This window comes from Leptidea sinapis, chromosome 1 (assembly GCF_905404315.1).
Source record: "Leptidea sinapis chromosome 1, ilLepSina1.1, whole genome shotgun sequence".
Classification (NCBI taxonomy): Eukaryota; Metazoa; Arthropoda; class Insecta; order Lepidoptera; family Pieridae; genus Leptidea; species Leptidea sinapis.
Window position 1 is genome coordinate 3,363,720 of NC_066265.1, and position 263,010 is coordinate 3,626,729.

The 263,010-nt window shown below is 35.5% G+C and overlaps 9 protein-coding genes across 20 annotated transcripts; 5 read left to right on the forward strand and 4 right to left on the reverse strand.

Moving 5' to 3' along the window:
• Window positions 1-6,323: 6,323 nt before the first annotated feature.
• On the forward strand, window positions 6,324-18,619 carry LOC126968598 (uncharacterized). The gene is made up of 9 exons (XM_050813623.1): window positions 6,324-6,334; window positions 6,762-6,978; window positions 7,193-7,387; window positions 7,541-7,665; window positions 7,783-9,460; window positions 10,899-11,091; window positions 12,276-12,426; window positions 12,995-13,177; window positions 14,697-18,619. The coding sequence occupies exons 2-9, from the start codon at window positions 6,840-6,842 to the stop codon at window positions 14,811-14,813; spliced, it is 2,781 nt and encodes a 926-aa protein (XP_050669580.1). The 5' UTR covers window positions 6,324-6,334; window positions 6,762-6,839; the 3' UTR covers window positions 14,814-18,619.
• Window positions 18,620-22,617: 3,998 nt separating this feature from the next.
• LOC126969011 (RWD domain-containing protein 1) lies at window positions 22,618-29,152 on the reverse strand. 3 transcript variants are annotated; one of them, XM_050814297.1, is made up of 6 exons: window positions 29,134-29,152; window positions 28,869-28,990; window positions 28,600-28,802; window positions 26,819-26,962; window positions 24,235-24,421; window positions 22,618-22,794 (listed from the first exon to the last, which is right to left on the reverse strand). In XM_050814297.1, the coding sequence occupies exons 2-6, from the start codon at window positions 28,936-28,938 to the stop codon at window positions 22,682-22,684; spliced, it is 717 nt and encodes a 238-aa protein (XP_050670254.1). In that variant the 5' UTR covers window positions 28,939-28,990; window positions 29,134-29,152; the 3' UTR covers window positions 22,618-22,681. The 3 variants fall into 3 exon arrangements, with proteins under 3 accessions (XP_050670254.1, XP_050670246.1, XP_050670238.1); XM_050814289.1 differs by having other exon boundaries at window positions 29,130-29,148; XM_050814281.1 differs by lacking the exon at window positions 29,134-29,152 and having other exon boundaries at window positions 28,869-29,121.
• Window positions 29,153-36,136: 6,984 nt separating this feature from the next.
• Window positions 36,137-37,531, forward strand: LOC126968941 (BRISC and BRCA1-A complex member 1-like). Its single transcript, XM_050814174.1, has 2 exons — window positions 36,137-36,391; window positions 36,589-37,531. Exons 1-2 carry the CDS (start codon window positions 36,339-36,341, stop codon window positions 37,367-37,369), a joined length of 834 nt encoding a protein of 277 aa, XP_050670131.1. The 5' UTR covers window positions 36,137-36,338; the 3' UTR covers window positions 37,370-37,531.
• A 7,102-nt stretch (window positions 37,532-44,633) lies between these two features.
• On the reverse strand, window positions 44,634-132,634 carry LOC126968544 (PH and SEC7 domain-containing protein). Of its 7 annotated transcripts, none has more exons than XM_050813595.1 (20): window positions 132,355-132,634; window positions 85,109-85,175; window positions 74,026-74,079; window positions 72,996-73,071; window positions 68,362-68,613; window positions 67,083-67,199; window positions 62,103-62,214; window positions 60,813-60,940; window positions 59,957-60,049; window positions 59,516-59,607; window positions 57,587-57,945; window positions 56,234-56,415; window positions 55,629-55,822; window positions 53,752-53,959; window positions 52,227-52,408; window positions 51,439-51,565; window positions 50,924-51,025; window positions 49,789-49,933; window positions 48,564-48,692; window positions 44,634-46,956 (listed from the first exon to the last, which is right to left on the reverse strand). In XM_050813595.1, exons 1-20 carry the CDS (start codon window positions 132,487-132,489, stop codon window positions 46,846-46,848), a joined length of 2,865 nt encoding a protein of 954 aa, XP_050669552.1. In that variant the 5' UTR covers window positions 132,490-132,634; the 3' UTR covers window positions 44,634-46,845. The 7 variants fall into 7 exon arrangements, with proteins under 7 accessions (XP_050669552.1, XP_050669561.1, XP_050669550.1 ...); XM_050813604.1 differs by having other exon boundaries at window positions 56,234-56,403; window positions 60,813-60,943; XM_050813593.1 differs by having other exon boundaries at window positions 60,813-60,943.
• A 3,227-nt stretch (window positions 132,635-135,861) lies between these two features.
• On the forward strand, window positions 135,862-139,607 carry LOC126969064 (CDGSH iron-sulfur domain-containing protein 2 homolog). The gene is made up of 3 exons (XM_050814363.1): window positions 135,862-136,159; window positions 136,552-136,754; window positions 138,656-139,607. The coding sequence occupies exons 1-3, from the start codon at window positions 136,063-136,065 to the stop codon at window positions 138,746-138,748; spliced, it is 393 nt and encodes a 130-aa protein (XP_050670320.1). The 5' UTR covers window positions 135,862-136,062; the 3' UTR covers window positions 138,749-139,607.
• Window positions 139,603-179,828, reverse strand: LOC126969039 (uncharacterized). Of its 4 annotated transcripts, none has more exons than XR_007730336.1 (8): window positions 179,696-179,828; window positions 176,774-176,822; window positions 154,545-154,692; window positions 153,156-153,292; window positions 148,656-148,809; window positions 143,535-143,601; window positions 140,624-142,935; window positions 139,603-140,212 (listed from the first exon to the last, which is right to left on the reverse strand). XR_007730336.1 is itself a non-coding variant. In XM_050814313.1 (7 exons), exons 2-7 carry the CDS (start codon window positions 176,811-176,813, stop codon window positions 142,930-142,932), a joined length of 552 nt encoding a protein of 183 aa, XP_050670270.1. In that variant the 5' UTR covers window positions 176,814-176,822; window positions 179,696-179,828; the 3' UTR covers window positions 139,603-142,929. The 4 variants fall into 4 exon arrangements, 1 of the variants encoding a protein (XP_050670270.1); XR_007730334.1 differs by having other exon boundaries at window positions 139,603-140,419; XR_007730335.1 differs by having other exon boundaries at window positions 139,603-140,174; window positions 140,586-142,935.
• Window positions 179,829-185,814: 5,986 nt separating this feature from the next.
• Window positions 185,815-188,362, forward strand: LOC126979406 (uncharacterized). The gene is made up of 2 exons (XM_050828695.1): window positions 185,815-186,164; window positions 186,519-188,362. The coding sequence occupies exons 1-2, from the start codon at window positions 185,924-185,926 to the stop codon at window positions 188,360-188,362; spliced, it is 2,085 nt and encodes a 694-aa protein (XP_050684652.1). The 5' UTR covers window positions 185,815-185,923.
• A 5,312-nt stretch (window positions 188,363-193,674) lies between these two features.
• Window positions 193,675-209,133, forward strand: LOC126968839 (STAM-binding protein-like A). The gene is made up of 9 exons (XM_050813994.1): window positions 193,675-193,965; window positions 194,556-194,823; window positions 195,425-195,550; window positions 197,635-197,774; window positions 198,814-198,964; window positions 202,078-202,215; window positions 202,834-202,946; window positions 203,537-203,639; window positions 203,873-209,133. Exons 1-9 carry the CDS (start codon window positions 193,844-193,846, stop codon window positions 203,933-203,935), a joined length of 1,224 nt encoding a protein of 407 aa, XP_050669951.1. The 5' UTR covers window positions 193,675-193,843; the 3' UTR covers window positions 203,936-209,133.
• A 12,370-nt stretch (window positions 209,134-221,503) lies between these two features.
• LOC126968830 (xaa-Pro aminopeptidase 1-like) lies at window positions 221,504-257,773 on the reverse strand. The gene is made up of 7 exons (XM_050813982.1): window positions 257,639-257,773; window positions 227,023-227,261; window positions 224,705-224,908; window positions 224,084-224,300; window positions 223,181-223,448; window positions 221,793-222,054; window positions 221,504-221,629 (listed from the first exon to the last, which is right to left on the reverse strand). The coding sequence occupies exons 1-7, from the start codon at window positions 257,676-257,678 to the stop codon at window positions 221,585-221,587; spliced, it is 1,275 nt and encodes a 424-aa protein (XP_050669939.1). The 5' UTR covers window positions 257,679-257,773; the 3' UTR covers window positions 221,504-221,584.
• Between the last annotated feature and the right edge of the window lie 5,237 nt (window positions 257,774-263,010).

Sequence of the window (263,010 nt, forward strand, 5' to 3'; positions counted from 1 at the left end):
AAAAACGCTAGAATAATTATTTATATATTTCTTATTAAGCGCCTAAATACAAAGTTTCATGGTGTCATCTTTGGTAATTACGAACTTCCATGCAAACCTCCGCCGACGAGCAATATCCGTCGACAACGACCTGTATGCTGCGCCCAGTGAGGAAGCTGGAGGTCCGCTTGCACAAGCTCTCGGGAAGCCCAAATGATGGACGTTTTGAAAAGAGGGCCTTGTGCCATACACGATCAAAGGCCTTCGCTATATACAGGCTAACTGCCAGGCCTTCCCCATTGCTTTCAATAGCCGCCGCCTATCTATGTGTTAGAAGTTCTTTTCTGGTGTACAGAAGATCACCTGCCGACCGACCATGGCGAAAGCCGTATTGCCGGTCGTTGATCAACTGGTGACGCTCTAGGTATACCAAGAGCTGGCGGCTAATTATGCTCTCCATGATTTTGGAGAGCAGGGAGGTAATAGCAATAGGCATGTAGTTTGCCGGATCCGAACTGTGTCCTTTTTTTGGATCGGATGGATAAGGGCTGACTTCCATGAGTCAGGGACTACGCCTTTGGAATAACAGTGCCGGAATAAACGCGTTAGCACCGGCGTCAACTCAGGGGCAAACGTTCTAAGCACGATTGGAGAAATGCCATCCGGCCCGCTCGACTTCCTGACGTCCAACGAAAATAGAGCTCGCCTAACAGTTTTCTGTCTGAACTGTACTTCAGGCATAGAGCTCTGACACCGCGGAATGGTGGGCGGTGTTTTTCCGTTGTCGTCAAGAGTCGAGTTGGAGGCGAAACGAGTGCACAGGAGAACGGCTTTCTCTTTTGCCATATGGGCAGGTTATCTATCTTATTATCACAATCAAATGTGCAGAATAAATCATTTTAGAACTATTAGAAAATAATGTGTTGTTTGAAAATAAGGGATTGTTGTACAATCTTTCCTGTTGAATGTAATTGGTAGTTTTATGCTTACAGTCAAAATTCTTTTCTGTGATTCAGTTAACGTAAAAAAAAATTCCCTCAGGATGGATTTGTCCTGGTAGGATCCGTCGCTGGTCAGCGCTACTGGTCCTCAATGTTGTCTCTGGATGCTCGCATTACATGCGGCTGCTGGACTCCAGACGACAGTCAGGTGTACCTTGGCACTGCCTCTGCCCAACTCGTTGTCATGGACGTTCACGGTGCTATGGTCTCACAAGTAAGTCCTCTGTAATAATTTTTATCATTCTCAGATATATACTTACCGTCTTTTCGGTATTAATAATTATCAATTCTGTCTTATATATATATGTCTGCTTTATATATACGAGCCATTTTTAGGTTTGGCAACCAACGACGATGAAGCTACATGATGAAGAAACTTTTTTCAAATTTAACTTAATTTCTCCGATTATATGGAGTGCTTGGCCGCCTATACCGATTTATGACAGAACTGGCATTATTACGTCGTCGCCTAGGTCTAGCGCAGTGGGGATGACTAACGCTTGTTAATTATTTTTTTCTATATTTCATTAAATAAAAAAATATTTTTTCCACTGCAACTCGTTTAGATTAAATTTGACCTATAACTGAATTCAATAATTTCATCCAAAACAATTAATCTTAACCTAATCATAGTACCCATTATTACATATGGAAAACCCCACGGGCGGTCACACGGGGCTTACGGTGGGACAGTGACTTGGAATCCGACTGACTAAAACCAGACGGTGCACCAACTTCGAGTAGAAACAGTAGACTAGAAGGGAGGACACCTCTAATAGCCAACCGTGCCACATCTTAAAGGTTGCCTCCTGGGCAAGTTTGCGTAGAACAGCCGCCCCTTTCTGTCCCGCTACACAATACGGGTGACCGTAGAGTTTCGAGAATCTCCAGTATCTACTTTTTCTTGTCCTCTGCAGCTCGGCTTATGCCCAGCTTCAGAGCATTATTTTCGGTGCATTTCGCCGGATTTTCTTGAACCTCCGGTAACAAACGCAGTCCACGCGGAGATCGCCCTATTAAACGTTGCATTAAATGAACGGGCTAGCCCTTCAATTTACTGCCTGATTTCACCGGATGGGTTTGACATAAATTGAACTTGAACTCTCAGGTACAACTGGTTGCCGAAGGAGGTATAATATCAATGGCGTGGTCGTGCGAGAAGTTTAAAATGGAAGAAGGAGAGGAAACGACGGAGAACAACGGGGGTCATGTGCTAGCAGTCGCTCTTGGTAGTGGTGAGATAGTCCTGATGCGGGGACACGACGACGTCAGCCCTGTGAGGATTAACACTGGCCTGAGAGGAAACACGCTAGCTATGGAATGGGCTAACTCCAGAGAGCTCCTTGCTGTTGCTGGCACCCTGGTACCTGGTAAATACCTACCGCATTATTAAGTGAATTACTTTTTTATGATATTAATATTTGTTTATATACAAATGCTGAATGACACGACAAACGAAACTATAGAACCTACTTGTATATTGTTTGCTTAATAATAATAATAAGACATAGTATTATTATTAGAAGTTTTGAACGCGACTTAGTCGTAAGTATTACGATTAATTTGAATTACTTACCTGATAAATGCTAATTCGTTTAATAAAGAACCTGAATAGTAGAATCTGAACTTCCATGTTGATGAACATCCAGAAATATAACTATGTACCTAACATAACAATATAATGAACACAATTCACACATACACACCCCACACCCTCTTTTATTATCTGTTTGCCAAAGCACTTAGAAAATATAATAATGTTAAAAGGTAGCGAATAATTTTATAGTTCTTGTATAGAGGTGGCACCATTGGAAATAAATATGAAAGTCGTTTAAATAATACTTTCAATGAAAGTGCAATACTGACTTTGTTTTAAATTCCTTATGGTAGTATTGATAACTATGCCTCTATCAGCAAATTAGATAAATAACCCAGTTTTGTAAAGCCCCCGAGGACTGGAAAGTATTGAAGGATGTATTGACTTAAAAACATGTTATATATATGTACAAAGTGTATTCCAGAATCCAGATTATATCTACTAAGAAATTGCAATTTATTAGACAGATCCCTATTCCGTGTAAAGAGGCAGTTCGTTTTAAAACCACACAATTTACGACTAGTAGTATCATTTACGACCAACTCTATTTAGGACTTTCCAACGAGCACCTACGTATAAATGGAATCTCTTTCACAGCTCCACATATCAACTTTAACAAGATTTTCGTATATAGCTTTTAGTTTAGTGGGACCATAAATTGAATTGAATTAACTCTTAATTTAATTTTAAATGTACATTACTTCGAAATATTGCCAAGTCCCCTTGTCATTTTGTTAGTTAAAGTATTTTTATAAATAGATTTGTTAGAATTAAAAATTTTTTACTTGTGCTAGCTGGATGTTTTTGTCATCAAGCTTTTGGTTAAGAAATTTAAAGATATTTTGTTCATATTATCTTCAATTGGCACATTTACAGCCAAGAGCAAAGTCGAACTAGGTACAAAGGTCTGCAAAACATCGCCCTGAATTCTTGTATAGCAGTTGTCCCCAGTTTTCTCTTATGGCTGCTATCCCAAGAAAATGTCAAAATAGCGCATAGTTGAAACCATTTCTTGACAGTGTACATAACGCTTATATTTTTACAAAAAAAAATATTATATATATCTACAGAATATGAGAAGAAAATAAATTTTTTCATTACATTTCTATTTTGTATAGACAGTGCGGAATAAAATCACCACAATACCCCTAACTTTTACAGTTGGAGCCATGATAATCATTCAATCTAGATAAATTTACACCAATACTATTTAACATAGTTTTGTAAAGAAAATTGTATTATCTTTGTAATGAATTAAAAATGTTTTTTATTCCGAATAAAAACTATGGCGATCTTGTACGGGAGAGGTAACTTAGCTCCACACGAGTCCTCAAGGCAGCTGGCTCGGTCCCCAGCCAATCTTAGATGTAGATGTGCTGAATGCTCGATTTTTTTTCATTTTTTAGGAGTTTCAGACTAACAAAAAATAATTTTTTTGCAGATAGTGGCGAGGACGAGGATAATCCACCATTTAATAACGTGGTGAAGTTCTACTCAGACACCGGTGCTCTTATTTACACAGTTCCTATTCCATACAATCAGGTAATCTTAACTAAATAAAAAATTCTAACTAACGGTACCAGGGCTCTTTCACAGCGATAGTCGCTGTGAAAGAGCCGAGTTACGTATTACACAATGAATAAAATGCTTATGCAGGAGCTCAATTCTTTACGATTTTATAAATTTAATTATTTAGTTTTGATCTAGATTTTTATTAGTTAACATCTATTTTAATAATACTTATTACGATCGTCCAAACATGACCAGTCGGTAGGATCGCAGTAACTTATTTACAAATAAAGTTTACGGTTCTATTAGTAAAAATTGCGGCTTAAATTGGACTATCTTCTGCTGCTCAATTTTTTTTCTTCCCGTGCAATGAAAATATCCTCGCATGAAAGCGAGTCGATTCACATTAAAAATATTTAATATAAAATCTCTTTTCATGTACAAATCACGGTTGGCCAAAAAATAAACCACGCTAAAATTGTTTTCACAAAAATGGTTCTTAGGACAGTGTTTCTGTATGGATCCCGTATTAGGATTTTCGCATACAGTCCAGTAAAAAAACACACTGTGACGGACTTAGCCACGACTTCACTATTGAAGACGAACTTGATTAGAGCACTCTGACCTAATGTTTAACCAGTTTACAGACTCAATTCTGATTTCACCAACAAAAACTGATCTAATTATAGCCTAAACGCTGACCGCCGAATTTTGGACGTTCATGATATTTGATCGGACGTTCCAGAGCTGTCACTCTCGCTATCGTAATAGAAACATTGATATTTTGATTGACTTTGCTTATACTTATCGATGACAGTTTTGATAGATATTTGATATATTCTATTGACATGTGAATTCAGTTTAGGTCAACACGCTCTAAAGGTATTGGTGAAATCACTATGTGTATAATCGAGATCAAGACTGGCATTTGAACTCGTTTACGTAAAACTGGGTTTTATTAAACTCAGTTTGAAGTGTCATTGGTGAAATCGGGGCTTTTGCACAGTTTCCACCAAAGCGGAGAGGAGAGGAGAGGCTTTTTTGACATTTTATGTTTCTTATCCAGAATCTATGTTTCCTTAGATAATTTAAATATTGAAGAATTAAATGTGTTTCTTCAACCTCTAATTCCTCTTCAAATTAAAATTTAACTTTTGTAACGACATGACGTTTTTCGTAGCTATCAGTTGACTGATTTCGAGTTCTCACAGCTGACATCTTCGCTATGCAGAGCTCAGATCTCCTCCCCGCTGCACATCTCCTCTAGCTCTCTAGCTTTTGTGGAAATAAGCTGAAAGCTTCGCGGCTAATCTCGTCTTCTCTCTCCGCTATGGTGTATACCGTGCCTTAGACAATACGTTGATGTGCAGGCCCGCGTGAGCGCGCTGACGTGGGGCCACGCGGCGCGGCGACTGTTCGTGGGCGTCGGCGGCGCGGTGTGTACTGCGCGCGTGTGGCGCGTGGTGGCGCCACTGCAGCTCCTGGCGCGAGTGCGCGCGGCGGCCGCCCTGCGACACCCGCGCCTGGCCGCGCGCCTGCCGCTACCGCCTCGCCTGCAGCCCGCACTCGCCAGCCTCTTCGCTCATACCATTCGCGTGAGATTTATTTTTTTGGAGTTTACTCCTTAAGAATCGATTTTCATATAAGGCGCCCGGTATGAGAATAAAACCTATTCATCAAATAGTATAGTAACGTTTTTGTTGCGCATCATTTCTCGCGCACCTTTCACTTTTCAGCTGGCAATCTAGACGCTCGGTTCCTATATTAGTTGTATTGCAGTGGTAAGGATAGCAAACATCATTTTTCTTTTCTTGTATTTTGCTAGTTTTATTAAATTACTTTTATGAAAATGCAATACCGCTAAGGATTCTTAAAAAACCCAAAAAATTCTGAGCGGCACTACAATTGCGCCCGTCACCTTGAGATATAATATGTTAAGTCTCATTTGACCAGTAATTTCACTAGCTAAGGCACCCCTAGGCAGGAAACACAGTAATATTTACATGTAACTGCTTCACGGCAGAAATAGCCTCCTACTGGTATTTATGTTATCCTGTTACCTACGTTTGTCTAATGCCTATCCCGTAACAATTTTATATGCGTTAATATTCCCACCGCAGACATTTAAAGAGATAAACCAATAATAATTCGGCCGCCTTGAACAGCGCAGCGTTCAAGTGACCTCTACTAACACAATGACGTTTATGCGCGTTCAGTCGGCATTCAGACACCGAACGTGTATAGCGTGGTCAGTGGAATCTGTGGAACAATACAGATTTAGTTTGGGATTTATTTTCGCTTTTACTTAGGAAAGCGTTGCATGCAATTGTCATATTATGTCGCAGACGTTTGTGGAAAACAAATATATTTGAAGAGATTAGACCGACAATACAAACTATTACCACAGTAGACATAATTATTACTACGGAGTCCGCGTCAACCAATTTTTGCGGGGGATTTAGGTGTGGCGTCCAAGACCACCGGTGTTAGATATTGTAACATAAGGCTTTAGTTTGAATTTCTGTTCCATTTTTACACCACTAAACGGAAGAATTCGACATTTTAGTTTACATACGTATGTTGCAATGAATATTTGTCAAGACATTTTATTTCGTTTGATGACGTATGCAGCGATGATTATAAACGACCCGCTAATGTGATTTTTCTTTTCATAGTGTAACGTACCGGAAACTAATGAGTTGCGTCGTTTCGTGTCCCGGCCTCCGTCAGCCGGCGGTCGTCTGCACTGCACCATGCTGCGTCATGATGATGAGGAGGCGGGGGCCTACACCCTGTACCTGGAACACCTGGGTGGACTGGTGCCATTGCTTAAAGGCCGCAGAACAAGCAAGATTCGACCTGAGTTTGTTATATTCGATCCGCAAGCTGAAGGTATGTGCTAGTTCTATGGGTTTTTACTTCAATTTTGACATGTTGCACTCATGTAAAAAATTTAATTTGTTAGTTTTATCTACTAAATTGAAAGAAAGAAAAATTGTCTAATATGAAAATCAGGTATTTATTGTATCATATTGTTATCTAATGGATTTTAATGTGGCTTAAATATCATATTGTGGATAATTATAAATTAATCTTTTTGTATCAGAGGGCGCCAACGTGCCTGCACCTGCAACTCGAGAATCAAGCAGCTCTAGTGCGGGTAGTTCGTCGAGTAGCAGCGGTGGGCGGGGCTACTCCTCCCCCCGCACTCCGCGCCACAACCGCGCACCCCCCTCTCCGCGAGACCGCTCCGTCCCGCCGCATGATGACTCGTGCTCCTCCGATACCGAGAGAGAAGAGGGTATGTTCAGTTTAACTTCAAAATTTCAACCATCGACTCATTTATCTTACAACTTTGATATGTCTTCAGTCTTCTGTTTTAATTATTTACGTGCTACAAAATGATTTAGATGTAATACATATTCATGGAGTAAAACAATATGTTGTTGCTCAGCAGGTTGCTCTGGATCGCCGCGGCTGCAGCGGAGACGACGTGCGAGAGAACGACGAAAAGCGCGCACTTCCACAGATAAGGAAGATATGCCCAATCAACTAGCATACATCGACTCATTACCAGAAGTAAATATTGTATCCATGTAATATATTTATTTGAATATAGCTTACCATCAAATTCTTATGAAATGAATAAGATTAATTTTAAAATACTTTTACTTACTGGTCTTCGGTTATTTTCAGGATGTTCGATTAGTGGAAGTAACATCTAATATTTGGGGAACGAAGTTTAAAATGCACGGGTTAGCCAAAAATGTTCCAGATAATCTTGGGCAAGTCACATACAAAACATCGTTGCTGCATTTGCAGCCAAGGCAAATGACATTAACCATCACAGAGCTTCGAGATGACTACCCGGTGCGCCCAGATCCAAATTTCAATCCGAACATATTTTCAGAAGACGAAGAAGACGTTTTTCATCCTAGTGACAATAATTCACCTACTCATACTAACAATAATATTAGAATGAAGTTTAATCCAAATATTTTAAGTGAAAGAATAAATAATACAATTAATATAGGAAATCAATGTGACACAACAAACAATAATATAAATAACACAAATCCGTCAATAGCTAGAACTAATTCTTATGAAGAATTCCCGTTTATTGATACTAATGAATTAAATAATTTAACAGATAATATTTATAATAGTTCGCCGGTACGACACACATCACAGTCGAGTGATAGAAGAATAAATAACACTGCCAATGTACCTAACAGACATGCTATATCTCCTTTACGCTGTGAAAGTTCAGTACCAACTTTACAATCACCAAAGAACGCCGTCGCACCGACTGATATTATTTTCGAGAGGCCTTCTCCTCAAGCGGTTACTTGTGGTGGAAGAGGAGATTTTTGTGTTGGCAGAACAGATTACAGTGTCCGATCAGATAATGTATCTCTCAAAGGAAATCTGTCCAATAACGAACATCAAAGCTTTAATTTAAATCTTAGTCTAGAACCTAGCAGACAAGTAACAATAAAAAAGTGTGATAATCATGTAGCGGATAATTGTCTTTCAAAATTACGAAAAAATATATGCAATAGAGGAGAGTCTTCATACGATATAAACACGAGAATACTTAAATCTTTTTGTAACAAAAGCTTCGAACATGAAGTACATCCCGACGCGATGAGTAAAAAGACGGACACTTTAAAGAACTTACAGAAAAGCGAAGATCTTAAATTCATTGATGAAGAAACTCCAGCAGAAAGTATCAGTAATATAATAGATAAACCTAGGGAAATAAGAGTACAACGAACAACTACGGTGGTACCGATAAGCCCAGTCTGTGCTAATATTCCCATGTATGACACCATGACGCGTAGTTGCAGTGTTGGGTATTTAGATCTGGTTGATCCGCAAGTTCTTCACGCACATGTGAGCTTATCTGCACTCAGAGGGGAACCTCCTCGCAGGTTAGTGCTGGTCAACAATAAGCGTCAGCGGCGACCTAAAAAATATTTTAAAACAGATCTGAAAACCGCCGAAGTAAAGACACCACTGCGAAAGTGCGGAAAATCACGAAGTTTAGATTCCAGCGAGTTGTCTATAACAGCAGATAAGGTGAAGAAGCAATCAAAGACTGATTTGAATAAAGGGGAAGAAATCAATTCGAGTATGGGTGAAGACAATAGTGGAACGAGTGCGGAGGAGAGTGGAAAGAGTGTTACAGTTGGAAGAAGATCTAGAAGAGATTATCCTGTTTGTACTGTGTGTCGGTTAGTGTCGCCATATGACAGGCGAGAGGTGCACGCGGATTCATATGTGTGCGTAGCCTGCAGCACGCGCATTACAACGTCGGCGCCGGCGCAGCCACAGTACACAGACAGCGACACCGACTACAGCAAGTATTATCGTTAGTAGTAGATGCTTTTCTCACCCGCCAAACAGTTGAAGCGAATAGACCATTGTAATCTTTTAATTTAAAGCGGCCATACTCAGTTCAGATTTTTTAATTTTTAAAACACCGAGCACATGGCAAGTGGTGATTACCATCCGTTATTGAGGTTGTTTTGATGCTGTAATATTTCTGCCAGTAAAAATGTTTTATTCGTTTCAGTTTTTTTTCTACTTCACCAGGTCCGGGCGAGACGCGGCTTATCTTGCCAGGATAGCCACTCGCTAGCTAGACATAGAGAGACACGCATGAAGCCAGCCTACCCCGCATTTCTGCAATAAATAGGGATCAAACAGCTTTTAATTTTAATCATACTTCAACGACAAGCTTTGTGAATAGCTTTTGAATAGACCTTTTAAATGAGTAACATGTGGTTTCCGGTCTTTAGTAGCTTAACTTGCGTAAGATGCTTTAATCATTGTTGAACTACCTACCCAACGGCTCCAAAAAATCTCTATAATGCTATTCATAGTCTAGAGATATTGAGACAGACTAGAGATGTGATTATACTAAAAAACATTTTAAATAACTTTACACTCTTTAGGGTTTATGCAGCATTGATAGTGCATGAAGGCAGGTACTGAAGAAAACTAATTTTCTAAATTGTTTTATGAATAAATCTCGCTTCTTGCAGCTTGCGGTTAGATGTTATGACTGGTTTGCTGGGCTAAATGAACTCTGTACCATTAATCGAGAAAACTAGGAGAGCCAAATTTAAATAATATTTTTGGTCTATTTTCAGGGCCTCCAATTTTCCCCGCCCCATTAAATGTAAAATGCCAACGATTGTGACAAATTCACGTCATAGATACATTTTTTTTTTTGATAATAAGGGACGAGACGAGCAGGACTTTCAGCTGATGGTAATTGATACGCCATGCCCATTACAATGCAGTGCCGCTCAGGATTCTAAAAAAAAAAACAAAAATTCTGAGGGGCACTACAATAATGCGCTCTTCACCTTGAGACATAGGATGTTAAGCCTCATTTGCCCAGTAAATTCACTAGCTACGACGCCCTTCAGACCGAAACACAGTAATGCTTACACATTACTGCTTCACGGCAGAAACAGGCGCCGTTGTGGTACCCATAATCCGGCTTCCTGTGCAAATTAGCCTCCCACTTATTTAGGGCTGCCTAGTAGAAAGGCAGCCTGTCTTACCATACCAGTAGGTATAACCGATAAGCATGGTATTGCATGAAGTGAGGACTTGTTTATCATCATTATAATAATAGAGGTGAAATCAAAGTTTTAGATTTTATTCATTTAGATTCTAACAGAAAGCGCGGAGCCCTACATATTAGAAGCATACTTTTGGATTCGAACGGTCTAAATTTTTTCTGAAAAACTTGTAATAATTTTTGTTTTATTAAGTTTCATATTTGTATGTTGCAGGTTCCTTAGAACAGCTTGCATTACGTCTGTTGGCTACACGCGGGAACAAGAAAAGCAGCAATAACAGTATCGTACGAGAGAGTAGTTCTGCGCCGGCGTCACCCCGCCCCGCGCGCTCGGCTCCCCGCCCCGCGCCCGCGTCCCCCGCGCCTACTCCGCGCAGGCATCGATACTCCTCTGCGTCACCTATACGGTATCCTACTAATATTATAAATGTGAAAGATTGTATGTCTGGATGTATGTTTGAACTTCTTTAACGCAAAATCTACTGAATAGATTTTGATGAAACTTTACAATAATATAGCTTACACACCAGAATAACAAATAGGCTATAATTTATAAATCTATAGTGTGAATTATGCAAAATATAAAAGAAGTGTGATTGTTGCTAATGAATACAACTAGCGCCATCTCTTATCAACTAGCAAGCAAAAGATCAATACAATTTATATGGCAAAATAACGTTTGCCGGGTCAGCTAGTATTATATATTATTACTAGCTGACCCAGCAAACGTTGTATTGCCATATAAAGTAATAAAAAAAATGTAATAATTAAAATTTTTGGGGTATAAGATGACGACCGATTCTCAAACCTACAAAATACATAAAATTTAACGTACTACAATTGGATGTAATGCCAGAAAAACGTTCCAAACCACAATCATGTCAAAATTGTGTTAAGAACACAAAACTGGTCACAAGATTCATATAAACGGACTGACAAAATAATTTACACCATGACTTAGTAGTCCAACCGACATGTAAGGAATATTTTTATAATAATAATAATATATATTAAACTTTAAACACGAATTATTACATTTTAAGGAATTCGTGTTTTAACCATTAGGTTGTGGCTTGGAACGCTTCTCAGGAACTACATCCAATTACTGTATTCTATAGATATGATGGAACAGAATAATATAAAAATCGCAATACAAAAATAGTTGTTGATCGGAAATTGATTAAAATTTGAAGTTGTGTGTATTTTTTAATGTTGAATCTAAAATAAAAATAAAAAAATGTCAAAAAAACTAAAATAAATATTTAGGCGGTCACCCTTATCATTTAGGGGTATGAAAATTTGGCCGATTCTCAGACCTACTCGATGTGTACACAAAATTTCATACAAATCGGTTAAGCCGTTACGGAGGAGTTTGGTAACAAACACCGCGATGCGAGAATTTTATATATTAGGTTTGAGAAAAGTCCAAACTAAAGTACCCGAGCGATCAGATTGTCATGTTTGCAACGTTTTGGAGCTGACACACGCGCAACTCTGCGGCCATAGCGGCTGCAAAGCAAGCTAGAATCGAGATTCACGATACGATTAAATTAGTATTACTTTATAATACTTGAAATTGAAATTGTTACAGGCAGTTATTAAATTCACCGCTACTTAACCGAAGGAGAAACAAGAAACCGTCTGAGAGTTCTGATGACGAGTATCCGAGTGGTTACAGTGAGATTAACAGCAAGAACTACAGGGACTTGGAAAGCTTCCAAAAGGCGCAACTCAGAAACAAAGTAAATTATACAATTCTTTAATAATACTAGCAACAATTGATTACATTGAATGCGTGTTATTGAAATGAAGTATTTTAAAGTTGTTTAGGTACTATTTTATTTTGTTAATTTTGACAATATATTTGGGACAGATAGATACGGTAAAACTCAAAATATACACAGTAAAACAGGATGTTTGTGTATTTTTAGTTGTCCTAAAATCAGAAATGGGAGAGTCACGCTGCCGTCTTATAACTCTCTGGTGTTAATTGTGTCATTAAAATGTGGGCGACAGCGATCAATTAACACCAGATGACCAGTGACTATTTAGTTATATATTCACTTTAAAAATTAATAATTAAAATAAAATGAAACTAATACTTAAGTGGATTGCCCATTCAACAAACATGATTTTTTTTCCGTTTTGCTAGTTGTACTCGCCCTTGGAGGGTTTTTTTTGTTGTTATTTTCACAAATGGTATGCATATATATCGGTAACTATGATCTTACCTATTATTATATTTTTGATTAGTTAACGGAAACCGTAATTCAATATAATAATTAAATACAATATCCCTCTTGTATTCAGTTAAAACGTGGTGGTATGAATATAACGTGTGGGACTGACAAACGAAGCTCGCGTCGTCAGCTCGTGATGCACAACAAAGCGCCGATGTGGAACGAGAACAGCCAGGTATACCAGCTGGACTTCGGTGGACGAGTCACCCAGGAGTCCGCGAAGAACTTCCAGATTGAGTACCACGGGAAACAGGCAAGTGGAAATAGCCATTATGATCACATACAATCAACATGAGATTCATTATTTTATTATGAAAATAAGGGACGAGACGAGCAAGACGTTCAGCTGATGGTAATTGATACGCTTTGCCCATTACAATGCAGTGCCGCTCAGGATTGTTGAAAAACCCAAAATTCTTCTGAGCGGCACTATAATTGCACTCGTCACTTTGATACATAAGATGTTAGGTCTCATTTGCCCAGTATTTTCACTAGCTACGGTGCCCTTCATACGGACACACAGTAATGTTTACACATTACTGTCTACGGCAGATATAGGCGCCGTTGTGGTGCCCATAAACTTGTCGGCATTCTGTGCCAAGAAACCTGGTGACATGCTCGCTTAACTACTCAACATGACGTACGGCAAGTACTGTTACGTTCCCGCGCAATTTTTTGTAAACTTTTTTATAGAGTGTTCGAATCTACCTGTTCAAAAATATACCTACATTATTCGCCTTCATTCTAGTATAAGTTCAAAGGAAAATAGCACTTCCTTAAACCAGAAATCGAATGAGGCGTGCGTATTTCTAAGTGCTTCCGATCTACTCACTCGGATTACCAGTCGAATTTCAACATGCTTCCGTGGGAGGATCCTTTGAAAGTAGCCATCTTATGTCGCCTCGTCACCATTTCTTATAATAAAAAAAATCCATCTGTAAATACCTATAAGTTTGTTATTTTTAAGTGATATCCCTCACTTCTGGGATTAAATATATAATAATTTATTTTGTACCAAAACTCATGATCGATGCGGGACTCGAACCGGCGCCTCTCAGGTGCCATCCGAGCCCTCTAAACCAACTTACACCCAGCCAATCGTGCAAGTGGCGCATCGGCCGAAATGTTGGCATGTATTGTTCAACTCTTAAGTTGTGACTCCATCTACAGGATCTACTTTACAGTTGATAATATAGCATATTAGGAAATTGACTTGAGATGTCGCTCTTGCAAGTCTAAGAGACAATGTCTAGTTAGTCCATTGAAATGTTATCTACATGAGTTTTGCATTTTTTAGAGAATGCAATTTTATTTTTGGGATATGACCCACCACAGGGTCAATAGAAGCTTAACCTCAAGTTTGTGGGGTTACCTCCCTTGTCCCCCGGCCGCCATCTTGGAAAAAGGGGTGAAAACCCTTTTTTCGCGAAATCTCGGAATTTATACGTCTTACAAAAAATTCGTAACGACATAAGTAGTAGCAAATTATTCTGCCTACAAATATGTTTATATAACTTTTTGCCCTAAATTAAAAATTAAAGAAGTTCTAAGCAAAAAAGTGAGACATTTTTTATAAAAATTTTCTTTTATGCTCTATAACTTTTTTTTATACATTTTACAAAAAAAAATACCTTAGACCAATCTTTTCAGGAAAATTTCTCCCGATTTTTCAAGTGTGGGGCTAGATAAAAAAAATTTGTGTGAAAGTGCATCATTCACGTTTTTACCAAAATTCATGGATATTTATAATTTGCTGGATGGTCTTTTGGCAGGTAATGCAGTTTGGTCGGATCGACGGCAACGCTTACACCCTGGACTTCCAGTACCCGTTCTCAGCGCTGCAAGCGTTTGCGGTCGCGCTCGCGAACGTCACGCAGAGGCTCAAATGAGCCCTCGCCGTCACCTACAGCAAGCGACTGCGGTCGTACGGTTTCTATAACCGCTGTGGGGCATGAACGACATGACAACTCATATCAACGCCATGTTTCAATACCGCCCGATTCTATACACACCAGCGACCACACAGGACTTCGACAAATCCAAGCCGCCAAAATAATGCAGCATACGCCAGTTTTTGCCGTAATAACGTCTATGTAACGTCTGTATAACGTACGTATATCTGTACTAATATTATAAAGAGGAAAAATTTGATTGTTTGTTTGTTTGAATTGAATAGGCTCCGAAACTACTGAACCGATTTGAAATAGTAGATTGTTAACCGAGGGTCGAAAGAATCAATTCCCGAGGTATTTAGACGCCCGAGCGCAGCGAGGTCGGCTATAGTCCGAGTAGGAATTGATACTTTTAATCGAGTTAAACACTCTACTTTTCATTTTGAATATGAGGAAAATAAAACTAGTTGTTTATCTAAGCACAGATTAGTAGTCTTTTTAAATTTCAAATATGGAACTTACCGCGTAATTGTTGCGGCTTATTCCGCTCAAAGAAGTATGCGCTAAGTTCACACTCACTGTTTAGAAAGTCACATGGCCGCAGCATTTTGTCTAATTAGTTCTTTTTTACATAAAACTCTTCACAGCAATTCTATTTTTAAGGTTCATTCCGGCCCTTATGTGGGAAGTAATTTGTATGAGTTTTTCCTTGTCTATGGAGGGAAACAGCATCCGATCAAAACAACATTACTTTCCGAGTATGAGAAATGAAAAATTATTTCACTGTTGGAAAGGTACACTATTCCCGGGTGACATAGGCTATATTATATTATAATTTTTTTTTGTTTAAATTATTAAATACCCGTGTGTAGCCGGGGTAAACTGCTAGTAGTCTTATAATTCGATAAACGCCGGCTGCACACACGAAAAAGTATCGCGTTACGCCTGAGCCGTTCGTGCAAGCGAGAGCGGGGAACAAGCGATAGAGAGACACGATCGGCCTTTGCGTCCGGCTTGTGAGGCATCTTGTTCTTTGATTATAAAAAAAAGTAGCATCGGTCGGCGATTGCAGTAGATAAAATTTGGTTATGTTACAATTTTGACTAAAAGTATTATTATGACTCATCTAAATGATCGAATAAAACGATGTTTTCTTATGATCTTATCACGTAAACTTATCGTCCGTAAACCGACTTTATAGCCGAAACACATCTTTGGATTAGGTCAGTAGGGACCGTACCGAGTACGATCCCGGACCAATTGGTGCGTGGCGCTCACCCATGCCCACTGGACCGCCCGATGATCCGGCCGTACCAAATCCGATCATGTGTTTAGGCTATTACAGACAACTTATTTTTTTATCAACAAAATTTGTCTAATAAAGACGGCGAACGAAAAACATACTAAGCAAAACTGCTTCTCCTATTTCGGGTCCAGTCCACCTCGACATTCAGTTCGATTGTCAATACGCTACAAACCTTGTAGTAATTAAGATAAAACACTAGTGGCCATTTTCCCATACTAACGTTCTCGATTCATTTCTCTTTGGTTAACCCTAAACCAAAAGTACCTTCATTTAAAAGACCAATATCATAATTATCTGTGCATCTCTATTCTACTTTTTTTGATATTGTTGTTTTTGTAAGCGCTAGAAGTACTTGAAAAAGTGAAAACGGCGTTATCGTATAAGCCGCAAACACAGACCTAGTATACTAATCCGACAACAATAAGCGAAAATATAAAAAATTCCGACACAGAATATTTCCTTCTCATTCAGCCTCTAAAATTTCGTTATAATTGGTAAATTTTGGAGGAGGAATTTGTCGAGAGCGAAACCCTGATTTTTGAGTTTTTTTACACACGATTTTTAGTCGGAGCACCAGTTGTCCTTATCGTACTAATTGTGATAGGCTCGCTTGCGTTAGCGCAACCGTATATTATTTTAGAACTCTTAAATCTGAAAAAGGCCTCAGCTAACTTAGTTGACGTAAGTACCAATACCGTGCTTCGTGCGGTACTTCGTATACCTAACACCGTTCATTTTATGTGCTGCAAAAAAAATTACCGCATTGCATATTAATATCTAAGTTTTAATGAAAAAAGTTAAAATATTATAAGAATAAATAAATTCCTTACACCGAAAGAAACTTGTATTCATGGGCTGTGTGGTCGCTGACTTGTGTAATAATTATTCAATGTTTATTTTTTTTTTAAAAAGATGCAGTTTTGTGTCATGGATGAAATAGGATACGATTTTCAGGAGATCGGCAAAGTTTTTATTCAGATGTTTTTATACGCTTTTTACACACCATTTACATTAATCGCGAATAATATTTTTTTGTATTTTGTGTCGTTATTTAAGCCACAATTGGTTTGCAAATATATGTATAGGTAACTCTGACATTATTATATTCTGTGATTATATTATGAATACTTAAATAATTATTAATAAGCTTCACGAATAGCTGTACGTATTTGCTATCAGACTTAAAACCCACAATTTTTATGTTTAATTGTTTACTATTACTATGCAGTTGCATAATTATATTTTACAGTAGTTTTGTTGATTCTTAATCAATCAATAATTGAATAAAACAGAGAAAATGTTAACTGTGGTTATAAAACCAGCTACAAACGTACCTTAGATAATTTATACGTCTTGATAGAGGCTTTTGCAGTTTAGACAGCCGATGAAAACAGGCCAGGATTATTACTTTAGTGACAAGCTAGGTACGTCTTACACACGCAATTTGTATTTCACTTTGTGTGCGTGCATTGAACAAAATAGAGGTTAACAGTCAACCTCAATTTTTTTCGATGTTCACAGCTGTCAAGTTTATCCAGAGTCGAGACGTATAAATGATTTAACACGTCATTACTTAAATAATAAACGTTTATGTAGTTTAGTAGAAAAACGTATTTTAATTTAGGTGTTTGTGTGATAAAATATGTTGATTATAGTAGAATATTATTATCTACAAAATATTTGAAGTTTTTTTTTTATTATAATGATACGAGCATAAGGCGATGCTGAAAATAGCCGTGATCATACCATTTCTGGTGAAACAGGACAATCTCATATGTATGTGTGTAGTGTATAATTTCGTTTTCCTTAAATGTTATTTAATAGTTTGTCGTTTGAATATTTATTCACCCAGAATTGTAACTAATTTGGTGTATAGTTGAATTAGGAACAAATGTTTTATAAATACTTTGATTTTTTAATGTTAATAATATCTTATATAAATAGCTTATAATACCTGACCACAATTCCCTTTTACATATTAAATAACTGTTAGAAAATCTTATGTAGTTCGTAAGTGTATTTGTCTATATTAATAATAGAATATTGGTTGTCGTGTATAAACCCTAAGCGATTCATGCGTCTCTATAATCTATAGCTAGATTACAATGGCCGTTTTGACACATGTCAATATTGACGTCACATGTAAAATTTTAAATAAAAGAATCGTAGAGAACCACTTTTTTGAACCGAGAGAACGAAACCGAGCCATAAACACTAAAAATATGTAGACGAAAATCGGCCATAGGATATTGTAACAACTTTAGTAATAACTTAACTAGAATTATGTATAAAATCTAAATGGGCGTCGTTTGAACATCTATTTTTGCACAACTATCTATTCTAACCTTAGAATATTTATATGTCTAGAAAGAGCCTCTTGTTGCTAGACAACCGATGAAAACAGGCCAGGTTTACCATTTTAGTGACAAGCTACGTCTTACACTCGTGATTTATACGTAACTTTGTGTTAGTGTGCGTGCAATGCTCAAAATAGAGGTTAACCTCTATTTTGAGCATTAACTGTCAACCTGAATTTTTTCCGACGTTTGCACAGATGTCACAGTCTATCTAGACGTATAAATGCTCTACGATTGTAACTTTTACTGTATCATAAAGCGTTCTGTTACTTAATACCATACACGGATAAGGTATCAAATTCTAAAGTATTTATAATTTAAGAGCGAACGTCTCCTTGGATTGAAATAAATTTTACTATATAACAAAATAAGTATGGTACAAACAACATCAACACACAATCCAAATACCTACTATATTTGTAGATAAAGAATGCAAACAAATGCACTGTGATAGCATAATAGTTAAAACATACGGAAACGAAAAAATACGTATCACTTCGAACGCAACCCAAACAGGAATGAGCTTGTGCACAAAATGGCGGACGTTTGACAACTGCACTGCAGTACTGACTGCTTTCCTACCACGAAACACGCAACGACAGCTGTCGTCGACCAACTGACGTCATACTGTGTACAAGTGATATGGACAGATAATGGTTATAATCGTTCGCTATAAGAATGGAACTCAGTAATGGACCGTTTGTTTACATTCTTAATCTGGTATAGTAGGTATTTGAATTGTGTGTTGATGATGTTTGGACCATACTTATTTTTTATAAGAGTTACATTATAAACTTACTTTTACTGTCTTCATGCTGATGATAATCTTTGTTGACTAAACAAAAAATATGAGGAGTGAATCTCTCTACAATACATTAATAAAGTTGTTTCTAATTAAAACACGACGCCTTATGTCAGCCTTTTCATGAACTAGTGTTTTAATTCAGTTAATAAATTTGAAACTTATTTTGTAGTTACGAATGTTTTAGTTTTTGTATGGGAAGAAAAAGTTACATTCCTACTTCTAATGTATCCTTATTCTATTACCTAAGTCTTTATACTAAAATATATAATTTATAAAACCAGGAATCTTCAAGAAATTTCATATTACATATCCATTTTTATAATTGATTTTTTTACTCGTTTGATCGTTTCTTGTCGCAGTAACGTTTGTTAATAATGTTATACTTATCAAGTACCCAAAACTCCTTTGCTCCGTTAATATAAGATAATTTGTATAAGTTCTACAAAACCGTTTATGTTAGCCATTGATAGTCTTTCGTTAATTATAACTTTCCAAAAAGAAACAAGAATTACTCAAAATATTATACCGTCAACCGTGATAAGATAAATAATCACAGATAAAATAAGATACACCTAGGGTTACCATCCCTCCGAATTAATCCGGACACAATCTGACATTTGACATTTTTCACATCATTGACATTTAACACCGGTCCGGATTATGTCCATCTCTTTAACTTGTGCGATCTCATTTTTAATTAGATGGAATATAGTAATAATCTACAAATTAACTAATATAAAATGAGACTTTACGAGAAACGAAATCTAAAGAGATCATCTAAAATGTCCGGACTTTTATCGAAATGTCAGGCTTTTTTTCAGGACTTTTCAAATTACTAAATGGTAGGTAACCCTAGATTACTTGGAAGTTAAATGTCTATAATAGGTTAACTCACAAAGTGCAATTTCTATATACCGCTAATATTTTCTCTCTCTGTTTTCGTTGAATGCTAAATGTATTCTTGGTTAAATGTCTAGTAGTTGCAATTATTATGGTTGTTGTTATTATTTAAATAATAGTTTTGATGTTGTGGTTATACTTCAGTCATTATGAGTTTGTTATAAAGATCGTTAATAAAAAACATTAGGCCTTGTCGTCTTACACCGAACGAAGTGTATCCTTTCTCTTTCACACGTCGCGTCAAACCATAGACTAACAATAAACATGGAATTATACTTACAGTATAGACAAAGAAAGCGTGCATTAAAGAAGAAAATCTGACATTTGATGACAATCTGATAGAGATACAGCAAGAATGAAAACGAAAGTGAATCTATTGTAATAGATTTTATCTACACCCATGCTTTAGATCCTCTATTAAAGATTCTGAAACAGTTAGCTTATTGCCAACATAAAAACACCCAATGTTCTAATAACCATTACATCATCCAAAAGGTGTTGTAATGTTGTACTGAATTTCATAACAACACTCCTATGTTTTTTTTTATCCCTTCATGCGCAAAGAGTTTCAACATACAGCCACATTCTTATTGCTCGATGAGTGGTATCGTATGAATTTCAAAAAAAGAACATTTTCGTTTACGCGCGCTCCACACTCCCAGAACGTCGCGCGCCGTAAAAAAAAGTAGGTTATTCGAATCCCCGCCATTTTCCTTCGATATTTTTATTGTTTTGTTTACAAAAAATGAGCGATTCATTTTAAACGCTGCAAAAGAACATTATATTCGAGTGAATTTTAATTATTGCACTATACAAAATGTAAATTACTACTAAAGTAAATAATTGTTTCATTAATACTTAGTTTATTTGTATATAATCAGTAATGAATAACTATTAGGTTACTACTAGGACTGGTGTTTTAATGTTAGCAGTAAGCTAACTGTTCCAGAATCTTTTAGAGGATTCATATTCTGGGTGTAGATAAAGTCTTATATGCAACTGTTGATAATTAGGTATTAAAACACTCATGTGATACTATTATCCACATTCGTGTTTTAATACCCCTTATTACACAATAGTTGCATAAATAACTATTAATGGACAAGTCGTAAATAGTCAACCACGCTTGACATTAACTCCTTACTATTTTGAATTAACAACCACTAGCTAACGCACATATTGATAAATCGATCACGCATTATCCGGTTGTCACTTTGTGTATGCGCTTATTATATTCTAACGGCCGTTCCCAATATTCAGTCTATCTACGGTTATGGCCTACCTGATCACTCACCTTATCCGTACACGCTGTCTATCAATGGGATCACGTATAGCTTACCAGCGATAGAAGTTTGTATGGAAATTGCAATTCACGCGTCCCAATATAAGGCGAAAAGAATGACTTATCGGGTATATTGGGACAGCTTCAGATTATTTACAGCTAGTAACTGACAGTAGAAGGTAGTAATTTATCTCTATCTGTAGATAGTATATATTGGGAACGGCCATTAGACAACATACTTCATACATACTTTGAAGTGTTTATTTATATCTCTAGAAATCTAAAAATGCCTAGGCATGTGTTTGAATTTTTCAGATTTGTATAACTACAATAAATGAGGATGATATTGTTAGAAGGCTTGAAAAAATATTGTATGTTAGTTATTAGGAATTATTTTACTTCTGAGCTCTTTTTAATATTAACTGAGTTCAGTTCATCAACACATTTATTGCATTAAGAACAGTCTAATATAAATATTGATCATTGTTACTTTAATAAATGCCTTTGCTTCATTTCAAGACTGCACTTTTGTAAATATAATAATTAAGGTAAAATATTGAACTAGTTATAAATTACTTACTCAATGTATTTTGTTATTTTGCGTAATTATTGATGTTATATTTTTGTTATTTGCTTTTTATTGAAATACGTGTTGTAAATAAAATATTGTCACTTAATGCTTTTACTTATTCTAACCAACAAATTGAAAAAAAAACTCTAGGTACTTACAGGGTTATTGGCAATTCGACGTATCCCGTTAGGAGGTGATAGGTTTTTCGATAATTATAGCCCCTTCACGTTTTTTTAGCTTTTTTCAAAATATTTCCAAATTTAACAGCAAATTTTTTTATAAAAAAGTATGTTCCGATTTCAATCTCATTTTTCTTTTGATTTATAAAAACGATTAAACACTGGTTATTTCTCAATGATTAAACAACGATTATTGAACCAAATTTAAAACACGATAAATCAAAAATGGTTCACTTTGATTTTACTCAACATAAGCAGCTTTAAGATTTGGTGTCAGTGATAAGATAAAAAAGTGTTTTTTTGCAAACTTTATCGAATATCGACTTTGATGCATAGGGCATAGCATGCTTTAGAAAAAAAAAATTATTAAATCTTAATTTCTATTAAATTAAACTATTGAATTAAGTAGATTTTTTTATTAATAATCTTAAATATATAACAATATCAGAGCTCACTATCAATCTGCTAATCGCTGTCACTCCCACTCTGTCCGGGAACATAATCCTCATCATCTTCATCAGAAATATCCAGATCATCCAGATCTTGAAACAGTGATTCATCAACTTTAACAGCATCACCTGTAATTAATCAATATTTTATTAGCACGAGCCAAATCCCTGAATAATAATAGAAACTGTTTACTGTGTAAGCTTTCATAAAATCCAAGATTTTTTGAAAGAATGGCCACCCTTTCGTAAAAACAGACATAAGAACAACAGGCGCAAGACATTCAGTGCCCCCTTTTTGTTATTAATTTAATTTAGTTAATAATCAAATTGAATTACAATTAAATTACTTTGCTTGGCAATTGTCAATATATAGGCAATTGCAATATAACGAAATTTAGTCATAATCAAACACTGAATTTTTGTAGCCAATGCCGTGAAACTTTTTAAAGAGTTGTCATTATAATATATTCGATTCATATTAATAATATTGACACACATGCGATAATATTAATTTGCGCACTTCAATTTCTACATGTGGAAGAAATTCTTAGCATAGGATGCTAGCTTCAGTTAGCGCGTGAGTTGGGAGCATCTCCCCCCGCTTTCCGCAAGTGCCTGCAGTGTAGTGCTGTGCCGTAGTCGTCGCTTACCGTGTTATAGCGTTAATACTCAAGTTGCAATCCCGTGTTTTTTTTTTAATTATTTATCGCCAAGCACGAGAAATTGCGAAAACTATTTTGTGTGTGTTGAAGAAAGGCAGAATAAACATTTGAGATTTATTATTATTACATAAGTGTAGAGTAGTTAGTGTAGAATGATAAACTCTAACCATTGTTTTAATTTATCGACACACTCATGATTATGATTATCAATTATAATTAGGTCACAACACTATCACATTCCTGAACTCTGCATTCAACTCGCGCGATAGCACGCTGGTTTCTATTTTCACCACCAAGTAATAGTGTGCGCTTCACTATTTGTTCGGTTTTAACGGCGCCTTTGCTGGGCATGAGACTATTAGAGACTACATGTGGTTATGATGAATTCAGAGTCTTGTGAATTCTACGTTGGACTGCATTATAAGTGGGTGTGGTTTAGGTTTGAAGGGCGCTGTAGCTAGTGGAATTACTGGGCCAATGACACACAACAACTTATGTCTCAAGGTGACGAGCGCAATTATTGTAGTGACGCTCAGAATTATTAGTTCAATCAAGTTGAAAACATCTCTTGTTTCAAGAATAATATGATCAAACTCATCCTAACGCTTAATACAACACTAGAGGCAATACATGCTTTAGAGATTAAAAAAGAAATATTTATTTTTATATTAGAGAGGGCAAACGGGCAAGAAGCTCACTTGATGGCGACATCCGCAACATCAGGTGTCAGGTGATGCGTTGCCGGCCTTTAAAACAGATGCCTGTTATTGATTCCACAAAGAGGCTGTGTGAGGTGAGAAATTTTGAGGTGATTTCCGGTGGTGGACTTCAGCTGCTGGAATCAACCCGAACAGATGTTCTGAGCACTACCTGTGATAAATGCGGTAGAATATATATTCATAAATACCATCATCCAAGAATTTAAGATCCGACTCATTGAGTGTGGTGTCTCGTAAGAATAACTCTTTTCCTGTCAACTTATTCTTATCCTTTGCTTCTCGCTCCCTCTTAGCAGGTGTACCCATTTCAAGTTCAAACTGCTTCCTCCATGCTAAAAATGTCTCCACTGTTACTCTGGTACCTTCAAACCTTTTCTGAAATATATTAAATAATCTGTTAAATTCAAATATTTTTTTCGAATATAGGATTTTAATTTATTGTTAAAATATACCACATCGATTATGGGTACCACAACGGTGCCTCTTTCTGTCGTAAAGCTGTGTGCATAATGTGTAAGCATTTTTGTGTTTAGGTCCAGAAGGGCGCTGTAGCTAGTGCAATTACAGGGCAAATGAGACTTAAGGTCTGTCTCAAGCTGACGAGCGCAATTATATAAAAATTCTGAGCGTTTCTGCATTATAACGGGCAGGGCGTTTCAATTATCATCAGCTGAACGTCTTGCTCGTCTCGACCATTATTCTCGCAAAAAAACAGCCATTCGAAAATACATACCTACGCCACATACATATTACTTCAGACAGAATGTATTGGCATTGCCAGAATGGTATAGAAGGTATATATATAATAGCGGCCCGCTCCGGCTTCGCACGGGTATAAAATATAGCCTATGTCATTCACTGAAAAAATTACTAAATTCGATACAGTAGTTTTGATTTATTCATTACTGCCCGTGGTACGCACGCGCTACGTCCTGCAATTTTTAAATCTGTAATATCTGCGGAAATATTCTTTTTTTTTTTATGGAATAGAAGGACAAACGAGCATTTAAATCATATGCTGTAAAGGGCCATATAGATCTATATTAAATCAACAATGTATTTAACGTATTTAATTAGATAAAGATTAATGCTGTATTGGTTCAAATCGCTTCGAAAATTAGCCATTATTTGTCGTAAAAAGTAAATGACAAAAAAATGTTATTGTGGGACATCCATAAGAGATAGACATATACCATAGCGGAGTTTTCTGTAGACCTTTTCAATGTATACAATACTTAGTACATTGTTTTGATAAATCTCGTAGGGTTCAGCCTGGGTTTGCAATGTAAGCGGAAAAAATGTAATTATTTACGACATCACATTAGAAACCTTAAAATAACAGTATTTCTCCACTATTTAATGGATGTTATTATACATATAAACCTTCCTCTTCAATCACTCTATGTATTAAAAAAACCGCATCAAAATCCGTTGCGTAGTTTTAAAGATTTAAGACAGAGAAAGCGACTTTGTTTTATATTATGTAGGAGCGTACAGAAGGTCACAGCCAGAGATGTCAGAGATAAAGATCTCAGAGCTCTACAAAACAAAACCTTATAATAGAAAGACACTAGACACTTCATTCCATTGCAAACAAACAGAGTGACTCTGCAATGGATCAAAGGACACGGCAATTCACTAGGCAATGATGCTGCAGATGAACTAGCCAACAGGGCAATAGAGGTTGTAGTGCATGAACCAGAATCACTGCTATAAAAGGCAGCAAAGGACAGTGGCGCCTGCCACTGTCCTTTAAACAACCAGCTATTTACCATAGGTGTGACAGACAGCCCCTTATGCAGAAAGTGCATGTAGGCAGAAGAAAGACCAGAACATGCTTATAGAAAGAAGTGAGTGTGACAAAAAATCCTCTGAGCTCTAGCATCGCTTCTTGATGCCTGTAGCAATATAACAGGGACTACTGTAACGGTTCGGGACGGTTGGAGTAAGTAGACGAATGGATACAGAAAGTAGCCAGATTAAGAAAAGCTAAGTAAAAAATTCTAACCAAGCCACAGACTTAGTTTATTAATCAATATGGTACATGTCTATTAGTTGAAACTAATAGTTTTTCGAAAAACATAATTTATATGTGCAATAAAATATTCTGTAAAACATATTAATGTATTTTATGAATCAACTATTAATTAATACGCGAGAGAGTGTGGTGGCCGATTGTGTAGTGACACCTCTTGAGCATGTTTCTGTTACAATGGCAATAATATTAATTCATAAAATTTTTATCTAGATTGAATGATTGACATGGCTCCAACTATAAAAGTTAGGGGTACCTCGGTGATTTTTTTTTCGGAATGTCTATTAAAGAGAGTAAAGAAAAAATAAGTTTTCTTCTCATACTCTGTAGACATATATTTATTTTTTGTAAAAATAAAAGATTTATATAAACTGTTAAGAAATTATTTCAATTATGCTCTATTTTGGCGATATCTTGGGATCATGGTCTTAACAATAGACTACCTTTTTCATTTTTGACATTTGGCAATGCACATTTTATATTCATTTTATTTTTCTTACCCCCTTATTCATAATCGTCTGCTAACTTAAAGCATTGCTAATTCTCACTCTGTCTTCTTCTATTGACCTTAAGCCAGAATGAGAAAAAACACTACTAAGCGGCTGTTTAAAGTTAGCGGACCATTATGAATAAGGGGGTTAATATTTAACAATAGATTATTAACGCTGACCATTACACAATGTCTTGTAACATTGTTTACTTATATTATATTTAATAAAAAAACAATCACATATTACCATTTCAGCTTCTTCATCTGCTCTTTTTTTAGCAAGAACTTGTTCTTCTCTCTCTTTCTTAATCAAATCCCATTTCTCATTAAGCCACTCTTGTCCAGCTGATACTAGTGTGAAAATCATCACCATACCAAGATTATCTCTGCCCTAGAGAATAAAAATTCAACTATGAGTATTACATCTTTGTGCCGTTTGGTGTCGAGACACTATGCCTCTCCAGAGGCGCGGAGAATGTACAAAGTACTATCTACGCGCCTCAATAGAGCTACGGACCCAAGCACTGCCAACTATTTCCATCAAAAGATCAGCCTATCTATCCAAAGTGGAAATGCTGACAGTATCCATGGTACACTTCTCCGTAATGATAGTTGTAATTTAATATTATCATAGTATTGTTATAGTCATAGTTATATGATTAGTTTTGTTTGAATAAATTGGTTTACTATAATTCACATTTAAAGGAGTATTATTGCTTACATACACATCCAGACTCATTATCATCAAAGCTGGGACTAAGGACAATAACATGTTTTATAAGCGGATTAGGGGTGTGTCTTAACAGTTTTGTTCAATATAACATGTTAACTGGGTGAGGGATATCATTCATAGTTAGAGATAATTCTATTTGGTTTGTTGTGATGGAGTGGAATAAAGAATATACTTGGTTTTTTATACAACTTATATGATAACAACTCTTGAAGATCACTTTGTTTTTTGAAAAAAATGTTTTTCATACTGAACCTGTCATCAATTTTTAATTATCAAATATTGAATGAATGTGATTGTAGGTATGGTCAGACACAGAATCTATTTCTGTTTCTTCTATTGAGAATTAAGTCTACTATTGCTAGGACAACAAAGATATCTTCTTCACCGTAACTCATTTTGAAATGAAACACAAACAGATGAAGTAGATAGATTGGTTTGCTAAATTGTTTTTTAACATGTTTTGTTAAAACATAGGCTCAGCCTAAGAAATTTTAAATTAAGATGTTGATATTTTGATGTTGATGTAACAGGTAAACTCTATCTTACTTTGAAATATAATACATATAAAACTTTGCAAGGTTTTATAAATTATAGTGTGCAAGTCAAAACAATTAAACATTATTAATTAGAATGAGAACTTAACTGGAAAAAATATAGTTGTTGTATCACAAAACCTGTTTAACTTCTGTAAAATATACAATAAAGTATAGTTTAATTATGTACCCATTTTATATATATATATATATATATATATATATATATATTTCAGCTTTAGGTGGTACCCCCTATGTAAACAATAAGCATTTAAATATAATTAAACTTGACTGGTATGTGGTAGTGCATATTGGATCTACTAACAAATACTATACTAATTTATTACAAAAAAACATAATAGTACCTGCATAGATCATATTTTATACATCTAGACAGACTGTGACAACATCAAAAAACAAAGATTAACAGTTATCCTCTATTTTCAGCAATGCATGCACATTAAAAAACAGTGACATACAAATTGCGAGTGTAAGACATCAAAGATGTGGGACTCGAAGCCACAACCATGTGAGCACTCTTCCAACTGAGCCAACCGTTCGAGTGATGTATCATTGATAAATCTTGTATACACTTCACCTCAAGTTCAACTCTCAGGTAGCAGGGCTTCAAATTTTATTTTTCTAATTAAGCCCAGAAGTGAGGGTTATCACTTTAAAATATATATTGTTTAAAACCTGGCCTGTTATTTCCCATTGTCTAGCAAGAGGCTCTATCTAGACGTATAAGTTATCTAAGATTACCTGTTCATTGAGTAGTTTGAGCAGTTCATTTTTATCAACTATTTCACCAAAATTTTCTTCATTGGATATTTCTATTAGTGGCACTTCTTCAGGATATTTTGGAGTGTATGTAAAAATAAGTTGACAAGCTAGACCATCTCCATCATCATAAGTTTCCGATTTAATTGGTATATTAAACTTGTGAACTGGTTCAGTCTGTAAAACTTAAAAAAATCCAAGATTATTTCCGTATAGTGCCAAAAGATATGTTTCACACCTATAAAACTTACTTTGCATATCACCACAGTAAATAGAATCTAGAGCTTCTACTTCACTAGCCTGTTCATATTTATAATCCATTTTTAGAGGTTTTAAGGAGAGGATTTAAATGAAATAATACAAATGTTTATGTCTAAAAAAATCAAATTAAATAATAATATTTCACTCTGAAGTTTAATACAAATCAAAATAACCTCTATGCAAGATAAATCGAATTATAGTTCTAAATAAAAGTTAATATTCTTCTTTTCTAATTTCTATTATAATTTTACCTACAAATTAAATTGTAATTATTTTGAATTCTAAAGTTTGAGGTTAAACCTTTTTTTATAAGATTTAATGGCCTGGTAACGAGCAGCGTTAGCAACTTGAAGTGGACTGACTATCGTACCAGGGGAGTAAAAATTATCGTACATGGATCGAAATTATCGTATTTTTTAGGATAATGTCTATTATAGATAAATAAATCATATAAATTGTAATATTGATATGCATGCAAGTACTTCTTTCTTCACTTAATTTGAATAATTCCGTTTGTCAGAGCGAATACAGACATATAATCATAATAATATAACGAAATAACTGCCAACTTTTCTACACGAAAATATACGATACATATGAAGTGTGAACATAATCGAAATATCGAACTTATATTCTCTTGTTCGCATTGGTAGATGCTATACTAACCAATAAGAAAGCGTGTACAGCAGGCGCTGGATAAAGTTACAGTATCGGCAGTGGTGAAACTTAGTAGAGCGGATCGTAAGGACCAATAGGAATAGAGAATTTGTATTTCCCGGTATTTTCCCAAGATTTTATTGGACAAAATAAAATCATGCTACTGCGATTTAGACTATAAACGCATGAGTGAAATAATATGAATTCTCAAATTTTGCATCATGATAGAAATTATCGTACAATCTGCGTACGATAATAATATGCTATCGTACATCGTACGTAGGCACAAAATTATCGTATGTGTACGATAATTATCGTACGGTTCCGAACGCTGGTAACGAGACCTTTAAGCCAGGTTAACCCTTCAATCGTGTATATTTTCACTGATTTAACATAACTCGTTCGACACGGTATAGTTTAACCCTTGAAGTTAATCCATAAAGTTTAAGTTATAAATGGTTGACTGGAGCGACAATTGACATTGAAACATCAAAATTACTTAACTAACTCCTGAGGAGTTTGATTGATAATTGATATATCTAAGATTAATTCTATTAAAGGTATCCGTTAATTTATTTAAATGGTACGGGATGCAAGTTAGTAATGCACAGCCACTTAATACTACTACTTGTCAGTGATGCCATTTTTTTCACGTAATTTCAAAATCGTTGACGTTAACTTCTGATCCTATCCACGCTTTGCTCTGAAATCGTACAACGGTATTCTCCTAACATTTCTCTAGAACGTTAATTCGATAAAGCCGCGCGTCAACGACAAGTGTGCACTATGTTACCAATATAATTCTACCAAAGCCAACATACTTCTACTACTAATAAAAGGGATTATGATATTCTTACGATATATTCTATGCTCTATTGACTCCACAATCCCAATGACATTCTATACATATTATAGACAATGCACCTCATACAAAATCAAAGCCGAAATATGGCATATAATACAAATGACACCTTCGACTGCTATGTCTATACATTTCTGCGTTTACTCCAGTTGTATAAAATATTATTGGTCAATAGGCAGCAATGTAAACACCATTTCAGTTTCAGCTGCGTATTTTGAATTTAGAACCCGATTTGGACAGTGACATGAGTGGAGTAGCAGTTAGGAATTTTGAATCCAGACAAAAATGTGGGTTGCTATATGCTTTACATATTTGCGATGTAAATAAGTATCAATTATCACTAGGTAACAGAAGTATTTCTGTGATTACGTGTAAATAACACTAGTATGAAAGCGTTCACGTTCTTGTAAGCCGTTCACATTACACAAAATACAATATTGGTAATCAATGTTCACTAGGTCTTTTAAAAAATACCAAATAAACAACCGTCTCAAAAACACTATTCCAAACCAATAGATATAATATACAGTAAAAAGTAAAAAAATAGTTGCTTATTTTTATACAATCAAATTAATAGATCTAATTCTAGTAACATAGAACAGGGAAGCACCAGCTTTCAAATAAAAAAATAATTATCAAAATCGGTTCACCCAGTCGAAAGTAACAATCGTAAAAAAAAACATACCGACGAATTGAGAACCTCCACCTTTTTTGAAGTCGGTTCTATTCTATTCTATTCTTCCTACTGTGGCTTCTGTGGAAGATATACCACAGATTTGCCAGAATCACGTTAGATTAGACTACCAAGCTTAGAGTATGTGTCTTCTAGTTTAACGGTAATAATCGGTGTTCAGATTACATAAAGTTTAATTTTCTAATAATATCTGAAACAAATAATATACATGCTTGTAAGACTATAAACGACATACACAAATAGAAATACTTAAGTAATTAATTAATATAAGTACAAAATAATATTTACCATACCATACCATAATTATACCAATTTCGAAAATCTGAGTCCTATTCAATCCTAGTCCGAACTTATCAATACCTAAGTCTAAAATTACTGAGGGTTGGAAAGTAAGAGCACTAAAAGGTATTGAAAATGAAGGCAATTTAGAATATTGAAAGAGAGTTTGGGAGCTGAGAGAATAAAAGGTAACTATTGATAATGCAAGGTCTTTTGTGTTCAGGTGCAATATTATTATCATTGTATAAAACAACTAATTGCTCTAATTTTTGGAGTAAGGGATGAACTCGGCAGCCCGCTAGTTTAAATAAAATTTATTGACCAGGAATTGTCTACGTAGTGGAAGGGGAGGATCCACACATTCTACTTGCATTGCATTAATAGGGCTGGATTTCATAGCTCCCAATACTATGCGTAAACATTTAGACCTGCTTTGTTTGCTGGGATTAAGAAAATAGTGCCATAATCTAAATGAGTGCGAATTATGGCATTGTATAATAATTTTTGAGTGACGGGGTGAGCTCCCCACCAGACACCAGACAATGAGCGAAGAATATTAATATTTATCTCACATTTCTGTGAGACATAATCAAAATGCTTGACGCCAGATAATTTGTGATCCAACCAAATACCCAAAAACTTAACATTATTAACAATTGGTAGATCATCATTATAAATTTTAATTTTAATAGGTGGAAGAATTCTTTTATTTGTAAATAAAACTACCTTACTTTTAGATGTTGATAGAGACAGTCCATGTTGTGTTAAATATTCAGAAAGATAATCAAGAGCATTATTTAAATGATTAGATGAATCTTGTATAGACTTGTCAGAAGAATACAGGACAATGTCATCTGCATATTGCAATATCTGACAGAAAGGTGTAACGGTACTGTTGAGGTCGTGGGCATACAGATTATAAAGAAGGGGACTAAGGACTGAGCCTCGAGGTAAACCTTTCCAAACTGACATAGGAGGGAGGTAAGAGGATGGACCTTTAATAGTGATGGATCTCTCCATTAACATGTTACATATGAAACGGGATAACTTCACGGGGATACTCAGCTGGTTGAGTTTACTCCTGAGTAGAGGAAGTGAAACGTTATCATATGCAGATTCTATGTCAAGAAAAACTCCCACAAGGTGTTCATTTCTGAGGAGTGCTATTCTAATGTCAGTTGTAAGGATACCTAAGCTATCTAAGGAGCTCTTGCCCTTTCTGAAACCATACTGGGAGTTGGAAAGGAGATTATTGTTTTCAACAAACCAATCAAGTCTTTGTTTAATCATGATTTCAGAAACTTTTGCAAGAGCAGAAGAGAGGGCAATTGGCCTATAGCTGGTATATTCTGACCAGGTTTAAGTAATTGAATAATTACCTGATTTTTCCAAGGAGGGATGGAACCAAGATCAAAAAGGTTATTGATTACGCTAAGATAATATTCCTTGGATGTAGATGATGAATTTTTAATGAAAGAGTATGGGATTCCATCTACCCCAGGAGCAGAGTCAACTAGGCCATCCAGAGCAAGAAGAAGTTCAGAGAATGAGAAGGGGGACTCTAAGCTGTGAGTTGAGGCTAGAGGGATTGGGGGGGATGGAAAATAGTCCATATTTGGAACTGAAGGGGGGACATCCTATCTGAAAAGGAGTCAAGCCATACAGAAGGATCCACATTAAAATCACACACTTGATCACAAAATGAACCTCTAAATTTTTTAATTTGTTTCCAGACAGTTGAGGATGGAGTGCTTGGTTTTAAATTCTGGCAAAAATTAATCCAACCTTGTTTTTTCTTTTTTCTAAATAAATGGGTAGCCTTGGCCGCCACTTTTTTATAATAAATAAAGTTTGACACGGACATGTTTCTATTGTAATTTAATTCAGCTAATTTCCTTTCTTTAGCAGCAGCAGTACACTCAGAGTCCCACCAAGGAGTTGAAATCTTATTTAAAACAGGTTTTTTTAAAGGGAAGTTGTTGTCAGCACATGTAATCATGGCATTAGCTAATTTATTATAATTATCTACTGCATTAAAATGGTTAGTGACTGGAAACTCAGCAATTTTTTTATCAAGACAAGAAGAATATTTAGGCCAATTTGCTTCTATTAATCTATATTTAAGAGATGGGGAAACATTTTGGGTTGGAATTACTTTGTCAGGGATAGAAATGATTATAGGAAAATGGTCACTACCATGAAATTATGTAAGATGTTCCAAGAAAGGAGAGGAGCCAGACACGGAGAACATAAGGTGAGATCAACTGCACTTTTGGGATTTGGAGATGGTGAAACCCTTCGGGTTGGAGACCCGGCGGACTATACCCATCTTGGTTATGTTGAAGTTTGGGATTGTTGCTGTATATTTATTGGCAGATAATAGGATATGAGGGTTATCTAAAAATTTGTTTGCATCACCAAACGATTTGAATGTAACAGCTATTTTATTCCTACCGATTTTTTTTATGCCGTCAGGGCAGATATTTGGAATTTTATGCCTATGCAGAAGTTGACCGAATTTGATGGGCTTTATAGTTTGGCCTGAGGTAGGGTCTTCCTCGATACGAGAAACATGGATAATAAATGGACCTTTATCAAAAACCGTATATTTTTTAAAACCAATAACTAAACTTGGGTCACAATATACATTCTGAATGGTGGCCAAAGCCAGATCCGTATCAGTCATAGTTTTTTTTGCAGCGTTTTCTTCTGAGCTGCTTGTATGTATACGCCGTTTTGACCCGGCGAGTGTGGGAATATCCGGAGGGTCCGGAGGTTCCGGGGGAGAAATCTCCATTATTAAACGGTTAGTATAATGTAAAAGGTTAGTATAATGTAAAATTATAATTATTTATTTATTTTATTTATGCAATATTTATTTTCCTTTGTTTTTTTTTCTTTGACATTAATTCAAGTTACACTTTTTGAGCGTGGTGATCGATAAGAAAACAATTTTTCTTCTTTTATTAAGTAAATGAGAAGTTAATATTGTTCAAAATATTTTTATTATCTAACAATACATGTAGGTTATTCAGGAATATTTATCATTGAAACTATAGGTGTATGGTAACTGAAATAAGAAACATAAGTTTCAGACTTGATATCTTCTAAATATCTGGAAAATACCGCGTCTATGGTGGTCCCATATTTTGTTGTGGATTCTTGTGGATCATTATTCATTTTCAAATTCAATATTTTCGAAAGAAAGGTTGTCAACCGCTCTGATTTTTTATCAGCGAAGTTGATGTTGAAATCGCCAGCCAAAATAAGTGTATATTTGTACCAAGTATTTTTGACCCTTCTTCAGTGCACTCCAGTTGCTCGGATTATTTTTTGGATACACTAAGTGATCCAAAAAAGTGAAAAGAAACGGATAAATTTATTTATCGTAGTTTTATATTTTAACACAAGATGGTACTCGTTTCCCATTGAATGGATCACAACTCACAACTGACACATTTTCATATTATTATTATTTCAAAAATAACAATGTAAATAAAAAATAAATAATATTGAGGTTATTTTTGATAAAATTAATTTGAAAAAAAAAGCAAACGTAAAAACAGCAAAAAAAGTGAGTAAAATATTTATATAAATTGCAAGATTTGATTACAGACAGACAACGGGACAGGTGAAACTAAATAAAAATGCTCGTCATAATAATAAAAATGAAAAAACGTGATAAAAAAAATAAAAAAACAATCAAGACGTACCCCAGGCCCGAACCTGGGACCTTCTGCACAAAATGCATACGTAATAACCGCTGTTCCACGGCAAATGTAATGTAAACTATGGCGAAATATCTATAGAAATATAGTATATAAATCTTATCTTAAAATATTCGTTTTATTATATAAATAAAATAACCTTACCGATGATAAGTCTGATAAGTCACACCATCTTTTTTTTGAGCGTTAATGTATTATTGAAGCACTTTTTATAGCACACTTAGGCTTGTTGATTGCCACACAGTTTATTCCCTATATATTATTATACTCTTTGCAGTTGACACACGACTAAATAGAAAAGTGTGCTTACATTGTCCTAAAACACACTTTTGCCGTTCCACTGTCAGACTGCGAATGATATGTCCAGAACGTCATTGCACAATCCACATGATGTTTTGAGTTGTCAAGTCAACCAAAAATCAAAATTTTTCAGAATTCGCATTATCTAAAAATTAACGTTCGATCTTGATACGAGAATACTAGTCTTATGATTTTCCAAAATAAAATGAAACTTTATCACAATTGGAACTCATTCTTCAATTTATGTTACAAGAATACGAAATTTTACTTTTTGACTTAAGTTCACTTCGATACTATTCTCTTTTTGTACGCATAAGTTAAGAATTCACCCGTTTATGGAGGCTCTCAACAATTGTAATAAACGAATTCCTATTGTAAGGAAGGTATGTAATATCTTTTGATATATCAAACTAGCCTCAATTTTGGGGGTTTCTCCAGGTTTTTTTCAACCGTTATTTCGGTTAATTCTTAATTATTACTATAATTAATGAACAAAATTTGAGTTTCTCATGTTGCAGAGACGAAATTGATGATAATAATAATTATTGTTTTATGTAAGGCTTATATCTGTCTACATCCGTTAATTATTGAAAAACATTATATCCTAATCACAGAACAGTAACACTGAGTACCGAACAATATTACTGTATGAACTTGTCATGCTCACGATTTTGAAGTATAGTTCGTGACAGATACGATACTAAAATGGCGAATGATTCACTCTCACTCACACATGTAATATCATATAACTGGCACCTGGCTTATGCAAATTGCAATCCCTATTTAGCTGTCAGATTGTCAGACCGATCTGTATCGCCATTTAGATTGACAATTTTATTTAGATTCGTTTGCGTTTCATTTATGACAGGTTAATATGTCAGTATGTCACTTAGATCACAATAAATAAACATAAATAATATTCTTCAATATATCTTAAGGTATGGACACTCCTGAATCACTGAGCCCTCAGGATAAAGAGCTTTCATTATCGCGGTAAGTCTTTAAAAAATGTTTTCAATCCTGATACAATGCTGTCAAAATAATCCCATATAAACAGAATTTGCCATGAAAATACACAGAAAACCCGTAAACTGTTAATTACCAAAAAAAACAATTTATATTTAGATGCCATAACTCCTACAAAACACAATTCCAAGATTTCATATTTAAATTTAAAAATTCTGTTTCAGAGATTCAGTTGCGAATAAGAAGGATTACAATTATGCGGAGCTTCGTGAGAAAGCCCTTGAAAATTTTCAAAAACCTAATCTACCTAATATAAATATACCAGAGAGAATAGTGATTTGCTTGGATGTTTGCTATGATGATCAAAATTCACTTTATCGTTTAGGTGATGGTACTACCTTCACTCCTACAGCTATGTATAAAAGAGTGCTTAACTTTTTTATTTATTCCAAATATGCTATAAATAAAAAAACTGAGTTTGCCTTAATTGTTTTAAAGAATTCAGAGGCTTGTTTGTTACAAGGTTTCACCAATAATATTAAGGATATTATAGGCAAGATTGATTATGTTAATGGAGAGGAAAGTAACACATCCAGTTTTGACTTTAAAAATATATTAACTATTATAAGAGATGAAATTGAAGTACCTGAATATGAGCAATCTAAATGTATGATTCCCCCTCCATTTATTATAAGAATGTTAATTCTGTATGGTCGCTCAAACTGTATGCCAATAATTGACCAAAACGACTTATACTTGAAATTTTTGAAGAAGGAAATGTACGTTTACATTGACATTTTGTTTGCTCATGAAGAAGAATGTTCTGCCTTCAAATGTGAAGAAATATATGATGCACTCCAAGATCTAGACAATGGGTATTCTTATGTGTTTGAGGTATCCAGAAATGCTGCAAAAATTCATGATTGCATTGCAAAATTACTAGCACATCCCTTGCAACGGCCATTACAAAAAAACACCAACTATTCTTTTGAAAGCAGGGGTTAAATAATGGTCCTTTGGAGTGTAAGAAGATTAAATCTTGAGCTGTGAATTATATCTTTAATTCCTCAGACATTGTCACTATTAAAAATTATCTATTAGCTTAGTATGATTTCCATGAAATTATGCCAGAGGATGATAATTACAATAAAACCACAAAAATATAAATCAATCTTTTATTTTAAAAATAAAAACAAAGTTACTAATCAAACTATACACATGAGTAAAACAAAAAAAAAAATAAAGAAACCTGTAAAGAAATCATAAAATATCATACTATATACAGTGATTTGTATATGAGAACAACAAAATAAATACAAAAATGTATTCAGACTATCAAATATATTCATATAAGCATAATTTATACCTAGGCAAAAAAAAACACTGCAGGAAAGTATAAAACAACAATAATAAGTACAATGTTTTACTAGAAAACAAGTTGAATATTTTTTTTTTATATTCAATTCATATTAATACTGATTCACAATATCCACAAGTTGTGCCAGAAAATAATGTTAACAGCTAAGTCTTAATTGTTACCAAATTGTATGCAGCCTAATCAGATTTGTGACAAATTTAGGCCATTAAATGAAAAGTTTCTAAAATGGTTTGTTATTGTATTTTGTTTTCGTTATTTATATTATAATATTAATTTTAATTATCCGTTGATAATATTGACTAATAATCGAAATTATGAAATAGTATCACAAACATACAATGTCAATCAAATTTCAAAATTTAAATTTCATACACAAACAAAGAGTAAAGAGCAAAAGTTGTTTCACCTTCATGTTATAGGCAAATTCATTCTTACGCCTTGATTTGTCGATCACTATACAGGAATTAGATTTGGAATGACTTAACAATAATTTCCCTGAATAGCATTTATACTTTAACCTCCGATTAGCCAAATGATCTCATGAGATTGGTGACCTTGAAGACCATAGACTGGCAAATCCGATGTGTTCCATAGTTTAACACTGGATTATTTTGAAAAGAAAAACAACAGCATAATATATCAGTCTCAATACATAAGAATATATTTACAATAAACCTCTGCTCGTTCTAGATAGAACACACAAAATATGTAAGTGTATGAAGCAATACATGAAGCCACATTGTGCGTCACAAAGCTAAAGAATGAAACGTTTAACACACACTGAAGTGGCAACACTGATTATTATTAATAATAACAAACTTACATAAATACATTTAGCTTTTATTAATTATTATGACAATTTAAATAGCTTACATAAATAATAAGTATATGAAACATCAAACTTTTACACAAAACCAAAATAGTATAATACTAAACAAGAGCAATTTATTGCGATTATATTATAATGTAGATATAAATTAACAATACAATTTCCATACATGAGAAGCTAATACAAAGTAAATTTTATGTACTTTTATAGCTAAATGTATATTCATAATAATATATTCTTAACAATACAAATATTTAGTTACAATTTTGAATATAACTTAGCCTATTGAAATGGTGAAACCTACACATAATTATGGGTGAAGGAAGACGGGACTAGCTGTCTGCGATTATTTATCATTAATATTTATATATTTTCATTTACACATAATTTTATATTGATAATGTGGAACCTTGTGAAAATTGTGCACTTAAAAATGTCATCAAACACAATATTGGATTTTGTTTCATCAAGTTATTAGAAGACCAAGTACAGTAAATTTATATTTTATGTAATAATTAGATAAAAGCATATACATACAACCTATAAAAGGTTAATTTAACCTGTTTGTTTTTTGTTTATAATCCTATTTAATTTATTCGGCAGGCCGATTATTTGACTCAGAGTAGATATTGATAATGACACAACACGGACGAATTAATAAGTGGACATAAAACTCAATAAGAATAATATATGGATATATCTATCAACCAAATATTGCGGGTTGACGCCTGTTGGGGACTTCAATTGTAAATAATGACAGTATGTAGTACTTCACGCTCCTTATGAAATAAAAACAAATGAGTATATAATCCAAACTGTGTTCACAACCTGAGGCCAGGCAGCCATTACACCAGGGCCGTAAAAATATCGTGTATGTATCAAAATGATCGTACTCGCCCGAATAATTTCTTTAATACAATATAAAGTCATATGAAATATTATGACAATATTCGAAACAAATCACATTGAACGATGAAATCGGTACGGATCGCTGATTGGCAGACCGTGGCGAGAGCGACTAATGAAAGGATTACGGCATGAAGCATGACATGTTCATGAGAAAGGAATAAGCCAATAGATGGCGCTGACTGCGTAAAACACTTCTAATTGGTATTGGGCATTTGACTATGAGTATAATTTTCAATTTTTTTATTATAATGGAAATTATCGCGCAATTACGTATGATAGTAGTGTACCATCGTACGTAGTTATGAAATTATTGCAGATATTGTAGGTACAATAATTATGGTACGGTTCCGAACGCTAACTCCAACCAATATTTTAAAATGCATTATATTTTGTTTGCATACCATTATTATTTACTGTTAAAATACAAATTATTGCGATACTGAAGTGGCAGTGGGCAGGGCACATAGATCGACGGACACATGGCCTTTGTGGCAGAAAAGTCTTCGAATTGCGACCACGCACCTGAAGACGCAGTGTTGGTATGCCCTCCACAAGACAGACCTACGATCTGGTCAAGATAGCCAGATCAAGTTGGAGATGAGGGCAGCGCAGGACCGATCATCACGGAGATCTTTGGGAGAGGCCTTTATCTAGTAGTGGACGTCAACCGGCTGATATGCTGATAATTATTATTTACTTTACCAAAGTTTTTTGTTGTCCGTTATTTTTTAACTGTGGGGCGATGTATATGCTTTTACAACAAGATCCCGGAAAATGTTCAAAACAAGTGTATTACGAAATTCAAATTAAAAGACTACTATAACATAAATGACTTTCTTATGATACCGCAGATTGGGAATGAAGCGGCCGCCGTCAGGCTATTTAAATTATGAATTTAATTGTATCGAAATTATACAAAAAAAAGAAGCCCGCCGAGTTTCTTGGGCCCTTTCTTCTCAGATGTGAGGAATTGATTTCCGAATGGGTAGTAATTTTTGAATATCAATAAGTCATTTCATATCCAATTTTGAATTTGCGCATTTGCTCAACTTTTGGCAATGTTTCACTTCGAGATCTTGCGTCATACTGACAAAACCTTATTACTTACTGAGGCTATTACAGTATGTGGCTAGACGGGGCACGGCGTTCGTTACAAGTCCAGTGGCTAATTCGTCCAAGAAAAACAATCGTAGCACAGGTGACTTAGCTCTGGGCTATCGTTAACATTGTACTACCAAAACGCACACACACTTAATTGAATTAGTGCACACATAAATAATTACGCACACAACAAATTGAGCAGAGTGTATATTTCTCAATGGTCATCATTCAGTAATCCGCTCTCGTCATCTCCGGTTGGTTAAGTAGTATCTGGTAGACTCGCGATAATTATTCTATTATATTGTGGGGTTCATTTTTGTCGAGTGTTATATAAATAATCAAATTTGTATCAAAAATTTATGAACGATGCGGGACTAAAATCCGCGCCTCTCCGGTTCCGTCCGAGCGCTCTCACCAACTGAGCCAACCGCGACGCATGGATCGTAAACCTTGGTATGTCTTGTTCAACTCTCAGGTTGTGGTTTTTGTGTATTTAATTCGATATTCAATAGTAACTAGATTAGTAATCACATTGAGACAATATGCTTATTGTATAACACACTTTGTTATTTGTAAAGTGCATTTAATTTGCATAATAAAATCCTTTACTTCTGAGATCAAATATACAAATTAAATACCTTCGTTAATATTACCTATTAAAAAATTTAAATGTAGCGTTAAAAATAAATTAACATCGAAGGCCTATTATAATGTGAAATATTATTTGAATGATAAAGATAGTTAGATTTAATGTTCTAAATTTTGTTAATGAATATTGTTATCCTCAATTGAATGCTATTGTAACTGTTGTACTTCATCCTGACTTGCACTAAATAACTTAAGTTTTACAGTGAATAAAGATTTTTTTACTTTTACCTTGACTTTGACTTTAAAAATAACAAAGAGTTTTATATAAATAGCATCAGCTAATGTGATTACTAGTTTAGTTACTATTGAATGTCGAATATGTCAATGAGTTTGATCACATTTCAGATTGATTTTATCAGAATTATATTATTGTAATAGTTTAATATGTTATAATATCCAGACCATTTAGAAAAATAACTCCAAACATATTTTGGTCCTCTTAACAACATAAAATTCTATTCTATACTAGCGGATATTACCGCGAGGTGTCGCTGTGTTCGTTATGCTAAATTCTGATGTCTCAGAAGCAATGGAATGTCGATATTTTATTATAATTTTCAGTCTTAAGATGACGTTCGGGACGTCATTTGGTTAAAATTGTGTTATTTATAATTTGGTTGACTCGAGTGTGCAATGCATAATTCTTTAGCATCGCTTTTTATAGACTAACCTACCTGCTCAAACATTTTTTTAATATTTTTAGAAAATATAGACAACAATAATTCGATTTTGGTCTTGAGACAACTTCGCGTAATGCTTTTATGTTTTTTTATTTATTTAAATTGACATTGAGAATAGTTACCGCAAATTGCACTCAAATAAGTTTTATTCTTGATCTCGTAGCTTCATATCCATCTGTTACATGCACGGACTAGTAAAAAAATAAGGACTCCGTGTCACCTTACACAACAGTGTAGCACCAAAACAAGCCGATTAACGTGTAAATAGTGTAACAGGCCGATAGGCGGCCATTATGAGAATTGTCATCGTCTGTGACAGATCAGTTTGCGTCTCAATAAAATATTTTAAAAATGCCGTCGTGCGTTGTGAAAAAGTGTGAAAACGATACTTTATAAGTATTTGTGGTCATATATGATTATTTAAGGGAGAAAAAATTGTGTTACTAGTCTCCCCCGTAACCGCACACACACTAGCATAACGGTGCTTCACTTGCTAATATCACGGCGCGGAGTCCTTCTTTTTTTACTCGACCGTGGTTACATGATAGAAGATCTTTTCACTGTAATACTGATTTCTAGAGCAACTAAAACATGTTATTACTTCAAGGCGCGATATGTTGGAAATACGGTACCTACCTACATAACCTAAAACCATTATATAAAATATAATCATCAATTTACATTAGTTTTTATCTCGCACGAAACAATCACACATCACAGAATCGTTCCTGAGTAGGTAATTATCATTAGAATTCAAATTCCACGCCTAATCATATTTTGGGCAGAGTTCCCTTGGCACGCGTATAAGTAATATCAGCATCTCCTATCGCTGACGAAGGTATAGCGATGTACTATCGACAAAATTGAATTGTGACCCACCTTAATGTCATTTCCCTACAGTCATAATAAACAAGAAGGTCGAAATTCGCTTGAACATACATTTCCTAAATAACTGTTATCATTTTATTAGACCTCAAACGCTTATGAGGCAGGCAAAAAATTGGAATCACCTAATAAGTGGATCAGGAGTTATTTACTCCTTCTGGCCAAAGACATATAAGCGACTTGCAATAATTTTAAATTATCCCTCTCAATATCACACAATCGTTTGAAATCATAGACAATTTATACGGCTAGATAGAGCCTAGAGAGAACTGATGAAAACAGGCCAGGTTTATTACTTTAGTGTGCGTGCGCTGCTCAAAATAGAGGTTTTCGACGTTTTCACAGCTGTCACAGTCTAGACATAGGATCTAAGTTTGAAATATAGATTTCCTTTTAGACTTATATTCATAATTTAACAATAATTTCGATATTCCTACAATATTATGTAAACATGGTTATTATAAATAATACATTACAATATATTAATTTAAATATATTAAAGTTATTAATTGTCGAACTAAGTAAGACATTAAGTAATTTTAAATCATAAATATGAATTACACGAAAGTATATCAAGGTGGGAGAAGAAGTTCTAACAAGAGTTGTTGTATATTATATAATATATAACCAATGAACTAGAACATAGGAACATTTATCAATGTTTACTGTAGACCTACAATATACTATCGTATAGACACAAAAAAGGCGCACGAGAAAGAACATCTCTGACGGAGATACGGCAAGATAGAAAAGGAAAGTGAATCTATCGTTACTGTAACCGATTTTACGTGACAAGTCGTAAAATATTAGCCACGCTTTGCATTAGTTCCTTACTAATTTGAATATTATACCATTAGCTAACGCAAACATTAAGTAATCAAAATTGGTCACACTTTGTCGGGCTATCAGGTCGTCTATACGCTAGTATATTAGTGTATGGTTCGTTGGAAATGGACATGTGACGTTTGAGTGAACAACGAAGGGAAAACGATTTATTTGAACATAAAGATCCACGACAGGGCATCATAGGATATTTTTACCCTTCGAGTATTGGTAAGGTCAAGGCCTTAGATAATTTATACGTCTAGATAGAGCCTCTGGCAGCTGGACAGCCGATGAAAACAGGCCAGGTTTATCAATTTAGTGTGCGTGACAAGCTACGTCTCACACACTAGGGATTTGTATGTCACTTTCAAAATAGAGGTTATCTGTCACATAGTCTATCTAGACGCATATAGATATAACGATTTAAGATGCGAACTGGCAATTTACCTATCACGACTTTTTAAAAGGACTTCACTAACAATAAAATTTATATGTATTATAATAAATCAAAAAACGTTTTAAAAGTTATACTTCTTTTAGCGCGTATGGGAAAAATATTGAGTGTGCACACTGTCATTTAAAAATAACAGGATGAAGTTGGTTGTAACGTTACGCGCACACACACAGATTATTCTGAAATAACATCATGAAGTTGGTTTCTATATGTCTGTTAAATTTGTCAAAGTGGTTATTAAAACATTTATGAATCTTTAACACGCGTGTTTGTATATGAACGTGAATGATAGGGAATTATGAATGTTTGTGGTGGTCTAATTTATTATAAACTTTACTTTTTATTTTACCTGTTTGGGGTTATTTACGGCAAGTCCTCTTTTTATTTATTTACATTATACACTATTATTGAAAACTTGTTTATAAAATTTAATGTTAGATTGAAGGAGACTAAGGCTGAGATATATATTTCGGACGCTGCTTGTGGTGGCAGGATGATCCTGTTGCCGGAGACTCGGTTCTTAAAAGTTATTATTTATATATATATATATATATATATATATATATTTATTTACAATCGCTTATAAAATCCTCACAGAATACCTTTATTTATTTATGGTGTGTGTGGATGATGCAGCTACTGTACTCAATAACTTTTGTATTAATTTACATTTAATTTTTTGACTTACTCGTGTAAGGCATTGACTATTTGACGTTTGAGTGTGTTTGTTGCATCATTTTACATATTATATTGTAATTGAAATTATTTGTAAATCGATGGAAATGTAAATCTTGATATAAAAGAGTGGCAATGAGTTTCTTGCTACTTCTTCTCATTGGCTCAACCCTTTACGAAGTAGCGGTAGATTCAATAAAAAAAATATTTTTTTGACATTCATAAGTGTCATTTCCGTGACCTACATGATTAAGTGATTTTGATTTGATTTGTTAGAGGGTACTTAGACTTTGCTCAGACTTTACTTACGTAAAACTTACCTGAGTGTGATAAAATGCGAACTTGATTTATGCATTGGGCTCTCTTTTAGTTGAAGCTCCGTATAATTTCATCTGTCAAATGACTACAAAAATGTAATCAAAGATTATGCTAAGCTCACTTAGCTATGTTTTACGTGAGTAAAGTCTGAGCAAAGTCTTAGTACGCTGTATATATCTCAGCGTTAGATATAAGTATAAAAAAAAAGACATATTTTCTTTGATAATTTTATCATTTATGTAACTTTAAAGTATTATCCTTACACCAAAGAAGTATAACTTCTAACGTGTGTCCAAACACATCTTTTTCTTATTACATACAATTACTCATTGATTTTTATAAAATTACTTTTTTGATAATCCTTTAAATGGGTCAAAATCGAGATAGGACATATTGCAAGGAAGATAAGTAACTCTAGAAGGTAATTTGAAAACAGGTCCTTACTTATCAGCGACAACGATCATAAAAGGAAAGTAAAATCATCAATAACAGCTATTTACATATATCATTAAAGGTGATTTCATGCCTTGAATATATTGAGTATCCTGCTTGTTGGAATGCACCAGAATCCTAGAGGTCATCAGGTCAGTGAAAACTTTTAAAAAGGCAAATAATTTAAAAATCTTTAGTTATTTCTTTGAAAAACTCGCGGGCTATCACACTATACTGTAAAGTTAGCGGAACGTGAAGATAATTCAAGTTTATTTTCAAATTAATTGATATTAAATACACATATTGAAATTTTTAAACCCTATACTACATTTACATACCTCTAATGTTCTTTTTTCGTAATCTTAATCGGAAACGAATCATATTTTAATAATTTTTTTACGTTTTAGTCGTTGTTTAAACTTGCAATTAAAGAATTGCAATATTTATATAAAATAGTATAAAATTAAATAACTTTAATATTATTTTCTCAAAGGATTCTGCTATTCGTTTTCTAGTCTGTGTTTTTTAATAGCCTTCTAAATGACGAGTTAGTATTATTGCTCTAGTCGAAATATGTTTACGCTTTCTAAATAATTATATTTAATTGAGTTTATTCCATTCTTATCATTAAAGCGGTATAAGGATTCCATAAATGTTCTTGTTTCATAACGTTAAGTATAAAGGTCGGACCGCATTACAGCGGCGCTCCGTAGCACTGCACAGGCGACACAAAGCGTCGAAATATTATTTTAACATTTTGTATGTTTCATGTCATCGTGTATGTAACTGTTACTAGTTAAGTTTATAGAAATGTGTCTTCAACATTCTCAAGTTAGTGTGAAATCGTGCAGAGTCGTCAAGAAAGGCGAGGAAACCAATAGTGATATTCAACTTCTTGATAGCGTGACCTTGGTATGTGGGCAATCAATTTTATCTTATTTTTTTTTTCTTCCATAACTCTTATGCACATAACAAAAAAAGAATGATCAAATCCTCGTGACTATCACTCATTTTGTAACGTTGCTCGCTCGTATCGAGTGGAGCGGTGTGAAGCGACGCGACGCGCGGCGCCGCTCTAATGCGGTCCGACCTTTAGTTTAAATTCCAGATAAGATACAAAAATGACTAGGTTACTGCATTTCTAATTGTTGTCTCAACTTCAGCCATGCTATAGGGATAGGTGTGGTTAAGGCTTTATCCCATTGAGTTGAAATGACGTCACAAGACATTCGGTGTGCGGGCGTGGTCGGTTCGCGGCTACAGTTTGAGTACACTTCTCATACCCGAGAAAGGCTTGAGTTTGTTCCACTTGGCGACGGAGCGGTAGAACGGCGGCCACGCCAGTGGTCAGGTGGCGGCGGGTTCGTTCCGCTCGGGCAGCGCGGGGGCGTTCTCGTCGGCACCGCCCCCGCCCGCCCGCGCTCGCATCACGTAGGCGTACGTTCGATACCTCTTTATCTGTTGACACACGTTGACTGTATGAAGGATATAATTTTAATAGCACATTAAGAAACTAGTGTGCTATTTTTTTTTAAATTTGAAGACACATATAGGCCAGTGGTCAGAAACTCTACTAAACTAGAGGGTTCGAATCCCGTAATAATAATCATAGGGTCATTTATTGTTGATATCACCGTCCCGTGTGATGATAACCTTGTGTAAAGCTGAAATAGACAAATTGTCGAAGTACCTAGACCTAGCACACGAGGTTACTAACATGTGGGATGTTGAATGTTGATTCAACAATAATTGTCCCATTAGTTGTTTCTCTAAACGGTCTTATTTATTTATTTATTTATTTATTCAAGGTCCACCAACACAGAATACACAAGACACTTCATAAGATTATAACATTAATTTCAAAAATCGTGTTCCTGCAATTACAGGTGAACACATCATGCACATAAACATATAAACAATTTAGTTCTTAATTATATAAAAGTAAATTGAAGTCCTATAACGCTTACATGTCAATACAATATAAAAGGATAAATTAATTCCACAAATCATTACAAGCTCCAATACAGTCACTTCAATATAATTACTAAAATACAATATAGGTACAATATATTTTGTCAATACGTTTTTATTATAAATTAGGTCATTACATTTTACTAATCAGAGTGTCAGGTTTCTCTTAAATTGTGCTACTGTATCTCCAAAAACATCTAGGTATAGATCGCTTGTTTGAAATTATAGTGTTGTATTGACGCAACAGCCTATTCAGTGGGGAGTTAAATCCGAGATTAGAGTTTGCTCGATCAGGTATAAACGGTTTATATTTTGTAAGTTGAGGTGCTCTAATTGGTATGTGAATATTTATCTTGCTCAGTAGCTGCGGGCAATCCAACATCTTATCTTATAGTAAAGAGCCTCGACCATCATCACAAGAGGCTCTCGCTTGATAACTGGATTAAGTGTCAGTGACAGAAAGCAGATGTGTTGGGTATCGTGCGGAAGTTCCACAGTTTGTCGCGGTACCAACGGCGGAATTGTCGTGAGCCAACGCCGGCGGGACTTTATTTTTATATATATTTGTAATTTTATTTTTTATAAATATGTACATTTATATAGATATATATATAAATGTAGAAAATAAGATGAAATTATAATAAAAAGTATAATAATAATATTTTATATGATGAATTTGGATGTTCTTTTCCGAGTCATGGATGTTTATTTGTATTTAAGTATGTTTAAGGATATCGTATTAAATATATTATCGTTGTCTTGTAACCAATAGCACAGGCTTATTTGTGTAAAAAGTGTCAATATATTATTATTATTATATACGTTATGACGCTCGAAATGGCGCCATATTGACATATTATTAACCAAGCATAGCCTGCACTATGGAGACAAGACAACGATATATATATTTATATATAAACGTAAACATATATAAATAAATAAAAAACAAACATCCTTGACTCGGAAAGAAACAAAACCATATTCGTCATATAAATATTTGCACCTTTGTGGACCTCTAGATTAGTCAAGTTGAGCAGGGTCACTAACCATTGAGCTATATGGGTCGTCAAACTACTGGAGTACAGTCCGCTCACCTCGTACACCAGATAGTGGTCTCTCTCTCTCGCGTGGTGCGTGTGAGAGTGATCGCGCGCGTGTCTCAGCGCTGCCAACTCCTCCTCCAGCCGCGACACTCGCTCTTCGTGCTCTGAGAGCTGTTCGCGCTGGAAGTATACATTTCAACATAATATTAATAAGTATTATTCATTGAGGAAGCTCATGGTCGCTCAGACGGCAATGGGGAAGCCTATTCTCGGAGTTTCAGTGCCCAGATGGTTGCGAAACTGAAGTGGCAGTAGGCAGGGCACATAGTTCGATTTACAGATGGCCGTTAGGGCAGTAATCTTCGAATGGTGACCACGTATCGAAAGACGAAGTGTTCATAGGCCCCCCACAATTTGGACCGACGATCTGGTCAAGATCGCCGGAATAAGTGGGATGAGGGCAGCGAAGGACTGATCGTCATGGCGATCTTTGAGTAGGTCTTTGTCCAGGAAGTGGACGTCTTCCGGCTGAAACGATGATGATTATTCATTAAGTTTATCAAATATATTTATTTATTAAAGTACACCACATCATATTCAATTCAATTTTCTTCATCTTGTGTTTTAATTTGTTGTTCTAAAGTATATTAAAATAATTATGGTGAACATAAAAATTATGAAAAAAAAACTCCCTAATTACTTTTGAAAAACAAAACTATATGGCTATAATAAAACAAAAGAAGAAATACAAATTATAAATTCAACTAATTTAATTAATTGAAATAAAAGAGACAAAAAAGAAAAACTACTTAAATGACAAATGCAGATAGAGTACCTGCCAAGTGCTTAACAACGCTTTCTTTAAACCTGACCAGCCCACTAACGAATATATCAAGCTCTGAATTAGTATTGTTCAACTTATTGTATTCACGAAATATTCGAGCGAGAGGCGCCTGAACTCCCAGGTTAGTTTTTACAGAAGGAAAATCTATCACAATGCTCAAAGTATTATGTTACGATTTTTACTTAGTAGACATAAAATCTTGACGAATTAGCCAGTTCACCTTTACCTCTACCCACTTACTGTTTGTTATTAGTTAGTTATTTTTTATTTGCAAAGCTAATAGGAATAATTTTCTAATTTGTAAGTACAATAACGATGTATTTTTTCATAAAATAAATAAAATTTGGTACTTATATATATTTAAAAAAAACATATATGAACGAACCCTCTTGTGGACAGCACACATATATTGTCTAGTAATAATAAACATACCATGGAGAGTTTAGTGTGTGAGCACGGCAGTAGAGGTCGCTGGAACTTACGCTGCGAGCCGACAGCGCCCGCAAGCGGCGGCGCAGAATACGCGGCGCACACGAAGTTTATCGTTTCAACCCAAGAGTTGAGCTCTTTCGAATCACTGAACACACAGATACAAAAAACTATTGATTTAATCATTTATACGTATAACAGAAACTAAAAACTTTGACAGCTGTGAAAACGTGTCGTGATGTTGACAGATAACCCGTTTTGAGCAATGCACGCACACAAAAACAAAGTGACATGTAAGACGTAGCATGTTTCACGCACACTAAAGTAATAAACCTGGCATGTTTTCATCGGTTGTCCAGCAGCAAGAGGCTCTATCTGGACGTATAAATTATCAAAACAAATAAAAATATAAAGTCGACGATGTTAACAGAAACAGAGAAAATAACGTCACAACTCAGTAATCATGATGATTTTGGAGGAGTCATATCGATTACGAGCGACATAATTTAAATAAAGTAGAGTGACAAAATGCAATATTAAGTGTTACAGCTTATTTTATTGCTGACTTGAAGTTGTCAAGGGCATACTATTCATACAAGATTTATATTAAAAAGAACACTTAAATTGTGAAGATCCCATAACTCGAAAGCAAACATTTATACTTATAAAGAAAACGTTGCGTCTCGGAAAGCCCAACAGAATTGATAACTTGACTAATCTAAGTTGAACTACATATTTAATATTCAAATTGTTTAGCTTGAGAAAAGCTTAAGTTATTACTTAAATTTTATGTATTTAATTTATTAATTAATTAAATCTTTTATTTACTGTAAAATATCACTTATTCTTAGTTATAATTCTTGAATTTACATTAGAATTTTGTGTATGTACATTATTAGAATCATTACTTAATCCTATAAATTAACAATTCGGTTAGAGTGAGAGAGTCTGCCTACCGCTGCCGTACGCGTGAGAGAAAGGCAAGCCTGACAGACTGAAGCCGTAACGCGTTACGTTACGAAACTGTTTACCCTCCCATAAGAAGTTATCACTTTAAAAAAATTCGGATAGTCTGGATGCGGGCTTAGAGTTACGATGCAATGTCTAGGTACTAATAAGTAATAACACACGAACTCACCTAGTTTGAAACAAATACTCGGCTTGATCAGCAGTCTGCAATCTGAACACGTGCTGTTTCTTCGTGTAGTCCGTCGCTTTGGTCGCCAGGGCGTGGTGTATCCTGAATATCACCAATCATTCAAGTAAAACTCACAAATATATCAAGATAAATAAACATAAAATATGATTTTCTTAAGGATGCCACAAATTGGGAATGGAGCGACCGCCCTCAGGCTATTAAATAATAAGTTTTATTGTACGATATTACATTGTAATTCATGCAAAAAAAAGTCAGCTGAGTTCGTTGCGCCCATTCTTCTCAGGTCTGTCGATTCGTAAAAATTTAATAACTTTAACATCAACCGGAGTTTCTGTCAACAGGATCATCCTGTCACCACAAGTAGCGCCCGTTCACGAGCAACAAATGGGCCAGGCATTGCCTCCCTGGAACATATTTTAGGGAAGGGAACGACCCGTCCCACGTCACCGCCACAAGCAGTGCCATTTAAGCTAGCAAATATAAAGTATTTTTACCTTATAGCGTTATGCAGATGATCTGACATTTGACTCCTGCGGAAGCCGTGCTCGTCCTTATGAAGGTACAGCACCAAGTCACGCAGAGTACAGTACAGCATCTTCCAACCTCTTCGGCCGAAAGGCGCTGGAAAATTAATTATATAATTTTAAACTGAATTCTTCTATTTTAAGTTAAGTCACTATAGTCTGTTTTCTTGTTTTAATTTAAGTTAATTACAAAATATATCGACAGCACTAGAGTACAACTTTTGGTTGAATATTCACAAAAATCACAATAAAGCCACTCGGCCTTTTAATTAAACATGGTATAAAGTTATATCTGAATATAATAAAAATATTTACAAATAGACATTTTGCTTATGATTGGTGTATTCGGACGTATAACGTTCCCCGCGTTTATTTGCAAGGCTGCTTGACATCCGGAAAACTTCAGAATTATCATTGTATTGGCAGTGTTGTAAAGCTATATAAGTCTTACTAAGGTCTTAGTCAACATTTTGCATACTTGCATATTTTGTTACAGAACGTGGGTACAACAGTCAAATAGTAATTGCTATTTAACTTTGTATATATAGCACGGGTTGTCATGTCATGTTCGCTGTTGTAATGACACATATGAGATACCCCATCTTGAACTCTTAGGTTACATCTCAGTAAGCTACACTTTACTGTAAACCTTACTGTCAAGTATCTCTTTCGCTCGCCTCGCCACATACACTTTTTCTTTCGCAGTGGTTCTTTATATATGGACCTGGATTATTTAATTAAAAAAAAGAAGGACTTACTCTTCTTGCCGTTGGGCTCAACGCAGCACTTCCGCATGACGTAGCCCTTCTTGTACTCGACAGCCCGCGCTTGTTCTGGCACCTGCAGGAAAGGGTTGGAGCCCGCCGTCAGCGATATAGGGCCTGTAGTTCCGCTTCCTATATCCGCACCCGCTTCTCCCGCGCCCGGCACATCTGTGTCGCTATGGGCACAAAACATAGATTTAAACATTTTATAAGCTAGGATACTGCCCACTAAACAACCACTGTACCTATTCTTTAGCCTGGATCTACACCGAGCCAACATCTGGGAAGACATAGAGGACTATTTTTTATGGAAGAGGAGGGCTAAGGAGCATACGCAAGGAAGTTCATTGCATAGTTTTGGTTGTACGTAAGAAAAAATTAATCTTTGAGAACCGCACTCTAGAGGAAGCCAGACATCATGATGATGGGTTGATATCCACGTTTGTCGCGTGTCGCACGAAGATGGATTTTCGCGACAAGAATTAGGGTCAAACAGCTTTAATGCGGTAGAAGACACACTATGAAGCAACGTTTTTACACTACGCCAAGTGATCTAGCCGTTCACAGATTATATGGTCGCCGAAAATTCGAGCAGCTTCTTCGGTTCTGCTTGAGCCGCTATACTAGTGTATATTAATGTGTTTCAGTGCCGAAAACTGACCTTGTAGGTCAAATCTACCCCACCTTGGGAATTAATTTTCTTAATTAACTTTAATTGTTTGAAGATACCCATGGCATATCTACCTGGAAACGAGGAAGACGGAAGGAGGAATCATAAACGCTTGTTTGGTCATGCAGAGGACTAAAGTTTGACGTAACATTAAACGATCAGGTCGGATCTACTGATGTCAGGTTAAGATGACCAGGAATAAGAGAACATGTTTGAGTGGAAGAAGCATATCGTAATATTTATCGACCCCTCTGTGAGACAGGCGCGAGTTTTTTCGCCTTATTCATAATAAAACGCTAATCAAAGGTATGCTAATCTATATTAGTAAAAACGTGTTTTAAGCCTATGGAACGTTCGAAAGAATTCCTTATTCATAATCGATTGATAAGCCTCCGATAACTAATACGTCTCTATAGAACGAAACATTGTCATTTCGTACGAAAAAATATGATCTTAACAGATTTAACGTTGAACTGTCTATGGAAACAGACATATTGTATTATGTCAAGTTGGCTTGTCAGTTGTCACATGTCAAAATAAGTTCAAACTTCAAAAATATAATTTTGAGTAGCGAGCCTAGTGTGCTGTTGGTTGGCAATGAAAACGAATAACAACTATGAATGGATTGACATCGAAAAACGAGACAGCTGATCTATCAAGGGCTTAAAATAGGTTTAAAGAAGGGTCTTAGGTATTGTAAGTTACATCAGCTTTATCGAAGAGATAATGAGCGTTTCAGCTCTAATATGCGATTATGATAATATTTTTTTTAAAAGCGTCTATTATTCTAAATTAATATGAACAAGACCGTTTGTGTGTATTAGAAACAAAGAGAGCGGGTAGACTCACAGCGCCCACTTGAGCGGTCGCGTGCGGATGGCCTGGTAGAGCGCCTTGAGCGTGTCGCGCGGGAAGTTGTCGCCGTCGTTGAGGTCGGCCAGGTTGTCGATGAACTCGGCGCACGACATGCGGCGGAACGAGCCGCCGCCCGCGACCGCGCCGCCGTGCAGGTCCGTGTTGAGCAGCATTATGGCGCACGTCAGAGTGTGGACAGCGTCTGTGGACAACACAACATATATATAGCGTATCGATGTTGGGCGAATGCGGCAGCAGCTAACAGTTACCAATGCGAGGCTCCTTTGCACAGGATGCCGGCTAGATTATGGGTACCACAACGGCGCCTATTTCTGCCGTGAAGCAATAATGTGTCATTACTGTGTTACGGTCTGAACCGGCTAGTGAAATTACTGGGCAAACGAGACCTAACATTTTATGTCACAAGGTGACGAGCGTAGTTGTAGTGCCGCTCAGAAAATTTGAGATTTTTCAAGAATCCTGAGCGGCACTGCATTATTGTATTGGACAGGACGTTTCCATTACCATCAGCAGTACGTCCTGCTCATCTCGTCCCTTATTTTCATAAAAAAAAGGTACATGTATAGTTGTCAGAGGTGATATATTTGCATGATGAGCTATGTAGAATATTTGTACCATACATATTTTTTCGAGGTGCAGACATAGATTGTTCTCGAGTCCGTACATCTGTGGCTCGCACCAACTCACCTACACTAAGGTCACTCTTCGCGCAGCCAACCCTGCTTGTGATTTATTTGCGGATGGATGGCAGACGATTTTAACATAGTGATTGCGATTTAGTGAGAGGAATGGAATGGAATGAACGATATTTGGATATTTATTTGGAAGTTAATTACAGTAAATTTTGTATTTATTTCCTATTATTTGAGTAATATGTAATATTGTTTGTTTATAACTAATTACTAACTTTAATGTTGTACATACATTTCATTTGTGTATAAATCCCAGAATTTAGTGGTCACTTTAAAAACATAATAAATTATTTAATATTGTAATCGGCTCACGCCGTTTTATTTAAGTATAAAATAAATAACTCCCGCGCAACTTAAAGAGAGTGGGTGCAGTCAAGCAAAAGAAACTCTACCTCAAATAGACTCCAAGCTCTCTCCCAAGTTGGTAAAACTCCCACGACCAAACTTAAAATAACTCATGTAATAACGGGTCACGGCACTTTTAACAAACATCTGTTTAATATAGGTGTCACCGATAGTCCACTGTGCATAGCCTGCATGGAGGCAGAAGAGACGGCCGCACACATCATTCTACCGGGTAAACATCTGGGGTCACCGAGGACTCTCCCCTAGGTCATGGGTGGTGCATCTATAGGACTAGCAATGACTTCTTTGCCACTTTTTCACATCAAATTTTAAACATTTCAGAAGAATTACACTCATACGTTTCGGACCCCAATTGCGTTTGTCACTCTTAGACATAACATTAAATTCCCTAGCTATACTGTCCATCAGAAGAAACTACTGTTTGGCGGTAGAAGACGGCATCATTTTTTTTTTTACAATAAGGTATAATACGAGACTAGCAGGAAATTCAGCTGATGGTTATTGATACGCCCTGCCCATTACAATGCAGTGCCGTTATTCTTGAACTATCCAAAAATTCTGAGCGACACTACAATAATTGCACTCGTCACCTTGAGACATATGATATTATGTCTCATTTGCCCAGTAATTTCACAATAATGCTTACACATTGCTGCTTCACGGCAGAAAAGGGCGCGTTTGTGGTACCCATAATCTAGCCGGCATCCTGTCCAAAGAAGCTTCCCCCTGGTAAGAAACCCTTGGGCCTGGGACTTTCCTTTTCTTTTTAGCCCCGAGACAGCACACACTTACCCTGTGAGTTGAACGAGCCAGGGTTACACTCCAGGTATCTCCTAGAGAAGTGCACGAGCACGCGTTCCCGCTCCTGTGTCTCTCCGCTCAGCGCGAACCGCGACAGGAAACTCCTTAACGCACTGTCGAGCGTTTCACCCGTGAACTCGAAGTGCTTCACGTACTCTTCCGCCACTGCTTTTGAAAAATCATTGCTGGAGGAAAAAGTTCTTAATTATTTTAAAAGTTAATTTTACTGCAGTTACTTTAATTTTTATGACATTTAAGTAAAGTATAATCCATAAATTACTAAATTAGTTTTCGACACACTTGATAGTAATCTTATCGCATCACTTAAAGGCTCATAGTCCAATATATTGAACACACTTAAGTACTTACATAACTCGCAAGGGAAATATTAAGTGTTCTATGATATTCATAATTTTAATACTTACAAATACTTAATTTTTATTAAAGTTTTTTTTTCTTTCTTTCAATCTTTATTATAAGTTAAAATTAACACTTGATCACTATGGAGCACATAAAGTTGTTGAAGACAGTAGAGAACTTTAACTTACTACTATTATAGGTACCATATAAATACTAGTATGAAAGGATTTACGTACTTTTTACTTAGATGCCTGGAGACATCAGATTTCTTGAATCCATCAAGATGGTAGAGTCGTTTGGCCAGCCTCTCCGCTGAAGGGATATCAACTGCTTTGGGACTGTAGTGGAACGAGTGGAGCGAGTCTCCATCTGAGCCTTCATCTGAACCCCCATCTGATCCAAATTCCTGGACAGACCACTACAATTATTATATTTTTATTTATTTATTTCAGAAAACAAACAGTCATATTCAAGCATAATTACATAGTATCTATATAATTCAAACAGACCAGGCAGTTCTATTAATTATATAAAACATGTTTGCAACAAAGTAGCAAATGTGACAATAATTGAAAATAAACTATAAGCTAAGGTATATAATATAATTATTTACATGTACAATTATATGCAAATATAATTAGGTGCCTGTTTCAGTAAGGAATCTTCTTTGCCTCAACACTCGTGCCAGAATGTGAGATCCATTTAGAAAGTGGCTTTTTCCGTTCCTTGTCCCATCAACAAAATTGGTTCATGACCCACTTTGCCAATAATTCTTTTAAAATTATAAAATCAGACAGGTTTATACATGCACGAAAAATATTTTTTGACAATTGGTGGACTGTCAGATTGATATCTATAGTGCGTACCTAGACATTGCTCAGGCTTTACTTATGTAAAATTTAGATCGGAATGATAAAACGCGAACTTGCTAGCGAGCGGTTGGTCCGAGGTTGGAGTCTCCTTTTGAGACGCCCCGCGCCTGTGTGCTACATTTTCGGCCTGCAAGCCCGGCTTCTATGCAAAGCCTTTAGGGCTCAACAGCACAAAGGAGGTTTTTACACCCGAGCTCGACATATGGGCCCCATTTCGGGGTCTGTAATACGTAAATGTATTTACCTCATCTCAAAAAAAAGATGGCGGATAGGGATATGCTCGATGGAGGGTCAAACCATCATAGGGTAGGAGGGAAATAAAATATCTCTCGCTGACCACAAGTTCGGAAAAGGATATTCTGTTAACAAACCCAGGGGTGTCCGACATATTCGGAGTACAAGTCGTGGGCAGTGCTGCATGCCTAGACTGGGGCAACTAGAAGAGTTGGCAGTGGATAAACCCCTAGCGCGACAAAGGCGGCACATGACGAGACGAGTCATGGATATGGACAAGGGCTAGAAAGGCAGAGGCCGCCCACCAACTTCCTGGATTAGAACCACTGACAAATACATGACAATGCTAGGCCTAATGCCAGCAATGACCCAGGATATCACATAGTGGTGATCTAGTATCAGGAGGACCCCAAACAGTAAAAGGGGAATATAATATTCACAGTTTATTTTTCAAGTCTAACCACCAATAGAAATATTACATACTTGATATCCCTGGTTCTCCGGCGACGCACTGCCGTTCTCCTTCCCACATTGAGCATAATTCGTATTATTGTTCACACTATCATTGTTATTGCCACTTTTATCAGGTCCTTTCACTTGTATCACTATCCTATAGTCTTTGTCGCCACCGTTCAGCGTCACGTCACTACTGTGGTCTGAGACTGTTGAGTTGGACTTGGCGCGCTTATGGCAGGGCTCCGACACGAGGATCGTGGAATCGGAGTCGGATGGGTCTGAGAGCTCCATCCGGGGACACTCCCGGCCGGCTTCGAACATGTCGTCCTGGTCCTGGAAGTCCGGACTAGATATGTTGGAGACGGCTTCCGATAGACTCATGTCACCTGAAATTAATAAAAAAAACCTTAATAATACTGCATCTAAAAATTCAGCTACGTGTTATTCGATTCGACTGCTACATTTTGTACATAAGAATCATACTCGATTTGAATCCAGTGAAATCACTATTATCCTAGTTTTACTACCCGGTTACTTTTGACCTGACGTCGATGACGTCATAATGTCGCTTTGTTACGGTCTGCAAAACAAGCATCACTAGGTTTTTATTATTATATATTTTTTTTTATTTCTATTTATATATTTATTTATTTATTATATACAGACACTTATCACATAATATTACATCATATTTGGTCGTAGCCTGTCCTGTAGGCAATATTAATAAATAAACATCGACTTATTTTTTCAGTGTTATAAATTGATGTAAATGTGTTGCATTGTGATGCTGATAGTTATTATTATACTTAATGATGAGAAATCAATGAAAGAATCTGCGTTAAGTAAAAAAAAAGGTATTTATTTTTCTAACAGTACTATTATAGACGACACAGAACAACATCAACTTCAGAACGATTAACAACACAACAAAAGTCAAAACGTAACAATGAAAACTTCAAAAACAAAGCAGCGATAGCACGAAAATATCTCATGTACATAACGCTAATGAAACTGCAAACCGTAATGACGCAACAGGACGAGCGCGAGGGGGTGAAAGGGGAAATGGAGGGGTGTTCACGTTCTACTAGCGAGGTCCTGAGAGAATGTGGCCGTTTAGTATATACAGTTCTTTTATGAGCACAAACAAATGAAATAGACTAAAATCAAGTATCTATCGTAGGTAAAAATGTGCCTTACTGGAATCACAATTCCCAATATCTGGATGTATCAGTATATAAGTAGTTTCCAATTCTTTTTTTTTTAATATATTTAGGAAATATGCATCATAACATCTCAGTTCCTTCATAGTTGTGTTATGGTTCATTCACAATTCACATGGATATCTTATAAAAAATATAGGCACATGAGATACGCCATGCTAAGTCCCAGGGTGATTGTCGCGATACGATGTGATTGGGTTCATTCGCTGTAGGATCGCCCTAGGTCGTTTTATGATGCATTGTATATATATGTTATGGGTAGATGATTCCGCTTGGCGTCAGGTAACAAAACGAAAAGGTCAGTAACGCTTTTGCAATTCCATTTAGCAGTGAGTCTCTCTCACTCATTGTCCTTTTACTGAATTAAAAATTGCGTGCGTACAAAGTACACATGTGAGAAGTGAAACTTCTTAGGCAAACTAATTTTTTAATCTTGTTTTTATTTCTCATTAAATGTTATTGTCGTTTAAACTAACCTGTTCTTTATATCTAATGTTTTTGCCAATATTAGAAATTATAAGTTTATTTTTAAAATTAATGTTCTACTTGAAGTTTCAAGTAGAACATCTTCCTTACTAGCGTCTGTCGGTGTAGCGGACTGTCGATTCAACAATCGAGCTGGTTTAGGGCGTGGAAAAAAGAAAATAGAAAAATTGTTTTGCAAGCAAAGAAGTTTCACTTCAAAACTGTGTCGAAGGGCTGACGGTCTACTGACTAAAATGAGTTTATCACTCACCGTTCAGGGTCCGATGATGATGAGGCGCGAGGTGTCTGTGCGGCGACAACGCCGACCAGGATGCGGTGGTGGGTGAAGCAGGTGAAGACGAACTGAAATCACATCATCAATAAATAAGTATTACTTCCTCACACGTTTTGTTTAACAATTCAAATGTAATTATTTAGCAAAATGATTAAAAACGTTATGTTAGTTATAGATATGGACAGTTTTTCACTAACCACTTTCTTATTGCTTGACATTGTGTTCACAGCACGGTCAAAACATAACTGAACGAAAACTATGCCTAATAGACGCGTAGGCAGAGTTTGTTTCGGACAATGTTTGAGTGTGATTGTGAGTGTAGTTGTTCATGTTACGTCAATGATTGTTGTTGATACAGATTATTGCTGGTATCTAATGATTTAAAAAAATATAAACTATTTATTAATATATCCATACCGCTGTGAGATGCCATCCGATATGGAGGTGGAATTGGAGGTGCCGGCCGATCCGTTACACTGCGATACCGGCGCGTTGTACGTCCATACGATTCTGTTGAGTAAATACTAAATTATTATCACTGCACGACACATATTACACCTTAGATGATTTATACATAGATAGAGCCTCTTGCTGTTAGACAACACATCACAACAGGCCAGGTTTAATACGTTAGTGTGCATGACAGCTGCGTCTTACACGTCAGTCACGTGTGTTTGCTGAAAATAGAGGGGAGGATGGATAAGGAGGATGAAAGGGATTTGTGTCAAAAGTTCAAAAAAAATTAAAAACGAAATATGTAGTTGTTGGTTTCTTATAAATCGAGGGCATGAATCCTTTCACGACTTTTCTCTAAGTCTCGTAGTTTCCAACTTGGTCATCACCGTCCTTCTCAAAAACCCACCCTGTTGATGCTGATAACCAGCTCATGCTTAAGTCCACCGCAAATTCAAATATTTTATTGAATATCGGATTTGAAAGGCGCTTATTTATACACGTTGGGAGAATGATTATTATTCTATACGGCTCATCACATACAGATAGGATTTGAGACTATCGTACTTTATACAACGTCTCAATTCGTAAAGCTTATCCGCGCAGTACGTAAGGGTTCACATAAATTACAAGCAGGTTCCACCCGAGTTGACCACTTCACCAAAATTTCAACCGTCGCAACTGCGAAGGGATCGCCCCGCGTCACGTTGGAGGGCGGCAATGCTCGCGCCTATATATGCGATGGTTTGTCGCGCGTAATCTGTACGCACCTTTAGTGTTGTCGGCCGCGCGTGGTGAGCCCGCGACTGTCTCAGTATACCTGTCTCTCTCGTCGGAGTCGGAGTTGGGTCCCGGCGTGGCGGAGTCTGGGCGCGCGTCGAGCAGCGTGTTCAGCGATGACGTCACGTCCTCCTCCATCTCCACGGCCACGGCGCTCAGCGACGACTCCTTCTGAAACTTACACGCCTGTTCTCATCTCGCAACGTTTTACTGTATCTGCTACGAACTGTATTAATGATGAACATGTGTGCTTCCTCAGAGCATAATAAGAATATGAATGTCCCAGGCCCAAGGGCATGAGGCGGCTAAGGCATTTACCAGTGGGAGGCCTCTTTGCACATGATACCGGCTAGATTATGGGAACCACAATGGCGACTTTTTCTGCTGTGAAGCAGTAATGTGTACGCATTATTGTGTTTGTTACGAGCGCAAATGTAGTCCCGCTCAGAATTTTTGGGTTTTTCAAGAATCCTGAGCATCACTGCATTGTAATGTGCAGGGCGTATCAATTACCATCAGCTGAGCGTCCTGCTATCATAAAATGCTTCTATTCCCTGCAGTCAATCTTCTTCTAGCCTACCTCTCAATTACCTTCTCCTCTCAGAAAAGGAATTTGTTATATTATATACAATTTATAGTTTAAACCACATAATCCTACTCGGTTTCCTTTGCTTTTGTCTTATGAAGCGAAAAGAAATCGCTTATATTTTATTAATATACTCACCTAGATGATTGTATTTAAGCAATTTGTTGCTCTTACCACTGAGCAAACCGTTCGAGTGACACATGGTTCGAAAAAAATATTTGATTTAAATCTACACTTTTTGTACATGGTTTCATGAGGTATTTTGTATTCGTAGGTGATTCATTCATCGCCTAGTAGGGAGTTAAAAAAATACTTATCTGAATATTTCTTTTTTCTGCCTCAATATGGGGGTACAAAGGGATACAGAGGGTACAAAGAACATAATTAGAAAAAAATCATCTAATCAAATCAAATCAAATCATCATTATCTATCTTATTGAAAATTAAACTGCAAGTATTTTTAGGTGACTTAAAATACCAGCAGCGTATGTTGGAAGTTAGGGGTACGTGGTTGCGACGAAAAAGGGGACTATGGGTGCAATTATTTTTTAATAAATTGCAGTACATTTAGGAATCGGTTAACCTGATGGTAAATATCACCGCTTCCGACGGTCTTTTGCAAAACCACAGGAATTATAAACAGCTTTGCTGAATTCTTCTCATACATAATTTGGACATATAAAAATCAAAAGCATGCCTGTAGTCTTATCTGTTTGACTATACAGCGGACAGTGTATGACGTACCTGCAGATGGTCTTCGGAGCGAGAAGTCCTGACGATCTGCTGTTGAGTCCTGGACACCTCCCCTCCCGTAGATAAGGTACCGCCCGCCGGAGACGCGGGTTGTGAATTGAAACTGAAAGTTAATACGCAAAAAATTAATACGATCAATACAGGGATCTATATACGATGTAATAGTTAAGTGTGACCAGGCGAAAGTACGTTACCGAATCACTAAAATGACATCAATAACGTTTTATAATTTTGATAACAAACACTCCGATACAATTAGTAGGAGATTCGAACCCCGGTAGGTAGGGAACCCAAGCCGATAGCGGTCCAATAATAAACCTGGGGACGAGTAGGAATGACAATTTCTTACGTAAATATAAGGACAGTTTTTTCAAAACATATGCTATATATCATAAAAAATGCAGAAACCTTATTTACGGTAGTGAGATCCTACCTAGGTAATGGTAAAATAATTTTAATAGGTAAGTTATATATATGCAGTAAATTGAATGTCAATCATATATTTAAATTTATTTATTTGTTTTTATTTACGTTATAAGTATATTAAACAATAAATTATTTTAAATTTAATTAATAATAAGAATTTCCGAAGTAACCATACTCATTTCATACAGAAATTTATGTACCAACAGAAAACTTTTTGATTAAAAATCTCCTTCATGCGGTTGGAGGCTATATGGAGGAGTATGCATTGTTGTCCACTGTTTTTATGCCAGTGCGTAAAAGGGACAAGATAGTTTATTATGAAACAGTTAAAGTATATATTAAGTGGCTAGTTTTATATTTGATATTTTAAGCGCAACTATGCATTTGTTCGTCAATTTTTTTATCGTTAGGTCATATTTATTTTTAATTTTTGTACCTAAATTTATATATTTTTTAGCGTTGTATGAATTTGTTATTTGTGAGTGATTGTGTATGTTTTATTGTCCCTACCGTATTTTTTTTAAATTATGTTCGAAAGTCTCTAAAGTACGTCGCAATGGGGTTCGCTGGAAACAAGCGCTGCAGCTCATGCTGCAGCATATGCTGAGCGGTACCCATGATAGCATCACTCGTTCAATTGCAAATTTTTGTCATCACTAACATTGCACTGAAAGTACTCATAAGAATTATATATAATTAGTTTACTTTTTATACGCGTTTATGTTGTGTAAAATTTTATTTGTTTTTGTTTAATTGTGCAAATGTAATGTAGTTTATTGAAATTGCTTGTGTGATGTGAAATAAAAATATGTCCATGTCTATATCGGTTACGTATCGAGACACCTTCTGAAATACCGACGTTATTTCCTTCCATCCTCATATTTCTATACAAATATTTGCACTGCCCCGGAGGGTGTGAGAGTGCAAATATTATTTATTGACAATTCACGGTAGCGAACCACCGTTGACAATTAAAGGGCCCCATTTTCAAAGGAAAACATTTTTTATCGAGGGCAGAATATACTCTGGAGAGATATACGAATAAGCCTAAAAACTCTATTCAAAACGCAGAGGTAAATTATATTATAGAGATTATCCTGAATTCAAAATTATTTGGATTTGGAACGTTAAGATTCATATACATTCCCTTTTGCAATGTAAAGAGATTTTGTTAAAAAATCGAACTTAATAGATCTGGCCGCCATAACCAGAACAGAAACTAAATAAAGGCGCCAATTTATAGCATTTTGTACATTTATTAAAGTACTTTCAAATTTTTTAACTTAATTCGACTCCATCGTTTTTACGACGCCTTAGGGTTGATAAATATGAACATCAAAACAAAGTCAAGACCCCTCATATTGATTACTTAAGTACAAATGAATAACTTAATAAAAGCTTATTTAATACCTCGCAGATGATGTGAAAAGCAGAGTATTAACCGGTCAAATAAAGCCTGTCTTAGTCTTGAACGACTTGAGCCAGTATTGCTCGCGCTCAAGACTACATAATTTAACTCCCTCGCTACACTGGGGAATAAACGTTAGAGTCCTTCGCTACGCTGCGGATCCAATATGACGCCCATGACGTAAGACAGTCCTTTGTGACTACGAAAACGGAAAAAGGATAATATTATTATAATTTTAGCAAATAAATTACAAATTGAACGTAGGGAGCTGTTTGAAGTTTTCTGATACTGCATTGGCCATTTGTAATAAAATCAGAAAAAAATATTGTATTTAAAATGGAACACTCCGAGTTAATCGTAACTAAAATAAGATCAATTAATTTGATTGTATAAAAAAACCCAATTATTTTTATACTTTTTAGTGCACATTATATCTATTGTTTTGGAATAGTGTTTTTGAAGTCGGTTGTTCTTTTGTTAAAATTTTATTTTATTTTATGCTTTTTAGTGAATTTGAAGTACACTTTCTAACAATTTGTCTAAATATGTGTTGATATACTAAATTTTTCAATGCAGCAATGAACGTAAGTGCTTTACAATTTGATTACAGACAGTTAGAAATTCTGTCATAGAACGCACCCTTACTGTAAGTCATATATTGATCATCATATTCGACTACGACAATTACTAGACCATAACTATATTATGTTGGTAGATGACTTAAATATCCGGATAGCATATGACATGTTGACAAGCATAAAAAAGATTCAGCCGAGTATCGTTAATTTGCTCCTAAGAATTGAAGAGTTCCGTTACTTTGTCATGGATTCCGTTATCAGAAACTAACTAAACTCTCCAAACTATCTTTGAAGTATATCCTTTCCAATAAAAAAAGAATCATCGGAATCGGTTGGCGCGATATTGTGTATTCGTAAATTTATCATCCACTTTGCTATACGTATGTATAGCAAATTTAAGACTTTTATGGTTTTCTCATGGGGCATCCATGTCAGACCTGGACAAAATTACAATGGGACCACACGGGAGCTTTCAAATAAAAAAAGAATTATCAATATTGGTTCACCCAGTCGAAAGTTTTGAGGTAACAAACATAAAAAAAAACATACCGACGAATTGAGAACCTCCACCTTTTTTGAAGTCGGTTAATAAAAATTCAATATATGATGATAAAGTTTAAGGAATGGATTCTCATACAACACTAACGGCCTTACAAATAAACTTGGTATAAATTTATACCCGAGAATAAACCAAGAATATGCAAAATGTTTACAAATAGACAGTATGATTGGTTTATTCGGACGTTTAACGTTTAACGCGTTTATTTACAAGGCTGCTTGAAATTCGGAAAACTTCAGAATGATCTTTGTATTGACATGTTGATCTTCTAACTTCTACTTTATACCACTGGACAGGCGGCTGTCAAAGTGCTTTTGTGCCTGTTTGATATTCACCATTTTGGCGCTGTTGGCCATGTACCGAGAGTCTGCGGTACTAAAACTAGTGATGACAACCTAGTGGACAACATGGATGGTGGGATACTATTTACAAAAAAAAAATTGTGTACTTTATACGTCGATTCTTGAAGTATAAATAAAACGGAAAACGAACGAAATCAATTCAAAATGCAAAAATACTTCAGAGTATTGTACGTTTCTTCGCAGCCATTTGTTAATACAAATACTTAAAAATAACTTAAAATTAGTTCCCTGGACGCTCGCGAGTGGCTCTTCAAATAGGCACAAAAAATTCGCTGTGAAACATATGGAACGCCAGTCCAGTGGTATTAATACAGGTCAGTGTCTTGATCTTTACCGGATAATATCAGTCATTGTGATGTGCATGCGTGTTTGCCAAGTTTTACTTATGATAGATTGGCGCTATTTTGATCACCGCGCGATAAACAAACCTTGAGCAGTACCGAAATGAATAAATATTTATTTCTATGGCTAATCATTCAATAAGCATGGTACTGGGTTCTATTACCGCTGGTAATATCCTTTGTTCTACATTCCAGACGTGTATATGCTGTTATTTGAGTATTTTCAGGACGACAGCAATAATTTATAAATAAAATGATAAATTCTAAAGAGGCGACAGACTACTGTTTACTATGTATTAGGTGCCTTGATAGCTTGGGTAAGAAATTATCATTAAGGTTTTGAGCTTTTAATATAAAAATTTCGCTATAAAAACGTACAAATACTATTGTGATAGAGGTATTTCGCAAGAATTACATTATACAACTGTTAATGTTATTTGAGTTGGTTCTCGTCGTAGGCTTCGTCATGTTTACATGACTGATAGTTGTAATTGTTCACATTCTTGTTAGCCGTTCACATTTACCGGCATTGACTTTCTGTACAAAACATACAATATTGCTAATCATTGTTCACTGGACCTTTAAAAACAAAGAGCGTCTCCATAGTTTACATTTCTGACAGAGTGCTAGTTACGTCCTTTCATCTCATTCTGAAAAGCGGGAGAGAAAGGGATACTTGAGGGAATACTTGTCAATAATTGTACCATATTGAATGGAAATTATTCGTTTTACTAAATTATTTACGCTTTTTGCCAGCCCATCTTATATCAGTAAAATATTGGTGTATATAGTCTTATATCAGTAATTTACTGGTGATAAGTCACAACATTTTTTTATTGCGACGTTAACGAATTATTTGAGCACTTTTTTTATAGCACACTTATACTTGGTGATTGACACACGAATCACGACTAAGGAGAAAAGTGTGCTTCCAATATTTAAAGATTTAAATAAGCACACTTTTGCCGTTCCGCTTTCTAGTAGTAGTTTCTGTAGCTAGTGAAATTACTGGGCAAATGAGACTTAACATCTTATGTCTCAAGGTGACGAGCGCAATTGTAGTGCCCCTCAGAATTTTTGGGTTTTTCAAGAATCCTGAGCGGCACTGCATTGTTATGGGTAGGGCGCATCAATTGCTGAGCTTGAGCTGAACGTCCTACTCGTCTTGTCCCTTATTTTCATAAAAAAAAAACTGCGAGCCATCTTTATTGTATATTGTATTTATAGCATAATAGCAGTATAATTTAGTTAGACAAAGACCTTAGACAAAGCTACAGTGAAATACAAATATACGTACAATTTATTGGCATGGTCCCCATGTAGGCCGGTGTCCGGCGTGGAGTTATGTCTATGGGAAAGTTCCGCGCGTGCTTGCGAGCGGCTGTCGCTCGGAGAGGCGGGCGTCGAGTTATATCTGCCAAATAAAACATGATGCCTTATATTTTCGAAGTTAAACTTCTTTTGGCGCGTTAGGGAAAAATTATGTCAACTAGACCGTGTGTACTAGCATACTTCACAGCTACCAAGCCTCTTGTAACTCATATGTCTACTTAACCACAAGCAATAGACGAGAATCAAATAAATTTCTTTCTTGTTGTATAAAAATATTTTAATCATATTTAATTACACGTTATATAACTTAATTGTGTGGTATAATAATATTTTTATTGGTTGTATTTATTACAAACAAAAATGTATTTTCTACAAACGTTAAATATCACGAGGAATATTTTTTTTAAGGATTTTTGTTTTATTACGCCAAAGAAGAATAACTTCTTGCGTGCGTAGGTACTTATAAGTACACACACACTTTTTTTATATAGGAAGAGCCTAACGGGCAAGAGGCTCACGTGATGTACGTGGTAGGGCTACCGCCCATGGACATCCGCAACAACAGGATCAAGAGATTTGTTGCCGGCCTTTAAGCTGGGATACTCCCAGCTCTAAGCCTGGTCCCTAAGTCGTATATGTTTGGGAAATCTGCAGCCGGTAATAGATTATACAAAGTTGCTATGCTAGGCAAGAAATTGTATGGGACCTTCTAAGTAATTTAGATTGGGAAGATTTATTACTAAAAATCATAAATTACTAACTATAAAGTTGTACCCGATTAATAATTACGAATTATATCTAATCTAATCACAAAGTATCTCTTTAAATATTGACGGTTCTAAGCCCCGTGATAGTGTTTGATTGTTATCAACAAATAACAACTTGAGGGCGTCCATTCAAAATAGATTACGAAGCATAGGCGTGATTCCACCAATACTATATATATAATAATAATACAATAAGATATAGCAACTCGCCCAAAAGCATATAAGTCACTTAAGTGGAGATTTTCTAGTAAAGTTTAAGATTAATACAGAAAAATTCTTTAAAAACATTTATGTATTATGTTAATAAAGATAAAAAAAGAACTGTCAGAAGCCATATAATAAGAAATGAAGAACAATAAAAGATATTTTTGTAGGTGGGCCCTTTATTACTTTGACCACCCGATATTGACTGACAGCCAAACGCAACGGATATGCCTTACAGGACTATTTAAAGTGTAATTGAGTAAATACTCATACCTATGGAAATGTGTCCGGTGTGTAGGCGCGTGGTGGTTATGGTGTGGATGCTCGACCCTGGACAAGTTGAGGATGAGGTCTCCCGTCATCATGTAGGCCTCGAACTTGGGCTGGTTGGCCCGAGGCCGCCGGAGTACCCGCTCGTCTGTGATGAGAGCCTCGCAGCTCTCTCCGGAGTGCGCGCCCGACCCGTTCGACGACGAGTGGCTCGATGAGTTGCTGTTCGAATTGCTTGACGGGGGCGACTCCGCTCTGCGTAATTTTCAAGTACCCATATATTCACATTCACAATTAATGAGCAAATGAGACTTAGAATCTTATGTCTCAAGGTGACGAGCGCAACTGTAGTGCCTGTTGAGAATTTTTGGGTTTCTCTAGAATTCTGAGCCCAGAGGCGTGCATTGGTTTTCTAGCAAGGTAGGCACTGTAGATCTACCTAGTCGTAGTTGAGCCTGGAGATCGCTTACCGTAGGTATTTAGGAAATTTATGAGCGAGGGTTCAATGGAATTTTAGTTGTAAAATAATGGAACCAAATTGAACTATATTAACTTTAACATTATATTTACTAAGGTTCATAACGAGGTAGGCACTGCCCAATTGCCTATATGATATACACTCCACTGCCTGAGCCGCACTGCATGGTAGTGGGATTACCATCAGGTGAACGTCCTACTCGTCGTGTCCCTTATTGTCATATAAAAAAAAATGCAAGATAAATCTAAACTTAAATACTATAAAAACAACACAAGGCAACCATGGTCAGAATAGTTGCAATGAACGTTTAAAATCGAAGGTGGTCTTAGAACTTCAAGGTTTAATGAAGTTCCCGTGTTGAAAGATATAGGATTGTACCTAAAAACAACGAATGGCGCTAAACGACACAAAAGAAACTCCATCGGAAAGTGGCGTAAAAGAGCCAAACGATAACAATTACTCGAGAAATAGGTTGCAAGCACTCGACCTGTTTCCATTACAGAGACATCTCCATAGATTCCTTTCAAATAATTGAGAGGGCAAAGTGGGCGAAGTGTCACTGAAGGTCAGTTATGCGTTCAAACGGAAAACACTTAAATGCTGTTTGCGCGAGAACAATAAGATTATAAATGTTTTGTTTGTAGCGACACTGTTATCAAACATAACATTTGCATTGACAACTTTGCGTTTTTATGCCGTTTACATTTTTATACGCCGGAGGACGGTGCTAGTAAAATATTATGTATGCAAATGAAAGAATGACGTGCGCTATCTACGTAGGTTACGTTTAGTTACTGAGTTGCTCCTTATTGCATTGACTGCATTGACTAAGCATTATACAACAGAATCATAATTTGTGGGATAATGAAAGTTTAATGTACTGGCCACGTATGAAAAAACAAAATTTGAAAATGGAGCATAACGGATACCCATCATTATTTGAATTCAGAAACATAAAGTACTACCTACACCACAATCATATACCTATGTCCTACACAGTCAAATTTTATACGTACAATTGTGTAATCAAATAATTGCACAAAAACATAAAAAAACCGTTAGTTATTACGATAAAATATCGAGGTTATTGTTCAGTCCCAATAAAACGATCGGAGGCTAATTAATACACACAACTAAAGCTACTCGTATTTTTGATCGCGTTCAAGTTTTTTTTTTTTTGTGAACGAATAGTTTATTGCGTGATTAGGGATATAACAAGACGATTTAAAATCGTGTTACATCCACACACACTATATTTTTCAACCGGAACTAGATAATTTTGAGACGGATAGCAAGGATATCTGTCAGTTTAGTTGATTGTAAAATTGATAATTTTTAAGGTTTAAATAAAAGATACATTGGTATAATTGTAAACAGGGCTGCAACTTTGTTCCGCAGGAAGTAAATGCCGGTGTTCTGCCCAGCAGTAGTCGAGTTAAACTAAAATGCTCGCAGCTTCAATGCAGGTTACATGGGATAAAAATTTAATCACACTACATAAAACGGCACTTGTACTTGCACAATGAACTAAATTAAAAAGATCACTTCACTCACAAACGACACTCGCTCAAACTAGGGAGTTAGTTTGAAAGTAACAATCGTTTTTTAATGTTTTATCAGTTCAGCAGCAAATGGCACTGGTCCAACAAGCAAATTAGTTTGAAAGCACATTAATATTGTAATGTTATTTTTTCAACAGTTCACAATGCAACTGGCACTCGCGCTTTTAAACAAATTAGTTTGAAAACTCAAAAGTGCATTACATTTGTGATGTTTCGATCAATTCGTGTGGAACTAACTAAATTAGTTTTAAAACGCACTATAATAATTTATTATTGTAATGTCTTACGGCCGTTTCCAATATACTATCTACTGATAGAGATAAATTACTACCTTCTTCTGCCAGTAATTAGCTGTCAATAATCTGAAGCTGTCACAATATACCCGATAAGTCATTCTTATCGGCTTATATTGGGACGCGTGAATTGAAATTTCCATACAAACTTCTATCGCTGGTAAGCTATACGTCGTCCCATTGACAGACAGCGTGTACGGATAAGGTGAGTTACCGTCGATAAGTTTATTGGGACAGAAAAGTCAACGATAGTTACGATTTTTATCTCAAGCTTACTTGAGACTGAATATTGGGAACGGCCGTTAATCTGCACACACTCAAACGTATTCAAGCGGCTTTATTTGAAAAAGCACTATAGCTAATTGTTAAGTTTTCTTGAAATTCCCACAAACAGCCCAGACTGTAGCTGTCACCCCTCGACTGTCAACAGACAGGGTGGTTCTGCGACTCCCCCCCCGTCTGCCACGCACATGGCATTCGATCCCTTATCGGCTCAGATATCAGCTGTCGTTGGGGAGGGTTCGACACATGATTGCGCCGAAAATAGAGACGGCTAAATTGTATTAGGACATCGGGGACGGAACCGAAATAGCTTCCTCCCCGTTCATTGAGTTACTGGTGGTGTCATCTACACAACGAACTGGTAATATAATTAAGGCGTCGCAACGCCCGGGCCATTTTATGATTATGGTTGTGATAAATGTGGTATATTTCACCAATTCAACTTTTCTTTCGGGGTCAATCCTATATTCTTATGGAAGATCGACCGTTCATAATAATATGTGAGAATAAAAGAACGTATTTATTTATTTTTTTATTATGGAAGGAAAAACGAGTGTTCGGGTCATCCGATATTAAGATCTCACCGCCGCCCACAATCTCTTGCAATACCAGAGGAATCACAGGACCGTTGGCGGCCTTTAAGGAAGGTGTCCGCGCTTTTTTTGAAGTTACCCACGTCGTATCGTCCCGAAAACACCGCACAAGTAAGCTCATTCCACAGCTTTGTAGTACGTGGAAGAAAGCTCCTTGAAAACCGCACTGTGAAGGACCGCCACACATCCAGATGGTGGGGATGATATCCTAACTTGTGGCGTGTCGTGCGAAGGTGGAATTCGGCGGCAGGAATCAGGTTAAACAGCTCTTCGGAACACTCCCCGTCATAAATGCGGTAGAAGACACACAATGAAGCGACGTCTCTACGCAACGCCAAGTGATCCAGCCGATCACAGAGCGCTAGGTCCCCTACAATTCGAGCTGCTCTGCGTTGCACGCGGTCAAATGGATCGAGCTGATAGGGTGCGCCAGACCAAAGATGACAGCAATACTCCATGCGTGGCCGGACCTGCGCTTTGTAGAGCGCTAGAATGTGGGCCGTAGAAGTATTGCCGTATGTCTCACGAAAGCTGTTAATTGCCTTACCAAAGGGTTTCATCCAACGGTAGTTTTTAAAGGTAACAACAGAACCCTCTACTATTATACCAATTTAGATCTATAGAAATGCAAATAACACAGAAAGTAGGAGTTTCGAAGCCTGATGCAGGTTTTATTGACCATCATCATGCTATGCTCCACACACAGTTCCTATCTCATTCAACTCTGCACTTGGCCTCAATACACCTGGATCTCTCTTACTCGCGATTGATACTTCTGTTTTATTCTATACGAGCAAACAAACAATAGGTACTATTTTCTTTGATTGACGCAATTGTTACATACATTTAAATAAAATAATTTTTAAAGGATTAAAACGCATTTTATTGTTACTGTGTTTTTACCTAGTGTTTTTTACAGTAGGTAAAAACATGGTGTTAGCGTAAAAGTTACACTTTTACTATTAGTTTATTTAACCCGACGTTTCCCCACCTTTGCAGAACTCGTATACAGGAGTAAAAACCTAAAGTTAAAATAGTCATAATTACAAGGGGTTTAATCCTTCAAAAAGTATTTTATATAAACAAAGGTCATATTACAGTCTAGATATACAGTGATAGCTATGAAAACGTTGAAAAAAATTGAGGATGACAGTTAACTTCTATTTCGAACAATGCGCGCACACCAACACAAAGTGACATACAAATCGCGAGTGTAAGACGTAGCATATCACGCACACTTAAGTAATAAACCTTGCCTGTTTTCATCGGTTTTCTAGAAGCACTACTTAGACACATAAATTCTCCGTCGAAATATTGAAAAGTATGATATGAATTATCAAAATATTTTTCTGTCCGCCATTTTTAAACAATTAATGTCTTTGTTTCGCGCCCGTCATCACATCAATATGAAATGGTTTTTGCGACTTACTTATCGGTATTGACGCGTGGAGCACTGCCCCGCCGCTCGGCAATATATCGTCGCACGTTCGCTTTGACCTGTGGGTCTGAAAAAGCAAATACAACACGATTAAACATTAGTAGAGGTAGGGTAGCCTGGAGGTATCAATTGAACCTGATTTATTTAAGTATTTTATGCAACAGTTGTATAAGCAAAATCGCAAGCGGTGTGGGTTAGTTTAATTTTTATTTCGCCGGTCGATACATTACTTTTAATTAAATTAGCGTAGCATCATCATCATTTCTCCCGGAAGACGTTCACAGCTGAACAAAGGCCTCTCCCAAAGATCTCTACGACCATTGGTCCTGGGCTGTTCTCATCCAACCTATACCGGTGATTTTGATCCAGAATCCAGAACATCAATCCATCTTGTGGGGTCCTACGAATACTTCTCATTTCTGATTCGATTTCGCAGGGAACCTCCGAGCATTGCCCCCTCCAAGCGACCATGACTGGTTAAAAAACTTCGTCTTCAGGCACTATGGTAGCGTTGCAACAAATTTGCTATAAAATTCTAATTCTAGGCTTCTCTATGTTTTGTATCAGCTCGTGGCCCTCATAAAGAAACATACAAATCCGAAAATACATTTAACTAGTGTGGTGTACCCCAGGGAACTATCCTGGGGCCAATTCTATTATTTTTATGCATCAATGATAAAATAATTCTGCACGCGGATGATATTTCCATTATTTCATAAATTACAGATTTAATCACCACAGCTTACCACGCTCATGTTGCATCTATCTTGAGAGACGGTCTTATAATTTGGGGTGATAGCGTAAACATCCAAAAGGTAATAGGTACGATGTAACAATGGAATACGAGTATGTTCTTGTTATGTAAACATTTTATTATTATATAATGACGTGGAGATGATGTAAATTGCATGCCCTTTTTGGCTGTGTTGATTCGTATTGTAAATTTTGTTCACTTATTAGAAGAATTATTATTATTATAACATTTTCCCCTGATACAGACACATGGGTAATAAAAACTTACCCTTCTTGAGCCGTAAAGTGACTGGGTCCGAGGAGAGTCGTAAACATTTTAAAACTGCAACAAAACAATACCTCAAATCAGTAGGTCACTTTAGTCAAAAAGTGACACTTAGGAATGTCAATATTATTTATCATTATTTTGCCACTCTTTTAAAATAATATTTACATCTTCATCATTTTAGAAATTTTATTTATTACAATCTGAACCGATGAAACCAATTACTCAAACGTCATGACACACACGAGTAAGTCAAAAAATAAAATAGAAAATTATATTATTATTAAATAATAGTTTTTGAGAACAGTAGATGCTGAATCCTTGGATAATCTATAATATGTCTAAATAAACTGTGACAGCTGTTAACTCGTCGAAAAAAAATAGCGGCGAACTCTTAGCTTCTACTTTCAGCAACGCACGCACACTAAAACAAAGTGACTGAAGTATCGAGTGTAACACGTAGCTGTCATGCACACTAAGGTTATAATCCTGGCCTGTTGTTATGCGATGCCTAACAGCAAGAGGCTTTATCTAGACGTGTAAATTATGTAAGAGTGAATCGATCCACGCACACTGTAAATCTATAAAGGTATAATGAGAGCTTAATAATAACAATATTTGTAATTACAAACTTCTAACTCAAACAAGCAAATGCAGTGATAACTAGCGGTACTAGATGCTAGAGGGGTAACGCAGCCAAGCTGTTTCTGAAGGTGGAAGGTTGAAGGTGTAGGTTGTGACACAACTAAAACAACTGGGCAATTTAAGGTGTCTACTATAATTTTAAAAGTAAAATAAAGTAGACAGAACTACTTTATTTTATGACCAGCATCATCATCATCAATTATAAGTAAAGTTTAAAACATAAAGGATATATTTTGAAATGCAATAAAACATATTTTTTTGGTTATAGTATGTTGTTCTTTTTTTAAGTAACGCAAAACTTTTAGTGTGACCTACGTATACCTCTGACAACAAACCAAGAATATGATCCTACCTACTAAGCTAGAGGTCCCGGGTTCGAATCCCGGTAGGTGCAAGCATTTATATGATGAATATGGATGTTTGTTTCCGAGTCATGGATGTTTAAATGTATTTATGTATGTTTATATGAATTTATGTATGTTTAATTAAGTATATTGTATTAAATATATCAGTGTCTTGTAACCCATAACACAGGCTACATATGCTTAACTTGGGGCAAGATAATTTGTGTGATAAGTGTGTCAATATTATTATTATTATTATATGCAAAATGTTGACTTATCACTAACAACGCTGTCAATACAATGATAATAATTCTGAAGTTTTTCCGAATATCAAACAGCCTTGCAAATAAACGCGGGAAACAGTATACGTCCGAATAAACCAATATTAAGCAAAATGTCTATTTGTAAAACATTGCATCTAATTGGTTTATTCGAACGTATAACAGCTTTATATCAAGTTTGTTTGTAAGGCCGTTAAAGAGCAGTCAAGATCGAATAGGACACGAACAAGAAGGGTTCGGACAACCGATGCAAGACTAAGTATGTACTTTTATACTTTTGTAAAAAACGATGTCTTTTTTTATTTAAATGGCAGCTATTTTGGAAATCGCCATCTTGATTTATATTTATTTTTACGCACTGTAAAAATATCAACTTACTATTGCGGTCTATAAGATGCAACCTGCTGACAGATGGGATGTACGACCGGACAGTAGAGTATAACTTTTACGGCCTTTCCAAATACATATTCAGTCTATCTCCGGTTTTGGACTACTTGAGATAAAAAATCGTAACTATCGTTGACTTTTCTGTCCCAATAAACTTATCGACGGTAACTCATCTTATCCGTACACGCTGTCTGTCAATGGGACGACGTATAGCTGACCAGGGATAGAAGTTTGTATGGAAATTGCAACAGTAAACTTGCGATAAGTATGACTTTTCGGGTATATTGCGACAGCTTCAGATTATTGACAGCTAATTACTGACAGTAGAAGGTAGTAATTTATCTCAATCTGTACATAGTATATCGGGAACGGCCGTTAGGGATTCTATCGGTTACCCTTCGTTTACTTTATAAACCCAATTTAGGGAATGCGAACTTGAACATGATATTATTTTTGTCAACCATCACCGCATTAGGTGAACTTGATGCTAGAACGATAAACGAGGTTAACATCGGGCACTAAGCCCCGTATTCACCATTGAAGCAGAACGCGATTAGAACTTTGAACTAAGCTTACGCCTGTAAACGAGCATACAGGTTCAATTCGGATTTCACCGACACAAACTAAACGTAGTTAAAGCCTAAACGCGTTGAAAAGCTGGCGGCCAAATTTTGGAAGTTCAACATATTTGATCGCGTTCAAGGGCCGTCACTGTCGTTATCGTAATAGAATTGTCACTTAGCATTGTCATTTAACAATGCTGATTTTGTTTATACTTATTGATGACAGTTTTGATAAATATTTGAAACTTAAATAATTTATTAAAATACAATGTAACATTACAGATTAAATCTAAAGCGTTAGAAACATGCTATAAAGAAAGAACTCAATGAAAATTATAAAAGTTAGAGTTTTATGTTATACGAGTAGAGATACATTCTAATGTTTATAACATGTAAACTCAGTTTACGTCAACACACTAACGGCCGTTCCTTCCGTCCGGCAGTTACCGTCGATAACTTTATTGGGACAGAAAATTCAACGATAGTTACGATTTTTATCTCAAGTAAGAGATAGACTGAATATTGGGAACGGCCGTTAAGGTATTGCTGAAATCTGTATGTGTTTAACCGAGATCAAGACTGGTAATTTGAACTCGTTAACGTAAAACTGGGTTTTATTAAACTCAGTTTGAAGTGTCATTGGTGAAATCGGCGCTAAGGGTGGCTAAGGATTGAATTTTCAAGGCCATAAAATATGTACTTGCACACTGCATATTCGATCTGTAAATAAACAACATGATTCATCGCTTCGTATCGCGGTCGCCTTGATAATTAATGTACGCCCGGGGACTGCGCACATGGGGCGACCAATCACTATCATTTATAACTAGCTTTATACTTAGGTCATACTGTAATATCTAGATTCTCATTAATAAAGAACATAGTTATTTATATATATTTATTGCATTTATTATATATCTAAGTATTGTTAACAAAAGCAAACCACACAAAGTAATTCAGAAAAAAATTGATATTAAATTAAGACAAAAAAAATATTTAACATTCTCTCGGGGTGTTCCATTTTCAAATACCGTCCAGTAATTGTTTTTCTTCAATAATTATACTGAAAAAGTACAGAAACTTTCAGTACAGTCCACGTAATAATTTGAAAACATAGCAATATACATTGACGTACTATACACTGACTGCCTTACAAATAAAATTGGCATAAAGTTATACCTGGGTATAAACCTAGACTATGCAAGATGTTTACAAATATACACTTTACTTATGATTGATTTATTCGGACGTATAACGTTTCCCGCGTTTATTTGCAAGGCTGCTTGACATTCAGAAAACTTCAGTATTATTATTGTTTTGACAGTGTTGTCAGCGGTATAGTCAACATTTTGCATATTATTCTTTGTTTATTCTCAGGTATAATTTTATGCCAAGTTTATTTGTAAGGCCGCTAGACTCCCAACCGCCAAGAAAAAGGTCGTCAAAAATGTCCGAGCGGCGTTTACATTCATTCATTCATTTCATTTCGGGGCAGCAATGTTCAATGTCTATGAACGAAAACTCGGATTAATTTTTTTTTCATGACAATAAGGGACGAGACGATCATGGACGTTCAGCTGATGGTAATTGATACGCCCTGTCCATTACGATTCAGTGCCACTCGTCACCTTGAGACATAAGATGTTGCATCACTCGCAAGTCTCATTTGCCCAGTAATTTCACTAGCTTTAAAACATTCAAACAAGAGTCTAGTTGTTTATTGTACGTTAATGGCATTATAGTAAAATGTTTCACTCAGCCCACTCTTACTAAGCAATATAATAAACAAGAACGTTACTGTTCTGCCACACCGTCCTCAAGGAGCCATTTTTAAGAGGGCGTTATGTCAAACACTCAAAAAAAGTCACTACCACAATACAGTATAGAACAGTAGCGTAACTTAGCGGTCTCCTTGAAATTTATACCCACGTCTGGGCGGAGCGCTAGGGTTGGTACATACAAAAAACCTGATGACGCGGGCGGAGCACGTAATTGAAATCTGACAGGGTCTAGTTTCCGTACGGAGTAGCACTCAAAAGTTTGGTCTCCCCAAGATTGCTTAGCGGTCGTGTAAATCGTGTGTATGTGTGCGTGTGTCGATTCGGGTGCTCAAGTATGAAGTTAAACTTCTGTTCTATTCAAATTCAAATATTTTTATTCAAAATAGGATTTAAAATCACTTATTGAACGTCAAAAACTACTATTACTGTATTGTGTCAATACTTTCCGAAAGCGAAAACCGTTCTATAGTTTCCTTGAGGCCGAAGAAATTACCCACCTGTATTCATTCATCATGATTAACCTTAGTGGCTGGTCGTGCTCAGTATACCACTCGGGGTTTCATCTACGGAAGCGATTTAAACGCACAGTGATATCATTAACTGTATCCTTATCGGAACTAATATTAAATATTTCCTCTCCAATGTATCCAACCTTTACTTTTAAAGTCGAATGAAAAAACAATTGCCCGCCAAACAATTCAGTGTGCATTTTTTTAATCTAAAATGTTTTGTACTGCTGTGTAATGTGAAAAAAGTTTCACACCAAGGAATTGCTGACTCTGCAAATGTTGCCATATAAATTAAGTACCCCGCGCCCGCTCATTATCAGAATCTCGGAAACGGCTCTAAAGATTTTAATGAAATTTAGTGTAAAGATTGTTTTGGGGGCGAGAAAATGTAGTTTTATCCGTGTTTTAAAGAGAAACTGCTACAATAATATTAGAATGCCACTATATGCAAGACTATAATAGCTCAGATGGGCCATTGGGTGATCCGGAAAGCAGAAGACCCCGGTTCGAATCCAGATTTCCTATTAGTTTATTAAGTTTTGAAATGAAATGTCATTGACTGTATTATTCAAAAATTAAGTCAAAATATTTCGGTTCTCTATAAGTAATCACCAACATAAAACCTTCCCCGACACACGCTGCATGTTATGTTATAAGTGTTATTCCGATCGGTGCAGTAGTTTTCGCAGTACGATCGAAGGAAAAGGTCAGCTCTCCATTTATTAGTGTAGATTAACCAGCAATTTCATTTTGCCGCAAACCGCCTATCATTTTGAATCATTTCGTGAAAACACTATCAGGGACATTATTTATATAATATTTTTCCATCAAAGTTGAAACGGTTAGGTTTCTCAAGTAGTGTGTATTTTTTATATTATTTATTACCTCAGAAGTCCGTCGCTAAAAACTTGTATTTATTTTCTCGTTAGAAAGGGTGCAATTTAAGTAGTGGTTATGGTTGGTAAAGCGGCTTGAGTACAGTTCGGGGTGGTCCTGTTTCACTGTGACCAATGTAATCTATTGTGAATCCACTCCACTGTTAATTCAAGATTGATTCTTTTCATAAATCTTATTAAATATCTATTGCAGTGAACTGACGTATCTTAAATGGTTGAATAATTATTCTTCCCAAAAATCGGCGCCTATTTCTGCCGTAAAGCAGTAATGTGTAAACATTACTGTGTTTCGGTCTGAAAGCGCCGTAGCTAGTGAATAACTGGGCAAAGTAGAAAATTCTTAACATCTTATGTCTCAAGGTGACGAGCGAAATAGCAGTGCCAGTCAGAATTTTTGGGTTTTTCAAGAATCCTGAGCGGCACTGCATTGTAATGGGCAGGGCGTATCAAATTATCATCAGCTGAACGTCCTGGCTCGTCTCGTCCCTTATTTTCATAAAAAAGTGTACGTGTAACGGGGTAACATCTGCACTCTTACAGAATCTACACACTTTGGAATCTCTAACGGCCTTACAAATAAAATTGGCATAAAGTTATACCTGAGCATAAACCAAGAATATGTAAAATGTTTTCAAATAGAAATATTGCATATGATTGATTTATTTGGACGTTTAACGTTTCCCGCGTTAAATTGCAAGGCTGCTTGACATTCGAAATACTTCAGAATTGTCATTGTATTGACAGTGTTGTCAGCGATTTAGTCAACATTTAGCATATTCTTGGTTTATTCTGAAGTATAACTTTATGGTAAGTTTATTTGTAAGGCCGTAACTGTCTCATTAAACTCAGTGTTAAGTTACTCCAAGTTTAAGAATTTTATGTCTTTATCTTACCATTGTCACTAAAGAATTACATGACAGGGAGAAGTAATTTTAAACTTGGATTAACTTTACATAGCGCTTATTAATAAGACAGATAGTGTTTGTTTAGTCTGCAATGGCCCGTTAGGGTCCTGGTTAGAATACAAAGATTTCTTTCCTTTTAAGTAACATAGAAGAAACATAGATATTCCCAATACAAGTACCCTAAGACAACTTACTGGGAAGTATCTGCAACTAAAAATGTATATATAATCTTTGAAATAAACGACATTTATTTATTTATAAAGAGTTGGTAGAGGACGGAAGTTGCGATTCCTCGAGTTTCGAACTAAAATTTTTTATTAATTTCATCAGACATAGTTCTACCAACATAAATCAAAACATCAGCTTATCATGCTCTAGTATCGCTGACAGCAGAAACACAATGAGTGTGAACTGTGTGAGTTGTGACGTCAGAATTGTCGGATCGCGTGCCGAGCCAATCATTGAATTAGCGTGGATCCCCGACAGCGGTCGCATTGATGTAATTAACAAGCGGAAGTGAGAACTTAATACGATTTCGGAAATCCGCCGAGCGGAAACCGGAGCCTATTTAACCAATTTTTTTGTCCATATGTTACTTTGCTGCGAGTTTCTTCATAGCTTCGTCTGCATTCACTGTGTGTTCCTTAAAACAGGAAAAAGACTATTCTTGAAAAAAAAAACCGGCAAATATAAATCAAGGTATATATGGATGTTTTGAATGAACAATACATTAGGGACGAGATCACGATGTTTTTAATAATTACTTTTGTACATTATATTAATAATGTTGATTATAAAAAGAGCCCTAAAGAGAATAATGAGAGAGTTTGTGTTGTGCGTGTGGTTTCGCACCAGAATAGCACTACCTTGTCTTCTCCCGTGGGTGTCGTAAGGGATACCAAGAACGGAGGATACAGCATCTTTCCGAGAAGCATCAACATCTACTACGATCGTCAACCCTCCAAGCGTGGCAATTATCCCCCCCAAAAAGACAACAAGCAGCGTTCGGGAAGCTCTGTAAAATCTTCTCATCCTAAATACCAGTGTGTGAAGACGAAAGTTTTCAACCAGTGTGTGTTGCCAGTGATGACTTACGGTACGCAGACGTGGTCGCTAACTAAGGGCCTGATGACAAAGCTCACGGTCGCCCTGAGGGCAATGGAGAGGGTTATGCTCCGAGTTTCTCAGACATCAAATCAGTAATGAGGCCACCGAAATAGCGCAGATGGTTGCGAAACTACTACTTAGTAGTGGGTAGAGGACATAGCTCGACGGACAGATTGCCATTGGGGCAGAATAATCCTAGAATGGCGACCACGTACGCAATGTTGGTAGGCCCCCAACAAGATGGACCGATGATCTGGTCAATATCGCCGGAATAGATGAGAGCAGCAGAGCGATGAGAGCCTTTGTCCAGCAGTGGACGTTTTCCGGCTGATACGATGATGGTGTAGTGTGCATTAGACATCAAAGAGAGTTCGTTGTAAGAGAAGTAGTTTTAAGAAAACAAATGACTTTATTGAGCCCCAAACCACGTAGTCAAGACCAGTTTGAATGCATGGTTTTCAGTTGGTTGGTTGATATATGAATATTTAGTTTAAAAAAAAACTTATATACTAGTATACTAGCGTAATAGACGAACCCTGCGTGATAGTGCGATAACTATCCTTACAGAAAAACTAGGGTGTGAGAATGAGACGGAAAAGATGGACCGTGAAACCGCTTTGCAAACAATTTAGTGTCCATTAGGCCCATGTCAATTTTGACCGCATTTTAATTTTAGTGTTTTTATCGTACTTGTTCTGTGACTTAATGGATATTATTTAACAAATATAATGGCGTCGTCTTCTGTCTATGATTGTGTTGTTATTTACACCAACAATTTAAATAAAGAAACATTTCACAGATAAATTCTTATTCTTCTATACCGCTTTCGTGGTGCTTATTATCGTAGAACATATTCACAAAAATATTTTGTATTACATTTTATATACGCAGTAAACACTCTATTTTCTTAAGATTATATTAATTAAAAAAATATGTGTTAGATAATAAAATATAGTGTACATGAATATCACGCCGTTTTTATAATATAAATTAAATAATTTATCGTAGAGATTGACCAAAAGTAAAATACTACACACTACACTTACTCACTAACACATCTGTAAAACTAGCACACATAAACATTTAAAATTTGAGGAGAGTGTTTGTCTACCTTATGGTTTTAACATTACTTTTAACGACCACGGACGAGTAAAATAAGAAGGACTACGTGTCACCTTACATAACAGTGAGGCACCAAAACAAGCCGGTAAACGTGTAAATACATAGCCCCACGCATACACTTACACTAATACAAGCCGATTGGCCGCCATTATCTGATTTGCCATCGTCTGTGACAGATTAAAAAATGACGTCGTGCGTTGTGAAAACAATACGATAAAAGTATTTGTGGATATATGATTATTAAAGGAAGAAAAAATTGTGTAACTAGTATCCCCTGTAACCGCACACACACTAGCATAACGGTGCTTCACTTGCTAATATCACGGCGCGGAGTCCTTCTTTTTTTACTAGTCCGTGTTAACGACTTGAAAGATGACGTAGTACAACCTTCCATTCTTTTTTTAAATCAAAACGAACCATTCAAAAACAACAAGGGCATAACTTAATAACGTATGCGTAATATCAGTAAAAACCGTACAGTATATCGATATTAAAACATTTTAATAATAACCGCATGTAAATTAGCCATACGAGCGAACACATTTCGCCAACATCGACCAATTAACACGAAACAGCAACAAACCAAGAACTAATTGAACTCCATTTAGCGTGACACGTTTAAAATTGTCTGAACGAGTCAATTATTTTACGATATCGTAATCAAAAAATGTTTGGATAAAAAAGAGGCGGTGGGTTGTCTGACTTACGGCCGTTAATATACTATCTACAGATAGAGATAAATTACTACCTTCTATAATAATCTGAAGCTGTACCACAATATCCGATAAGTCATTCTTATAGCCTTATATTGGGACGCGTGAATTGCAATTTCCATACAAACTTCTATGCGTCGTCACATTGACAGACAGCGTGTACGGATAAGGTGAGTTACCGTCGATAAGTTTATTGGGACAGAAAAGTCAACGATAGTTACGATTTTTATCTCAAGTAAGAGATAGACTGAATATTAGGAACGGCCGTTAGAGCAGAAGAAGCTTAATGGTAAAAGAATATCTTTGTAGATTTCATTTCAACCTCATTTCATATCAATTGTCTGGAAACGCGGTTTGTAGATGCCACCTAGTCGGGTAGTGAATTTACAAAGGCCATACATATATATTTATGAGCCATACTCTAATAAATGAGCTGTTGTTTATGCATCTTACTCGACAATACATTATCTATCTCAGTAAAACAATTTACTCAAATAGATTAGATTTTTCTTTAGATATTTTCAAAGAAAATACACGGACAAACAACACACAGACACAGTCCACAAGACAAGAATATGCAAAATGTTGACCATATCGCTGACAACACTGTCAATACAATGACAATTCTGAAGTTTACTGAACGCGGGAAACGTTAAACGTCCGAATAAACCAATCATAAGCAAATAGTCTATTAGTAAACATTTTGTATATTCTCGGTTTATTCTCAGGTATAAGTTTATACCAAGTTTATTTGTAAGGCCGGTAAGAGTTTATAATATATACATAATATATGTAATGTACATAAAATTACTCTTATATTAGACATGGTCGGTAAGTGCCTTCGTATCGTGGAACAACAGGACCAAAAGTGGGTCATGTATTTCGTAAAAATATATGGGCGGGAAAGCCGTATGAAATTGTCTTACATTTTTATTGGCTAATGGATACTTTGAACCGAAACCATACTGGCCAGTTACAATTCTATATGCAAGTAATATGACACTATCTTAAATATTTCTAAGAGCTGTCAAAAGAGTTTATTTTTTTATGACTATAAGGGACCAGATCATCAGGACGTTCGGCTGATAGTATTTGATACGCCCTGCACATTACAATGCAGTGCCGCTCGTCACCTTGAGACATAAGAGTTAATTATCATTTGCCCAGTAATTTCACTAGCTACCCTTCAGACCGAAATACAATAATGCTTACACATTACTGCTTCACGGTACAAAATGGCGCTTTATGGTACTCATAATCTTGCCGGCATCCTCTGCATAAAACCTCACTCTGGTAAATGTCCTTAGTCACCTCTTACGACACCTTGGGCCTGGAACTTTTCTATTATTTTCATGGGAAGCACAGGGTAGAGAACAAAAAACATTCTGTGTAAAATATATAATATATTAATATTTGAAATTAATTATAAAAAAAATTGTGTACTACGTTCTTTTTCACATCTTTTCTTCTTTCAAAGCCCTCGGCTTTGCCTTCTGCCTTCCTTGGTGAACGATTTGATGAGAAAAACGTTCCGGCATAAAGGTGCACATAAAAAGATCTTGTAAGATGTCTCAAATTAAGATTTCAAGTGTGATAAAAATCAATACTTAATTTTTTAAATTATAACAATTTTCTCGTATCGTTCTATTTCCACAACCCTAGGCGGCCCTCGGCTTCTCCCCGGGCACACCCTCGCAGGAATCGCTAAGATACTCTCGTTGGTCAACAAAGTAATGTTAATACTATCATTCCGGCCTAATGGTGGACTCAAAAACATCACGTAGGACCTTTAAAATAAAGAGTATTTTACCTTTAAAATAAAGAGTAGCTTACCTTCCCGCGTCGTGAACCGGTTCACGTCAGTCCCATTGACCTTGAGCAGCACATCCCCCGTCTCCACCTGTAATCGAACACGCACCTTTATTGCCACACTTGTGAATCGCGTTTCAACTGCATACACTATAAGCTCTAGGTACCATAAATTGGCGATCGCTTAGGCTGAGTTGCATCAACTAACTTTAGCATTAACAAACATGTTAACGTACCGGTTAAGTGAAAAATTTGTTGCACCATTTGACAATTTTAAGATGACGTCATAGCTTTATGTAGTCTTCGCGTGGTTAAAGCTATTGTTAATGTTAAATAGCGACCTGTAAAAAGCTTCAAACTTTTACTATGCCTAGGACACATTCTGCAGTCTATGTTAAAGTCAGCGTTACTGATAACGTTAAATTTGACTTAAACAGCTGGTATGATGCAACCCAGCCTTACTCTATTATAGAGGTTAATATATTACCTTATTGAAATGTAATATTTTTTCTTATACAAGTTGCTATGAGAATTTCAATAATACGACTGTAAGCAAATAAAACAAAAATAATAATATAAACAATATGTTATGTTTTTAAAGTGATAACCCTCACTTCTAGGATTAATACACAAATAAAATTTAAAAAACAAAATTTTATGAACGATGCGGGACTCGAACCCACGACCTCCGGCGTCTCTGCCACTGAGAGTTGAACAAAGCAAACAAGATTTTATAGCGAGGCGTTACTCGAACGGTTAGCTCAGTTGGTTAGAGCACCGGCACGGAACGCCGGAGGTCGTGGGTTCGAGTCCCGCATCATTCATAAATTTTTGTTTTTCAAATTTTATAATTATATAACATATCGTTTATTGGCAACTCTTAGGCTATCATCAATAGAGCGTACTTAGACTTTGCTCACACTTTACTTACGGAACACGTAGCTGAGTTGAAGCTTAGCATAATCTTTGATTTCGTTTTTATAGTCATTTGACAGCTGAAATTATCCTGAGCTTAAGGGGAAGGGTTAGCAGAAAACACGCAAACAAGGTGTTCTTAGACAAGTTTTGTGGTGAAAATGTAGCATTTCGAGCTATGAACACTACTTTATCCTGTTACACATATCCTTAAGTCTTATTTGTAGGTTTCTAATGCTTGCTGTTGGTTATAGTTAACACACCACAGCCTTTTTGAACTACCACTTTTCTTTGCAGTTAAACAAGTAATTTAGCATGGTATGACGCATTTTTATAGTACTACTCTCAGAAAAGTTATTCTAATAGCTTGTACTTTTTTGTGTAGGTGCATTTATTCCAATTAGTAATGAATACCGAGGATTTTAAGCATAAAAACTGTTAGAACCTGTTAAAATGTAACGTTTTCCACGAAATAATTTTGAAAATATTGGCTTTGTAACATAGATGGCGGGCCGGCAGCCGTGAGCTCATATCGCTCAGGGTCGCATTTAGTGTCGCCCTAAGCTAAGACATCCGAATGCAAAAGTCACGTTGGCATTTTATCACACTCAGCTAAGTTTTACATAAGTAAAGTCTGAACAATGTCTAAGTACGCCCTATAGATCTCAGCCTTAGCACAATTGCTGATGACTTTGACAGTACAGTAATTGTTAATCAAACCTTTTTGGGCCAAAGAACTGCGGTTTTTGAATATTCTGTACTCTGTAGAATACTACAGATTACAACTAATTTGGAATACCAAATAAGGATAACGGCCGTTTTTAATAACCTATCTATCCTTAGTTTAACTTACGGTTACACTGCTGTCGCCGTTTAATAACAAGATCTTATTTATCCATAGTTATGTCCAATATAGTTATAGTCCAATGCTATCTGTCAATAAGTTATTGAAATGTAAATTAGCGTAAAAGGATAGATTTGTCCACCTCTAGTAAGTTAAACCAAGGATAGAAAGGTTATTGAAAACGGCCGTTAGAAAAACTGTTGCTTGTGGAGTGAGCAGCTGTTATAGGTCATACATTAACGTGGTTAATGTTATGTATTCATTATGTCAGATTGTACAAGATCCACAACATAACGTTAATTTGCATATGATGTCACTTATGTATAAAAAGTAAATATTTGTTTACTAGCTGACCCGACAGACGTTCTGTAGAAAATAAAAAAAAATATACTGTTTTATAGGAATTTGCCAATAATATTTCAAAACATCAAGAATTATTTCGTAAAAAATGCTCCCTGTTGTTATAATGAAATCGTTTCACAGAGGAACTGTCAAACCGTGCGTCACTACATTCTCTCATAGAAAATATGTCCATACGAAACAAATATATATAAAAATGATTTGCTGTTCGTTAGTCTCGCTAAAACTCGAGAACGGCTGGACCGATTTAGCTAATTAATTTTGGTATTGAATTATTTGTGGAAGTCCAGAGAAGGTTTAAAAGGTGAATAAATAGGAAAATGCTGCTAAATTAAATAAAAACAACAAATTTGTTTTTCCTTTGATGTGTCCATACATGATATCTATGAGAGACTTTATTGACGCACGGTTTGACAGTTCTGCTGTGAAACAATTTCATTACGACAGCAGGGTGCATATTTTACGAAGTAATTTTTGGTGTTATGATATATTATTGACAAATTCATATAAAAATATTATTTTATTTATTATATACAGAACAACGTCGGGTCAGTTAGTTGGAAATAAAAATAATTATGGATCCCAAACCGAAATAAAAACTATCCTATCTCTCAAGTTGGACTAAACTGCACTCCATGAAGTAATCCCCATTTAAATCCGTTCATTAGTTTAGGAGTCCATCGCGGACAAACAACGTGTCACGTTATTTATATATATAAAGATATTAGTTGACCCGACAAACTGAATTATTGTTATGTTGAAAAAAAAAAGCCTCAAGTAACATAATATAAAAATTCTTGTTGTTCTTTGTAACTTTGATCGATGTTTTAATAATAGTGTATTTAAAAAAAGAAACTACTTAATAGATCTCGTTTAAACCAATTTTGGCGGAAGTTTGCATTGTAATTGTACATCATATAATATATTTTTTAATTTTATAATTCTCTTATTTGACACATTTTTACCACTTTGGAAGTGTCTCTCGCGCAAACTACTCATTTTAGAATGATTTAGAAACCTAAATATCGTAGACCACACGTATGGGTTAAATGATAAAACAATTTTTGAGTTTCAGTTCTAAGTATGGGGAAGCCAGCTAATTTACTGTTCTTTTTTTCTATTTTTGTGTGAAAATCTTAATACGGTTCACAGAATACATCTACTTACCAAGTTTCAACAGTATAGTTCTTATAGTTTCGGAAAAAAGTGGCTGTGTCATACGGAAGGACAGACATGACGACTCTATAAGGGTTCCGTTTTTTGCCATTTGGTAGCCATATTTTTATGGTATTTTTTCCAAGAAGTCATACATGTATAAATTAAGTTCCAAAAATATGAAAAAAATCGTTTTTTTTTTTTATATGAGCAGCAAAAATAATCGAACTTCAACTGCTGGCATTCCCATACAAAATAAATATCACGAATTTTAAGTTTTGTCAATAAATTTAGGATTCCATATACGTACTTTGACCCATGAATCAGTCCGATTATTGATATATATATAGCGCATGAAAATCCATTCGATAATTTTTGATTTTATCGCATTCAAACAGACAGACTCAGCGGGGGCTTTGTTGTGTGTATTATGACTTTTTGTCCTATTTATGAAAATTTTTAACCGACTTCAAAAAAGAAGGAGGTTCTCAATTCAATAATCGTTACTAGAATGAGATTAATTAATTAGATTGTATAAAAATACGCAATTATTTTCATACTTTTAGTGCATATTATATCTATTGTTTTGGAATAGTGTTTTTGAAGTCGGTTGTTTTTTTGTTATTTTTTTTTGTTGGTTTTCAATTCATATTGGAAGGTTCGTCCTCTTAAAATATTATTATTAATAATTTATTTATAACAATGGTACATACAGTTTAATCAAGAAAGTTCATTGACTTTTTATATCTTATCGTCGTTCGAAGAATACGATAATATGCATTGAAAATACATTTAAAAACGAATTGTTAACAAAGACTAGAAATTGGACTTGGCGTTAAGTTTACTAGAGGGGAAGTAATAAGGTTTCACAGTTTAAAAATAAGTTTGATATTATAAAGGCATAAAAGGCATTTATTTTCTCAAAATTGAATCCTTTAGAATTCTTTTTGATGTCATTTCTTATACTACTAGATACTACTACCACTTCGGAAACAAATGGCGCTCTGAGAGAGAAGAAGCGGCGCAAGAAACTCTCCCAGCATTCTTTTTTTTTGCGCTCTTTTCAATAAAAATATACAATATTGTACAGTCATTTCTATCGCTATAAAATAATCACAATCTAGTCCCAGATATTAAAATTGATTTTTAATACTAAACGGTTAGCTCCATATAATCAATAATATTTTAAAATTCGTGACATAGGGTGCTAGTACTCTCAGAAGTAAATTATTTAAATGCTTTTATTTGTTAAAAACATTTGCAGGTTTAAAGGGAAAAAATATATAGGTACAAGTAATTGACTATGAAGGTAGAAAAACTGAAAGATGCGAACGACTATTTTAGAAAAAGAATCAAGCGATATTGAGGCAAAGAGTTATCTGTAGGGTTATAGAGCCTCTTGCTGTTAGGCAACGCATGACAACAGTAAAGGTTTACTACTTACGTGTGCATGACAGATAGGTACGTCCTACGTTTAAGTGTGCGTGCGTTGCTGAAAATAGAGGCTAACAGTTCGGTGCAGTTTCTTCACAGCTGTCATAGACGTATAAATTATGTTAGCAAAGTTTCTATGGAAATTTCAAAATATAACCCAATTGAATAACGAAAGCCTAAGTAAAGTAGTTTGTCTGCACAAAGAATACTTAAAAGATTCAAGTGAAAAGTAGACTGACAGACAATATCATTTGATCTTTTGCGTAGAGAACTCTAGGATACATAGCAACCAAATTGCAGATAACAAATGAAATCTATACTAATATTATAAAGCTGCAGTGTTTGTTTGTTTGAACGCGCTAATCTCTGGTACTACTGGTCCGATTTGAATGATTCTTTCAGTGTTGGGTAGTCCATTTATCGAGGAAGGCTATAGGCTATATGTTTTTTTTTTTCAAAATTAGGGATTCGTAATAAAATTGCCATTTTGTAACACAAGGTGTAAAATCGAAAACCTATTTTTGCGTGTGCTGCAAAAACTATTGACAATAGAACAAAATGATGTACAGGCTATAATATAGGCAATATTTTATTACTTATATAACTATCGCGTGAATTAAACTTTATATGGCAAAACAACGTTTGCCGGGTCAGCTAGTAAAATAATACAGCGCTTACGGCATAAACAGTACTTAAATAGTAGATTTTGTAATAAAATAACATGGTTTTGTGGACGACTTATAAACTCTGCTTTTCATTTCGATTGGGAGGAAATAAAACAGTAGTATAACATGGACATTTTGAACAATTTGAGCAAATATGAAGAAATTAATAAACGACCTGTTTCCCGCCGCTTTTTTTTTTAAATCTTACGACATCGATATTCTTAGGCTATGTCTCCAGACCAATACAGCCTACTATTAAATTAATTTTGTAATATATGTTTTAATTAATTAAATAACCTACCGTATTTTAATTTAAATTTTAATATCTTTTATGTCTTAAAAAACACATGAGGCAAATATTATAAAATAACAAATTCTATCTCTGTACTTTTATTGTGTTTGGCTGTATGGCTCATTTTCTTTGCCCATTTATGAGTAGATACGTTAATGCACAAAACTTGTCGATTTTGTGCAGCCTATATCGTGCACGCATAAGCTATTTCAGAGCATGAGAAGTGAAAAGATAATTTTAATGATGAGCTTAATCAACTTGATAATGTCGTCACCTCTACCACCCAGAGTATAATAGCACTGAACGATACAGCTCGGAGGAATTATGTGAAACAATGCACATTGGGCGCACAATAACGGACGAAGCCCCGTATTAAGCAAAACAAAGCGTAACCCATATTTAATATTTTTCCAGGTTACACTTTAGTTCAAGGAGCCCGTCTATTCACGGTTTGGTCTCATATTAAGGCGAAGAGTAAGCAGAAAACACGCAAACATGGTGTTTATAGACAAGTTTTGTGGTGAAAGTAATAGCATTTCGAGCTATGAACACTATTTAATCCTGTTACACATATCCTTAAGTCTTATTTGTAGGTTGCTAATGCTTGCTGTTGGTTATAGTTAACACTGCCGAGCCTTTTTGAACTACCACTTTTCTTTGAAGTTAAACAAGTTTTTGGCATGGCGTGACGCATTTTTTTGGTACTTCTCTCAGAAAAGTTATTCTTATAGCTTGTACTTTTTTGTGTAGGTTCATTTATTCAGATCAGTAGTGAATAATGAGGATTGTAAGCATATAAACTGTTTTCCACGCAAGAATTTTGAAAATATTGGCTTTGTTAGATAGATGGCGGGCCGGCAGCCGTGAACTCATATCGCTCTTTTGGCACACACATTTTTCGTAGGTAGTAGTAGGTTAGGCTGACCCGTCAGTGTCACGCTCTGAGGTGAAATGCTCGATCGGGTGAACTCGGGACCGCCGAATGTACTCACCCTAGCGAGGAAGGTACAGTCAGCTGCTCTTCGCTGTTGTGTTGTCGTGTTTAGTATACTTACGGCCGTTCCCAATATACTATCTACAGATATAATAAATTACTACCTTCTACTGTCAATAATCTGAAGCTGTCCCAATATACTGATAAGGTGAGTTACCGCCGATAAGTTTATTGGAATAGAAAAGTCAACGATACTTACGATTTTAATCTCAAGTAAAAGATAGACTGAATATTGGGAACGGCCGTTAATCAATACGTAAACATTGTTATTTCTTATTTTAGTTATCACAAACCCATTGTATCCTATGTAGAATACGAAAATAAATAATTACATTAATTTCTGACTTTTATCTAATTTAGTTCTACTAAAACAACCCACAATAATACTGCGTAATATATGTGTATGAAGCACAAAGACGGCGATAGAAATTTCATTCCTCAGCAGTCATAATAGGTACAGACCCCCATAATATATCGTTAGAAAGGTCTTGTCGAAAAACACTTAAAAACATTGAAAATAAGGTTTATTCACCGGAAAGTGATAGCAATGTCCATTTTGAACAAGTCACGTGATTTTTGAACTAATTGGAGCATTATTTCTAAGTTTTAACTACCATTACGTACCAGGCATGCATAAACGGACAGGACACATGCGAGTAACGAACGGGTCATCAGCAGGTTAGTAATTATAATTGTGTATAAATTACTCTGGTCGCCCTGACTGATTGAACTTCCTATCCCGACACGAGCTGACATTACCCGTACGAGCGTGATAGCTCTCATTTAAAAGCATTCGTAATATGGCAAAACATAAATGCTATATCGTTTCATATTATAGATTAGCGTTCGGCAATGAGCAATCGAGCGCAGTTATATGGAGAATTTTTTAGTTTTTGTTTGTTTAAAATAGATTTTTTTCCAATAATGCTGCTAGTCTAGATTCTAGAAAATTTAATTCCCTATACAAAGACGTGATTTTTATTCAATAATAATAATCCAAAATGGAGCTAGCTTGACATAACAAATTAAAAAAAAGCCACATTCAGATTTTCACACCATGAAATATACTGTAACTTCACTAATCCTACTTTCAGGTTTTTTATGGCAGTAAGGGACGAGACGAGCAGGACGTTCAGATGGTAATTGATACTGTATTGAAAAAAACAATAATTCTGAGCGGCAATACAATTGCACTCGTCACCTTGAGACATAAGATGTTAAGATAAATTATTTTAATTAATTTAATTTTATAATATTAATTTTATATTTTTTATATTTATACAATTTAATTTGCCCAGTAATTTCATTAGCTACGGCGCCCTTCATACCGAAACAGTAATGCTTCACGGCAAAAATAGGCGCCGTTGTGGTACCCATAATCTATACAAATGATTTAAGTTTTCTTTAGTGTTAATTCCGCCAATATTTGTACTTAAAACAATTCGACACGCGCTTCGCCCCCAAAGTAACGCCTAATTCAATAAATTTTCCCATAATCTAGCCAGCATCCTGAGCAAAAGAGCCTCCCACTGGTCCATAGAGTGATCTTATAACCAACAAAATAAGGAGTTCAGCAGAGCTAAAGAAGTTTTCTCACCACACAATAATATTGCGATGAGTAATGATTATAATTACAACGTAGGTACATAACGCTACGTTAATTAAATTGTACGATTCGGTCGAAGTTTGTAAATATGGTCATTTGTCAAGTCACACGCTCCGTCGATATATTATAAACAAGCAATGCCCTCGCACCGACTAACCTTTGTATTATAATATTCAGTCGAAGCACGTGTTTGTATCACTGCCAATACAGAGGCCACACGATAAAGCGAATGATGCACTTTGCACAAACGACCGAGTAACTTCCTCGGTGGCACGACACATCGGGGCGACCGCAACTGGTTTCGCGCGATAAAAACCCGACGAGTTAAATATAGGTTCCGCCAACTTTTTTGCACTCTAGCCACCGTATTTGGTACGGCATTCGACAACAAAACCGATCTGCCAATTTTGTGGTCGACCACTGTTTACACATTGCAAATTATTATATTTATATAGCACTCACACATTATAAATCGCACTAATAAACAAATACACCATCAAAAACAACACAGCTTGTTTATGACATGTAGATGCCGTGTCCGATCGGTTAAACACTCTAAGACCTCGGAGCACGCGTGAATGACACAACCGGTCTGTAAGGGCGTCCGTAGCGTACTGATTACTGAACTACTGACGAGTAAAGACAGTTAAGCGTTATCGTCAGCGGCGGTAGTTTCGAGATAAATCCAATCAGAAAATGCGCATTAATTATGAGTTATGTTGTGACGGAGGTCCACTGATCAACATTACCAGCAGCAACACTGTTAGTTCCCTGACCCGAAGCTTGGGGTCGACCGTGACTCCTGAGGAAGTCGTTATACCTCGATCACTTCCTAATCATTCAGGGAACACTGTTGTAATATCAATGCGTTATAAATACAACTCTACTTTGATGCCTCTATACTGGCCGGTGACGTTGAGCGAGAACAAAGTAATGGATAGATAGAGTAAGAGATTTGTAACTTCTACACTTAGATAATTTAGATAGAGCCTATTTTGTTAGAACCGATGAAAAAGGCCAGGGTTATTAATTATTATCCTAGTATGCGTGACAAGCTAAGTCTTACACTCGCGATTTCGTCAGTTTGTGTTAGTATGCGTGTATTGCTAAAAACAGAGGTTAACTGTCAACCACAATTTTTTTTCGACGTTTTCACAGTTTGTCTCGACGTATAAATTATCTAAGTTTCTACACTTGTTTAAGTTATAGTATTATTTGATATTGTTCGTAATTTCATAGTATCTATATGGTGGAGATTTTATCATCACAAATAAAACTTGAATAATTAAGATGCCCTCTAAAAATTGCATCATGCGCTTCTAACCTCACAAGATAGTGAGCAAAAAATACCACAGCCAACTATTGATATAAACCGAAAAAATTAAGTAGGTGTAAGATATGGAAAATGGTACATTGCCAGTGTCATAAAATTGATGAAATATGTAAAAAAGAAATAGTATTTATCATTAAAAACGGAATTAATAATATCTAAAGATACTACACTACCATGAAACGAATTTTAATCTTGGTTGGCTAACCATTCATTACAGACCCCACTTGGATCTCATATACCTGCCTACCATATTTCTCTATACTTTTAATAATCCTGACAAAAAACTGCATTTAAAAGCTTGGACGGATTAACCACTGGAAAGTAAATCCATGAAGAATGTATAAAATCACGATTGACCCAATATTTTATTGTATTACTATATATATAACTAGCTGACCCGACAGACGTTCTGTTCATAATAAGAGATGCGTTGCCGGCCACTAAGGTGAGACTATGCTCTTTTCTCGAAGGTCCCTTGTTGAAAGTCGTATCGGTTCGGGAAAACAGCAGCCGGTAATTGATTCTCCAAAGTGGCAGTACGAGGCAAGAAATTTCTTGAAAAAAGCGCACTTGTGGTATGCCAGACGTCAACGTGATATTTAGCATTTTTGACGTTATAAACGTCTGGTGGTGGAATTCAGCCGCTGGTATTGATCCGAACAGCTCCTGTGAGCACTTCCCGTGATTATGCGGTAGAAGATGCATAGAGAACCCACATCTCTACGCAATGCCATGCTTATTCCTATTGAGAAACAGTAACCTTTTGTTTGGTTTTGTGTCTGGTGATAACTCTTTGGACAACTACATAGTGCGACCTTTCATTATTAAGCCTTTGTTTTTCAAAGTTATTCATCCAATATTACTACTCCGTCAAAAAACACGTAAGTATGATTCAAGCATTTCGCGTGAGTCACTGGTATTAATTGAATTGTTATTGGTGCTGTCATTAAGTGTAAGCAATTAAAAACATTTAAACCAATCAATTTATTTTTTTATATTTTTCCACGGGTTCATATCCGTAATGAACATATCAAAACGCAAAATTAAAGTACCTACAGTCAGTACAAACCTAAGCCAACCAAGTTTTAAACACATATGCGTGTTTAATAGCACAAAGGGATAGGACCTAAAAACACATGTTGTGATGTGGATCTCAATCTGTAATATAGTAACTTTTCATGCACACTAAAGTAATAAACCTGGCCCGTTCTCATGCATTGCCATTAACAGCAAGAGTTTTTAAATTAAAGACCCATAAATTATGTAAGCTTTGAAAGATATAAATTAACTCTGAATAATTATTAGACATGAAATCCCAAAATGATCTGTTGCACTACTAATCTTGTACATTAACGAACGTAACCAATTATGCCATTCCTACGAGATTTCCCAGCGATTCTATTCACAATCAACTATGACGAACTATGGAATTGGCGCATCTTGATAAGTTAACTCTGTTGTAGCTGTTGTTACGGATGATCCGGGCGGTTGCCTCATCACTACTCCCCGTCACGTAATCCGTTTGCCCCCTCTCATATTAAAAAACGATGCAAAATTTCAGGTTAATACTAAATTCAAATACTTTTAATCGAAATAGGATTCAAATTATTGAACGTCAAAAACTACCACCCATTCAAAGGAGACTGCCTCAGACCTGAGATGAATGGGCGCAAGAAACGCGGGCTTTTTTTTAAATATAAAAATATGGATTACAATGTGATATCGTACAATAAACATTTATAATTAAAGAGCCTGAGGGTGTTCGCTTTATTCCCAGTCCGTGGTGTCATTAAGAGAATCGTTTATGCTATAGTAACCTTTTCCCACACAAACGTTTTTTAACAATTCTTTTAAATTTCGTAACACATTTGTTTTGTACATTTTCTGGGATCAAATAGTAGAAGCATATACATCGCCCCACAAAAGACTAACTAACTCGACCCAACCGAGTAGTAGGCATAACAAGTTTATGTTTGTTCCTCGTATTAACATTATGAACATATGTCACAGTTTCTAGAAAATTCAATGTGCTAAAAACTGGAACAAGATCTAATGCAGACAACCACCAGCCTCTTGGAATATCAGTTCCAGAGGAACACCAGCTGATCAGCGGCTGCCAGTACAATTTTACGATCCAGCAGGGATCGAAACGAGCGTACGGGTCACCTGATGTTAAATGGTCACCGCAGCCCACATTCTCTTAAAAAACCTAAGCGTTGCCGGTTTTTAAGAAAGGATATATTCAAACCAATTGACAGTTTAACAGATCGCATGATCTTAGACTAGGCCTAGCCTAAGAGTCAATACAATAACGTGATAGTTAATAATAATATTCTCTTAAGTCACTGGTGCAGTCAGCTATGCGATACCTCCGTGACTCAATATCAACAAGTACCTACAGGCTGCATGCATCATCTACATTAGCCGCTGCACTTGTTACGTATAATAATATTGACAATTATCATAAGAAATGGGGATAAAATAAGCGATGTTATGATTAAGAGTTCATCATCAGCCGGAAGACGTCCACTTCTGGACAAAGGCCTCCCCAAAGATTTTCACGACTATCGGTCCTGCGCTGCCCTCATCCACCATCCATCCATGCCTATTTCTGCCGTGAAGCAGTAATATAAAAGCATTACTGTGTTTCGGTCTGAAGGGCGCCGTAGCTAGTGAAATTACCGAGCAAATAAGACTTAACATCTTATGTCTTAAAGTGACGAGCGCAATTATTGTAGTGCCACTCAGACTTTTTTGGTTTCTCCTGAATCAAGAAGCCTGAAGAGTCTTGCGGCACTGCATTGCAATGGGAAGGGCGTATTAATTACCATCAGCTGAACGTAATGCTCGTCTTCGTCGTCCCTTACTGTAAGAAAAAAAATCCAACGTATTCCGGCGATCTTGACCAGATCGTCGCTCCATCTTATGCTAACAACACTGTGTCACTTTCGGTACGTGGTCGCCATTCGAGAACTTTACTGCTCCGTCGAACTATGTGCCCTGCCACTTCAGTTTCGAAATCATTAAGAATGGGTTTGATTAAGAGTAACGTTTTATAATAGATATAGACGTACTATAAACATCTAGACCCCATCGCCTAGTAAAAGTTCGTCAAAAAACGTCCGAACGGCTTTGACATTAACTTATAGATATAACATTAAAACATTCATTCAAATGAACACCTTAATTCGTTGCAGTAACATACAAAGTCTTTGAACGAAAACTCTGCCTAATAGACGCGTAGGCAATATTGCTTCGGACAATTTTTGAGCGTGATTAACTGTCTAGTTGTTTATTGTACGTCAATGATAATAGGGCAGGTTTTTATGTAACGCATCCCCATTTAAAACTATCTATGAAACGGCAAAAAGACTGATAGACCCAGGATGGAAAGATTGAGTGGAGGAAGAGACTGAACGAGAATACTTGGAAAGAAAATATCTTGCTGAAGAGAGACCAGTGTAAGAATCGCTGGGGAGACCCACAAAACATGTTAGCGCTGTAGGAAGCAAGGGGATCAATGGAAATTTCCCTGGTTCGGCTTTTGCTTTTTGTGGAAGCCAAAAACCTCATTTTACTGTTCAATGTACTGTACTACTCTCATTGTTAACGCCTAGCATGAGAATCTTCACGCCGCTGTGACAGCTGATGTGTTGCGTCATCGCCGCTTGCCGACATTTCAATTTCATTCGCTTCTTTTATTTCGAGCGTCGAACACTAACTACTTAAATTAGGCACCTCCAGTGTAATTTGTAAATTAAGTATTAAAAAACTAATTAAACGTATTAGTAAAAAAGTCATTTTTAGGGTTCCATAGCCAAATGGCAAAATACGGAACCCTTATGGATTCGTCATGTCTCTCTGTCCGTCCGTCCGTATGTCACAGCCAGATTTTTCCGAAAATATAAGAACTATACTGTTGAAACTTGGTAAGTAGATGTAATGTGTGAACGGCTTTAAGATTTTCACACAAATATAGAAAAAAACAAAAAGACAATAAATTTCAGGGGTTCCCCATACTTAGAACTGAAACTCAAAAAAATTTTTTATGAAACCCATACATTTTCCAGGTCTTCAAAAATTATATTGAGGTTTCTAATATCATTTTTTTCTAAACTGAATAGGTTGCGCGAGACACTTCTTAAGTGGTAAAAAACATATATGCTGTACATATTACTTCGAACGAGATCTAGTTAGTAATTTTTTTGAATAAATCGCAAAACGCAATTCACCTTTAATTCAATGTAACTTGCTGCTACGGAACCCTTCCTGGGCGAGTCGGACTCGTACTTGACCGCTTTTTTATAATTCAATCACGCCAATATATTTAATAATAAAACATATTATATAATTAGTCATGGATAATATACAAAGGCATATGTTTTTGTTGATATTTTTTGGTGTTCCAAGGATCAATCATTTTGTAGCACAATGTATTTACGTACCAACAACTGTTACCTCCGAAAGCGCTCGCGGATAAAGCAGTTCCCGTGCTATTTTTCCTTCATACTTGCGTCACACAAATCAATATTTAAGGATACTTGAGTGATGCAGTCGAACGTTACATCTGGCACAAAAAAAATATAAAAAACTGAGTGTGTTTAATATATACCATACCCAGGGACGTTCATATCATATAGGCAACTAGCTAACCCGGCAAACGTTGTTTTGCCATATAAATTATAATTTTATAAAGTTTTATAAGTAATAAAATATTGCCTATATTATAGCCTGTACATCATTTTGTTCTATTGTTAATTTGGTTCCGTTATTTTATACCCGAACTTCTATTAAACATAATAAAATTTTGCCTTACGCCAGATTATAGATGTAAACAATCTTTTCATATTCCAAAGCTCAACTACGATTAGTTAGATCCACAGTTTTGTTTGGTTTTCTAGCAAGGTAGGCTTGCTGGAAAACCAAACAAAATGCACGCCCCTGACCATACCACAGGAGAGAAAACTTCATTAAGGCGAAGATAAGAATACGAAATACAACTATCAGCTGTTAAATATTTGGAAAGGCGTCATTTGCGGAGATTTATAATTATCAAAATGTTTCTCGAGTGCTAATACCATAATTTGAGTCTCGTTTCAGAATTCGGCGAGTCAACACCTCCTGAAGATGCCTCGAGCTCTACTCGAGGAACTTCTATCAAACACGCACTTATAAAATTTTGCCTTACGCTAGATTATAGATGCTTACAGTAAGCAATCTTTTCATATTCCAAATCTCAACTACGACTAGTTAGATCCACAGTGCCTACCTTGCTAGAAAACCAATGCAAGCCCCTGACCAAACCACAGGACAGAAAACTTAATTAAGGAGAAGTTAACCATACGAAATATACAACTATCAGCTGTTCTATATTCGGAATGGCGTTATTTGCGGAGATTTATAAATATCCAAATGTTGTGAGTTTTTCTCGAGTGCTAATACCATAATTTGAGTCTCGTTTCAGAATTCGGCGAGTCAACACCTCCTGAAGATGCCTCGTGTAGAGACGAAACACGATTTGAATTTTTGAAAGACTATAATATAAATAACTTGGCGGAATTAACACTCAAGAAAAACTCATAACATTTGGATGTTCAATATTTATACAGTAATAAATATATAACATAAGTGTCACTTTCGTACATTTTACTCTGACTGATCGCGCGCCCTTATCACTCGAGGCGATTACTAGAACAAGCGTTACATAACTGATCGTGACAAGACGGTATAATTCAATACCCACTAAAATAAACTGCTCAGCGTGTCGATGGAATTTTTCACTTCAAAAACAATGCGTACACACAACGGGTACTTACACAATTTATGTACAAATAGTTCAGTGAAAATGACAGAGTTCTGTGTAAAACTGTCCACATATCGAAACTTAAAAAGGATTGAGTATTGTATTTCAGGTAAGTGCCCCTTTACAAGTCGTTTTCAATAACATAGCTATTCTTAGTTTAACTTAACTAGAGGTAAGACAAATCTATCCTTCTACGCTTACTTACATTTCAATAGCGTATCGACATAAAGCATTGGACTATAACTATATTGGACATAACTATGGATAGATAAGATCTTGTCATTAAACGGTGACAGTAATGTATCCGTAACTAAAGATCATTTTGCTAAATAATTACATTTCAATTGCTGAAACAAAGTACATGGCGCCATAATCAATAAGCTTCTAGAGTAGACTTTCAACATTACTGCCACGAAATAAGGTGTTCATTTGGAATGTTTTAGTTAATAACCCCTATAAATAACATGAAGAAAGAAATAGACAGACGCTTTTGTAATACATGGAAAAGATACTGGCCTTTGAGTGAAATCATGAAAAACCTCGAAATATCTAAAGGAATAAAAAGAAAAGACTATAACACGTGTATACTCCCATGTCTAACATATGGATGTCAAACTTGGGCTCTAACAGACCATCTCTCGGAAAAAAAGAAAGGAGCGCAATTGGAGTTCGGAGACGAGACAAGGTTAAGTTAAAAAACATTAAGAGTCAGACAAAATTCAAAAAAGTACACAAGCTATGTCAAAAGCAAAAGTGGAAATGGACTGGACAAATTCTGACGGAAAAGAAAGAGAAATGGACAAAAATCTTTACAGAATCGTATCCCAGAGACGGGAAACGAGGGAAAGGTAGACAGATTAGAAGGTGGGAGGACGATTTTAAAAGGATAGCAGGACCGGACTGGATGAGAGTAGCCGGAGACCGAATAAGGTGGAAGTCTTTAGAGGAGTCGAGAGACAAATTACTAGTTAAGCTAATCTAATTTTTATTTATAAGAAAAATTAAGTCATTAGTAATAATAAAGACTATTTTATTTTATTTATTTTATATTGTTAGCAAGTAATAAAACGCCGCTCGGAAATTTTTGAAAACCTTTTAATAGGCGATTGGTAGTCTAGTTCTACATAGCATGTCAATGACCTACACAAATAGTTTTTGCCTTTTTATTACAATTACAAACTATCGAAAGCAAAATGTAAGTCATTACTCGCGAATTTATCACGAAAGTCACAAGAGCACAACGAATAAATGCCTCCCGCATTCATCATTAAATTATTATACTTTCTCTTTCTCAGAGCATCATCTCTACCATTGCGCGGAGCGCGAGTTGCCCGATAATGCAATTATACTTCATGGCTCGGCCTTTTTAATGTCAAAGAGCTTTACTTGGTGAAACAGAATGTTACATATTGGGCTTTTAATTTTATGTGGGTTATTTGATGTTTCAAATCGGCTAAATTTATTGTAGCTCAGCGGGCAATGGAGAGGGCTATACTCGGATTTTCCCTGCGAGATCGAATCAGAAATGAGGAGAACCAAAGTACCAACTTTGCCCAAATGGTTGCCAAACTAAAGTGGTAGTAAACGAGTAGGAGGAATAAGTACGATGCCGTAAAGTCCTCGAATGGCAACCACGTACCGGGAGACTTATGTCATTCACTGAAAAAATGATTTAAATCGTTTTGATTTATTCATTACTGCCCGTGGCCCGCACGCGTTAAATTTAGAGTAAAACAATTATTCTTTCCCTAAACCATGAAGATTCGCGGCCTCCGCGCTATTTATAGGCACGCTTCCTACACTACCTACCTACCGGCCTACCCGGCCGGCCGGAACCGCCGCAGACGCTACGTCCCGCTTTTTTTAAATCTGTAATATCTACAAAAATATTTATTTAAATCGTATGCTTTAAAGGGCCCTATATCTATATTAAATCAACAATGCATTTAAGTTATTTAATTAGATAAGGATTAATGCAGTATTGGTTAAAATCGCTTCGAAAATTAGCCATTACTTGTCGTAAAAAGTAAATGACAAAAAAATGTTATTGTGGGATATCCATAAGAGATAGACATATATTTAGTACATTATTTTGATAAATCTCTAATCCACTAGGAATAGAAATATACACAAAAACACTTGTTAAACGTCATGAAGCTACATCAGTTCGTAAAGGGGCTTTAACATGGGGATATCTGACAAAAGACTCCCAGTCCATCTCGGAGTCCGTCCATTTAAAGCAAAATATAACAACTTAGCCTATTTAATATAATATTATATAATTTTAGGTGACCTGCGCAGAACCAGACAATAACGATACATCATTATCCTCTATATAATCTAAGGAAAGTGTATTTTAAATTAACATAATATCTACTATCTAAATTGCTGATTCTTTTCAATATGCTTGTATATTTAATTATCTATTCGCTATATTATCTATATGGCTTTATCTAAAGTGATAATGGTTTCGTGTCTAAACATTTTAATTGTACTTATGTAACTAAGGCGAAAAAAAATCGATTTAGAATTTTTTTTTTTTCATTGGTCGGTGTGTTTATTTGTTTGTGCACCTTGAAGCCTTAATACATGCCAGTGACCTTGCTCATACGGCAAAGGCGGGTTACCATGGCGTGCGGGTCGTATTTAAAAGTTTAAATAAATATTAATTAATAAGAATTGATCACAAAAAAAATTAACACAAGCACCCGAAACAATTTTATCACTTTGGAAGTGTCTCGCGCCAGCTATTAAGTTCAGAAAAAAATAATTTTTATGGTTGGTTTATGGTTTCTAACCTCAATATCATTTTTGAAGACCTATCGACGTACAGTTTTGATAAAAAAAAAAAATTTAAGTTTCAGTTCTAAGTATTGGGGAACACCCAAAATATTTTTATTTTATTTTTTTTTTTGTTAAAATCTTAATGCAGTTCACAGAATACACCTACGTACCAAATTTAAAAAAAATTGGCTGTGACATACGGACGGACAGACACACATGACTAATCCATAAGCGTTCCGGTTTTTGCCATTTGGCTACGGAACCCTAAAAAGTACAACACGACGTATTATATCATACACTATAATACATATTTTTAAGCGCTTTTACTAATTTGCAGAAAAACGTTTATAACTACACGTACGTCTTTTACAGTATACTTTTTCGCTGAATATTTTGCGGAAACCCTTAAAATGATGGTGAAATAAGTCCGTTTATGCCTCAGTTTCCGTGATCCCTAACGCTGTAAATACAACTTAGAATAAATAGAATAAAATTCTTAGCAATTCGTCATACGCAACTTGCCTCACCTAAAAAAACCCATGTCCCACATGGAATAAGAAATAAATTCTTAAAATGAATGTTCAGGTACCTAAGCAAACGCAATAACTTCATTTGGACAATGAATCTCCCAGTTACGAGCAGTTATATCGTAAAAATAGGTTTACGTACTCTGGGAAACCATTCGAAAAATTTATCTATTATTATTTCTCCCGTTGCCTGTTTACTACAAAAATAATACATATCCTTTAACATTATCTCCAACGGACTATCATGCCGACTTCAATTTTTAATGTTGTTTATGTTAAACAGACGTTGTTCTGTTCATATTAAAAAAAAACTCTTGCGGATGGAATTTCGTAAAATCCTATTCCCCTTCTCAGCTGACCTCTACTCGGCGAAAGGAATATTCTTACCAAATTTCAAGTCTCTACGCCTTATGGTTCTAGAAATATCGTGATGAGTAACTATATACGTGGAAATCTCTTATCTACATATATAAAACAAAGTCGTGTTAGTTACACCATTTATAACTCAAGAACGGCTAGACCAATTTTTCTGTTGTTTGTTTTTTGGATTTCGCTTAGTCCGGAATAGGATAATAAGTAATAAAATATCGAAAAAATCTATATATATAAAAATGAATTGCTGTTCGTTAATCTCGCTAAAACTCTAGAATGGCTGGATCGATTTGGCTAATTTTGGTCTTGAATTATTTGTGGAAGTCCAGAGAAGGTGTAAAAGGTGAATAAATAGGAAAATGCTGCTAAATTAAATAAAAACAACAAATTTATTTTTCCTTTGATGTGTCCATACATAATTTCTATGAGAGAATTTAGCGACGCACGGTTTGACAGTTCTGCTGTGAAACAATTTCATTACGACATAGCAGGGTGCATATTTTACGAAGTAATTTTTGATATATTATTGACAAATTCACATAAAAACATTATTTTATTTATTATATACAGAACAACGTCGGGTCAGCTAGTATTATTATAAAAAATAATTATTTTCTGATACATTTTGTATGGATTGACATTTTCATGACATCTCGAGAATAGAAAGAATTCAATGAAGTTTTTTGTTAGTTTCACGCTGCATGAGCAATAAAATACAACTGACAGTGCACGTCATGTTATTCAAGTTGACTGGTTGGTGTGTTTGTTTCGAGTGTGCGAGTGACTATTAGCTTATTGTGCCGATATTATCATTAACAATGTCATGACTAAGACGATCAAATTATTCCTGACAAAGACGTAATGCAACTAGGATTCGAAACATTGCAAATGAAAGGACTGAAGAAAAGAACCGCGTTAGTATGGATCGACGTGATCGATGAATCACAAGAGCAAAGCGTAAAACGGATCGGCTTGCAATACGAAATCGTCCAGTAAAACCTCAAAGATCAACAACTTATAGATAATTTTCGACGCACAAGAAGAAATTTAAGAAGTATTGATTTAAATCGAGCAGCGTTTCGATACGATTGCAGTACTTATACTGTACTGTAGTACTGCTTGCATACTAGCTTTCGCATTGGGCCGATGGACGTTGTTTGCGAGTATTCTGTGGAGAAACGCAAGAATTGTGCTGCCATGTTCTAGAAAACACTCAAAAATACAATGTTTGTTTCCAAATGACGTAATTTGGGGCAGACATCTAAGAACGAGGATTTAATCCGACATTCAAGGTATTTATTTATTTACATACTTACACACAATACAGTAGAAGAATAACATACGTACTATACTTATTCCTATGTATTGTGTAAGCTAATTCTAAAAAAAGTGTTTATAAATCAGTAATACGGGTTTTGCTTTTGATATTGTAGATATAAGGACAGATTCACCATCGTATTGGATCACTGCAACCTCTCGGAAGATGCACAGCTTAATTTTTTACAATTATACTTCATGGGCAACATGGACAAATAACATTATCGATGTCAAGAGATCAATGCAGCAATGATAATAGCAATTCTTCGGATCTGCAGCAACAACTTAATGAACATTTTGCATGAAGAGTTAGCCCGCAAATCTTTAATTTCCGATCCGTCTCGCATTCACCCTGACCATTCAAATCTTAAGGCCAATACTTGAAAGTTTGTGGTATGAATCAAAACAATCCATTTCCAAAGTTTAATCTATATATATAAGAGATTTCCACATATATAGTCACTCATCACGATATCTCTGGAACCACTAGAGCTAAAGACTTGAAATTTGGTAGGAATATTCTTTTCACCGAGTAGAGAACGGATTTTCCAAAATTCTATCCGCAAGAGTTTTTTTTTTATTATGAACAGAACAACGTCTGTCGGGTCAGCTAGTACCCGATACCCCGATATATATAGATTTCGAATATTACATATACATTTTAGTCGTTGAGACTTCCGAGTAAATTGTCTTGGGCTTGGACACGTGTATTGGGAATATCTCGCAACATCCTTAGCGTATCCGTATGTTTTGTCGGTGCGTCTAAAAAGTCAGCACTATTAATTTAACAATGGGCGCAGCGCCGCCGACAGACAGCACTGGCAGAGTCGCCATGCGATGTCGGAGGATCGGGTATTAGCTATTGACAAGTCTGACTTTTATTTTATGAAAATAAGGGACGAGCAGGACGTTCAGCTGATGGCGATTGATACGTCCTACCATTGCAGGCCGCTCAGGATTCACAACCACAAAAATTCTGAGCGGCACTACACTTGCGCTCGTCACCTTGAGACATAGGATGGCAAGTCTCATTTGACCAGTAATTTCACTAGCTAAGGCGCCATTTAGACCGAAACACAGTAATGCTTACACATTACTGCTTGACGGCAGAAATAGGCGCCGTTGTGGTACCCATAATCCAGCCAGCATCCTGTGCAAAGGAGCCTCCCACAATGACTGCGATTATAAGCTCATTTTTTAAACTATGCAACTGCTTATATACTAGTTTTAGAGATGAGTGTGTGCATATGTGTATAAAGGTAATGCACACAAGGGGCACTTACATGAAACTGTGCACTTTATGACAGATCCGAGAAAAATAACGGAACAGGGTTTTGAAACGGACGCTTCGTCACTGCGAAGAGCAGCTGTATAAACACTCAAAAGTTTGACCATAATATATTATAGTAGCTAATGCAAAATTGATGTTAAATCATGTTGGTACGTTAACCTTGCTGGTTTAAAATAGACTGTCTTGTAGGACTAGATATGTTTTTACCTTATACAACTGGACAATTGGGTAAATACACTATTTGAATGTTATATATTGAACTTATGTCCAAAGAGATCATCAATTTGATGACATCAAATAAAACAGACATTCAGTGCGATATACCCAAATATTTCCTTTTACCTCTTGTTCTTTATAAAAATTACCACAACGCTGGGATAATCTGGATATCGTCGATTTGGATTTTTGTAAGTGTGAACATGCTCACCCGGGCGTCGAAAAATGGATTGTTAGTTTTAGGTAACATCCTTTACTTCTGGGATTAAACATAAAAGTTTAATTTGTACTATTATCGTCCACAAATTTTGGTAGGTATAAATTAAATTTGTATATTTGATCTCAGAATTGAGGGATATCACTTAAAAATAACAAATTGCCAAGATTTCAAAGAGCGACATCTCAGGTCAATTTTCTATTACGCAATTATTGGGGTTGAGCAGGTTATCAACTGTTAAGTAGATCCTGTAGATGGCGCCACAACCTGAGAGTTAAATATGACATGCCAAGATTTACGGATCATGCAGCATGCGGACGGTTGGCTTAGTTGGAAGATTGCTGGAGCGTACCCCGAAAGGCGCGGTTCGAATCCTGTATCATACATAAATTTTCATACAAATTCAATTTATATTACATCGGAAAATACGATAAAATTAACGTTTGTATATGTTTAGAATACCCAGGTTTGAGATTTAGCCACGATAATATTCGTTTATTATCATGACTCAACATTGCCATCAGTCTAGGGACAGTCTAAAAATTAAGAGCACTTGACTCTACGCGGCACATGGCTACTGAAATTGTCTTGCAAGAAACTGGGTGTGATCAACAGAATAAGACTATTATACTACACACCAGTATTAAGCCCATTATTACCCATGGTATTAAAGTATTGCTCATATCTTTGTTCAGGTGCAGTACCAGCTTCACATTCACATTCTTTCCCTACATACAATCAATCAATCATTTCTAACGAAGTGAAGATGAGAGTCATGTTGGTACAAGAACTTGGAGGTCACGTTGGGACATTGACGTAAGTACAATAATCAACTAGACTCACAATCACGCTCAAAAATTGGCTGAAGCAAAACAGAGTTTTCATTCAGTTGTAATAAAACCGCGAGTTGAATACAACGCCACGCAATGACAGTGTTCAGTGAAATACTATCCAAATAACAGCACATCCAAACTTAAATAAAGATTGAGTGTCGTATTTCAGGTAATTGCCCTTAAATTAACAAAAATGTGTCACAAGTTCACGTTAATCACTTTGCTAAATAATTACATTTCAACTGCTAAAATGATATATGTTTGCTTTTGTGTTCGTGTCCGTCTAGCGCATAGGTTCTCAACGTGGGCGATAACGCCCCCTTGTGGGCGTTTGAGATTTTCGGAGGGGCAGTAGAAGACCCAGAGAAAATTAGGGGGCATTGAGATGGCGCAGATGGGGCGTGGGTAGATTAAAAAATATTGTCTTAAAAGGCAAAAAAATACACGGAAATACTCTAGAAAAAAACATATTCTCAAAGTGGGCGATGAGCAAAATAAGGTAGAGAAACTATGGTCTAGCGCGTGACGTAGTGTTACTAATTCCAATGAGCAATACACTTTGAACATTCCTTCTCCTCGCGTCGTATTCCTCATTCCTGAGGGTCGTGATTTCTCTGAGTATTCAACTTTATGACAATAGTCCGCCATCTGTGTCTGTCTTTGGCTAAGTGGAGTGCGTCTTGAAGTCCGGTATCCAGAGATGTGGGGATTTGGTCAAACCATCTTATATGGCTGCGATATATGAGTCGTCGTCCGTCTACCTTCCCAGTAACCATCATAACCTCGAGGTTATGGCCATCTTTTGCGGCGATATGTAGGTACAAAGAACTCTAAGATTCTACGGAGGAAGATGGATAAGAGTCTGGTATTTACACCTAGAGTGTGAAGGATAGATAAGTTGGTGCGGAATGCTAAGGGATTTGAAACATCTCCCTCCAGCACCACATCTCAAAGGCATCAATCTAATCTCTGTCGGTCTTCTTTAGTGTCCATGTCTCAGCTGCATAGCTAACTTTGAACATTAGCGGCACGAAATAAGGTGTTAATTTGAGTGAATGTTTTAATGTTATCTGTATACTGTAGGTATACAAGGCCGCTCAGACATTTTTGACGAACTTCAAATAGGCTATTAGGAGTCTAGTTGTTTATAGTAAGCCAATGTCTTTGGGCTATGAAGTCTATGAAGTAAAACAAACAAAAAAAACTGTGTGTGTACCTACTCATGTATCCACGCAAGAAGTTATACTTCTTTGGCGTAACAAAGCAAGAATCCTTAAAATTATTTATTCCTGCTATTCTACGTTAGTATATATTGTAAATATATATATATATTGTAAAAATCTTTCAAAGATGGCTTTGACAATTAATTTTTAAATAACGAATACGGCTGTATAGGCTTGAACCCTTTGCCTGTCCTAATAATGGACGAAGACACCACAAAAATAACGAATGTCGCAAACGTCAGAAAATTTTAGTAACCAACTTCACCCTGTTGCAGTAATGCGCGCGCATCTTAAAATTTCACTCTAATCATTTTTTCATAACGCGCCTAAAGAAGTATAACTTCAAAAATCACACGTATTGAGAACATGAAATTTTTTACACCCGGTTGATACTACAGTATAAAAAACATAACAATACAGTAACGCACACAAACTTGTATGAAGTCACTTTAATAGGATTGCCATCTAATAGGTTTACTATAAGCCATGTATAGTTAAGATTTAGTTAATTAATCCATTTTATACCGATCAACGATAGATCGCTACACTTTCTGTTATTCTTGTATACGACTTGGAATATATCATGTCCCGGTCAGTTACCTGTTATAAAACTTATTTGTCTGTCTGTATTTTCACAGCTTACTTAACCTCAATTTTTTTTCGATGTTTTCACAGCAGTCACACTCTATCTAGACTTTATAAATGATCTAAGGAAATAGGAATAACTTTGGACTGAGAAAATACTAGCGTATAGACCACCTGACAGCCCGACTATGCGTGACCAATTTTGGTTTGTCAATGCGTGCGTTAGCTAGTTTAATATTCAAAATACATGCTAAGAAGTTGATGCTAAGCGTAGGTGACTGTTGACGACTTGTCAATCAAAATAGGTTACATTCACTATAAATCGCTTATCTTTTCTATCTTGATGTTTCTGCTTTAGAGATGTTATTCTCTCTCGCACACTTTTTGTGTCTATACGCTAGTATATAGCTTCTTATTAACGATCTTTATCACTAGCTCATAGATATATGTTATAAGTTTTTAGTCATTATCATGACTCTAGTATAGCACTAATAATAAAACTAAATACTATTTAAAAAATACCACCCACCAAAATAATTGCAACTACTACAGGCTATATTTCATCTGGAAATTAGGAGTTTTTTATGTTACTATTTTTCTCACAAACACCATTAACACTGTATGAATATGATTTGACGTCACATTTCGTTTCGATCAATGGTAACTCGTTTTTTAACTTTGAATTTCCTCACCACTATTTAAACAATATTGTATGGCTTGACATAATAACTAAATGAAAAAATATCTTTAAATTACCCCAAGGGCTATAAAAAATATTTGAGGGAAATTTAAATTTCATGCATATCCCCTATTATTCTACGCACCCGAAGTCGTAGGTAGAAATTTAATTCAGTATAATAACACTCGATATCGTAAACAGTACGGGGACAGCGGATTGAAGCCATATTATTGATTTGCTATGAAGGTGCAGCTTTTTAATTAAATAAAGCGCCCGAGGGACCAATTTATTTATTCTCCTCGGGCAAAACAGGTTATCTCCGCGTTGACATTTTGTTTACTACAGTTTATACAATTTGTTATGTTTTTAATGTGATAACCCTCACTTCTAGGATTAATACACAGGATACAATACCAGGATTAATATACAAGCCACAACCTGAGAGTTGAACAAAGCATACAAGATTTTATGACGATACCTCACTCGAACGGTTAGCTCAGTTGGCAGAGCACTGGCACGGAACGCGTCGTGGGTTCGAGTCACCCGATCGTTCATAAAATTTTGTTTTCAAATTATATAAGTGAGAATTATCACTTTAGAAACAACAAATTGTTTAGATTTACATGAGCGACATCTCAAGTCAATTTCCTAATATGCTAATATTGGGGTTGAGCAGGTTATCAACTGTTAAGTAGATCCTGTAGATGAAGCCACAACCTGAGAGTCGAACAAAGCATACAAGATTTTATGACGATGCGTCACTCGAAGGGTTAGCTCAGTTGGTGCTCTGCCAACTGGCACTGAACTCCAGAGGCCGTGGGTTCGGGTCCCGCATCGTTCATAAAATTTTGTTTTCGACTTTTACTACTGTTTTCAAAACATCAATAGATACTGTAACAATGAGTTTTTATCCGCACTCATTGTTATAATAATTTATTTAAATTTGAAATGACGCGAATGAGAACACAATCGATATAGAATAGATCATGACGTGAATTAAGAACGGTCGGCCTTCGGCCTAATATTAAATAAAGAAAATATTGTCTAAAAGTATTAGATAATTTATACGTTTAGATAGAGTCTCTTGCCGTTAGACAACCGATAGAAACAGGCCAGGTTTATTACTTCAGTGTGTACTCTCTGTGTCAAATTATATCACTAATATACTGTCTTCACACGTCTCGTCTACTCGTAATACATAATATTCTAGCACATTATTCGAATAGGTAAAGTAGTAGAATAGTAAGTAGTTAAATAGCAGCTCATCTAATCAACCGTCAATAGGTCTGTCTCCAAAGTGACGCAAACAGAAGGTCTTATCGCTCATGCTTTGACCTATAGCGCAACTTTCATCCGCACCATGTTTGCGTCTGGCAATCCACAACCACGCGTTTCGCGAACCATACGTCACTCGAACGGTTGGCTCAGTTGGAAGAGCCGAGAGATCGCGAATTCGAGTCGCGCATCGTTGATAAATTTTGGTTGCAAATTTAATCTACTTTAACACTTTAAAAGTAACAAATTGTTAAGATTAGAAAGAGCGACATCTCAAGTCAAAAAGGGTCAAATATTAGTTAGGTTGAGCAAGTTATCAACTGTAAAGTGGATCCCGTAGATTGAGCCACAACATGAGAGTTGAACAAGACGTACCAAGATTTACGAACCATACGTAACTCGAACGGTTGGCTCAGTGGTAAGAACGCTCGGACGGAACAAATTTTTGTTGTCTCGCACAGGCGCTCTGTAGAATCAAGGTCAATGTGCATCAGGTAGCCAACCCTGTTGATAGTGATGCTCGTTTGGAGAGGTACCTTACCCATAAATTCAAAAAGTATATAAATGACTTCACAAATTGTTCTATGATCTCATCAATTGGCCAATCGGTCTAGATTGCGCAACTCTTGATTAATTACAGTTGCGTTCTACTCATGAGCGGAGGTACATCAATTCATCACATCCCAATCATTTTAGTGGAAACTGCGTTTTAGTTCCAAATTTTAATTGGTTTATCAGTCAAAAATCAATAAAATATAAATGTAGAGCCTCAGGACATATAACATGAAGGCAAAGAAATCCCAAAATCGAAAAAATATACATAGTTAAATTTATTTGAGGTATACCGTTACGGCTCAGGCCCATACAAAACACTAGACACCCGCTTTGCCAAAAAAACACGCAAGCCCCTATCATGTCAATTACTTCCAGTTACTGGTCCTCGCTACCAGGCCATCGGCAACCTAAGCTGCTTCTGGGCAACTAACAACATAAGCTAAACGTTTGGATAGGAGACAATTGAGAGCCCTTACGGGGTTGCTCTCCGGCCATTGTAAGCTAAATGGGCGCCTAGCCAGAATGGGTCTCAGTGAATCGAACCTGTGCAGATTCTGCTGTGAAGCCATGGATGACTCCAAACACGTCCATTGCCAGAATCAGGTTGGGGTGTCTTAAAGTAACTCAACTCAAAGCAGAGGTCGTGGCCTACCTAAGACATCTGAGGATCCTACGCCTCTTAAAGATCTTGAGGATATAATTTCAACTTCGGCATAGTACGTTCCCTAGCTAGTTGCCTCGAATTCCACATCTCATTTTGAGGTATAGGGAGGCTATACAGGAATTGAGGGTAGGCGCGCTAGCGCAAGCAATAGATCCTTGTATTTAAGGCGACACTAAATGCCAGCGACCTTGAGCGATATGAGTTAACCGCTGCCAGCCCGCCATCTATGTAACAAAGCCAATATTTTCAAAATTCTTGCGTGGAAAACAGTTTATATGCTTACAATCCTCGTTATTCACTACTAATCTGAATAAATGAACCTACACAAAAAAGTACAAGCTATAAGAATAACTTTTATGAGAGAAGTACCAAAAAAATGCGTCACGCCATGTCAAAAAACTTGTTTAACTTCAAAGAAAAGTGGTAGTTCATAAAGGCTCGGCAGTGTTAACTATAACCAACAACAAGCATTAGCAACCTACAAATAAGACTTAAGGATATGTGTAAAACGATTAAGTAGTGTTCATACCTTGACTTGCTATACTTTCACCACAAAACTTGTCTAAAAACACCATGTTTGCGTGTTTTCTGCTTACTCTTCGCCTTAAGTATATTTAAATTCACAAATCTTAATTAAAAAATCATGTCAATGGCGCACTATATTTCGAGAAATTTGGTTATCTACGCTGCTGTTATAAAATTGTCTCAATGTAATCGGAAGTAGTCCATCATTGATTTTTTTATACTAATGGAAAGTTAAAATCAGCCGCCCATGAACATCTGTTTGTTATACGAGAAGTTTATTACTTGGTAACAATTGTTTTGCAATGTATAATTTAATTTATAATTTCACTTATATTTTTAAGGAGATGTATCAGGGTGAAATCGGATAACTAAAACATCTTAACTTTTATAGTGGCGACATTTTGACAACAGTACTTTAACTTCATACTAGAGCGCTCGAATCGACGCACGCACACATACACTCGGTTTACACGGCCGCTAAGCAATCTTGGGCAGACAAAACAATTGAGTGCCACGACGTACACCGCCGAGACTGGTCGCTCTTTTTGTATGTACCGCTGACCGGAGACCGCTGAGTAGTTACCTTATTGTTCTATTACTAGTGTTGTGCTTTTGTTGCCCTCGTCTATCGGTGCGTTGTGCTGGTTGTGTGACGTCTGACAAAAACCACAGAATTATCCGGATTTACCCTGTATCCGAACTTATACTGATGGACATCCGTAGAACCAGGGGTCAAGAGATGCGCTGTCAGCCTTGTAAGATGAGAGTATGCTCTATAGACCAGTGCCGATGTCTTTGAAAATGATAAAAGTGAAAAAAATAATAATAGTAGGATGAAACCCATTGGAAATGGAAGAGAATATAACAACTCAGTATCATCATAATTTAGTGGTAGTATCCAGGCGATCAGTGCAATTTTACATTACGGGCGATCTGAGGTGGGGAAGTGGAATGGGGGGAGCGGACGAAGGGTTAAAAAACGGTTTATCTCGATTTCCGGCAATACTGCAAGTCCTATGGAAATAAGTCAAATGGCAAAGTTGTAGGTAATAAAAAGATCTACAACTTTTATTGTTACAATTTTTTCACATAACCTCAAAATTTATGCGAAAAATTCAAAAAACTTTTTTTTTCCGTATCCGCCCGTAATTTATTTTTCCTTTCATTTTTGTTATATTCTCTTCCATTTCCAATGGGTTTCATCCTACTATTATTTTTTTTTGGTTTCAAATATTATCGACACTGGTCGACTATGCTTAAATGTCCCTGAATATGAGTTGAGTTACATAATAATAATTCTACATGAGTTCACTTATCCAACCGATTGTACAATAATGACGGGAAAGTGTTTTTCACTACAGTAGGTACAATTTTTTTAATTTTTTTTTTTTTAGTTTATTGGCCAATACAGAACAAATACATACATATTTATGAAATAAGTACCACGAAAACCTCACGGGTTTATCTGGGTACCTAGAGCCATTCAATTCTTTTTTTCCAAATTCTATTCTTTTTTCAGGAAGTATCTTTTAAAGCGAGTTTTGATTTTCATGGTATTTATGTACATTTCTTGCAGATCTTTGGGCAGTTCGTTAATGTAATCTGGTATTACGTAATTGACTGTTCTCTTCCCATATTTATTATTAATTTTTGGTAAAATGTATTTGTGATTTATATCAAGTTGTCGTACACCAAAGGGTCTATTTTTTATCAACAGTGGTATTGAAAAAAGGGAATTAATATAGATAGAGGAGTCCATATCTCATAGTCCCACAACAGTATATGTGTGTAAATAACATCGTTATGGCAACACCAATTATTATTATATCATCCAAAGGGCAACGAACAGATATTGCAGAGGAACTTCTACGCCTCACTACCTCAGGGCATCATTAACCCACATCACCTTAACAACAACCAATGTACTTAAACATCAATATTTTAGTTTTTGGAAAAATAGCCTTTATGCCTGTTAGAGTGTCACAAATTTAAATAATCTAATTTTTAATGAATTACAACTCGTGTAAGTGTAATTGATTTTTTTACATATGGTATTTGCTTAAAAGGTAAATTTTTTATAGTTTATTTTATTAAACCTAACGTTTTGTGACCTTTGCAGGAGCATTTTTTCAGGGGGCCTCAGGGGACTTAAAACCTATCAATAGGTAGCACATATTAATAATAGTATTTTATTAATATTAAAGGTAAAGGTTTGCTTAGGACGTGTATTATATTACATTTTCAGTTATTTGATACTTTTCAGTTTTTCAAGTCAGTTTATACACCACCACCAAAATAACACCAAGATAAGCATATTACCTTAGATCATTTACGGCCGTTTTCAATAACCTATCTATCCTTAATTTAACTTGCTAGACAAATCTATCGTTTTACGCTTACTTACATTTCAATAAACTATTGACAGATAGCATTGGACTATAACGGCCGTTCCCGATATTCAGTCTATCTCTTACTTGAGATACAAATAGTAACTATCGTTGACTTTTCTGTCCCAATAAACTTATCGACAGTAACTCACCTTATCCGTACATGCTGTCTGTCAATGAGACGACGCGACGTATAGTTTACCAGCGATAGAAGTTTGTATGGAAATTTCAATTCACGCATCCCAATATAAGGCAATAAGAATGACTTATCGGGTACATTGGGACAGCTTTAGATTATTGACAGCAAATTACTGACAGTAAAAGGTGGTAATCTGTAGATTGTATATTGGGAACGGCCGTTACTCTATTGGACATAACTATGGATAGATAAGATCTTGTCATTAAACGGTCACAGCAATATATCCGTAACTAGAGATACGTTATTGAAAACGGCCGTATTACGTCTAGATAGACTGTTGCGTTACCGTTACAATTTTATATTTCGCGTCACCGATGAACGATGATTGGCACTAGAATTTAGTGCAATGACAAACTGCTGCTAAAACTAGCTGTCATGCACGACGTTCTTGACGGATGTCAGAGCGAACTCACTCCGACGTGGCACCTCCAGTCTACACACGTCTGCCAACGCGAGTTGAAAACGAACAGTCGCGCGCGCGCATAATCTCCAAGATCCTACCGACCACGCGAGAATCCCTGCAGCTGGTGGAAGATCATCGTATTGTTATTGCCTAGTTCGAAGTATTAATATCGTCATCGTCATAGACCTCACGTGTCTAAATTCCCAATGTGGCACGGGCCACCAACTTGCGAGTTGACGACTGTGACAGCTGTAAAAACGTCGAAAAATATTGATGTTGACAGTTAACGTCTTATTTTGAGCAATGCACGCACATTAACACAAAGTGACATACAAATCGCGAGTGTAAGACGTAGCATGTCACGTACACTAAAGCAATAAACCTGGCCTGTTTTCATTTGTTGTCTAGCAGCAAAAGACTATTGGTATTGGTAAAGGGCTCCTGTTTCCCCAATTAGACCGCTTAATTGGGTCCATTTTGCGTGCAGTGTTGGCCAGTCATTCCAACCAGCCCAGCTCCTTCCAGAAGTTCAGAACACTCCTGGGGTGTTCGCAGACTTCCTGGAGCGACCTTGTATTTACTAAGGTTTGTGCCCGTTGGTTGGCCACCCCAGCACATTCCAGGATTACGTGAGTGACCGTTTCATCTTCGGTTAGACAGCCCCTGCACTTAGGACTGTCCGTAACGCCGATTGTAAATAGGTGTTTGTTCAGTGATGTGTGACCCGTTAGGGTGCCTACCATAATTCGGATGTCATGTCTGTTTAGGCTAATAAGTCGACGTGTCAGTTTGGGCGATAGTGCAGGAATCGCCTCTTTCGACTGTCTGCAGCCTGAGACATTTGTCCATCGGGTTCCATGTAGGTTGATGGTGAGAGAGCGTATCCATGACCGCATTTGGCTGAAGGGTAGCGGCAGGACTGGCCCTGGGCCAGCCACTTGCGTTTCCGACCCCCGCCTTGCAAGTTCATCCGCTGCATCGTTCCCCAACGAATCGCTGTGTCCTTTGATCCATTGCAGAGTTACCCAGTTGTTAGAGGCAGCTCGTTCTAAGGATCGGTGACACTCTTATATCAGCGCTGAGTTATAGGTGATGCTCCCCAGCGCAGTCAGTACTGCCATACTATCGGATAGAATACGGATATAATATCCGTTTTTTTTCTTTCTTAGTATCGCGTCTGCAGCTTCCTTGATGGCTATGCATTCGCATTGGAATATGGAGCTGTGTATGCCTAATAAGGGTATAGAGGTGTGTATATTCAGTTCCTGTGAGAAGATGCCAGCTCCAGTTCCGGCTGCCATTTTGGAGCCGTCTGTGTAAATTCTGAGTTCATTTACACCTGACTAGTCTGCTGTCCACTTCGAACAGTTGAATACGGTAATTCTTTTGAAAGATGTGTGTTTTGGGTATTCTATCACAGGGTGCCTCACACAGTGGGAAATCCTTCCTTACTCTGTTCCAGAGGTTTCCTGTGAGGCAGTCATCATTCTTGCATACACCCATCAGCTTCAGGCGGAGAACCGACAATGTCGCCTCATGTTGGATATGTATGTCAAGCGGTGTGAGCCCTAGTATGGTTTCTAGGGCAGATGTTGGCTTAGTGCGCATGCAACCAGTTATGGCTGTGCAGGCCAGCCGTTGGAATCGCTGCAGCTTGGTTTGTACTGTATAGCAAAAGACTATTTAGTCGTATAAATTATCTAAGCATAAAACGAATAATTTGGTTAAAGATTTCAATTCCACGAGTAGCTAGCTAGGTTTACACAGAGCAAATGTCACCTTCTATATTCCACCACGACTCCATTAAAATCTAACATCCTACAGGAATAGCCCGGCGGAACCGACGAGCACTAAATTGAATTTCCTTGCACTCGCAACACGGGAAAATTTCCGATAAATCATGTGGAAAGAAGGTCACCGTACACACTGAATCAACTTATTTCTAAGTTGTAATACGTTTGCTAACTTTTGAAGTGATAACTTCCGGAGGGTATTACCAGTGGGAGGCCTCTTTGCACAGGATACCGGCTAGATTATTGGTAACACAACGGCGCCTTTTTCTGCCGAAAAGCAGTATTGTGTTTCATTCTGAAGCGCGCCGTAGCTAGTAATAGACGTAGACGATTTTGATTTTTTTATTTATGGATAAGGAGGACAACGATCGTAGAAGCAACCTGATGGTAATTGATGAAATCACAGCAGAAGAATCAATCAAGGAGATTTGCCAGCCTTTTAGGATGCAGTACGCGATTTTTTGGGTACCTTCGATGCATGAAAACACCGCGCGAAAAACTTCACTCCTCAGTTTGCTCGTAGGTACGTGGTTGCAAATTATCGTGTGCACTTGTGGCGCGTCGCGAAGGTGGAATTTAGGGGCAGGAATCTGGCTCAATTGCTCTAAAGAAAACACTGTATGAAATGCTGCAGTAGGCACATGACACGATGTCTTTACGCAACGTAGTGTTTCAGCCGTTCACAAAGCATTGGCATCTTTGTGATATAAATATCCAGGGGCGTGCATATCATATAGGGAATTAAGCAGTGCCTACTACGTTATGAACCTAAATAAATACAGCACTAGTGTTAAAGTAAATTTACTACCTACGGCAGGCAGTATACAGATTGCATATACTTAGCAAGCAGCGTTTCATACAACTTATCGCACTATCGGACTAAAGAGCCACTACGACTAGTTAGATCTACAGTGTCTACCTTGCTAAAATACATGCCACTGTAAATATTAACTATAAATCTATATACATTTAAAGTAGATTTCCGCCTATGTACTGACTCATCACGATATCTCTGGAAACATAAGGCGGAGAGACTTGAAAATTAGAAGGAATATTCCTTTCGCCGAGTAGAGTTTAGCTAAGAATCAGTTCTTTTTAACGAAATTTCACCCGCAACGGGTTGCAGGGGTATTAGTTTTATATTTAAGCATGTGGCATCATTGGAACACGTTTTCAGAAGACTGTAGTGTCTTCTGTTAGTTGGCCCGAAAATGAAAGCTTTGTCAGCTGTCACTCGCTTTGAAACCTTTCAACTTTTCTCCATTTATGTCACTGCCCACTGGTCATAAAATGGCGGCTACTTCTAGCGTTTGCGCATGTATGTAGCTCTCGTGTTCCATTTTGCATATTTACACTACTAAATCTATCTTTTATGTTCTATGTTGTGACAAAATTAAATAAACTCTACGCGCAATTTCAACATGGTTAAAAATTGCAATACCTACATTAAAAAGTAGAGTTACTTATTTAATTGCGTCACAACATTAAAAATGAATTTTATAATTTGGAGATATATATAATATAGATAATTTCGGGACCAATCTCCAGATGGCGCTAGTTTTCAAATAGACAACTCATAACGCGTAGAGAGGGCTCTCTTTTCCCTATATATTATTATACTCTTTGATCTAGTGGAAAGATTAGATTGTTTGTTTGTTTGCATTGAATAGGCTCCGAGACTACTGAACCGATATGAAAAATTATTTCACTGTTGGGTAGCTACACTATCTCCGGGTTACATAGGCTATTATAATTTCCAAAAAATTAGGGATCCTTACTAATAATTCAATATTGTAACCAAAGGTGTACAAAAATTACCTAAAATATTCTTTACATCTCGTGCGCTGCGAAAAGTATTGATGATAGAATAAAATAATGTACTTTACTTTGTACGACTTTGCAGAACATATTATTTACTAAAAGTGTCGCAACAGTTTATGTTATCAGCGTTCTTTTATTTTAAAATTTATTTGAAATGTCGTTACTACGTACTCAGTCCTGTGTGTACGCGGACGAAGTCGCGGGGTATTCAAATTCAAATATTTTTATTCAAAATAGGATTTGACATTACTTATTGAAAGTCAAAACACTACCACCCATTCCAAAATGAATTCCTCAGGCCTGAGAAGAAAGGGCGCAACTCAGCGGGCCTTTTTTTTCATCAAAAAATATGTTAACAATGTAACATTGTACAATTAAACTTATTATTTAATAGCCTGAGGGCGGTCGCTCCATTCCCAATTTGTGGTATCATTATGTTATAGTAACCTTTACCACACAAACGTTTCTTAACAATTCTTTTTAATAACGTAATACTTTTGTTTTGAATCCCACAAAAGACTTGCTAACTCGGCTAATTCGCTAAGCTTATGTCTGTTCTATATAAAATTATGGTTATGACAGTTTAGCAGTCTAGCAATTTCACTTATGTGCCTATGAACATACATTACAGTATCACCTAGTATATTATTAAAGCTAAGAAGTACCATAACTTCCAAAATTGCAAATCGCACCACATTAAAACGAGGGTTGTATGATTGACGGACCTAATGAGCTGTGGGAAAAACGAAAGCGTTTTTAGTAGTAAGCCGGTGCTCGATATGGAGATACGAGGTCTTGTTAGGAAAGCTAAGTTTTTACATTTCATATAAACCGGCCGCGCATACCTTTCTACTGTCTGCGGAATTTATAAGTACTCTCATCAGCACGACTGAGATTGTTGCTCAACGTCACCATTTAAAGCCTAATATATATCGCTTTCGTTATGTTTTGGATTTTAAGGCTGTGATCAATAGAGCGTACTTAGACTTTGCTCAGACTTTACTTACGGAACACGTAGCTGAGTGTAAGATTAGCATAATCTTTGATTTTGTTTTTACGAGGGCGGCACTGAAAATTTCGGGAATCAAGGAAGTGACACAACTTACTATTTAAAAATGTATTTATTGCTTTTCGAAGTATTCTCCGCGAAATTTGACACATTTTCCATACGATGGAACCAATCATTGAAGCAACCATTCCATTCGAAAGTTGGGGTCTCCAAAATGGCCGTTTTGTGGTTGTCCAAAATGGTTGTTTTTGTCCACAGCTTCTTCAGGTGATGAAAATCTCTGACCACGCAATTTATTCTTTATTTTAGGGAAAGTATAGAAATCATTAGGGCTTAGGTCGGGGCTGTACGGCGAATGGTCTAATAATTCTATGTTTTCTTGCTCTAAAAACTCTTTTGTTCTGTGCGCGGTGTGAGAACTCGCATTGTCGTGATGGAGGATGATGCAGCGGTTGCAGTTCTCTTTACGGAATTCAGAAACGACCTGTGGCAAACAAATGCTAGCATACCATTCTGCATTAACCGTTATTTGTCCCTCAAGAGGCATAGTCGCAACATGGCCGGTTTTGGAGACAATTTTTTTTGCAACACTCCGTGAACATACAATTTTTGTTGGCTTTAACTCATTTTCGAACACCCAAACTCGTGAATGGGTTTTTGTTTCGGGTTCGTACGCGTATATCCAGGATTCGTCACCTGACACGATGTTGTATACAGCATTTGAGGATCCTGCGTGGAATCTTTCGAGAGTTCTGACGCACCAAGTAAAGCGAGCCGCTTTTTGCTCTTCACAGAGCAAATGCGGTATCCATCGGGAAAACAACTTTTTTACACCTAATTGTTCATGCAAGATAATTTGTATTTGACTCATGCCAATGTCTAAAGTTGCCTGGATTTCGCGGTATGTCACATGTCGATCTTCCTCAATCAGCTTACGCACAGCATCAACGTTTTCTTTGGTGACTGCAGTTTTTGGACGACCTTGACGGGGATCATCACGAAATTCAGCAAACCAGCGATAAATTGTGGTTTTGGATGGGGCTTCATCACCAAATGCAGAAATCATCCGGTCAACACAATGTTTTTGTGTTAAACCACTTCGAAAGTCATAATAAATCATCGCTCTAGAATTTTCTCAAATCAATTCCATTTTCTCAACGACTAAACAAATTTGAAAAGACCTTGTGACAAGACCGAGAATCTTTTTTTAAATAAATAAATGGTGTTCGATTTTTAAAACCAAGGAGTTTTCAATTAAAAAGATTTTAATATGACAGGAACAGTGGCAATATTCCATTCCCGATACTTTTAGTGCAGCCCTCGTATACCATACTAATTACTACCTTCTACTGTCAGTAATTAGCTGACAATAATCTGAAGCTGTCCCAATATATACGATATTCGATTCTTATTCGCCTTGTATTGGGACGCGTGAATTGCAATTTCCATACAAACTTCAATCGCTGGTAATCTATACGTCGTCCCGTTGACAGACAGCGTGTACGGATAAGGTGAGTTACCGTCGATAAGCTTATTGAGACAGAAAAGTCAACGATAGTTATGATTTTTATCTGAAGTAAGAGATAGACTGAATATTGGGAACGGCCGATAGACATTTGACAGCTGAAATTATACTAGGCTTAAGCTAAGACAGCCCAATGCAAAAGCCAAGTTCGCGTTTTATCACACTCAGGTAAGTTTTACCTGAGTAAAGTCTGAGCAAAGTCTAATTAAGCTCTATTATAGATCTCAGCCTGGACCATTCAGACCACAACATGGAAGGGACCTGCAGGAAAGAGAAATGTGGGCAGACCACATAAAAGGTGGACCGATGAGATTAGAGAGATTGGCGGAACTAACTGGCTCGAAAAAGGAAAAAATAGAAAGGAATGGAGGAGGCCTTTACCCAACTGGGATCCATTTGAAGAAAACTAACATAGTGCATGCATTATAACTTACTAACATAAAATATAATAGTAAAATAATCATGTTTGTCGACTAACCGTACTAACATACTAACACTAAAATGTAGAAAATCAAATGGAAAATCATTAATAAAGGCTTTATTTTTATTATTATTATATTATATAGATCTATATATTATAGATATATAGATCTATATATTATAGATATTATTATTATATAGATCTCAGCCTTAGACTTTACTTAGGTAAGCTTAGCATAATCTTTGATTTCGTTTTTATAGTCATTTGACAGCTGAAATTATAGTGATCATAAGCTAAGTCAACCCAATGCAAAAGCCGAGTTCAGGGTTTATCACACTCAGCTAAGTTTTACGTAAGTAAAGTCTCAGCAAAGTCTGAGTACGCTCTATAGATCTCACCTTTAGTTTTAAGAGGAAACCTTAGTGGCCATATTTCCATACAAACTTTATTAACTCTTAATTTCTTGGATTATAATCCTAGATCAAAATTATTTTCAAACAAGACAAATATCATCATTATCTGTGTCTCTCTGTTTTACTTTTCAAGTGCTAGAGTACTTCGCAAAGTGCTTAAAACGGCTCAATCATAAGACCGCATGCACAGGCCTAGTATACAAATCCAGATTCATTTATTCAGATCAGTAGTGAATAACGGGGATTGTAAGCATATAAACTGTTTTTTACGCAATAATTTTGAAAATATTGGCTTTGTTACATAGACGGCGGGCCGGCAGCCGTGAACTCATATCGCTCAAGGTCGCTGGCATTTAGTGTCGCCTTAACTTGCTTGACCAACAGGAATTAGAGGTTGAAGATTTGATTGATACAGGGCCTTAGTTAGTTACAAAAAAAGAACGCAATAATAACTACATTTAGTTTTCATAAATTTGTCTCACATGGGCTTGTTACTATATAGTAGCAAGAAATTTACATCTATAGTAATGTTTACGTCTTACTTGGCATCAACGCCAAAAAAGCTCCGTCCATAAAATTCAATCCATTTCAGATAAGTATTATTTAAATCGGAATGCAATGAGATACCATTTCAAGTTTGTTTGTTTCGTATTATTTTTCCTCACATAAATTATATTATGGTGAGAATACGACTATCAGTTATACATACTGATAAAAAATAAACGACAATCGTATTTGTGAATAGAATTACAATAACAACCGATAACAATATGTTTAAAACAAAAGTTTAGATATTATACGTCTAGATAGAGCCTCTAGAAGCTAGACAACCGATGAAAACAGGCCGGGTTTATTACTTTAGCGTGCGTGACAAGCTTTGTGTTAGCCCAGTGTTTGGCACAGTAGTTTTAATTTTTTATGAATATTTTTGCTAACGTGGATGATGTTATTATATTTTGCGTACTGCTTTAAGAGTTTTCATTTAGTTTGATTATATATTATTATTATAAACCCATTTTCATATCCATAAGTGTGTCTTAGTCTACCTGTCATTCATAGCTAACAAACGTTCTTCGCGGATATTTCTCACAAGAACGTGAAATAGGGGATCTATATTGTTAAAGGCACGCCGAACCTTTCGTAGGCCTACCCATAGCTACTATTTAATATAGCTGACCTGATTAATGACACTAAAAAGTAAAAAATTAAACTACGTTTAAAAAACCGACTTCAATAGTATTAAATAACTTAATAGAGATTTAATTTAATACACCTCTTATGCGAATCTTATACCTTTAATATTAATTGTATGTGCTACCTATTGATAGGTTTGAAGTCGGTGCCAAGCCAAAATATGTATTCGCAGGTACCTACACTCGCCACGCATGACTTTGAGCGGGATAGATTCGTCTAGAACCAAACAAAAAGCGGGAAAGCACCGACTTTAACCCTATTAATAGGTAGCACATACAAATATCGCATCATTTTTTGAATCCAAAATGGCCGCCGCGCAAATTTATGATTTCAACAATATGGATATCGTATCCGAGGTTCTCGAAGGTGCAGAGAACGAATATCGCATCATTTTTTAAATCCAAGATGGCCGCCGCGCAAATTTATGATTTCAACAACATGGATATCGTATCCGAGGTTTTCCAGGGTGCAGTAAACGGATTTAGGATCATTTTTTAAATCCAAGATGGCCGCCGCGCAAAATTATCATTTCTAAAATATGGATATCGCATCCGAGGTTCTTGAGGATACAGAAAACGAATTTGGGATCATTTTTGAAATCCAAGATGGCTGCCGTGCAAAATTTATCATTTCAAAGATTTTAGTTCCATGTGGCACAACAATTTCCGAAAGATGCCTACAAGTACTTTGGTATTAGGGTTATCATTATAACTACCACGCATACGTAGTCCCAAAAAACATTTTCACCGCAGCCATCTCGGATTTAATAAAATTTGCTTGCTGTTAAACAACGCAACAACAAAAACAGGCCAGTTTTTTTTACTTTAGTGTGCATGACAAGCTAAGTCTTACACTCGCGGTCTGTAAGTCACTTTGTTTTAGTATGCGTGCGTTGATGAAAATAAAGGTTAACAGTTAGTCGCTATGTTAATAAATTATCTAAGCGTTAACACTTTAGCGTTTTTCAAGTTAATTAAAACCTATATAATATTTTGTCGAGAAGCAAGGAATTAAACCAAATATGTTTTTTTAGTAATGTCACTTACCTATTGCATAATTAGTCTCTTTGAACATTAAAACGTACTTTTTATTAATCACAAAACAACAACATGGAGAACGTACATCATATTGAACATTCCTTCATAACCGACAGTGTTCACAACCAACGCACTGTTGCCATTAATATACAACATTATATAAATCATTGTTAATTAACATAAGTGACTGAGTCATACTTTTGTGAAAAAGGTATCAAAACATCCGCACAAGTGTATCAAGATACCATTCTTGAGAAGGTATTGAAGCCACTCAATAACCAAGAATGGTCCTTCCAGCAAGACTCGGCGCCGGGTCATAAAGCTCGGTCTACGCAGTCTTGGTTGGAAACGAACGTTTCGGACTTCATCAGAGCTGAATACTGGCCGTCATCTTAATCTGCTGGATTATGATTTATGATCAGTTTTGGATAGTACGGCTTGCTCTAAACGAAATGAAAATTTGGAATCCCTAAAACAATCCGTACGATTGGAAGTGAAGATATTTCCCATGGAAAGAGTGCGTGTTTCTATTGGTAACTGAGCAATGGAGCCACTTCAAATTAACTTTTTATATTTTAAATTGTTTTATATTTATGTTTTAAACTAACACACTGTAAAAGTAATAAATGTTATATGCAATAGATTTTTTTTTTGCTTCAGTATTTATTGCAAGAATAGGTATTACAGTCAAATTGGTTGTAGAAATTTTACGTTCAATAACTGATTTAAGATAAGAGATCTTAAAACAGTGATTTTGAATTAAAATATTTGAGTTTCAGGTTATGGACTAAGCCAAAAAAATTTCGCAAAATTATCAATGAGCTTCTTATGAGCGTATGCTAAAATGAACATTACTGCTACGAAATAAGGTGGTAAGGTTTGTATGCATGTTTTAATGTTATCTGTAAAGTGTATTTATACGTATACAAATATCCAACAAGACTAGAACATATTTTTTTAAGAAAATAAGGGACGAGACGAGCAAGACGTTCAGCTGATGCTATTAGATACACCCTGCCCATTACAATGCAGTGCCGCTCAGGACTCTCTAAAACCGAAAAATTCTGAGCGACACTTCAATTATTGCGCTCGTCACCTTGAGACACAAGATGTTAAATTTCATTTGCCCAGAAAATTAGCAAAAATAGCTACGGCGCCCTTCAGACCGAAACACAATAATGCTTACACTTAAACTAGCCAGCATCCTGTGCAAAGGAGCCTCACACTGGTCCAGTCAGGGTGTATTTTTGAAGAAATTTTTAATATGCGATTAGGAGTCATACCCCCTTATTCATAATAGTCTGCTAACTTAAACCATTGCTAATTCTCACTCTGTCTTCTTCTATTGACCTAAGTCAGAATGAGAAACAACACTCCTAAGCTGTTTAAAGTTAGCGGACCATTATGAATAAGGGGGTTATTGTTTATAGTACGGCAATGATAATCGCATATATTTTCATTACGTACAATATATGTACCTATATAATGGTTTTATGAACACAATAATTAAACGACATATCGAATAACGTCGCCTAATGCGTCACGCTGGCGTCTCGTCTGCGACCCGAGCGAGATATTATATAGTACCACGTAATGAAGTGGAATTATTTAGTACGCGATGTTTATCAAATTTCCGGGAAACCAATAAGTTGGCACTGTAACAAACTATAACTTCACAAAAAACTGTAAACAAATAATATGAAAATGTTTTTTTTCTCTTTAAATACTACAAATGATTTAAGTTTTATTTTGTGTTAATTCCGCCAATATTTGTTTTTAAACAATCCGACACGTGTTTCGCCTCATTTTCGACAGATTTTGGCGAGACAACACGTCCTGAGGATGCCTCGTGTAGAGGCGAAACACGAGTCGAATTATTTAAAAACAAATATTGGCGGAATTAACACTAAAGAAAACTTAAATCATTTGTATAATTATGGATTTCCGCAAAGTAACGCCTACTTCAATAAATTTTTCTTTAAAGACTATATTTAGAGACAATATAGCTAATTTGCCAAACGAGATGAGAAATCTTTGATGTTCTTATGTTATGGCTTGTAAAGCGGCTTTAGTACAGTTCAGTGCAGCCCTGTTTCACTACTACCAATGTCATAGCGACTGTTAACTATGTCATTATGTTATGTTTCACATTTTTAACCGACTTCAAAAATGGAGGAGGTTCTAAATTCGTCGGTATGTTCTTAGTCGGTGTAATCCAAGATAGGTGTGTATAACTACATACACAGTTATAGGTGAGATGTGCTTGAGTAGTAAGTAGGCGAGACACGATTCCAAAAATAACAATAATTGTAACTAGAATTAGATAATTTAAGTATATTGTATAAAAATACGCAATTAATTATTATACATTTTAGTGCAAATTATATATATTGTTCTGGAATAGTTTTTTTGAAGTCGGTTGTTTTTTTGTTAAAATTTTTTTTGCTATATATTTTTATTGTTACTCAAATAATAACCAATAATCAAATAGCTTTGTGTTAAATTCAATTGAAAGTTACTCCAACATCTTATTTTAATACAATAGCGTGAAGGTGAAGATATTTTTGTCCAAAGCCTAGAATGAGTTATTTATAAACTATCTAAGATGATTTAACAATTGATGGATTGATTATAAATATAGAAAAACCTTGAATCTCTTTAGATATCCATCATAATGTGTTGTGCTATGGCTGAAGCAATAAATAACAGTCGGTTATAAACTCATGCATAATTCATTGTTATCTAGCATGAGCATTACACAGATTATAGGATTTTCAACTAATGCACAATAATTGCAATGAAAGTTTTACACTTACAGCATACTAGCAGTCCCAAGAGACATTGTTCTGTTATAAAAAAAACTTCTGTGGATGGAATTTCGTAAAATCCGTTCTTCGCTGACTTCTACTCGGCAAAAGGAATATTCATACCAATTTATAAGTATATGCATTTATAAGTTCCAGAGATATCATGATGAGACATAGTGGGGAAATAAGACTTAACAACTTATGTCTCAAGGAGATGAGCACAATTGTAATGCCGCTCAGAATATTTGAGGTTTTTCAAGAATCCTGAGCAGCACTGCATTGTAATAGGCAGGGTGTATCAATTACCATCAGCTGAACATCCTGCTTGCCTGGTCTCTCATTGTCATAAAAAAATATTAACCCTTATAACTTTTTAACAATAATGATAACACAGGCTAATGTTAGGTACAAAGTAGGCTGAAGTTCTGGATATGTACGAGGGGCGGTCAAAAAGTTCGCGGAATGGCGGGGTTGGCGGGGGTGAGGTCGCTCCTCCAGGTAGCCGCTACTTGAGTAACTCATAATTACTATATATGCCAATTTCTAGCCTAATTGGGTCATTAGCTTTCGAGTTACAAACGAGTGAACAAGTAAATCGGGAACAAACTAGCCACTATGGAGAAAATTGAACATCGCGCCGTCGTAAAGTTCCTCACCAAACAAGGAAAAACGCCTCAAACTATTTTGCAAGAGATGTTAGCTGTTTACGGAGACTCTGCTCCTGGTAAAACCATGATTTACAAATGGCACGGCCTTTTCAAGCAAGGAAGGGAGTCAATTGAAGATGATCCTCGACCTGGACGGCCCATTGAGGCCACTACGCCGGAAATCATTGAAAAAGTTGAAAAACTTGTATTGGAAGACGGAAGGTTGAAGAAGAAACAACTTGCAGCATCAGTTGGAGTATCAGAAACCACAATTTTAAATATTCTTCATCAACATCTTGGCATGAGTAAAGTGTGTTCAAGGTGGGTCCCGAGAATGCTCACGCCGCTGCAAAAACGTGAGCGCGTCAACTGTTCCCGCGAGTATTTGGACCGCTGTGGAGAAGTTAGGGAAGAAATTATGGCCCGAATTGTAACCGGTGATGAAACTTGGGTTCACCACTATGAGCCTGAGTCAAAGCAGGAGTCGATGCAGTGGCACAAAAAAGGCACACCACCCCCAAAAAAATTTAAAGTGTCGCAATCGGCCGGAAAGATCATGGCGACTATTTTTTGGGATACTGAAGGTATTCTTTTGATCGATTATAAAGAACGTGGTGTTTCTATAACGGGAGAGTACTACGCTTCCCTATTGGACCGATTAAAAGAAGCTATTAAAGAAAAAAGAAGAGGAAAACTGACAAAAGGTGTACTCCTTTTGCACGACAACGCGCCCGTTCACACGAGTCATGTTGCGACGGCTGCCATTCATCGATGCGGTTTTGAACAACTACGCCATCCACCCTACAGTCCAGACCTGGCCCCTAGCGATTTTTATTTATTCCCAAAGATGAAGAAAGAGCTGCGTGGAAAAAAATTTAGAGACGATGATGAAGTCAAGTCGGCGATTTCGGCGTATTTTGACGCCCAAGACAAAACCTATTTTTTCGACGGTATTAATAAGTTATATGCCAGATCCCAAAAATGTATTCGTGTTAAGGGGGAATATATTGAAAAGGAAAAATAACATAATGTATCATTTCATCTTTTTTCCCAGTCATTCCGCGAACTTTTTGACCTCCCCTCGTATATGCGGGGTTTCATATTATGTGTTTGCTCTTTAGATGTCCCTACTGTGATTCCCAGTCCAGTCCTCTCCTACCAGTGACCTTCTACCCCTTTCTATGCATGTATTACTTGGTAAGTGTTCCTTAATCAGAGAAATACATACAATTCACTCATGAGCATCCAAATTTCATTAGCATAAACTTCTGATAAGAAATTGTAGTTATAAACAAACTCAACACATGACATTTCAGCAACCACTTCATGGTCAGTGACAACTCAAATGGACATTCAAGAACTACTTATGGCCTCAATGCCAAATAATATAAATTCAATTACTATAGGTTGCATATGGAAATGAGAAATATCACAACTGTTGCAAGACCATTATTTTAGATTTTACCTTTTCAGATATTATGTAATTTAGTACTCTGGTTTAAAATGTCAAACTACTGGAACTTCTAATTTCTGATCTTAATTTTTTATATTGATACATACAGTTAATTAATAATATATATGTAGAGATAATTCATGTAGAAAAGCCTTTAAAGCGTTGAGATATTAATATGACTAATGCACAAAATTGGAGTCCAATAACTCTAGTGGCAACAAAACTGCACTGAGACAAACACTAAAAAAGTAAGACGGAGAAATCATGACCAATAACAGAATACAAAGCTAACTGACATACCAATCCACTTTGACCAACAGAAATGGTGATGGATGTGATCATTCATATATCTTAAAACAAGCAGAGCATGATAACTGTGATTAGGGATCACCTAGTGATTAGGGGTACCCTAGGGATAGGAAACTAAACAGAGGGTGTTAAATTAATTAATGGCATGACAAAATAAAGCATGACTGACAGTTGGAACAAATTAGGGATACAATGAAGTGGAAGAGGCTGCAGCTGACTTTCTTTAATTTTTTTGTAATTCCTTGGAGATATAAAGGGTACAGGAGACCGGGTGTGTGACATGCTGCACACACAATATTTATATGGAAATACAGGTCAAATATTAAAGGTTATTTTTATTTTAACTCTGTTACAGTACAGCAGAGGATGAATATGTTACTTCTATATCTACTTTAGTTATTACTTATATCTTCTACTCCTAAATATGTGGTTATACATTGAGAATTTCAAAATAAAGAACAGCTCACTCTTGTGATTAATCAAGTGCTTCTTGTGCAATAACGACAATGGTGATCATATTTTGACTAGATGACTTTGAAGTATGATTATCCTCAAATAACATAAAATTATTAAATAAAACATTGAGATTTCAACAACAAACTTAACAAAAATAAATTGCTCTTTGACTTCTCGAAAGGAACCATCTAAATATCTCATATTTTCTTCAGTTTTGCGCTAGAGTTTCCTGTCAAATGATGCTGTGGTATATAAAAGGTAAGAATATCTTTGCCTGGTTCTTGAGTATCACCTAATAATGATAAGAAGAATCCTTTTTCTAGTCTCATCAATTGTTTGGAAGTTAGCTGTTGTGAGTTGTACCTTTCCAAGTTACTGCATACATAGCTTATCATTAATATTCAATACATTCTCAATATATGGGAGTAATGGCCATTTTGTAGATTACTAAATAGACATTACTGTTTAATGTATAGAATGAATGCACTGTACTTAAAAATTTCCTCTTAAATAACTCAAAATTTTGCCATCTCTTTTAATTTTAATTATAAAGTATATTTTGAATGAGATTACAGTTATGGAGTGAAGAAAATATTATTAATTGAATGTAGATGTTAATTGGTACAAGAAAAAAGTACAAATTATACTTATGAATAACTATATTATTTCAGGGAATTTAATACTGTAAATATATTCAGGAAAGTTAATTAAAGGTAACACAGTATTATATTCCTGATATAATAATACTATACACATTAGTCATAAACGGTAACTAAATATATAAATCATTCGAAATTGGTTAAATTAGGTAAACAATAAATAGATATTCCTACTATAATAAGTGTTGTAGAATTTTAATGAATATTTAGGAGTGGCTGCAGCAGTAATAGAAATATTACGATATTTTAAAATAAAACAGTTACCACACTTACCTCGCCACTACGAGCCGCAGGCGAATTTTCTTCAATTTCATAAATAATATGAGGGAAACCGGCTTGACCTAGCAAAGAAAATCCGAAACCCAAGTTGTCACTACGATTCAAAACCACTAGTCTTTCCTCAGCCATATTCAGTACACAGCAGCATTGGTTTTTATTTTGGATATATTCACCATTAACACTTTCATAACAGTTTGAAATAATACCAAGGATATAACTCGGTAAGTATCAAATATAAAATTTATTCATATTCACAACGTCCAACATGCAAGCGCACCCATCCAGCAACAAAAACCACAGACTGAAAATATAAGTTGTCAATATTGACACTTGACAGACTCAACACTATTGTTCACTATGTTCACACTACGTTCACTATTGTTGGTCTCTGAATTTAGCCCCACTTGATTTTTTTATTAGCTTCTTTTATTTAGTTCTTCGTTAGTTTTTTATTGTTCGAACATTATTAAAGTAACAATTGGTTAGAGTGAGAGAGGAGGAGCCTGCCTACCACTGCTGTTTGCGTGAGACAAAGGTAAGCCAGACAGACTGGCGCCATAACGTGTTACGTTACGATGTGGTTTACCCTCCCATAAGAAGTTACTCACTGCAAAAAGCGCACGTAATGATTTCTTATTCTGTCGTAGTTTTAATTTTTTTTTGGTGTTAATATAGTAAATAAGTGCAATTTGTTTTTTTTTTTTTTTTTTTATGGAATAGGAGTACAAACGAGCGTACGGGTCACCTGGTGTTAAGTGATCACTGCCGCCCACACTCTCCTGCAACACCAGAGGAATCACAAGAGCGTTGCCGGCCTTTAAGGAAGGTGTACGCGCTTTTCTTGAAGGTACCCATGTCGTATCGTCCCGGAAACACCGCACAAGGAAGCTCATTCCACAGCTTCGTAGTACGAGGAAGAAAGCTCCTTGAAAACCGCACTGTGGAGGACCGCCACACATCCAGCTGGTGAGGATGATATCGTAACTTGTGGCGTGTCGTGCGAAGATGAAATTCGGCGGCAGGAATCAGGTTGAACAGCTCTTCGGAACACTCCCCGTGATAAATGCGGTAGAAGACACACAATGAAGCGACGTCTCTACGCAACGCCAAGTGATCCAGCCGTTCACAGAGTACTGGCTCCCCGACAATTCTGCTCTGCGTTGCACGCGGTCAAATGGATCGAGCTGATACTGGGGTGTGCCAGACCAGAGATGACAGCAATACTCCATGTGAGGCCGGACCTACGCTTTGTAGAGCGCTAGAATGTGGGTTGGCTTGAAGTATTGCCGTGCTCTATTTATGACGCCCAGTTTCTTTGAAGCCAGTTTGGCTTTGCCCTCCAGATGGCAACGGAATTGGCAATCGCTCGAGATTTCAAGACCCAGTATTCCGATACTACGCGAGGCTTTAAGGGAAGTCTTCTCGAAGAGCGGTGATACGGCAAATGGGGTTTTTTTAGTGGTAAACGCGCAAACTTGAGTCTTCTGGGGGTTAAATTGGACAAGGTTCAACTTACCCCATTCCGCGACCTTCTCGAGAGAGGACTCGATAGAAGACACAAGTTTCTCCCGGCACTGGTCGACGTTTTCCCGAGAGAGACCTGCATGGCCCGTGTATACGGCATCACCAGTGCTGTCGTCTCCATAGCAATGCATGATGGCGGTGTCCAACATATCATTGATATGCAGAAGTAACAGCGTGGGAGATAGCACACAGCCTTGGGGCACTCCAGCGTTCACGGGCTTGGGATTCGAGCAATAACCGTCGACAACGACCTGTATGCTGCGCCCAGTGAGGAAGCTGGAGGTCCACTTGCATAAGCTCTCAGGAAGCCCAAATGATGGAAGTTTTGCGAGGAGCGCCTTGTGCCATACACGATCAAAGGCCTTCGCTATATCCAGACCAACTGCCAGGCCTTCCCCCTTGCTTTCAATAGCCGCCGCCCATCTATGTGTTAGGTATACCAGAAGATCGCCAGTCAACCGACCATGGCGAAAGCCGTACTGCCGGTCGTTGATCAACTGGCGACCCTCAAGGTATACCAAGAGCTGGCGGTTAATTATGCTCTCCATGATTTTGGAGAGCAGGGAGGTAATAGCAATAGGCCTTTAGTTTGCCGGATCCGAACTGTCTCCTTTTTTTGGGATCGGATGGACAAGGGCTGACTTCCATGAGTCAGGGACTACGCCTTTTGAATAAGAGTGCCGGAATAAACGCGTTAGCACCGGCGTCAACTCAGGGGCACACGTTCTAAGCACGATTGGAGAAATGCCATCCGGCCCGCTCGACTTCCTGACGTCCAACGAAAACAGAGCTCGCCTAACAGTTTTCTGTCGGAACTGTACTGCAGGCATGGAGCTCTGACACCGCGGGATGGTCGACGGTGTTTTTCCGTTGTCGTCAAGAGTCGAGTTGGAGGCAAAAAGAGTACACAGGAGATCGGCTTTCTCTTTTGCCGTATGGGCCAGGGTGTACTGCTGCACTGCGCGTCGAGGCATGGTTGCCTCCGAGCGAATATTTTGACGCGGAGTGCAGCGACGCGCAGTGCAGCGACACTCAATGCGAAGGAGCAAGGAGCACGTCAGTCCAGTATGCTTATTGTTAATTAATAGTTAGATTTATAGAATTTTGTCTTCGACTTAATGAAGTTAGTGTGAAATCGTGCAGTCATTCAGAAGTCGAGGAAACAAAAAGCCTTCCTTAATAAGTTATTCTTTTGCACACAAAAAGAAATAATAATTAAATCCTCACCGCAGCTACCGCTTGCTACAGTTGTAATCCGATGGATACTGTCGAGAGGCGGGAAATATCAAATAATGCACCACGCAGTGCCACTCAAATTCCGTACGACCTTAAGTGTTCAGGAGCTACTGATAACTCCATGAGTAAAACTCAGTTATATACTGTGCAGTGTTTAAGGAAAGAAAAGTGTGTGTGTCAGCTCCGACGCACGACTGGAGTTTATTCCTCAAGAACGATTGTCTTTGAACAGGTACTAAACAAAATCAAGTCCAATGGAGTCGGTAACAAACAGACATACACCAGAAGCTAATAAAAGCGCATAAATTAAAAATAAAATAATAGGTTAGATTCAAAATTGTCTATTTGGCGTGAAATGCGCTTTATAATATACTCTCCATATTAAATTAAACATTTAATTATGTGCATAGCTCATATAAATTTGTATAAACTATAATATACTTCAAAATTCAAGAAAGTAAAAGGTGCGCGAGAAATGATGCGCACCAAAAACGTTACTATGCCATTTGATAAGTAGATTTTACTCTCCATATTTTTGTCATACCGGGCGCCTTATATTAAATTCGATTAAATTTTAAAGCAGTAAATTGCAAAAAAACTGACATATTTGTGAAATTTACTAAATATATAGTGATTATATTCTCTTTGTTATTTATCAAACTGTCGCGTCAATCGTCACCCGTCAGACTCAGACGTCATTCGAAAAATATTCCTATTTTCTTACGTACATGCTTTGAAGTTTCTACTTTGAATAATTTTAGGTGGTATTCTAGATAGGTACATAATACCTGTACAGTACATTAAACCCGTTCATACTTCATTTCATACATTTTTACTTTTGCAAAATCGTATTTTTCATCGTAGAAGAATAGTTGGAATTCCTTATTTATTTATTTACATTTTGCATTATTTATTAATACTTTCGTCCGAATTACATTTAAAATGTACTTCATTTCAAACACTGTAAAAGTTTCAATTCCTAACTATCTGGCGGGACTTCCTATTCCTGATTCTTTCGGTGGATGGTTTCGTCTTAGCTGTAAGTATTGATAACAAGATTTGGTGCTGAGTTGATGTGAAAAAAAAAACGCATAGGAGTATAAATAATTTGTTTATAATATTAACAGGATTTTCATAAATCAGTTGTTTTTTTGGAAGGCATGCTTATCAAGTCTTGATAAAAGTTTTGAACTATGCAATTGCGACATGCTTTTAGGCTTAGTTATTATATATAATAGTTAAAAAATTGCTTTTATAAATGAACAAATACTTCAATAGAATTGTATTTACGGTGTCAAGGTTGTTGACATAGTCTGATAATTACCTCACACTACAACTTATCTGAATAATTATATTTCAAAACTACTCGTTTTTATTGCTTCTTGCTTATGTTTTTCAATCAAAAAATTGTGGAAATTATTTTATTTACAGTTCGTGACTGGCTTGCTCTTCTTCCACCAACCATTGCAATCGGTGGAATCTCTTATGTGGGCTACCAAACTGTGAAGAAGGTAAAAGAGGCTGGCAGAGTGAACTCCTGTATCAGAAAAGACATAAATAAAGTTGTTGATTTTATTGATATTGAAGACATTACAGAAAAGGCTTCTTTGTGCCGATGTTGGAAAAGTAAAAATGTGAGTAAAAAATTGTTGAGACAAGAGTTTTATGTATGTTTTATAAAAATGGCTTTTTTGTTTTTTTTTTTAACTAATATCGGGTCCCTTTCCTTAATTTAGACTATGTGTGAGGTGACTAGTTGGCTTGACCAGCCAGCTACATCCTTAAATTCCAGGATTAATGATTATGTTGGCTGCAGTTTCTTCCACATTCAGACAGTCCCTGCACAATGACAGGTCAACAAGCCTACCATTGCCCCTAATTGAGCACTCTTTTGGTCATCACCAGTAAAGCGGAGGTACCACCTCTCTATACTGTCTGGGGTTATTTGTTGATACCCATCATGCATTAGGTCTGGTATGGGTGATCATTTAAATCCAAGTGTCGAACTGCTTGAAGGGGAGTTGCAGTTTTTGATTCTGTCCTTAGGAGCTTGTCCCCTGTATTATTACGCAATCATCTACATGGGGCTACTACACACATACAAAAAGTTTTGCACATCTAGCTAATTGGAACTATTTGAATTTCAAATGTTAAATTTTTTGAAACATTGTAACCGTCTTAGTAAAAAAAAAAATTGGCAGAAAATCATTTGTAAATTGTTTTTTATCACACATCAAAGTTCTACGTACGCAACGAAAATGGAATTAAGTTGAAAAGGTTTTAGAGTGATGATTTTAAAAGTTCTCTCTCTCCACAAGACTGTGCCGCTCATCTTCAAAATGTTTTTGGGAGAGGAGCATCTTGCTTGAGCACCGTGAGGGGATGGTTTACTGAATTTGAGAGAGGTTGGGTGTCTTTACATGACGAATTTCGTGAAGGGCGACCTTCAACTGCCATCAACGAAAATAATGTGGCTACTGTTAAGCGGGTAATTGAAGAAAACCCGCGGATTACCTATAAGACAATTCGAGGACTATTGGGGATTGGTATGAGCCAAATTCCGATAAATTGATCCTTGAAGATCAAAAGAGTTGGATTGGTTGGAATGTCTGCCCAACACTGCACGAAAAATACCTAGGTAACACTGAAAATGTTTAGAAAATGAAAAACGGCTTAATGTAGAAAGTTGCCAATACTTTTATTGTTTTTCGAAGTAATCTCCGTTCCTCTCTAAACATCGTCGCATTCGATGGAACCACTGAGAAAATCATTGGGGCCCATTCTTACTTAGGGGTCTCTTCTATGGTATTTTCGTACACTTTCACCGCATCTTCAGGGCTCGTAAAGCGAATACCTCGAATTTTATCTTTAGTTCTTGGGAATAAATAAAAGTAGCAGGGCGCCAGGTCAGGAATGTATGGTGTATGACTCATTATCTCGACACCTGTCATAGTCAAATATTCAACAGTCCGTTTTGCTGAGTGCGCTGAAGCACTGTCGTGGTGAAGGAGGATCCTGCTTCGAGGGTGCTTGATGTTATCTTCAGTAGTATCTAGGACGTCCCTCACGCGGATCATCATTGAGATTGCTACGTCCACGCTTAAACTCGTTAAACCAATTGTAAATAGTCACACGAGATGGGGCTTCATTAAATATCTTAATACATATATAATATAATAGCATATGCTAATCGCAGCCTATCATAGCTTTGTTGTTGAGTAAGCCCACAACGAAAGTCATAATAAATCATTGACTTAAAATTTCCTCGCGTTAGGTTCATTTTCACATGTAAGAATAGTTTTAGATTTGCCGCCAATTCACAAAAACAAATGACAAATGAATGCAATATACTACATTAGGTTACCAAAGAGTTCTAAAATTTAAATTCAAAAAAAGTTTTCATTAGCAATGTTTTTAAATGGCCAGTTCTAAAAACTTTCAGTGTCACCCACATAGACCCAACTGAGTGGTTTAATAAGGAGCCCCTCTAGCAATACCTATTCCATGATAAATAACTTATTCTTTATTATTTCAGTGGCCATACTGTGATGGAGCCCACGGTCCCCACAACAAGGAGACTGGTGACAATGTTGGACCGGTTGTGGTCCGTCACAAGGAGAACAAATAACTACTCCTACACTGTTGCACTAAAGTACTAATCGAAATAAAATAATAGTTAATATAAACCACTAACACACTTCAACAATTAAAGCGCATTTTAAGCATTTAACATATTAATTGTTAAATCTCAACATATTTCTGTACGTCCAAACTCTGTGCTTGTAAAACCACCCCAAATTGAAAAGAAGATTGTCGTATTAACGGCATCGTGACGCGATAGGCAATTATCAATTTGCAAATGTGACTCTTGATTGGTGTGACGTCATTAAGATGGCCGCCTGTCCTATTCTCAATACGCGGGTAATAATATTTAGTAAATAACACATTTAAATTGGGTTGTGTGAAAATGCGTCTAGCGATTTTGACGCCACAAACCTTCCTGGAGGATTGGGATAGCAGTGGGTGTGCTCGCGCACATAAAACCTGAATAATAATTATGCTTAATCACCAAAAAACAATGTAGTGCCTTTGTTTCACTTTATAAAGAGATAATTATATGTAATTTAGAATTCATAAAATATATGTTATCGTCAGAATATTTTATTTGATTGTAATTTGAATTTTATAAAATATTAACTCTTTTTTTAAATAAATGAGTGTCAATTTCTTGCCTTCTTTAATTAAAATTATTTATTTCGTATAAATAATTTTTATTAAAGATTTAAATTATTAAGTTTTGTAGTGTGTTTTTGGTTCGTACCTACGTGATATTTTTTTTATATGTGGTGAAATTGTAAAACAGTTGACTGTTACCAAAATAGTTTTAAGTGCAATCATGAATTTTAGTAGGTTGTAGATTTTACTTAATGTTTGTACCCATTTATTTTGTTACCATTGGATTTAGGAAATAAAATGTATTGCTTTGATTTCTTTATTTTATTTAAAATGTTTCTATTCTATCATACATCACAGACATTTCAATATGTTAAATTAAATAAATTACGCAATTTTCCTATTGACACTTTTACGACGATAAAAATACAAGAGTATTGTTGCTTAACTATGGCACACCTTATAAATTCAATCCTCATAATATAGATCACACCCAATTAAAATAAATTTAATATTTCATTCAGGAGTTACAACATTTTTAGTACTCTGTTTCTCTTCTTTAACATTTTATTTTATGTAAGTACTTAGGTAGTTAATATTATACAATATTGAATTATGTAAACTAGTTAAGTTAATTATAGTCAAACGAAATCATAAGATATATATAATTTCTACTTTTAACAAGTAAACTATAGAAAAAAAAATTCAGAAGGTGCCTCCTACGAATACAGATTTTGCGAAGCTGTAGAAGCTGTATATATATATATATATTATATATTTTTTTGCGACAATAAGAGACGAATCGAGCAGTACGTTCAGTTGATGGTAATTGATACGCCCTGCCCATTACAATGTAGTGCTGCTCAGGAATCTTGAAAAACCTAAACATTTTGAGCGGCACTACAATTGCGCTCGTTACCTTGAGACATAAGATGTTAAGTCTCATTTGCCCAGTACCTACACGGCGCTCTTCAGACCGATACACAATAATGCTTACACATTACTGCTGCTTCACGGCAGAAAGGCGCCATTGTGGTACCCGTAATCTAACCGGCATGTGCAAAGGAGCCTCCCATTGCTTGAAAAACCCAAACATTTTGAGCGGCACTACAATTGCGCTCGCTACCTTGAGGCATAAGATGTTAAGTCCTATTTGCCCATTAACTAAACGGCGCTCTTCAGACCGATACACAATAATGCTTACACATTACTGCTTCACAGCAGAAAGGCGCCATTGTGGTACCCATAATCTAACCGGCATGTGCAAAGGAGCCTCCCACTGCTTGAAAAACCCAAACATTTTGAGCGGCACTACAATTGCGCTCGTTACCTTGAGACATAAGATGTTAAGTCTCATTTGCCAAGTAACTACACGGCGCTCTTCAGACCGATACACAATAATGCTTACACATTACTGCTTCACGGCAGAAAGGCGCCATTGTGGTACCCATAATCTAACCGGCATGTGCAAAGGAGCCTCCCACTGGTAAGGAATAGATAAATAACTAATTACATTATAGGTACAAGTACATACGTAAGGAGATACTTTAATTAATATTATTCTACCTCCGTTCAAGCATTTTTACGACTTATTATTAAGTTAACAAAAATATTCGTCATTATAATATCTATTATTGGAGTAAATTTGAATAAAAGTATACAGTATAAAATATTTGTATAGAATGATTGTTTACATTGAAGCTTAAGTTCAATTTACATTGCCGCGGACCGGAATGGAAACAATTTCTATACTGATCTACACCTTGGAAAGTATATTGACAACTGGGCCGCAACTTCATATAGCTCTGTGTTCAATTCGTAACTCGAAATGATATATTTACACTATTTAAATATCCTCGTAGGTATAATATTATATTATTAAGTTATGCTTTCAAGTATTATGTTAAATTATAAAACAGTGGTACACGGCCACCTAATCTCTGGCCCTCCTTGGAACATAACTCCCCCTCCCGTTCCCCTTTCACCCCCTCGCGCTCATATTGTTGCGTCAGTGTCTGTCTATAGGCTAGTATATTGTAATTCTATGGTCGTCGTTGTATCCATTCCATTTCGCGATAGTGTACCTACCTAAATTAAGCCTCAAAGTAAAACCTTAACACTTAGATAATTTATACGCCTAGATAGAACCTTTTGCTGCTAGGCAACTGATGAAAACAGGTCAGGTTTATTACTTTAGTGTGCGTGACAAGCTACGTCTTACACTCGCGAATTGTATGCCACGTTGTGTTAGTGTGCGTGCATTGCCCAAAAATAGAGGTTAACACTCAACATCAATTTTATTCGACGTTTTCATAGCTGGCACATTCTATTAAGTCTAGATTCTAGACGTATAAATGATCTAAGCCTAAACTTATCTCTTAGTAATAACAGCGCATTTGCACATAGCCAGAAATTAATTCATTGCAAATAAATACATTATTTTCTCGATAAACACTCGAATAACACGAATAAATTTTTATTTGCGTGTATACGCAGGTAATTTACTTGGCAATTGATTTAAATTTTAGTGGTACTATGCAATAATACCTACAGATAATAGTAGTTTATGACGTGACTGTACATAATGTCTAATTATGTACAGTTACATATACTACCTTCTACTTTCTACCCACATATAAACCTCCATGATGCATTCAGGAGCCGTGTATTATAACCACCGTAAAATTTTAACCGGTACGATAGTGGCGGTAATGAAAAGTTTTCTGGCAACTGTCATTGTTTTTTTTTAATTCAAAGACAAACTAGGGTCGGCCCCAACTAAAATATCATTTGATATCTTTCTTTCGTGCAACACATTTGATTTCGATACGTCATCTCGATACAATATATAGGTCAACTGAAATTTCTTTGTTTTTCAGATTTGTTCGAAATTTGAATGAAATAATACTATCTGAATCAATGTCATTATATTTATCAATAATAACATTTTTACCTTAGATTAAGGATTGGTCTCCACTGCGCTCCAACTAGATACCGTACTACCTAAGAACAATAACTTTTTACTACAACAATTTTATATTGTAGTGTGTATTGGCTATTTGTAGAGATGCTTGTGTGTGTGGCATCTTGACGCTCAATGTCATCTTTCAAATTTTGTAACTAAAATAAACACTTCGTGTTACATTGAATTTAATAAAATAAAACAAAATTACTGATCATATGTGATCCCATATTTCTTTCTTTCTAATTTTATGTCTCTCTTATTATTATCAAAGTTTTGCAGAACATGTGGCGCGTCAATGTCACACACTGGCACGAGTACGCCCAATTGGGCTTAGTATTAGTTGCCGCACTTTGCGACTACGCCTGCGGTATCTGGTTGGAGCGGAGAACAATCCTTAATCTAAGATTTTTACAGATAACAAATTTGTCCTAAGAAAACAGTCGTAATTTAACAGTGGTAATAATGTGTTATTGAACGCCCCATGGAGGGTTTATGATATCCGAGTATTTATATAAAATCACAAAACATTCGACACAACTATGCTAACAAAATTCAGTCTTAATATTTTGATCCAAGCAAACCCAAGTTCTTCTGTAGGTTCTTGTAATGCTGATAAGATAGTGTCACTGTGAGTACTGCGTAGTATTCTTGTTCCTGCACTTATCTCGATTTCACAACTGAAAAATAAATTTATAATTACACATCTTGGAGAATTTAAAAAGGGGAGTGTGTATATTTTTTTAATCATAATAAGGGACGAGACGAGCAGTAAGTTCAGCTGAAGGTAATTGATACTCCCTGCTCATTACAGTGCAGTTCCGCTCAGGATTCTTGAAAAACCGAAAATTCTGCGGCACTACAATTGCGCTCGTCATCTTGAGACATAAGATGTTATGTTTATGTTGTCCCATTTGCCCAGTAATATCACTAGCTATGGCGACCTTCATACCAAAACACAATCATTCTGACACATTACAGCTTCACGGCTAAAAAAGGCGCATCTAGCCAGTATCCTGTGCAAAGAAGCATCCCACTGGCACCTGATACGCTTGGGCCTGGGACTTCTCTATTTTTTTAAACCCCGGGAAAGCACAGGGCAAAATTTTGAAATAGATTGGTGAGTATTTAAAGCATTACTTCGTCGAATGTTTTATTGGGTCTGTTATTTGCCTGACAGTTTAGCTGTAGTTTTTTTTTTAATTATTCTTGTTAGCTATCTGTTGCAGAGAAGATATTGATTGAAGAGAAAATATAATAATAATACAGCATTAGATACCTCAATCCTTGTCTCAGCTATAGTTTCTTCGTTTCTTAAAAGTTCATGTTTCAAACCATTTCTTTTCCTGAAACAAAATTGAATAATATGTAAAAACCAAAAAATAAACGTAAAATAATAATATTGCTGGAAAATTTTACAAATTTTATATTTTTATATTTTGGCATAAGTACCTAAATTGTATTCCTGGACAAATATTATTTTACTTATTAGTCGTAACTTAGCGATAAAATGAATTTGAATTAACAGCGGACACATTTGTAGTTAGTTACAAACCTATGTAATATTAAGATAACTTATTTGCAAACAGATATCTGTTAACTGTCAATATCGATTCACAAAGTCCTGGAGGATGTACCTTTTACTTATATTGTCAGACCCAGCAAATAATCAAGGTAGCAGCGAGGTTGTATTTCGGCGCCCATAGTTCGACGCTAGCTAAAAGTTATATCGTTGTTAGGAACAAGAAACGCGGGTTCCACAACGCTACGCTTAATTTAATTTTATTGGCTTCAATTTTAATTTTTTTCGATGTAACCAAAATGTTCTTAAAAACGCAGCTGTAGTTTTAATCTAGTAGATACATAATCTCAAGCATTTACCCTACATAGAGTAGTGTTGGTCCCACTTGACCGCTTCCTACGCTCACGGGGTAAAAGTATCCTGTTACCGCACACAACGACGACATACAACAGACTTCACGCTGGGAACACGCGCTCTTTATGTGACGTATTGTGGTTATTTAATACCCCCACATATTTATAGCCCCATTTAAATGTAATGAGATTTACAATCTTCGTGAATTGGAATTGTAAATTGATATTATACATAAATAAAGTTTTGTTTGATTCTTTACCATTTTAGTTTTTACATTCGGCACCTTGCAGTCGTAAATTTCTACTTTATTATGATTATAAATCACTGGATAGTTTCCTTTTATTACACGCCTTTTTATTAGCTTCACCTGTATGTATATTTGCTTGTAACCGACTCATTTGGGTGCGATTTTGACCCATTTTAAGGGGAAAAATTTAGTTCAAACTTCGTAGATTTATCGTGGACCGATGACATTACATTAATTTGATAAAATTATTGCATTTGCAAAATAAATAAAATTCTTCCACGTAATGATAGTTTTAATTTTATGTATATAAGATTTGTTTTGTTTGAATAGTAAATATGTATAATTAATTATATTAAAAAAATTAAATTTTTAGCTCGGTTTTCTATTAAAAGCATGTTGTTTTAAGTACTATTTATTTATATTACGTATAGACGGTACATTTAATAAAATAGCAATGTATTTTATTGACGTTGTTACGTGATAAGTGACACACTGTAACCATTAAATAAATACTGCTGTCTTTTTATTTATTGTTATAACTCGTTTGTTATCATTTTACTCAAATGAAAAACCAGAATATGTTCGCATAGTAATACTTTCTTTATAAGTCATTTAGTATTTCATATATAATCATTATGCTCACTCGGTTACCTACATAGCTACTTACAAAAATAAAAGGTTTCATACTTATGGAGATGACTACTGGTGATCTGCATGATGCTATGACTTGATGTACAGTATTATGAAATGGTTCTTATAAGAGCTAATATTACGGTATATAAAACAATATGTTCTTTTAAGAACGAATCTTTCGGCAAACGCTTATTACAGTTAATATGCATGATTTAGGCTGGGCACAAACGTTCGGAAATCGGATTAGGTTTCCTGATTTCCTGAATTCAGATTCGGAATTCCGTGAGCCTAGCGCAAACGTCCGGTTTTTTTGTTCGGGGTTTTTTACAACCAGTATGAATAGAAACGCTTGTGAAAGCACACACAAGTATTATCATGGACGACGAAGACGAATTGATTACTGTTGCACTTTAACTGGCGCTAAACAAGAAGAAGAGGAATCGTCGTTACTGGGTACAATTTTGAGAATATAAATAAATGCCTAAAAATAATACTATGGATATTGTTCGACCGCCATTATAAAATTTTCCGCTTCACACATTTTGTTACCTACGACGGATCTACAGACGTCCACTCACTACAAAGCTCGCGCGGATCTGAAATCTGAAATTTCCGTGCGTGTGCAGCGGTTGAGCCGAAAAGTACGCGAGAGCTGCGTTCGGTATGACGTCATTGAGTTTTTTCCGTTCGTACAAACCGAACGCACTGAACCGAACGTTAGGTTTTTTTTTCCGTTCGTAAACAATAAGAATAATGTGCACCTTTTTGAATATTTAGTATGTAATTAGAGCATTCAGGTTTCCGTATCTGAATAGGAAACCTAATCCGGTTTCCGAACATTTGCGCACAGCCTTATATTTCTACGATCTGTAATGCTACGAAGCTATTACGTTACAAGTTAGATATTAGACATTTGTATTAATTGATGTTATTGGTTGTAGGTACAGCTACATAATCTTCAGAATATTATATCGATATCTACTATGAATCTCTTGTCGTGGCAGTGGTTTTAAAAGTGGTTTAGAAATGCTTTACTAGGTTGAAGAAGCTGGCTTTCGTATTTCTGAAGCGATACTTAGGGACCTTAAAGATAGACCAAACTTCAAAGATACGAGTAGGCGACCCAATATCTCTATGATGCAATTCCCATGGTACTAACTATAAAGGCTTGTCTGTTCGCCCCATAGACTTACAAAATATATTATCCTATAAACAAACAAAGCGTGCATGAGTGACGAACATCTCTAGCGAAGACACAGCAAGATAGAAAAGGATAGCGAATCTATTGTTCTGTAACCGATTTTGATTGACAAGTCGTAAACAGTCAGCCACACTAGAAATTAGCTCTTAGTATTTTGAATACTAAACAAACTAACCTAGCTAACTAGCAAACACAACATCAACAACAAACATTTTATCTAGATTCTAGACTCTAGAGTAACCACTCTACCTACATTATTATTTTATATTACCTAACATAAAATAATAATAATAAACCTCATATTAATGTTATCTAATAATATGAAATAATGTAGGTAACGTATTCTACAAACATAATCAATTTCATAGTTTTTAGTCGCGAAATATTAAAAGTATTATCTTTATACTACGAGGTTATTAACCTTTCTGTTCTAGTTGCTCTTACGTTTACTAACACTGCTTAAATGTTAACTTAAATGTTAATTGCATCTTAAGTCGGATTCTAGAACTCCGTAACTGGTTCGCCCTTAGCTCTAGTGAACCGAGACAGACCCACCGCCCTTCACCGCCTACCGCTCTCGCCCAGGGTTCCTGGCGTTAGGTATCTACACTTATAAACTTAAAAACTGCATTTGCTACTTACATATTTACAGCAAAATATCTGATAAACTCTACAGGTTGCACACTGTACAGTCACTGAAAAACTCCAAAAAACATGACTGTTTTTGTTATCTGATAAAATCTACAGGTTGCCCACTGTACAGTCACTGAAAAACTCCAAAAAAATATGACTGTTTTTGTTATCTGATAAAATCTACAGGTTGCACATCAATCTATTATACACTTTTATAATAAAGTCCCAACTGCTGCTCAGACGTTATGTCTGTCTTATAAGTTTAAATGTTTAATAAAAAAAGGCTCTGCTTTTAATCTTACTAACAAACTTACAAACGATCAGTTACCTACTCTGTACCGTCACTGAAAAACTCCTTATGACTGCAGTTGTTGTATGAATATTACGAATATTATGACTGTTCATTGTCAGTAGATTTATGAAAATTTTGCTCTAAGTACCTAGTGATTTTCATTATTATAACACTAGAAATAAAGGATTGTTTGTAACTAATAATAACTAGTAATAATCTAATAGGCTTCATAAGATACATAATAGCTTTAAGGGTAGGATGTAATACACTTTTAAAATAAGTCCCAGCCACTTTTCAGGCATAATGTATTAATAAATTTAAATGTTTTATTAAAAAATGGTTCTGTCGTAAATACTATACACAACTGAATACCTAAGTGATCAGATTATTTTATAGCAATAACAATGACAGTATAATATTGTATATTTTATTAAGAAGAGCGCAAAAAAGAATGCTAGGAGAGATTCTTGCGCCGCTTTATATTATCCATTTGCTTCTTATGCGGTGGTTGTGTGTATTGTATTAATTTGGAAAGAAAATGCCTTACTTTGCCCAAATACTTCAGTTAATTTTAATGTTGCCTGTATTTGATACCCACGTGCCGTTACAGATATTAACTGCAGATGCTTTTTGTTAATCGGCGCTTCCTTTGATTGTTCGTGACACATAAGCGTTGCCGGCCTTTACGCATTTTTAAAGCTCCGTTGTAATGACCTTACAGCAAAGACATTTAAAGAGAAAAAACCGATACTACAAAATATTACTTTTCGTATGAAATCCGTGTCAACTAATTATTTCTGATGATTTCGGGATATGGGCGTGGCATCTATGACGTGATCAAAATTAACCAATCACATCGCTTGGCGCCAAAAGCGGTATGATAGAACTATATTAAACGACTAATTAGTTCTATGATAATAATTGTGTTGTGTAAATACCCAGACCCAGCAACTCTGACGTTGACGCGTGACGCATTTTTGTGGTACTTCTCTCATAAAAGTTATTCTTATAGCTTGTTCTTTTTGTGTAGGTTCATTTATTCAGATTAGTAGTGTTTAACGAGGATTGTAAGCATATAAACTGTTTTCCACCGAAGAATTTTGAAAATATTGGCTTTGTTACATAGATGGCGGGCCGGCAGTCGTGAACTCATATCGCTGAAGGTCGCTGGCATTTAGTGTCGCCTTAAAGGCTTGTCATTTGTTATAGTAGCCTTCATAACATATATAATATAATAAGAGTACCTACATCTATTATACACTTTTATAATAAAGTCCCAACTGCTGCTCAGACGTTATGTCTGTCTTATAAGTTTAAATGTTTTATAAAAAAAAAGGCTCTGCTTTTAATCTTACTAACAAACTTACAAACGATCAGTTACCTACTCTGTTACAAGATGTTTACTACCGTTTAGTAATGGTATTGATTTTTAAGTTTACGAATTATATAGATGATAACCATTTGTGAAGAGAGAATAAACAGACAAAAGAGTTTCAGATATTATGTGTGAATACTCACAAATATATCCTCCTCCACACGATGAGACCGGAGTACGCGATGCCCACGATACTGAATGTGACGAGGACCATGATGCCAGCCGCTTTGCCCAGAGGTTCGCCCTGGATCCTGGAGAAGTGCGACTGCGTGCTGTCCTTCCGCACGGTCACGTCCGCTGGTGATAGTAAAATTTTTTGATTAACCACCTCGAGATGAGAAAGCTCTTGGACGCTCAGAGGGCAATGGCTATGTTCGGAGTTTCGGTGCGAGATCCAATCAAAAATGATGAGATCCGTAGGAGAACCAAAGAAATCGACAAAGCCGGAATGATTGCGAAATTGAAGTGGCAGTGGGCAGGGCACATAGTTCGACAGATGGCCGGTGGGCCAGAAAAGTCCTCGAATGTCGACCATGTACCGGAAGGGGCAATGTTGGTAGGCCCTCTCCCAAGATGGACCGATGATCTTGTCAAGATCGCCGGAATACGCGTGATGAGGTCAGCGCAGGACTGATCGTCGAACATCTAGATAGATATATTATGCAAAGTCTATCTAGATGTTCTTTTCAAATACATTGAAACTGACAGATTATCTCAGTTGACCGTTAAGAACAATTTTTTTGGTGTAATGCGACAATAGGTGGTTATAATAATGATCCAAATGTCAAACTATTCAGCGGCATTTATAGAGACATCCTTAGCAATTTAGAATTGCGGGCAACTTTCACTGGAAATTGTATTCCATTGGATAACTTTTCGATTCATACCAGCTCATCAGTTATTTGTATAAACGAAATAGCAACAAACAAAGTAATTGCCTCTGAAGACATCGCGATGGCAGATGATGAGAAAAAACTGTTAGTGAGTGACATGGCCGTAGAAAATAACGTACTATATGTTAGGCTGACTTAATGACTTAACACAATAAATACGTCGTCGATTTCTGCTGAGCAAACTCTTGGTTATGTTGCTGGCTTGATTTCAAGGACTTTTACTAAAACGATGAATTGATATAATTTTCATACATTAATATACATCAAAGGTATGAATTGAGAGGATTGTGTTTTTGGTTGAATGAAATGATTCTCGTTTGATCGAAAAACGTTAAATGTAATATCATGTAAGAAACAATTAACAATTATTATTATAGACAGCCCGCGATAATGCGTGATCAATTTTGATATGTCAACATGTGCGTGAGCTAGTTAGTGGTAATATTTAAAAGCTCCAAGCTAATTCGAGCTAGTTCTAAGCTTGGCTGACTGTTTACGACTTTTCAATGATAATTGGTCACAGTAACAATAGATTCGCTTTCATTTTCTATCTTGCTGTATCTCCGTAAGAGATGTTCTTCTCTCTTGCATGCTTTATTTATCTATACGCTTGTATATTGTGGGTCTATGCCTTTATCTGAATTATTTTGCCGCCATTCTCTGCACGAGGACTACGCCTAGACGAGCTTCAAAGTATACGAAAAAATAATCGTGTTTCGTGGGGTAGGTATTCGACTTATGAAGAGTTTAGACTTAGGTTTTAATGAAGGTTCTATTTACAGAGGGTTCTTTATACTTAATTTTGAATTACGAAGAGAGGTGAAGTAACTAAATTATTCATAAGCATTACAAAGGTATTTAAATGGCTTGTTAGAAAAATTTATGAGCAGAGAACGCGCTATATTTTAAATTTTGCATGTTTTCGACGGACAGCGCTTCTACTGTTAATTTTATATGAATAATTTAGTACCTAGTGCGTTATATTGATAAAGTATGAATAATATCAAGAAGCAGTAATGTGTAAACATTACTGTGTTTCGGTCTAAAGGGCGCCATATCTAGTGAAATTACTGGGCAAATGAAACTTAACATCTTATGTCTCAAGGTGACGAGCGGAATTGTAGTGCCGCTCAGAATGTTTGGGTTTTTCAAGAATCCTGAACGACACTGAAATGTAATGGCAGGGAGTATCAATTACCATCAGCTGAACGTCCTGCTCGTCTCGTCCCTTAATATCATAAAAAAATCTCTTTCTCGTGTAATAATACCTACACAGAAAGTTGTTATAATGTGTCACCTGTATGTAATTAAAGACATACTTGTAGCGTACCGTACAAGTGTAGATTTGAACATTAACAAGAACATTGTTCAAGTAGTTATGCTACTTAAATAGGTATATAACGTCATTCTACGTAAATACTACAACAGACATACTCATCTCGGTATGAGTCATTAATGGAAAACCTCAGCAACACCATTAGTTAAAGTGACGTACAAAAATATGTAAATTATTAATGATAAGAACTTAGATTAAGGATTTGATCTCCGCTGCGCTCCCACTAAATACCGCACCACCTAACTACAATAACTTGTTCTTCAAAGTAGCGCAACTATTAGATGCTTGTGTGCGTGGAATTTTAACACGCAATGGCATCTTTCAAATTTCGTAACATACGCTTCGTGTTCTATTACATTGAAATTAATAAAATACAAAATACTTTCTGATGATATGTGATCCCAGTGTCTTTCTTATTTCTTGTAGTGTTATTTTACACAGATTTACTGCGCCGGCATTTTAGTTTCAATTATTACCTATTATTATTTCAATAAGGCTACGGGAAACCCAACCGCTGGCAGTTATTCCGGTCAACGGACCAGCCTAGCTATCCAACACGGAAATGCTGCCAGTATCTTGGTAGGGTCACTTTGGGGGTTTGCGACCATGCATTACTTTACCGACCGTTTTAAGCTAATACTGCAGCAATACTTAAATAATAAGCATATAGTTTTCTTTGACACGAACTTCAGCTAGCGAAAAGTAAGCTAATACTATTCCTCGGGTGTCTTAAAATTGGCAGGATAACATCAAACGTGTGGCGACAGGCTTTCGTTAATTTCGTTACTCGTTATTACTTCGTAATATTGGTTACGATTTTGAATCTATTTCACATTGATACTCTTGTACTATATGCGGGTAACGTGAATTTTATATTAAGGCTGAATATTTTTGTACTGTTACACGTGATTTATAAGATTAATTATATTATTCAAACATAGCACGTATTTTATTGAACTTTATGACCGTAAACTAACTTCGTGATAGTCGCAAACTAAAAAAAGTGGTCGCAAACTAGCTTTTCCGCCTAATTAAGATTGTTCTTTAATTTTAAACTAAATCAGATACATTTTATTAATGTTTAATTAATTTTTGAACATATATGTTACGTTCACATAAAGTAAAATAACTATCAGTATTAGTTTTAAATAAATAAGTCCATAAAATCGCCTATGAATTTCAATCTGCCAGATTGATGAATACAAATTATATTTCTTACTAAAATTGAGCCACTATCTGAGAGTTGAACAAGGCATACCAAGATTTACGATCCATGTGTCACTCGAACGGTTGGCCCAGTTGGTAAGAGCGCTTGGACGGAACCCGAAAGTTCTTCGTTTTAAATTTTATTTGTTTTTTAAGTATAATTTTTTTAAGTTGTCAGTTTGTGATATAATTCAGCGGAATCCCAAAAATTTATAACGGTGAATGATTTGATATATTATGCTACGTTTTCCGTTACAGAATTAAACCTTAATTTATCATTGTGCAGTTTTATTGTTCGCGTAATGAATTGAACAATTTATCAAAGTATTATTAACTCATTATGAACCAGTCGTTGACTAATCTTCATGTGATTTCTTGGGCAGCTTTAAGAGATTTTAATGCTGTCACGAAGAATAGGATTACGCAAGCTATCCCTTATTGCCTATCATGGACACGTTGCATCAGTTTTACGCTATGGACTACTTATATGGGGTAAGGGTTCATATGTTTAGCGAGTTTGTGTTGCCCAAAAAAAATGCTCACGTGCAATAGTAGGTAAAGTCCGTGGCACTCTTGCAAAACGCTATTTTAAAAACACAATCTGCTAAATCTAGCATGTATGTACATTTTCTAGGCTTGTTCAGATCACATCAGCTGTTGAGGTGAATCCAAAAGTAACACGACAGCCGCATAGACTGGTTTTGAAATATTGTCCTAATACAACACTTTTTCTTAAAAATATGCCATAACATGTATATAAAATTATTCAACAAATTGCCTGAGGTCTTGAAAATACTGTCAAAAAAAATGTTTATACCAAGACTCTTTAAATGGCTGCTTGAAAATAATTTTTATAGTGTTAATGGATATTTAAATAAGTGTTACGTTTTTGCATGTTTTTAATTTAAGCTGGATTGTGGATTGAGACATTGTAATATTTAAGATCTGGACATACCCTATTAAAAAGGAATAAAGTATTTTATTTCATTTCAATGCTATATGCTATACTGCGGTCTTCCATATCTCCATGGAATCAACGTTCTTCCATCGGGTCTCTTGCCATTGTCACATTAAATACCATTTGGCTTTAGGAGTGCTGTCGTTGGAACGGAGTTACGCCAGCAAGACAGGACATGGTGACCAAGATTGTCTAAGCTGCCTCCACAGCAGCACATATTACGGGATTTATACGAAAATGTCGCACTAACCTTGTAAGAACTCAGCTTCTGAGTCGGGAATCACGGGAACGTCGACTCTCCCTTCTTCAGCATCTTCCGGGAACGTTGGCAGATCCATATGGTCTACGACCTCGTCCCTGGAGTGCAGCATGTCGAATACTTCCGTCCTAGACAAATGATGATCTACAAATAATTTCTAGTAAAACGCCATTATTTATGAGCGTGTTACTGTTTGATTATCATGACTACTCCTTTTAATTAAAATTGTTTGGTTTGTTTTAGAATGGCTTTCAGCCGTTTATATATTTCTTTGCAATAGCCTGAAATAACCTTATTGAGGCGAGTAGAGTACTTTGTACATTTTAGGTCTAGACCAAATGTCTCGACCCCAAACGACACAAAATTCACGGGACCGATATATTTGCGACATTTGTTGTCTTAGGTCAAAATTGTTTTATAATTTGGACTTTTGCCGCCGCTATGGTTTCCACAAAAATAAAAATTTAGTATCAATTACCAATTATGATTCATTTTTTTTCGAGTTGAGCAAGACGTTCACGTACTGGTAACTTTTACGTCCCGGAACCTTAATTAAACTAAAACTTCTTGCGGCATAACATTTGCGCTCGGAACTTTGAGCCAAGATATTATTAATGTCACTAGCTACGGCGCCCTTCAAACCAAAACACAATAATGCTTGCACATTACTGCTTGACGACAAAGGGGCCGCTAAGGTACGGGTTACCTGAGCGGCATCCTGTGCAAGGACTCAAGTTTACGCGTTCACCACTAAGAAAACTCCATTAATCGTATCACCGCTCTTCGAGAACACTGTCTCGTCAAATGCCTCGCCTAGTATCGAAATACTGGGTCTCGAAATCTCGAGTCAGTAGTTAGTTATTACCAATTCCGCGAGCAACTGGAAAGCAAAGCCAAATTGGCTTCAAACAAGCTGGGCTGCATAAATAGAGCACGTTAATACTTCAAGCTGGCCCACATCCTAGCGCTCTACAAAGAGCAGGTCCGACAATATATGGAGTAATGCTGTCATATCTGGTCTGAGCTGATATAGGAGTGTGCCCCAGTATCAGCTTAGGATTACAAATTGGGGTGTTATTCCCACCATATGGACGTGCGGTGTTCCTCCACAGTGCGGTTTTCAAGGAACTTTCTTCCACGCACAAGAAAGCTGTGGAGTAAGCTTCCTTCTGCGATGTTTCCGGGACGATACGACATGGCTACAAAAACGCGCGTACACTTTTCTAAAAGACCGGCCACGCTTCTGTTCCTCTGGTGTTGTAAGTTAATGTGGGCGGCGGTGATCACTTAATATCAGTTGACCCGTACGTTCGTTTGTCCTTCTCTTCCAAGAAAAAAGAAGCCTCCCAATGATCTATTATACTTATAGTTTAAACATACTTGCTAAATCCATCCTTGTCATCAACAAGTAACTTCAATAGCGTTGCATTAGCTTCAAGCGTTTTGTATCGGCTGTTGTCTTCTACTTCCTTGAGTAAGCTGGGTGGTGTCTCTCGGATGCCCCTGTCAGTTGTACATGCTCCTAGACCTTTAACAATATAATATTCTTCATCACCTACACTTTTAATCACTTTTTTCATGTTGGTCTTGGTAATAAGAAGCACTTAAGAATGTTAAAAAGTTTCTTAAAAAAATCTGAGTTACCCCGAAGCGCGCCTAAAGAAAACCATCGCCTATCTTAAACAATTATCATATTCAGAAACGGAATATCTATTGTAACTCACCAAGAATTAAACACACACACACACACACACATTTTTTTGATTCATTATTTATACTGCGTATTATTGAGTTCGTTATATTATTATATTATTAGTCGAGGAATCATTGTCACCGGAGTAGGGTCCACCCTTTTTGAACTCACTGCGGAATCGATGTTTAATTTTATTAAAAGTTAAGCAAAAAATATGTTGCACCATTTGAATATTTTTTAATGACGTCATAGCTTTGACTCTTAACCGTAACCGTCCAATTTTCGCCGGTTAAAGCTATTATTAATGATAAATAGCTAAATAGCGACCTGTCAAAAGTTCCCAATAAATATGCGATATTGACTTGATATTTCACTTTTTTTTAAGTATAGCAAGGAACACGATGCTGAAACACATTCCGCAGTCTATGTTAAAGTCAGCGTTACTGCTAACGTTAAATTTGACTTAAACCTTAACTATAGCAGCTAATATGATGCAACCAAGCCTTAGTATCATTAAACCCATTACAAAATCTAGTAGGAGTTATCAACTAACGTATTATTAACAATTAAAACCTTCATCTAAAGGTTTGATTAAATTAAGAGTGTTAAACGCTTTCTCGAGTAATCCAATTCACAATTTATCTCCTCAATAACGACGCGGTGGGCGTTTTATGCCATTAGTATCTGTTACACACTTATCACGTACACAAATTAGAGTTTCGTGCGTGTTGTCAGTAGATACGGTACTCTAACGTTCACTTAACACATTGAATAACTTATTAGAAATCTTTTCACCGAACATAAAAGTACAATTTATGTATCTAATGTAAACTTATTTAACTACCTTTTCCGTCTGGTTCGTTACGCAATACCTTTGACCTTTTGAGCTGTAAAACGCCTTCAATACTTAGTGGTAACGGAGCTTTAAATGTTTATTAAGGTTAAGCATGAGTCGACTTAAGAACCAGGGTTCCGTTCCAATATACAATTTTGTTGGATAGGTTTGCAAATGCATCATGTCATTTGACATTTACACAAATATTTTGATTTTTTGATATTTCAATTAAATTTTTACACTGCCACCGATTCGTAAAGGTGCTTTTGTTGAGAAAAAACGACAAAAATTTAATCTTTTAATATTTTTTTTTAATATTTAAAGGTTATTTTTTTTATTTAACATTTAAAACAAAAGCCTGCAAGAACTATAATTTTATAATTATAACAATAACATTTACAGGAAGTAAACGTTGAAAAATTAAAACTTAATAACAATTACAATAAACATATAAAATAACATATTATAATTTAAAATAGAAAAAGAGTTACGAAACGAATTGACTGTATTAATCTTAAAAAAAATCTCTCACCAATTCATTTAATCTTTTCGGGTGTAACAATTAAAGGGATAAATATTTTATTTCACTCAAAATTAAAAATAGTATTTATAATTATATATATTATTATAGCTTAGTTTGTTCGCGGGTTGTTACATAAAATGCTAGGCTGATCCGTTGACTGAAATACTCGAAGCTGCCAACACGAGCGCTTGGGTTTCCAGTAGGCCTATTGAAACGCTTAGATAGTACTTTGTACATTCTCCGCGTCTCTGGGTCCTACGGGTCAAGTATCACTCTCGACACCAAACGGCTCAAATATAATATACAAAATATATACACATGTCCGCAACTTGTTTGTTATAGGTATCTTGAAACTCGTGAATTGTCTATTACAGTTAATCATAATGTTATTCTATGTTTTCTGATCGGCATTAAAAGTATTGTACAGATGCAAGATGTAAAACTTAACGTATCTTTGGGCTGCCAGAAGAAGACATGACAATAAGCGGCTAAAGAATATAAAGAAAACGAAAGTGTGTGTATGTATGTGTGTGTGTGTGTGTGCAGAGCTGCTCTAATTTCCGGAAATCTAGTACTCCATGAACGGTGCAATCGCTTAGCATTTAGAGTATTGTGTGCCTATTTTTTAATGACAGTAACGGACGAGACAAGCAGGCCGTTCAGCCGATGGTAATTGAAACGCTCTGTCCATTAGAATGCAGTGTCCCTCAGGATTGGAAAACCTAAAAATTCTGAGCGGAACAACAATTGCGATAATAAGATGTTAAGTCTCATTTGCCCAGAAATTCACTAGCTACGGCGCCCTTCAGACCGAAACACAATAATGCTTACACATTACTGTTTAACGGCAGAAAAACGCGCCGCTGTAGTATCCACAACCTAGCCCGCACTCTGTGCAAAAGAGCCTCCCACTGGTCTTCTACCGCATTTATCATGGGGAGCTGTTCTTAAGCGCGCTTATCTTTTTGGAATGAGCTTCCAAACTTTGGAATGAGCTTCCTTGATCGGCGTTTCCCGCTCCATATGACAGGCTACCTTAAAATACGCGAACACTCACCTAAGTATAATTTAATTCTTCTGGCGTTGCAAGAGAGTGTGGCACTTACCTATGCTCATTTGGCCTCAAAAATTTTAATAAACTTCTATAAGTTAACTTGAATTCCAAATAGATAACGTTAACTGCACCTCGCTATAGTCAACTAAACCACTTAGCTTATCCAAAAGTAAACATTCGGAACGTCAATTAGTGGGTCAGGTTTTATGTTTACTCACTAACGGTGCACGTACCAAGCTATCTCGGTAATATTTTATCATTAGCATCTCGCGATTATTGTGACTCATTACTCCTTTAGACGCTAACCTCGTTGCGAAGTGAAAGTAAGATAAACTGGGTTGAATAATGATTTATTGTCTGTGGTGATCAGATACGCTATTGTTTGCATTGCCATTTTAAAGACGATATTGTTGAATAGCTAAAATATGCACGAACTTGACGAGGATTAAAAACACTCGTTACGAATATATTCGTTGTAACTCGGTTATTTAATTCTTAGAGTTTTCTGATATTTCGACGTTCTTAAAGCATCTTGATCTCGGAGACATTATTATTCAAGTCAGGATAATCCCAAGTGACGATTTATATAGTTAAAGCTTTAATTTTGAAGAGTTTTTACATAGTATAATAGTTATTTGTTCAACAAGTGAGCAAAGTTATTTTTTGCTACGACTGCTGACTCTAAATCACGAATTGGCGAAGTAGTCTAGAGTTGCATCACGAGCGTAGCGAGTGATTCTAATATAGACTACTGAGGTAGCGAGCGATTTAAAGGCACGAGACAAAAAAAATTGCTCTCGTGTGAAACATACAACTTTTCACCTAGACTAGCGAGAAAAGTGTTATATGTAAAACTAAAGTTAAAATGTACAAAACAAATGTGTTATGAAATTTAAAAGAATTGTTAAAAAACGTTTGTGTGGGAAAGGTTACTATAGCATAAACGATTTTCTTAATGACACCACGGAATGGGAATACAGCGAACACCCTCAGGCTCTTTAATTATAAATGTTTATTGCACGATTTCATATTGTAATCCATATTTTATATTAAAAAAAAGCCCGCTGAGTTTCTTGCGCCCATTCTTCTCAGGTCTGAGGCAGTCTCTTTTGAATGGGTGGTAGTTTTTGACGTTCAATAAGTGAGTTTAAATCCTATTTTGAATAAAAATATTTGAATTTGAATAGGTTATAAGTAAGAGAAAAAATTACGTACACCGTGACACGACAATTTTATATATTAGATGTATTTTCAAACGTTTTTCTTTTCGATGCCAAAACGGAAAACACATTTGGAAGATATTTGTTCGATACTTTTTTTTTATCGAAAACTGAATGCAAATGAGATAACCCCCAGCTCAAAGGCCATCAATGCGTTTTTAAGACATGTAGTATTACAAAGATCCATTATCAGGATAAATCTATTATCTAATAGGAAGTTAATAGTTATTTATGCAACTGTTGTGTAATAAGGGGTATTAAAACAAGAATGTGGATTTATCTCACGAGGCGAAGCCGAGTGTGATAATAGTATCACATGAATGTTTTAATACCTAATTATCAACAGTTGCATACAAGACTTTATCTACACCCAAAATATGAATCCTTTAAAAGATTCTGAAACAGTTAGCTTACTGCTAACAACAAAAAAACAGCCAGTCCTAGTAGTAACAAAATATTATCATTACTAATATATATATTATATACAAATTAACTAAGTATTAACGAAAGAATTATTTATTTTAGTAGTAATTTATATTTTTTATAGTGCAGTGCATATTAAAATTCACTTGAATATTATGTTCTTTTGGAAATTAATCGCTCATTTTTTATAAACAAAACAATAAAAATATCGTAAAAAAATGGCGGGGATTCGAATAACCTACTTTTTTTTACGGCGCGCGACGTTCTGGTGGTGTGGAACGCGCGTAAACCAAAATGTTCTTTTTTTGAAATTCATACAGATGCCACGCATCGAACAATAAGAATGTGGCTGTCTGTTAAACTCTTTGAGCATAAAGGGAATGAAAAAAAAATAGGAGTGTTGTTATGAAATTCAGTACAACACTCTTTTGGATGATGTAATGGTTATTAGAACATTCGGTGTTTTAATGTGGGCAATAAGCTAACTGTTTCAGAATCTTTAATAGAGGATTTAAAGCATGGGTGTAAATAAATAAATTAAAACTGTCTCACACAACCATTTCACTAGTGTCATCGAGCCCTCACCTCATTGTAATAAAAATTTAAAATCATATCCCGAATTATACCCTTAAAAATGTTTTTGCTGGACAAAGCTTCAGTAATCTAACCGAATATTTTAACTATACTAATTTTGATATAATATTATAGAAATAGGTAAATAGAAGTATAGAAGTACTTGTATTGTTTGTGAAACCTTATATTATTTTGTTTATATAAAATGTTGCTGTGCCCTTGCCGGGCGTCACATATTGTCTATTGTCCTTACAGTACGACGATTTTGTATTAATGTGACAAGTATTAAGAAGATTTTGATTTGATTTGATCCGTGGTATTTATTCACTTATCACTAGATGAGCCACTAGCAGGTTTCCCCACTCTAAGATAGAGAACGCTAATCCAACAAATATTGGGCTGGTTCTAGTTATTAATCAATGCACGAATTATAGTCTATTTTTTTTTAGCAAACAAGTACAAAATAAAGTCCGTTCCACAGAAACGCAAATAAAAATGATTTCTCTAAATATATATATATTCAATATGAACGTTCCTTAACAATTTCAAAAAAGACCAAAGGCGTTGACCCACCCCTAACAAAGTCCCATCTCATTCTGTCAGTATCGAAAATGTGCGAGAGATATACTCAGTAGGTATTCGTTTGTTAAAAAACAGACTATAATAATATTCTTGCGATAAACAGTTGTACAAAGTAGGAAGATACGGTTTTGATACCAATTTAGTAAATAATACCAATTATGGAATAATTCCAGCTATCGCTGTCAACAGTAACGTCATCTTGTAAGATATATAGACATAAGAATACGGAAGTTGACTCACATAATATGATAAATACCGCTAATATCCGAGTCTAAATGAATGAATATGTTACGCGGAATTGATTCTCGACAATTACACGCTTCCTAGATTCACAATAACCATTGAATTTTCGGAATTGATGCTGTCATAAACATAAAATAATTGATTTTTTAGTGCGTATATCATCAAACTGCTTTCTGGGAGAGAAAACGGGTCATGAAACTCCTAGAATTCAGATTTAGAAATAAGCCTTTTAATATTCTATATCTACACGTTTACAATCAAAATATAAATTGCGTGGGGCTGTATATTTACACGTTTACCGGATTGTTTTGCCTCACTGTTATTTAAGATGGCACGGAGTCCTTATTTTTTACTCGTCCGTGATGGTAGGAAAATAATAATAACAAATAGAACCGAATACCTGCTCAATTTCTTTAGTTTTTTATTATCTTAGCTCAAGCGTAGCCCAGCCCAGCAATCTGAGTAAGGTCAGATCAGTCCACCGGCATTTATTTTACTTTATCTAATGTTTAGAGTTCCGTTCCTCAAAATTAAAAAACGGAACCGTTATAGGATCACTTTGTTTTGCGTCCTTCCATCTGTCCTTCAAGGTCCTATATCTCGGGAACGCGTGGAACTCTCGTGTTGAAATTAAAAAGATATACTCAAATCTACATTCACTTAAAGCTGTGAAAAAAACAAACTTCTATGTTAAATTGAAAAAAAGATACGGCCGCTTTTGCAGCAAAAAACGCATTTTTCGACACACGAGGGAATTAAAATTTATATGTATGTTAGACTATAAGGTATTTATTTTATGGGCCATGTAGCCTGAAAATAAAGGAGTTATTATTATTTCCGTTGACCTAGGACTTTGAAATTTGGCATATATTACCGTCTTATACTACAAGTATAGGGAAAAGTCTGAAAAGTATACATTTGCAATTAAATCATAAAAACAGGATGTTTTGTGTTATCGTTCATAAATTCGAATTAAGTTAACCCTGTTATGTGGTGTATCGTATTGGCACAAGCTTAAACAGATTTTTAAATAATGTTTTTGATTTTTGACGAAGAAGTAAAAAAACCTTTTCCCTTTTTATATAAGTATAAAAAAAGGTTTTTTTTCGCACTTGTCCAGTTTTTCGACTTTACGTAGCTATAATCATGATTAAACAAATATTCAAATAATCGTGTTGATTTTTTTTAAATCGTTGATAGACAAGTTATAGCTGTGATGGCTTCCGTCAGCTGCCAATTCTAGTCCTAGACTTCCGACTTCTTTGTAGTAATTGTTTGTACTTCCTACATTCTGTGTACTATTCGTTCTATCTATGGCAACCACGGATTATTAAGGAGACTGCTCATTAGACGCATCGACCCGCACCGTATCGCCTCGTGCGGCGCTATACATACTACTTAGCGTCAACGGAACGCCATGTTTGCAAGTTGTCCTATTTTCACCGCGAGGATGTTTCACGACGACGACGCTGTGACTATGCACCGCTGCCAGACACCACAATTGTTTTCTTGGTTGCGTCTTCAATTTTCTTTTGTATTAAGCATGACAGCTATGAATTAGCTAGACCCATTCGTTGACAGACTGCACATCTCGTGGACATAGACCAAATATAGTAACTAGACTAATTGATAGCTTCCGTCTCACCCACACGAGAAAAAGAAAAACGTATGCGAGTCTTATGCAAAGAAATGAGATAGAGTGATTAGATTTTTTGTTTCGCCATGCGTGCCGGATTTTTCAAGGTCAGCACACCCGGTGTGCTAAACAAACTTAAAAGCGCTGCACAGATATTTTGTTTTCTTTTATTTGCGTCTATAAAAATAAGCTATTGTTGTTGTGAAACGTGTGAAAAATCCACTAGTTATTCAACATCAGTGACAATTTTAAGTAGAATCGACGGAAATATGGTGCGATGTTGTGTTTACAATGTAAAAGTGATAGTGTATGAACACTTGTGTTATATTATGTACCTGTATATATAAGATATTATCTGTCTCATGTTGGCACCCAAACCGATGTCTAGTTACTATACTTGGTCTATGCTCGTTGACAACGTGATGTTACTAGCGGACTGATGTGTTTACTCGTTGATCACGCGGTCACCATATTTTGCCGACAACTAGTAGACGACAAATGAAGAGGCGGTGCGGTTTGGATACTGTTTTGGTTGAATGAGCTACGACCTTTATTCTATAAATTTAATTTTATTACCGTTTTCATTTCTTAAACACAATTTTGCCTGTCGATTTTCATTTAATCGTTAAATACTGAGATTATTCGGGCAAAATTTTAATAACTTATTGCGAATTACATAGAGTAATTACCGTACCAATAATAGCTATTCTTATTCAATATTTAAAGTAATGATAGTTCAATTATAATATATAATGGGTAATAAGAACTAATAAATAATTATAATGACTATTATCAAGTATCGAAAATGATCGTATTTATTAAGAAATTGACGTAAAATTTCGATTGAGGTAATTTTCGATACTGTGTAACCAATTTTTGTTTACCATTACAAAATTAGAATTGATCTTTGAATTGAAAGCGCTGAACGCCCTTTTAAGGCGACACTAAATGCCAGCGACCTTGAGCGATATGAGTTCACGGCTGCCGGCCCGCCATCAATGTAACAAAGCCAATATTTTCAAAATTATTGCGTGGAAAACAGTTTATATGCTTACAATCCTCGTTAATCACTACTACATAACTTTTCTGAGAGAAGTACCAAAAAAATGCGTCACGCCATGCCAAAACACTTGTTTAACTTCAAAGAAAAGTGGTAGTTCAAAAAGGCTCGGCAGTGTTAACTATAACCAACAGCAAGCTTTAGCAACCTACAAATAAGACTTAAGGATATGTGTAACAGGAATAAGTAGTGTTCATAGCTCGAAATGCTATTCTTTCACCACAAAACTTGTCTAAAAACACCATGTTTGCGTGTTTTCTGCTTAATCTTCGCCTGAAATAAAGTTACAGACAACATTACGTAAGTTACATTAACAATGCGATTAGAAAAACTTCTCTGTCAGCAACGCAAGGCCTAATGCTCGGTTCACAATAATCCAGTCCAGCGCTAGAATGGTACTGGAATAATATTAAATCTACACTGGAATATACCATTCCAATGATCAAGCCAATAATTATCTAAGTTTTAGACATAAAATGTATTTATTTTCTCAAAATTGATTCCTTTAGAATTCTTTTTGAAGTCATTTCTAATATACTAGAACTTACTAAGTAGTCTTCGGAAACAAAAGACGCTCTGAGAGAGAAGACGCTGCGCAAGAAACTCTCCCAGCATTCTTTTTTTGCGCTCTTTCTAATAAAAATATACAATATTTTACTGTCTTATGACAGTAAAATATTGTATATTTTTATTCTAGATTATTCTAGGCCCAGGCTGTCCAATCACTTAGATATTCAGCTGTGGAGTAACAGGATTTACGACAGAGCCATTTTTTAAATAAAACATTTAAATTTATTTATAGATAATGCCTGAACAGTGGCTGGGACTTTATTTTAAAATTGTATACATTTACCCTTAAAGCTATTATGAAGCCTACGAGAATTAGTTACTAGCAATCACTTATTTCTAGTGTTATATAGACGTTCTGTTTAAATAATTTAACTAAACAGCGGTTCTACAGCAAACCGTATTACTAAACGCAGTTTATCTGAATGACGAAGAAACTGTGACTACATTGTGACCAATTATACCAACCTATGTAGTGTTACACCCCCCTTATTCATAATGGTCCGCTAACTTTAAACAGCCGCTAAGGAGTGTTTTTTCTCATTCTGACTTAGGTCAATAGACGAGACAATTAGACAGAGTGAGAATTAGCAATGCTTTAAGTTAGCAGACTATTATGAATAAGGGGGACAGACTTTTAATATACTAGCCAATGACGTTCTTTATGTATAGATCGTCATTGATGATTTACTCAGCAAAGTTTTACCTAAGTACCCATCCCTACTCTGTGGTTTCACGTAAGTGAATTGTTCGCAGCCGCTCGCTGTGGATAAAAAAGCAAGTTTTATTAATGTCCATTCGTAAGGATATGGCGTGATTTTTTGTTGTTTGAGACAGAGAGCAAAAACTGTGAGAACATAGAGCGATGCAGGATATTCATTGAGTGCATTAGCATCTGCCGGAAGGTCCGATCACACAAGACTAACTTGATCGCTGCACAGATTGTCTGACGAGAAGATTACTTTCAACTGACAATGTCATTTATTAAGGTGCTATAGTCTTACGGCCTTACAAATAAAATTGGCATAAAGTTATAACTAAGCATAAACCAAGAATATGAAAAATGTTTACAAATAGACATTTTGCTTACGAATGGTTTGTTCGGACGTTAAACGTTTCCCGCTTTTATTTGCAAGGCAGCTTGTTATTAGGAAAACTTCAGAATTATCATTGTATTGACAGTGGTATTGACAGTGTTGTCAACGATATTGTAAACATTTTGCATTTTCTTTGTTTATCATCAATTATAACTTTATACCAAGTTTATTTGTAAGGCCGTTTAAGACTAACATTTTTGAAAATCTACTTAAAATACTTCTACAAATACTACGGTTCCAATTTTTTGACATGTTTATCTTCATTTCTTTATCTAAATTATTGTAGTTTCAAAAACAGGAATACGAAAAAAAATCCCGATAGATTTATTTTTTGTAAAAGAGGTATTTTTATTTGAATTGTTTTATATTATCATAAAACTATGATACCTATCTACACAAAACTTATTTATTTGGGCAACTAACAAATTACACTCTTTACATGTTTAAACTTAAAAGATATTTTAAATATAATAATAATATTGATACCAGTTAATTCACTTATAAGCAACCACAGCATTCAGAATTTTTACTATTTTTATAAGACAGTAACTTATTCTTATTAACAGTAAGATATTTTATTCGATAGTTTATTAGTATTTATAAATTTTCTTCGTGGGTTTTATCAATACGCTTTGTGAATTATTTTATATCAATTTTTTTCGTAATAAACCAAACGCGACACCTTGGTTGCATGCTCGCTCATGCCAGCAGGACTATAATAATATTATAGTATAATAATTGTAATTTGTGCCCACATTTCCCCTTCAGCCTGTTTTACTTATTTTGCGTTTGCGCACATACTTAAATCGTCATTGTTTACATTAAGGTACAACCCTATCAATACGCGGGAATACATATAAATCTGTGGAATGAGCTTCCTTGTGCGGTGTTTCCGGGACGATACGACATGGGTACCTTCAAGAAAAGCGCGTACACCTTCCTTAAAGGCCGACAACGCTCTTGTGATTCCTCTGGTGTTGCAGGAGAGTGTGGGCGGCGGTGATCACTTAACACCAGGTGACCCGTACGCTCGTTTGTCCTCCAATAGGATTTTCTTTTTGTATGGAATACCATAAAAAAAAAAACGCATGGATTCAAACATTGATATACATATTTAATAACTACAAATATTACTTGTATTTGAAGCTTTTTGGACTCACCGGTGAAAAAGGGCTACACTACAGCCCTGGCTTCTTTTTTACGAGTTATTAGTGTAATACGGCAAAATTCATTGTTTTCGAGAAGCTTCGTACGTTATTACAATAAGAGCTCAATTGTCAACCGGTGAAAATGATTTCGGTGAACTACGAACAGTCGCTCATAGTTGCAGCACACCTGCCCCGTCCACAAGGCCACTCTTATCTCTTTAAACTGTTCTATGATTTTTATTATACAACTTATATAATCATCATCATCATCAGCCGGACGACGTCCACTGCTGGACAAAGGCCTCCCCCAAAGATTTCCACGACGATCGGTCCTGCACTGCCCTCATCCAACGTATTCTGGCGATTCGTCGCCATTCTAGGACTCTACCGCCCCAACCGCCATCTGTCCGTCGTCTATATTTATATATTTAAATAATAACTTATATATTAAAATTTTATTACATCCATTGGTTGTGGTTCAGTAGACATGTGAGTCACAAGAGGCTTATGGCAGCTGAAGTATGATACAAATGGTCTAGTTGACCAACTAACGTCAGGGCCTCGAATTTATGCGCGTTCATAAGAAAATTCAGTCTGATAATTGTTTTCAACCGCGCGAAAAGAATTTATAACTTAAAAATTCAGTGAAGAGTTTTTACTATGTTACTATTTGATTGACATAATATGTATGCCCGCGTACGGGTCACCTGTTGTTAAGTGATCACCGCCGCCCACAATCTCTTGCAACACCAGAGGTATCACAGGAGCGTTGCCGGTAACAATTTATAATTAATTATAATCAATTAATAACAATTTCAAGTAACTCTAGAAATATTGCTTTCAAAAATGCTGACTTGCTATACTGTAATCAGATATAATGGCTGCAACCGCATAAGTCACAAATAGCAATCTCAGATTGGCTTGTTCTTTTGTTTTTGCTCCCTGAGAAACAAAGCTATATTGAGAAGTCGAGTGAAATTCTATCACGCGTTTGTCGCCTGTTGCTATTACGGCAATCGTTGGTCTTGGCTTAGCAAATGCATTCCTATGGGAATTACTGCAGCCTCTAAAATCGTGCGTCATGCATATTCAGTATGTGTCCTTGATTAAGGATTGATTAAGCGCTTTAAATTGCAAATGCTCGCAGAGAATCGTATGTTTTCGTTGCTTTTGTTTGGTCTGCTACAAGACCACAGCTACATGTGGCTTTTATATAAATAAAACTATTATAAATCTGACTTTAGTTTAGTAAAACTAGTTATTTATTTTATATTTTATTATATCCGGAAAGCTTATAATTTTTCCTTTACTTAATTATATAATTTTTTTAATGTGGAAACAAGATTTAGCAGTTTTTGTATATTGAATCTAGTAGATTATAGATAGAAGATTCACTTGATGCATGAAAAAAAAACTACTTCAAAAACAGAAAAGTATCAAATAAGTAAAAATTTTATGCCACCGACTTCAAAGCTATTAATATGTAGCACATACAAATAATGGTATTTTATTAATATTAAAGGTAAAGGTTTTCATTAGAGGTGTATTAAATTATTTTTTTAGTTATTTGATACTATTCAATTTTTGAAGTCGGTTTTTTTAAACGTAGTTTTTTTATTTTTTTATTTTTTAGTGTCAGTTAATAATATATAATCAACCTGAATGAAAACTTCTAAAAAAGCCGTACACAAAAACAATTATATCATCCACGTAGACAAGAATTTTCATAAAAAATGTTCATAAAATGAAAACTACTGAGCCAAACTATGTAAATTTTTTAAATGGCATCTACTTCGCATTGAACTAAAAATAGAAATAGAAATACGTAAATCCGATAATAAATCTCAGAGTAATCGGTGTACACACATAAAAAAAATACCGATCGAATTGAGAACCTCCTCCTTTTTGAAGTCGGTTAAAAAGAGACGTTAATGTTTTATTTTGAAAACAGTAGGGAGACACTAGGCACAAGTTTTTTAGTAATATAATATGTTCAAATATAATTTGTGGATGATTGTGCTTTTATTATTAATGAAACTAGGTGAGAGAAAGAAGAATGAGTTTTATTTTGTAATTTGTTGTATTATGTCTTCTGTATTCCGGAAATGCTCAAATTTATGCTCGAGATATATTTGGAGAGTCGGTATGGTATTGTACAATAGACCCAGTCTCTCATGAAATTGTGATAATACAGGATGTCTCAGAACGTAACGTTAACGGCTTCTACGGAGCTTCCCGAACGCTGCCCATCCGAGTTGGATTCAACGAGTGACTTCTTTCTCACAATTGGACCTGGATTATTTGTCCAAGGTAGAATTGTCCGTCAACAATATCAGGAGTACAGTTCCCAACTGTTACGGGGGCATATGGCAATACAAAAATACAAAATCATTTTTTTCGCACTTTTCATGTACAAATTAACATTTTATACTGACCCCCACACTAGGCGTTGCCTGTCTCGTGGGGGAAATAGTAGAATTAACAGAAAATAAAGATATACAAGCGGCTAGTGACAACAAGCTGATTACTAAAATTTTACTAATCGTATAAAGAAATAAACTAAAAGTAATAACTATACAAGTATTAATTGTGTGTATATGTAGGTGAAAGTGTGTGTATTGTGTATTTTTTAGGATTGTACCTTAAGAATATTTTCAGTTTCCATATAGGATAGATGTATTAAATATTTTGATAGAAGCTCTTTAGCCTTGAAGATGGGGTGTTCTTTAAATTTACATAGCTGGACCAGTTTATTATAAATCCGGGGTCACAAAAGCGGCACTGCGTTGTAATATGGGCAGGCCATTTAACATCAGGTGGTCTTCTTGGTCCTCTTGTCACTTTCTGTCATACGCCCGCTGTACGTAAATACCAAATTGGTTGCGTCAAGATTTCTACGAAGTTTAAAAAACAGATATGAAAAAAAGACGACAAGTTGAATAAATATTTATATCTCATGATCACAATTGAAATACTCGACTGTCGGATCTTTATCAATTCATTAATAAAAAAACTGCAGATGGAGCCGAGGAACCGGAGCCACAAAAAGACCAACGTTCAAACTTTAAAGACACGTTCACTTGATGTAAAATCTGCGAGTTTCAAACCAGTTTGAACCGACTGGTTGCAAGTATATAGCCTTATGTTTCTTGTATCGCTATTGAAAGTGTCCAAGATTTCTCGTCTCGCCAACTTATTAAGTTACCGTACATGCTTCAGTTGATTAATAACTTGAATTAGAGAAAGCAACTTTACTAACATATAAAATAAGCAGTTTCAAATGTTACTAACAGAGAAGAATTATTAATGTATACATTTTGAAAAGTTCTATATATAAATCTATGTATTGGCCATTCTTAGGATTACTCTTGTAACAAAGTAAATAGAACTAAGATTACTGTGTTTCGGTCTGAAGATCGCCGTTACTAGTGAAATTACTGGGCAAATGAGACTTAACATCTTATGTCTCAAGGTGACGAGCGCAATTGTAAAGCCGCTCAGAATTTTTGGGTTATTCAAGAATCCTAAACGGCACTACATTGAAATAATGGGCAGGGCGTATTAATTACCATCAGCTGAACGTCATGCTCTCCTCGTCCCTTTTATTCATAAAAAAAAACTAAGTTCTTGTTAGCATGCCATCATCTCATCTGCTAAAAATACATATCCCAATATCTTTATAGTGGGTAGTGCCTTTGCTTCAACTGAAAATCTATGAAACAACAAGGTCGGTCACATCCGAAAGGGGATTTTAAATAAAGGCATTTATTTTCAAAATTAATTGAAATACAAATATTTTTATTCAAAATAGGATTCAAAATTACTTATTGAACGTCAAAAACTGCCACCCATTCAAAAAGACTACCTCAGACCTGAGAAGAACGGGCGTAAGAAACTCAGCGGGCTTTTTTTATGTAAAAATATGGATTACAATGTGATATTGTACCACAGAATACGTAAAATAAACTGTTCTGTGTATTGTAGCATAAACATTTATAATTAAAGAGCCTGAGGGTGTTCGCTTCATTCCCAGTCTGTGGTATCTTTAAGAAAATCGTTTATGGTATAGTAACCTTTTCCACACAAACGTTTTTTAACAATTATTTTATATTTCGTAACACATTTTTTATGAAACACAATTATTTTATGTTTTGTACATTTTCTGGGATCATATTGTAGAAGCATATACATCGCCCAATAAAAGACTAACTAACTCGACTTAACCGAGTAGTAGGCATAACAAGTTTATGTTTGTTCCTCGTGTGAACATTATGAATGTCACAGTTTCTAGCAAATCCCGCAATGTGCTTATCAACATTTAAAGAACATTATCAAAAATATATTGAGAAGCAACAGTCAAAATGTTTATTTCTTTCAATTTTTCTCTTAATGTTTCCTTTAGAATTCTTTTTGATGTCACTTCTAATATACTAGATACTACTTATTGTATCGCGGTGATACAATTATAGATTAGGTGATTCACATAATATCATAATATTGTCTGTCCTTTTACAAGATATGCTAAAAACAAAATGAAAACATACTACAAATATTTATAATCACCTACCGGGTGTTTTGAGTACCTGGGTCTTAAAATAAGTAATAATTATAATATTATGCTATTAGGAATTACGGCATGGCTCATACTAAGATTAGTGGAAGACTATATACAAATGACACAAAATATTTATGACAAAAAGGGACGAGACGAGCTGGACGTTCAGCTGATGGTAAATAGATACCCCTTGGCTACACATTGCTGCTTCTGAGCAGAAAATGGCGCCATTGTAGTTCCCATAATCCTGATCTGTTCCCATAACATACAGTGATGGGACTTCATATTTTAAACCAATGAATGTTTTATATTAATAAATTTAAAAGATATAAAGCACAAACCCATTGACGCACAAAAAACAACTATATTTACAATCACGTGCGAAAATTGTCTGAAGAAAAATCTGCCTGTACATCTATTAGGCAGAGTTTTCGTTCAGTTGTGACAGCGCTTTGAATACAACGCCACGCAATGACAAAGTGCCAAACTTAAATAGGATGGAGTTTCGTATTTCATGTAATTGTGCATTTAAATAAACAAAATTATGAAATTAACTTGAAGTTTTTAAACATTTTGCTAAATTATTACCTACATTTCAATTGCCAAAACAAAATACATCGGACATAATCAATGAGCTTCTTATGAGCGTATACAATTGAATTTAAACATTACTACCACCAAATAAGATGTTGATTTGAATAAATGTTTTAATTTTATCTGTATAAGTAAATGTATACGTATATACTCGCCGCTCAGACTTTTTTAACGACTTTTAATAGGCATTTGTGAGTGTAGTTGCAGTACGTGAATGCACAAACTGAAATTAGCTGATGAACGTTGATTTTTCGACTTAAATAAAAGATTTAGACACAAGCAAGACTATTAAGAACAAATTTAATTCCTTAGTTGCAAATTGACGTATAATTCAAACAAAATCGAAGTACCGCTATAACAGTATCGGAATTAATGGTGATGAGTAAGTGAAGGCCTCTTGAAGACTCCTCAGACACGACTCACGAATGAACACTTAGCACAAAGAACCCTGGGAATGTTACAGCTAGTAAAGTAGGTTTTGCAACCGGTCGTAAAGAGAAATTCCTAATAATATTTTTGTCGATTATTATCAGTATTTTAGGTATCCAGCTTTTCTCCTTCTAGAGAGAGCAAAGAGTTGCTGCTGATGTTTTAATGACTTTAATTGAAGCTCAACACTTCCGCAGTGGGAGTAAATAATTAATTAAGGATTTGTGTTTGATTGAACTGTTTTTTAATAATTCTTTTGAATCTCCAAAATCGCCTAACAATAATTTAACCGAGTAGTAGACAAAAAACGTTTATGTTTGTTCCTGGTGTTATAAAGCGTCTAATAACACTCGACCAACCTGACTTAAATAGGATAATTAAAATTAATGATTTTCGCCGCCTTAAATGCGACATGCGATAAATGAACGAAAAATGAGGCGCTATTTTAAAAGTCTCACTTTAATAAAAGCTTTATAAATTACAGTAGGCATAAAGCGATTTATTTTGTAGAATTTCCATTTTTATCCGACTTCCAAAAGGATGAGGTTATCAATTCGATCGGTATTTTTTTTTATGTATGTACACCGATTACTCTGAGATTTATGATCCGATTTACGTAATTCTTCTTTTGTTTGATGCTAAATAGATGCCGTCTGGTCCCATATAATAATTTTAATAATTTGGCCCAGTAGTTTTCATTTTATGAACATTTATATGAAAATTTTCGTCTACCTGGATGACATAATTGTTTTCTGTGTACGGCTTTTGGAGTTTTCATTCAAGTTGATTATATATTATTATTAACTGTCACTAAAACGTAAAAAATAAACTACGTTTATAAAAACCGACACATTAATTACATGACACGTTGTTTGTCCGCGATGGACTCCTTAACTAATGAACAGATTTTAATGGGGATTACAATATGGAGTGCAGTTTAGTCCAGTTAAGAGATATGATAGTTTTCATTTCGATTTGAGACCCATAATTATTTTTAGTTCCAATATTTGTTTTGTATGGATATATTTTCTATGAGAGTTTGTTGAGTTATATATATATATATATATATAACACATCGATACTTAAAGGTTGCTCTAGGTCAAAGAGTCTGACGTTCGCCTCGTTCATTCACGGATGGCTGGCTATGAATCATAAAGCTAATTATCATTACTATAACACTACTACTGTGAACTCAGGATGACTGTTTTAAACAAGTCAAGCGCGAACCTTGCAATCAACCAGTGTAAATATCGAATAAATTATAATATTTATGAAGTGTTAAAAAGATTTATTTATTGCAAATAAGGGACGAGACGAGCAGAACGTTCAGCTGATGGTTATTGACACACCCTGCCCACTACAATGTGGCACTACAACGGCGTTCGTCACCATGAGACATAAGATTTTATGTCTCATTTGCCCAGTAATATGACTAGCTACGGCGCCCTTCAGACCGAAACAGAATAATGCTTACACATTACTGATTAACGGCAGAAATAGGCGCAGTTGTGGTACCCATAATCTAGTCGGCATCCTGTGCAAAAGAGCCTCCCAATGGTAAAATGGATTCGAGATTAATTTTAATGTAATAAGCAAATAAAAAGATACAAGAAAATAATTTAATTAAAGTGTTCATCTCTTTCTTAAAAGCACGAAATAAAAATTTAAATTTAGATACATTCAAGCATTGCACATTCAAATAAAATTGTATTTAAAATCAACACAAGCATTATTTAAAACTTTTTAAAACCATTTTCAGATTGAATGTGTAAAAGGTGTGTCATTTTTTAACCCATACATATTTGAAGTTTTTCTCACGAGCCAGATCTTTAGTTTTATGGGGAATCATTTTATTGAAACTAGTGAGGTTACTAAAACTGAGGTTACGGAAACTAGTGTTATTACCCGCGTAGATAATATCACAACACTTCAAATTCTTTTTTTCCCTCAATCTTGCCAGAAAGTCGTCCTTTTTGTATCGTAAAAGGAAACGAATGACTATATAATATATACGGTTTAGATTTTTCGAATCGTTATGCTTAGGAGTAACTCTTGTGACAAAGTCAATGTCTGTAATCAAAATTTTTAACGTCGGAAAGTTTATTAATAGTCTTTAGTAAATACTCATTTTTAGCTTCTGGTAGTCCGATTATATCAATGTTAGAACGTCGTGCCCATTGCTCCATTTTATTAAGAGTTCCTGAAGTGAGGTGACAACTGGTTTCGAGTGTTTTTTTCGCCTCAACGGATTCTATCTTTTTTGAGACGTCATATTCATCTTTATCATATCTGTCGCCTGCCCAACGATAGAACTGTAGAACTGCCCAACGTAGATATTTCGGTTCAAAGAATATCGTTTTTTTTTAAACGATGAGAAAGCTTCTGTATGTCTGATTTTTTAACAGACCTTATTTCGTCAACCGTAGCCTGTGCAAGACTTATGTTAGATTTTTGTATTGTCTTAGCGGGTTTATTAATTATCAATTTATAGCATACGCATGATAAGTGATAACTACAACATAACAAAAATCATGTTCACAAAGCAAGCCCACAAGACGATTCCATATAATGTATTAAGTAATTACAGTGGATTTTATATAAACCTCAATCAAACAAACACCAGTGGGAGGCTCCTTTGTACAGAATGCTGGCTAGATTATGGGTACCACAACGGCGCGTATTTGTTTCGTGAAACAATAATGTGTAAACATTATTGTGTTTCAGTCTGAAGGGCAAGCTAGTGAAATTACTGGGCAAATGAGACTTGACATCTTATGGCTCAAGGTGACAAGCGCAATTGTAGTGCCGCTCAGAATTTTTGAGGCTTTTCAAGAATCCTGAGCGGCACTGCATTGTAATGGGCAGGGCATATCAATTACCATCAGCTGAACGTCCTGCTTGTCTCGTCCCTTATTATCATAAAAAAATCTTCCTTGGGAAGGATAAGCTATCTTACTCAACTATTCTTAGCTAAACACAAGTTAGGATATCATCCCCACCATCTGGATGTGTGGCGGTCCTCCACAGTGCGGTTTTCAAGAAGCTTTCTTCCTCGTACTACAAAGCTGTGGAATGCTTCCTTGTGCGGTGTTTCCGGGACGATACGACATGGGTACCTTCAAAAAAAGCGCGTACACCTTCCTTAAAGGCCGGCAACGCTCTTGTGATTCCTCTGGTGTTGCAAGAGAATGTGGGCGGCGGTGATCACTTAACACCAGGTGACCCGTACGCTCGTTTGTCCTCCTATTACATAAAAAAAAAACACTATCTCGCCAGCACGAGTACGAAGTATAGCGAGCTGGTCGTTGGTAGGAACGTAATATTATTGCATAATATTGCATTGAACCACGTACCCCGGAAGACCGTGAAACCAAATATTATGGTTCGTATTCTACAGCAAGCTAACTTCCAATAAAATGACTAACACAACTTTATCATTACCTGTATAGTCATGATCGGTTAGCTAATGGTGTAATTAAATTGTAATTAATCTTCAGAGATCACGATGTGTTATGGATGCGGTGAAGATGAAGTACTAATGACGGGATATGACGTCAAACACTGGTATAGTATGGTATTTTATGAATACAAATTCGCAGAAGGAGGAAGGCTTCGTATATTTTGAAATTGAATTAGGACGAATGTTTGAGTTTTTTTTATGAAAATAAGGGACGAGACGAGCAGGACGTTCAGCTGATGGTAATTGATTCGCCCTACCCCATTACAATGCAGTGCCGCTCAGGATTCTTGAAAAACCCAAAAATTCTGAGCGGCACTACAATTCCGCTCGTCACCTTGTGACAAGATGTTAAGTTTCATTTGCATGGTAATTTCACTGGCTACGGAATCCTTCAGAAAGAAACATAATAATGCGTACACAATACTACTTCACGGCAGAAAAAGGCGCCGTTGTGGTACCCATAATCTAGCCGGCGTCCTGTGCAAAGGAGCCTCAAACTGATAAATGCCATCACTCTTCCATTAGTTGTGGTTCAGTAGACATATGAGTAAAGAGGCTTGTGGTGATACAATTGGTCTAGTTTACCAGCTAACGTCAGGGTGTCGAATATGCATGATGTGCGCCCGCATCGTAAATAAATTTTTCCCTAGCGCGCCAAAGAGAATAGAAATACGAAATTCTTTTAAATAAACTATATGACATTGGTATCCGAGGTGTAGCTCATAAGTGGTTTGCTTCCTTTCTCAGCAATCGTTCACAGTACGTCGAAATAGATCACCTAGATGAAAGCTCTAAAACTATATCGAGCGTCAGGTCGTGGACCCAGCTGGTGCGGGACTCAATTCCTCAGGGTTCCGTACTCGGATGTGTCCTCTTTCTTATTTACATCAATGACCTTCTGAAAGTTATTGATGTACATTGTGTTATGTTTGTAGACGATTTTTCCGTCGCGTTCCCTTGTATAAATAGTAACAAACTTATTGAAGAAATGGAAACAATTATAAATACGGTAAAGGAGTGGCTAAGCGATCATAATTTAGAGATCAATTTCAGTAAAACAAAATTAATGCAATTTAGACCGAGGCAAAAAAATGAACTAGACATATAATAAAACAAAATTAGAAAATGTTCAAAATTTCTCTCTGCTCGGTATAAATATACTTAATTAAATATAAATATTCTAATGTGAATTTTAAATCACATATTCAAAAAAACAAATTAAAATTATCACAATTTATATACGCTATAAGAGAACTAAAGAAATCTACAAATTTAAAAACCTAGCCTACCACGCCTACGCACAAGCGTGGCTAAACTACGGCGTCATACTGTGGGGCAACAGCGTAGATGCACACGAACTCTTTATATTACAGAAAAAATGTATTCGTGTGCTTGCAAATATTAAACAAAGAGAAAGCTGCAAAGCTCATTTTCAAAAACTAAATATTCTTACACTACCGTGCACATAAGTGAATTCGAAATATGTAAGTTTGTAAGAAATCACCCAAATCTATACAGAAAAAACATAGACGTGCCCCGGCACAACACACCTCGCTATAAAAATAATCTTATGCAAACTAACTCTAAATTAACATTACATAGTTCCGGTCCCTACCCAATGTCAGTTAAAATTTATAATAAGTTACCAGAACACTTAAAAGCCGAAACCAATATTAAAAAATTCATAAGCTCTTTGAAAAAGTTACTTTTGGAACAATGTTACTATTCTATTAATGAATACCTAGAGGAAAAATATATTTGAATGTCTGCCCCTCTGCCGTTCATTGCTATGCCTTATTACGAGGTGCATGTGATAATTATTTAGTACTACAATTTTATTTAGTAACCAAGTCGCATGTAACGCAATTTAATTAAATAAAAAAAAAGAGGTATAAATTAAAATATATAAAATCTTACCGATTATAGCCCAGAAGAGTGTGAAGCGAAGCGAATCCATGGATGGTGCCTGAAAATATAACTTCATAAACCATCGTATGTTTAATTCTCGGACTACATTATAAACAACATATAAATATAATAAAACACAGCTTAAATATGTTTATTAAAGTAATTTGTGCCCAAGTATGCAATCAGAATACACAACACATTGAAATTCGGATTCAAATATTTTTATTTAAGAAAGGATATGAAATCAATTCATTATTGAACGTCAAAAACTACCACCAATTCGAAAAAGTATGCCACAGACCTGAAAGAAACTCAGCGGGCTTCTTCTTCTTTTTTTAAATAAAACTTCGATACAATCAAATTTTTTATTCAATTAACCTGACGGCAGTCGCTCCATTCGCAATTTGTGGTATCATTAAGAAAGTCATTTATGTTAAAGTAACCTTTACCACACAAGCGATTTTGACTATTATTTAAATTTCTTCATACATTTGTTTTTAATTTTTTCTGGGATCATGTTGTAAATGGTTATACATAGCCCCACAAAAGACTAAAATACTGATTCGACTTGGCCGAGTAGAAGGCATATTAAGTTTATTTTAGTTCCTGGTTGGTAACATTACGATAATAGTTTCTAGAAAATTCATTCATTGTGCCTATGTACATACATAACATTATAAAATTCAAATTCAAATATTTTTATTCAAGATCACTTATTGAACGTCTACTACCACCCATTCAAAAAAGATCGCCTCAGACCTGAGAAAACAATATACATATATATCAGGAATATATTAAGAGGCAATATTTGAAAATTTTCTCTTAATGATTGTTTAGGACACTTTTTACAGGACTTTGATAATACCAGCGTGGGTCCTGATATCTTTAGTATACAAAATTGAGGTTACAGAATAGCAAAAAGTAGTTTTAATTAACCATCAATTTCTTATGCTGACCCTACTATATTCACAATAGTCTCAAAATTTTCTTCAGATTTTGGTTTTTTAGGAGTGTTTGGTTATTCAATTTTTTAAATTGAACAAGGTTGATTTAACCCCAATCCGCGACCTTCTCAAGAGAGGACTCGATACACAAGTTTTTTCCGCCAATGGTCGACGGTTTCCTGAGAGAGACCTACATGGCCCGTGAAAACGGCATCACCAGTGCTGTCGTCTGCATAGCAATGTATATTGGACACTATATACATGTATGTATGGTATACTAAACACATGGCCGGATTTGATACGGCCGGACCATCTGACGGTCCGGTGGGCGCCTCGCACCAATTGGTCCGGCGTCGCACTCGGTACAGTCCGGATGATTATAATAATAATTTTGTGACATACCGTCGAATATGGTCCGCTACCAGACTGTGTCCAATGGTTCGGCCGTATCAAATTCGATAATGTGTTTATGCTAATAATTCTAGCAGAATTTTTTTTTTCAGTATGTTCAAATCGTATTTCCTTTGTTAAACTCTGCCACAGAAAGTAAATCACTAATGTTCACAAGTTGCCCGTATAATCACGTTTAACCTCGTTAGCTTAATGATAAAACTATCTAACATTTACCAACAAGTATATTGGTTAATGTGTATCAATATACCTATGTAGCATAAATTACTTCGCCTTAAAATTTAATAATTACAATTACATTAAGATTTCAATTTTGTTTTATAGTATATTTGTTTACAACATAACGCTGCTTATATTACATGAACTATATGTCATTACAAGGAAGTGTACCAAGAATACTGACAGCATTTCCGCGTTGGATAGCTAGGCTGAACTGTGCGTTGACCGAAATAGCTCGTATTTTTTTGTTAATTATCAAAATAATACTTAAGTTTCCATTTATATTTAGTGTACCTACACCAAAGTACCTGGAGCTCGCGGCCCCGGCTAATGAGTAGCACATCTTCCTTACTGGCGTTTTGGCTACCAGGGTTGTTGCGGATGCAAATATTTTGAAATGATGCATATTTGATGCAGATATCTGAATTAATGCGAATGTTCCGCATATGCGGATGCGGATAGGAATATCCCTAACACCCCTAGTCCCTACAAGTAGGGAAGATCGCTATAACTAGCGTGGATTCGCGCAGATTTAGCACGCGTGTATGTATGTCGACAAATCTATGAAAAATTCTTCGATTGTTCTTATGTAATAATAATTCTGCTGCGGTATCTGGTCAAGAGAGATGTTGACTAAATTTCTGAGAATCTAAAAATATTGAGCGAGCAAATTTTATTAGTATAAATCTTTATATAATCTCTATTACATACGGATTTTTTCAATGGAAATGGGTGATGTAATAATTGAGGTAAACAGGCATTTCTTCCACTCACAAGAATGTCTGAAGGATAATGACAGTGTTAATCCTCAAGGCAACAAAGAATGCTAACATTATTTACAGCTACCGAGGTGACAGAAATAATGGTAAATTTCAAAAGGATTCAGATAAAAAACGTTATTGAACTTGCTATAAAATAAAAATAAAATATCCTTAACTTATAGAATTTAGTCAGTTATTCATTTGCCTATTCTAAGTACCTATACTAGTATAATACAATATTATATCCCTATCTATTTACAAAAGGTGTGAAGATTTTCCATTTATAATGGAAAATTCATTTATAATGAATAAACTTAAATACATTAAAAAATAAACAAAGTCTGAAAATAATAAAAAAGAATGATGTAAAAGCAACATAGACAGTAGTAGCTCCTAAAAGGTAAGCTCGTTTCTGTTAGGTCCTTAGTTTTTAGTTTGATATAATTAATAATATTAAATATTATCATTTATAGAAGTTATTTTTTTTAATGTATATATATACATTTTTAACTTAAAATCAACATCAAATAGGTTGCTTATTGTAAATCTAGCTTCGCAATTTTAATACAGCGAAAAACTAACTTGAGATCGCTTACCGGTTTTCAGTAATGTCGACAATGCGAGCAAGCGGAGTATTCGTACGTAAATCCCGGTAAGTGACACTTCGTTAGCACTTGGTAACACTGAGATTATGGCGCGAAACGTGCGCTTGTACGAACGACTTGAGGCGGTCTGAGAGTTGCTCGTTGCCCGCTCAAACGTGGCGGAGACTTGGGACAGGTCGGCAAGCCGGGGTCAAAATCAGCTGACCTTATCAGTTCAGGAAAAGGTATAATAACGTTTTATATGATACTATGTGTACATCGCTTCTTTCGCGAATATATTTTATAGCATATTCTCTTTGGCATACAGAGAAGACGCTTGACATAAAATATTAGCTATCCTCATTAACATATGTTTATATTTAGGTCCCTGAATGTAGTGTAAATAATAAATATAAGTATTATATTAACACTTTGAAATTGGTGCTTTATCAAACATAAAATAAAAATTCTTGTAAAAAGTTTAAAAGTTCTTGTATTTTTTAATGGAGGAGGAGGACAAATGAACGTTCAGGTCTCTTGATGATAAGTGATCACTAACATCAGAGGAATCACAGGAGCGTTGTTTATTGGTGTATAATATGTTACCGGCAATGTGTATAATTCCGTATTCTATACAATGCCTTAAACGTTCAGGTAATGTATAAACGACGCCCTTCAGACCGAAACACAGTTATGCTTACACATTACTGCTTCACGGCAGAAATAGGTACAGTTGTGGTACCCATAATCTAGCCAGCATCCTGTGCAAAGGAGCCTCCTACTGGTAAAAAGTTGACTCAACTACTATAAAAAATACCACGAGCTCTAGATTTTTCGGACCGTAAAAAGTATAATCACGTCTCAAATTTGCTATGCTTCTTTTGAAAGGATATTTTTAAGCATAAGTTTGAGTAATCTTAAAATGAACAAACATAATCTTATTATGTCTACTACTCGTCAAAGTAGAATTAGTAAGTCTTTTGTGGGCAATTTATAACAGTATATTATGCTTTTACAACATGATCCAAGAAAATTTTCAAAACAAATATATAATACGAAAAACAAAAGAATTTTTCTAATTTTAACAACAAAACAACCGACTTCAAAAACACTAGAAAACACTCCAAAACAATAGATATTATGTGTACTAAAAATAATTGCGTATTTTTATACAATCTAATTAATTAATCTAATTCTAGATACGATTATTGTTATTTTTGGAATCGGTGTCCTTCCGCCGCGACCCGCTCTCGCCTCTCGCCTCCTCACGACTCAAGCACATCTCACCTATAACTATGTATGTAGTAACAAACCTATCTTGGATGACACCGACTCCAAAAATTACAATAATCTTATCTAGAACTAGATTCATTAATTAGATTGTATAAAAATACGCAATTATTTTTATACTTTTAAGTATCTTCACATTATATCAACATATTGATTTAACTGTAGCTCGTGTAAGAAAACTAATATATATATTTAAAAATTTCAGAGCCGCAGCCGATTTCAGCTGTTTAATAACTGTGTACTTTGCGCTTGCCCAGTCTGTTCTGGGGTATTGCCTTACGGTATGGGGTGGTGCCGGTAAAACAGAAACCAATCCGATATCCGACAACGGATCTGTATACCCTTTGCCAGGTCCTCTCAGTTAGACAGCTATTTATATTTCAAACTGCTCTTCGCAAACACTCCGAAATTACCTTTGACCCTAAATGCTGTACCACACGCCGCTCAAATAGGGTATGTTATATTGATTCACGAAGAACTATAGCTGCAAGTCGCCATTACAAACACATAAGCTCTAAATTTTATAACAAAATCAACAAAAGCTTAAACATCTACCCACTGACCAAGAGGAAATGTAAAGCGAAACTTGACTCCTGGTTAAAAACATTAGATTATGAAGATACAGAGAAACTTGTGGATGTGTAAAATATTCATCACTCCCTCACACACCTAAGAAAAACACACACAGTACAAATGTAACAAACTTCACTTACTATATACGTATCTCTAACACTCACCCACACACTTCACCCAAAACTAAACACATAATTTAATAATAATGATGTATATATTTCAAATCACATGTCCTGTACTATTTTTTAATTACCGTACTCTGTTTACTATTTAGATATTTGTGCATGGAACATCATTCCTTATTGTATTCGCTGCAGTTTATACTTTTGCAGCTATCATCGTTTTTACTTGTTTGTAATATCTTTGTTAAATTGTTCCAAATAAAAGTTTTTTTTTTATATCTAGATATTGTTTTGGAATAGTGTTTTTGAAGTCGGTTGTTTTTTGTTATTTTTTTTATTTTATGATTTTAGTGAATTTGAAGTACGCTAAGTAACAATTAGTATAAATATGTGTAGATTCACTTAATTTTTCAATGCAGCAATGAACGTAATATATATAACGATAGCATGCTCGTAAAAAAGATTCGGTCGAGTATCGTTAATTTTCTCCTAAGAATTGAAGAGTTCCGTGACTTTGTCATGGATTCCGTAATCAGAACCTAACCAAACTCTCACCAAACTATCTTTGAAGTATATCCTTTCCAATCAAAAAAAGGCATCGAAATCGGTTGGCGCGATATTGAGTTATTCGTAAATTTATCATCTATTTTGCTATACGTATGTATATGTAATTTAAGACTTTTATGGTTTTCTCATGGATGCCATTGACAGATCTGGACCAAATTACAATGGAACCACACGGGAAGCACCAACTTTCAAATAAAAAAAAATATCCAAATCGGTTCACCCAGTCGAAAGTTTTGAGGTAACAAACATAAAAAAAATATACCGACGAATTGAGAACCTCCTCCTTTTTTGAAGTCGGTTAAAAAACCTTTGTGTGGTAAAGGTTCCTATAACAAAAATTTACTTTCTTAATGATACCACAGATGGGAATGGAGCGACCGCCGTCATGCTATTAAAATTATAAATTTGATTGCATCGAAATTTTATTTACAAAAGAAGAAGAAGTCCGCAGAGTCTCTTACGCCCTTTCTTCTTAGGCCAGAGTCTATATTTTTCCAATGGGTGGTAGTTTTTGATTTAATAAGTGATTTCATATCCTATTTTGAAACGATATTTGCAATGGAATTTGAATAGTTTCTTAAAATTAACCTCACCTGTAAGTGACTGTAGAACAGCTAGACCATAGTATTTTAAATACGTCAAAGGAAAAGAAAACGCATAAAGGTGCAATTAAGAATATAATACCTACGATGCATGGATATATTAAAAAATTATCATTTGACATAATACGACACATTAAAGATAATCATAAATATCTCAATAACAGTAAATTTTACGAAATAATAAACAACCAATTAAGTAATGCTATAAATAATATTTTAGACATTTTTTGTAGAAAAAAGAGGGGGTAAACAAAAGAAATGTTACAATTAATTCAAAATATTATATCAAACTTACCTTAATCTTTTATTCATCAAAATGTGACAAATACTTAATAAAAATATAATAAAATAAAAAAAATCGTAAAAAGTCTGAAAGGAATCGATTCAATTGTTCGATAATATGGGTCGTTGTCCATGTACAGAAAAAGAAACTATAGGAAATGATCTCATAGAACTTAAAAAGATGCGAGCTAACTTACAAAAGACGCAGAAAGTTCTGATATGTAAAGAATTTGAAGTTAAACAAAAAATAAAGACTCTTGAAAAAAAACTTGAAGAGAAACATTGCGACAACTCAGCAGAAGTAAAACTAAAGAAAGCGAGAATAAAACTTAGGAAAGTAACACATGCATTAGAAAAATTAAAAAACAAAGACACTAAAAAACATAAAAGTAAAGAAAATAAGAAGAATCACTATAAAGCTGTGGACGTACTGCATAATTTCTTCGAAAAAATGTTAAAAATGGAGAGTTATAATAAAAAGTTAGCTAAAATGAATAAGCACGATTTTATAGCAAATATGAAAAATAGATGCCTGCCTAATTATAGAAGCACTGTCAACAATAATAATTGTTATTATTCAAACAGAGCTAAGGCTCCGTACAGACGAGAGCAAAAGGCGGATTCAGTTGCTGGTGATTGCTATCTGATGTCACTACAAAGAACTCCACACTTATGGATTTACAATGAATGGCCTAAATTTTATCCTCATTTTCTCAGCGCTCGAGCACAGTGGAGAAATTTTACAATCTGCCTAACATTTTGTCTGGGATTTATATTTTGGGTGCCATGTTTAATCTGCCTAGAAATTTGTAAATGTTGCTTTTGCTCTTGTTGTTGCGATTGTTAATTTTGTAATAAAACCTCAGAGTAAGGATTTTTTTAATTTATTTGAGATTTTCTTGGACGGACTGGCCCGGTACGAATTAGAGATGCGGTGCAGAGCAAAGAGTTGTGCTGGCAAATAATAAAACAAATTACATATAAACATCCTAATAGGTAGTTTAAAATTTTCCAAACCCCCATATTATCAAGTCCTATAAGTACGAATGTAAGATGTTCATTGATATGCGGATACTCCATAGGGAGTGCCGCTTGCGCCTCTCTCCCCCCAAGATAAGGTCGCCTTCGATGAAGGCTTAGAGGGCACTTGCCCAAAGCCAACCCCATGTGGTGTTTAGAGGGTAGGCACCTAGGTTTTACGTGAGTCCCACATAACTAACGCAGACTTAGGCTGCGATGGTATGCATGAGGTATCCACCTCCCTCCCGTTGTTATCCCCGAGGGTAGCCCTTTCCCTTTGTTTGGGCGCAAAAAAAGAGTAAAATACAAAGTTACTACCTGATAAAACTTTTTGTCTTTATCTTACTTTTATTACTACAGAAGTATATGACAGGGAGCCGAGAAGTAAGTTTAAACTTGGACTAAATTTACACTGCGTTTATTAATAAGACAGTTGACGTATTTACAACTCTAAATTGGCTGCAATCGCATGGCAGCAATCGCATCCAAAGTTTAACTAAACCACTAAGTAACTAAACAATAAACAGATAGTTACGTACGGGTAACGGAAAGCACCCCGGAGAAAGTGTATTTCTGCTGTGTGATATAATTTACCTTTAGGTTCAAAATCAGGAATCTATTTTTATCACTTAGTGGAACGACGAATACCAATTGATTTGGAGAAGGAAGAGGCTTGTTTATATTCCAACCGGCAAATAGTGTTTTCACCTCCCTAGCTTAAAAATGGAGATATTGCTGCATAAAACCTGTGAGTAAAGTCGATTTTTGCTCACTCAGTGAAAAAAATTATTCGTCTTCTTTTGTTTTTGTTTATGAATATAGAACAACTAGCTAACGCGCACACTGAATAATAAGAATTGGTCACGCATTATCGGGCTGTCCTGTTGTTTATAGGCTTTAATGCACTAGGCACTACTATTTAATAGGTCAGTAACGCTAGTATATTCTAAGGGCTATATATTTCAACGCCTAGTATATAGTATATATTTCAGCGACTAGTTGCGGCCCATGGTAGACACCATGGGCCGCAACTAGTCGCTGCTACCAATAAAATATAATATAGCTCTATAGAGAGTCACTCACGTGGCGTCCGATTGGTTGTGCAACTAATTTGGTGGCGCGACCAACTCGGACGCGTGCACCCTCCTCTTGGCATGCAACACGTGTGCACTGTTGTATTTTTTTTTATATTGCGTTTGTTAATTGCATACGATGGATAATTTCAATACAGAAGGGTTTATTATCGACATTCAATGCAGACCATCAATTTAATATAATTCCTCATCAAATTATTCCTATATAAATTTAAAAATTAAATGCTTAGAATAAGGATGAACCCACCACTGTTTCTTTTTTCTCTTGAACTTTCTTTTCCTACTTACTTACAGCAGAAATGCTATTTCTTCGAGGTACATTTTGATACCGTCTCAATGTGGTGTGGCAAATCTGGTGTCTGTATGGTGTTTAGTTTACTAGCTTACGGCACGACTGGTTGCACTACCGTCGTGTCCCGGTGAAATATAGCCATAATTCTATGCTTCCACAGACTTTGTTCACAAAGTTTGGCACAAAATAGGTTCTTCTGAATAGTGAATAGAAGCAGTGCTGATTGTATTTTGGTTAGCAAAATATGTCTTTGATATGACAGAGTCACAACAGTGACATCTTTTTTTAATTATATATCTTTGTATACATGTTTTATATTTATCGAATTTCTAAATAATGTTTAAGGAATTAAATTTAATATTAAAAGGACGTAATTGGATCTTTATTGGACTGAAGCAATGGAAAATGAAACACAAAATATTCACAAACTTCGTACTGTCACCTATGATGAGCCTATAACAGTCAAATCAAAAAATGACACGAAAAATAATAAGATAATATACAATCATAGTAAAATAAAAGAAAACACATCTGCACATAAGCAAACTGATGAAAAACATGAAAATTCACATGCCGGAGATACTTCGAAAAATAATTCAGTTCTCAAATATTTAATGGAATCTTTTCAGCAGCCTTCTAGTAAGAGCATGTTTAGACACTGTGAATAAAGTATATAGAATAGAAGCCCCTAATTAAATGTTCAAAAAGATTCAAAACTAATTTATAAAATACAGAAAACGTGACATCTTCTATGAGTCTTAAAGCAAAGTATGATAAGGAGCGCTTACAATGATTTTATTGCCTATTTCGAGGCCTTAAATTATTAAGGCCTTTGTTTCCATTCCAAGAACTGCTTTAAAACAGTTGTAGAGGTTGTTAGATTTAACCCTTAAGCTATGTTTTGGGGAACTAATAGTTGATTTAATATCATTTAATAATTTAAATTTTTATTTATGATTGCAGAATAATCATTTATGAAATGTTATTTTACAGGCAGGTTATTACGAATATCACCTTTTAATTCAAAAAGTGATTGCCAACTTAATGAGAAAAGATCATATTCAAAAAAAGCAAAACTAAGACGACATCGAAAAGGACCCCGTGAGAATAACGTGGATGTTCTCTTTATGTCAAAAAATTGGAAATCTAAGCGCGAGCGTAACAAAAAGCCATCAGATCATTGCAACAAAGATCTCAATATTAAACAGTCAAAGTCCTCAAATGATCTATATACTCTAAAAAGGCCATGTAGTACAAAGGTATTTTGGACTAAGCAGGTAACCTGCAGAAAAAAAAATAATTTTGTAAGAAATAGTCAACTATGTCATCATAAGGAAGAAAATAATGATAGCAAACCATGCGTGCGTCTTTCATTAAAAGACAGTATAGAGAAGAAGAATGCCCTTGCATCATTTCATTGTGTTCTTTTAAATTTTCCAAACATGCAAAATAATAGAAGTGAATCTAAAAATAATGAGTTGTATAAAAAATCCCTCATTAAATTACAGCCTAGTTTGTGTAGATTAAATAATGTTTCTGACAAATGCGATTCCATCTATCGGCCACTCGAAGATCAGCAAAAACCTCGCAGTCCTTGTTGCAGTCCTTCTCGGAGTTCTTGTAAACCATACCGCAGTCTACCTCGAAGTCCACGGCAAAGCCCACCTCACAGTCCACCTTGCGGACCATCTCCTCACATCAGCAAAACAGACTTGGGCACACGCCACCCACTTAGTTTGCTATCAAAACCCAAACTCTTCCAGACAAAGGAACGACCTTCGAAGGAAACGGCCATAAAATTTTTAAAATACATTATTTTAGCCTGTATATTAATAATCTGGAGCCCCTGTATAATTTTACTTGGAATATGTTGGCTAGTAACATATCCTTTAAGGCCACAGGAATTAATTGAAATAAATGAAAAGTTGAATAAAAAAAGTGATGAGTCAATTTTTGCTGTGATGTACAAATACGCTGAAATGACAACTAAAACAATCACAACTCTTTGGAACAATTTTTTTGATAATAGAGTCGATGATGAAAAAAAATTTTCAGGTTCTAAATCTCCCAGCAGTTTCAAACATCCTCCAAAAAAAAATCTTAATCAAAATAAGAGATATACTTTGCTATACCATTCTAACAAAGGTTGGGTTATTAAGTCCACAAGCAAATCACAATATGAAAACAACAAGAAAATATATGAACTCACACCGGAAAATAGTGAAAAATTAATAAATCGCCGAAAGTGTACTAGAAGGAGAGAAAACGTTTATAATATAGAAAACAAAACTTGTAATGAAGTGAAAACTCAAGTCAAGCAACTATCTTTAGAACCTATTTGTCCTAATAAGCATGATAAAAGTGCTCTAGCTTATATTCCTAAAATAAAAGAAAATATTAAACCTAAACTTCCAGATATAAACGGAATAAACAAAGGATCCCCAAAATCTCAGCAGCCACGAAACAAACAAACGTATCGTGTTGTGCCTAGCAAAACAAAATATCGATATTGTAAAAGAAGACAATGCACCAAAGCTACAAATACATTATCAAAATTTAAGCCATTGCAGTATGTCAAAAAGTTTTGGAAGCGTGTATGTGATGACGAAAAGCTATGGGAGTTTGAAAAATGCATTTTATATAAAAATACACTAAGAGCAACACAATACTCATTTCTGCATGATCGATATCCGGGTTTTTATCCATATTTCTTATCAGCCATGAAATGTACGATGAGTTCCCTACATTTGTTTCTATACATGTTGAGTTGTTGCATTTGGTTCCCCATATTCGCATGTTCGTATATATGTTGTTTAATTTGTTGTAGATGCCTCTAATAAAATGTATATATTCAAATCAAATCTTAGAGCCACTACTTATTTATATTTAATTAAGTACTAAGTCGCACACTTAACGAAGACTTAACTAATTCTCGATTTTGTAAGTAGTCACTGTCGCCCACATTCTCCAATATCTCAGCTCTGTAGCTAGCCATTTAGGGATATGTACAGCAGTTTTTAAGAAACATAAGTCGTATCCTCTTGGAAAAACACATAAGGGAGCCCATTCCAATGTTTGGGTGTACGAGGAAGAAAGTTCCTTAAAATATTACGGTAGGAATCTGATAACAATTCTTCGGAATACTCCCTTGATAATACATCTCTACGGAACGAAAAGTGATCTAACATCTAACTGTCGGGTATCCAGTGACAGAGCAGTGGATACCCGACAGTTAGAGTAGCTCTGCATTGCAACACAGTCAATTGTTTCGAGCTGATACTGGGGTGCACTAGATAAGAGCAGTACTCCATATGTGACGGACCGGCGCTTCAAAGAGAGCTGTTATGTGCAGTCTAAACAACATCGCTGTTAAGTTACTGCTAGACACTTCAGTAGACAAATCATAAACCTGCATTCATACAACACTATAAAAACAACTTGTTCATTTCTGTTCTAGTAACCTTAGTGCAGTGAAAGTCTTGGCAGAATAGACTTATTGCTTATTATTTTATTATGCTCCTTGGGGTGGGACAGACGCCTTAAAGTGACGTTTTCAGAAGACTGTATTGCCATCTGTTAGTTGGCCCGAAAAAATGAAAGCTTTGTCAGCTGTCACTCGCTTTGAAACCTTTCAACTTTTCTTTAGTTGTGTCACTGCCCACTGTACGAATCCAATCGAATCCAATACCGTACAGTGACAGCGACCGTATTTCTCGATGTCGCGAAAGCTTTCGACAAGGTATGCCATAACTTAATCTTTAAGCTGTATGTACTGGGTATGCCAGACAGGCTCGTGCGTATCATACGAGCCTACCTTACTGATCGAAGCTTCCGCTATCGAGTAGAAGGCACGTTATCCACTCCCCAACGCATCAGGTCGGGAGTGCCTCAGGGCTCAGTTCTGTCCCCGACCCTCTTCTCACTCTTCACGAGTGACCTCCCGAAGCCTCAGAAAGTGCAAATTGCACAATATGCGGACGACACGGCTCTTTATTATGGCGCCACTCGGGGGTGCCTCGCGACTTATATAAGAGTGCTTCAGGCCGCCGTTAATGAACTAGGAGACTGGTTCAGAAAATGGTGGATTGAAGTCAATAACTCAAAGAGTGCAGCGGTACTCTTTGGTAATACTAATAAAATAAAATCTTTGGCCCCTATACCTATCGTTAAATTATATGGGACCCCTATTCCGTGGGCCCAACATTATAAATATTTAGGTGTTACGTTCAACAGTAACATGAACTTCGCAAAACATATCAGCACGGTTTGCAATAGAGCCCGGTTTGTCCTTAGCCACCTGTATCCACTTGTGTGCAAGCGAAGCAAACTACCGCTCAGACACAAGGTGACATTGTACAAGACCATCGTACGTCCCATTATGTCGTACGCAAGCATCGTGTTTGCCCACGCACCGCCGAGCCACTTGCGGCGTTTGCAAGTGGTTCAGAATAGATTCACACGCACGGCCACCGGAGCGCCGTGGTTCGTTCGTTACGTAGATCTCCATCGTGATCTTGAGCTGCCGACCATCGCTCAACATTTCAAGGAGATATCGCGACGCTACTTCGATAAGGTGGCCGAGCACCCTAATATCTTGGTGAGGGAGGCATGTGCTTACACTGCTCTAGACCACAGTCTGAACAAACAGAGGCGACCTCGACACGTACTAGTCGACCCGGACGACTATATTACGATCGCGTACATCAAACCGCTGCCACTCGTCACTTTGATAATTTCCAGCGGCCGCAACCTAATATAATACGATTCACACACTTTCATAGAAGCCCGACGAGATAGTCCTCGTCCTGTAATCGTTTGAACTCACACTCACATCACAAATCACACACCTACAATAACACTACACACAAATAGTCACACACTTACATACACTCACACATACTTACATACATATATCACCGCACTAACCGGCGAGTGAGAAGTCTCTTCAAACCTAGAGTCCACTGGACTAACAGATATATTAGATCGTTAGTGATCTTCTTTCCATCCAGCCTACTGAGCAGGCGGTCCGATGTTCGAGTCTCCTTCCGAGACGCCCCGCGCCTGTGAGCTAAATTTTCCGCCTCCAAGGCCCCCGCCCGGCTTCGCTGTAAAAGCCATCAGGGCTATCAGCACAGAGGAGGTTTTTAGTCGGTAGGGGGTGTTTACCCCGTTTCGGGGTCTTCAATACGTAAATGTATTTTACTCCTCTCGAAAAAAAAAATTAAAAATGAATTTTATAATTTCGAGCTTATATATATATTTTTTTTTTGATGGAATAGGAGGACAAACCAGCGTACGGGTCACCTGGTGTTAAGTGATCACCGCCGCCCACATTCTCTTGCAACACCAGAGGAATCACAAGAGCGTTGCCGGCCTTCCTTTCGGCGGCGGGAATCAGGTTGAACAGCTCTTCGGAACACTCCCCGTGATAAATGCGGTAGAAGACACACAATAAAGCGACGTCTCTACGCAACGCCAAGTGATCTAAGTGAGCGCCGTTCACAGAGCACTGGGTCCCCGACAATTCGAGCTGCTCTGCGTTGCACGCGGTCAAATGGATCGAGCTGATACTGGGGTGCGCCAGACCAGAGATGACAGCAATACTCCATGTGTGGCCGGACCTGCGCTTTGTAGAGCGCTAGAATGTGGGCCGGCTTGAAGTATTGCCGTGCTCTATTGATGACGCCCAGCTTCTTCGAAGCCAATTTGGCTTTGCCCTCCAGATGGCCGGGGAATTGGCAATCGCTCGAGATTTCGAGACCCAGTATTCCGATACTAGGCGAGGCTTTTAGGGAAGTGTTGTCGAAGAGCGGCGATACGGCAAATGGGGATTTTTTTGTGGTAAACGCGCAAACTTGAGTCTTCTGGGGGTTCAATTGGACAAGGTTCAATTTACCCCATTTCGCGACCTTCTCGAGAGAGGACTCGATAGAAGTCACAAGTTTCTCCCGGCACTGGTCGACGTTTTCCCGAGAGAGACTTGCATAAAAAGGCATAAAAGGCATTTATTTTCTCAAAATTGATTCCTTTCGAATTCTTTTTGATGTCATTTCTTATACTACTAGATACTACTACCGCTTCGGAAACAAATGGCGCTCTGAGAGAGAAGAAGCGGCGCAAGAAACTCTCCCAGCATTCTTTTTTTATGCGCTCTTTTCAATAAAAATATACAATATTGTACAGTCGCTATAAAATAATCACAATCTAGTCCCAGGCTGTCCGATCATTTAGATATTCAGCAGTGGAGTAACAGGATTTACGACAGAGCCATTTTTTTATAAAACATTTAAATTTATTTATAGATAATGCCTGAACAGTGGCTGGGACTTTATTGTAGAAGTGTATACATTTACCCTTAAAGCTATTATGTATCTTATGAAGCCTACTAGAATTAGTTACAAGCAATCCCTTATTTCTAGTGTTATAATAATGAAAATCACTATTAAGAGCAAAATAGCATAGCCCGTGTATACGGCTTCACCAGTGCTGTCGTCTGCATAGCAATGTATGTTGGAGGTGTCCAGCATATCATTGATATGCAGAAGAAACGGCGTGGGAGATAGCACACAGCCTTGGGGCACTCCAGCGTTCACGGGCTTGGGATTCGAGCAAAAACCGTCGACAACGACTTGTATGCTACGCCCAGTGAGGAAGCTGGAGGTCCACTTACATAAGCTCTCGGGAAGCCCAAATGATGGAAGTTTTGAGAGGAGCGCCTTGTGCCATACACGATCAAAGGCCTTCGCTATATCCAGGCTAACTACCAGGCCTTCCGCCTTGCTTTCTATAGCCACCACCCATCTATGTGATAGGTATACCAGAAGATCACCTGCCGACCGACCATGGCGAAAGCCGTATTGTCGGTCGTTGATCAACTGGTGTACCCTCTAGGTATACTAAAAGCTGGCGACTAATTATGCTCTCCATGATTTTGGAGAGCAGGGAGTTAATAGTAATAGGCCTGTAGTTTGCCCGATCCGAACTGTCTCCTTTTTTTGGATCGGATGGACAAGGGCTGACTTCCATGAGTCAGGGACTACGCCTTTGGAATAAGAGTGCCGGAATAAACGCGTTAGCACCGGCGTCAACTCAGGGGCACACGTTCTAAGCACGATTGGAGAAATGCCATCCGGCCCGCTCGACTTCCTGACGTCCAACGAAAACAGAGCTCGCCTAACAGTTTTCTGTCTGAACTGTACTTCAGGCATAGAGCTCTGACACCGCGGGATGGTCGGCGGTGTTTTTTCGTTGTCGTCAAGAGTCGGGTTGGAGGCGAAAAGAGCGCACAGTAGATGGGCTTTCTCTTTTGCCGTATGGGCCAGGGTGTCATTCCTCATGTGCAACGGCGGCATGGACGGCTGGTTGAAGTTACCGAGAGCAGCTTTCGACAACGACCAGAACTAACTTGCGTGTTCTGGTCGGGTAACTGGAAAGCTGCTCGCCGATTTTGACGACGTGCTTTGACTTCGCACGGGCGATTTGCCGCTTGAAAAATCTTGAGGCACGGTTATATTTCCTCTTAAGAACTTTGCAGTTCGGATCCTTTGTGCCCAGCGCCGCAACCCAAGTTCGATACGCCTATTTTTTGCAATATATAGTAATTTTCGGGGTCAATCTCCAAATGGCGCTAGTTTTCAAATAGACAGCTCTTAATGCGTAGAGAGGGCTCTCTTTTCCCTATATATTATTATACTCTTTGTGCTCGTTATTTTAGAAAAACACAACAGCTTGTGCGTTGTGATAGTGTTTATTTTTTTTGGGGACCTACTAGTGACCAAAGACCAATTTGCTTAGATATCAATAGTTGATTAAATTAATGCAAAACTATGACTAATGACAAAAATAAGGACTATATACAAGAAACAGACCAATCAGAAACGGCCTCATAAGCAAACGATCAGTAAAATTATCAAAATATCATACATATCTTAAATATATTATATAAAAATTACAAAATACATTCCTTACAATATCACTACAGTGTACCCGTGACATTACAATGTCACTAAACCTGCGACCTAAGCCTGTGAATTATACAATCCATGAAGACAAAAAGAGAAAGTTGACACTTGACACTGATTTGTTTGGACGATGTCAGTGTCACTATCCATTAAATTTGAAATTTCATTATTTCTGTTTTCTAGTATTTACTACCTGTTATTTGGTATTTTATTTTAAAACAAAGCGGTTCCATTAAATTACTAAATATATATTCGATATACGTCTTAAAATTATAATACAACATTAGCAAAACATTTATATTTCTGATAATAAATGAGTGATTAGTTCAAAATAAAACATTGTTGATAGTTGGAGCGATGCAGTCAGCTGAAAAGCGAAATAAAACGGATCTTGCATCTTTAGAGCCTGCTTACAGAGTAAAACAACTAGCAAACTATGGAGCAATGGTTGAAGTGGATTCGAATGTGCCGCCCCGAAGGTAAATTTAATTTCATACCACATTTATTGAAGTGTTGACCAAAAACAAACTAAAGTAATGCTGAAAATTATGAACAATCTATTTTTCCGTACGGTAGGATTTTTGATTGTAAAGATTAATCAGGTCTAAAAATGTATATTTTTACTAGCCTGTGATACACACACTTTAATTTATTTATTTGGTAAGTTCTGAAGAACTTACAAACACTTTAAAAACTAAACAGCCCTGTTTGTTGTTGTTGGTTTGATCATGAGAAGCAGTTTCTAGGCAGGGGATATACCAATACGAAATTATATATAGATGTAAAATTCTGTTAAATGTCACATTTAAACTTAATTCTTTTTAATTTATTGAATGTCATGGGGTGGAATTGGAAAGGCAAGATGTATACTTGCTTTTGAGTTTCTTGCCAATTTTTTCCATGATAAGTAGCTTTATGAATCAATACCCAATGGTAGTGATAAAAAATAATGTAACAAATGATTGAGAATTGTTTTCTACAAACCTTTTTGAGTAAATCTGCAGATTTTTTAATTTTGTATATGTTTTAGTAGTATTTAGACAAATTGTATATTAATCATTGTTTACAGATATTACAGGTCTGGGCTTGAAATGGTTAGAATGGCAAATGTATACCTAGCTGAAGGAAGCCTTGAAAATGCCTACATTTTGTACTTAAAGTTCATGACATTATTTTTGGAGAAAATAAGAAAACATCCTGAGTACAGTACAATACCTGCAGATATTAAGGCTGTCAATCAAAGCAAATTAAAAGAAGTGATGCCTAAAGCTGAGAAATTAAAACAGAAACTTCTAGACCAATATGCCAAAGAACATGCAACATATAAAGAAAATGAGGTATGACATTAATAAATACTTGCAGCTATAGTCTAGAGGTGGCCGTTAAATCAATAAACTGTTTTTATTAACAGTTTTATATTCGTTAACGAATTAACTGTTTTTCTTCAACGAAAAAACCTGTACCTGAACATAATAAGCTAATAAATTCAATCAACATCTTCGACCGTAACTCACAATAAATGAAGAAATTGAATGCCTCACTTAAACAGTTGACGAATTTGCAAACGAAAACGTTGATATGATATTATATTGACATAATAACAACCTAAATTATTAATAAATGCATTAACCGATTTTTCAAAACCCGTTGACGAATTAACAGTTTTTTCAACCTGTTGACCATTAATAAAAAACAGTTATTGATTAGGGTGTCCATCCATTTTGTAGGTTAGAAAGAAAAAGCAGACTGACTTGTTTTTTAAAATTGGTAGTCTTCTATACATTGTAAACATACATATATGCATTTTAGTTAAAAACTGTTGTATATAAATAGAAATCTTTATATAAAATTTTTGTTTGTGTATATGCACAGATTTTTATAATTATAATCCTTTTAAGAGAATGATTGCATCTTAGTTGTAAATTTAATAATTTTAAGGTGAAGAGGAGAAAAGCAGAGGAGGCCAAAAAGAAGCAAGAGCAAGAAGATGCTAAATTGGCACAAATATTACAAGCTGATGAAAACAAAAAGGATGGACATACAACTCCACACTTACTACATCCGGTAAAATATATTAATTACGAAGCACTTGATACACTGCCCACATACATTTTGTATACAATTTTATGGATTTTTTGTGTAGAAACTAAGTTTTTGTGTCCCAAGGAGTCTTGTTAAATCAACCCTTGATACATCATGTTCACAAGAGTGCATTAAACTCTGGAGCAACACTCCGGGCTTAACCCATTCCAAAACCCTAATCCAAGCCTTCAACAAAAAGGCTGCGAATGAGGCACTAGGGCTAAGTAGAGAAAACTTCCGTATATTAACCAGGACATTAATGGGGCACTGCAGATTAAACAAACACCTCTCAATCTTAGGTCTCAGAGATTGCAGAGCGTGTAGATTCTGTATTAGTGCAGATGAAACCCCGCTACACATTCTCTCTGAATGTGGTCCTTTAATGTGTAAACTTAGCATCTCTTTGGGAAGTCCAATCCTTCAACCATTTGAGATACGTCAGCTCACTGCAAAAGACATAATAAGATTCATGAAAAGAATCAATGTTTGCAGTGAGCTATAGTTTAACAGTGGCTATCACAATAGATCACATTGGTCGCAGTGTAACAGGGCTGAAATGAACTGGATCAAAGCCACTTTACAAACCATAACCATAAGCCTAATTTACACCTTAGATTAATCATCATCATTTTAGGCGATAGATGTTCACTGTTGGACAAAGGTTTTGACAAAATTAGTCCAGCCATTTTGGATTTTTTTTTATGAGGGGAAGTATTGAGACAGAGATACACCCTGCCATTACAGTGCAGTGCCAATCAAATTCTCGATTGAACCTCAAATTTGAGCAGCATCACAATAATTGTGCTTGCCACTTCCGGATATAGAAAGTTTAGCCTTATTGGTCTAGTAATTTCACAGGCTATGCCACCTCCAAACCGAAAACACATTATTGCTAACACATTACTGCTTCTTGACAGAGGATGCTAGTTGGAACTATCAGATAAACAAAACCATAGTATCTACCCTTTAACTGGCTACACCTCTATAATTGTTTTGTTTTATATTAGCAATAAACAATTTACAAATGTGTGCAAAATTAGTAAATTAGCTAAGGGAGCTGCGGAGAATCATCCTTAGTACCAGTGGGAGGCTCCTTTGCATAGGCTTTGATGGCTAGATTATGGGGTACCATAACAGCACCTTTTTATGCCGTGAAGCAGTAATGTGTAAGCATTATTGTGTTACTGGGCAAATGAGACTTAATATCCTATGTCTCATGGTGACAAGCGAAATTGTAGTGCCACTCTGAGTTTTTGGATTATTAAGAACCATGAGCTGTAAATTGCAGGATGTATCAATTTCCATCAGCTGAATGTCCTGCTTGTCTTGTACCTTATTGTAATAAAAAGTAAACATGCAATTATCATACAATGCCATTGTCATGTTCCAAACTATTGGATTTGAACTTTACTCTAGTTCTCATACTATATTATATATACTACTAAAAGGCATAAAAAAGGCATTTATTTTCTCAAAATTGATTCCTTTAGAATTCTTTTTGATGTAATTTCTAATAACTACTAGATACTACTATCGCTTCGGAAACAAATGGCGCTCTGAGAGAGAAGCGGCGCAAGAAACTCTCCCAGCATTCTTTTTTTATGCGCTCTTTTCAATAAAAATATACAATATTGTACAGTCGCTATAAAATAATCACAATCTAGTCCCAGGCTGTCCGATCATTTAGATATTCAGCAGTGGAGTAACAGGATTTACGACAGAGCCATTTTTTTATAAAACATTTAAATTTATTTATAGATAATGCCTGAACAGTGGCTGGGACTTTATTGTAGAAGTGTATACATTTACCCTTAAAGCTATTATGTATCTTATGAAGCCTACTAGAATTAGTTACAAGCAATCCCTTATTTCTAGTGTTATAATAATGAAAATCACTATTAAGAGCAAAAAGGTTATGAATACTACTTTAGTCTATTATTCTATTTTAAACTTTATTATTTTGTATACTATATAGTTTCAAATATTTGTTTGAATACAGAAGTAGGCTTTACTTATGTTTGAAAGTAGATAAATAAGAATAAGATAAGATAAATTTTTTCTTCCAGGAAAATTGGGCGGTGACTCCCTCAGCACCTCCTGTAGATGGTGTTGTATATCCAGATGACTTTGCTGTTGAGCCTCCGAGACCTCCACCTCATCATTATCAGCCATCTCCTCCACTCATACCTCCCTCAAGGCCATTAAGGTGATTACATCTTCTCATAAAATAACCAAGCCCAATATCTTGGATCCCTTTCTATGAATATAAAAAAAAAAAAAGTGGGTCACTTTTGGCATAGTTAATTGAATACTAATAAAAATTTAAAGGTGCTCACCTCAGATAAGAAAATACAAAATAAATGATAGTAGACATAACCAAGGTGATGTGATCTTGCCAAAATCGTTTTAAATACAAAAATGTCGATTTGAATCAACAAATAACCTATAGAAAATTATTATTATATTTTGTTACATCGTAATACTTAAAGAAATTAATGGCTTTATTTTATATTTAATTGAATCCCCTGTTCAAATCATTGATTCTGATGGTGCGATTATGGCATATATTAAGAATTACTATATTTTTTTCATTTTGACGCATGAGATACCTAGGCGGCGTATGGGCATTTCCCTTTGATATGAAATTACTAGCTGACCCAGCAAACGTTGTATTTCCATATAAAATAATTAAAAAAAAATCAATAATTAAAATTTTTGGTGTATAAAAAATAGATGAACACCATTTCTCAGACCAACCAAATATTTCGTACATAAAACTTATCGTACTACAATTATTGTATTCGATTGCCATTTTGCAACCCTATTGCGGATCTGTGGATGGAACAGAATAATACAAAAATAATTGTAGATCTTAGAAGGGCGAATTTTTTAAGATGTACGTTTTTTTTAAGGCATCCAGCAAAAAAAAAAAATTGTCAACAAAATAAAAAAATGTATTTAAGGGTACGTCACTCTTATCATTTATAGGTATGAAATAGATGTTGGCCGATTCTCAGACCTACCCAATATGTACACAAAATTTTATACAAATCGGTTCAGACGTTTCAGAGGAGTTTGGTAACAAACACCGGGACAAGCGAATTTTACATATTAGTTGTATTTGTTCGTTTGCAAAAACTTCACGTAGCAACATATCGAGAGTTGAGAACTCGCGTTTTTTAAGGCATTAACGAGATATTTTTTACTAGTAATAATAATACTAGAGTTTTTTTCTAATATTTCAGTGGTGAAGGTTTCGACATGGTGCCCCTGTCAGCCGATGGTGGTCTACGTTCTGTGGTAGTACCGTCAACACTGCTAGCTCGCTTCCTGACTATCGCAGCTTCTAATACAGCAAAAAATATAGAAACATGCGGGATACTAGCTGGAGTCTTAGTGAGTACATAGTCTGGAGTCATAATATTGCATATATACATAATACTAAATATAGTAATTATTAATGTAAGAAGGGTGGTTATTTAAGTCACACACAATTCTTGTTATTACTGTATTTGGGCGGAGTTTCCACTTAGAATTAACAATAAGTAATAAATGTCGAACTTAGAACTCTAACTTATATAGGGCAAGACAACCAACTGGGTTAATGCTAACAAAAGTTATTATGCACTGTTGCAGTGCTAACTAACTTATATGAATCAAATTAAAGTTAATTTTTACCAAAGATCTGAATATTATGTGCTATTATAGTGTTCTTTAAACTAAAGTGATAATCATACTTATAAAAAATAAATAAATAAACAACTGACTCCAAAAAACTATTCCTAAACAATGGATATAATATGTACTAAAAAGTATAAAAATGATTGCGTATTTTTATAGAATCTAATTAATGTAATTCTAGTAACAATTATTGTTATTTTTGGAATCGGTGTCCACCCGTCGCGGCCCTGCTCTCGCCTCATCACGGCGCACGTGCGACACAAGCACATCTCACCTATAACTGCAGAGTTATAGGTGAGATGTGCTTGCTACATACATATGTAGTTACAAAATTACCTTGGCTGACACCGACTCCAAAAATAACAATAATCGTAACTAGAATTAGATTAATTACATTGTATAAAAATGCATATTTTAGTGCATATTTTATCTATTGTTTTGGAATAGTTGTTTGAAATCGGTTGTTTTTGTTAAATTTTTTTTATTTTTGATTTTAGTGAATCTACACTAACTAATTTGTCTAAATTTTGCAATGCAACAATGAACGTAAGCACATTGCAATTTGATTACAGATAGTTTGAAATTCTGCCGCAGATAAGATAGATACTGTAAGTCATTAAATAGTTCCATTGATTATCATATTCGATTACGACAATTACTTGACCATAACGACGTTACGGTCAAATATCCGGATAGCATATTATAAAAAATTCGGCATAGTTTCGTTAATTTTCTCCTTACAATTGAAGAGTTCTATTACTTTGTCATGGATTATCAGAGCCTCATCAAACTACCCTTGAAGTACATCCTTTCCAATAACAAAAGATTAATCGAAATCGGTTGGTGTGATATTAAGAAGTCGTCCATTTGTCGCGCCATTTCAAAAGTTCAGAGGTAACAAACATTCAAACGTTCAGTCAAAATATCAGAGGTAATAAACATAAAAAAACAGTCGAGTTGAGAAGGTCCTCCTTTTTGAAGTCGGGTAAAAATAATAACAGTAAAAAAAAACAGTAATTTAATAAATATAATATATATTGCCGATATTATGGACCTCCACATGATTCTCACATACTTTATATATAAGATCTCGAACTCTAGGTACTTGTAGCCTGACCCCATTCACCCCACTAACCTGCTCGTGGAATCAACCCCAACATTTTCTTCTCAGGTCGCTATTACTTCTGTTTCTCACTCTTTCTCTTCTCTAATAATTTAGACCAGGGGTGCTCAAACGGTCGATCGGGATCGACAGGTCGATCGCGAGTGCTTTTTGAGTCGATCTCGAGAAAAGAATCAGGTATAATAAACTAAAATCGGTAATTACGTACCATCTTATGAAAAGTATGCTCAGGACATGCAGTGTCACGCTTCAACATCCAAAGTCACTATTTAGTTAAGCTTAGAACTTTAGAACGAATTTTTTTTGTAAGAACCAATCAACTAGCAATCTTGAATAATAATTATGAGTTTTTTCATTGACATTGAAGAGCAGACCTACACTTACCTTGACTAAAAAAATGCATATTTTGCGCAAAACTAATATCTGTGTCATCGTGACACTCTACTTAGACGACAATCCTTCATCACACATACTTGAAGCCTCTCAGAGGCGATCGATCGTAGTCTAACAATTTTGAGGTAGATCACCAGCAGTTCAAGCTTGAGCACCCCTGAATTAGACTGTCTATCTGTTCTCGATTAACTCAAAACCACAAGCATTTTAATGCAGTTTCACTCAAAGACATAGTGATTCTATAGGAAGGTTCGGGTATATAATATGCCAATAAATAATTATATTGCTATGCATAATGTTGGTTGTAATTAGGTTGACTGTACATAACACAATTTTGTTATTTTTAATTATAACACTCCAATTGAGAGTCTTGTGCAGCAATGATGTGCAAAATTATGGCATGTCAAATAAATTAAGAATCTCATAGCGAGAAACGTTCGCTATAATATCATTTATTTAAAAAATAGCAGTTCAGTTAAAATAATAATAATATTATTGTAACACTATTACACAAATTATCTTGTCCCAAACTAGGTATAGCTATATACAGGTGTCCCAAAGATAGGCTATTTTACTGACAGAAGACTTTGTTATTTTTAAAAGTTAGTAATTCTGCATTCTAAGATTTTCTAAAAATTACTTGCCTCGTATGGGAATCGAACCGACTTAAATGTAAAAAAAAAATCCACCCCTACTTTTATGATGCCAATCGAAAGAATGGCCAAAAACTAATAACTCTTCTTAAGTAACATAGTATTTTAAAAGAAAGTAGTCAATTAAGTGGGTATTTTTTTGTAAATTAATTAATTAATGCTCAAAATCTGATCTCTCTTGTCTTACGCAAATGCAGAATCACTGACTTTTAAAAATAACATAAAGTCTTGTTTCAGTAAAATAGCCTATCATTAATATTTAAGGTACTTCCTTCCCGTCCCTTCATGTCCCATAACTTTGGGATACCCTGTATAGCTATGGGTACATAACAACGATATATCTAATGCGGTATACATAAATACAAATAAACATTTTCTCTAAATTGATTCCTTTAGAATAATTTTGATGTTAGTTCAAACACCTCACCGAAACAAATGGCGCTTATTAAATTATTAGTTAGATATACTGAAATACACCATAATATCCATGTGTTGTTTCATCTCGCCGTTCTGATTAATATAAATCACTACAGGTCCCTAAATTTAGCACGGCTAGGTTATTTCTATTAATAATCTTCATATTTAGATTTCTATGAATCAGTTCTAGGATTACATTTTAAATGATACAGTCACTAATTTCGATAATTATTATTCTTCAGGCGCAGAATCAGTTCAAGATAAGCCACGTGATAGTACCGAAGCAGGTTGGCACGCCTGACTCCTGTACCACCAGCAACGAGGAGGAGATATTCCACTATCAGGACCAGCACAATCTGATCACGCTAGGCTGGATACATGTGAGTAGTTTTTTTTTATAGAATAGGGATAGAAAGGCCCTAAAGAATCATTGAGAGGAAAATTTAAAGAAATAAACATTTTTACTGTTGCTTGTCACTATATTCTTGATAATACTATATATGTTCATAGGCACATAAGTGAATTTGCTAGAGACTGTTATAACCATAATGATAACACCAGGAACAGACATAAACCTAAATGCCTACTACTCGGATATGCCGAGTTAGTTAGTCTTTTGTGGGGCTATGTTTTACAACAAGATCCCAGAAATTGTTCATAAGATAACGATATTCAAAAGAATCGTTAAAAAACGTTTGTGTGGTAAAGGTTACTATAACATAAATGACTCTCTTAATGGGATATTTACAGATGGGAAATGGTACGACAGGCTATTAAATAATTGTACAATATTACTTTGTTAACATATTTTTTTCATGGAAACAAAGCCCGCTGAGTCTGTTTGTCTGAGGCATTCGTTTTGGAGTTGATGGTAGTTTTTTTACTTTCAATAAGTGATGTCACATCCTATTTTGATTAAATATTTGAATACTGTTAGTTCTACTGCTACTCATTTGCTGCGTTGTAAGTTTTTAAAGTGTTTCTATAATTGTTGATAGACGCACCCGACACAGACGGCGTTCCTCTCGTCTGTCGATCTTCACACGCAATGCTCGTACCAGCTGATGATGCCAGAGGCGATAGCCATCGTGTGCGCACCCAAATACAATGAGTAAGTTCTGACACTCATACTTTTAAACGTATCTGAAGCCTGAGTCCAAAAAGTTAAAGTTCAAAAGTCTTTGTAAGAGCAAAACTCTGCCTACGCGTCTATTTGGCACGGGTTCAGTTGTGTTTCGACCGCGCTTTAAATACAACGCCACGCAATGACCAAGTGTTCAGTGAAAAACTTTCCAAATAACATATCCAAACTTAAAAAGGATGGAGAGTCCTTTTTCAGGTAAGTGTCCCTTTAAATTAACAATATTATGTAACTTGATGACTTTTAATCATATTGTAAAATAATTACATTTCAATTACTAAAACAAAATGTTCTTGCCTCTTGTTCGCGTCCGATCTTATAATGAGCGTATACAATAATAATAGACTTTGAACATTACTGCCACGAAATAAGGTGTTAATTTGAATGAATGTTTCAATGCAATCTGTTTGGTTAATGTGAACGTATATACAACGCCGCTCGGACATTTTTTGACGACCTTTTAATAGGCGATTGGGAGTGTAGTTGTTTAAAGTACCAAACAAACTGAAATACTCTTAAAAGTATTTTAAAATGATTTTTCTGTTTCCGTTATTTTACAGGACTGGTTACTTCGCGCTGACACCGGACTACGGTATGCAGTACATCACTAACTGCAGACAGAACGGCTTCCACCCACATCCCAATGATCCACCGCTTTTCTATGTAAGTACAACCCTTCGATAATTTAGATAGAGCTTCTGGCTGCTAGACAAGCTTGAAAACAGGCCAGGTTTAATTAATTTTTATGATTTAATAATAACAAATTGTTTATACTTTTTACCAAAGACAAATAAATTTGGATAATGGTAATAAAATCTTCTCGTTCTTAAATAATAATAAACTGCGATGCGTTTATCCGACGAAATTTATTAATTAAATTATTTGGTGTCTTGCAGAATGTATCACATATTCGAGTGGACAACACGGCTCCTGTAGAACTGGTGGACTTGAGGAGGTGAACTCCAATACCAATAATTAGAGGCTATTGTAGAACGTGACATAACCTTCGTGTAAAACGCTTACAAAGTCAATGTTGCTAATAATAATTAATGTATAATGCAGCATGTATAACAAGCATTTATAAATAAAATTTTATATGGAGCATCGTCCAAGCGATCGATGGGATCTTAAGGCAAATGGGCATGAGGTTTTGAAACAACTACCTTTGATACGGTCTTTTAGCTGAACTCGAATTGTCGGGGACTCAGTGCTCTGTGAACGGCTGGATCACTTGGCGTTGCGTAGAGACGTTGCTTAATTATGTGTCTTCTACCGCATTTATGACGGGGAGTGTTCCTAAGAGCTGTTTGACCTGATTCCTGTCGCCTTCGCACGACAAGCCACAAGTTAGGATATCATCCCCACAATATGGATCAGTGGCCTCCACAGTGCGGTGTTCAATGAACTTTCTTCCACATACTACAAAGCTGTGGTGAGCTTCCTTGTGCCGTGTCTCCGGAACGATACGACATGTAAAAAGCGCGTACACCGTCCTTAAAGGCCGGCAACACTCCTGTAATTCCTCTGGTGTTACAAGAGAATGTGGGAGGCGGTGATCACTTAACACCAGGTGACCCATCCGCTCGTCTGTCCTCCTTTTCTACAAAAAGAAGAACAAAGATCTAATTAACAGTATTTTGCTGAGATTTCCATTTTGAAAATATGTTGTGGTTGTGTTATGGCAGCGAGGGTTCTGTAACATTAACAATAAATGTTATTTACTTATGTGATCTAAAACATTTAAATCTATTGATATTTGGTCATTTTGGATAATGAAAGAAAATTACAGTTTTTATTGCCATTTTTGTTATATTATCGTATATTTATGTGATATGATTAGATTTAAACGAAAAGTCAGTTCCTTAACTATGAGTTGTATAAATAACTAATTATTTATTATAATTGAGTGCTTGGACGGAACCGTTTATCAATTTTGGTTACAAATTTAATTTGTATAATAATAATTTTTATTTATGTTACAAATTATACCTGCTATCTTCGTTTACGGCAAAGAAAAGTACTATTGGTAATTTGTATTTGTAATAAATATTCAACGAGCTTATGACTGAAAGAGGTGTTTAAGGAGCTATCCATAAATAACGTCACAATCTAATGATTTTTAACCCCTCCCCGTCCTTGTCACAGCTGGTCACATTTGTGATACCCCCCCTCCTAGTGTTAAGTCATATATAGCAATTTTACATTTAGAGATTTATAAAATTAACGCAAGAAGTGTTCCGAAATTATTTTTATTGCCATTTAAATTCAGTTTTCTTTGCAAATCTTTGATTTAAAATTACACTTCACTTTTAACATTGTCACTACTTTTCTTACCTATCCATAATGTGTTAACTTCTTGTACATTTTCTTTTTTTATCAGCGTATGCATCATATAATTTACAGTAAATCACTTTTTTGTTCAGCCGGAAGATGTCCATTGCTGGACGAAGGCCTCCCCCAAAGATCTCTACGACGGTCGGTCCTGCGCTGCCCTCATCCAACGTATTCCGGCGATCTTGACCAGATCATCGGTCCATATTGTGGGGGGCCTACCAACACTTCGTCTTCCGGAACGTGGTCGCTATTCGAGGACTTTTCTGCCCCACCGGCCATCTGTCCGTTGAACTATGTGCCCTTCCCACTGTCACTTCAGTTGCGCATTCATTTGGGCTATGTGGGTGACTTTGGTTCTCCTACGGGCATAGTCTTCTCCAATGCCCTCTGAGCGACCATCAGCTTCCTCATCAGGCCCTCTTATGCTTGAAAAAATGTGATGTCACAAAATTTGTGACCCCTCCCCGCCTCTAGTCACACCCTTAACGTGTGACGAAATTTATGGATAGCCGCTTATTGATAGTGTGATACATAAAAATTTACTATTATTCATTTCGTATGAACTGATAAATGTGCAATTTAGCTTAGAAGTTGCTTATAAAGCGAAAGTTAACCAGAATAATAATTGTGAAAGTGATAATTAATCTATAACTTGTCCATACACTAGCACTCATACATTTGTGAAGAATATATTATCTGTATGTGCAGTGATGTAAGGAATACAATTCTTTCGCGTATTGACGTATTACTCTAGATGTGCATTGGCCAAATTATGTAATATCATTTAAATAAAATACTTTTTAAAAGGATTAAAACGCATTAATGCATTTATATTATTTAAAAAATTTAAAAAAAAATGATTTATATATTCTGTTTTCAGCGTGGATAGTTTTTATTTAAATCAATTAAATAATTTTCATTTCTTTCTACTACTATGTATTGATATACTTTTATGTTGAGATTTTTAAGGAAACTCAAGTGATCGTTTTGATCACCCGATGTTAAGTGATCACAGCCTCCCACATTCTCCTGCAACACTAGAGGAATCACAGAAGCGTTGTCGGTCTCTTAGAAATATGTACGCGCTTTTTTTAATGAACCTATGTTGATTGTCCTGGAAACCACATAAGTTACCTTATGCCATACATAAATAAAACCTCAAATCTGATATAACCACTTTAATATTAAGTGATTATCTACATTATTTAATATTTATATGTCCTAAAACAGCTGTAAAAAAATACCGCCATATTAAAAAAAACTATAAGAATATTGATATTCCTTACATCACTAATATAGTAACCAACGGAATACAAAAATCAGTGGAAGTTGGGCATTTTACTTACAAAACTTATGTCGCTACATTAACACAATTCTCATATCTCCCACAACCTCGATTAGTCATTAACACAATCGCATCAAATTCAACGTCATTTTATTTTCCTAATATAAAGGACTAGAAAAATCACTATTTTATGCTAGATGGCGTTATAAATACAAATAGTAAACTACGAACTTGAATATCAACTGGGTGTATGTTGACAGTAGTAGTGTTGTACCACCATAGGTATGAATTTGTCGATAAGATGCTGAAAAATACTTACAAAACCAATAAATTATTTTGGAATATACCAATCTATTTTGTATTGTTGTAGTTTTAACTGCGGTTATTACCATATCAAAAAATCTGGGGCGCAATATTTAGTTTTTAAAAACGCTTATTGAGTGGTTTATTTTTTTTGATGATATCAATATTAATCTTTTGAATTCGAATGTGTCCAATTTACACAAAATTTTACACATGTTTTCCTAATGGCACGTGTTTCCCTAACCCGGTTTTGACCCTCATTTTGTTTTAAAGATGGGTTAATAATAACCCATCCTTAAAACATAAATATAATATAAACTTATCAATTATAACGAAACATACTAACGAAATTACGATATTATTTTCGAATCTACATTTTAATTTCGCTGAACGGCGATTGTATTTAGCGTCCACTGTTTTTGTTTTCCGTGGGGTAACAAATGACCAGTAAGTTTGTGATATGAAAGTTGTTTGATGTGCGTGCCTTTAATGTATATAATTTGTTAGATAAAATTATTAATATATTATAAAATTAAATATCACTAAGTCTGTATAGATTTTTCGTCATATTTTTGTTATATGATAGATTTAATACTCTTATTACACAAAAAATATAAATTATTAAATATTTAACTTCACATAACATAATGCTACGTTTGTTTTTAGTGAACTTTGATTATTTTCTGTGTAAAAAGAGGATATTATTGTAAAATATTATAATGAAAATAAATTGTCAATTTAATTAATACTGCCTCACATCTAAGATGGCGTACACCTGTTAATATTAATAAGTAGAATTTTTCTAAGTTTCTTTTAGAAGCAGTATTATATTAATGGACCTCTGAGTAGATCTCTCTATCTCGCTCACAGAGGCGGAGGCATCTCATAAGGTATTGTCAAACATTAATGTGAACCGAACCGAACGAAAAGCGTGGAGAATGCAAACCGAAGCGGAGACTACAAAGTAGGCACAACAAACCGAAAGCGAAACGTTTCGGGCCGCCACTCGTGTCAAAGTTTTGTAAATAAACATAACCGTTGCGTTTCGCTCTTGCTTCGCGTCTCCCATTCTATCTCTGTTCGACGTTGTGCATACAAAGCCAGCTAATACAACTAACTCGCTCGCTGGGCTTGGTATGCCCTGGCGTGACACGAATTTCGGTTCGCAACGTATTCGGTTTGCTTTCGCTTTTCTATGTGACTAGATTTAAACGTATACATAACAAAATGAAAACGCTTCGCTACGCTTTCGGTTCGCTGTCTGTTTGACAATAGCTATAGTGGGTGCGGATTGTAATAGGTCAATGACCGCAATTCTGTGCTTCGTCACCTACGCTTGCGACTAGCACAATGGAAATGCCACTGTTATGTTTTGTATATCGTTATTGTTATGTCATTTGTTTTATTATTAATGACCAATGGGATTCAGTACCCTGAGCCCGCTCTTCTCGGTTGACTGAATTGTTTGCTATGCGAATATATTACTATTAGTCTATTGGGTTATATAGGATAATCGTTCAGTGCGTCGTCCAGGCGATTATTCCGTAACTATTACAAATATTAAAAAACTTTGAACTGATATCGAAAATGCGTTATTTAATCAGTCAAATGACATCAATAACTTAAAAAAATCAAACGATAACTATCCGAAATTTTGGTATTAAACACTCCCATACATTTAGTATTTTCAGTTTAAAGTTTTTTTATACTTGTAATACACAAATAAAATTTGAAAACAAAATTTTATGAACGATATGATGATAGGGACTCGAACCCACAACAGTGCTCTTCCAACTCAGCTAACCGTTCGAGTGACGAGTCGTCATAAAATCTTGTATGCTTTGTTCAACTCTCAGGTTCAACTCTTTATCTGCCAGATCTACTTTACAGTTGATAACCTGTTCAACCCTAGTATTTCCGCATACGGAAATTGACTTGAGATGTCGCTCTTATAAATCCAAATAATTTGTTATGTTTTGTGATAACCCTCACTTCTATGATTAATACACAAATAAAATTTGAAAACAATATTTATTTGTAATAGTTACGGAATAATCGCCTGATCACTTTTAACGATTACATCCTGTATATGGTCGAAGGGTGTCCATCAATGAGCACGAATATTTTATGGCGTCGTGGGTGATTGATGTTAGTATCACCTCTATGCTACCAATCTACCCTCTAGCAATGTGACGATGGGTGTAACCAATGTAAATAAAAGACGTTGTATTTATATATCTTGATTTATTCCATCAATGTACGTGCTACACAAGCTTCTAATATTGCTGGTTTTCAATACACTTATCACATCTTATACAATACAGACTAACAGTTACAATACAGCTTTTTAGACAACCTAGCTGAAATACACTAGATCCGTAATATATTTAAAAATTGGTAAAAAAAGCTACTATTCAAGCAAAAAATATTTGCGTTGTAATCAAATGCCAATAGTATGAATTTATGAGGCTGATTATTCTACACATTAAAAACTGAATTTCTGTCAAATTTTTGCCCGGGTTTTTCCCGGCACTCGTATAGTGTTTGGAAAAACGCGGATGGACTTTCTTTCAATAAGTAATTTTACTTAGGTAATTTATACGTCTAGATAAAGTCTTTGCTGCTAGACAACCGACGCTAGTGTGCGTGACTCCTTACACTGGCGATTTGTATGTTACTTTGTGTTAGTGTGCGTGCATTGCTCAACCTCAATTTTTTCGATGCTCTCACAGTCACTCTATTTAGACTTATAAATGGTCTAAGTAATTTAAAAGTCCGCTATTAATGAACTTTTTAATTACTTATGTTAATACATGTTTAATAACGCACACTACCTTCACATACCTAATGGTATTGGATAGTAGTAGGAATATGATAACACAATATTTAAATTATTCGAAAATTTATTTCTAACATACAATAATATATATTTTTTTGTTTATATTTTTGGTCTCTAACTAAATTTCCGACTATACACATAAGTAGGTTATGCATTTTTGTAAATATTTTTCAGAATGCATCTTATATACCCCAAGTTTTTTATTTATTGATTTATTTTCACTATGCTGGTTTATTCATCAAGTATAAATGAAATTATAAAAGCAAGCAAGTCCTACATATATTTTACATACTACTTACATAAGGCACTTTTAGTGGTGTTTAATTGAAATCCATAAGCCAATGGAGATAACCATTGTTATTTTAAAACTACAAAATTTAAATATAGTATCAACAAACAAACACTTGCGTGTGAAAATTACATTGATACCTACGTTTATTATTTTTTTAATAATCCTAAATAAAGCATGTGTTCGTAAATCTAAATATTAAAAAATATTGAATAATAATAATAATAATAACAATAAAAAGTATGAGAGCGTAAATAAGGCTATTTTTATAATTTAATAAAAAAATGTGGGGGGTGGTTAGAAGCCATCAATGATATACGTCACACGTAATGGGAGGGAGGGGGACAAAGTGTGACAAGCAGCGGGGAGGAGTCCCAAATTTTGTGACATCACATTTTTTCAAAATAAAATTAATTATTTATTACAACACTAAATTAATAAACTAAATATCTACTAAAGAATACCAAAAAATAGTTGCAACTCAGCATAAGGTTTTATTTGTTTTGTTGTAAAATTTTGAAACAACATTGTTTTCTTAGTACTGCTATTTTGTGATTTTTAACTTATAAAACACTTAAAATTAACAAAAAAATGATTTTGATAATAATTACATAAAAAACAAACAAAATGTATAAGAAGTTAACACATGGAAAGCTATGAAAATGAAATGTAAATTTGCAAAATATGTGACAAACACACGGGGGCCAATAAACCGTGAAATTCGTGTAATTTAATCCTTTTTTTTAAAAGAAAACTAAAGACTCTCAAATCAAAATTTACAGATTCATAGTTATACAAATATTAAAATTATAGTTAAGTAAAGTGATGCAGCAAAAATTGTAAAACCTCACATATTCAATGATTTATACTAGTAAGTATATAAAGTAAATGTTAATTAATTTAAAAAAATCTAGAATACGGACCATAGCTTTGCTCAACGTTTGGAGTTCGATGGTTTCAAGGCACATGTAATATCTACCTACACATTCAATCTAGTTACTACGAAAGCGGAAGATAAATTTCCTACAATACTCAATAGGCAGATTAATATGTCAATTCATTAAAAATACATATTATGTATTTAGTACAACAATTTTTAACTATGTATATATTAAAGTACTTAAATAATTTGATATGTTCAAGAACACAATCTAATAAACTATATTATAGTAATTATCAAATATTCTATAATAAAACGATCATAAGTTACACCACAGATAAATTATTCTTATTTTACATAATTTCATACACTTACATAGTAACATTGAAATAAAATGTATTATTTCTTATTAATCATTCAAGCACATGAAAATAATGTATGTTCTATAAGAAACGATCTCAATTTTATTTGGGACCTATAGAATGGCGTGTGGCAAAAAATTTGCTGGTTAAATTTTACGACAATTCTTAATCTATTTATCTCAATATTTAATCCTTTATCCATAATTAATTCTAAGGAGATTCTATAAGGTTGCTCGCAGCTTCGCTGCTGTATTGAATTATGAATGAGGAAAAAATGTGGCAGAAGCTAGGTAACCGACAAGCTCTAAGGATTGCAAATCTTAAGTGGCTGTGAGTATAAAAATAATTATGGATGTCCGCAGATTTCTAAAGTATTTATTCGGTTAAGATTTGCCTTTACCAATTCGAAACGTGTTCAATACACTAGAGTCAATGTATACCTATACTTACACTGTGGAGGGAAAGCACTGACCGCTAATATTCCAACTCTACGACAGCATTTTTTCAATTCATAGGTACTTAGGAAACTAATTATAGATTTTTTTATCAATGTAAGCGCTTTCACACGACGTCTGGCGGCCTACTCCTAAAATCGATATTCGATAAATCGTCGCATTAGTCGTGTCGAATCCTACTCTTAGTTACATCGTAATCAATGTCGAAACGATGATTGAACGAACGAAACATTATTCGATATTATCGGTCCTAACCCTACTCTTAGTTGAAAATTTCAGAGACGAATATTCGAATTTCACAAATAATCAAACGTCACTTTTACGAAAATCTCAACGACACCTTCTAGGCTGTCGATGCTATTATCGTTTCAAGTTGTATAGATATATTTGCCATACAATATACATACTTAATAAATATGATTGAAATAATTATATGTGATTTACTATTCAACAAGATTTTTTTACTACTAAGTCATTTTGTTGATCGTTTATGCGTAGAAATAATGAAAATGGCCGCCTGAGAAATAGGAAGTCGTCGAGAAGGGTTGAGTTACTTTTTTAACATTTTATTATCCGCAAGTTTTGTATTATTTATTCAATTTTAAATGGTCATATTATATTCATTACATATTTTTTTAACATTTACATTATGTGTAAATAATATCAAATTGGTGGTGCAGAGCCTGACATGGTCCTTAGCGCCTAAACTATGTTTTGTCTTTTGACACTTAACAGCGACATAGCACAGATAATGTTTAGGTTTGAACATATTTCATTCACACTAATATCGCAAAAAAATCAAAATATTAGTCTATGGTAACGATAAACGATAAGGAATTCGAACATTTGTTAGAGTAGGATAGTTGCGATATATTCGGAGTATTGTCGTATCGTTCCGAATGTATCGTTGTCGATTTTGCGAGTAGACCTCCAGATTAGTCCGATCCGTATCAGTGAAAACACGGTTCGGAGTAGTATTAGAACTATTTTATGGTAGTTTATGTATTAGATCCGGCTTCCGTCATCCGATTTCTTTCCGTCAACTTCGTACCATGTTTTAACGGACAGTGCGAAAGCGCTCTTAGGATTGCGCACTTTTTGATTCCCTTGTCCACTTGACATTGCTGATTGATGACACATTGGATATTATAATTAAATAGATTTCATAATCATGAAACATAATCTTAGGTTCGCCACAACCAACGGTCTTGTTACTGCCGCACCTGGCGGAATTACGTCAATATAATGTAGGTAACAAATTAACTTCCTCTTAAATCTAAATAATATAATGTTTTAATGAATTGTATTTAGTTATTTCAATCAAGCTGAGTTAAATAGAATTTTAGTAGGTCGGCATAACATTTGATTATTTCATTTATATATTATTCTTTGAAAAAAGCTCTTCCTGAATAAATTACATCACAAATTCAGTAATTAATAACAATATGGCGAAAATGGAATGAATAAAGATACAGTAACAGTGTATATTGGCTGTGTTGGTGACTGGTTTCTTCTTGGATGGCGGTTCAATGTGCAGGGTCTTGTTCATCATCCAGTAGTAGACGTCTATGAGACCTTGTGCGTCAAGTTCGGGACCGACGGTATTCCTGATGCGCTCGTTGTAAGAGTTCAACCAGGATATCTGGAAGAGTTGTCAAGCACACATCTTGAAGTTGTACCTCTTTTGGTGAGTTAAGGAAAAATCATCAGAATGCACACGCCAGAATAGCTCGCAGAAGCTAAATTTTCATCCTCAATATTTGACATCATTATATTTTGGATAATTCACACTATATCTATATAACTTAAAGCCTATCGGCCTTACAAATAAACTAAGTTATAACTAAGCATAAACAAAGAATATGCAAAATGTTTACAATATCGTTGACAACACTGTCAAAACAATGATAATTCTGAAGTTTTCTGAATGACAAGCAGCCTTGCAAATAAACGCGGGAAACGTTATATGTCCGAATAAATCAATCATAAGCGAAATGTCTATTTCTAAACCTTTTGCATTTTCTTGGTTTATGATTAGTTATAACTTTATGACTTTTTTATTTGTAAGGCCGTAAGTGTTATTCTGATGTGTAAGCTATATTGTGCAGTTTCATCAAAATCCACTGAGTAGATTTTGCGTGAAAGAGTAACAATCACATCCGTACATCCATACATTAATACATTAGGATGTGTACAGCGCTCATATTAATAAAATGTCCTGAGAAACAGACTTGGTAACACTGACCTCATAGTCCGTGAGAAGATTTTTATCAATAAGTTTGGGCTCGAACGGAATGAGTGTGGCTTCTCGAAATCCAACGTAGACTCCTGGACGTTGAACTACTTCCAACACATTACCAAGCTTCACTCCAAACTTCATCCCTTCATACCACGCAGGTTCTGAAATATGTAAAGTTTTTTTTATTTATGACAATAAGGGATGAGACGTTCAGCTGATGGTACCTAATTGATACGCGCTGCCCATTACACTGCAGTATCGCTCAGGATTCTTGAAAAAACCAAACATTTTGAGCGGCACTATAATTGTGCTCGTCACGTTGAGACATGCTTCACGGGAGAATAAGGCGCCGTTGTGGTACCCGTAATCTAGCCGGCATCCTATGCAAAGGAGCCTCCCACTGGTAAAGGTTTGACAGCATTTACTATGATAACACATAGATTTAAATGCTTATCTTTAATATGTAATATTTATATGTATATTTGCTTTTTTGACTTACTTGCGAAAGGCATTGTTTACCTGACGTTTGAGTATTTTTGTTGCATAACTACATATTATATTGTAATTGAAATGAAATGTAAAACAATGAATTGAATGAATTTTGACTTTCTTGCCACTTCTTCTCATTAAAGCTCAACCTTTTACATACTTTTGACATTCATAATTGTAATATCCGTGAGCTACATGAATTATGTGGATTTGATTTGAATATTGAAAATACTGAGACTTGTCAATCAAAATCGGTTATAATCTTGCTGTCCGCTAGAGTTGTTCTTCTCTCTCGCACGCTTTATTTATCTATACGCCAGTATATTATTAGTTAATAATATAATAATATATTCTGATAGACAAAAAAGAAAGAAATAGTTCACTTGATCACAAATTACGTATTGAGACGTGTTCTGGAATACAGGTATTGTCGTGCACACATTGGCTCGCCGTGGACACAATACAGTAATAGAACACTACTTCTAACTTCATACGAGCCTTCCAAAATCAGGAAGTGCCCTTTGGCACTACAAATTTCATATACTCCAAAATCGAATGTGCCGTTCGGCACACTACACCCTGGCCAAGTTCTGACCCTCATTTTGTTTATTTTGCATAATCTTATAGCTTGTTTAAATAGTTTTCTTAAATATTCTCTCATATAATCCTAATTATAAGCATTCTATTAATACACGTAAAAAAATCGCGCCGATCGATGGCATACCGCGGCGCGGGGAACTTGCCGATTACAGAATCGATGGCATACCGCGGCGCGGGGAACTTGCCGATTACAGAATCGATGGCATACCGCGGCGCGGGGAACTTGCCGATTACAGAATCGATGGCATACCGCGGCGCGGGGAACTTGCCGATTACAGAATCGATGGCATACCGCGGCGCGGGGAACTTGCCGATTACAGAATCGATGGCATACCGCGGCGCGGGGAACTTGCCGATTACAGAATCGATGACATACCTCGGCGCGGGGAACTTGCCGATTACAGAAGGCTAGAGCGCCCGAATCAACGCACGCATACATACACACGATCTACACGGCTGCTAAGCAATCTTGGGAATGCAGAACTATTGAGTGCCATTTTTGGTTTCTGTTACAAAAACACGATACATAACACTAAAATATTACAATTAAATCTCCTTAAGACATACCAGTGGTTATGAAATATCCGTCCCTGAATGTGTGTAGATTTGTATCTTGCCGGTAATCTATGACCACTGGATCTGAAAGAATAAAATAACTTGATACTTAGTCTAGACAAATGCGTGGCGGAGGGTTCCGTACATTTTATTAGGTAGGTTTTTATAAAAAAGGGGAAAGGTATTTTTCGTTCTTCATCATAAATTGAAAACTATAATCATAAAAATAATTTAAAATCTGTTTAAGCTTGTGTCAATGAAGGCCTTTCATGCGATACCCCCACATGACACATTTAACTTAATTCAAAATTTAGACCGCTGTTCCTTGCATAAAGACCCTGTTTTTATAATATAAAAACAATTATAGTTTTCAGACTTTTAACTGTACTTGCCAAATTTCATAGTTCTAGATAAACAGAAAATATCCTACAAATTTTGATTTCCTTGAGTGTGTCAAAATATACGTTTTGTAAACAGCTGTATTTTTTTTCTACGTTAACCGTTATGTTTGATTTTTTCACTGCTTCAAAAGACTGTAGACTTGAGTATAATATTATTTTAGTTTTAACTCGACATCGAAAGCGTTCCCGCTATAAAGGGTCTTGACAGACAGACGGACAGTTACAACATAGTGATCTTATAAGGGTACCGTTTTCTTTTGAGGTACGGAATATTACAGAAGACACAGCCTCATGCTGCGATTTTTGTTATTTAAATTAGTATTTGTAGTATTTATTCAAACAAAACAAATCTTGTTACTACCTACATTGGATAGCTTAGTTGATCCGTTGACCAAAACAGCTGCCTGCACTTGCCGTTTCCAGTAGCCCTTTTGAGGCATATAGATAGTACTTTCTAGTTTGTACATTCTCCGCACCTCTGGGCCCCACGGGCCAAGTGTAGCATTTTATGTTTCTATTCGCCGTTGCTACAGTTATTTTATTGCAATCAAGAAGTTTCATTTTAGAACGCTATATATTTTAAAACGATTATGTCTTAAGAGACATCATAAGGTATCATCATAAGATTTGAGAAAATACCTTCGCGTCGACAAAGCGCTGCTCCCACCCCATGTCCTGTGGGCGTCAAGTAGTCCTGCTTGAAGTTCCACAGCGGAACTCTGACCAGGGGATCAGCATGCGCAGCTGGTAGCGACGCCGGTGCCTGCATCGTAGCCAGAGCGGCCAGGGAGCGCAGTACTGTGGTGTACGCTCGACGCTCTTCGCGGGACGGTACGCCGTAATGTAGCGTGCGAGTCACTACTGTTGTACCTTCTGTAAGATTATTTTTTAATTTTGAAGTATGCTATATAACTAGCCTTAGAAAGACATTAGTAATACTACCTCTTTCCTATGCAGTTCTCATACATTTTTGGCGCTGTTATATAGATTTCGTTTGTTACTCTGGTTGGGGCTTAAATTATTCTCATAAATTCGATTAAATAATTATCATAAATAGCATTATGTAGCATCTAAAAGTATACTTGATAGCGAATAACAATATTCTGTCCCAACCGTGGGTCACTTTAGACTTTACTGTTAGGCCGAGATCTATAGAGCGTCCTCAGACTTTACTTAGGTACGTAAAACTCAGCTGAGTGTGATAAAACGCGAACTTGACTTTTGCATTGGCCTGTCTTAGCCAGTCTTAGCTTGAGCTGCTGTATGCTGTCAAATAACTATAAAAATGATATCAAAGATTATGCTAAACTTACACTCAGGTAAGTTGTACGAAAGTAAAGTCTGAGCAAGGTCTAAGTTCGCTCTATAGATCTCAGCCTTACTCTATTTTTTCCAGCCGTGAAATATTGTAATAGCAGTTCCAACCACCGAAGTGTTTCTATGCACGTTATGTTACGGTACTTACCATCATACTGCCCACCAGATTGTATGATCAAAGTGGAGTTGGTGAAGATCCGTCTGTTGGTGCCATTGTTCGGTCGGTACTCTGGATCTGCTGCGTTGGGTCCGAAGGCCACGCGGGTCCTCATTGACAGGCCGCGGTAGCCAGCCTGGGTGGCCCTCGTCGCGTCTACCTTCTCAGCCACGATCACCTCGTAAAGACTCGATTTTCCCTTCAGTTATAGAAAGATCCGAAAAAATATAAAAGAAAAAGTAAAATTCATTCAGACACGATGTAATGGTTAAGTCGCGGTTATGTGAACCATTTGGCCTTCGACAAATAAAATATACCGCGATAGTTCTTACCGATAAAGTTTTATTTAAAGTTAGTTAAAAAAGTTTATGTACTTAATCATCTATCCAAACAAAACAAATCTTATAACTATATTTACAATAGTCTGACTACATGACTATGTTTGTTGCATCATTTTACATATTATATTGTAATTGAAATGATTTATAAATCGATGGAAATGTAAATCTTGATATAAAAGAACGGCAATGAGGTTTTTGTTACTTCTTCTCATAAGCTCAACCCTTTACGAAGTAGGTAGATTCAATAAGAAAAATTTTTTTTTTATTCATGTCATTTCCGTGACCTACATGAATAAAGTGAATTTGATTTGATTTGATTTGACATAAAATTAAAATTATCATTACGGGGATCCGTACCAAGATTTTTGGCAGCATTTCCGCGTTTGATAGCTAGGCTGATCCGTTGACCAAAATAGCTGCCAGAGCTTGGGTTTCCAGTAGCCTTATTAAGACGCAAAGATATTATTTTGTACATTTTCTGCGCCTCGGCCCCACGGGCAAAGTGTCTCGACACCAAACGGCACAAAGTATCACTCACTGAGACCGACATATTTTGACGCTTGATGTCTTTGGCAGTCGAAGCAGCAGCCATTTAAATTTTATATTAAATAGAATACGATTTTAGTGACGCCAAATCGTCAGATTGTACACTCATGCCACCTTAATATATGGTCCCTATGTTCCTCAATACATCTTACGATCATGTCTTTGATGAATTCTTGGTTTTCAAAGAAATAAAGCTTAGAATTTTTTATCCTAATTATGGCTAAGGGTCCGTAAGGTAAGCAACGGAAGCCCTATCATTAAAACTTTGCTCTAAGTCCGTACGCCTGTCTTTCAGTGGCATAGATATTACTCTTCTAAAAGTAGCCCAAGGGTTAATCGACTGTCCAGAAATACTACACCGCACTAACCTATACTATAAAAGAAATACTTTTTCTTGGCGAGCAAGTAATAACTTAACTGTCATGGTGTCCGGAGCGTTAGTCTCCATTAAAAGTTAAAGTTTAAATTTAAGCCCAACTAAGGAATTTAGACTTTGTTAAGTGCGTAAATAGTCCAGTCAAACTTACTAAGATCATATTACAGAAGAGAAAATTTTATCACGTCGAGGTTGATAATACGAAATACAACTATTCTCTCACTTAGGGCTATATTTCACCGAGAGACCACGGTGGCGTAACCAGTCGCCGGTACCAACAAAATGTATACAGGAGATACATACCTGGTGTCGCGCCACCAAATTGGTTGCACGACCAGCTCGGACGCGTCATGACTCTGGTGTCTGTATGTGTCTAGTTTGGTACCTTACACCACCTTAAGCCACCATGGTATCCCGGTGAAATATAGCCCTTAGTCGATTCAAGCTGAATTGACTGGTTTCTATAGCTTTTTAAAGTACCTACTTCAACTAACAGATGGCGTCACGTGGCCTTCTCAGCTTGACGATAGAGATTGATCTCTATTTCCTATATACAATATGTACTCTATGGAATTAAGCCGAAGTCCGAACAAGAGTTAATTATTGTCTTCTGTATCCTACTGGGCGAGGGGGATCAAGCAGAACTTCTCTACTAAGTCGTAGCAAAGAATATGTAATAATACATCTTTACCGCTTCAGCAACAAACTAGATGACGCTACGTGATGCGTGTGGATACTTCGCACGAAGTAAACACTGAAATACACTTACAAAACGATAATAGATGGCACACCCTAACATCATTTAAGCACGTAATCCCTAAGTTACGATCCGCTCCGGCTGCAAAAAAAATGGTCAAGTGGCAAGCACACAATAGGGGTTGAAGTATTTTAGTTTACTTAAGTTAGTTTGTAATAGGTACTTCGAACTGACATAGAACCTTCATGGTTTGAGATTTTTAAGTGAAACATTTTTCAAATGGTATTACGTATGTAGTTCTTCTTTTTAAAAATGTGCAACATTCGATTATCGACTTTCAGCAGTTTTTTTTATTCAGCTTAGATAAGAACACGGATACTTCGAAAACGCGGAATTAACGCGGCAGAAACAGATCGAAATATCAATGTTGCGTTTAAGGGACTGCTAATTAACGCACTGTGCGATTCTGGTTTAACCGCTTTCCTGGTGGAAATTTTGATTTAAAGAACGAACCACATGGAAAACCGCCCGCCCACACAGGTGAACAATGAATTGAAAGAGATGGTGGAAGCCCATTCGAGCCAAACTACCCAGGAATTAGCGGCACGGCTTAACATTACCTAACCAACAATTTTGACTCGTTTGCGTCAAATGAATAAAATAAAAAAATATGAAAAATCGGTGTCTCATGATTTGTCTGATCTGCAGAAAGAAACGCGTGTTGCCTTGTTGAATTGAAACAGAAAGGAAGGAATATTGGATCGAATCACAATTATGTGTATGCGATGAAAAGTGGATTCTTTACGATAACCGTGAGCGAAAAATGGCCGACCCCAAGTCAAACGCTCTATATAGTCTCTAAGAAAAAAGCGATTCACTCGATTTTATGAAACGTGCAGATAGATTTTTTTTTATGGAATAGGAGGACAAACGAGCGTACGATTCTTCTGGGCGTTAAATTGGACAAGGTTCAATTTATCCCATTCCGCGACCTTCTCAAGAGAGGACTCGATAGAAGACACATGTTTCTCCCGGCACTGGTCAACGATTTCCCGAGAGAGACCTGCATGGCCCGTGTATACGGCATCACCATTCACACAGTGCTGTCATCTGCATAGCAATGTATGTTGGAGGTGTCCAACATATCATTGATATACAGAGAAACAGCGTGGGAGATAGCTCTCAGCCTTGATTGATTGATGACGGCTATAATCTTGTAAAAAATGGAGATAGCCGAAATCCACCACGCTACAAGCAACTGTTCGCTTTCAAACTTAGCCGGACTATACTTCGTCGCCATATTGTAATTTATTATGTCAAACCTCACTGCACGTTTCATACTAAACTAAATTCTTAATTTTACTTAGGCAGTCCCGCCTCTTAATATGTAGTATTCACATCCTCTTTGGCCTGTAGCAGTCGAGTTAAAAATATTTATTATTATATATTATTTATATTTTTAATATTTATAAAAAAAATATTTCTGGCACAAAAATATTTTAAAAGTACAGTAGGTATACTATATGTAAAATGTTACATGTAACAGCTAGATGGAGAGTCATGACTCTCCATCTAGCTTAGCGAACAGTCAGTCTGAGGTTCGTGTCTCCTTCCGGGACGCCCTTCGCCCGGCTACGCTGGATAAGCTTTTGAGCTTGAGTGTAGGAGTGGTTTTAAGCCGGTACGGGGTGCCTGCGTATGGGCATGTATGTATACCCGATCCCAACATATGGGCCCTGATTTTTAAGCATTCGGTCTAAATACGTTAATGCATTTTCCTCCTCTCGAAAAAAAATTCGAGAACGAAACTCAAGATATTGACTTCCTTTGCAATTAGAGCAGCATGATCTAACCTTGATTATAATATAATAATAATAATAAACTTTATTACACACTGCAGGACATCTTAGGTCGAAATTTATATCATTAAACAAAGGAACCTTTAACAAAATAAGCAATTTCAACATATTGTGTAACAATTATAAAGAATAATTAATACAGGCCTAGTGGAATTTAAAAAGGAATATGTGTGCAGTGCTTTGTTAGAAGAAATAGGTCAACAGTCATAGATGGTGTGTTGGTGTATTACATCCCTGAAGAACAGCAGCTTGGTGTGCGGAGGGGAGATGCTGCAGGAAGTGAATCAGGCGTCGCGACGATCATCAATACTCTGTATTCTATACAAATACTATTACAATATTTAAAATAAAAGGCTTGAGAATAAAAAAATAAAAAAAAGAACGTAATGAGAAGAGGAAGAAACAAAAAAAACGTATTAGTTCCGCAGAGTTGCTTTGTGAAGCAAGAATTTCCCGCGCAACTTACTGTTTTAAAATAATATGTGTACTTACTATCTTCTCAATATAATTTAGAACTGTACACATAGCGACGGCGTCTCTCAGGTGTGCCTTCTTCATCCCGTGTATTTCTGCAGAGTTCTTCTGAGCCTTAAAATAGATTATGGGAGAGGTTTGGAACAGCCTCTTGGTTTGTGGAATGCTCTGCGCGATAGCTGCTGAAGCTCCCCGCTGGAAGGTTCCTCCGGTTGGGATCAGGATCTTGGTTTCGATAGCTCGCCGCAGGTCAGAGTAAACGGTGCCATATTCGTTCACTCTGTTGATTAGAGTTGAGGAAAGTTTAATTATTATTATAATATTATGAAAAATAACGAAAGAAAATTGTTTTCTTTTTACAATAATAATGTAGATCGGGGTTTTCCATTTCGGTACCGGACCACAAAAGAAAATACAAGGTCGCAACATTCCCGCCTTGTTTTAAAAAAAGTTCATAGGATAAAACTTTCATTTTCTTTTCTTTTCATTAAAAGATAAGCAGCGGCTTACATCCTTCGCACTATATTTTGTAACTAAATAGGCGATACCAAAGTATATAGTACAAAAGAAACCTTTTTACTATTAATAAATGTGTATTATTTTGGATTTGAGTTTTTAAGTAAGGTGGTTCGGTTCACCAAGGGCAGTGTGGAAATTTCCAGGCCATGGCAGAATACTGTTTGGAAAGCACTGATGTATATGGTTCTGAATAGTTAAAAAGCCTGTTTAATTTACCTATACCCTAAGTTTGGAATATTTGATGTGATTGGAGTCAACAATATAGCATAGTTACAATTTATAACATACACAAGAGATCTCGCACTTCAAGGTCGATGAAGGTCTAGGGATTCTTCTTAGTGTTTCGGAATGAATATCTCAAATTATTATTATCAAAGCATGTATATTTTAGATTTGTTTTAGAAAGAACATATAAAGTTGATTATAAAACCATAAACACTTATAAATAAAAAAAATTATTATCATTGAAAATACTCACTTATTCTAAAATGTATGTAACTGAGTAACAGGGGACCTGTCTCCAACTAATATATTATAGTATTAACTATATAATGTTGCATAATCTCAAGCTTATATAAAATATAAATGCTATTTTATCTAAGTACGATTACTTGCGTACGTATTAAGAAAACAATTTTTCAAAAAAATTGTAACGAGAGCATATGACAGGCAAACAAATAAATATAAATTGTTACAGAATTTAGCTTTTAAAGGTCTTTAGCTCTTGCGAAAATATCACACGAACGAATTGAGAAAGTTCTTCTTTAAAGTTGGTTGTAAGAAGTTGAAACTTGTCACTCCGCATTAATCATTAGGGATCTATTTGATCAAGATATGTACAAAGAATGTAGTAAAGATATAAGAATTCAACGATAGAGCATACTCACCGAGTACAATTATTAGAATTCGCGAAACAGTTATACGCCGACAGAGCATCTCGTTCAGGCATCAATAGCTTCCCAGGTGGGACGTAAACCCTCACATCCTTGAGGCTCAGCAGCACGAAGGCTTTCAGTAGTGGTGCGTAAGGCAAGTCTTTCCCGCGAATGTTGAGCAGCCAGGCAACTTCATCCAGGGCTGTAACTATCATTGCATCAGCTCCCACGGCCTGCAGTTCGTTACGGACAAGATTCACTTTTTCGCGCCATGACATACCTGAAAATTTTATAGGATTTACTACACGGCCACATTATCTCGACCTCGTGGGCATGTGAAGCCCCCTTCCGTTCCCCTTCCACCCCCTCACGCTCGTCTTGTTGCGTCAGTACGGTTTGCAGTTTCATTACCATTACATGTGATATTTTTGTGGTATCGCTGCTTTGTTTTTGAAAATTTCATTGTAACGTTTTGACTTTTGTTGTTAATAATTCTGTAGAAATTAAATTTGAAAACAAAATTGATGAACGATGCTGGATCCGCGACCTCTCGCGTTCCGTGCGAGCGCTTTGCCACTGACCCAACCGTTCTTCCGTTTTGTTTACAAATTTAATTTATGTATTTAATCCCAGAAATGAGAATTATCAATTGTTAAGTAGATCCTGTAGATGGAGCCACAACCAAAGAGTGGAACAAGACATCAAGAAAATTTGAAGCGTCACTCGGACGGTTGGCTCAGTTGGAAAGAGCGTGACGGAACCCGCAAGGCGCGGGTTAACTCAGAAATGAGGGATATCACTTTAAAATGCCAATACGTTTATAACAGTTACTTTTAATAAGTGATGTCAAATCCTATTTTGAATAAAAATATTTGAATGTGAAGTTACCAATGTTGCTGTGAAGATATCACTGACCAGTGTACTCCTGATTGTGTGACATGGCGACTACTCTGGTGAACTCAGGGCGACGACGTGCGGGATCCATCTCCTCGTTCCACAACTGATCCAACATCGTGGACTGCGGCACTAGCTGCAGGTTCTCGCGCTGGAGACTTGTTGCTAGCGCCTGCCAGTCGCTGATGGAAGTCAGACGAGCATCTGCACCCACTTTTCCGCTGCGGCCTCTACGTTCCTACGAAGTACAATGAAGGAGTGGTTAAGCCCCTGGCTTCATCTCTCTAAAATAATGTCTTAATGTTTTTTTAGAGTTCAGATTGTTGTCTGTCCGTCGGTCTGTCGGTCAAGACCCTTTATCTCAGGTACACGTGGAGGTATTTGAAATTAAAACGATATAATAAAATCTACAGTTTCTTGAAGCTGTGAAAAAATCAAACGTCTACACTTTTAAGGAAATCAAAATTTAAATGGTATTTTCCGTTGACTAGATTAGAACTATGAAAATTTGCAGGTTATACCGTCTTAAACTACAAATATAGGAAAAAGAGAGAGAGAAAAAAATAAATGTTCTGAGTTTTCACTTCCATAAGCAGTCTCTCCACCTGCCAATTTTTTTTTAATTATCCGAAGTGTACTAACAGCAATCCACTCTGCAATGGTGGGTTGTCTAGGATCATCCTGGTCCAACACAAGCCACAAGCAGGAGACGGTAGCCCTGGCGCGCCGGAGGTCTGCTGAGGGCACCCATAGCGCCGCCCCGTCATCAGCTACCACTGCTGTTCCTGAGCCCTCCCATCCGCTGATATACTCCAGGCGACGCTCTTCTGCTGCTGGTTCTTCGCTCTAGGAAGCAAACAATTGAGCTTAAATAATGTTTAACGTGTTGCCAGTGATTACATATGGAACGCAGACGTGGTCGCTAACTGCAGGCCTAATGAGGAGGCTCTATGTCGCTCAGAGGGCAATGGGGAGGGCTATGCAATATCGAATCAGTAATGAGGAGATGCGACGGAGAACCAAAGTCACCGACATAGCTCAGATATATTTGAAACTGAAGTGACAGTGGGCAGGGCACATAGTTCGACGGACAGATGGCCGTTGGGGCAGTAAAGTCCTCGAATGGTGACCACGTACCGGAAAACGAAGTATTTGTAGGGCCACATGTTGTACAATATGGACCGATGATCTGGTCAAGATCGCTGGAATAGGTTGGATGAAGGCAGAGCAGGCCGATCGTCATGGCGATCTTTGGGGAAGGCCATTTGTCCAGCAGTGTTTAAATTTGTATTTTAATTGTTTTCTTATTTATTGAATATATTGATAGGAAAATATACTGGTAAGATACTATATTTTGTACACAAGCTGTTATTGATATTTCTGCCGTGAAGCAGTAATGCGTAAACATTGCTGTGTTTCGGTCTAAAGCGCGCCGTAGCTAGTGAAATTACTGGGCAAATGAGATTTATCTATATATATCTTATATCTCAAGGTGACGAGCGACGCGTATTGTAGTGCGGCTCAGAATTTTTGGGTTTTTCAAGGATCCCAAACTGGGTGGGGCGTATCAATTACCATCAGCTGAGCGTCAAGCTCGTCTCGTCCCTAATTTTCATAAAAAAATACTTAAAATAGTTTTCTGCTTTTAATTTCTTAAATAAATATATAGTAATATCTTTTTATTTCCTCAGTGTATTAGGAATCGCTAAAACTCTACCCTAAGTTCTAATAATTTTCCAAGTGACCATAATCTTCACAAAATACACAATAGTTATAAAAACAAATGTATACACTAAAGTTCCATCCTCGGTTCAGACGTCTTTTGAATAACCAAAAATTATTTTCACTTCTCATGCTCTGAAATTGCTTATTTGTGCACGATATAGGCTGCACAAAATCGATTTTTGTGCACAAGTGCATAAACGTATCTACTCGATAAATGTATCTATATAAATGCAAAGAAAATGAGCCATACAGCCAAACGCAATAAAAAGTTCAGAGATATAAGTTGTTATTTTATAATATTTACTTTAATTTATTCGCCTCATGTGTTTTTTAAGATATAAAAGATATTAAAACTTAAATTAAAATACTTAATATAAATAATTATTAATAATACTTAATCAATTAATAGCAGGTTATGTAATTAATTAAAAAAATATATATTACAAAATTAATTTATATAGGTCTGGAGCCCAAGCCTAATATCAATGTCGTAAGATTAAAAAAAAGCGGTGGGAAACAGGTCTTGTTTTATCGTGCGTTTATTAATAAATTACTACTGTTTTATTTCCTCGCATTTGAAATGAAAATCAGAGTTTATAACTCGTCCACAAAACCATTTTAACCTCGAAATTACTACCAGCCCTCGCCTTCGGCTTGGGCTGCTAAAATCTCGGATGAAAATGGTTCGTTTTGTGCACTCGTTGTAAAATCTACTATTTTTAAATAAGCCAACTGAAGATTATCTTAGCACTGTTTAAGGAGAATTGATCTCATATTTGGTGATCTGTATACCAGATCAGGACTAAATTCCTGTTCAATTGTTTTCGCTAACAAACAATATACTTTCTAATAATATTAAAAAAAAATACCTAATAATAGTTATGGCTCGCTTTCCATTCTGGTCACCGCATATTGATAATTACTATATACTAGTGGAAGGCTTCTTTGTACAATAATGGGTACGATCACGGCGCCTTTTAATGCCGTGAAGAAGTAATGTGTAAGCATTATTGTGTTTCGATCTGAAGGGTGCTGTAGCAAGTACCAGTAGAAACTACTGGTCAAATGACTGACATTGTTTGTCTCAAGGTGACGAGGGCAATTGTATGACGCTCAGAGTTTTTGGATTTTTCAAGAATCCTGAGCGACAATGCATTGTAATGGGCAGGGCGTATCAATAAACGTCAGCTGAACATCCTGAAAAAAAAATTTGAGAAATAATTTCAAGTACTTACCAAGTGCTCATCACTGTAGAATACCAGGAAAGCATCAAAGAATGCATTCATCTGTGTGTAGGAAGAGTTCTTCATAGCAGCTCTGAGTCGTGCTACCGGACTGGCGGTGTTGCTTGACTCTGGGCAGACAAAGGTCGGAGGAGTCATTTCTTGCACTAATGCCGTCGGTTGGGTCATCTGTGCCGGTGTTGATGTTGTAGTGGGCTTTGTTAGGGCTGATAAGCGGACACTATTGCATTCTGTGAAAAGGCAAAGGAATCTAGGATTAGTCAAGAATTTTCTTATTTATACATAGATAATTTCGTCTAGACAAAAACAGGCCAGGTTTAATACTATAGTGTGCGCGATAAGCAACGTCTTGCATTCGCGATTTGTATGAGACATTGTGTTTGTGTGCGTGCATTGCTCAAAATAGAGGTTAGATCTAAACTCACTAACTTTTTTTCGACGTTTTCACAGCTGTCATATTCTATCTAGATTCTTGAATCTATGCCTTTATATTAGCGTAACCTGTACCTATTTATGTAATATATAATGGTATATTTGGACATGATTTTCACTCTCTTTAAAATGGCGGAATCAAGGACGGGTGGTTATACAATAAACAGTCTCTACTACTTTTATTAGCTTGGCATGTATGTCTGTTTGTCTGTAACGGAATTTTTGAAACGTGATTTTCGACCCCTTCCAAACGTCGGTTTAATTTGAAACTTTGCGCACTGGTAAAGGACGGATGTCAATTTAATAATTTATGAAGTCCATCCCATTTTTCTTATCAGGATCTTCAGGATAAGTGATTTGTTATGTTCGATGCCCAGTAGTGACCTTGTGACAATGACTTAAGGCGCGTGCTATAACCAAATCGATTATTCGGTACTACAATATTATCATCACCTTAAGATGAAATAAGTAAAAAACTAAACTAAAATGTATAAATTAACTTCCAATAAGCATCAAAAACGAATAGTGATGACGTCATTATGTAACAAAAACTGTACTTACTATATTGTAAAAAATCGTTGAGTGCAGTTTAATATCATCAAAAAAGACTCTACTTTACTCTTAGATCATTTATACGTCAAGATACACAGTGACAACTGTCACAGTGTATGAAATCGACGAAAAAAATTGAGGTCTACAGTTAACCTCTATTTCGAGCAATGCACGTACACCAACACAAAAGTGACATTCTAATAGCGAGTGTAAGACATAGCTTGTCACACACACTAAAGTAATAAACCTGGCCCGTTTTCATTGGTTGTCTAGCAGCATAAAAAGGCATAAAAGGCATTTATTTTCTCAAAATTGATTCCTTTAGAATTCTTTTTGATATAATATATAATACCGATTCGGAAACAAATTACGCTCTGAGAGAGAAGAAGAGGCGCAAGAAACTCACCAAGTGGCTCTATCTATACGTATAAACTTTCTAAGCTTGTACTAATTAATATATAATTAAAATGACATATTATGTCATCTATCTATCTATGTAACTAGACTACTGAGGCGCGTAAACAGTATTTTTTTCCTTTTTATAAAAAGTTAGAAATAAATATTTATGAATAAAGTTAAGGGCTTGCGAATTCAGGGAGACAAAAAAAAATCTGGCACTTTAGAGAATGTTTTTTTGTTTGTTTTTAATACGGGAAAGCTATTTAATTGAAGATTATTTGAGAATTTTAATTGAGTTAATTACCATTTATTAAACAGAAAATTTCATTTTAATAACTTTAACTCTCAGTCTTAACATTTTCTTTATTACCTACAATGCATTTTTAAACAAGTAAACACTTATAGTTATAAAATGTACTTAGTTAAAAATCATACTAATTCTTAATAACTTTACTATCTATTAATTCTAGTATCTTAATCATTGGTCGTAATCACAACATTACTAATTCTCATAATAACATATTTGTTTCATAATTAAATAATCTAAATGTAAATAATAAAACAATCTTATAAATCAGTCATTTAAATAATCAACTTTAACATTAATTAGACTTATTTGCTGATTTAATAAAAGCCTAAAATAAAAGTACGTAAATGGATTTTTTATATCTAGGTAACACTGAAAATGTTTAGAAAATGAAAAACGGCTTAATGTAGAAAGTTGCCAATACTTTCTTTGTTAGGTTAAGGTTTAAAGATATTTATTTCATGTAAATAGATTCATTAAACATAAAAACTTTAAAACAATATAGTCTGATAACTCACGTTTAAATATTTGTAACAATATATCTCCGTTCCTGTCTACACATCGTCGCATTCGATGGAACCACTGAGCAGTGGGCCCTTTCTTCCTTAGGGGGCTCTCTCTCTCAGAGATGGGGCTTCATTAAGAAATGCTAATCGCAGCCTATCATAGCTTTGTTGTTCAGTAAGCCCACAACGAAAGTCATAATAAATCCTTGACCGAAAATTTTCTTGCGTTAGGTTCATTTTCACGTGTAACAAGAGTTTTGCCGCCAATTCACAATAACAAATGACAAATGAATGCAATATACTAGGTACATTAGGTTACCAAAGAGTTCTAAAATTGAAATTAAAAAAAAAGTTTTCATTAGCAATGTTTCTAACTGGCCAGTTGTAAACATTTTCAGTGTTACCCACGTAATAATGCGGAGTAGTTACTCTTGTTTTCAACAAGTCATGTCGGGTAGGCTCCTTCAATTATTTGAAAATAAAATTGATTACATAACATTTCGACAATCTTGTCTAACAACGAAAAGTGGCGGGAATCCGAGACACGAGACGTCCCGGGACCCAAACCCTAATAAAGAAATATTTAACGCTATTTTACTATTATAATTCATTTGACTAAACGTTTTTAATACTTGTACACTTATGTTTTTTGTACACTTAAGTTAATGACTTTTAAATCTGGTCAGATTTAAATACTATCCACGATATAATTTACGAATTACGAATGTGTTTTTAAAGGTCATTCTAGGTACCTGACACGCACCCATGTATTTTTTCATTTTTGCTTTAGTGAGTCGAAAAAATATCCTTATCTCCATTTAATTCGACGTTTAGCAAACATAACTACAAAAACTAAATTCGATAAGCATTAGTATAATAAGCAGCAGACGCAATAAAACAGTGCCGCCACATATGCCAAGTTCCCTTAGGACACGGCATTTAAAACGGTATCCCAAAGAAAACAACGAATAAAGGAGAAAGCGGCTAGCGACAACAGAGCATCGGGCGCGGGAAGGTACCAGGATCGCAAATTGCAGCAGGAGATTGAAATGGCTAAAAGCTCAACGAAAGCTCGAGCGAGATAGACATATAAGGGTTCGCATCTTTCTCGCTTAATATACGTAGTTGCCCCCAGTGACCAGGCGCACTATAGCCAGTTGAAATGTATCAGTGCATCTGAATGGAATAACTTGAGGACGTAATTGTGAGAATTATTGTATTTTTATTGAGATGAAAGTAGTATATTTCGATACAAGTGCGGAAAGTATGTCATTTCTTGATGTGTCCACTGACACAAACCGAAGGCGGGAAATTAACAAATATTTATTAGGGATGAGTTTTAATGACAATTCCGCACGTAAATCAAACTACTTTTTAATTCATTTGCGAAAAAATATATTCATCACAATCACTATCAGAACTCAACTTTTTTAAAATTTTAATCTTAAAGAATTGCAGAATTCTAATTTTTCGGGAGTAAATTTCTTTACATTTTTTATAGGACAACGCTTTCTATGCATTCAGCCAATGCAATGACAACAATTTAATGTAATTTTTTTTAAATGATGAAATATGATTCATAATAAAATGTTCATTCGTACAAGAAATTGGTTGAGCTTTCTGTTTAAAGACCTCATTTGGAGGTTGTAGGAGGAAATCAAGAAGCACTAGCGGAAAAGAATTACTTGGTTTAAAATATGTACCTACCTACTTTTGTACTTTTTGAGCAAATATATTTAAAAAAAAATCAAATATCCACAATTTTTGAGTTCTTGTTACTGTGAAAGTCATGAGAAGAGAAATTCATTTTTACATAAAAGATATGTCTAAATCACTCTTATATTTTTTTACTCTATTCTACTTTCCGTTGGAATTCCTAAACAAAGAAACTTTATAAAAATATTAAGTAGAGCTTCGGAACCTTAATAATGCATTAAAAAAAGATGCCTCAACCCTTGTGTTGTTTCTGGGAGGTGCCCAAGGGATGTAATTTCTGTCACGGTGACGTCAACAATAAACAGGAATGCAGAAGATGTAAGGAGGCTGACACAAGCCACGTATTTGATCCCTTTCCCTTTCAATGTTTTCACAACTTCATATTATATCGTGATTGCAGTGAGTATTCAGAATTTATTGATAAAATACAAAATATATAACAAATTATACGATACCGCCGTTCCTGATATTAATATTGGTACTCATTACGCTTTTAAGGAATTTTACTTAGTTTCTAACTCGTATGAAGATTTTTACAATCAGATAGGTTTGAATTTATATGTATTTTGTACTACTTTTAATACAGAAAAAACTGAAGGAACGAGCAGATGGCTCACCATCAGCGCAGTGATAGTATGATTTGAAGCGTAACATAATTATTACTAAGTAGCCTACCGTGTATTGAATATATAATATTATACTAATTATGCCTTAGTCAGGCAATGTCTAAAAATAAAATAAAATCAAAATGTCTATAAAATAAATATTTGTAATTTAGAGGTACATTAAAATCATTCTCAAGACATCGTTAAACGTCATTATTATCATACTCAACATCAACTAATAAACCTAGAACTTACATAATTAATAAATTATTTTATTCTATAAGAAACAACACTAACAGTATCACGTACATAAAGTGTCTGCCTACGATAAAATAATTAACAAGAGGCAAATACTTCGCAATGCGGCCCTTCTCTTCAAGGGACCTTGAATGCCGAGCCTCTCTAAGGACATTTTGCGTCGTAGGCACATTCCCGAAGGGACAAAATATCCTGCGGCTACCAGGGTATCACATTATTATAAGAGGTTGGTGCGTGTCGTCATCCTGCGAAAGGATCGAGTCAAGGATATCACACGTCACGCAGTGCATTGCACCCTTGCAATCGGCCGTTCACATCGACCGCGGCACTGTACACATTGCAACGTCGCGATGCATTCAAACTGCACAAACTGTGCTGAGTATTGTAAACGCTTTATATTAATAAAATAATGTTACAAGAAAATAATAATGTATCCTGTTTTGATAGTACGATTTAAAATAAGATTATTTATTAGTTTGCGATACATAATTGAATTCATCTAAGCAAGTATTCCAGAATTTCTGACTATGAAGTAGTTATTGTATGTAGACAGAGAGAGAGACAACAAATAATTATGAACTGATTCTCATTATACTTTAAAGTACATTTTTATTTTGGTTGATACTTCACGGAAGAACGATAATATTATTAATATTATTATTATGATGAAAAATAAAAAGTGTTACTGTAAAAATTCGAAGTATTTTCTTTCAAACAATTTCTGCTCAATCTAACCTATTCACTCCATACTATGTATATCTAAGTTGTATACGTCATCATAAGCACGAGAAAATAGCGGTCCATTTTTGTCTATTGTTTGGATAAAAAAAGTGCGTGTGCGTGAAAACAATAGAATGTTCCCTTTTTGTACCAGGATTATATAGGTCGCGAGGAGACTAAAGACGGATAGCCACAAGCAAATCAATGGAGTGAGTGGGGATGCCACTCAACATTAATACTTCCACACAAAGAAAAGGATGCAAGAATTACATTTATACATTCACACCTAAGTATTATTTTGGATGATTTAAAATAATAAATAAGTAATGTGACTGACTCAGTCATTTCATTACGACGACCTATATATCCGAGTGGTAAGCGACTCTACCTACTAAGCTAGAGGTCCCAGGTTCGAATCCCGGTAGGTGCAAGCATTGATATGATGAATATGGATGTTTATTTCCGAGTCATGGATTTTTATAAATATTTATGTATGTTTAAGTATATTGTATTAAATATATCGTTGTCTTGCAACCCATAGTACAGGGTATTCCTAATTTGGGGCAAGATAATTTGTGTAAAAGTGTGTCAATATTATTATTATCTGGAGTGGACTGAAAAAGGAGTTCAAAACAGATTTTTCGCAAAATTATTATTAGTCGGATCGGAGTGTATACTTCAACTGTTCCAGTAATACGATGAATAAGTAAATTGTTTAAAAATTAATAGATTAATTAGTAAATGCAATATTAAATGAAATATTCCTATTAAATTACTGAATCTAACATATGTTCGCAAAAAAGTTGAGCTCGTGCGAAGAACATACAAGAAACTCAACGGCCACTCTTTTCAATCAAATAGAGTATTTTACAGGCCAATATATGAATCGTGTTTAAATAATATTAATTATTTCATAAAAAGTAATAAAGAATAATCTGTTTAAATATAAATTATCGTATATTGCATCAACCTTTAGAGCTTGAATTAATTGTTTGTGTAAGGATGCTTCGTGAACATGATGGTCGTTACTACTGTCATAATTATTAGTAACTAGCTGACCCGACAGACGTTGTTCTGTATATAATAAATAAAATAATGTTTTATATGAATTTGTCAATAATATATCATAACATCAAAAATTACTTCGTAAAATATGCACCCTGTCGTAATGAAATTGTTTCACAGCAGAACTGTCAAACCGTGCGTCAATAAATTCTCTCATAGATTTCTATGGACACATCAAAGGAAAAACAAATTTGTTGTTTTTATTTAATTTAGCAGCATTTTCCTATTTATTCACCTTTTAAACCTTCCCTGGACTTCCACAAATAATTCAAGACCAATATTAGCCAAATTGGTCCAGCCGTTCTCGAGTTTTAGCGAGACTTACGAACAGCAATTCATTTTTATATAATATATAGAATGCATCCAACAAATACAATGATATATTAACTATAACAGGTCGACACCAAGCAGCACCCGTTCACGAGTTGACGCATGAACCAGCCATCGTTCCTTACGCACATGTATAAGGGAAGGTCGCCGTCACACGACGCCACCGCAAGCAATGCCATTTCAGTGAGCATGACGAACCATGTCACAGCATGTTCAAAGCCAAAAAGGATATTTGAATGTTTTTAATATATATACCAGGGGCGTGCATTGTTTTCTAGCAAGGTAGGCAGATCTAAATAGTCCGTCGTAATAATACTGTTGTAGTCCGACAGTATGACAAGTTGTATTGAAACACTGCTTACTTCGTATATGCAATCGGTAGACTGCCTGACGTAGATAGTAAATTAACTTTAACACTAGTGCTATATTTATTTAGGTTCATCATGAGGTAGGGCACTGTCTAATTGCCTATATGATATGGACACCCCTGATAAATACGTAGATTACTTTAAACTTGATATTAATTATATCGTAACGTTGTTGGTTGCTGACTCTTTATTCTTTCTTCCCTCTACCAAAGAATATGTAAGATTTACAAATTCAAATTCATATATTTTTATTCAAAATAGGATGTGACATCACTTATTGAAAGTCAAAACAACTACCACCCATTCCAAAATGAATGTCTCAGACCTGAGAAGAATGGGCGCAACAAACTCAGCGGGCTTTTTTTTTCATTCAATAAATATGTTTACAAAGTAATATTGTACAATTAAACTTATTATTTAATAGCCTGAGGGTGGTCACTCCATTCCCAATCCTTGGTATCATTAAGAAAGTCATTTATGTTATAGTAACCTTTACCACACAAATGTTTTTTAACAATTCTTTTGAATAACCTAATACTTTTGTTTCGAACATTTTCTGGGATCTTGTTGTAAAAGCATATACATCGCTCCACACACACAGGTATGTAATTGTTTTCTTGACATCGACATATTTTCGTGCTCCCCTGGTGCGTTCACAGTTTAGAATTAAAATTTTCTTCGTTGATATCGTTGCACTGCATTGTGGGGAAACGGACTCTGGGTTAATGTTCCCACGTTATATGTCCATAATATTGTACTTAGGATTGGGGTGATACCAGGAAAACCTTTATCCTCCAGCTCAGTATCTGGATTCAATAATACGACATGATATAGAGAATGAAGCGTTTGAAGAAACATAAAGTGCTCCACAAATTGGTTCATGACACTTTTAAAGTATAAAAATACGTAATAATTGGTTGGTTCTTTTTTAATATAGAGAATTTGTTTGAAGTATTTTTGTTTATTTATTTAATATTCGAGCAATAACACCATAAAAAAAGTACTATTAACAATAAAATATATGAGAGATATGTTTTATATAGACGACAAAACTCTCACAGTTCCACAACTTCACTATCGTATATTATAGTATAGGGCGGCCGAGAAGTTGACGTCCGAAGCTAAAATTTGATTTTGGCTCATTTTATTGGCCAATATTCTGGGAAGTTTTTAAAAATAGTTAGAAACCATAGGCATTTTATTTATTTTTTGATACCTTGAACATTTTCATGAATTTAGCTGGAGCTTACTTGAACTTACGACTCAATTCTCAACTAGTTCCGCATTGTCTAAACTATTCATAGTTTCTTATGTGGTTATTGCAACTGTAGTTAATAATTATCAACAATAAAATTAACTAAAAGTACCTCTACATGTACGATATCCTTCCTGCAAACTCTAGGTTAAGCCGTGGATCTTTTACGGTATTTGTTACTCTTACTTATCAAATGTGATCCATAGCACGTTATTTCCAAGTAAATAAAGTAAATACAATATTACGTTTAATGGGAACACCAAACTATTGAACACTCTTTGTATGTTATGTGTAAGCTCTGTCCATCAATACATTTTTTCTGATAAATTTTGGTTTTGGAAAATTAGTCGATTAACTCCAATTCTATGATTTTTGTGTCTGTCTGTCTTTCTATAACTAAAGTACGTGTTGAACTATTATCTAATAATAATAATATTATTTCATGTAATACAATAAGAAGAAACAATAACATAATTTTTGTTTTAATGATTGAAAAACTAAATTAATTAAATAAACATTAAATACTTTAGGTATGCTTTTTGAAAATTATTTTCTTTTTATTTTGGGTATTCTATATATCGTGTCTTCTAGTTTTTTTTAACTATTATTTATTTTAGTCTCAAAACAATGATAATTTCGTGGTAACGAATGATCGATCTATTCATATTCTTTGGCACAGATACTATCGGGTATCGGACATAATAAATCGCTGGCAAAGAGAATTTAAACACTACGTGACCCTAGCAAGAAAAAAGACAGATTATATACATTCTTAAATTGACATTAGTCCCTTGATTAGTCTGCAAAAGTTTCAAACTTTTTTCAATCTGACGTTTCAAAGAGGTCGAAAATCACAAATTAATATTTGTAGTAAATTCACTAACGAATATCATTATCGAATATAAAACGAGCAATCAAAGCCATATTGCGAATTCGTAAAGTTCTGATTTAAGTAGGATGCGAAAATACTAGGGCGTCGTAAACTACAAAGAGGTGTATGGCTCACAAAATGAGTAATAGGCTTCTAATGCAATTGAGAAGGTATTCGATTTTAATGCTCTGTGACTAAGATCGAATGCTAGCAACTCTACAATCCTGGTATCATAAATATAAATACTAACATAATTAAATTGCACTACATACATAGTGGCTAATAACAATTTTGGTTGGATAATTTAGATTAGTGATTTCACAAATTTTTATTTTTTGCGTTAAATGACAAACCCGTTTGCGCAACTTCTTCACAATCTATATATATAAAAGAGATTTCCACGTATATAGTCACTCATCACGATATCTCTGGAACCATTAGAGCTAAAGACTTGAAATTTGGTAGAAATATTCTTTTCACCGAGTACTATAGGTCAGCTAAGAACGGATTTTACGAAATTCCAAGTTTCTTTTTATTATGAACAGAACGACATCTGTCGGGTCAGCTAGTCTCATATGAATATTTACTCTATATTAATAAATGTTTTGAAGTTATTAAATAATATATTGTATGAAGTATTTAGTGGTATTTATATATACATATTACAATTAAATAAACTTTTTAAAGTTAAAAACTTATAATTGTACTAAATTTTGAGGTTATTAAACAAGACTTCAGCCTAGCTATCGGCTACTGACAGTCATTTGGGTAAAGTCTACTCGAAAGAGAGCTGAGTTTTCAATATTTCATATTAATTAATTCATCTATTATCTTATAATTAAAGATATGCCTTCGACTTCGATATAACATATTTAAGTGAAAACTTTAAGAGATTTAAGAATTGAACTACAGACACCTTGACTATGAGAATAATGCGTTTCCCTGGGCTAGAAAGAAGCAATGCAAAGTATTTATTTATTTAAATAAAAATAATAGTAATAAAGTATAAAGTATAATTTACAAATTATGATGTTTTAATTTTAGTTACTAAGTACATACAGATAGGTAATATAACTATACAATCAAATTATTATAATTATAATTATATAATAAAATGAAACAAAATATAACGGAGAGCTAGCGGGCACATTAATTAGTGAAAACCGCATTATTGTATTATTCCTGAGCGTTTACAGATAACCCGAAGACTGTCTGAAAACTATTCTTTTACCTCGACAAAATATTTAATGAACAGAAACGCTTACGATATTATTATATGGATAGCCTCTATCACTTAAGTCTTAAACCACAATATAGATAGGTACCTACCAACTTTACGTATAAACTGAGCTCATAACTAAAAGATATGCGAGTGGTTTTCCAGTATTGCGTGGGCAGTATTTACGCTTACGTTATTAGAGCCGCATAAATATAATGCACTCACTGCAAAATATTGTGCCTACCATAATATATTATGTTGATTTAAACGAGTAGCGAATAATATTTTTTACTCAATCATGCATACGTAAAGTTGACTAATAAATATGTAATGAAAATAAGTACCTAGTAGACCCTAGGAACAGTCATTAGTTAGTTCGTCGTTAGTTCATCCATTTTCTGTAGCCCGTATCCAGAACTTATTCCAATACGTAAACTATGGTCAAGTGTTTTTGTCACTGTCTTAACAACTGTGCATAAAAGAGAAAACAATAGTTTGAGACGCCTTCAGCAATCGAAGCGAAGAAAAGTACGCCTATCTCATTCTTTCGGGCCGCTTACAGAATTAATATCCATGCGTAAGACGAGGATAGCTATATGTTCCACAGTGCATTACAACTTAAATTGCATCTCCTTTCGATGCTGCTATTTTGGTGCATTAAAATACAATGTGAAGCAGTTCCATATTTATCCGACTTAACGTTGAATTTGTTTGCTTAGTTAGCATTAGCCATGGTTAGAGACGCTTTTTTCTATACTGTATTAGATTGATTGTATTCATTTTTTTCGCCAAGAACAAACAAGATAAATCCAGAGCAACATTAATTTAAAACCTTAGACATTTAAAATTAACTTTTAACAAACAGAATTTGTAATATTAGGTGAAAACATAATTAATATTATTTTAAAAACACCTCCGAATTCATTTCTTAGATTTGATGTGATAAACTTATTTTTCAAAATGATACGAATTTCATCCTTAACAGTAGACAGTAAGTGATAAAGTCGTATGAGATGATATTGTGTTAAAATTCGATTTCATAATACACACGTACATAAGTTTTAATTGCGTTATCAACCCGCGCACACTGCGCATATACGTAAGGTGTGCGTGTGCAGTGTGAATGTGTCAAAAGGGTTAAGCATGTGAGTTACATGTACCAGGAAAGCATAGAGCTTGTGGAAGTATCGTATCACACATGTGGCGTGTATCACACCCTCAACGGGGAGGGTAGATTGTACGTTACGTTACTACACCATGCCGGCGCGCGTTTACGGAAGGACCAAAATATGCAAAGATAATCAGGATAATAGACCGTCTTTATTTTAGTAAACATTATTGGGTTAACTTTATTTTGGAATTGAATTAGTTTAGATAATATTTATCTAATTTATGTCCTTGTAAATTGGTAATCCACTATTTTGTTAAAACTACAAAAGGAGGTTTGTATTCTCGTTCAAATTAAAAAACAATAATGAGATATTTATAATGTAAGTTAGACGAGTGGGTCGTTTAATTTTGGTACGATCATTTAATTTATTATTAGTACCGAATGTGCTTACAACTTACATGTGTACATTTTCTGTTTCCCCGATTAAAAAAATGGCTTGAATATGTAAATAATTCATTAGTTAAATAAATAAAATTAAAATTAACTAAACAATTAATTAAAATCTATATACTTACCTACTTCATATTAAAATATTAAATTTATAATAAAATACATGTCATTATAAAAGGTAAACTATTATGAAATCAATTTTGTTAAATTACCGCTAAATATTTTGAAGTTTATGTAAAATATGGTGCGTTTAATACTCGTAAACTTACGAGTAGGTACAAGCAAACTTTACGAACTTCATTTTAATCTGTAAAATCGGTTAGGATTTTTTAATATATTAAATAAAGTTTTTTTTTATTTGGTAGACCAAGTAAAGAAAAGGTAACCCAACGCTGCTGAAAACATGCGGTACATCGTCAGCGTTTGCAAAAAAAAAATCTAACTCTTACTGTAGTTAAGTCAAAAAATGCTTTAAATTCTTAGCTCTCCAACAATACGTGAGTGTTTACTTCGTATACGTAATCATTACGTAACACGGGTATTATTAAAACTAATGTAATGAGTAATAAACCTATGTAAACTGCATTTTTAATCATAAACATTGGTAATTCTTCTTGTCTGTCAACTTTCTAAGAAATTATTAAGTTTTACTTACAGCGCGCGTAAATATTTCGCGCACACATTTTTTTTTTTCAATTTCAATAGTATTAACCTATTAAGCGTATCCAGATCACGTAATCATTCAAATAACATGGAATTTAAAAATACTTACTGAAATAATTTAATAGAAAGAATACTAAGCAGGCTGTTCGTGTAAGAATTTTGGAATTCGTTTCAAGATTCCAATGCACCATCTCGTAGTTCTGCTCTCCCGATAAACAAAATTTATGTGAGGCCATCTTTGTGTTTCTTTTTATTATCATGACATATGCATTCCTTTTATTTTACCTACCTTATTTAAAATTCAAGTTTCCTCCTTACAGCAGATTTCTTTATTCAGTAATTATAGATTAGTATTTTAATTCATTCTTTTAGAAATCTATGAAACGTTTTGTGATCTCTTTTTGCAATCTATGTATGCGATGTGTCACAAACGTCACCATTAATTTATTATATTATATTAATTATTATGGGTATTTTAAGAATTGGTGTATAATGAGAACATATCTGTCATATGTGATAGATATGCACTATCTAAATTCTAAACTATATAATATATGGACTTTTGGAAATAAATATTGATATACTTAAATGTATCCTGGCTCGATAACATAAAATCTAGATTCTAAATTATAGTCTTAAACTAGAGACTATAAAATGTCATTCATTGATTACCTAGATTATTGACTACTGTCTACATACTTAATTACTTCTAGTACACAAAGTAATTCGTATAACATGAGTAATAAAAATAATATTATCCCTAAATATTCCTTATACTCCGGATCTTCACTCCGGCAGTTGATTATATTTATTTATATTTATAGCATTTTATTCAATAATGAACAGTAGAAACGAATGAGATAGACGTCTTATTATGATCATATTTTGTTCTCAGTCATACTCCATGCCTTCCCTATGACGGTAGGCGCGACAGCCGACAAGGGATACCTTAAGAAAGAGATAGAGATATCTTGCAACGAAAAATGAAGATCCTCCAAATACATGAATTCCTGGTACTCAAAGTCATTGGGAGTGACATACCCATTATTTTTGATTGAAGATGCCTTTATCAAGTCATTCACACCTTCACCGGACTTTGTAATGCTAAGCACACTACCTGACTGCACCTCCATAACATGCGATGATGCGGCCCTATAGCACATTTCAGTAGATGTACTACTGTAAAATTGTGCCTATAGCCACGGCCACACCAACTAAAAATATTTTGTTGAGGAAGAAGCAACATTAATTTATTTCAGTTTGTTTATTTTAAACAAATGGAGCCCTTTAAATTATTTATAATAAAACACAAGTTACTAAGAACTCATGGAATAAAAGAGATTGTTAAGGGCCGAGCGTCGAAGGGCTCAATAGCTCTCAAGGTTCATTTACGCACTGGGCGTGGTTTCTATAACCAATCACGTACGACTTACGCAGGTTTTATTTTACACATGAACGAACTTGAAATATATTCATTTGTAATAAAAATATCCTGTGAATGAACATTAATTACATCAAATAGATACTTAGATATTTTTTTATCTACCCCCGAATTTTTAATGATTACAACAAAAAATATTCAAAGGCAGATGAAAAAATTACATAATAATCTAAAAACAATATTATTAGTTGACATTTAATAGAAACAGTAAAGAACAACAAAAATCAAGGCATAACTGATAGTGTAACATAGCACAGAGTAGAGAATAGGGATGGATACAAGCTTTACAGCATCCCAAAGACTTTAACCACATCTTATAGAATCGTGACACCCTGGTAGAGTCATCGATATTTTAGTTTGTGTTATCGAGTGATTTTCCGCATCGATTTGATTAAAATGTTTATTGCGGTTACTTATTTTAAATTATGTGGAATGTACAATATTGTTATAAAACAATTAGACACTTATAATGGCTTAGCATTATTTAAAATAATTACCTATGTAATAATAGAATTATATTAATGAAAAAAAAATATTTATTGAATGTAACAAGCAGATAATACAAAAGCCAATTAGAGTTTAACAACATTTTAAAGAATATTTGATTTAAAATTTAAAAATTCTATAAAAAGTATTAATCATAATATCATTAATACATGCTTAAATAATAATAATTTATTCAACCAACAACCGTCATTAATATTCTAAAAACAATGTTTTCAATTTCCGTTTTTGTCGAAAGACCGACTGGTCGGAAAGCAATATAGTCGAAGGGGAATCATCGAATTTATTGAATGTATCGGCGATTGTCGATAATGTCGAACCGTTCGGAAAACACCAAGGCTCCATGATTACAGAGGAGCAAGAATTGACCAGAAATCGATAAACTCCAATACGGTGCGGCATTTGCTTTCCGGTACGGTCTCAGGTAAAAGGGAAATAGATTTCCCCGTAATGAAAGTCTTATGAACATAGTAGAGTAGTTAGGTTTTTGTGGCGATTGTACTGTAAATAATGATTGGTAAAAGAGGACTAATGAGGCATGAATTATTAATTGAATTAATTTTGTAATTTACACACTAATATGAAATAAAGATAATATAATAAATAAATTAATTTCAAGGGCTAAAGAAAAACATAACAAATTGGGTGTTACATTAATAATGCATGGAAATAATAGTATATACTTTATTTACGAACTAACAAGTACACATTGTGAATCCTTATGTTGTATTATGCAAAAATTATCTTATACTAATCAGATCATGAAATAAATAGTATGACGCATTTAAAAAAATGTTCTTCTAACATCACAAATGACAGACAGATTGAAAACGCTTTATCAGATGGATCTTAATTCTTTAATTAAATAGAATACCAATTCATGTTAATATTACAAATATTTCAATAAACACAACTAGCACAAACTATTAAATAAACTACAATACTATCAGATCAATCTACCTTCAAAAGAAAAACGCTTGTCCAGTCTTTATTTGGGTATGCGAAGCCAAGTAAGTAAGTGAGTGGCAACAGAAAGGGTTGTGTGAGGCGGCCAACGTACCAGGCGAACAGAACAACGAGAAGGTACAAAGCCGCACGTAACGTCGTGTGAAGTGCATCGCGACCATCGACCCTATGCTGCGAATGACTGTGTTGCATTCGACGCACACACACAATGCACGTATAAGCTTATGAGAACGTGGCTCATCTTTGTGTGTGGGACGCACACATCAGTAACGCGTGACGTAAGCAAACGCATACAATATTTTATTACTTCAGTCACACTTTGAAACTTGGAGATAATAATTTGTTTAACAAATTGTTTAACAAATTGTCTTTCTTGGGTGCTCGAAATTCAAATATCGTCTCTCAATATTTATTCCATACAAGTTGACCCGACAGACGTTGTTCTGTATATAATAAATAAAATAATATTTTTTTATCAATTTGTCAATAACATATCATAGCATCTAGAATTATTTCGTAAAATATGCTCCCTGTTGTTATAATGAAATTGTTTCACAGCAGAACTGTCAAACCGTGCGTCAATAAATTCTCTCATAGAAAATATGTCCATACCAAACAAATATCGGACGACGGGGGACACATCAAAGGAAAAACTTGTTGTTTTTATTTAATTCCGAACACTTTCATATTTATTCACCTTTTAAACCTTCCCTGGACTTCCACAAATAATTCAAGACCAAAATTAGCTAAATCGGTCCAGCGGTTCTCGAGTTTTAGCGAGACTAACGAACAGCAATTCATTTTTATATATATATAGATGTATGGTGCACATAAAGTATTGTGTGAATAAATCAATTACGAACGATAAAAGATAGCATCTCCCATTGAAGAAAGCGTAAGTTACCTCCAATATATTTGAATAAGAGAGTGTAACTTAAGCCCACGACATAAGTAATATTCATCAAGTCATTGTTGACAAAAACGTATTCAAAATGTAGAATGTATACATGAAAATACTTAATTGCACTAAAAATACATAAAGTTAAAATTTTGTATATAACATATTTTTACCATTAGGTGGCACAATTAGGCGACCGCTATTTAGCGATCCCTTCCAGGTAACCTAAAGGTGTAGGAGATTTTATTTAAGTAAAACTTCTTTAGGCGCGCCTTGGGGGTAACTCAGACTTTTTTTCTGGCGGAAGTAACGCTCAGTACAAAAGTCAATTGAAAGAACTTTTTAAGCCATTATAATTTAATGGTTTTAAAAAATATTTCAAATTGTTCGGTAATATTTTTTTTAAATCTCCAGGTGTAAGTATAATTTGTTTATTTATTACTACCATTGCAATAAATAATACATAAGTTTTCATAAATTTTCTGACATTTGCGACATTCGCTGTGTCGCAAATGTCAGTTTTTGATTTCCTCGCCCATTATTAGGACAGGCTAAGGGTTCGAGCGCATACAGCCATATTTCTTAATATTCAATAACAACATCATATTGATATATGCTAATAATAATTTAGCTTAAATGTCTTATTATCAATTATTTTATTTAATGAGTGAAAATTTGAAATGGGCGAATAGTAGTATTAAATTATAAATAGAATATAAAATGAAAATAATAATCTGTCAAATAAAATGGCGGAATCCCAGGAACATTTTACTCTTTCATCAATAAGACTATAAGAGAAAATCAAGAAACTGATAATGACTTGACCTGTAAAGTAAGTGTTTATTTTCTGATGAATAATAATATCAAAATCTTTACAAATATATAAAATTTCATTTGATAAAATAATATTTAAATTAATAAAGGCATTTTTTTATTTTAGGTAGAGAAAATGCCAACTTTGTTAAAAGATGAAGTTATATCGTCAGCATTTCCGAGAAAAAAATCTAACAATGCTCCTAGCTCTTCAGTAATACGTGAGTGCTTAGTTTGTAACACGGCTTCATTTAATGTATATATATAATTTAATATATTTATGTATCTGTTAATTATTCCTAAAGTTAACTACTATTAAGTCTTACTTCAATCGCGTTTACATACACATACTTTTTTTTATAAGTTGACATAGCGCAATAAATTAACATTATATCTATCTATATAATATATAATATGAATTGCTGTTCGTTAGTCTCGCTAAAACTCGAGAAAGGCTGGACCGATTTGGCTAATTTTTTGTCTTAAATTATTTATGAATGATTATATTATTTGTGGCAGTCCAGAGAAGGTTTAAAAGGTGAATAGATATGAAAATGCTCAGAATTAAATAAATCAACAATTTTGTTTTTCCTTTCATGTGTTCCCCGTCGTTCAGAAATCAAAATGAAAGAATAGTTTAAACAAACAGATAAACAAACGTTTTCTCAGTAGATACACTTTTGACACCAACAAAATATCTATCTTATATATTTAAACGAGGATTTCTGCGTACAATTACGTACAGATCAATCCACTTGAATAGCCGTTAAGGATGGTCCTTTAATTTAGAATTTAATTTAATTTCCTTTATTTACCTTTAGTCCTTTACTCCTAATTTTTTTTTGAACGTAATTTTTTGTTTTTATTTTTTTTATGATACAGCATTAAAAATACATACAACCCAAAATTTGCAACCCTCTACGATCAACCCCTATTTTTGTATTGCGATTTTTATATTATTCTGTTCCATCCATAAATCCGCTATAGGGTTGGAAGATGGCAATGGATCAATACTTACAATAATTGTAGTACGATTAATTTGGTTGGTCTGAGAATCGGTTGCATCTACTTTTTACAACCCAAAAAGTTTTTAATTACTTTATATGGCAATACAACGTTTGCTGGGTCAGCTAGAATATATATTTAATTCTACTGTACGTGTGTTGACAGTAAACGGCTGGAGCGATTTGAATGATTTTATGTGTGCGTGTTCTAGTGGATTCTTGGATGGCTTAGATTCACAATTGAACTCCCTCCTAAACGTCTGGACAGATTTTGATGATTTTTTCGTGTGTTCCAGTGAATTTGAGAATGGTTTAGATTCTCAATTCAGTCCATATATTATAAATTATAATTTACAGGACAACGTCTGTCGGGTTCGCTAGTATATAATATGTATAATCTGAATCTTGGAAATGGCTCCAGCGATTTTCATAAAATTTTGTATACAGGGGATTTCGATAAATCGATATAACTAGGTTTCAATTTCCAAAAATGTAGTTTTATCCGTGTTTTAATGAGAAACAGCTACAATAACATTAGAATACAAAGGTAAATTTCATCACTATATACCGGATCTACGGACTAGATCCGGAAAACAGAAAACCCGGTTCGAGACCAGATGGCCTATTAGTTTTTTTTGTTCAAGTTTTGTACATTCTTAAAAATCCGAGCAAGGAGCATATCGTATCTTGCGTAAAAATGATATTATGTTGTCCTGGTCTCTTGTTTTCATGCAAAATTGACTAAATTGTACTTATCTGGTACTTTCACGTTTTGCGGGCACACATTATACGTATACAGAACAATACAATTACAGAAAGTATTCTTTTTAAACAAAAAATCAATGTAAGTACCTACTTTTTACTTTTAAGAAAAGTTGTTTTTGTCATATAAATTACTATTGGTCTTATCGTGTACGTAATGATATATATCCCAGCCTTACTCGATGAATAGGCTATATCTAACTCAGAAAGAATTTCCAAATCAGACCAGTACCAGTGGGAGGCTCCTTTGCACAAGATGCTGGCTAGATAATGGGTACCACAACGGCGCGTATGTCTGGCGTGAAGCAGTAATGTGTAAGCCTTACTGTGTTTCGGTCTGAATATCACCGTAGCTAGTGAAATTACTGGGCAAATGAGACAACATCTTATGTCTCAAGGTGACGAGCGCAGTTGTAGTGCCGCTCACAATGTTTTGGCTTTTTCAAGAATCCTGAGCGGCACTGCATTGTAATGGGCATGGCATATGAATTACCATCAGCTGAACGTCCTGTTCATCTCGTCCCATATTTTCATAAAAAAAAGTAGGTCCGCAGATTAGCTCGTCCAAATAAATAAACTCTTCAGCTTTATACATTAGTATAGATCCAGATGTATTTTAATACTTGTATAGATAATGGGTAAACATTTAGTAAAAATACTTACCTACATATCAACCTTTATAAAGTCCTAATAGAGTGACCTCAATATCCCAGCCCTTTGATTCAGTTATTTGTGTCCCTAATAAAGACAATGTCGGTCATTTATCACCCTCGTGGTCACGCGACCAGATTGATGACGCGTAGGCTTGTGTATGACCTTCCCAAATTATATAGAGCTCTTAGTTTTTATTACAGCCTAGTATCTAGACATTTATTACTCTTATGTCTGAAATTAATTAGGCTAATATTGAAACGGGGTTCTCCCTAAAATTACATGTTTATCTCAACCAGCAATAGCTAACAATGTCATCCAGGAAATAGCTAATAATGTCAACCAGAAATAGCTTACATCTCAACCAGCTATAGCTAACAATCTCAACCAGCAATAGCTAACATTCTCAACCAGCAATAGCTAACAATGTCATCCAGCAATAGCTAACAATGTCAACCAGAAATAGCTTACATCTCAACCAGCTATAGCTAACAATCTCAACCAGCAATAGCTAACATTCTCACCCAGCAATAGCTAACATTCTCACCCAGCAATAGCTAACAATGTCAACCAGAAATAGCTCACATCTCATGTTATCATTTCAAAAGTAAAATTTTCGCAATTAATCAATTGCTGTCTTGTGTTGCCTTACTAAGTATTTCGATACATTTTAGAAGTTTTATTTAAAAAAAGGAAAGTGTAACCTTAACGGACTTAATGCACCTTAAGATTAGCGCAAAGTTAGTTCAACGTTTTCTGTAAGGGAATTTTTTTAATTCGACTGTGAAATATTTGCATGTTAATTACGTGGTGGACGAGGGGTTACCGCAACCAATAATTTTGGTCCTTTTAAACAAGTCTAGGTCCGATATTTGGGTGCCACACGAGTACATTGAAATCGTGCACTCATTTGCGACTCTCTATTCAAACGTAGGTAAATGAAACTGGACCAGCTGTGATCCTCTTTTGGAGAACGTACGAAAATGATCATGAATAACCGTCAAAAGGCAGTCAAACTGTAGCGAAACTAAGTCAAACCCTGATTAACTCAAATCTTTATAATAAGGTAATGGCAGCGTATATTTTACTGCCAAGAAAAACTATCAATCGATTCGATTCTCCTTCTCACAGCTAACGAGACTCAAGCAGGAGATTGAGAAAATACGACCCGGAACTCATTACCAGTAAGGAGGTGTTTTTTTAAATATAATTGAGACAGCTTCGTTTTTTTTTTTTTGAGAGGCGGACATACTGTTACGTATTTACGCCCCGGAACGGGACGTAGTATGTCGGACTCGAGTGTCCGCGTAAGCGGACGCCCCATACCGACTAAAACCTCCTCTGTGCTGTTAGCAGCCCTGGCTTTCACAGCGAAGTAGGACGTGGGCCGTGGAGGACGCGGGGCGTCTCCTAAGGAGACTCGAACCTCAGACCGGCTGTGTGCTTGTGGGAACAACAGCTTCGTTCGGAAGTGTAGTACATGCATCCACCATGAACTTGCATCCTCATAAAATCTGTACGGGCCCCTTCAGAATTCTTCAGGTAGTGTTAGGTTAACTTCAAAAAAAAGATTTCAAAACTAGTTATCGGATATAAATCAAAAAATCTGTTCTTGTGATTAAAAAAAAATGTTTAAGTACATTCCGATTTGACACAAATACCGATAGAAAAATCTAGTACATTAATCCAAAGTGTGCAGTTAGGCTTAGGTTTACTATTATAACCAAAAAATATTATTTTGTAAGGCAAAGAAATCGAAGTAGCACGTGCATATTTAATTTTTGACGGGTCCCATTGGTTAATTAATTAAAATTATTCGAAGTATCTTATTTTAACAGGATCGCTGAATATTTTCAAAATATATCTCATTAAAACATAAATAATTATTTATTGAATATTAAAGTTTAATTTTATTGGACTATAAATAGTTATTATTTGCAATAGAAATTAGATTTCCATTAAAACATTTAAGGCGGCCATTGGCAAACACTTTAACGGGTTAGTAGGACATCAGAGTAATGCAGAAACTCGATTTATAGGGTGCGGTGTGGCCTTTATGAGCCTTCGCTAACGATGTTACCCTAGTACAGGTTTATTTTTATGGGATACTATAAATGCCAGGGGTGTGCCGCCGACGCCTTTACCTTTCCCATGCCTATGGCGATGGGGCTTTTAATGTTCCATTTCACTCGTTATCTGTTTCACAAAACTTTACCAGATTTAACACGAAATAAGTTATTATTATGAATGGTTGTAATGTGAGCTAACAGCTGGTTTTAGATAAATAATGTTATGTTTTAGATTAATTTATGATAATAATAGGTAGGTTTTATATTTATTTGCATTTTTCATAAGGATGATAATATGTCTTCATATTCACAGGATCTAAGAGACTCTATTTTTTTTTGTTTTTGTTTTTTTTTTTTGTTTTATGGAATAGGAGGACAAACGAGCGTACGGGTCACCCGTTGTTAAGTGATCACCGCCGCCCACAATCTCTTGCAACACCAGAGGAATCACAGGAGCGTTGCCGGCCTTTAAGGAAGGTGTACGCGCTTTTTTTGAATGTACCCATGTCGTATCATCCCGGAAACACCGCACAAGGAAGTTCATTCCACAGCTTTGTAGTACGTGGAAGAAAACTCTGTGGAGGACTTACACATCCAGATGGTGGGGATGATATCCTAACTTGTGGCGTGTCGTGCGAAGGTGGAATTCGGCGGCAGGAATCAGGTTATTTATTCTATTATTATTATTTTCTCTATTATACAATTGCAATATACACTTCGTGTATACAAACATAACATAATATTATGTACTTTAATTATCGCTTCTTTAAGACTACTCACTCAAAGATTCATTCAAACTAGAAGTCAAGTCCTAATTTCAGTAAACAATTACGAACGAGGGCTGAATGCATTCCGCGCGTTTTTTTTATTACAGACAGTTATCTGACCTGGCAAACTTTGTTTTGCCATATAAATTGCTTTTAGAGTTAGACCGTTTCTTGGACATTGCAACTTTTCTATATTTTTCTAAAAAAAAAGAAGGTAAGCCTAAGTTACTCCTTATATATAGTTATTATTTTATTATTACATTATTTTCTTTAGATTAAAATTTTTAAATTCGTTTAACTCTTGAATGTAATGTCCGATTTTAATAATTGAAAACATATTTTACAGGTATTGAAACGGTCTTTAATAAATTATCTATATATTTTGATGGGATAAGGATTAGCACAGAGTTTGATTATTGTCGGCATTTATATCAACTTTCAAAATGTAAAAAAGTAGTTATAGTGGCATAACAACAGTAGTTGGAAATATGGTATCGCGGACCTTTTGTAGATACCATCCATCATGTAGAACATTTTTTTGTTCCATTATCAATAGTTTCCGCAGCGCACGCGATGACAGATTTTTTATGACTATTTTTTTCACACCTTGGATTATATTATTGAATTTTTATTAGGGATCCCTATTTTTTTTTTAATATAATATAGCCAATATCAGTCAGTGAAGATGCAGCTTTCAAATGGTCAAAGAATTTTTGCAATTGGTCCAGTAGTATTTGTGTGAAAACATTACAAACATACATACAAAAACACAAATGTTGCCTCTTTATAATATTAGTTCAGAAGTTTATATTATATTTTTTTGTTCCTTTGAACTTGCTAATCTTTGGATCTTTAAACTGGCTGTACAATTTACCATTCGGTTAAACCTCTGATATAAATGAAAATGCTAGATGTTCTACTAAAATTTTCAACGTTAATACCTACATTAAACAGTCGGAAATACAATATGCCCATTTCTTTGACATCACAGCCACAAAGAAAAACATTCTTCGCGGGTGAAACTGTAGGCTCTACAATAATACTGATTTAAGGAAAACATTTGAAAAGGACAAGAGACACTCCATGCGACGAAATTGACAGTTTAGTATTTTTACTTGACATTTACTCTATGGTGCAATAAATATAAATTGGTATTATTTCATGTTCTGTTCAAAATACCACAGTAACCCCTTGAGAGTGTATCTTGGTAAGTTGTTGATCGCGAATTCTATATAATTGTATTTTTATATCTTGGTTAGTATTCACGTAAAATATGAAAAACAAATCCGTACATAAGCTTGTATAATTTCATTATACATTAAAAATTGTATTTAAATGTCAATTTATTTTAGTTAAAATGAAAACTCGCTAAATTTATTGGAAATATTGTACATTGAAATAAGTTTAAATAGAAAACTTAAAACGCAATGGCTGAAAACATCAAAATGTTACAAAAGTAATATCAAATATAATAAACAAAATAGCACTTAGCTTAATAATTATAAAGTTAAAACTGGAATACATTCAATTTTATATGACATTCAAAAATAATAAAAAAATCATCTCTTCTCTATGGGCAAAAGAAACAAGTTCCCTAGGTAACGAATTTAAAGACGAAAGAACCTCTTCTTTTTTTGTAGTCAGTGTTCAAACCCTTCCTGTGCTATTTTTAGATTTTAACAACCATCATTTATTTTTAATATTTTATTTTATATGATTTAACATTAAATTCATTCTATAATTTACATAATAATATTATTATTAATGTCTCTATATTATTTAGTTAGGTACTGTTCTTAAATAGCAGAAAATATTACAATACTATTTTAAATTATATAATACTTAATAAAGAATATGTTTGAAAAGAAGGAAACAAATAAGTAAATTGGGTTTTTGAAAAAATTTTTTTTTGTGATAAATGGAAAGATTATATATTAGTTTTATAACAAAACATTTTTTTTTCGCAATAATTCAAAAGTTATTTCAAAATAAAAATAAATTTTTGAATCCAGTACCGAAGACACGCCGACAACTCCCGACAAACCCGAGCGCGTGTGACGTCATAATGTTAGTTTTCACTCATTGCAGTTGATAGAAAAATAATAAATACAGTGTTTTGATCTATTTAATTTTGTTGTCATTATTAAATATTTAAATTTATATTAAAAATGTCGAACCTCAAAAGTTATCGTTCTTGTTTTGTACCATTATGTAAGAATACTACAAAGGCAACTCCTGATAAAATGTTTTTAAATGTTCCCCAAGATGACAAACGTCGAAATAAATGGTTTCAAGCAGTGCACCGTGATAATCCCCAAACAAAATCGAATTTTTTTTGACTTTTCATTAATAGTTAAAGTAACTGAATAAGCTTTACTCCGAACTCGGTGTTCTGGACATACCCGTCCTTTCACAATACAAATATTATTTTTACGACTTAGTTGAACATAACCTATAGCTTTGTCGCCGTAACTCTCACGCGATGCTCTGCAATTTATGAAATAAATAATTATATTTAATGTAATGGAGAATAAATAATTAAATATTTTCATTTATTATATTATTTTTTAACAAACTTACCTTGATGCCTTGGCACCTCGAACTTCAGCAGAATTAAACCGAACGTCATTTTTAAAAAAATCGGTGATCATAAATATATCAACATCAGGAATATTATCAGACTTTGCCTTAATAAATCCTATATCACACATAGCTAATCGAAACCAACTAACAACTCGTATTTTAGCAATAAATTTTTAATATTATTGTCTAGACACGTGTAATAGCCGTAAACGCTGTACTGTTATTAAATAGCTATAACATTATGACGTCACAATTATGGTGACCAATCATGGCGCGTTTATAGTCTCGTGATTTTTATTTAAATTTCATCAATTTTTAATTGTTTATAATTAATTTAAAAAAATTTTTTTTGAAGTTTTTTGCATTAAATATCAATATTATTAATAATAAAGTTTTAAAATACATAAAAAATATCAATAATTTTTTTTTTTCAAAAACCCAATTCTCACTGAACAAAATTCTCAGGATAAAGATTAATTCAAGTCACTCATTCACGCACGCATAAGTATTAGTGAGAGCGACAGGGATGAAAGATGCTGTGGATCCCGGATTATCCCGTATCCCAGGGAAGAGTGTGAGAAAATAGAGCTTTATCGTTCCCGAAGTACTAGGGTAGCAGAACGTGAGCGAAGATAGGTCGATACATTTCATCTCGCCAAGCAACCTGGTACTTTTTGCTCGTGGCGGCAAGTAAACGAACTATATAAATAAAAGCTTGAATAGGAAGATGTTTTAATATGACAGAACATTTTTTCATGTCATTTCTTCATAGTTATTACAATCATTCGATGATTTATTTGATTTGAAAATGGACATTGTTTGTAGATAGATAGCTATATTTTAAGAGTTATCCTTTCATTTGAACGATTAGCCTGTCACCTAGTTTAATGCAGTATTGTAGTTTATTGTAGTAGAAAATATTTATAGTAACAAAAATACACGCGTTTATAGAAAACCCAAGTAAAAGTTGAAAATACTATTTAGTTTTATTTAGGTTTTTTAAGTATTAGATTTATTTCTTATTTTTTAGCCTTAAAACGATGGTAATATCGTAGTATCGAATAATAGATGACACGCCATTGGCGCAAATACACTACGGGTGTAATAAAAATCACTTATCTTGAAGATTATCAACAGCAATCCTTGACCAGTGTGCATTGTTTCAAATTAATTAGAGGTTTTGAAGGGGTCGAAAATCAGACATAACATACAAACAGACATACATACAAATCATCATCTCGGCAAATATCACAATTTTTTTCTTATTGAAACAAAATTAAATTATACTATTTTGATCCATTTAATCATATGGATATGTTGGTTCCAATAGTCTCTCTTGAGACCGCGCATGATTCTCCATGGGCTGAATTAGACTAGATATTCTTTTTTTACTCACAGTAGTTACGATAAAAGTATTCTAAATGTTAATTTTTTTAACACTTATAACTCTTAGCAATATTGATTACTATTCTTAACTAGTCGTAAATAAAAAAAACACCCTGTCAGTTTGAACACAATAAAAAGCCTACGACTCAATTATGTAAACAAATAAAATTTATAAACGATGCGGGACTCGAACCCGAGACCTCTCACGTTCCGTGCCACTCGCACTGAGCTAAGCGTTTGAGTGACGTATCGTCATACAATCTTGTATGCTTTGTTCAACTCTCAGGCTGTGGCTTCATCTGCAGGATCTACTTTACAGTTGATAACCTGCTCAATCGCAATATTTGCATATTAGGAAATTGACTTGAGATGTCGCTCTTGCAAATCTAAACAATTTGTTATGTTTTTAAACTGATAACCCTCACTTCTAGGATTAATACATGTATATAAAATTTGAAAACAAAATTTTATGAACGATGCGGGACTCGAACCCACGACCTCTCGCGTTCCGTGCGAGCGCTCTTCCAACTAAGCTAACCGTTCGAGTGACGTATCGTCATAAAATCTTGTATGCTTTGTTCAACTCTTATGTTAAAATGTTATGTAGGTAAAATAAATATTCACAAAATCATATATTTCAGTTAATCAGCTATCATCGCTTACAGCGACAGTTAGCTTACAGTTTAGCTCCAAAATGCTGAAGAAAACTTTACGGAGCAAACACAGTCTAATATTCTGTAACCAAGTATATTTACCACAGGAGCCAGCTCGATCTGTTATCTATCTATCTATATATATAAAAATGAATTGCTGTTCGTTAGTCTCGCTAAAACTCGAGAACGGCTGGACCGATTTGGCAAATTTAGGTCTTGAATTATTTGTGGAAGTCCAGAGGTTTAAAAGGTGAATAAATAGGAAAATGCTGCTAAATTAAATAAAAACAACAAATTTGTTTTTCCTTTGATGTGTCCATACATAATTTCTATGAGAGAATTTATTGACGCACGATTTGACAGTTCTGCTGTGAAACAATTTCGTTACGACAGCAGGGTGCATATTTTACGAAGTAATTTTTGATGTTATGGTATATTATTGACAAATTCATATAAAAACATTATTTTATTTATTATATACAGAACAACGTATGTCGGGTCAGCTAGTAGTTAATAAATCATTGGATTTGTTAGATGCGATTACTAATTTGTTACAGTAATAACAATCATTATGTTCACGAAATATCCTTACACAAACAATGAATTCAAGCTCTAAAGGTTGATTCATCCAATGTACGATAATTAATATTTATACAGTTTATTCTTTATTACTTTTTATGAAATATTTGTTAATATTAAAACACGATTCATATATTGGATGTACCTACTTTGTAATGTATATTACAGCCATTGTAAAATAATCAATTGGATTGAAAAGATCACTTAGATGATAATATATCTATAACAGATGAAGCCTTCGCTCAAAAATGAAGCCAACAATGCGTCAAAAATTCTTTGCAAAAACTATTAGTAAGACAATCATTGGCCTCGAAACTATTACAGCTTTATCAATAAGCCACTGTGTTCGTTTGGAAAAGAATTATTGTTCGTTAAAAGGCTTACATAAGCCTTAATTAAATTAGTCGATAGTGCTGTGGGTTTTATCGGTTACAGGGCTATGACCTACCATCGCGTTGTACCCACGATATGTCAATGTTCTGTTTGCATTTGGACAAATCGAACTGTTTGATCTAAAGGGTGTTTGTTGCATATGATTCAAGTTTAATTTATTTCAGTATAAGTATATTATATACTTTATAAGGAAAACACGGAAGGAATCCGTTTTTTTCCTCATTTCAGATTTTTATGAGGTACCTTTAAAATTGCCGTTTATTATTATCGGGGACCAATTCCTATTGACATTGCATTATATACATATCTATGACAGTTATTATTTTTATGTTAGGCACTAACTTCAAATTGTTGTACAGAAAAAAAAATTCAAATGTTATTTTCCTTCTATGGTTCGTAAATTACAACGGATTTATTTATTTATATATTTTTATTATTTATAATATAGATGATTAAAATATAATTTGTTACATAATTATAATTATTACCAGTAAAACATAAATTGAAGGTGATATAAGATCGAGTAACATCGGATACAGGGGTGAGCGTGGAACGGAAGTGACCCAAAAGCCGGGGCGAGTCTTTGCTGTGTGAAATGTTTAATGTGATGAACACGCTATTGCTGTCAACTCTTTATTTCACTAAAAAAAGAAGTTCAAGAACGAAGCGAACGGGAGGGTTTCGTACCAAGTCCAAATATTTTTAAGGATCAAATACCAATTTTTTCCAAATTCCTGTAATTTTTGAAGGTTAATATTTTTTCATGCTAAATAATCTACTTCTAACACCATGAAAGATACGTAAACTAAGTTATTTGAACTTGACTGATCTAAGCCCTTAGCATTCAATGCTTACTTACATTCCGCGGGACATACAAGAATAGGAAGGTCCTAGGCTCAAGGGTGTCATAAGAGGCGACTAAGGGCATTTACCAGGAGTCTCGCCAGCTAGGTTACGGATTTCACATCGGCGCCTTTTTCTGCCTTGAAGCAGTTATGTCTAAACAATATTGTGTTTCGGTCTAAAGGGCGGCGTAGCTAGTGGAATTACTGGGCAAATGAGACTTAACATCTTATGTCTCAAGATGATGAGCGTAGTTTGATGAGAGCAGATTTTATGGGTTTTTCAAGAATCCTGAGCGGCACTGCATTGTTATGGGCAGGGCTTATCAATTACCATCAGCTGTACGTTATGCTCGTCTCATTCCTTATTGTCATTAAAAATTTACATTTGTTTAAGAATTGGAATTCGTTGCCACGTTGGGTATTACTATTTTTTAAGAGTGGGCAAACGGGCAAGAAGCTCGTGAGATGGGAAGTAGCGAGGCAATCGCTCATGGAGATCCGCCTCACCAGAGGTCAAGAGATGCGTTGCCGGCTTTTAAGGTGAATGTTTGCTCTATACTTGAAGGTCCCTAAGTTGTATCGGTTCAGGATAACTGCAGCCGGCAATTGATTTCACAAAGTGGCTATGCGAGGCAAGAAGTTCTTCGCCAAACTCGCAGGTGTACAATATCAGACGTCGCATTTTGACGTAATGTCCGGAGATGGATTTTTGCGAACTCACTGTAATAAATGCGGTAGAAAATGCAAAGAGAACCCACATGACCGCGCGCAATTGTAATGCCGCTCAAAAGTTTTGGGTTTTTCATGAATCCTGAGCGGCACTGCATTGTAATGGACAGGGCGTATCAATTGCAATCAGCAGAACGTCCTGCTTGTCTCGTCCCTTACTGTCCATAAAAAAAGTTTGTAAGTTTAATCACAGTATCAATAATACACGATATAGATACGATAACAGAATTGAAATCACTGACCCATAAGATATTTCCATACTTTATGTAGGTGCTGTTGTCTAGCGCTTAGGATATTCATAGAATATAGTTCACCAATGAATAAATCATATATTTAAAAAACAGTCATTTAATGGAAACACTTTAAAAGACACCATATAATCTCAGCGTAGAAATATTATTATGATATATATATATAGATATATATTATATACCTAATCTATTTCGTTTAATATATTTTTACGTAATTACTGTAGATTAATTAGTATTATTAATTAAAATTAATTATTGTAGATATTTGGTGTGAGCATTTGTGCAGCAGTCGACGTCTTCCACCTGATATGTTGAGCATAAGAGTAACTTATTTATAATATCTATCACATCGAAAGTAGAATGAAATAATTACTTATAAGAAAAAAATTCTTGCTTTTTTCTTCATCTTCATTCTTGTTCATTCTTGTGTGTGTTTCTATAAACATGATTGCAACTTAATAAAGAGGTAAATAATTAAAATCTTACCTGTCATTAAAACAGCCGCAATGAACAAGATAATCTTCATCGTGAAATATTTAAACTTCGACAAATCACTCCAACTCAAATTATCATTACGAAATCTGTGGTCTATTGAACACAAAACGCGTGCTGTCGGCGCGTCACTTCGTCAAAGGAGGCTCTGATTTCAGCCGAACCAAGTTAACCCCACCAGGGTGGTAGTGGTGATGTCATAAAGGGTGCAGCGAGCGACCTGACCCATAAAGAAAATTGTCTTTCCTACATTTGGCTGGCGAAATTGGGTACTAACATTTTGATGGTGTTAATTTATCGACGGACGAGGTTATTTTGTAATTTGAACGTTTAAATGTACGATTTTAGGTAAAAAGAGTCCGATAAATGAACAACTAATTACTATAATATGTATATTGTTACTTTAAGAGCTAATGTAACACATTTAAAATTTTAGTATTTAGAAAATTGATATTATTTAATAGGATTAATGGTTAAGGACATAGAAACTTAATTTTAACAACTTACTTCATCATCATAATCATCAGCTGGAAGACGTCCACTGCTGTACAAAGGCCTCACCCAAAGATCTCCACGATGATCGGTCTTGCGCCTTGACCAGATCGTCGGTAAAACTTACTTAAAACTACTTAACGTACTACCAAATTTTAGAGTAGATGCTTAAAAATAATATATAATACAATAATTTATTAAAACCTCAGCTTACGTCAAAATCCTCAAATCTTACAATTATTAACAATTTTCTGACCAAAATAAATTTGTAAATAAATTATTAGTTTAAATTTTAAAGAAGTCTACGTCACTGTTCGCGTGGAAATTACGACGCAGCCTGACCATTGAAAGTAACTTAGTTATTTACGGCCCTTCCCAATAAACTATCTACACATAGAGATAAATTACTACCTTCTACTGTCAGTAATTAGCTGTTAATAATCTGAAGCTGTCCCAATATACCCGATAAGTCTTATTCCCTATTTGGACGTGTTAATTGCAATTTCCATACAAACTTCTATTGCTGGTTAGAACGTACGTACTATACGTCGTCCCTTTGACAGACAGCGTGTACGGATAAGGTGAGTTGGCGTCGATAACTTTATTGGGACAGAAAAGTCAACGATAGTTACGTTTTTTATCTCAAGTAAGAGATAGACTGAATATTGGGAACGTCTACAATAGATAGAGCCTCGTGCTATTCAGCAAGACGCACGACAACAGGCCAGGTTGATTATACAACGCATGAAAATCTACGTCTTAAACTCGCGATAAGTCAATCACTTTGTTTGAGTGTGCGTTAGCCGTTATTTTTTTTTCGACGTTTTCACAGCTGTCAGTCTATCAAGACGTATAAATTATCTAAGGAATCTAATTATGGGAAATATTTGATACCTAAAATGCTTTGAACTGGATGCAGCACCTTACAAACTCATTTGTTTTGTATGTATGTATATTACATTTGCTCTTAATAGTGATTTTCATTATTAAAACACTAGAAATAAGGGATTGCTTGTAACTAATTCTAGTAGGCTTCATAAGATACATAATAGCTTTAAGGGTAAATGTATACACTTCTACAATAAAGTCCCAGCCACTGTTCAGGCATTATCTATAAATAAATTTAAATGTTTTATAAAAAAATGGCTCTGTCGTAAATCCTATTACTCCACTGCTGAATATCTAAATGATCGGACAGCCTGGGACTAGATTGTGATTATTTTATAGCGACTGTACAATATTGTATATTTTTATTGAAAAGAGCGCAGAAAAAAGAATGCTGGGAGAGTTTCTTGCGCCGCTTCTTCTCTCTCAGAGCGCCATTTGTTTCCGAAGCGGTAGTAGTATCTAGTAGTACAAGAAATAACATCAAAAATAATTCTAAAGGAATCAATTTTGAGAAAATAAATGCCTTTTTATTACAGTCATTGTAAAATAGTCTAATGAGTTTCCTGATACATTTTAAGCACGTATAAAGTTACGTCCGTAAAAATATATAGGTTGCTTTTGTTATACTATCTTATGGGTTTAATTTTAAGCGAGATTATGTTTGATTTAAGTTTCAAGAACACCTGCTATAAACATATTTTTTAGTATTTTTATTAACATGTAACTGTTTATTTTGTATACAGGCTTGATTACAAAGAAAATAATACTAATGTTGGAATAAACATGTTCCATAATAAAGCACCGGTATGGCCTATGTGTTTGAAAACGAAGGTTTTCAACCAGTGTGTGTTGCCAGTGACGACTTACGGTACGCAGACGTGGTCGCTATACTATGGGCCTTATGAGAAAGCTAATGGCCGCTCAGAGGGCAATGGAGAGGGCTATGCTCGGAGTTTCCCTGCGAGATTGAATCAGAAATGAGGAGATCCGTATTAGAACCAAAGTTACCGACATAGTCCAAATGATTGCGTATCTGAAGAGGCAGTGGGCACATAGTTCGACGGACAGATGGCCGTTGGGGCAGTAAAGTCCACGAATGGCCTCGTACCGGAAGACGCAGTGATGGTAGGCCCCCCACAAGATGAACCGACGATCTTGTCAAGATCGCCGGAATACGCTGGATGAGTGCAGTGCAGGACCGATCGTCGTGGAAATCTTTGGGGGACCCCTTGGTCCAGTAGTGGACCTCTTCCGGCTGATGATGATGGCCTTATTAAGAAACAGAGGCCTTAATAAAGGCCAGAAGTCGCTTTTTAAAGAGAAGCTAATAACTAATAGTGAACAATGTTTTGTGAACCAAAATTATTATTGATACTTAATTATTGAATAAATGATAAACACGTTTGTTTTATTCCGACATTCATAGCTTTTTTTGTACTTAAAAACAAATTAGGCTTGCATGGGTCAGGTACCTTATTAGTTAACAAAAATTCGCTCCGTAGGTACATTCTCGTTGAATCGTCAAATATATTTTCCTAATTGGGCATCTGCTACAAATTCTGACGGGCTATCAACCAGTGACATTCAGATTGGCATTCAGGAGGCGCCCCTTTATAGTGTTACATTATCGTAGAAACGAGAATCTCCCCATTTGGGGAAATATTTCAACTGATTCAAGTGACGTAATTCCATTCCTTTAGGTTTTATTTTACACGTGAAAGCCTTGAAATTTTCTTCAGTAGGCGAAAACAATCAAATATTGACGGTGACAAAATATGGACATTACATATAGTTTGGTGTTTAGCTACATGACTGAAGCTAACATCCACATGAAATTTATTTTATCGCCAACACAATAGTAATTAACTATTTATATATTTTAAGTAAATCTAAGCCTGAGCGTTATTTCTCTTACAGGCAACGATCACATACAAATATAACATATCTACAAATAAAATTTAAATTTTACCTGTGTAATATAAGGACTAATAATAAGAAAAACAAATAATTTAAGGTTTTTTTTTATTTTTTTTATCTTTTTTTTTATGAAAATAAGGGACAAGACGAGCAGGACGTTCAGCTGATGGTAATTGATACGCCCTGCCCATTGCAATGCAGTGCCGCTTAGGATTCTTGAAACCCCCAAAAATTTTGAGCGGCACTACAACTGCGCCTGTCACCTTGAGACAAGATATTAAGTCTCATTTGCCCAGTAATTTCACTAGCTACGGCGCCCTTCAGACCGAAACACAGTAATGCTTACACATTACTGCTTCACGGCAGAAATAGGCGCCGTTGTGGTTCCCATAATCTAGCCGGCATCCTGTGCAAAGGAGCCTCCCACTGGTAAAGGTTTAGTAGTATAAAACTTATTTTAATAATAGCAAAGCTAAAATATTAAAAATAATGCGTAATTTTTTGTTGAAGAGTAAAATATTCCTGTCTCAGCAGTTTCCGAATTTTGTTCCCATAGACATCTTAATAGTGCCTTATTATTAAGATTTCTATGGTTATAAGTATAGTAAAAATATAATATAAGTGAATAATACTTTGTCGGCCTATATTCGTCCAATAACGCTATCATAATTGGTTGTACACGGTTAGAAATAACTTCAATGTAATCTAGAGATACTAACAGTAATTTTTTTTAAATGTATTAAGTACCCAGGCGAATAAAAGTTTTGTTTATTTGTCCCGATGAATCTCTGAAACGGCTGGACCTATTTGACGAGAGATTTACTAGCCAGTGTGATATATGGAGTAACTTAGCTATTTGTAATATGATTATTCTCCTCACGCAAATTCCTCCAAACGTCCGTTTTATGTTACAGATATATTTTTAACTTTAATGAAAATATTTTAAGAATCCGATATAATCTTCACTGTATTGTTTTATGTCTTGCTAAATAATCTGCTAATTAATTGTGTGATCTTGCTCTGCTCGATGTCAAAACTCGGAAAATGCGTTTTCTTAGAGATGAGGCCTAGCTAGATCGCATTTTTTATACTTACATAAATTATCTTGTATATGTCGATAATTTTTGTAACAACCCTAGCCGCCACCTCAGAGATACTGATAGAATCATCGCGCTACGTAATTATTATGTATTACAGGGAATCTGTATATTTATTTATTTTGGCAATTTACAAATTACACTCTTTACATGCTTAAACTTAAAATATAATAATAATATGGATAAGAGTTAATTCAATTATAAGCTACCACAGCATTCATAAATTTTACTACGTTTATAAGACAGTAATTTTAACAATTTAAAAACTAAAATCTATATTTAATATTGTATAAATATATAATTTAAAATAAAAATGAAATATGAAAACAAGGATTCTAAGTCACGTGTGTAAATTAAGTATTTTATTTTTATATTGAGCAAGCGGAATGAATAAATCAATGTTCTGCGATTTGGCCAGTGAGTTTTATGACCTACAGAGCCTCGAAATTGTTGCGTTTTGACACGGGATTTCGGGAATCCTGTACATTATCTAGGCAATATACTTATAAAATAATATATATTTTTTATGGAAAAGGACAAACGAGATGGATGTGATCACCGTGGTAACAGTCACCATGGTAACAGTAGAGGAATCACAAGATCGTTGCTGACCTTTCTTCGAAAGCGTCATTCTTGGTGTACCTAGAGGGTAACCAGATTGATCAACGACCGACAGAAAGGCTTTCGCCATGGTCGGTCAGCAATCTTCTGGTATACCTAACACATAGATGAGCGGCTATAAATCCTTGTCATGTCAAGTCGCCGCGGTGGGCACTGCTTCCGTAGCGAGTCGCATCGATATCGTCGTGGTGACAATATAAAATTGGATTTCCGCAATTCTCTCGCTCGTAGAGGCAACTTTTTTATGGAAGAGGACAGCCGAGCGTACGGGTCACCTGCTGATGTGATCACCGCCGTATCTTGCAAAACCGGAGGAATCACAGGAGCGATGCCGGAATTTTATAAAGGTGT

What these genes read in the sequence shown, in the direction of transcription:
- LOC126968598 (XM_050813623.1), top strand. Translation starts at nt 6,840, where the DNA reads ATGCTGCGTCATGATGATGAGGAGGCGGGGGCCTACACCCTGTACCTG. An exon ending in CGACTACAGCAAGTATTATC is followed by an intron (nt 9,461 to 10,898) that starts GTTAGTAGTAGA and finishes TGTATGTTGCAG; the next exon opens with GTTCCTTAGAACAGCTTGCA. An exon ending in AGGCGCAACTCAGAAACAAA is followed by an intron (nt 12,427 to 12,994) that starts GTAAATTATACA and finishes TCTTGTATTCAG; the next exon opens with TTAAAACGTGGTGGTATGAA.
- LOC126969011 (XM_050814297.1), bottom strand. Translation starts at nt 28,938, where the DNA reads ATGGATTATAAATATGAACAGGCTAGTGAAGTAGAAGCTCTAGATTCT. An exon ending in TTACTGTGGTGATATGCAAA is followed by an intron (nt 28,803 to 28,868) that starts GTAAGTTTTATA and finishes GATTTTTTTAAG; the next exon opens with TTTTACAGACTGAACCAGTT. An exon ending in TCTTAAATTCTTGGATGATG is followed by an intron (nt 22,795 to 24,234) that starts GTATTTATGAAT and finishes GATTAATTACAG; the next exon opens with GTGATGCTGTTAAAGTTGAT.
- LOC126968941 (XM_050814174.1), top strand. Translation starts at nt 36,339, where the DNA reads ATGGACACTCCTGAATCACTGAGCCCTCAGGATAAAGAGCTTTCATTA. An exon ending in AAAGAGCTTTCATTATCGCG is followed by an intron (nt 36,392 to 36,588) that starts GTAAGTCTTTAA and finishes ATTCTGTTTCAG; the next exon opens with AGATTCAGTTGCGAATAAGA.
- LOC126968544 (XM_050813590.1), bottom strand. Translation starts at nt 132,489, where the DNA reads ATGGCTGAGGAAAGACTAGTGGTTTTGAATCGTAGTGACAACTTGGGT. An exon ending in CACACACTAAACTCTCCATG is followed by an intron (nt 48,693 to 49,788) that starts GTATGTTTATTA and finishes GTATACTTCCAG; the next exon opens with CGCGAACAGCTCTCAGAGCA. An exon ending in ACCACTATCTGGTGTACGAG is followed by an intron (nt 46,957 to 48,563) that starts GTGAGCGGACTG and finishes GTGTGTCAACAG; the next exon opens with ATAAAGAGGTATCGAACGTA.
- LOC126969064 (XM_050814363.1), top strand. Translation starts at nt 136,063, where the DNA reads ATGTACTTCATTTCAAACACTGTAAAAGTTTCAATTCCTAACTATCTG. An exon ending in TGGATGGTTTCGTCTTAGCT is followed by an intron (nt 136,160 to 136,551) that starts GTAAGTATTGAT and finishes TTTTATTTACAG; the next exon opens with TTCGTGACTGGCTTGCTCTT. An exon ending in GATGTTGGAAAAGTAAAAAT is followed by an intron (nt 136,755 to 138,655) that starts GTGAGTAAAAAA and finishes TTATTATTTCAG; the next exon opens with TGGCCATACTGTGATGGAGC.
- LOC126969039 (XM_050814313.1), bottom strand. Translation starts at nt 176,813, where the DNA reads ATGGATTCGCTTCGCTTCACACTCTTCTGGGCTATAATCG. An exon ending in ACTCTTCTGGGCTATAATCG is followed by an intron (nt 154,693 to 176,773) that starts GTAAGATTTTAT and finishes ATATTGTTAAAG; the next exon opens with GTCTAGGAGCATGTACAACT. An exon ending in GTGTGGAGGAGGATATATTT is followed by an intron (nt 143,602 to 148,655) that starts GTGAGTATTCAC and finishes ATTTTGTTTCAG; the next exon opens with GAAAAGAAATGGTTTGAAAC.
- LOC126979406 (XM_050828695.1), top strand. Translation starts at nt 185,924, where the DNA reads ATGGAAAATGAAACACAAAATATTCACAAACTTCGTACTGTCACCTAT. An exon ending in ATCTTTTCAGCAGCCTTCTA is followed by an intron (nt 186,165 to 186,518) that starts GTAAGAGCATGT and finishes GTTATTTTACAG; the next exon opens with GCAGGTTATTACGAATATCA.
- LOC126968839 (XM_050813994.1), top strand. Translation starts at nt 193,844, where the DNA reads ATGCAGTCAGCTGAAAAGCGAAATAAAACGGATCTTGCATCTTTAGAG. An exon ending in GGATACTAGCTGGAGTCTTA is followed by an intron (nt 198,965 to 202,077) that starts GTGAGTACATAG and finishes ATTATTCTTCAG; the next exon opens with GCGCAGAATCAGTTCAAGAT. An exon ending in TCACGCTAGGCTGGATACAT is followed by an intron (nt 202,216 to 202,833) that starts GTGAGTAGTTTT and finishes AATTGTTGATAG; the next exon opens with ACGCACCCGACACAGACGGC.
- LOC126968830 (XM_050813982.1), bottom strand. Translation starts at nt 257,678, where the DNA reads ATGAAGATTATCTTGTTCATTGCGGCTGTTTTAATGACAG. An exon ending in TGCGGCTGTTTTAATGACAG is followed by an intron (nt 227,262 to 257,638) that starts GTAAGATTTTAA and finishes GCCTTTTCACAG; the next exon opens with AATGCAATAGTGTCCGCTTA. An exon ending in TAAATTATATTGAGAAGATA is followed by an intron (nt 221,630 to 221,792) that starts GTAAGTACACAT and finishes ATATTGTAATAG; the next exon opens with TATTTGTATAGAATACAGAG.